The sequence below is a fragment of the Anopheles cruzii genome, chromosome 3 (genome assembly GCF_943734635.1).
Source record: "Anopheles cruzii chromosome 3, idAnoCruzAS_RS32_06, whole genome shotgun sequence".
Taxonomy (NCBI): Eukaryota; Metazoa; Arthropoda; class Insecta; order Diptera; family Culicidae; genus Anopheles; species Anopheles cruzii.
This window is the reverse complement of record NC_069145.1, coordinates 13,018,203-13,283,973: the sequence shown is the minus strand read 5'-3', so window position 1 is coordinate 13,283,973 and position 265,771 is coordinate 13,018,203. Positions and strand designations below refer to the sequence as shown.

The 265,771-nt window shown below is 50.4% G+C and overlaps 16 protein-coding genes and 1 pseudogene across 16 annotated transcripts; 12 read left to right on the top strand and 5 right to left on the bottom strand.

The window, feature by feature from the left end:
* Positions 1-44,907: 44,907 nt before the first annotated feature.
* LOC128269873 (contactin-4) lies at positions 44,908-151,116 on the top strand. Its single transcript, XM_053007278.1, has 16 exons — positions 44,908-44,953; positions 45,075-45,204; positions 51,109-51,238; positions 53,346-53,430; positions 58,372-58,482; positions 68,525-68,728; positions 68,810-68,961; positions 72,610-72,754; positions 85,439-85,569; positions 101,027-101,186; positions 115,558-115,766; positions 121,324-121,486; positions 125,448-125,669; positions 138,553-138,831; positions 139,562-139,693; positions 150,560-151,116. Exons 1-16 carry the CDS (start codon positions 44,908-44,910, stop codon positions 151,114-151,116), a joined length of 2,856 nt encoding a protein of 951 aa, XP_052863238.1.
* A 4,703-nt stretch (positions 151,117-155,819) lies between these two features.
* LOC128271524 (V-type proton ATPase subunit G) lies at positions 155,820-157,074 on the top strand. The gene is made up of 3 exons (XM_053009094.1): positions 155,820-156,023; positions 156,224-156,324; positions 156,509-157,074. The coding sequence occupies exons 1-3, from the start codon at positions 155,942-155,944 to the stop codon at positions 156,674-156,676; spliced, it is 351 nt and encodes a 116-aa protein (XP_052865054.1). The 5' UTR covers positions 155,820-155,941; the 3' UTR covers positions 156,677-157,074.
* A 617-nt stretch (positions 157,075-157,691) lies between these two features.
* On the top strand, positions 157,692-159,450 carry LOC128273837 (arrestin domain-containing protein 17-like). Its single transcript, XM_053011891.1, has 2 exons — positions 157,692-157,839; positions 158,360-159,450. Exons 1-2 carry the CDS (start codon positions 157,692-157,694, stop codon positions 159,448-159,450), a joined length of 1,239 nt encoding a protein of 412 aa, XP_052867851.1.
* A 1,197-nt stretch (positions 159,451-160,647) lies between these two features.
* On the top strand, positions 160,648-161,997 carry LOC128272869 (arrestin domain-containing protein 3-like). The gene is made up of 2 exons (XM_053010752.1): positions 160,648-160,783; positions 160,874-161,997. The coding sequence occupies exons 1-2, from the start codon at positions 160,648-160,650 to the stop codon at positions 161,803-161,805; spliced, it is 1,068 nt and encodes a 355-aa protein (XP_052866712.1). The 3' UTR covers positions 161,806-161,997.
* Positions 161,998-169,215: 7,218 nt separating this feature from the next.
* Positions 169,216-176,471, top strand: LOC128271679 (TATA-binding protein-associated factor 172). Its single transcript, XM_053009294.1, has 5 exons — positions 169,216-169,314; positions 169,423-174,564; positions 174,636-174,776; positions 174,852-175,095; positions 175,271-176,471. Exons 1-5 carry the CDS (start codon positions 169,304-169,306, stop codon positions 175,832-175,834), a joined length of 6,102 nt encoding a protein of 2,033 aa, XP_052865254.1. The 5' UTR covers positions 169,216-169,303; the 3' UTR covers positions 175,835-176,471.
* Positions 176,099-177,379, bottom strand: LOC128271684 (uncharacterized). Its single transcript, XM_053009298.1, has 2 exons — positions 176,807-177,379; positions 176,099-176,734 (listed from the first exon to the last, which is right to left on the bottom strand). The coding sequence occupies exons 1-2, from the start codon at positions 177,357-177,359 to the stop codon at positions 176,592-176,594; spliced, it is 696 nt and encodes a 231-aa protein (XP_052865258.1). The 5' UTR covers positions 177,360-177,379; the 3' UTR covers positions 176,099-176,591.
* Positions 177,380-178,233: 854 nt separating this feature from the next.
* Positions 178,234-179,130, top strand: LOC128271683 (RNA transcription, translation and transport factor protein-like). Its single transcript, XM_053009297.1, has 2 exons — positions 178,234-178,353; positions 178,420-179,130. Exons 1-2 carry the CDS (start codon positions 178,293-178,295, stop codon positions 179,109-179,111), a joined length of 753 nt encoding a protein of 250 aa, XP_052865257.1. The 5' UTR covers positions 178,234-178,292; the 3' UTR covers positions 179,112-179,130.
* A 493-nt stretch (positions 179,131-179,623) lies between these two features.
* Positions 179,624-180,551, top strand: LOC128271681 (RNA transcription, translation and transport factor protein-like). Its single transcript, XM_053009296.1, has 2 exons — positions 179,624-179,748; positions 179,842-180,551. The coding sequence occupies exons 1-2, from the start codon at positions 179,688-179,690 to the stop codon at positions 180,549-180,551; spliced, it is 771 nt and encodes a 256-aa protein (XP_052865256.1). The 5' UTR covers positions 179,624-179,687.
* Positions 180,552-180,756: 205 nt separating this feature from the next.
* On the top strand, positions 180,757-181,947 carry LOC128269872 (NADH-cytochrome b5 reductase-like). The gene is made up of 2 exons (XM_053007277.1): positions 180,757-180,769; positions 180,905-181,947. The coding sequence occupies exons 1-2, from the start codon at positions 180,757-180,759 to the stop codon at positions 181,945-181,947; spliced, it is 1,056 nt and encodes a 351-aa protein (XP_052863237.1).
* Positions 181,948-181,985: 38 nt separating this feature from the next.
* Positions 181,986-187,449, bottom strand: LOC128271680 (cytosolic carboxypeptidase 6). The gene is made up of 6 exons (XM_053009295.1): positions 187,389-187,449; positions 187,234-187,299; positions 183,467-183,960; positions 183,030-183,398; positions 182,654-182,969; positions 181,986-182,584 (listed from the first exon to the last, which is right to left on the bottom strand). Exons 1-6 carry the CDS (start codon positions 187,447-187,449, stop codon positions 181,986-181,988), a joined length of 1,905 nt encoding a protein of 634 aa, XP_052865255.1.
* LOC128271685 (histone H3.3A) lies at positions 184,699-186,980 on the top strand. Its single transcript, XM_053009299.1, has 3 exons — positions 184,699-184,798; positions 185,993-186,285; positions 186,363-186,980. Exons 2-3 carry the CDS (start codon positions 186,004-186,006, stop codon positions 186,489-186,491), a joined length of 411 nt encoding a protein of 136 aa, XP_052865259.1. The 5' UTR covers positions 184,699-184,798; positions 185,993-186,003; the 3' UTR covers positions 186,492-186,980.
* A 1,559-nt stretch (positions 187,450-189,008) lies between the features above and the next one.
* On the bottom strand, positions 189,009-189,634 carry LOC128269871 (uncharacterized; annotated as a pseudogene).
* A 2,309-nt stretch (positions 189,635-191,943) lies between these two features.
* Positions 191,944-193,625, top strand: LOC128269870 (ionotropic receptor 75a-like). The gene is made up of 7 exons (XM_053007274.1): positions 191,944-192,117; positions 192,169-192,251; positions 192,316-192,441; positions 192,504-192,736; positions 192,812-193,003; positions 193,094-193,225; positions 193,294-193,625. Exons 1-7 carry the CDS (start codon positions 191,944-191,946, stop codon positions 193,623-193,625), a joined length of 1,272 nt encoding a protein of 423 aa, XP_052863234.1.
* Positions 193,626-196,369: 2,744 nt separating this feature from the next.
* LOC128271584 (dnaJ homolog subfamily B member 14) lies at positions 196,370-198,614 on the top strand. Its single transcript, XM_053009170.1, has 7 exons — positions 196,370-196,516; positions 196,642-196,808; positions 196,883-197,060; positions 197,133-197,526; positions 197,593-197,708; positions 197,783-197,946; positions 198,027-198,614. Exons 2-7 carry the CDS (start codon positions 196,682-196,684, stop codon positions 198,134-198,136), a joined length of 1,089 nt encoding a protein of 362 aa, XP_052865130.1. The 5' UTR covers positions 196,370-196,516; positions 196,642-196,681; the 3' UTR covers positions 198,137-198,614.
* A 1,356-nt stretch (positions 198,615-199,970) lies between these two features.
* LOC128269869 (intraflagellar transport protein 56) lies at positions 199,971-218,545 on the bottom strand. The gene is made up of 3 exons (XM_053007273.1): positions 218,537-218,545; positions 201,546-201,686; positions 199,971-201,485 (listed from the first exon to the last, which is right to left on the bottom strand). The coding sequence occupies exons 1-3, from the start codon at positions 218,543-218,545 to the stop codon at positions 199,971-199,973; spliced, it is 1,665 nt and encodes a 554-aa protein (XP_052863233.1).
* Positions 218,546-221,429: 2,884 nt separating this feature from the next.
* Positions 221,430-239,532, top strand: LOC128269868 (relaxin receptor 2-like). The gene is made up of 21 exons (XM_053007272.1): positions 221,430-221,505; positions 228,256-228,534; positions 228,650-228,736; positions 228,818-228,929; positions 229,152-229,223; positions 230,011-230,076; positions 231,024-231,095; positions 231,184-231,255; positions 231,348-231,419; positions 231,497-231,637; positions 231,836-231,907; positions 231,998-232,069; positions 232,147-232,218; positions 232,293-232,409; positions 232,961-233,146; positions 233,233-233,706; positions 233,780-233,853; positions 237,886-237,998; positions 238,061-238,137; positions 239,367-239,421; positions 239,491-239,532. Exons 1-21 carry the CDS (start codon positions 221,430-221,432, stop codon positions 239,530-239,532), a joined length of 2,403 nt encoding a protein of 800 aa, XP_052863232.1.
* Positions 239,533-242,678: 3,146 nt separating this feature from the next.
* Positions 242,679-249,168, bottom strand: LOC128271823 (uncharacterized). The gene is made up of 2 exons (XM_053009477.1): positions 248,883-249,168; positions 242,679-244,158 (listed from the first exon to the last, which is right to left on the bottom strand). The coding sequence occupies exons 1-2, from the start codon at positions 249,166-249,168 to the stop codon at positions 242,708-242,710; spliced, it is 1,737 nt and encodes a 578-aa protein (XP_052865437.1). The 3' UTR covers positions 242,679-242,707.
* Between the last annotated feature and the right edge of the window lie 16,603 nt (positions 249,169-265,771).

Genomic DNA, 265,771 nt, shown 5'->3' with positions numbered 1-265,771 from the left:
CCTGGGCGACCCAGCGCGGTGCTTGGGCCCTCTCGGGTCTCTTTTTTTCGCTGGGAAAATCACGAAAAAACAGACACTGAAAGGGGTTTTGTTTGGCAGTTCGTTTGGCAGTTTCTCCATGGCTGATGGCCTGGCCTGAGTTCGGTGGATTTTCACTCCCATTTTCTCTGTTTATTCTATTCGCGAAAGGATTCGCGATTGTTTTTTTTTTGTCACGTCCATTCGAATTGACTGTTGACATCGATCGAGGTTGACAAATGGCGATAAAAAAAAGAAGCGGCGCTATGCAAGCCGTTCAAAGGACGATGCTTCTTCTAGTTTTTTCGACCAAATTGTGAGATGGTTTTGGGAACTAGTTTCGTTGGCAACACTTGTCCTTTTATCAATCGCATCAGGCGCGTAGTGTTTTGATACTATTCCTTTCTTGTTTGGGCAACACAGTTGATTTGATCGCACTTTTACACACACAAAGTTTTGTTTTCCACAGCATGTGAAGAACCGGTAAAGCGCGGACGAACGACGGAAACCCCCGGGGGGCATTAGGCGCGTCTGCCTCTCTTTCTAGCAACGAGTGATCTAGCAACGAATAGTGCGTTCCCCAGGTGCCCGGTGCCAGATGGTGCGCGCAAGTGAAGGTGTCCTATTGCGATTGTGGTGCAAATATGCCCGCGTGCCAGCCGGTGGTGTGAATAGTTTCGTTCGGAAAATTCCTGCCGTGCAGTGCTGCTGAAAAGAAAGTGGAAATCGGCGTGAAAAGCCGCGACCACCAAGACGAGTGGAAAATCGCGGGCTCCATGTGCGCTGGAGCGGCCGGCGGAAGTGCGCGCGAAGTGATTTGAGGAGTGAGCGAATTGATTTGCGTGTGCGTCGTGTGCTACAATCAGCCTCGCTGCTGCCGCTGCTGGTGGTCTTTTCCGACCGGCGACGATCGCGAAAAACGTGCTTCAAGATGGAATTGCGGAAAAGCTTCGTGACGGCCGTGCTACTGTTGCTGCTCGTCGGTGGCAGATGGCTGCACGTGAGAAGTGAAACAAGCTTCAAACCAGGTAAGCGGCGCCGTGGTGATCCATCTCTTGAGTTGGGACAAAGAACCGACAGCTACGTCAACGGGCGAGCACACACAAAATATCAGAGTATCAGTGAAAGAAACAGGCAAAAGCCGGCATTTTATTATGTTCCTTGCAAAATGAGATGGTCTATCACTTGCATGGTGAGTGTAGATCCCCTTCTCATTCCAGTTCACTCGTTAGCAAAGAGTTGACAGAGCCTTTTGCCATTACGCGGCTAACCAGCGAAATCGTTAGTCTGGCCACACGGCCCCAGATTCTCCCGAAGGACGAACGCGAACTTTAGCTGCAACGTATTTAAAAGAGTCCTGTTTGGGTTGAAGGCTTTTCGCCTGCTCGGTACAATTTGGACAAATGGTCCCGAATTAAAAGAACCTGCCAGTTGTGGACAGCACGACACAAGAGTGTGTCGCGCGGCAGTAACATGGAAGTAATTCATTTTAAACGAATCAACAACGAGTGCAATCAATAAGTAATAGCAAATAGTCGTGCGGAACCGGTGGAATTTATTATGAACCCGCCTTTCCCGTGCACTCCGCTCGCGTGGTAATGGTGGTGGTAATTTATAAATATGCCTCAATGTTGCACTACATCCGCCCTGTTCGATGGTGGAAAACCATGAATATTTCAGTCCACCGTCCGTTGCGGCAAATCGCAGCAAATTTGCAACCAGACCCACCAGTTTGCCTAATGGGCAGTCGTTTGCTAGTCATTTTTCGCCCAGAACGGCCTCGGAAAGTCAGTGGCCGTCGCCGACATTCGAGTCAGTTCAGACCATAAGTTGGTCCCATTTTTCCTCGCCAGCTGGCGCTGCTGATGCTGCTGGTGTGAGAGCCCTGCGTGGTGTGATGGATTGCCCAGCGACCAACAAAAAAAAAAGAAACGCAAAAAAAAATATCGAAATCCGGCCACGGAAACCCGTCCGGACCACCGTCCGGGTGTGGTTGTTGTTGTGTCGGTCGTTTTTGCTTCTTCGAATGTCTTTTTATCGATGACATTTATCGGTCACGATTGTTCCCCCTGCGACCGCGCTTTATCCCGTCGGCCAACATCCGCTCCGCATCGGCTGACTGGCGGACGGCTTTCTGGGAATCGGTTCTCGGGGTTCTGTAATAAAGCCGTTATGAATATTAAAATAGTCCGAAATCGGATCGCCCCGTGGCGGCCAACGGAAGCGAACAGGCACGCAACACGATCGAGGTGGAGGGCGCACAAAAAAATAACACGAACCAGAAACCTTCCGGTCCGGCCAACGGTCCCCGAAAACTGTCCCATGTCAAGAAAGTTTGACCGGTGGCAGCCGTGGTCGAGGTGGATAAAAAATGACAAATCTTTTTCAGGATTTCCGATTTCGCGGACAGTTTGGAATTGAATATATTTCGTTCTATAAGCGGGCGGCGGAGAAAAACCACCCGTCGGTCGACTCGCTCGTTCGTCCCGGGTTTGATTTTCCCATTTACCGCCATCACACTTTTCCAATCGCAGTTTGGCGAGAAATTCCTTTGAAAAAGCAGCGCCTTCGTTTGGACTTCGGGGTGCCTTGGAGCCTTTCTTTTCTTCTCCATTCTTTTCGGTGTGAGTTTTTCCAAATCCATCCCTTTGCACGGCACAAGCACAGTGACGACCACCGACGGCCCCGCCGTGGCAGCGTCGTCTGGCGATGGAATGGTGCAATGCAAACAAATTTCGTCTTTGATAAACAAAACTTTTGCTCTTTCGATTTTCCAACCCTCCACCCGGTGCCGTGGGCCGGGTCGGAAAACTGTCTAGACCCCCGGCAGGGGCTGGATTTGCCAGTAGGCTGCCGGTCGATAATTGATTTCGATAAGCGAAATTGATATTTTTCTTCGCCCCGATGTTGACATTCGCGCCGGCGGACGGGCAGGCGGGCATGGTAGGCGTGCCGGGCATCGAAATTGGATTGACGACGTTGACGACGATGATGACGTTTGTGGCAACATTTGGTGGGGATCGAACAAGCGGCTGGAAACCTTTACGCAAATCCACCGACCAGCGACCGAATTGTTCACGGCCTTCGTGGCCTCTTTTGCGGCACGGAATTCATTTGCCTAAATAGAAACATTGGACGGCTTTTGGCGTTTTATAAGCTCGATAACATTTTATCGACAGTAAAACATCACATTTTCGTATCGATGGAGACGCCTGGTCTGGTGGAGCAGCAATGGAGGCGCATGGTCAGTTTCATGGAAGTTAAGTTCAATGCGTAAAATTCTTATCAAAATTAACGTAACAAATTTAACTAATCTCACCACAGCACTGTGAAAGTTGTGCGATTAATGATTACGGGACAGGATCATCCTATAGTCATAGCTAGAGGGGTGGAATGCTGATTTGCAAATGTTCGGTGGGGCAAGTTTTGTTCCAAACGACTCCAAAGCATCGCCGTATACTTCTCAGTAAACGGCACACCACGATCGTGAGCCATTGAGTGCATTGTTCCATCCGCTCTCCGTTTTCGGGGTCGGAGTTCTTGTTGGATCGATGATTTGATGGCTTCGAGAGCGATGTGTTTGAGCAGCGCCAAGTGATGTTTACTCTACCATCGGCGGCTAAGGACGCTTGCTTCCCAGAAATCTCGCCCCGCGGAACCATCCCGGTCTGGGGTGAGATCAAACGGGGCCGTGTTCTGGTGAACGACACGGTCTCTCACGGTCCAACGGCCCAAACATTTCGAAGAAAATCGAATACCTGTACCTCAAACTGGAACCCGAGTCCCGAGTGTGGTGAGCGAACGATTGGGGTTAATAAACCAACAACGCGCCATGTGGCTGACTGTAGACGGCATCGTCCTGACGTCCGTTCCCAGGAACGGTGTCGTATGATGGCTCCTCCCTTTGCAACGAACCATTCATCCAGTTCGCTATCTGCATGTCACGCGTGACTCCCAACGACAATCGGCCGTGATGTGTGCGGAACGCGCAGCAGAACGGAAGCGTAGAGACCCTAAGCGCCCGTAAGCTGCAGTTTGGACGTGCAGGACGAGCACGTGAACGTGGCTTTTCACTTACACGATGCGAAAAACTCACTTACAAGTGGCTCGGATTTGATTTTTTATGGTCCACTCACGTCAACCGACAGGAGATTCACTTTCACGCCGAGATGCAGGATGGCACCGTTTCATCGCCTGCTGCGGAAATCAAGGACTAGACGACGACGACGACGACGACGACGGTTGACCGCACTACTTAACGTTGGCAGCCCGGGGTTTATGGTCCGTCGCACACGGAAACTCACCAAACGGCCATCCCGGGAACAGTCCTGGGGAAGTCCGCGACCGACCCACAGCGTTGTATTCCCTGTTCTTCTCTCTCTCTCTCTCTCTCCGAAGCGCAACAAAAAGCCGCTTCCACACTTTAGGCCCGTTTAGTCAAATGCCACCGCAGAAAAGTACAAGTCATGCACTTAGGTTCAGTGTCACTTTATTGCCCTCCGACAACAACAACACGACGTCCCACACGCTGCACCCCGTGCGCGTTACAGGCAAACACGGGGCGAAATGGAAGCTTTCAATTAAGCGGCGCTCGATGGTAGATGAGGCTTATTATCGCAGGCAACGCCCGGCCCCGGGTTGAACGTGCCACATTCCCGGTTCTCCCGGTTCGTTCGTGAGAAGGGTCCTGTGAAGGGAAACATGCATCATAAGATGACTTCACTTTTGTCCGTCCCTTTTGTCGGCTCCGGGGACTCACCGAGGAGGTCCTTCGGGGTCTCGGTTCCCGTGGTAAAAAAAGTGCCACCTCATCATCGGGCTGCCACCAGGATGCTTCATCCTGCCCAGCGACCCCGAAAGGGCGGCTGGCGTTAAAGAGCGGTTATCGGTGGGAAGGACATGTGACGACGCCAGATAACATGCGCTGGGAGTGGCCCTCTGACGACGACGACGACAATCAACAAGCAACACAGCGAACGACAACAATCTTGGACCGTCACCAGCAGACCGGGCTCAACACCTCGCAGGGGTGTCGGGTAGATGTAGTGGCTGGGTGGGTGACCGGGCAGGACCGGCCGGTTGAAGATAAACATTTTATAGACCTTTCGCCCCGAACGATGGTGCCGTTCGGGGACTGGCCGTCCAAACGGCCGATGGAATTGCACCCACACAGCTCCAGAAGCCCAGTGTGTGTGTGTGTGTGTGTCCGTGTGTGTGTTCGCATAGTTCTGTAGCATGTAGCAAGGTGATGGGCAATGCAGAAGGTCCATCATAAAAAAACACACACACACACGGCGAGTAGCATAAAAAGTAAGTAAATGACATTCGGGGTGGCGCAAAAAAGGTGACGAAAAGAGGGTCTCCAGGGTGAGTCCCGGTTCAGCTCCAGGGGCCCCCGGGCCAGTGACGAAGTGACAGAAAAAACTGGAGCTCACCGAGCGTCGCAGTTGGTGTTGGACGACGGATCGCCAACGGCATCGGGTTCTGTATCGCCACCGTGTCACCGTGGTCTTTGATGTATCCGTAGCCCCGAGCATGGCGGCACCGTCCCGGAGTCTCCCATCGAAGCCCGAAGGTTCCTCACTCGCCTGTGCCACGGACCACGAACAGTGTCAAGAGAAATGCGGGCCGCCGCTTATCGTTTGTTGTTCGGTACTTTTCGGTGACCCACTCGATGTCTCGGAACTTTCAAACTTCCTAATGCCGAAATGGGCAAAAAAGGGGATTGGAAGCCGGGCTGGCGGCCGGACTGGTTGGCCGAAGCCACACCGCTTTTTTTGTGCGCCATTTTAGAAGCGACCACAAAAAATGAGTATATGCTCATGAATGTAACGAAAGAACGAATCAGTCTCTCCCTCTTTGCCGTCTGGCCGAACATGCGCCACGGCCATTTTCTTGCCAAGGTCCCTTTGTCACCCTCTCAGTGTGTGTGTGTGTGTGTGTGTGTGCGTTGATGCCGATGACAGCGTATGGGGCAAAAAAGATTAGTGACGAATTTGTTACACATTTATGAGGGCCCATGTTTGATCCCGTGTTTAGCCCGCATCGGACGGTTCCCGGGGTGTTGTCATAAATTGGCCGCTCACATTCTGACGTCGGGCACGATATCGATAACAAATAACGCTAATGATGTGTTTGTTCGAGGCCTTTTTTCCCTCCTTTCGGGTTGGTTGACCATTAGTGGGCACCAACACTGCACGGCACCGGACTGACGGGGTTGACGGGCTGACAACATCGGTTCGGCGTTCGGTTGATTACTGGTCCGGACCGTAAGTAGCGCACTCACACCGTGAGCTAATCGTCCTCGAGTAGGTCATGTTTACTTGCTCAGTGATCGTCCGACCTTTTGTGCGATGTTTAGTTTTTAGAAAGATTCCGTCCCTCAGGCCAAGTGACGTCACTGGCGGGTTGCATAGCAAATTTTCCGCATCCGCAAAAGAAACTGATCAATTACCGCTGAGAATTAAAGTCCCGACGGTGGCTCATCAGGAAGCCGTTCACCTGCGTAGCGAGCGATAGAAATTGGAGGTTATGTGCGTCGCCCGCGGGGGCCACGAACCGGATATTGATTTTTCAGCGACCCGCATCCACCACCGGGAACCACCCCAATCATTGTCCACCAGCGAACCAGGACGTTCGGTCCTGGGTGAATACTTTCTGGCCCTTCTTCTCAACGACCCAAAGTGTGCGGAATAATTTATCGGTGGAACACGGTGGGCTGGATGATTGGGTCGGGTCTGGCGGGCCGGGACCAGGGGACGCATATTTTTCCCCGCGGTCCGCGCACTCGGGTGGAAAATGGAAAGCAAACAGCGAACGGTATGCAGCGTCGCATCCAGGGTGCCGAGAGCTGCCAAGCCTCCAGGACGTGAAGGGTTTTTTTTTTCGCTCCGCGTGTCAATCGGCGAGTATCCCAGTTTCGCCTTCGGTATTGTGTGCCCGACCCGGTGACCCGTTTTCCCGGTATTAGCGGTCGCGATGGCTTAAACAATTTCCGGGATCACTCTTTTTTGCATCTTCAAACACCGTCTCCGAGAGAAGAAATGTCTCCCAGGTTTCTGTCCTTCCCGGAGGTCCTTCCCACCGGAAGAGTTCAAGCGACTTCACTTGGTGTGTCAAATCACTTGAATCACCAAACCGCATCAACCACGGAGGGTTAAGTGACCGTTTTTGGGCGGCCAAAACCAAATTATTGAGCCACCCAAAGTCCAGGAAACGGACCTCCGTCAAGTGGCGGAAATTTGTCTCTCTCTCTAGTGAATTTAACGAGCAATTAATGATGGATCTTTAATCGCGTGCTTTCTTCCTCCAGATGGTTGGGGCGTGTCCTTGACGTTCGTTTCGATTCCACCACAAATCGCTTCCTCGCCTGGAGTCGTCGTTCTCGGGTCTTGGGCTCGAGCGCCTTTTGATGGATGTGCTACAAAGCGCTCATTAGCGCGAATGCTTCCGTCTTCTGATTGCGATTCCGGTGGACATCCTTCCGGAATGCAGCCCGGTGCATGGGTGTGCGTGCGTGAATTGCTCGCTCCACGCTGCTGGCCAGAATGGGCCAGAATGAGTTAGAATAAGTTAAGCAAACTATCCGGACCGGGCCCTGGGGCGGGACATTTTTCACACATTCCCACACATTGGGTCACACCCAAAAAACGGGCCGACGTTAATTTATCTAAATATGCCCCGCAGGTACTCCCCGGCATCGCACGCTACGGACGGAGGTCATTAAGCGACGTGCTCGGGGCGTTCGAGGCACAATCGAAGCCTTCGGCGCGGGCTCCGGTCGACCGTTTGTTAGCTCTTTAAACAATCTCCTTTCCGAGGCTCCTTTAGCCGTCTCCCGAGACCGGGCCGAGCGCCGACTACCGACGACTGTGGTTATATAATTATTTACACACCACCGGGGGGCCACCCCACTTGGTCCGGCTTTTCCCCAAAGCGCCCCAGACGCGCCCGCTTAGCTTTCGCTTGCGACAAACAGCCCAAAGAATACCGCCCGGTAGGCCACCGTCTGAGAGGACTCTAAGCGTGGCTATGTGGATAACGGACACGGCCACCGGTGGCGATGGTGATGGCGGCAACGGCAGCAGCAGCTGGTGCTAAATTGAAGCTCATTATTTTCATTCACTTGAAGGAGCATTCTAATTTCCAGTGTGCGACAGCGGAAAAGCTACCGGATTTCCACAATCACACATAAATGCGGGAACGCTCCCTCGGCCCAGACTCGGGCGGTGCCAAAAAGGAGGTGCTGAGGTGGATGTTGGTTCTGCCGGCGGGAGGTCATTATGGTGAGGGCCCGCTGGCGTATCGTGCCTTGTTCGTACTTCCGACGAATGAATGGCCTTCCCCAGCAAGACTGTATCGGGCGGCCCAACTCTTCATTATAATAATTCTGTTAATGTGCACTCTGTGTGCGTGTGTGTGTGAGCATTTGTGGCATTCTTGAGGACCGAGTCGAGGCGATAAAACAGAACCACTTCGTCATAACCGATCATCAACCATCGGTGAGGGTAGCCCGATTTGGCAGGCAGTAGAAGCGCCCGCCCGACGAACTCCGACACGTAGGCTCTTGTTTAATATTTAATTTCTAATACATTTAAAATTCTGCCAAATCCTTCGCTGTCTGGGTCCTGGCCCTCGCGTCACACGCGCCCCAGTCGCCGCGACAAATGCCGTGCACCAAAAGTCTTCAAACATCCCAACAAAAGTCGTCCCGTCTGGGTCGGCTACCATTGGGGCGCACCGGGCGGCGAACCCCCGTAGGATATCGAGTAGAGGAGTAGTTTTTAGCCGAAGTAGACTCCGGCGAGCCCGGGGCGGTAGACTATCAAACGGCGAATTGTTAACAACAGAAACCTCGGCTCGGCTATCACGCGCCGGGTATCCTCGCTCGGTCTCTCGATTGGGCCGGTCCCCAGCGGACAGGGCCCGGAGGTAGCGCAAAGTCTTTAACAATTCAGCGAACACGGTATCTTCATTATCAACCTGAACCTTCACAGGAAACGCTCGCTCCCCAACACCGGTTCCCACCGGGCACATCCGCTTCCCCCCCCCGAACGGCGGGCGAAGACAGCGCCGACGGCTTCTCCTGCGGCTGCGGGACCAAAAATAAATCAAAAACTTTGGATACACTACCCACACTTGGGCGAGTTTGGAAGAATAGTTTCGAGGATGATGGATAGAGCGCCGAGCGCCCCGGGTTCGGGCCCCTTGTTGCGGTGATGAAGCGAACCGGTGGGGCGTGCCCTTAATCTCGTCAGGATTTTTCCTGCCAAGATTTCAGCAATCTCGAGCTTCTCGAGCCCACGGATAGTTTCAAAGGAATTCTTCCGCCCGGAGGCTGCCTAAGTTGGCGATGGTGATGACAGCAACGGCGGTGGCCCCGAGTGGCCCGAATTCCAACCGAAAGTTTGGCGAACCAACCAAACCTAACTAAAGCCTCACGGTTAGCTGGGCGCTTAATGTAGACATCTACTTAGGGCCCGCCTTCTTGACGTCGGCGACAACCGTTGAGTGGCTTCTGATAATTACATCAAGTGGAAATTTGAAGTCAATGAAATGGAAACTTCTGAGCAAACGGGCTGTTCGCCGAGTTGACGAAGAAGCTAACACATGAGCCGAAAAGTTCCGGGTCTAAGGGGGAAATCGCTACGTAATCGCCTTGAAGAGCCACAAAATCATTCCAGCGTCGCTCTTACATTTCAATACCACTTTTGTCGAAACGATTAATCTTTTGCCTCAAAATAGGCTTCAGTTTCAGCGATAACTTCTTCATTCGAGCGATATTTCTTACCGATGGGCATTTTTTAGAGGTCTGCCAACAGCCAGCAGTCACTAGAAGCCAAATCTGGCGAATACGGTGGATGTGGGAGCAATTCGAGGTTCAAATCATGTAGTTTCGTTATTGTTTTGATTGACCTGTTACACGATGAAAATAACATTTGTTTCTTTCAAACGTTCTTCAAACGCTCAAATAACGCTATATAATATTCACTGTTGATGGTGTTTCCCTTCTCAAGATAGTCGATGAATATTACACCACGCGCATGCCAAAAATACCGAGGCCATTTCCGTCTATTTTGAGTCTGATGGTGGCCCCTCACTCGGATGGACTCGATTTGAAACGCGACACGTTTTGCGAGCGAAACTTCGGGTATTCTGGTACGCTCTACCTCATGTCGGCCGAAAACCGAGAGCAAAAGTTAAACGACGACAGTGATATCCGATGCTGGTTGATGTTTTTTACCGGTGGAAAGTTGGGTGACAAAACGTTCAAAAGATCGATCCCAAACGTACCCTCTACACCTGGCACTAGTGCCCGCCGGGGTCCGCCAATTCCGATCCGGAACAACACTCCCGGACCGGTTCGATTTGCACTGCCTTTGAACTAATCGAAAAGCGTTTGGGGTTCAAAATGGGCGCAAAAATAGACCAAACAGATGGTCAGATGGGCTCGGGCGCCCGCAGCGCAATGGGCAAAAACTTCACATCCTGCCCACGGGACCCACGGAACGGTAACGGTGTAAAGAGCGTCGTTACAGGAGCGTCGAGTCGAATCTCCGCCAGCCGGGTGCCGCCGACCGGGATTAATGGGGCCAGCCTCGTAGCCTCGCGGTATCCGGGTCGGCGTCGTTATGTTTGAAACTTTTTTGTTCGACCATCGCCCTTGGTGTTAGATACCGGAGTTACCGGAGCACCGTCCAGCCGGTCGGTGGAACCGTTGCCGACGCCGCCGTGTGAAGATAAAACTACAATACAAAACCCGCACCATATGGATGGCGGGAGGGCGGGCGGTGTTCCCCTTTTTGCTTCCATTACGCCCGGGATGTCCTAGAAACCCGGTTTGAACCGCCGAAGCCACTCGAAGTGGATCGAAACTATGTTACCTCCACACCGCCACAAGGCTCGCCAGTGCAGCGGGCACCAGAAAAAAGGATGAAACTTTCAACCCTCAAGTGTGGTATAAATTTATCCTCTCGGTCGCTGGCCTTCGCCGTGGAACATCGCCACGGGACGGCCGGTGAAAGCGGGCCGGGCTTTCGGGGCACATTAAACGGCAATGTTAACGCTGTAGTTAAAGAACAACGAACGGTCCGGGCCGACCACGGGGACCACTGGCCAATCGTTTGTGTGCTTATCTGTGGTCTCGGGATAAAGCTCGTCCGGACTAACCGGATATGAATGGATCATCCACATTTCGCCCACCCAGACCCGGATTCTGGGGCCATTAGCTCCGACCAGATGGTATTTGAGGAATTGCGGGCAGTTCTCGAGAGTGCCCGGGACAAAAAGGTGTCACCGGAAAAGCTCGTTTGTAATTACAGCGGCCGACACCCGGCCACTGAGCGATATCAACAGGGTCGATCAGGGTTGGGATTTTTTCGGGGTGCGCTTGGGCGCACGTGGGCCCCGGGATGGATTGGGGTTAAGGGTCGGTGGCCAGATTGTTTTCGCACCGACAGCGGGCTGCGGGCAAAGATTTGTCACGTAGCTCATATAAAATAATTAACTTTTTTATGACCCCACCGTACGCCGTGAAGCCATCGTTCGCTCGGTGTCCAATGTGTCTTGTTGATTGAGCTGCGTGTCAGCCAGCACAGACAGAGAGAAGGAAAGAGAGAGAGGGAGAGAGGCAGGAATGGGTGCTGTTTTGGTGGCGATTGCCCTTCGGAATGCCGAGATTCCGAACCTGACCAGCTGCCGCGGCCGTCAGTTGACAGATGGCACCGATGACTCGGGCTGGGACGTGATGGATACCGGGCAGCCGGATAATCCCTGACAATCACAGCCAGTCAGCCAGCCGGCCAGCCGGCCAGCGGAGCGGAGAAGCCGTTCGGATCGGGTGGTCCGGTAGCACGACAAGATTATCGTCAAGCTACCCCCGACTGTCCTGATCCCGGTGCGTCGTTTTGGGGAGAAACTCAATATGAGATGAGCGTACGTGGGATGGTGCCCAATTAGGTTAAATTATGCAGCAGCCTCTCTCGGCGAGGCTCAGGCGACGAGCCAGGCGGCCGCCTTTGAGGCAGGGGTCTTCGGGCTTTTTTGCGCCCTGTGCCATTTAAAGGGATTGGGACCGATTTTATATACCCTGTTTTGCATCGACAAGGAAGATATCATTACCACCACATGGTGCCTGGCACGGTGTGGCCTGAATATTGAAAAATTTAATTGGAATTCTATTCAGATGGCTGAAGAGGGGCAGTGCGTGCCGAAAGGAAACGCCAAGAGCGCAGTGTTTGTTTGGCAAAAATTTCACTGTACTTTAAGCACTTTTTGCCATCCAAAAGTCTGTTAACAAAACTCGTGTCAATTAGGAACGTCGTGTTTCAGAAACACTCATAGGAAATCATTCAATAACAGCAAATTAGTGCCACCCATTAGGCTCACCCTGAAAGGGCAGAGGCTTCCGGTGGCTTCTGGTTTGACTTCTGTTGCGTGTTAGGTAGCCGCCTCCGGAGAATCCACTTCTTTCGACCGATTACCCATCCCAGCATGCCCGAGGCAAATTGTACCAATTATCAAATTAATATCGGAATTGGGTCCTATAGTCACGGAGTTCGGATGACCCGTAGAAGGCCCTCGCATGTTGCTGGTGACAAGGCTTGATTTGTAGCTCCTCTTGATCTGGTGCTATCCAATGAATTGAAGGAGTTTGACGTTTCGATCAGTTTCGACGCAAAGGTCGTGTCATCTTCTGACGCTGCCGGCCTCAAACGACGGGTTCGATACTTCAGAAACCGACACTTGTACGCTGGAGGAGCCCCCCACTTCTCTGGCGGCACTCAATCGATCTGTCGGACCAAGGGCCCGGCCCGGCGATTGTCAGCGAATGAAAAACACTAAACCTGTTTTCATCCTCTTTTTCGCCCCCGTGGCCGGCCGTGAATCACTCCGTGAAGTGCGGCGCAATTGTTTTTCTTATCCACCCCAGACACCGGGTACCGGGTCTGGGCCGATGTCAGGTCGGCAGTTCTCGACCCTTCGCAATCCATTTGCAGACGGGAGCGTGTGTTTTTCCGTCCGTTCCGATCACGACTTTCGCTGCACCCGATGAACCCACCAGATGGAGTTGATTGAGCCCCCGTGATCGGCCAACTGTCAGAGAGTTGCAGAGAGCGCAGAGCAAAAAGGGTGCAGTGTTTTTAGTCCGCACGTCGGGCCGTCCGGTTTCCCGGCAGCAATCCTGTTGTTCCTTCACGCGCTACGTGCTGGCCAATATGGATGGATCCGTGTTGCTTTGGCTTGCTTGCAGCAATTAGAAACACTTATTTTCCAACCCGTTACCTCCCGTGCTGGGTGGCGCAAGAAGCCCCCGGCTCACTCCGCCCAGCTCGCACACGGGACTCGGGATCTACACCGCCACCGCCCGCTCGGGCCTGTTCGAAAATCGAGGCTCCCGGCCAACCTGGGAAACAAAGTTCTTGCGGCAAAAGTTCCTCCGTTAACCGTTTCTGACATGCAATAAATTATCGTGCAACGTTCGGACGGAGTAACGGAGCGACTTGGCTTTCTTGGGCACCGTCCGCGTGCCCGTATGTGTGTGTGTGTGTGTGTGTGCGGGAATAATATTGGCGGACTTGGTACACCAACGGCGGGTCCTTCGACCGTCGAGTGTGGCCTCTCGAATCGAGCACACTTGAGTGGCCGTTCCAGCAACATGCAATACTTCATAACTGTTCCGTTCCGTTCCGTTCCGGGCTGCAGAAGCAAAGCGGGGCCGTGCGGTGGGTGCACACGTTGCAATTATGTTGCCTCACTATTCTTTTTCTCGCTACGAACCCAACCGGTGTGCAATTATACTTTATATTAATAACGGTTCCCGGTGCCGGGCCGTGAGAAGTCGGCTCACGGGTTGTTGGTTTAGCGGGAAACCGGCAAGTAAGCTGCATGGGAATGCTATGAAGTAGACAGAGAGAGAGTGAGAATCTTGAAGTGGGAAACGCGGCGCCAAACTATTAACTACCAAATGGCGAAGAAATACTCACATGGTCACTGCATTTTTCATTGCACTGCTGCCGCGTTTTTCTTGTTTTCTCGTCCGTTGTGGTTTGTGCGGTGGAAAGCCGTTTAAGATAAACCGCCCGGCGGTGCATCTTGGCAAGGGCAATCCCTTTTTTTTACAGAACAATTGTAGCGAACGCTCGAAGTAGAGCACTGGCTAGTAGCGCTGGGTGCGATTAGTAAATGGTATTCGTCCGAACATTAGTTCAAGAGGATAAACGGTTCTCCACGAGCGGTACTGCATGAAGAGCAGCTCGATTTAATGGCAGTCATTTATGATATTTCTTACTGCACTTGGTCGGTTTTGTTTGTGAGTCGTAATGACTTGTGGAAGTGAAGTTGACGCAATAAATGCTTGCCCATATGCGCCCAGTAAATATTCTTTTACTCCTACTGCAGAATTTGGTTCGATTCACTCGAAAACAACCCGAGTTATACTGAATTTTATGTTACGCTTATATGGGAGCTCTTCTCGCCGAAGGTATAAGGGAGTCAAACTGTCCTGTATTTTCTCTCCTGTATCACAAAACTACACCGTGCAAAATTTCACGCGAATTGCTCCAGTAGTTTTTGGGCAATATGCAAAAAAACCCGACAAAACTAAGCAATTTTTGAGAAAATCCGAAACTCAAAATTTCCAAAATTTGACTAGAGGAACAGCAGCGACTGGTAGGTAGCACCAGTGACTTGCACGCAATATTGCACGCCACATTTAGTCTCCAAAACTTGTACGCAATATTGCATGCAATGTTGCGTGCAATATTGCACACAACATTGTGTACAAGATGTGATTTCCGAAACATGTACACATTGTTGCGTTTTTGAGAAATTTTTGAGAAAAGCCGAAACCCAAAATTTCCAAAATTTGACTAGAGGAGCAGGAGCCACTGGTAGATAGTACCAGTGACTTGCACGCAATATTGCACGCAGCATTTGATTTTCAAAACTTCTACGCAATATTGCGTGCTATGTTGCAGAACTTGTTGAGCATCCCTGTTATTGTGACATTATCGTAGCTAACTGTAAACTTCCTGTTGGGGTATTGTAACCTGTGTTTTATTCATTTTCTCATACACCGTTGCCGGTAACCTCGACTTTCAGTAGGCTTGTGGCCATCACATCGCTAACCCAACTACTAATGCATGCTCTCGAAGGCCAGCTTTCAGACCTTTCCAAAAAACTAAGATTTTACCGGCTGGCATTCGTCCTAAAAGGTGCCTGTTGGGTGTGCAATTATGACTTTGTTACTTAGTGCTCGTCGCACAAGCTTACCCATTTACCATCCAGCGCCCTGGCAACGTGAGAGCAACGTGCACCACAAATCAACACTTGGCCACGGCCTGACAAGGATAGGGTTCCAGAAGCCCGTCAAATTAGTGTTCCACTGGTCCTGGACTGGGTCAGGAGTGGGTGAATGCTAATCGTCGGGCTGTCCGTCGGTCGGTGGGTCGGTCGGCTCAAGTGCACATCTTGGTGCCCTGCCTGCCGGTCCGAAGCGGATGAGCGGTCGGCTTTCAACGGCGGGCGCGTTAATGGCACTACAGCTCATTACAAGGGCCGCTTTGTTCGAATTGGCATTATGGCGAATTTCACTTAGGCCTCGGCACCGCGAACCATCAAGTGCCTGCCTGTTGGTGCGGGAGAACGCTCACTCCGCGCACGGGAGTGTAATTAAGTTATGGAGAATTGCTGTGGGGTCGTAGGCCGATTCATCGATGGAGAAGCGAACGCCCCGAAACCCCCCCTTGGGGCTCGATTGCGCTCGACGTAAACTCGGTGGTTAGGCGGCTTATTGTGCGGCTCGGTTGCATCGCACGCGCGCCCGACACGTCAGGCACGCCACGCCTGTCAGGATCACCGATCCACCGTTGCGGCCCCGGCCCACAGCCCCTGCCCTGAATGCCGAAAGAAACCCATTCGTCAATCCGTTCAGTCATCACTAACGAGCCCGAGCCTAGCCCGAGCCCAGGAGGCAGCCTTCTCGGGGCCGGCTCGAGGTGTTGGCGAAAAACGGCGGACTCTCCATTAGCGCGCCAGAGCACGGCCCCGCCAGCATTGTTAGCACTTTTGAAATCGCAGTCACGAAACCCTCGCCGGTGCGCCAAGTTCGCTGTTGTTGTTTTCTCTGTGTGTGTGTATGGCGAGGCGAGATTGGCGGCCGGGTTCCCTTCCTGGTTCGTGCACGTGATGTTTGGACCAACCTCCAGGTCGGCGGGTCCGTTAGTAAGCGTGACAGCATAAAACAAAATAGTGAAAAATAACGCCCAAGCCGTATGCAGCGGGCGACCTCTCTCTCTCTCCATCTCTCTGTCTTTCTCTCTCTATCGAGCGGTTTGCAGGCTGCAGAAAGCGATTTAGCACACCCAACCGACCGGCAGGATCATCCCACCGGGCCCGGGTGGAAATGATGTTCCTGATGCATAAATAAACGACTCTGCAGAGCGTGGCCGGGCCCGTTGTCGGCAGTCAACGATTTCCACCGGACGGGCCATAAAGTACATTTCAATTTCACTTGACGTCCGACACGCCAGCCCAGAGCTACGGGTAGTGCATTTTTGTACTATTATAGTTGATGGCGGGCCACCACGAGCGGCGGTGCCCGGGAAAACGCGGAGTGGAAAATGAGATCCGGCGTTCGTTGTTTTGTGCCCTTTTTCATTCCAGTTTTTTTGCAGCCATTTTCATCTCTCGTCCGTGTTGCTCGCACACACACACACACACAGACGGACGGGTGGAGTCAATAGTGGGAAATTGGGATGCAACGGAGTCACCATTTTGTATACGTCGCACAACGGGCCGAGCGTTGTGGATTTGTTGGGAGTTTTATTTCTTTTCGTTTCGTTTTTTTTCAACTGCAGTTCTCTGTTTCTAATCCTCTCGCTTCTTCGACCCGAAGTCAGTGAAAGGACCGCATGCAGCGGTTGATTGCGATTCCCATTGGCCCCGGGGAAGCCCCGGGAAAGTGTCCTGTCCTGTCCCGGGCCTGAACCTGTCGCCAATTTCGGAGACGGGACGGACTCCGGGTCTTTTCCGGTCGGCCCGGAGTCGTGTGGTGCCTTCTTGTGCGACTAAATTGATGTCCTTCGTGAGATCCGTTCCGGGGGCAGCGATGGCGCAGAGCAGAGGGCACATCCGCCGTCGGTTAACATCCGCCGCAATCAAGCTGACTGTAAATCAAATTTGGCAAGAAGAATGATTGCCATTGCATCGCCCGTGCATCGGTTGCACAAAGTGGTTGCCGCTGTTGCTGGTGGAGTGCTGGAGGAATCGGCATAATCGGCAATGATTGGACCGCGCTCTTTGAGGCTGAGACCTGGAGGAGCGACCCGAGGGCGCTTTAAAAAGGCATTAATCTTTCGCCAAAGTGCCGGGTGACCGATTCACCCGGAACACGCTTCTGTTCATCCAGATGACATGTCGCAAACATCCATTACATTTTGATGGCCGCTTCTCTGCGTCTTTGAAAATGAAGCATAACGTTTCGGGGTGTTCGGTGTGTTTGATGATTTGGCTTCTTTTATCTAGAAGCACTTAACTAATGAAAATCAAAATGAATGTCAACATAAAAGTACGGAGCAGTGAGTTTGACTACACTTTTCTGTTATTGGAGATATACTTTTTGAAAAACTTATTTTTTTGCATAAAAAATATCCTCACTCTGTGTCACAGCGATACGGCTGCAAACAATCACATACGAGAGTTCAAGTGTATAACCATTCGTTTCGAATTTTCTTAAATTGTCCACCACGCAACCAGAGCACGAGCAGGTCCTAACGCTACGCCTACGTGGTCCCAGGAGAAATTTAAACCACAAATGTGCACACTTCTCTCCTCGCGAACCGCACGGCACACCGCGCCGCACTTCGGTTATTGTCCTGAAGCTGTGCGGCGGCTTCACTGGGCACCGGGTTGGGTTGTTATCATTCCTGTCATTTTTATCAGAGCAATCTGTCGGGTAGCTGTGGTTGAAGCAAAGGTCCCATACTTTTTTCGTCGGACCCCACACTGGTTTCGGTTTGGTTCGGCGGAGCCCCGCATGGGGTGGTGGATTCCGGAATCCCCCACCGATCTTCTCGTGCCGGAGAAGGTTTCAGGACTCTCCAAGGACTCCCGCTCTACGTCAGAGTTTGGCGTTGGAGTTGGCCGCTGAACTCGATTGCTGCTGGTGTTCGCCGCAAGCTTTTGAGGCTAGTTCGCAGTTCTCCAGATAATACCGCATGTGTGTGTGTGTGTGTTTGTGAACCAGGGAAGGAATCAGCCTTCCACGGTAGAGGAGACTTTTTTGGACAATGCACAGCACAGTGCTCTTGTGCGCGGACGACACTATTGGTGTTTTGGCGCATCACATAAATTTTGCCCACTGGACGGCACCGATGCGGGCTCGTAGGATGCTCACTTTAATTTCGGATCTCTTTTTCGAGTCTTCGATCCGATATTTCCGTTGAAGGAGATGCGCCTTACAGCAACTGCTAACGAAAGCAAAGCTCGCTTGTGTATCCTAGAACTGCTCAAGGCATGGTTTAACCATTGTTGCCGAATCGGTGGCTTTTCCAACGGCCAAACTGACCGAAATGTGTCTTCAATCGTCCACCGATTAAAGAGCATTGTTTGCCGATGAATAAGCAGTACAGAAAACCAAAAATGGTGTTGACTGTCCTAAATAATAACAGATCATTTGATCCGAAATGTTGTTCGATTAAAAATACTTTTTGCCAAAAACAAACCATGAACACATTATTTCTAAATTTCTTGACCACATTCGATCGATCGTCCAACAAACTTTCAGGTCAGTGTTCTTTGTGATTCGTCTTCGCTGGCCGCTAAACGACTCCGGGTGCTTCTAAATCCCTTTGAAAGACGCTGAGTCGCCAACCAGTAGCGAAGAGGTTCAGTTTACTCATAATTTGGCATTTTAAGCTGCTTGTTTTCGCCAAAGATGCTCATTGCTTTGTGGCACAGGCCTTTTCTCGGTTCGCGTGGCACATTGGCGACCCACCGAATGCAGGATTGCTTCAGAGAGAATACAACATGAAAGAAATATGGTTGGACCACAAAAGCTGTACAGGAAACATACAACTCCACTGACTGCCACCAAAACAGACAGCACAGAATTGTTTTTCTCACATTTTAATGATTGTGTATATTGTCTTGAATAGGAGAAATGGCGGAAATACTCTTTCTATTCTTTTACCAGAGTTATAATTGATTATAACCCTACTCTAGAGGCATTTTTGACCTAATGGAAAAGGTTCGTTTTCAACCTTTACAGAGCTTCCGTTATTCAGTTTTAATTTTGTTTGCAAATTAATAAATGTTTGTCTTAAAATTGCCATCCATACTTTACCTTTAAATACAATTAAACGAATATAATAACTTAAACCCTTTTAAGCACTCAAAGCTGCCATGAACTGCAGCGAAAACTTTTTTTGTGGAGTTTTAAATCTGCTCGGGATACCGTTTATGTCTCTAAAACGGTTCAGTGGTGCAGAAAATTATAATGCTTTCAAGTAGGTACTAAAGCCCTGCTATCGGATACCCTTTCAACGTGCTCATTTCGGAAGGGATTTTGTGTTTTTGTTGAAAAAAAAACATGGTAACCATTTTGTTGAAAAATGGCAGAAAAGTGGGACCTAGAAATCGTTACCCTAAAACCCACTTCTCTGAAGACCATTGAGGGACATTTCCCGAGGAGAACACCTTAAACCAGTTCCCGTTCTGGTACATCTAATGTCCTTCGGGCACGTCGATTGGTTGCTTATTGCATTTACGTTATTTATTCTCGCGTTTGATCTGCACGGCGCGAGCGAAGACTTTAATGTTACCGCAAATATTTCATCGTGAAAAGTGCCCGACCGTCCCGCGCATATTAGGCATTCGCCGGTTCCATTCGGTTTGCCTTTTTCCGGATATAATTCAATTCCCAAACAAACCATTTCCAAGCCCGCAAGGGGACGGTCGCAGCCGCGGCCCGCGAAAGCGAACCCCTGGCTAAGGAAGCATGAAAACCGCCCTCGAAAGCAGTTAATGGAATCACTTCAAGAATCGAAGCGACCCGAGCCCTGCGTAAACGTAAAGCGTCCGGAAATGCCACGACATGGACGGAAAGGAAATTGAAGATAAATTTTGAATCAAGGAAGTCACGGTAGAATTACGGCGTCGTCGTCGTGGTCGACCCTCGGTTTGCAGAGAGACGAAATGGTCCTCTTTCGCTGATAGCAATCATCAGGACGAACCGGGGTGGGGCGCTAGCCAGAATATAGGAAGAAACATCGGAGAAAAATATTAAAAAATTTCTGGGCGCTACTTTTGAGAAAAGAAGAAGAGGTCGGCAGATTTCGTTTACATTCCTTTCAAACTTTTCTTTTCCGAAAGCCCAATAATCCAACTTTTCCGGAAGTCACCATTACGGGAGAATATTGCGGAACACAAACATTGAATAATATCATTCTAGCTTTTGTTGGCCTGGATTCTTATTAACTCGTGGCACAAATTTTAGTTGGCCTGTGTGTTTGCTGGAATACATTTCACGGTGGGAAGTCCCTAATCTGCCAGCCACAGGCCGAAAATGCTGCTTAATTAAGTAATAACCATATTTTACTTCTAGAAAACTGTGCAGTAAATAATATTACCGCCATAAACGACACTCCAATCAATCTATTGAATGACGAGTTGAACGCAGTGGATCCTTCCAGTTCCTTAGCCCATATCCCAACGGTTTACGGGAGGGAAATCAACGACTGCGACAAACTTTCCCATTTCCTGCTCCAAGAAAGGTTAAGCTTTGGCCTCCATTTTGCCGATGAAATCAATTTCGTGCCGAAGTCCCGAACGGGGGGCAGCAGATATGCCTTTACCTCCTTCATTACTAATAATCCCCGAAGCGTCTGCGGCAACCATACGGCCGAGATCAAGAGCTCATTTCCTGCCACGGCTCGCTCCACGGCCTTTAAATCTGCTCCGCGACGTGCGGTCTCGGATCGATATCTCGGATCTGCTTTGTTTCTACCACTAAAGTTAACGAATCAATAAGGGTATCTCAGTCGATCCGGTTTGACTTGCGTCATGGCGCATCAGGGCCGAGCCGGCCCGCCAACGGTCGACGTATCTGGGCCAGAACCTTTCCCAAGAACCTCGGTCTCTCGGATACCGTTTACTGTCCTTCACCCGATTCACCCTGGGGCTCGTGTTCGATTTACTTTAATCCGCTTCGCAAAACGCCCGGAGGAGGCAACACCATCGTCCTGGCGGCGGCACTATCCTTTTGTTTATAAATTTTCTTCGTTTTTTTTTTCGTTGGAAAAACCGTGGAAATACAGGTTAACCGGAAGAGGAGGAAGTGGCCTCTGGAGGGCGGTTCTGCAGATTCCGTTACATCCAGCTTGATGATTTATTTTTTTTCACTCCCTCTCCCCCTCTCTCTCGCTCTCGGTCGTCTCGAGCCAGCATCATGTCTCTTTGTACTGATGCTATCTGCCCGGCCCGGTGCGCAGGAAAGGATAAGCCGTCCGTTATTTGTAGGGCTACGGCTACGGCTACGGGTATTGAGTATCGAGTGAGAAAAATGTTTTTCACAGTGGCCACCACACACAGAGTCGGTCAATCGGTCGAAGATGTTACGAAACCGTGATGGTGTCCGGTATTCCGTCTCCAAACGTGCCCCCGTCTTTTTGGACCCCAGCACAGTGATCGCAAAGTGCAGCTTTGTCGAAATCATAGCTTTCATTTTCGTTTACCAGAACCTTTCGAACCTGTCGGAAAGAAAATTGAGGAAGGAAGGAAAACGCCATATTCCCAAAGCCCTGACCGAAGGACTTCATCGGCTCGGACACCGACCGGAGCGACGGTTCAACCGTAGCCTCGGTGCTGCTCGGTCGAAAAAGGCTGAACACCGGTGAGATTGAAACAAACGGCGCGAGAAGCATAAACCCGAGTGAGATAAAAATAAACTAAAAGGATGTCCGTTTACAGCGGGAACAACCGGGAAGCCTGATAATGGAGATGAAATATTAATACCGCTAGCCCATGAAAGAATGCGGTTTTTTCATCCGGTTTGCCCACCGCGCGATGATGGACGGACGGTGGTGCGGCTGCGGAGTTTTTTTGTTTAAGCTGTTTGGTCCTTCGCTCCATCCTTTTCGGCGAAACACCGCCCGACGACCGGACCGGACCATCGTGCCGGATCGTCCCGTGTAAGATACCGTTTTTCGGCAACGGCAACGCAATCCTTTTCCATTCTACGGCCGCCTAGGACTAGGACCGCGGGAGAGGGCTTAGTTCAGATTGATTGGCACTGGGATTTAGCGGCAGGTTTGGTTTCCGGGCCCGGGGGCTAGTTACACCATCGAATTAGGGACCGGGCCATGTTTTATGTCTCTTCGTCGGGAAAGAAAAATCGAGCCCTGGCGACGCACAAAAGCGACCGACGGGAGTTACCAGTTTTTTGGCTTGCTAAATTTTTAATGCTTCATTTGTTCGGTGTCAGCGCAGCATGTCCCGCGTGGGGACAGAGACAGTATCATCGGACAATTACTTTGAATGACCGAACGATGAGTGGCCAGAGAGAGGGATAGAGTTGATGAAAGTATATGAATAATGCCTAACTGATTCCGTTTTATGTTTCTATCCTACAGGTACGAACTGGAGCCTAACTACATCAAACTTAAGGCTAGAACTGGATAGTGATGACAGTGAGTAAAATATCGAACGGTTAATTCTTGGACCAGTGGCTCAGGCAGCCACACAAAAAGAGTACCTCTAATCTGGGGTGAACAAACTCAAACCCTGTTCCAATAATACCAACAACCACCACCAGAGGTGCGTTAAAACATGCCAAAAGAAACAATTATTCATAACGGCACGCTAGATAACCATGAATAATACCGTAAAACGACTTAATTTCATGTGCCATTTTATAAAATGAGCACGGCGTGCCTTATGTCTTACTTTCTGGTGCATATCTCACCGATGAATCTCATCGCCCGTGCTGTATCTTAATTCACTTCCTTGGCGCATCATTACAACGATCATTTCTTGGCTGCCTTGGCGCGCCATAACCCGGGCTAAGCTCGAACAAAGAGCTCCTAGCTAATGAATGTACTTCTTCCAACTTGACGCACGATCCCACTGCTGCTGCTGCTGCTTTTCCCTTGAAGAGCATATTTACGACAGCATTACGTCGGCATTAAACCCCTAACCTTCGACACGATTTCCCGGCTGCTGCTTTGTGGTGGGCGCGCGAAGGTGTGCCACATGCCGAAGGTGTGCCGACGACAGCAGCGCATCCTTCATATCGGGTGCAAATAAATGGCCACGACAGTTCGTGAGCGTACATAAAAAAATCATAATTTATGAGTGTTGATTATTTTTATTGCCGTGCTCATTCTGGAACTTGTTGCTCCGTGGAAGTCGTAGCCTAGACCGGAACCGGATGGATGGATCACACAACTGGTTCGCCTTGACCCGCAGAATGCGAGACTTGTGGCTTGTTTGTGGAAATGTTGCCTGCGTTCGATCAGCTAGTTTTGTCCGGATTATGACCCCCAAATTGGTGTACTAAATCTGAGGGCCGTATTGCCCGCTTGGACCGCTTGGCTATGAAAACTGTTGCAGGATTGTAATAATAATGCGCCATTATACCTTTTTAATTAAATCCCGTTCGTCGTTATTGTTCCGAGAGCAGATACTGTAGTCCGAGCACCAGAATCCGATTACCCCTTTGCGATAGGAGATACTTCAATTTAGCTGGGCTTAGCCATGATTAAAACTAATGTAAGATGCTCGGGGTTGGGCTCCTTCTTTGCTGCACTCTCATCCGATCGGAGGCAAACTTATAAGCATGCTCATGATCTGACGAGACTTCGTGTCTAATGAAGTTTTTTCGCTGAAGCTTCCTTGTCGTGAAGTACTGCAAACCAGTCGATAGCGATTTTTATGCAAGTTTTTAGATTAATTTTTTGTTTTGTTCCAACTACCCAGGGCGAGATGCTTCGGTTCGTTAACTTTTCATCCTTTTAACATCGTGCCATAAAAAGGTGCCGGCGGTCGACAATGTCTCGACACTCTAGCTCACTGGTGAGGATGGCTAAGACCACGCTGGCCCGACAACGGCCGGTGTGGTGCATTGTCAGCGTTTAGTGTCGGGGAGATGGTTGCTGCTGCTGGCCATTTGTTACGAACGGCAAAGGCTCGACCGGAGCCAGCGCAGGAGGAAGTAATTTAATTTTTTAATTAATTTTTCTCCATCATGTCATTGTCAGCTGTGCAGCAGCAGCAACAGCAGCGTCGCCGTGTCGCAGCGTTTGCATGAGCACCAGAGCCGTCGAGCTCAGTGTTTAGCAACCAGTCCAACACAAGTTACAACTACGCCCTGCGGCATCCATTTGGAAGGGCTCGGTGCCCGGTCGCTTCACTAGACGCCGCCTCATCTCGCACGCTTATCGTGCCGCAGCACGACGAAGTGACACAAAGTGTCAGAAAGGGACCGCTCCAAACTGCACCGGAAACGGTGCCCGCGGCACGTGGCCCAGGTGCTGAATATTCCTCACCCAACTTTCGCCCAAAATAAGCCATTACAGCCATTTGGCCTTTGTTTGACGGTGTCCGCCCGGCGACCCCGGGAGAATAGTAATCTTTTCTTACAAGAACAGCTTTTGCGTTCGTTCACTTGAACCTGGAGCGAGAAACTTCATTAGCCAGCGCGTCGCTGCGCAGGGAAACGGTTTAAGTTGCTACGCCCTTTAAATTTTAATGCGGCCCCAGGCCATTTTTTAACCTGCACTTCACGACAGCGTAAACTACTACACCGATTCATTCACCGTGGGCTCCGAGGCCGGCAGCCGGCCCCGGCGATAAGCGAAACTTTATTACGAACTCGCTAAGGTGAACCCGAACGAAGCCCAGAGTTCGAAAAGATCGCGAAAACACAAACACAAAAAATTTTGAGCCTTCTTACCGGCGGCGGCCGTCGGTCGAGTCCGCGGGCTTGGAAGCATTTTTACTCTCGGGCCGAGCACGGGGCGCCGAGTTTTATTTGTTTCCTTATGCTGCCTTACACTTTCCTGTTCATTCTGTGTTTTTTTTTTGCTTCCTTTAAACATTATCTGAAACGCGCGCCGGACAAAGTTTTATTGGCGATCTTTCGCCCGTTATAATCAACAGTTGGCCTGTGCTGTGACCATAAATCTGTTCATTATCATACCGTTCTTGCACTTAGTAATTAATTCAATTCACTTTTTTGCTCAAGCAAGCTTACAACGTTTTGCCTCACTTTTCGAGTTTGCAGCCTTTGCATTGGGTCGGTTTTTTGTACGCCTTAAAAATGTTATAAGTTATCACAATTTAGACTCAGACAGGGAATGAATATTAATCAAACCAGTATAAAATTCAAAACGGCTACAAATACATTATCACACTTGATTTGAAAGGCTTTTCTGAAACCAGTTGATTTATAATCCACCGTTGGAAGGAGCCACGTAATTGAATTTACAACATGCTAAGGGTTTCGGGAACGGAATAGACATAAATTTATGTGCCCAATCCGATCGGGCACCGAAAGACGTCATCGGAAACCGCAATGGGGTCTACCTGATTGCATACTAAAACTGTGTCCCTAATCAAATTGCGGCGCCAATCAAATCGAATCGCCCACCAACCACATCGCTTTTCGCTCACCTTCGCTTTGATTAGCTGGCCCTTTGGCCCACCCGAAAGTTTGGGTTTGGGTGACCAACAATAAATCAAGCTACGGCACCGCACCGACACCTTAACACGGGATTAGCACCCGAAAGTGGGCCCCGTAAAATATTCATGAAAAAAATTGTCCCCAACCAGTGGGTTCCAGTTAATGGCGGGACGTCAAAAATATTTGGCCAGCAAATGCCTTGATGGCCATCATGGCCAAAAAAGCAGGTTAAACATCCTCACCAGAGGTTGTCTCGGTTCCATTTCACCGCAGTCTCCAGGGTTCGAAAAGAGTTAAAACTGTGAAACAATATGCTAGCCAGCCCACTCCAGCTGAGTCGTGATTGATTTCACCGGGCCCCGGGATCCTTGGCCTCCTACGGTCCGGTCCGGATCGCCCGGGACACAGACAATCAATTTGCTTCAATATGAATGAATGCACCGCACGTCAAGCGGACAGAAGGTTGCTGAAATCAATCCGACATCGCCGGCGCCGGGATCCGACAACAACCACCGGCTCCACCGGCTGGACGAACGGGTTCGTCTTCGTCTAATGAATCTTCCAACCCGATTGGGTCCGTTTACAGAAACGGATACTCCGGCGACCGACCGACCGGGTGCCATTGTTCACGCTGCCCAATCACTCGGACCACCGGATACTAGCACCTTTCAAGACAATCGGCACGCCAACGGCAATCCGGGACAACGGTGGGAGAAACGAAACCAATTGTTAACCGTCCCGGAAGGACCCTCCATTTGTGTGTGTGTGCGTGGCAGCGTGTGAGTATGGCTGTAAATCGTTACCCCTGTGGGGCAGAGTATGAGAGCACACGGGAGAACTAACCCACATCCACAGGATTCATTGATTATTTATGGAGCAACAGACATCAATCTTCTGCCCGCCGATGGATCAGCTCCGCCGTTTGAGGAGCTCGTGTTCCGAATTTGGGTGCACACGTGGCGTGCCATGGACACTCTAACGCCGGATGATAAGTGGCGGGAGCTCTGCTGAATTTCACATTACTTACAGTTTCAATTTCGGGCAGGAAATTTTCACACAATAAAATCTGATTTATTGTCAGATACTCGCCGGCGGCATCGCTCTGAAAGAGGCATAATGTTTAATTTAAATCCTAAACGGGTAGTTGAACCGCTCAAAATTATTCGAAAAGCACTTAACGGTGGGTTAAAAACGGATCGACATGATTTGTTTGTGAATGGCCGAAAAGCTAAATCTCCGTATCCTCGGCAAATCTTATCAGCAGCTTAGCTTAGACGCTCAATGAAACTGAAAGATCGACAATCAGATTACGATATAAACCGCCACAACGTCTCAATATCGGGGCTCGGGGCCATCATCACTCGACAGCAGAAAGATAACACACTCCCCGATGGTTTGATTTTCTCGCGAAAGAGACGATTGTCTTAAGCGCCATTCTTCGATTTCGAGCTTTCCCAGACAGAGTCGAAGAAGACAGCCGAACCCGGACACCCGGTCCTTTTGTCCCCTGGATCCGCAGCATCCTCATTAACGGGCCGACCGGAGCCGAACGGAAATTGGTTGCGTTTTCGCCCAAACCCATTTTCTTGTGCGCTGGCAAGAAAAAGGGATCGTCCTTTTTCCGGGTTTTCGTGTCACACTTTTCCCTGTCCCTGCTTTCCTGCGTTTTTTGTGCCCACCATTACTTTTTTCAACCTCGCCACCCGTTTCCAGGCCCATTCTTTTCACACCCTCTCGCATCGCGGACAATCATGCTAATGAGCTTGGAAAATTTGCTACCCACAAGTCGCCCGGGATCGGTTCTGCCGGAAGAACAAAACGAACCGAAAACGATGTTCGCCCGCCACGGAACATCGTTTTCCGTTCGACCTTCACCTTCCTTCCGGGGCTGGGTTCCATTCGTCCTGCGGCTTCCCGTGGGAAAAGCCTCGAAAGCCGACGTGCCTTGGAGGGTTCGATACAAAATCAATATGGAAATTTCGGTCTCCTCATCTCGGGTCGGGGAAAATCCTCCTCGAAAACTAGACACCGGGTGCGGGCTGGCTCCGGGCGACTTTTTGCTCCGACCGGTCCCCAAGACGTTTCCCGGTATCGTTCGGCAGAGATTATTCGGCATCGTCCCACGTCCCGAGGGGACGCGCTGATAAACGCATGAATGGAACGGGCAACGAGCTGGAAAAACTGCTTCACCTTTCCGGTGGCACCCGGTGGTGCCACCGGGCCGGAAGTAATCCCTGTGACAGATCTCCCATGGCTTTGAGGTCGTTTTCCCATGCGTTTAATCCTACGCCATACAGTTGGTCAACATTCTCAGCGCTGACACGACGCGCCCGGGCGACCTGTCTTGTCGTGCCGTTTACGCGATGGACACCGCCTGTCAAGTTGAACCGTATCAAAGTGACGGCACTGGAGGGAAAATGTCCGTTTGGCTTCTTTTTCCCATTAAGACAATACATCATTTCCAGCAACATTTTTGGTGCGTAGCGCCCAGGACATCAAAGCCGTGCCCCCGGACGACTCTTTCGCACCCTCGACCTATCCTTCTGCGTGTTGACGTGGCGTAAGGATTGGTTTTTGTCGTTCTGCCACCGACATACGGGCTTCGATGTTTTCTCAGAAGGGACCGGGCGGGCGTGGCACCAAAGAGGAATGTCCGTGGGCATCGATGAGTCGTATTTTGAATACAAATACTCGCCGCTCGTCACCACCGACCAACAGCCGATTCCGATCGGTTTTGGCGATCCATAAGAAATTCATTGCAACATTCCCAAAACGATCGACCGTTGGGGCCGTGAGTAGATGATTCCGGGCCGATGGACAATCGTCGTTCCGATTCGATGCAGAGGCACAGTTTACATTGCAATGTTGCGTTACACACGAACTCACGCGGTGAACGACTGGGCGCGTCTGGGTGGTTCACGAGATGAATCGGAAATCTATGCTAAATGTTTGGTCAGTGCCGTAAAGCTGATAAGACCGCACGACCTATCAGATACTATTTGGTTCATGAATTGAGACAGATTTTCGCTATGATCCAAAGGCAATTGAATCCCCGGCAGTTCAAGAGGATACTCAACTGTCATGTTACGTTTTGAGTCAGTACGACGGCTTTAGATGAATATTTTACTACAATCGTTTACAGCCTAATGATTACACAAACCGTTGGTTGGTGTATTCTGTGGGCAACTCAAAAGCAAAACAAAGTTATTTCATTAGCAGATTGCAACGGTGGTTAGTTTGGTTTGGTACCGAAAACACACTTCCACAAACGGTCATTCTCATTGTGCCCGATGCTTTCGACCCCAGAACCTCTTTCGACAGCATTCATTTGATAAAGGGGGTTTAACGGAAACAATCGTAACCACATCGCGTGGTTCACAGGAAAACAACACCAACCTGTGAACCTATGGATGTTCTTTCACGTCCCGTTAACCGCTTTCATCGTCCGCAATAAACCCGAGCTCGATGCAATACCGATGCACTTTCTATGTTGGGTTGCGGCTGGGCAGCAACAAGTAACACCACTACCAAAATCACACCAACCAGTCCCACAAAACTCGGTCTCTTGTTTCGCACGGAATCGATGCGCCATTGTGTGGGCATTGTGGTTTCGGGCCACCATCAAAAGACTGCAACTGACGGTGCTGCCGACCCCCAGGCATGGAGCGTTCATGTTGACCAAGTTATTCACTAGTAAAATGCTCCGTTGGCTGGCTCTGGGGAATTTCTGGGGCAGGCTGAATTCCCAGCAATGATGGAGAAAGGACACCACGCCAGACGATGGAGGCCAATAGTTCATGTATTGGGCGTTCGAGGTTTTCCGAAAAAGATTCCAAGGAAGTTGGATTGACCGAAAAAGGGAAATGGTAAAGTAGTGGCAGCATCGCCGTTATGTGCGTCGAGGGATTTTCACCGTGTCTGGGTGTTTCGGGTGTTCCATGAAGGTTCAGTGTGTTTGAAGTGTGCTCCAATTTCGGAAGCTTAAATTCCTGGATATTCGTCTCTGATATCGATTGCCTGTCCTGCAATACCTGCTGGCAGCCCTGACAGCCCGCAGAGAGCAATTCTTAGCTATTACTTTCGGGTCAGTTGGTTACTTCTGTCTTCGTTTTTATGCTGTTTCCAGCAAATCCGTCTCGACGGTAGCGAAGATTCTCACTCACTCAAAAAGCAAAACTTGCCATAAACAACCGGAGTTCGGGGTCTCTCGGGTGATGGCGTACGGGAAGGGATGAAGAATGGCAACATTTTGCCGCAACTAACACCGACGGCACGGCTGTACAGTCCAGTGAAAGTGAATAAATCGTTCGCCCCAAAAGCTCCCCCCCCGGGGGCTGATGGGAACTAAGCGGCGAGTAATCTTTGGTTTCTTCGCCGGACGCGCAATCTCTATTTCCCGCGGGTTGCGAAGAAAGTGTGCGGATTTTGCTTGCACCCGGCCATTTGCTGCTCTCCTGGCTCGCGGCCGAGTGCCTTACTTAAAGGAAAAACTTTTGCACAAGACCCACGGTGGCAGTCGGCGCGGCCAGCGGATAAGTAAATAAAAATACCGACGCCGGGCGAACAAGAAGCGTATTTTCCGGCACTTCCGGACACGGCGCGAACCGTGAAACGCGCCACTAAGAAACGATCACCACCGAAGCACCGGAGGCGGAAGTGACAATTTTTCACCTTTCCCGGTGGTTGAAAGAACAAGTTCTTCTTCGTCGGCGCAAGAAATCATAGTTTGCATTAATCGGGGCATCGGGGATCGCGCGGAAAAACAGGCGCTTTGACCGCCCCACCCGGCGATGCGAACGCGTCGCGGGCAACTATTTAACGAGCAAACATCATCACTTGGCGCTAGGGTTGCGCATTCAACGCGGGGCGAGCTAAGTTGGCAATTCGCTACAAAACATTTCCCAGCCCGGCCACATTTCTCGCTGATCACTCTCATTACGCTTTGCGGCGGCCGGCGAACTCGTCGTTCGCCAAACGGGAAAAACAAGCTCCCAAATTACGACGCCCTGCTCGGGCGCCTTCTTAGGAGTTCTTTAGAAAATACACCACCGACCCGTGAGCGGTGCGAGAAAAAAAACACACACCCGAAACGAAACGGAAAGAAAACTCCAACGGCCAAACACCACAATGATCGGTGCGGCCTTGGCGCGCTTGGCTAATGGAAAAGGCGAATTTCGGCGCGCCCATTAGCAAATTGAAAGAAACATTAGAGGAGGCATTATTTACAGTCCGGCCCCCGGGGTGCCCGGAGCTTCGCGTCTCTCGGCCACTGAAACGCGGAAGTGCCTTCGCTGCCCCGTTGCTGGCCACTCGAAGGTGGCTCGCACCCCACGGCGGATTGCCGTGACCCAACCTAATGCAGATATATTGCGGACGCTGGGCGCGCAAAAGTTTTAGTTACTTAAAACCCCGCGTGCCGTGCTCGGGCACTTTAATTAAATATTACTATAAGCGAAAGTAAACAAGTCCGACCGGCCGGTTGGCTTACAGCCGCACTCGGTCCTGGTTGCTGCCGGCGGTGGCTGTGCAATCGGGAGATTAGGGATAGCGGGAAAGTTTGTTAAAGTGGCCCCGGGTTTTCGGGAAGGCCGAGTCAGGAGCTTTCGGGTTTTGTGTTTGCTGGATTTAAAGATGGCTCGTTGGATGGCTTTGCTCGTTTTCCTACGGCGAAAAAATTATAGTTTTAAATGTTTAAATGGAAAGGCCAGAACCGGCAGCGGGATGATGCTTACCCTGCATTGAAATTTGTAGTTGAAAAGGAGCTTAAAAATAGAAAGTAAATGATTGTTTACCCTTTTACACATTTCGATTCAATGTTTCCAACAAAGCTTCAGCTCATGATTCTCAACGTGGAATGGTTTGCGAACGGTTCGTCTTCTTCTTTGGGCAGCAGCCGAGTGGTCTTGGCCTGCAACAGAGACAATGTTAATTTTGGTGAACGATTACTAAATACTAAATTTGAAGGAAAGGATATCTAAATACTTTAGTACGCTTTCATCAAACATAAAGCAATTTGACGTCTCCTTAAAGTGTTTGCTGTAACTTCGTCGCCAGGTGTTGTGGCTTTGTATTTTTCGAGCAAGTAAGCACTATGCAAATGAGCACTTGTTTTTCCTTCGTAATCTGCGGATCGTCTCCCTCGTGGATTCACTGACAGACCATCTGTCAAAACTACTGAGTAGGGTTCGACATCGTTGTCACCGTTGAACGACCAAGGTTCATATATGACACTGTACTAAGACTTCATTTCCATTTCTGAGGAGTTCCTCTTCAACCGAATGTATGCGCCATGGGTCTGCCGAAAAATAGGTCACTACCGAAGAGATAAACCACGTACTTCCGTTACCTTAAACGTCACACGGCGGCGTTCCATCGGGCACGGCGTGGCCAGTGGAAAGTGGTACATACCATTTCACGCAGGATTACCACCTCAGCGGTTAAGCCGCCGGGTATTAGGCGGTTCGGTCTCATTAAACCTTCCAACGTGTCCAACGGACCGGGAAAGCCTTCCGTGACTTCGGAGCCAGCCACTACGCGGTTTAATGAGACCCCCGGGCAGCAGCGGGTTACCAAGCATCGGTTTGGACTTGTAGTTTATGCTGTAAGTCTTCCAGACACGTCGCCCGGAACCACCCCTCACTAAGGCCAAGAAGGTGCCGTGCGCTGGTCACAGACCTTCCAAAACCGCCATCATATTCCGTCGGCGATCGTCCTTTCATTGCGCCACCGTCTCGCCGTGCACCAGATTATCCCGCAGTCGGTTCCCGCCACCCGCTTCCCGAGGCGACGATTGTAAATTCCGGTACGTTCCGCCCCGTGTGCCGTGCGTACCGCCCAGGGCCCATCGTCTATGCGCATAATTACTACGGTCGCCGAGGTTTTACGGAAAACAAATAAGATTCAAATTTAATTATTTCGAATTAGCATATAATCTTATTGCCGCAATAATGCCAACGCCTGAGGATTGCCTTCCGAGGCCACCGCGGCCCGCTGGCGGTGGCTTCCCCCGGGCTCTCTACTTCCACGCGGCCGGCTCCCGCGCTTCCAGTTCCAGTCCGACAAGATTAGATTTTGGAGAGACGAACCAACCGAACCCTTTCGCCACCACCAGACTAAGGGACCAGATTACAGAAGCGGATTCTCCACCGCACCGTACCGTGTGTGTGTGTGTATGGTGCTTTAATGAACTAGCTGTAGCCGTGTCCAGAGCCGTGCCGCTTGGAGCACTACAAACGCTACTGCTGCTGCTGCTGCCGTCGGTTGGCGACAAGAATGGTTCACGAATGGCCACCACGGTTCAAAGCATTCCGGCCGACCGTCAAGAATGTCGTCCAGAGACCCACCGGTCTACGGACCTGGACGACGTACGATTGAAATACCATTTAACCATGCAAACAGAGCACCAATGGTAAACGTCAGGTGGCCAAGAACGCCGAAGACAGCACTCAGTCACCCGGTAGCGGCCGGGTTCGGACCAAACCGGCCAGCCAAGTTGGGCTCGGAAATTCATCGTCAGCAAACGACGAAGGAATGCCCTTCGACGACCGACAACGAGGAACGAGGGCACAGTCGTACATGGCTATATTTAAGACGTTTCAATAATAACCCTGCACCTGCGACACCCAACACCTGGCGCGCGCCGAGGTGAGGCAGGGTTGGTATCGTTTCGCCTGGGTCCAATTGGGAAATTCGAACCGAAATCGAGCCGAACGGGCGGTGGGCGGGAACCCAACGACGGGGTGACGACGGAGAGGATGCGGTTGATTGTATAAATAATCCTTACCAAGGTGATTGCCGACGCTTTAGCCGGAACAAGCATCATGCCGGTGAAGGTGGTGAAGTTGACGATGGAGTGTTTTGGGTGGGGTGTGGGGGTAGGCCGACGGGGCTCAGGAGAGATTTTCCCACTGAACGACGAAGTGTTTCTGTATGTGTGTGTGTGTGTGTGTGGCTCCTAAGGAACAATCAGACTACCATTTAACTGGGAGCTCTCTGATCCGTCGCCAGGGATAAACCGGCTCCCCGGGGGCCGGGGTCCGACACCGGGCAAACAGGAATCGGGACTAATGAATGTCTGGAATGTTGCGCCGGGAATCGGATCGATTCGCATGGTGCGGAGCCGAAGCTGCTGGTATCCGGGGCCCCGTTTGTTGTGCTTCCCGGATGATTACTTACCATTATCTTGTAAGGCGATTGCCGTTGCCGACCTGATTAGCCGTTCGCCGTCCACCGTCAAGGTCCTGTGCACAACTATCTGAAGGGGGCCGTTTTTGGAGCAGGACAAATTGAGTTCGATTATCTGGGTCAATTGTAGAGTTTTCTCTGTGCAATTTTCCTACAAAGAGTTGGCGTGCAGTTACAAGAGTTAAACATAAATATAACTAAACCAATTTTCCATAGCATTTTATGTTGTCTTAAAAGAATAGGGAACTATGGGAAATTTTTAAAAAGTTTCACTAGCGATTGTTCGATGGCCAATAAAGACACTAAATAAAACACGAAACACTGATTGCTAGTCTGTGTTTTTCAATGGTACTTAAAATTTAAATAAGGTTAGATAAAGTTACAAGCTTCAACTCCGCTTGATTCAATTAATCCTGAGTTCATTTTCCTGTACCCAATCGAAGCCAGGAGAGTTTATGGTAATTAGCACCAACATTACAGGATAATCCCGTAGAATCCTTGCATCCCTGCCGCAAGACCAACGCAAACTTCTCCTGCTCGAGAGAAAGAGATAGAACGTGGGAGGTGCTCAACAGCTTGAGCACAATCGAATCGGTTGAATAATTGATAAATAATTATTCAATCCACTTGCAAGGCTCGGAAATGGATTTATTGGCCCCTCACGGTTCTCCCTGTTCTACGCCCTCCTGACTGTGATGCTGCGGAGCGCCTCTGCTCATGGCACACCAGCAACAGCAACACTTAGACTGGGCCGTTCGTGGCCAGGCCACAGGCGTGGGGGTTGGAATCGAAACAATCTTTCTTTTGTGTTGGCAATAAAAACCAACCGATCAACACCGACCCGAACCACACCCCGTTCCTGGACATGGGCTGGTCCCACCCGACTCTGCGCATCATCATCTGCATCAGCGAGCAACAGCCAGGCACACAATAAAATATGATGCAATTAAAGGCAGCAAGTGCTCCAAGTGTACCCAGCCCTTCGTGTGTGTGTATGTGGCACATTATGCCTGCAACATGCCAATCTTGGCCGAGCCCGGAGAGCTTTCCATCGTACGGCACACGGCACTTCAACTCGATGGGTCTACACTTGGAACGGGTCCGTTCCCCGGTCGCCCTCAGCTCCCGGCTCCCAGGATCACGGAATACGGAACCGAACGCCATCGTCATGCGCAGCGCGCAGCTTCACTTTATTTTCTCCCTGAAAATACATTATTTAACACATCGTTGAGCAAAATTAATTGAATGTAGAATTGATTAGACTTTATTCTCTGCTGCTGCTGCCGGTGCGGTGTACTTTGCTTGCTGGGCCCTGACCGGGCCAGCCCATGTCCCGTGTTACAGTAATCCCTTCATGCCGAGCGGGAAATTGAACGAAAATTTTCGAGAAATGCAGGAAAAACACTTGCTTGCCGGTAAGACAAGACACTAACCGGAAGCTTGACCGGGGGCTTGGCGCTTGGCCGGTCGGAGCCGATGATGCGAACAGATGACGTCGGCCGCAGGAAGAGCTGCTCTCTCCGGTCATCCGGTAATCGAGACGTACCGTACCGGGCAGACCGGTCCAATCGGTCTCCGAGGTGGACTCGATGAGCCAGAAGAAATAATGACCAGCCACCAATCTTCCGAACGACAGGGCGCCAGAAATGATAATAATGTTGTCCCCGGGCCGGCCCCTCGTCGACCGCCGAGGCACCCGGCGGACCGGCGGACGCAGAGCGGAATATAAATGTCGGAACGTGAGCTGGAGAAGCTTTTGAAATTGAAACCCAACCCAACGTTCGGGGCGTTCGGGGCGTTCGGGTGTCGCCATAATTTTTCAAATGCTATAATGAATTCATTACATAATGATGGATGACTAATTTTCTTCCCCCGTCTCGTCAGCAGGCGAAAAACGGAGTAAAACGGCACAACGCGGGCGAGCGGGCGAGAGGTAGCGGATCGCCGTAAATTTGCGAACGACCAAACGAAAAGAATATCAAATTAGTTGGCGCAGTTTTCGCGTGGCGAACGGACGTTCCGAGAAATTCATCTTCACCTTTGAGGTTTGGGTGGGGCGCGTGCTGGGGGGGCGGGGCTGATCAACGACGACGACGACGACGGGGCTGCCCGATGGCAGGTGATGAATTTTAAAATGCAAACCTGATACCTTCCGGACGCGAGAGCGCGCGTCCCCCATAAGAAATAGCAGCGCGGACGCGCATTCCTTACAATTCGTGGAACTGTTTTTTATAGCGAACTCCAGGGCCAGGGTTTTTTTCGAGGTTCTCCCAGCGTTCGCCACCTTCTCGGTTCAACTAGCTGGCAACATTGTCGTCGCTGTGGAATGAAAATTCCTCGAGATCGGCCGGAAGAGGAAAAATTTACGCCGTCCGTGGCTCGTGCCGTAACTTTATGCTCCGGAGTGCGCGAGGCTCGAGGCTATCGAGGTGTACCGAATTCTTTCGCCGTCCATCGGAGAGCACCCGAAATGCTTCTTATGAAGAATGTTGATAGGAGTTTATTCCAAAACAGAGGAAGCATTTTAGATGGTTGTAGTTGGGTTTGCTTTGGATTTTATCGCAGGTCTAACCACTATGCTTCTGGTCATAAGCTACTTAGCTGAAGTGCGCATGGTTGACATGTTTCTTTACATTAAAGGTTCAACAACATATTTTTAACAACTGTCAATTATTTGTGTAGATATAACGGTTTATTATTTGCTTATTATTATTGGAACGAATAGATTAGCACCAGTATTAAGCACCAATTTAAAGTTTTGCACTCCAGTTGATGCACTGTCCGGTTTCGAACTGACATCTTTCGGCTAGAAACCGATGAACAAATGCTGAGAACATTTGTAAAAAGACATTAAACCAAGACTACCATCAATTAGTGAATAGGAGCAGTTCAAAAGTGAGGAATAAGGCAAACTCCTTGATCAATTATGCATTTTGCAAGAAAATCAAATCAAATCTCGCATTCCCAAAAGCTAATCTCTTAAAAGTATTAAATTTGAAAAAAAATCCCGCTAAAAATGTCCACCATGAAGGGTTCCCGCTTTAGAATCAGCTCGAATTTCAATCACGATGCCATCTCACGACCACTCAGCTGAGGTGCACACTTTGCGTGCACAAAACTGCTTCGTACGGCCATTTTTCCATGGGATCCAGGCAAAGGCCTGAGATCTAAGAGCCCCGTGATCCACCCGGGGGCTAAGCTTTTGCTGACGTTGACTTTTTGCTGCGCATCCTCTCGGCGTATCAAAGGGCCAGCAGCATCAGTTCGGGTAGCTCACGAACCGGATGTTGTCATACCTCGTCCAGCCGTCCCGGACGATGCCAGCCAGTGCCGGCGTGCAGATTCATCGACGCGGTTGATTGCTTATTTCATTTACGAAACGAATCGCTCGCCCACAAGTCGAGCAGGTCGTCGGCAACGGGCACATAAATCATGATCCTCGCCGGGGCGCTCAATCAGCGCGATCGGCGCGGTGCGCACGTCCACTTTAAAAGATCAAACATAATTACTGCGCTAATTGAAGGCAAACAGGCGGCGGTCGCGTTAGGAGCGCCAATGCGTTCGTTCGACAAGCCGCGCTTCCGGCTGCTCCGGCATCGCTGTAATCACGGGCGGAAACGGACGGTGGAGACACTCTCCGCGCGCGTGGTCGGGATGATTTGACGTGCAAAATTAAATTGCGATCAATTTATCACCATCGCGGCGAGTGAATGATTACCGTTCCTGATTGTAGAGCCGGCACCGGTGGCGGCGGAAGCGGGTCACGAGTTGCCACGAAGAGCGGCCCGTTGACATAGGCAACATCATCCGCACCACATTGGCAGCATCCGCTGCTGCCGCTTCGGAATGTCGGGGAGGAGGACGCGGGCGCGCGCGTGTCACCGAATGACGAATGACGCAAGAAACTGTCGTGTTCTGCGCGGGAACAGCGATTTCTTCGTTCGCTCAGGTTTTTTTTTTGTTGCGAAAAAAAGGTACGAGCAGAATGGCGGGTCCTGCTGGGCGGAGAAAGGATTAAGGATTAAAAGCGAGTGCCAATCGGTGTCGTCGTTGGCGGCGGCCCGTGGACTATGATGACGTCCACGATGTTAGGTTCGAGCAAGCGAACGGAGAGCCCCGGTTTCCGGCGCCCTGACGTTCACTGTTGACATTTAATTTATTCAAAACTATTTATCATAATACGCCACGCACACACACACAGCACAGAGAACGGGGACAGAGAATGCGAAAGTGTGCTTTCACCAGTGCCGCCCCCCGAGGCCCGAAAATGGGCTCGGAAGGATACTCTTGACGACAGCGCAAGTTTTCCACCGCAATCGGTGACGGTTCGGCCCAACCGCAGCGACGGAAGCGAGCGCCTAGTGGAGCTTGCCTCCGGCTGCCGGTTCGGGAATTGATGACGGGCCACTAACCGAATGACAAATATTAGCAATCTATTTGAATTATGTTTACACAGCAAAATACCTGGCGAAAATCATTTGCCCACTACGCCCCGGACGACAAGCGGCCCGCCCGGCCCGGTTCTTATCAGAAATCTGAAGAACTCGCTCGCTTCCTGCGGGCCTCGCTATCTAATGCCTACCAATTAGTTCAGCGTTTCAATTTCACTCCCAAAATGACAACGGATAGCTTCTTCTGCCTCTTCTGGAGGTATCAAGATTTGGGCACCAATCGCGCCATCCTCGCGAGGACCCATATCCGTGGTCCCACATCTACAAACCAGCACACTGGCGCAAGACAAAACGCGCATTTCGGGAGGTTCGAGGCGCTACTTCAAAGACATTCCTTTCGGCCTCGGCCTAGGCCGACAGCTTGTCAACATGTTCAGGTATCAGCGTCGGCTAAACAGACTCATAATTAAATTCGCTACCAACGAAGTCAAGATTAGGCTTGAAGGTTCACATCAAACCAAATGATAAAAATATTAATTTATTACAAAGCAACCGTTTCGGAACATCAGAAGCGGCCCAACGAATTGGAGAAGTTGTCATTTCATAGAGTGCTGTATAATTGAAAAAGTAAAGAACAAGACCAATTGGTTTTTAATACAAAAAACAAGCACAAAACAACATAGCGATCGGTGGTCTCTCCGTCTCAGAAGCGTAATGCTTCCAAATCATAGTACCGACGACCGACGCAGTACTTCCGAGAACATAAATAACTGTGTCCCCGTAAGTGGAAATAAATAACTCCCGGTTGACAGTCAACACCTGGCTGTCAGTGCTTGCCGCAAAAAATACTTCAATTCCTTTGCCGTCCAAGCCCCGATAATCGTCCGGTCGGCACTTGATTCCTGTGGCACAGGACCGGAAGCAGCCGGTGCCGGTAACGTTATCTGCAGTACGCAGATCCCTGCAGAAAACGAGGGGTGACGATGGTGCTGTCAAGTTGACAGGCGAAAGCCCGGCCCAAGGGGAACCTTGGCCGCAGCACAGCTCAATCAATTCGCAGCTCAATCGCTACACCGATTAGCCACCGGACACCTACCTTGCCGTAATAATATTTATTGTTATTAAATAGAAGTCAGTTGATGGCCGCCAGCCACAGCAGCCATCCCGCCAGCTTAGCGGCCCAACCGTCCGGAGCCAACCTAAGGAAAATGTGCTGCTTCCCCCTAGTCGTCCTTCCCGAGCTGCGCACGGCCGAGATCTCCTCCCCAGAGCCGTCTGCCATCTGCCTTGGAGCGCTCGGGGCAAACTGCTTCCTTGCTCCTCGTGATGGGAGCTGACAACGCTTGCCGCTCACCCCTTGGTGACAGCAGCTCATATTTCATCCGGAAGCCCACCGCCATCATGGTGCAGCAAGAATTAACAGCCTGACGTTGTAATCTACCTTCCCAGCGCGCCGGACCCGAACGACCCGGCGGCTCGGGAGACGGCCACGGCTATTGAAGTCAATCTTTTGAGTCGTCCTTTTTTCAAAGCGCCGCTGCCACTGGGGAGCGCGGGGGGATGCGCACAACGAAGGACCAGCGTCTGGGGAATCTTGGTTTGGTTTGCTTATGATAAATTGGCCGCATTTTTCTTTTCCCGAAGCCCGAGTCAACCGAATTTCATGCGAAGCGAAAAGTTCCATCGGGACCCATCGGAGGCGGTGTAAGAATGAAAATGCTTTAGTCGAAAATCCCGTCTTAGGATTGTCGGCAATTTGGGGAGTTCTGGCGAAGTCCCTCGAAGCGTTCCGTTCCGGGCTTCCGGACGCGTTGTGTGTTGTTGGAGCTTACTTTTTCACGCTCCATTTCCGCTTTGACGCTGGTCAGCAAATTTTCGCTCAAAGGCAAGCAGCCCGTAGCTCCCGTACACTACTGCAGTGCGGCGCGCTTCTTTTGCGCCCGTTGCGAGTTTTCACCATCGCGTTTCACCGCTGAGCGATGGCCCGGGGAAAACATAAACCGAGCAAAACCACAGATTTCGTGGACAAAGTGCTGCGTACGAACGGAATCGATTCCACGCATAAGCCGCCGGGACGTCAAAACATGATCCGGGCACGTTTGGCCCACTCTCTCCACAGGCAGGCAGGAGGCGCGCATAAAACTGCACCAAAGGCACCTGCTACGCACCGGCAACCCGATTTTCGCACCTTTCAACCGTGGCGTAGACGCACCGTAGAGAGCGCCACGCAGACGTTCGACGGAGTCCGCATCGGATCGCTCCGGGCTTTCGAGCGGCTTAAGGGTGGATTTGCATGAAACATTGGGCCAGGCAAAAACAAGAGGTCGCTCCGGGAACGCTCCGGGAGGTACGGAGTGTCGTGTGTGATCGGATTCCAAACACATTCGTCTAAATATTAAAATATGTTACATTGCATAAAAGTGCCTTAATTGAGATTGATCAGCTGAAAAAATAAAACGATTGCAAATAATATTTTCAAGGCTATTATTGGAAATTAGAAATTAATAACAAACCAAGAATTCAGCAAGGCTTCAGTTCATCCTTCAAAAATGTATAAATATTCTGTACATTTGTGACCGGAACCGATAAATCATCACTTTTTGGGGGCACCCACTGCTTTCGGTTTGGCTTTGGCATTCTCCTGTCAGCGGGGACGGGCGACCCGCGCGCAGTAGTTACAGTAGCCGGACAGTAAACGTTTAAAGTAACAAACAAAAAAAAAAGGATTAAAAGGAACAGAAAGCAAGGTTCGATTCTGTTTCCCAGAGCGCTGCTAACGTCACTCATTTGACACATCGATGTCACTCCGGAATCCCATTACGCCCGTTCGACTAGCTACGGGTTTTTCCCCAAGTATTTGCTTCGCTCTCCCAAACCTCCTGGCTGTGGTCCTTCTTTTGGGACCGGTCCATGTTTTGGGAACGTTACGAAATATGCGAACAAATCGCTCAAAAACCGTGCGCGAAGGTGAGCGCTCTGCAGAGGCCCATCACCGAGCCGGGATCGCTTTGGGGCTTAGGAAAACTCCGCTCCTGCTGGAGAGACCTACGCGTTTTCGAGTGTAGTCCTCCGCTGCGGTGAAGAGACCGCAGCGTTTTAGGGAAATGAATTTCACAAACGCTCCGCTCCGCTTTCGGGTGCGTCGAATACATCATCCACGTTCCGTCGGATCGCATCGACTTATGCGTGGTTATGCGGGCTGTGTGGTCGACCCAGCGTACGGTGGAGCAATAAATTTGCATCCGAAGAAACCCGAAAACAAAACGTGGCATCCGCGGCTTCACGTAAGCTCATGCGAAGCCGCGCGGCCATGTTTGACGCGGTTCGCGGTTCTCGTTCCGACGAGTTGAGTGTGCTGAGCGGAACTTCACGTCTTTTTTCCCGTGAAGCCATACGCATTCAATATACCATGCAGATTAGCACACCAATGGCACTAACGGAAGCCCTGCGCTCCGTTCAGCCAACGGGCGCAATTCATCCAAATTGCAAATTACCAATCCCTGCGGTGGACCAATTTGGGGAAGGCCCTTACACCGTTCGGCGTGGAATGGTGCTGCCGGCAATGGTGATGGTGATGAAAAGCTTGGGCTTGCGGCTAATGATTCGGCTTTGGGCGATTCTTGGAAGCACTACATAATATTTCGATTACGTTCGTGCATAATCAAGCGTTGGCCACCGAAAACGGGTTACTGGTTGGGCCGGCCAGGCAAACAAAACGCAAGTGAAATCCATCGGCCCCAGCCTGCCTGCATAGTTGGTCCAATGCGGACTAAAGCTCCTTCCGGAATGGTCTTTAATTTGTGGAAGGCCACCATAACCATTTTCGAGGCAGCGTAGTTCCTACCGACCGGACAACCTTATGGGTTTCAGCCATTTTAATCCCCGTGGGAGCCTTGGCAAGACCAATCAAACAACTGCCATTCCGTTGCCAGTGTGCAGACGGTACCGTCGCCAATTAGGGAACCAATCGCAAGAACGGACCCGCTACCCGATTCCGGTGCGGGCTTCGAGAGATTGCATTCTGGGCTGGATGCATTCTGACCGGACCCAGCCCACCGGAAGGCGTACTTGAGTCTTCAGGCAAGTAACTGACTATCATTACCTTCCGCTCATCCCGGGGTGCTTCCTGGCGAAATGCTGCCGAAGTCATCGATCAGGAGACGGCCAAGCCATCGGGCATCGGGAATCGAATCGAACCATATTGTAGCTTTCTAATGATTTTCCTACCAGGAGTCATGCCAGGAGTCGGCAGAACGCAAACCCCGTAGCTTTCTTTCCGGACTGAAACCGGATGCCCGGACCAAACCGAGTCGGCCGAAAAGGAGTAAAACTTGTTTCAATCAAGATACTCAAAATCAATGCCTATTCGACAAGGATTCGGTAGAAAAAAAAGAAGAGGAGGATGAAGTTAGCCAGTTAGTGGTGCTCCGTACGGTTGCCGGTGGCCGACAACCGGATCCGCAAACTGAGATAACCGAGGTGGAAGTGGGTTCAATTTTGATCAAACTGATTGAAACGGACGAGTTTGGTAATAAAATTTCGTTCCAGGCCCCCGGAGGTTGGCCTCCGAAAGGACGATGCCATCCGAGGGACGATGAGGATATCGATTGAAAGATGAAAAATTATGATACGAAGCATGTGGCACCGGTGTGGGCCACCGGTTGGCATTGTGCACGAGTCCGGGCCGATAGAATGGTAGAAAAATACGACCTAGCCTAGTCTTAAAATCCTTGATTGAGGGAACTAATCAACAGGAGCGAGATTCGAGATCTTGAGCAATGTTGTTGAGTAAATTAAATTCTAACAACAACCTAGGGGAAAATTGGATTATTGAGTTGGATTATTCTGTTCGCAACATCGTACGTCACAAACAGAGCAACGACAACAACGGGGAGAACAGTTTTGTTGGATCGATGCCCGTTATGACGTTCCATCAGTCATCCGTCACCGCTAGAGTTGCTAATTTAAGCAAGATTGGTTTCGGAAGTAGGACGACCAACCATTTTTACGCTCTAGTAGAAATGGGAATGTTTTTTGGGGAATAAAGTATCTCTACATTTAAACCCCATTCAATTGTAAGGCTTGGATTTCTACAAACCTAGGCACGACCAATCGACCGATCGATTGTGCCCATCGTTCACGACGAACTAGTGTCGATTGTTTTATGGCTACATATTAAGCAATAAAAAACTTCCCAAAGAACTCGATACAGAACAGGCTAGCAGAAACTGTCCGCAGCGGTACACAGATCCACACTGGACGAGATTTGTCGTGTTCCGTGACAGTTACTGTGTTGGAACCTGACTTGATAGTGTTGGGCTTTGATTGCCTTTAAACACCGGGGAACGAGCAAACGGTCAATCAATCGATAGCTCGACCAGTTTTCTAGTTTGAAACGAGTCTTGTGTACACAACGGCAACGTGACGGCATCGGCATTACAGAACTATCCATTATTCATCGTAATTGTTAGTGTACGAGCGCGAGACCCGTAATGACGTATTTCATATTATAATGAGTCCATTAACTTATTATTAGTTGACTGTGTGTGTGAGAGCGGTCAACGTAGGAGAGCAGCATGCAGCATGTTGGCAATTTGCATAATGTAATCAAAAGGTAAAAGGTGCCATTTCCCTGTTCCCAATTTGAATACTTTAAACATTGTCCTTAAGCACGAAAAACGTAGCGTAGCACTGTGGAATGGAACGAAAACAGCACCAGCATCGTGAGCATTTACAATGTTAATGTACTTACAAGCATCCAGAAACAACAATAAAACCGCAATTACCAATCGAACTCGGGAAATGTGTGTATCCTGCAGCAGGCTGCTACTGTCAGCCGTGGCAAGGAATGACGTAAGGAATCAATTAGATCCACGCAAAACGGAAACGGTAGTGGCACTCACTCGTTGTTTTGGTGACGATTTTCCTGGAGCGCTCAGTACAGCGATCGATTCGGGGAAAAATGCGCCTCCACCCACACCTCCAAAAATGATGCCTGTGAGTGGGGAACGCAATGTAAAAACAAAGAGAACGAGAGAGAGAGAGAGAAAGAGAGAGAACCCCAAAACGGCTCCTTTAATTAATGCGTTTTCCATTAATGCTGAATAATAATGATTCATAAATATTTTCATTATCCCATTGCGCGGGCGCGCGCGCCCTCTAAAGGCGGGAATCGAAAAAAGCACGGTCGGGACAAAAAAGAAACCCCATCGGAAAAGCCCTTCAGGGACCCTGCCAGTGACTTGGAGCCGTTGGAGCGGGCGCACTGATCAAAATTCATGGCTCGGAAAACGACGCGACTTCCTTTTCTGTCTTCGCTGCTCCGAAACTTGCATCATTTTCGCGAAAGGCCGCGCGGTAGTTTCGAAGACCTCGACACAGCCGTTGGCGAAGAAATGACAGCTGGCGTCCGGCGAAAACGTCATCTGGGTTCCCACTTGGGGTGCCTCTGACTCGGTATCTTTCCATCGAAAAAAACGTCCAGCATGTAACGATCACACCACTTTCACTATCCCAAAAAGGCCGTGTGTTTATTAACTCACGCGCGCGCGTTATGTCCGTGTGGAACAATGGTCCGTTCGGTGATTACTCTTGTTTCAGGTCTGCGCTGTGATTATTAGGGGCAACCCCATGATGGATGGGTTCGGCGGCATGACGTTTAATATTTCCGAGCGGCTCGGTGGGTTACACCACCAATTTACCCCCCCTTTACGAATTCGCTGATTAAACCAAACTTTTGCTGTCTAAGCCGGTAATTTACTCATTTTTTGTGACGTTCCATTTTCTATCTCTTTTTACAGAAGTTCCGGCCCACCTGGAGAAGGTGCTGGTGAACGAAACGGCTCAAATAAAGTGTGACGTCTCCTCGAACCTCACCAACGACCGGATCCTGCTGGTGGTGTGGTACAAGGACAATGTACCGATCTACAGGTAAGATAGTGGTGGAGCTGAAGCATGCTGGTCCAGGGCCGAACGGATGATACACGCCGCCAGGGCGACACTAATTTGGGGGTTCCGATTGCATACTACGGAAGGAGGCCTATTATTTGGGCGTCATGGTCACGCGGACAAAGCGTGTACCGTATTAGTTTGTGTCCGTAGTGATATTACTTCAAGGTTACCGTGGCGGTGGCGGACAGCTAAGGACCCATCGCAAGCGCCATTAATGGCTAAACGGATTACCTGAGGCGCACCCAGTGGCAAATTCAAGTGGAAAGTACAACTTGATTCGTTAGCAGCACATTCATCACCCACGGGTCACGTGCCCGGTCGGAACGCTCATTTGGAATGCATCAGCGGCCCCGCGCGCCGGAAATGGCTTAACTAATCACGTTGCAACCATCGGGTTGGGTCGTTGCCGAGGAAGTTCGCCCGCGACTCGTTTGCAATCACCGTTCCGATATCTCCTCCCGGGCTTTGGGTTTAGCTCCACCCATCGTACACCATGAATTTATATTCATTTTCGAGTGCTCTCTCCGGGACGGGACTCATGGCGGGAGGCGATCGATTTATCGGTCCGTTGACACACAGGACATCGCGGTTCCCTTTTAGTGCTCTTCGTTAATCTTTCGAACCGTCCTCCCGATGGGACTGAAGGAGCTAAACTTGGTTTCACTTCACTTTCGAGTCGCGCGCCGTCATCGCCGTCGCTTCTCAGCTTTAAGCGGGCTCCGGTGACATGCGATGATCGTAAAATATTCAAACCATCAATCTTCTCACGTTACAGCGACCCAATAGCCAGGAAATTCCCCGCCCCTCGGGGCCTAGGAGCCCGGCGTCCGGTCCGGGATACTCTCCACAATCGATCTGATGCCATCGTCTCGATTGGCATCATGTTGCTTGCCGAAAAAACGGGGAGTTTTCTTTTTCGGCATTTTTCCTTTTTTCGGGGCTCGTTTTTCGCCCCCCAATTTTCCACGCCATGCGCCATGCGGCTGATGCTTAAAACGATCAAAACCGACAAAATTGATGACAATCTCCTTGCGACCCCCGGGCCGGGCCGGGCCGGGAGATTGAGAAAATAATTTACATATCGATAACTTTATCGTCGCGCTCGCTGCGTGCCATGCTGCGCTGTGCGCACCGTGACGATACACGCGGCCCGTTGACATCCTCATCTACAGGTCGTCGTTGGCCGCCGATGGTGGGACGATGCCAAGCGGTGAGTGTCACTCGATGTGCGGGAAAACTTTCATTTAGTGGAAAATCGCATCAAAATGCGCTTAACGCCGCACGAGCAATTGCGTGAAAACCCGCGTTCAACCCGGCTCCTTGCTCGTAGTGAGTCGGTGAGTGCGGGCACGATGACAGCAATCAGGGACGAACTACATCCCAGGGCCGGTCGGTGGGTCGAGAGCACGGACCACCATCTTTAGCATAAACATGGCGCTTTATTTTCATGATATTATTGAGCAAACATGAACGCCGCTCGCTCACGGCAAGCACCTCCATTGGGCGACAAGCAGCGATGCAGCTTCACCACCTGAGAGCCCTGGCCGGATGAAACCTCAAGCCCACCTGCCTCACTCTGATTTTTCCATTCAACGTGCCCCAAACGTGCCGGTGAATTTCCACGGGACCCCCCAAATTGGATTGGACGGGTGATGAGGATCGCAAACGAAGGTTCCATACTTCGATGGTTCCGATGCTTCCGTTCGGCACCCCAAAACGTGTGTGTGTGTGCGATTTTCCATCATCCTGAGAGGTTATTTCAGGTGCTTTCCGCTTAAGAAAAACCCCCCAACGTCTTGCCACGATCGGCGGGAGGTGTAATGCTTATGTATTCATAAGTGATGCCTTTGGATAGACGTTTGCCTCCCCGACATTTGGCTCCCCCGGCATGCCTGGCACGGTCGGTGGTCGTTGATCACACCGCACTCGCCCGTCGCCCCGTGCGGCAGCATCCGGCCTCGAACCGGACGGTGCCGAAGATAGGAACCTCAGGTTGATGTATGTGTATGCATATCGCATATTTAGCATAAAAATACAAGGCATTTGTCAGGCCCTCCGCTGGAACACGACGGAACCTACGGGTCCGCCTTTCGTAACCCATTCGTTCGCTCCCCGCAGTGTCAGTGCTGTCAGTGGCAGTGGCCTTCTAAAGTAAAATAATTGGAACGGATCGCTTCTCGGTGTTGAACCGAATCCGAAACCCAAACAGGTTTGTGGAATTTTAGATTTTTTTGGAGAAAAAAATCGTTGAAGAAATGTTCGTTCACTTTTCCACTGTTATTTAAAAGTGTGCCCTGTGACCTTCAACAGCACTTCAGAACTTTGTCGAACGTTTTTTGTGTGTTTCACCTCACCGTCTCGCTCTGGTAAACGTTGTCCTTCGCCAGCCTTCGGCAAACAAGAAAACATACATAATCCCGAAGCATCTTCGATATAAATTTTCCGACCGGGAGTGGCAGCACAAAAAAGCGCACGGAATAGAGCACAGGTCGCAGTGCGTCGTTTGTTACAACCCACACTTCTATGCTCCTCGCGCTCTCTCTCTCCCTTACTCTCTCCCTGTCTCTTTCTGTCAAAAACCACGTCTGAGTCGTTTCAGTAGCTTTTAGGGGCTTTTTCGCTTGCGAAAACCCGACCGACGCGACTAGGAAGGTGAGTGAGGCACCCAAAGCTACGGTTGATGCGGGGTCCTGCAGGGGCTCCCGGGTGCCTGCCGCCACCCCCAGGGAACGGTCGGCGAGGTACAAGAAGAAAAAAGCGCTCACTTCACTCAGTGTGCTTCCGGAGAGGTTCGCCCGCCTCGCGCATTTTGATCGATGACGACAACACGACGAGCACACTGAATAAATGGATTTGTCCACCGTTTTGCGGTACGGTACGGCTTCGGAACACACACACACACCGACGCACATTAGAATATGTTTATCAGAGCGTACGGGCGCCGGCCGAAGAAAAAGTGACGAAGTGGATTTTCCGGCCACGGACGTGAGACCGGGTTTCTTCGTCCCGTCTCGGTTCTACTCGTGGTTGTTGATTATAACAATGAAGTTCATCACCGAGAGCCATGGTGCGTGGTGCGATGGTGTCCTGACTCACGACCGACTCGCAACCACGCCGCGGCAAGCCGCACAGCCGGGGACAGATCATCGATTCGCATAATGATCCGGAATAATAGTCGAATGCGCTGTCAATCACGTTGATAAATAGACAAAATAGGGTCTGTCGGGGTTGGGTCCGGGGGGGAGGGAAAACCCAGTCACACATCTATCGTGCCGTGCTCACGTGTGACGTGACAAATGCAGACAAAGGTCTACAAATTATAACCAATTTCGGGACGATCTCGGAGTCGCCGTTCGTTTTTTTCTTCAGCGTAATCGATAGCAAGTTACAGGGTGATCTATTAAAAAAGCCATTATTTTGTTTATGGGTGGTTTGGGCATTGGTTTTGGGCAAAGCTACGCATTGGGAATCATTGTACTGTTTTGGAGTAAAATATTTAACAGAGAAGCAGTCAGTAGATCGTTAGATAAGCAGTCATAGTTTTGTGCTTAAGACAGCTTCGACTACCTTTCATTCTCAAGAAAGTCGAAGCCTGCCATAGTTTCTAGAAAACTACACCAAACTGACAGCAAGACAGCATTCTTGGCCAATCACGATTACAAGCTGCCAATATGTGCTTCAAACTTGCGCATATTCCTCCACAGCGCAGAAGAACATCGGCAACGACCACACTCATCAACGACGTGTGGTTACGTTCAGTTATGGGCTCATCTTCCCGTTCGACTACGCACCCGTCTGCTCGAGTTTCCTAATGAACCAAGAGCTGGTAACTGCCCAGCCCGGAATGCAACCTACAAAACACGCCAACACGCCAACAGTCCAACAGTGCACGTGGCCACCACCCGACGGTATCGATGTCAGCTGCCAATAGCATCCGATATTCTGGTGTTTCTTCCGAGCGGGCCCGAGAACAAACGATACATTCCCGAGAAGTTGGAAACCACTCGAGACGCAGCAACATCATCGATGATGGCGTAAGAAGCTGTCAAACTCTTCGCTACACAGCTCGAGAGCGCGCCCGAGCGTCCGTGTCCATGTACGGTACGGACGGGGCCACCGGCGGTCTCCCATTACCAGGCACTTCAAACAAGCTGGCATGTGAAATTCGATCCAAACCTAAGTGCCTGGGTGTGGCGTAGTCCACGTCTTTCTCACGAAACGGAAGGCGAACGCAGTGACGCGCAGCTCCCGGGAGTGGGAGCCATTCCATTCCACAGGTCTATTTTCCACTGCCACTACCTGCGGTGACTGGGCACGCTCGGTGGCCGGAGCCCGATACCGCCACCCGACACCATACGGGGCCGGTGGTAGATTATTCAAATAAGGTCAAGCCTCCGCAGCTCGTGTGACCGACGGCCGGAGTCGGAGGCTTTTGTCGGGGCGGGGATCCTTGACAAAAATCCCAATCCCTGCCCGGGAACTGAGCGCAAATAGGAGACGCCCGAACCAACCGACCGACCGCTAGACTTCACCGCCCACTTCGCCGACGGTTATCGACAAAACTCGAACCATTCAACAACCACTTGACTAGCAGCTATCTAGCTGCTGTTGCCGGTAAACAAAGTTCTTCCGTCCGTAACCTGAGCCGGCCCAGAGTCGGATACCCTCGTTGCAGTTGCAAAGCGGCAGGAACAAACGTCGTCGTCGCCTCCCCCGACGCCGACTCCACCGAAAATGGTTAGCTGGTCTGTGTGGAAATTCTTTTCGTCTGTTTGATTTCTGCCACAAGCACCACAATCGATCGGTCGCTCGGCCGGAGTGTTTCTTCACATTTCCGGACCGGTTGCCCCCCAGACCCGTTGGTTCGCCCCCCGTTTGCCTCTTAATTAAATGCATAACAAATCTAAACTCTAATCCTTCGCTCCAGAAACCACACTGTTTGGCTCGGGATGTTTGTTGTTCCTGCTCAAGTAGTAACCCAAAATCAATCGGCCGGTACCTGGTACCGAACGGTCGATCGCTCCCCCCACAAAAGATGTCTTCATTTTCCCCGTATTTTGTTCCCAACTGCTAGCGTCTGTTCGCTCAATCTGTATTACTGTCAAATTTATTTCTCATCGCCGGCCGAGGCACCACCGACCTGGTTCCGGTGCAAGGGCCCTAGCTGCAGAGCTTTGTTATGGTGCTCGCAGAGCGTAGGATGTGTTTCTGGAATATCTGGACCGGCTCCCGATGTACGATGATGCTTCAGGATGTTCCGCTTTCGTAGAAGCGAAACTTCCGGAAATGTTAATAGAACCTGAAATTGTAGAGGTTGTACAAGAGCTTGGCTCGGGGAACTGGCGGACATGATGTTGGGTAAAAATAAAATGTCAAACTCCTACACAGCGTGCTTCCGTGCACACAGGTCGGGATTGGGTTCTTTAGAGCAAAAACAAAATGGGCAGTGGCAAGAACTGTCCCCGAGGATACCGAACTACTGGCCCTGGGTCTGGGGAAAAGGATCGATTTTATGCAAACATCAAATATGGCGCATTGAATTATACGGCTCGCTCTCTCTCTGTGGCATGTGGCAGACATTTGTCGACACAGTTTTCGGTCACTTTCCAGTTTCGGACCAGAGTGGGGATCCGAACCAGGGCTCAGACCCAAAAGAAAGGATGGCTTTCGAGCCTTCTGCCGAGCTAGTGAGTATGCTGAAAATTGATTTCGTGTCGCTTCACTTCGTCCCCTCACCGTCCCCAAACCGACCACCGGTGGCAGCGGCCGTGGTCTCTCCAAAAGCTCGTGTACTCCTCAAATATGCACACGTGCGCCGGCCTAACATTGTGACTTACCTGTCCTTTTTTTTTTTGTTCTGTTTTCGTTCATTCTCGGCTCCAGCTTCGACACACGTGGACCACACGTGAACTCACCCTCACACTGGAAGGATGTTGCCATCCTGGAGGATCGTGCCAACTTCAAGACGACACGAGAGCAGCGGCGAGCGATGCTGGTCATCAGTCCTGTGCAGGTAAGGCCCTTGGCAAATTTGAAAAGTGTCAGTTTAAATTTCCCAGCTTCCGTGTCACCTTCGAAATCACCGAAATGACGGCTATATCGGCGGATGATAAATAATTCATAAATCTAGCGAACTAACTGACACTCCATTCGAATTCGGAAAACCGGATGAATCTATTATCGTTCAATATTCGGACCAAAATGGCAGAGCCTTATCCGCCGAACTAATAATTCCTTCATTACAAAAGTAAATCTCTCCGTCCGTATCATCCTATGGAATTCTGAGCCGGCGTTGCGATGCGCTTGAAATTAATATTTAAAGTACACTGTCACGGGGTGCTGGAGATGGAAAAGGAAAATGAATTTCCTCCTTTTGCCGGAACCATTTCCCACTCACTCACCTTTATCAGACGTGACGGGCGCCAAATCCCGAGGCCGAGATTATTGCCTTTTCTATCCAAAATAAATTTGGATTCGCGAGCGAATCGCGATGACGGCAGTGGCCACCGTGCAGGACGACCGTACGGGCACAAATACAATACTCATCTACAAAGAAGCGCTGGGTGTTGAATAAGAAAATCGCGAGCCACTTTTACACAAATTACATTCCTTTTGGCGCGCTCTAGACCGCTTAATTTCGAACGATTTCCCATTGCTGCCCGGTCCGAGGAAGTGGAAAATTCTCGACCATTCTCAGCTCATTCTTTCCGTTGCCGTTTTTCCACCCGAACCGCCTGCCACTCAATCAGTTCAAGCGTCACTGGGCGCCGGTTTCTATCCGCGACTCGCGCTGGACGCCCCTGCGGATGAATTGGTGTGCGAGATTTGGCCTTCCGAACGCCATCTTTTCACAGTTCGCCCACCGGCGAGCCACTTGTGCGTGACAAAGAGAGTGAAAGAAAATTAAAAGAAATCCCAAAACCCTCGCTTGGCCGGGGGCAGAATGAGTGGAGCGATTTGCATTTCCGATCAGCTCGCCCTATCGCGGACAGCGTCTTACGGAGGCGCCGCTCTTATCGTTTCTCGATTTTTATGTGTCCTTGCGGACCACTCGACACGGGCGGCCGCCTCAAGCAAGATGATCCAACACCCGGAGGGTTCGGTGAAAGTGCCGCTGGAACGCAGGATAATGGCCCCCGGCTCGGGTGGTTCGTTGTAACGAATGGTGTAACGATTTCGTAGATTATTTTCCCCGCCTAATTCGAATCAATCGGTTTCCAATTTTATTGCCGATTAATTGATGCAACCCCGGGATGATTCGGTTTCGGCAAATCGATTCGCTTCGATGCGAGCACGATTGTGGAAAGATTGCACTGATCGCCGGAAGGATACGGAGTGGGCGCACGAGGAAGGGGGCCGCTCGCCGCTTTCCCGGTTCGAAATGGTTCCACTCATTATTGGTGGCCGGGCGATACGGGCCACTTTGCAAGAATTCGCCCCATTTCTTTGGCCATTTCAATGTGTCGATAAAAGCCGGAACGATATATTGCCATCATTAGGGACATTCGGTCTCTCATCCCGACGCAGAATCTATTATCCATCTTTCGCCCAGTTCAGAAACGGTGGCTCGGCTCATTTTAAATTTAAACAAAATCAATGAAAAAGGGCAAAGAAATATTGTGCCAGCTTTCAAACGTTCTTCCCGACTCCAACTAACGATTCTATACTCGAACTTCATCCTCCCAAACCCGTGCGGGTTTCTAAAAGCCCGTACGGGTTTTTAGACAAAAAAACTGATTGAGCTCCAAAACCATTCCACGTCGTCCTTAAGCTTAATTCCGCCGCTCGGCAGAAAGAGCTCTGTCCGCTCGGATACTAATGAACGCTATGTACTGGAAGCTCAATTCCGATTGGCACTGGCAACGATACGAACGTACCATTTTTCCTGATGCCTTCCGCTTGCGCCATTGAAAACAAAGTACCGAGAAATGGTGCCATTTCTGCCCGCAACACGCAACAGTCCTTCTCTCTCTTTCGCTCTCTGCTGGAGCTTCCGGATGTGTCTCGCTCGGTCCGGCCAGCTGCTGCGCCGTGTATTTTCTTCCATTTCCGATAAACCACAGGCACCGTCGCACTAACAAAACCGTCTCACGTTGCTCTCTTCTCTGTTCTCGTTGCAGAAAAAGGACGCCGGAATCTTTCGATGTCGTGTAGATTTTTTGCTATCTCCTACAAAAAATAGTAATGTAAACCTAGAAGTAGTGGGTAAGTAATAGAGCCCGGGCCCGTGCCGGGGCCCGCGAAAGCGAACCGGAAGCGCCGACGACTTGTCGCCCACGGAACACGGACACCCGAGAGCGTGCGCGACGGCGGACGGCATTTTTACGATTTCTAGTGGGCACTTCCGGCCCCGCAGCGTACGGTTCTTTCCGGCGCCGGCGACCGGAACCGGAAGCGGATCGGTTGAAGATTTATGTTTTCCTTTGTTTCGCTACGTTTCCGTCTTCCTGCGCTGGCAGGTGCCACGCGGAATGACATTACACCCACAACCGCGCGCGCACACACACAGAGCCCACGCACACACACAGTAATCATCGGAGTGCCAACAGGCAGGCGTCCGAAGGAAGTCTTTACCGGGGATGCCCGGGGGGGCCGCGAGAGTGACTCGGCGCAACCATTCCTACTTGCGCTGGTTCCTGTAAAGCGCGAGAACCATGCTCTTCGAACCTAGCGTCACCGGAAACATGTGCACTTTTGCTGCTCACACACACACCGACACCGACACCGCAGCGCAACGCAGCACCATTTTAAGTTTGTCAAAAAGCGAGAAATATTTGCGGACATTTGTCCGTCAACTCGGCGTTTCTTTGTTTGGATGAAAAATCAGGACTCTCCCGCCTGCAGGGTGAGGTCACTGGCGGCCGGTTTGGCCGGGTTTTTGTTTCCAATCTTTTCACCGGAACCGGGTGACCGGGTTTTTCAGCGCGCCGGCCATTCATTTATGGAACCAGCATTTTTTTTCTTCCATTTGTGTTCACTTACGTGCGGGCGTCCCTTTGCCATTGTGCAACATTTTCCTTCACAAAAGTCCGCTTAATTGCGGAAAACATTACGCTAAACTATTGTGCAAACAAACCCACGTTCACCCTGGCACCATTTCGGGCAGAAGAAAGAATTTGGCGGATTCACATTTTGGGTGAGTAATTATGTGTCGGACATGGAAGAGCTCAAACGCGTGTTCAAAACGCCGTTTACCTCGTCAAGACGCGCATACGAACTCCGGCAAAGTGTTTTCTTTGCCATCCGACAATTGATCGAACTATTATGTGCGGTAGCTGGTAAAGAGCCTAAGAATCAGGATGTTAACTGCGATTTTGGGAACGCAAAGCCATTAAAATAGAACTATGAGCTGTGACAAAAGTAATTAAAACAGCAACAACTTAAGTGGATCAGAAGTGGATCTGACACAAACTTTTTCCCACACAAATCGCTTTCACCGGAACTGGCGGCGAACCCAGACGACCCACTAAACCCGCTGCAATGCTGGCGAAAGTTCATCATTCCGCAATGGCCTCGCTTTACCGACGACATGCAATCCGCGAGGATGTCACATTTAATGCCTCACGCCCGATGAACGCAATCACACAAAAAGCCCGAGCCGGTGTCATAATTATCAAACTTGTGCCGACGGATGGCCGTTTGGTTGTCGCTGAAACAGGGCCATCGCGTCACGCACTCACACTCACCCACAACCACCGGCACAGGACGCACCTACTTCCCGCATTTTTCATCTGTTGAATGATCGGGCGGTGTGCACTTAAATTTCACCCACAGAAAGGCTTATGTCCCGGCCTGACCGCAAAAGCAGAGCGGGAAGAAAAAGAGGCACCATAACAGCCCGCCATTATGCGGAGAGGTCCACCGGCGCCCCCGATCCCGGACCGGAAGCGGCTTACACTTCTCGCTCTCTCTCTCTCTCTGAAGCGCACACATCAAACGGAACCCTGCAAGCCGCCGAGTGCGTCGACGGTGGCCGGTAACGCCGACGACGCCGGTTTTATGCTCATACTCCGCATAATCATCGCGCGGCGCGGCCATCATCAGCGAAATTGCTTTTTATGCTGCACATCCTGCCCTGGCGTCGAACTCTATTTCCAACACCGAACGAGTTCGCTAAGTATCCGCGGGCAGACGGGAGACGAAAAAAAGGCAGCACACACACTGCTGGCGACGGTGCCATCGGTCTCATGAGTGCTGCTGCACTTACATCCGCCTTTGAGAGCGCATAAAACTGAGGAGCCAGAAAACTCCAGGGCCCAGCATGCAGCACATCATTAAGCTGCGGGTGGTTCGACCTGCGGGGGCTCAAGATTTAAATTATGGAAATGTTAAGTAATTCAAACGCGCTGTACTTTTGGTGATTGCGTACAATAAACCCGCCAGCTCACCTGTTTCGTTTAGTGCACACTCTTCGCGTTCTCACTCCGTGCTCTCAGGATCACTTGCGACACTTTACAGCCTCATTTGGAGAGGACGCTCATGCTCTTTTCGCCGGGGGTCGTGAAAAACGCAGGACTAAAAGCCGTTAATTTTTCCGCTTTCAAGGAACACTCGAAACGCGTGGCGAGATGATTTATTATACACATTGGTCACAGCTTACTGTGATGAATCTAGCATCCAGAATCGATGCTACCTGGGAGTGATCTAGTACTCATCTTAGACATAGAAACTGCCCGCCAACCTTTGGGATCGAGAAAGAGGAAAAACAATTGTAGTAACTTGTGCAGCAGATAGACTCCTGGCCAATCAACAATTCAGTGGTTCGGAAGGAATAGAGTATTACCTTTTCGCGTAGATACCCATCCGGTCGGTCTGGTTCACACCCGACACGCACAGGAGCACGCCCAACAAGTTGGAGCACCTTCGCCCGGTCACCACGTTCGCTGGATCCAGGGTCTGCGAGAACCACGTGACGGCGTACTCGTGGCTACAAATGATTGCTCCTGCAGAGCACAACATCAGAAGGTCCGTCATTCACGTGGTGCGATTTGCGCGATCTGCCAACAGTACTTACGGATTTCGGACAACCCGTAGGCAAGCGCAGTGCAACCGGGCTGCGGATGGTAGCCCCCGTTGGGCAGGAAGTTTTCGTCGCCCACCAGCGGTCCCATGCCGATCATGTACCGTGAGGTAGCGATCTGCTGCACGTACTGGGCGTCGGTTGTCGCGATTCGATTGTTGGTGCCCACGTCGAAGGGCAGCGTAAAGAGAGGGCCGGCCGGATCGAGTGCGTAGATGGAACCGACTCGTCCGCTAAAGTTCTTCGCTGCCAGCCCCACAATCTGACCGCCCATGCTGAAGCCAACGAGTGACACGTTGCCGAGCGCGAATCCGTTGCTCGCGATCGCCGTCAGGAACTGCGCCAGCCGTTGGGCCGCCAGCGGAACACCGGTGCGAGCCGCTATTCCGTACACGTACGCGGCATACGGTTGCCAGTCCAGCATGCACACGTTCGTGTCGACAAACTGCCGATACCGCGAGCTCAGCGTGATGAACGACGTTATGTTGGTGCCCTCCGTCCAGCCGTGCGTGACCACCGCCACGGGTTTCGTGAAGTTGATCTTGCTCGTGAGCGCTGTGTCGTTCGGGAAGATCTCGTCGAAGTAGGCCACCGATGGCCGGGTGCAATGGATGCGTATATCGCGCGTCGGGACCAGGCTGTCGACCCCCGTCGTCTGGAGTGGAACCGGCGAGTTAATATCCATAAATGCCGCCACCGCTTCCTCGGTCATAAACGTAAGGAAATTGATCAACTGCCCACTGACAGCCACCGCACTCAGACTGCTGAGTGCGAGCAACACCAGCCAGCTTAGCTTTCCTCCGGGCGCCATTTTGCTGTAGGATGCACCTTGACACCGAAACTTCCGAGCCCGTCAACGGCCAACGGCACAATGTAGCGTTCGATCGTCACTGGCGTTCGTTTTGATAATTCTTCCCAACCAAAGCAAGCCGTATCGGGCCAACTGATCAAACATGGCGAATAGAGCATTTCGTTTTTCTTTTCGGCAACCGCTAGTAAATGGACCCAAATAAGACAGTGGAGTAGACAAGCCGTGGAACATGGATGCCATTTATTTGTGCGACAGTTGCCCGAGCTGAGCCTGAATGAATCTTCGAATTGTGTGGACGGTCCAGTGACGTACACCGATACACCGAACTCGCAATTGTTAAAGCTCTCACAGTACGTCAGCATCGAAACGCAACACAAACAACTCATTTGTGGTTTGGTTTAAAGTTGCCAAAATAGGTTCCATATGTGCTGGGATGAAAGCATCTTTTCAGTGCTCAATCGAAAATCTAAATGAGGACATGCAAACCCGATTTGCCAGCCACCTGTGCAACGTTGGAAATAGGGGACAGTTCAAATCTTACGGTGGGCTGTTTGGCACGCAAAACACGCTTTAGTAGCTCTCGCTTCGGGTAATCCGGATTAACTATTTTTTCGACAATGTTTAAACAAGCTGATTAAACAAGACACTCGGAATGTTTCTTATGTTGAAACTATCGGTAACCTGCTTTCGCATGTTGCTAAAACGTTCAAACGTTCATTTATCATATCGGATCGACAACAGCATCATAGACTTCGGAATCGCACAGTTCTAAGTGAATATAAAAATATATTACTTTTTCTGTCCAGATAGAGCCGCAGGTAAGCATCTCACCGAACGGTTCCTCCTATGAACATTCCGCTAATCCAGGGAAGCTCAATAAACGCTTAGGAGGCCATATTAAATATCTCATAATCGCTTTAGCTATCAAGTAGCCGCCGGAGAGGTTAGCCCTCGAAAAAAATTCCTCGACACACGTGACCTTCGTTAAGTGTAACTAAATGGCCACCATCGCCCGGAGACCCGGATCCCATGTAATCGGAGTACATGGGTTTTCGACTATGATTAACGAGATAATCGCTCCGTGTGGGTGTGCGGTCACCGTGCGGTGGTGTGCAATCCGGCCAGTTCTGATCCTCCTAATCTGCGCTACTTCACCGACTTTGCCCAGCTGCCGCTCCGTAACAGCTCGATGGTGTCCGTGTTCGCCGGTTAAAAGTCCGTCCGAAATTGCTTAAATATTCGTTCCACCGAAGTTTCGTCACCATCTAATGGACCGTGCTATTGGTTCCTCCGTTCCTCCTCTCGTCCTTTGCAGTGCCACCGGATGTACCGAAAATCCATAACGAGGCCGGAGTCGTGCTTCCATCCCATGCCGGACCGTACGAGGAGGGTGGCGATCTGGTGCTGATATGCGTCGTAACTGGAGGTACGTATGTGCGGTTTAAAGTCGACCGGCATCACCGGGACACCTAGTTTTGGTCCGAAAAATTTGTTCAGCAGTTTTTGTGTTTCGTTCTTCACTAACTTTGCCACGACACAGCATGAATTTCTATGAAAAAAAACAGACACAGCATTGGACAAAAACTACGGCCCGGTTGTTGTTCATGCTCCACAGGGTCGACGCTACATAGTTTCTTGTTGTTTGCGAAGTAAAAATGTAAATAACTTCCATCCCTTCCGTGCCCACCATTACTTCCACGCTATCCATGTCCCGGTCCTGTCATGTCCTTCCCGCCTCGCGCGGACCACGCTAGGGCGAGAAATTCAGACAATGACACAACCGAGCATAACCTTAACCCTTATCATTCAACAAATTTTAATTCTCGACAGCATATTTTTTTACCTTCCTCGGTCGTCGGAGCTATCATCGCCCGCAACGGGACCGTTGCAGGACAGCTGGTCAATGAAATTGCGGTCGAGTCAAGCCGGGTTTTGTTTGCTTGCTCCCAAAGTATGCATAAGGCATTCGCTTCGCTAAATGTTGGTCCCTTGAAGGCGTTCAGATCGGTCGTGGATATACCCTGTTTTTTAGCTGCAGGTTTCCTTGCCGCACTGGTGTGTTTAATTTTTAAGGTGCATCCCCGTCCGGGCGGTATGCCATTGTGTTGTGGAAGACAATTTTAAAGGTAAACCCGGACTATGGCAATGGGTCTAGCATGTCCCGGCTTCAAGTGCTCAGCCAGAGGCTGCCGGTTGCGACCGAAAACTCATTTGCATTCCGTCAGCAGCAGTGTGTAACTTCCCGCTGGGTTGTTTTACATTAAACATTGGCCCTTTTTTTGTTTGTGTTATTTGCATGTTTGAGTCATGTATAATGTTCGCGATACAATCCAAGCTATGGGTGGCTCTCGTCGAAACTTTTTATAGTATTTGGTGATTGTAGTATTTTATTCAATTTTGTTTTATATTGTTTATTCAATATCTGCAATTCTCTTAAGAAGTCCTTCAAACATCACAATAGACCGAAGAGAAAATGGCACTTTTGGGAAAAATAGGTAAATGAGATTTTACTGCATTTCGCATTTCAAATTGGCTATAAGATTGAAATAGCATACTCTCGTGGCAGTGATCGCTCACGAGTCCAAATTGGCAACAAAATTTAAGTACCATCATGCCAAATTAATTAATGCACATGTCCCCACAGAATTGAGTTCTACAAAATTCTGGTACCGCTACCGACGAGCTCGTGCGGTTAATTAATTTTTCCCGGCTCAATCCGATGCCAATGAATCGATTCGCAACGCTGCTGTTCACCGCACAGTACATGGCTCGGTACAGGCACCGGTCAATTTCGCCATTTTGCACATTTGCCCAATATTGGAAACCTGGAACCGCCGCAAAATCCACCAGCTTGCCGAACAAAGCAAAGTGTCACCTTTTTCTTGAAACTCATCAGTGTAAAAAAGGCCCAAAAGAGGGAGCATAAAAAGCGAGCGAGCGGCATCCTGGCATCGTTAACGCGCCCCGGCCATTAACATTACGGTCGACAACGGTCGGCGCGCCGTTCAAGAAAACACACCACGCGCCGGCGTCTGGCGTGTCAGGCCGTCCCTTGATCGCCGGCCGCGTTGTGCCTTGCCACGCTGCATAATTACATCTTCATTTGTTTACCATTCTGATTAACTTACCCTCACCCACCCACACACACACACGCGTAATGATCGAGCCATGGGACCGTGGTGGAGCATAAAATGTCATCGCGCTTCGTAAGCGTAATGAGATTTCGGCAAGTGCCCGGTCGCCGCTTCATTCGATGATTACTTCTTCGGCGTACAAGCAGCTGCTGCTGTAGGCGGCAATAATTAAGTGAATGCCGGAAGATTATCACCCACCCAAACGATGGGTACACCACTTGAAACCTTTGATTGAAATACACACACACCGCCCGACGCTGTGTTGCACATTTTTGCAAGGATCTTGCTCCTTTGAACAACGCATCACAATAAAGATGGTTTTATGAGTAACATCGCAGTAAAGATGGTTTGGTCAAAATGAATTTAAATCTTTAGCGAAATACAGTGAACTTGTAACGGCTGTTGTATTTACAACCAATTGCACCGGACACCTCGTAACAGTTACATCGCGCAAAAATATAGCCATGAAGGCTGACGACCCCCAATCTGTAAGCCAAAGGGAGCCAAAAGCTGCCGCAAGGGCGCATTGCGTCAATCCGCAGAACCGCGTCAGAGTGCTTCTCATTCGATTATGCTACGGTTGAGGATGCTTCTCACCTTCTGCTACACAGACGCGTTGCAGTTGCAGAGGCGCTGATAATGATGATGAGCTAGTAGACGTAGCAGCAACAAGCAAGGTGTCCCGCCGAGGATGCGAATAAAAGCCCATCGACGGGTCGTAACGGAGCGAGGCATTCTTTTTAATCACATTTTCATCGTGAATCGCTCTCGCTCTTCGCCCGTTTTTGGACGACTTTCGGGCGCTAAAATTCGACTCCAGTTGGGCCACCGAAGCCGAACTCCATGCTTCAGCTGGTCTGTGATGTTCGAGGCCTATCCGCGTACCGGAAGTGAGGCCGCCTACCGGAGGATGCTTTGCGATCGCGTAGGATGCGCAACGAAACTCATGGCTCCGTGGAAGGCCGTTCTTTTGCACGAGATTTTCGGTCGATCCGAAAGTGGTGCGCTCGAGGTTCATGGTGGCTCGTGAAACGAATTCAATTAGCCTCTAATGAGGGCTTACATCTTTAATGGCTGATTAATTAAGCGATTAGCTTCGAGTAACTGCTCTCGCCGCTCTCGGCGCTCTCTTTACGGGTGGCGATAACTCTTGATCTTGGGCTGTTGTGAAAATCTGGAGCACGCCTCGGGCTGGGTTAAATCAATTCCCCCCGTACCCTGCCAGTCTCTGCAGCTGCGTAAAAATTGAATTGTCTGCCGAGCAGCCTGAGAGGGAGCCATTTGTTTCGAGCATCCAGGGTCCCGTAGCTCACGATGCGGATAAAAACATTACGCCCCACAAAACAAGGGGTTGCCTAGAATCGATTATGGTCACTGGGTGTACGAAATTGTTTGAATTATTCGCCCACTTATGATACGGTGCCCTGACGGTGCGGCTCAAGAGGTATAATAAAATCTATGCAACAATGGGCAAACGGTCTCGAGCGCTCGGCGGTACAAGAATTGGACCCCTTCCTGACCTTAACATAAATGCTCATGAAAAATTGACGAGCCCAGCCCACGCGGGCGGACGTCAAATGGCGTGTCACCTTTCTTGGAAGAACGGTGGTGGCCCAAACATCAGTCGAAAAGGGTTGGTGAAAAGGGTCCATCCGGGGGGGTTGCCCATCATGAAAGGTCCCGACCCGACCTAAATTTATTTCCGCGCGTCCCACACAAACTGCAACCACGCTGCACAATCTTTCACATTCCCAGGGTTCCCGATTCCAGCGCTCCAGCCTTGACTTTTCTCGTTTTCCAATTCTCGGGCCACGCTGCAGAAGAAGTGGCCCGACCGACCCGACCGAATGGAAATTGCGGCACTTCCAGGCGAGAAATGAGCTTCACCGTCCGGGGCCTGGGCGGTGGCTTCAACCTTTTTGCCACGATATCCCTCGGCCGACGCCGGAAAACGGGTCAAAAAGTTCCCATGGCTACGGCACGAACCCGAAACCGCCGGTCTCCATTTGGTCCGTTGGGTCAATGGTGTGCGGTTTCTGGCTGCCGCTGGTGTGGTATAAAATATGAATTTTTATGACACAACAACCGGAAGTAAACACAGTCGATGCATTACAGGTTCGCTACCTGGCAGGACCAGGCCCATTTGCAGGTTTGTTCTGCGATCGAAATTGGAGCAACCCGAAACCGCGCTAACCATTAAATGTTTATTTTGTTTTCCCGGCTACCTCGAGGAAGCCCCAATTTCACGTCCTCATCAATAATTTTGCGCCGTTATGGGGAAAACAGGTTTTCGGTTGGGAATCGCAAAACGTCCGCCTTTGGGTCCTCCTTTCAGCACAGGTTCACTAACGTTTAGTTTGCTCATAATTTGTTGCAATGCTCTTTGATGTTGAACATCTCCGGTCCAGTGCCCGTACTTCCTCCAGACAGTCCAACATGAAAAAGGAATCAAAACTGGGTCAATCGAAGAACTCCCCACCGGAGTAGGTCACCGTTCGACCGAAACTTGGAGTGCACATAAGCCCCGGCGCTCTGCCGACGACTAGCAGCGGCTCGAGTATGTCCTCTCTGCCATTCGTCACCGAACGACAATACGGTGACTAATGATGTGTTCCATTTGCCCACAGTAATGGGCGTAGAAGTGCACTACTCCCCGGTCTCGGCTTGATTTAAGCTTTGCGTCCGAAACAAAAAAGAAAAGCACAACCAAAGGATGATTTGTGCTCCGGAAGCACCGGCGACCAGGCGTCTCCATCGACGGGGCGGAAGTTAAATCAACAATCGGTTCGTAATTATTCGACGCGCTGCTGCGCTTTTGTTCGCATCACACCGTCCGCGTGTGTCCGTGCACAAGGACGGGGACATCCAAAAATACTACGGCCACCACGAAAGGCCCCTCCGTGGTTCCGTTCATTTCATTTCATTTCCATCTGGGCCCTCCGGCAATCGTAATCCCCACGGTCCACTGGCAGACGTCACGTCATTGACCAGCAACGGCTTAACGTCCTCGGGGCGTCAGATAGCGCACCCGGGAACTACTGGCGAGCATCGCGCAACGGAACACATACCACTTTAAACGCGCAACGCCGTGTGTCACAAACAAAGACCGCAGGCAGAAGACAGTAAAGGACGATGCCAAGAAGTTGAATGGCGAAATGACTACGATGCGATGGAAAGCAACCCCAACGACGCCAGAGACGGCCGTAAATCGCCCGTACAAACCACAACCGTTCCTCTGAGTGTGTGTGTGTTGGGGAAATGTGTGGAAAACGGCAAATAAAAGATCGCACGAGGCGGATGCGGTGTCCGGTGACAGCGGCGAGGAGCGTGTATAATGTCACCACGATAATTAAGATTAAATGATGCATGATGAGGTTCGGATGCTGGCCGATGATGGACCCGAAGCCGACGCCCGACGGCATCATGGCCGCTCCGGATCCGGGGCGAAGTGATCGGTGGGATTACTTTCTTGGGCCCAGGGAGGACGGCGCCGCGCAGGAAGCCCGGGCCGAGAGGCCAGTCATTTTACGATTTAATTAATTTCGCCTCATTCATTTTCACTCCGACTGTGACGTTCGTTTACTCATTCGATTTTCGCTCATTCATCCGGGCGAAGGACGAAGCAGTCCTAAGCCACCTGCCACGTCCCGAGCGACCCGGTCACCAAGGAACTTCCCGGCTCCCGGAAAATCATTAGAGGATACGATGTGGAAAAGATTGGTGCCATTCTTCGCGTGGATCGGCTCGCTCACATCGGCCCAACACATCACCAGTCGGGCAGAGAGCGTAAGAAAGAAAGACGCAAAAGAGAGTGAGTAAGGGACATAGGAATGGCCACAAACAAGAAAGTAATTCCGGAGCGACTGCGAGAGCGGGCGCACCGATCATTCTCTGGCATCGGTCGGCCGATTTCATGCCAATGCGAAGATCTTAATTGAAGATTGCGCGCCACTGTTTGCGGAAGTTAAGTGCCTGAACGGATTTCTAATGGAAAACGCCCGGCCGGCCGGCCTGCCGGCCAGGGACACGATAATTGAGCGATATTTTTAATCGTGCCCAGTGCTCGGGAAAACAAAATGCGGAAAAAGGATCCGGCCGGTCGGGGAAGCGAAAGATTAATTTCTTTCGCGTCTGCGGTGCTCTCGCCCGCTCGCAGTCCCGGATCGTCAAAAATCGAGCGGGAAAAGTAGAGTGGAAAGCAAACCGTGTTTCCCGGTGCCGGGAAAATGTTTACCCATCCACATGGTGCGTCAAGCTTCTTTTCTTTCTTTTTGTGTGGGTTTTTTTTTTGGAAGAATAATCCCAAAAATGGTCCTAAACTGGTTCGGCGGCAGTCGGCTCTTTCACCGGGACTTACTTCCGTCTGGTGAATTGTTTAGCGCCGCCGGTGGTGGTGGTGATGGTACCAGCAGAACACCTCCCAGGAGCGTTTCCTATCGATTTTTCTCGACTTTTCTCATATGGCGCAAAGTTGGTGGAACCCGGCACTCGCTTTATGGTAAATCCATACAAATCTTTATTTATGCCTATCGACTTACCGGTTGACCGGTCACGGTGGAGGGTTGTGCGCGACCGACGCCCAAAGTCAGCCCCGGCACCGACACCGGGCCCTGGTATTACCGTAAAATACTACCTTTCACCCGCTTCCCGCTGAGCCGGGCCCGAAAGAAGCCCGCAGAACCTGGGTGGGAAAATTTTCCCAACCACCCCGAAGACGTGTCGTGTGAAAGGTCAGTCCGGCGCGGTGCGGTCGATAGTCGTATTTCGGCCACCGGAGGAAAAACCCCGGCCTGCCACCCCAGACTATATCGTGTGCCACCCGGGTGTGGCACCGCCAGCACCAGCAACCGGCTCCCCAGGACGACGGCTGGTGCCGGAAACCACGGCGCTAAGCTTGCGGGAAACGCCACAACCGCCCGGGGGTGATCAATAAAAATTGGCTTTCTTTCCCCTTCGGTTCGGCTCGCTAACTCACCGCGCCCGCCACTGCGGACATTGCCGACCACTTTTCGGCCCCTCGTTTATGGCTTTCACCCTGACCGCCCAGTCCGCCGCTTCCCGGGAGCGAGGCAAAAATGGCTGCGAAGGAAACCGAAACCGAAGCCCAACTGCGATGGCTTCCTCCATGGTTTTTCGTGCTTCTTGTTTTTTGTTTTTCTTACACCGACAACCTGATCCTGCTGCTGCTGCTGCTGCTGGTTTCGTTGGCGTTTTTGGCGTTTTTCTTGTGGGTGGCAGGGCTGGCGATTGTGTTGCCTTTGGCCACTTTTCACCGACACCTCGGAGCTTTTGCGCGTTGCCGGCCGCCGGCCGCGTTACACACGCCAAGCCGCTTTACGAAGCCCGATAAAGGCGCGACCGCGCCGATACATAAAACTGTGAACTTTAACACGCAATCAATTTTGTTTGCAATATTTCTTCATTCAATTATCGCCGCTGGATCGCCGGTCGGGACCGATGATGGGGCGGTGCGTAATGTGATTTTTCTCAATTACTTCATTTTCTTAACCGGTTTTGGGAGGGACCCACAATGATGGACGGTTGATGGACAGGGTTCTACTGCCTGATTGTTGACGTTTAAAGCTAAGACGGGTCCGATGAATCGCAACCTGCTTTAAGTTTTTCAACAAGTTGTTCCATAACAGTTATCATTATTGTATTCATCAATTTACGGCCAGGCTATACGATTGTTTTTAGTAAGATTTGTCAGCAGTAGATCTGGAAATCGACGAACGGTTCATCACCGTATAGTTTGCTTTGGTCAAATTAAGTATCCCGTATCGGATTATCAGCATAAAATACAGTTATCAGGTTTCCGACACGATATCATTTCTAGTTCTGCTATCCAATCAGAAAATATTATTGAAAATGACCGTACGGAGGAGTCGACGTCATCGACGAAAAGAACACTAACCTCATTACCCAGTTATAAATTATCCCTACGCAACATTGTAACAAACAAACTAATGAGGTTTAGTTTTGGCCTCAATACAATAATCTAAAATATCAAGAAACCTCTTGGACCATCAATAGAACTAAGAAACACAAGGACTGAACTTCGTGTTTAAAAGGAAACCCATAGTAGAAATAAATTCTTTCTCTAACTTGGTCAGTCGGCACAGCCAACCAGACACAGACGACCACTCGAAGTCTGTCGTCACACCAAAATTCAGTTTCCAGTTTTTAATCAATCGACGCATATCCGAAATGGTCAAGATAACATCAAAATATCAAAAGTGATTCATTTGGCACTGGTAAAATAAACACTTGGAATGTTCAATAAAACAGATCAAAACCAATCAAAAACAAAAATTGAGGCAGATTATACTAAACAACGAGTTGACAAGACTCGCAAAATCCACATACTAACGTGACAGAGAAGGTTTGATCCCCCGAAGCCCCCAAATGAGCCTTGCTCCTCAAAATTCTTTGTCCGTCCCCCGAACGCACCAGATCACTTTGACAATTCTGTGGAGCTGTGGCCGAATATGTTGCACCAAACCGTACCGTATTCTCTGTACCCAATATTCCGCTATCCACCATGCCGCCGCCAAGGTCGTCTCTAAATTATCCCACTTATCAGACACTGTTCTGCTATTAAACTGCAGAACGCAGGATGAATTCCCACCGGTAGACTCTACGTGTGTGTGTGTGTGTGGGGCAGTTTGTCGAATTTACGACGACGGGTGCGCGATGAGGGAACTCTAACCTCAACGACCGGGAGACCCGGGCGCATGTGTCAATTCCCAATTCTCATCAGCCAGAGTTCATCAGATCATGGCGCTGTGCCACAACCTACCCGGGGATTCGACAACACACGCTGGAATGGAATTGAATGTCCTGCTTGAGTACGGTACACATCGGAACCGACACCGACACACGGACACGGTGGCACCACCCGGGGAAGATGGTGCTCTCTCGGTGTGCCTAGGTGGATCTATAAAATTCGTGACATTTCGCACTCCGCTCCGGCACGCCAGCCATTGCGGTCTTCGGCTGATTCTTCGCTGTACGTGGAAATATACATTTCAATAAACATGATCTAATAAATAAGCCTCATCGCAAACCGAACCGACGTGTGTGTGTGTGGTTCCGCTTCCTTTCCGAGACCCGTAGGCCGTCGCCCGGCAAGCTCGCTCTGGGTTGCTACCGATCTCGGTACGGTTCTTGAATTTCCATTACCTTCAGTAACGCCAGCGGCAGAGAACTTCACGTCAGCCAGGCGGCCTAGGGTAACCATGACGACTAGAGCATCATGGTTCGCATTGTTCCCGGCATAAAACGTGTTTTCACTTGTCAAAAGTGTCAAACAATTTGGAACGGGCTTGCTCCTAATCCAATTTATCACTCGTTCGGGGCGATGTTTGTGTGCGGAGTATGTCAAGATAAGAGAACCCCGCACTCTGAGCACTCTGATTTGTTGGTTTATCCATTATTTTCGCTGCGGAATGTGGGACCCTCATCGTTCACACTCCACACTCAATGTTTATGTTGATCCGAGCATATTTATTTTGATGTTTTTCCAAACCTCAGCCACCAGCAGCTTAACGATAATCTGCGGCGCGGCCATATTGTCAGTCAATAAATTTTCATCGCCAAAACCACCGCCACGGTACGAGGCTTTAAAGGACACCACCAAGACGCCGACAAATCGGAAGCAATTTATGCGTCTACTAAATCTGGCGACAACTTGGGGCTCTTCCGCCGACGCCGAAGCGACCACCGACCGACGGTCTGGCCAATAAATCTGAATTTTCAGCGAATAAAACTGTTATTATGAATTATCTTCCTTCAACGATGCTGTTGCGCGGCCTCCGACAAGTCGTCGTCGTCGTCGACGGAACCACAGAAGAAACTGGGACGCGGCGCCACTGAGCTCCTTCGAAGCAGATAATCTAATTGGTTCTGGGTTTACGAGCCGTCCATTCCTAGTGCCGTCGTCCGTGCTGCTGCTGTTGCTGCTGCTGCTCCTGTCCGGCATCCGGTCTGGGGTCGGCAGCAGAACCATCGAAGCAGAACAAATTGTAGCATCATTAGCGGGCGGGCCACGGACCCCCATCGCCTCCGTTCGCTTTTGGTTGTAATTGATTTAATGATAACATTTTAGCAAATATTTACGGTCCTCCGGCCGAGGTCCTGCCGCTAAACGGCGCCACTGTAGCAGACGTTTCAATTTTGCTTTGCGCTCATTGGTGGTCACGGTTTGGTGGTCTTTCGACTGAACTGATTACAATGCCAGCGTTAATTTCCGTCATCCGTCCAGACAGATCGAACTTCAAAGCCCCATCGGACGCGTACGCACCAACACTAACCTCGTGCTCTGTTCTGTTCCAGGAACTCCGACACCAAAGACTACCTGGTCCAGCAACGGCAAGACACTGCCGAGTGCCATGGTCGACTTCGCGCACGAGTCGACGCTCAGCAGCCGGCTGGTGGTGCGGAACCTCTCCCGGACCCATCAGCACAGCGTTTACAGCTGTCAGGCGAGCAACTTCTACCGCAAGAACGTCACCGCCAACGTCACGATAGAGTTGCGATGTGAGTACCGAGTTTGCCCCGTGGCGGACACTCCCCCTCCTCCTCCGTAGCCTAATGCGCCGTCTATACACGCTTTTGCAGTGCGACCTCTGGCGGTGGAAATTGTCAACGGAACGGGGCCGCTGTCGGCGGACCGGCGCTACATCGTGCAGTGTCAGTCGGTTGGCTCGCGGCCGCCCGCCAAGCTGACCTGGTGGATGGGTGGCGAGCAGCTGATGACAACCAATCAGACGGTAAGTTATGGCGTAGACGTAGACCCGTGGCCCACGTGCACAGGCGGAAACAATGGAAACAATCCCGGCGAGTCGTTGCGAAGCTGCACGAAGCTGCTGTTCGTTGGTTGGCTTCACTCAAGTTTCGCGCTCTTTGTCCTGTCTTTTGTTTATGTGTTTTTTGTTCATTTGTTTCATGTACAGAGTATTTAGTTTTTTGAGGAACAATCAGCTCAGTTTCGGTCATGTTTTTTGTGGCCTCCATTCTATTTGATGACGCAATTCCCGACCATTAAGTAATGTAACTTCATACGGTTTCTTTCAAAAACTATACCAAAATCGCCTGTCATTCGCAAAGTGGCCGAACGGTGGCTAGCGTTTAACTTTGGCCACCGCAACGAATTCCACCCAGCGGGGGGCGGCGTAATGATACTGTTAAGGTTGAACCGTGTAGCCCAACGAGCCCAGCTGGAGCCAACGACTTCCGGCACAAGGTGAAACCGATTTTCATACGTAGGAACTGAACCCAGCTAGAAAACAGCGGGCCATCTTGGGGCGTGTCCGACGGGACGTGTATTAAAAACCGAACCCAACAGCACGATACCCAATTTAGTGAGGCGGCGGAAAGATTGTTAATGGAGTCGGTAGGCGAATTGCCCGGCCACATCCGTTTAAGCTCCGTGGTCTCTCGGCGCCACATGCGAAGCGAAAAATCCGCGAACCAAATGTGGGGATCCTTTTTCCCGGGCCGGTCCAAGAAACGGTCCGACACACGTCGACGATCCGTGCTTCGTGCTTCGAAAAAAAAAGGATACGTTTCCACGTTAGGAACTCATCCTCCTCGTTCCGTCCGACACTTCCGACCATTAGGGACCGATTTGTATCCAATTGATGCCTCCGGTAGCTTCCGGTTATCGGGCGTGCCTCATTTGAGAGGGTCGGCTCTTGCCACTGCCAATGCCACTCCATCCGAGGCCCATTCTCATCAGCGTAATGGTTATGGCCGGACCGTCGTTTGCCGTTGGATGGATCAAACCATGCGCCCCGCCGGATTACGATGATTAGGCGAGCTCGGCTACTCGGGCTCTGCCGTGCCTAATTATATTTTAAGGTGACGGTAATGTGTAATTGAGTCATTCTGCGCCCGACACCCGGTGAAGATAACGTTTCGCCGTGCAACCAAATTCAGCTCATTAACAAAACCATTCGGGAACATAACTTTCCACGGCTCCAGGGCCGGCGTATCAGTCCTGCAAATTGCTATCGGCTCCTGCACCGAATCTTTCGACGGAGAATAAATCACTTGTTACATCATTCATAAGCTGGAACCTTGTGTCAGACCGAACCTTGACGAGGCGAGTGGCCAGTGCTGAAATTCCTGGAAGAAAAATGTTGGCGGTCCTTTTTATTCTGTGCGCCCCCTCGCAAACCAGGCGCACCCGTCAGGCACCGGTCCGCAAAAGGATTCGGACAGCATAGCTATCATTCTTCAGCCCGCAACGAAATCCTTCTGGCAATTTAATTTATGGCACTCATTTTTCCCAACAACGAGCCGAAAAAAACCGACCACTGACCGGCACCGGTCGCCAGTGTCCACCACTGGCCATAGCCACATGGCATAGCACAGCAAAACGAAAAAAGAAAAGGTTGGGAGCCGAAAATCTGAAAGATTGAAGAGCGAAACCGTAAAACAACCCAAGAGACAGCGAGCCAACAAAAACCTAAACCTCCGCCACATATCACCCGAAAAATGGCCCAAACGGCCGAAGCGTAATGTAGGCGATTTTCATTACGGCACGAAAAATGAAAGGATTATTAAAATTATCCCGGATCCCGGCGGTGAGCCGGTGCCGGTGCGAGTTGCCGAGGGGGCCATTCACTGTGGGATTTTCGTGCGTTTCTCAAGCAGCCGGAACAACGGCAGAGGAATTCATCACAGAGCACGGACCGAAAGCCAACATAAAGCTGAAAGTGAAGCTGCAAATTCATTCTCATCACGAACGTCGTCCTCGTTTGGTGGGCTCCTTTTTCTTTCGCCGCCATTTGGAGACCATTGTCATATTCATAGTGTCCAAGAGCCGTACTGTGGAATATGTAAATAATGAATAATAAAGCTGTCGAGAGGCATAACGCTTCGGAGCTGTGTTGAACAGCATTTTCCATGCGCATAACAACACCAGAATGCATCCAGGAACATCAGTTTACGAGGAAAACCATTTTAATGCCACCGTTTTAGTGCAAAAAACTTATTGAGCAGCGCAGGTTATGTTGCTTGACGATACAACGAGCAGAACAAGTGAATTGCTGATTCCTATCATAAGAGTTCGGTTGAAACTAATCAAGTTCTTAACTCATTTTACATCACAAAAGGTCACGGTGCTTTCCGATACTTGAACCTTGGCTAACGGACTCTTCACATGAGTCGCTTTGAGCTCTTATTTTCTTCCGGCCCAAACCTCTCTGCGATGGTGGGCGATGTTATCTGCGTTAATAGCGAACCAGATTACGACGCACCCTCTAGCGCACGCCCTAATAGAGCGTGCACTTCACGCTTCGCGCCGTGCGTGAGCCACCGTGAGCCATGTTGCATGCACCGCGCGAGCCATAAAGATCGACATCATTAAAGTCCATCTACCTTGTGCAGTTTGCGTAAAGGGCGCTGAGAGTGCAAAAGCCGTCAAATTGAGGCAAGCTAAAACGCAAACCCACGTGAGCCCTACGAGTCCGGAACTCCGGAACCGTTCCCGGGAAAGCGGGCTGACCGGCTGCGGGTCGGGAACAAAAAATCATTTCCTTGTTTATGCTAATGGAATGACGCCACTTTTGCATCGTAATTTTTCATGGCACCGCGTTCATGGAACTAAACGGGTTTTTTTTTGTGTGTGCATTTTCTCATCACCCGTGAGCCCGGTGCGTGCAGACGTGTCGGGCCAGGAATTCGAGCTAATCTTACCCTGCCCGTCTGCATGCCGCGCACGGAGACGAAGCCATCCAAGGCCTATGCACCGAAACGGGAACCGCAGTCCTTCGAAGACCCGACCCGGTGACCGTTCGCGGCTTTAAGGCCGTCTTAGGTGAACAATAAAATCGACTTACTCGCCGTCTAAGCCCTTTCGGCTAACCTTGTTGGCCGGTTTATCTGTGTGCTCGGGCAAACAAAACGGGAGTCCTGTGAGCCCCTTGGGAAAAAAGAACCCTTTCGCTAAATATGCTACGGGTAATGGTTTTTTTTCTTCTGGCCCTTACCTTTCATCCCACCACGCTTATGCCAATCCAATTTATGCGCCCGGGACGCTTTCCATCGTTCACGCGAATAATTATTTCTCTGTCTCTGGTTGCTCTGGTTGAAGGAGAAGAAATTTTTCGACTTCGCTGTGTACAAGAAATTAATCTTCGAAACGTTCAAAAGTGGATTACATTACACTGCGGATCGGATCCCTTTTTCCGGGCTCCGCTTCGATGAGCGCGCAGACGAGACTCCCCTGCTCCGATGCTCCTCTCGTTCGCTAATGGGTTTCCCTTGGGGGTGTGAAAATGAGCGGTTCGCATCGGGGCCAAATTTATTCGGCACCGTTCTATTTCGGGACTAAATTTCATTTTTCTATATTCACTTCACATCACGCTCACCGGTCGGTCTTTATCTGTTTCCGTTTCCGATCTCCCCCGCAGGCCACCGAGGACGGCAACGGCACCCTGTCGTCGCTCAGCTTCACGCCGACCCGCGAAGACCACGGCAAGACGCTCGTCTGCCGCGCCACCAACGAGCTGGTCAAGCGCGGGACCAAGGAGACCTCGACGAAATTAAACGTCTTCTGTGAGTAGCTTACCGTTTGGCATTTGTTTTCCTCTTCTTGTTTCCTCCTTCGTTATCTTCGCCGGATTTCTGCACGATTTAATTGCAAGAAAGCTGTCATCTCCGCTGTAATTCCTCCGTGGCGCTCGTCCCGCCCGGAATGCAAATGAATCGTTTAATTTTATGCTTTATCAACGCCCGGGCCGGGTGTTGGCGATTTTTGCATTTTTCATTTCGCGCCGGGCATTTGGGCTGGCTACCTGCAGGTCGGAGATCCGAGATTAGGGCGCCAATCCCTTGCCAAACACCTCCGCCGAAAGGTCAAGCCCGACCACGACGGACGGCCAAAGGGGCTAACGCTATCTTGCCCATCGGACGCTAAACGGGCCCATTCATTCTGGACAATTGTCACCTGACAGAGCCGGATCGGCCTTTTCCGGAGTTCCGGCGGGCGCCGTCAGTTTTTGCGCTTTTCCGCGCAAAAGTTTGCGAATGTTTGAGTCCGAAAGTTTGCTTGAGTTGCCACCAGAAATGGCCATCGACCGTCCGCCCGGCGATGCCCGAGTTTCGAGTGGTTCTTGGGCAAAACCGTTGCGTCACCGTGTCCACGTTCGCTTATTTACATTGGACACAACCCGGGATCAAACGGAACCTCGCTTTGGCCAGCTGGTTCCAGCCGCCTGTCAGCAGCATGGTAGCCAGGGTAGCCCCAGAAACCGTCAACCGGCGCCCGTAGCTTGCTTTTCTCTATCGTATAAATTAAAAGGGTTTTCCGAATGGGCAAACATTAGAGAACGCCAGAAACAAAAGGGCCACCTTCACCTTCTCCGAGGCGGGCTCCGATGTGGCCACCATTTAGGGGCTGTGAGCGCTGGGAGGCCTTAAAAGAGTCAATGCGCTCAAGAAACTGGCTCGCTTGACTTGCTTTTAAGCGGGGCTTGAAACGGCTCGTTTACGGGCGGCCCAGAAACCCTTCTTCAAACCGAAACCGGTACCGGGAGGATCGAATTTTTCCGCCCGTGCGAAACGTGTGTCCAATTTTCCCACCCAACCACCCCTAAGGACGATATGGCCGCCGATAAAAGACACCGAAAACCACAAACTTAACCAACCTAAACCGAGCGAGCAAAGGGTCCCGGCCGGGGCCGACCGGGTGTGGCAAAGTGTCTCCAGCAAACGCTTGCGGGCCGGCACCCGAAAGACGGACGAGCAACATTTTGGTTCGCCTTTGAGGCCATCCAGGCGCCTTTTCGGGTGGCTCGGGGTGGCCCGGAAACTTTTCCGGCCGTACGTGAGAAAGGGAATTTTCCAACACACCACATGCCCACGAGGGCCCGTGGTCGGTCGGGTTGGTCGAGAAGAAAACGAGAAAAATTGATTAGAGTATCATATCAGGCCATTGAGCCTGCGGCTCCGACGGTGCACCGGGCTGATGCCCCACCCGATAGCCGCCGACGCCCCGCAGGTTCGCCGATGATCCCGTAAGTGATTTATATGTGTTCGATGTACGCCTCGGCAGCATCTCATCAGGGCGAAAAGTCACGTGGCCGCCGGTGGCGCGCACACAATCATTCAATCAATCTCGTCATTCTTGGGGCCAAAGTTTTGCACGTTTCACGTATCAGCCCAGCCGCGTGGCGCTTCGCGGAAGCCGCCTCGGTGAGAGGTGGTGATTATTTGTGCCGATATGATGTGAACGGATCGGAGAATTGAAGCCTTTCCACCGAGAAAGGTTCATTTTCTGATGATCATCGCCAACGAGGATTATGGTGATTTCTGACTAAACTATCTTGAACTTCCGCCTTCGATTAAATAACATTTCTAATAGAACGACCAATTCGCTGTCTTAAGTTGTTGAGTTTGGGGCTATTGAGGAGAAGTTAAAGATAATTCAATTGGCGTTGCGGTAGCATCCAACATGAAACATCAACGGGACACCTTTGGCGGAAACCAAGTCTCGGCATGTCACTACAGAGTCAAATATGTACCGTTTTGTTGTAAAGTTTGTTACCATTCTGAGTGTAATTTGAAAATGTCTCTCTCGTAAAAGTCTTGGTCGTTATTGGCGAAAAACTTTTGCAATGTAATTCCACAATCATCATCTTCAAACGGTCCGGTTGTTGGCAGTAGAGATCTGAATTTACGGAAGCAACCAGTCGGAAGCAACTCATAATAGATGAGTCCCTGCAAGTCCCACCTGGCCGTTAGTTTGACCAGGCTTTAACCTAATACAATAGACAATATTTACATAATATTGTTGAAATATTTTTAAGGCAAATGAGAGAGCCAGAGTTCGTGGTGAAAAGGTGTAGAATAATTTCAACTTTTATTGTTTGTTAACGCCCCATTCGCTTGAAAGCCTGTACTAAAGATTCAAATTATATTGTGCGACCCTATACTTAGGATTAAACAGTTATTTGAAGCAATCCTAATGGCTTCCTGTTTTTTATTATTATCCATCGAACTAATCCATCATGCCGAATCATTATGGTAATGGGCTTCCTTCTAATGTCTTGACTGACATTTGAATTAGTCGTAAACCTTGCCGAACCGAAGTTTTCTACCCGTTCCGCCAGCAAACCCCGCGATTCCCGCAGGACGGCCGGGAACTCGATCGGGAATTCCGTACGTATAGACGTCCCATTTTGACGCAAGAAATCCTGCGACAAGCCAACCTGACACTGCCCAGTTTTACTTATGCATGATTGGGCCTCGTCGCCGGCGCCCCCAGCAAGTGACCGTTCAAAGTTCGCGCGGTTGATCAATCGCCTCTTGACGGGTTCGTTCAACAACCCCGGTCCCCCCAGCGAAGGCCTGCGGGAAGCGCATGCTTTTCGCACCTCCCGTGCTGGTGGCCATTAAAATTAAATCGGATTTCATTAGATTTATACGGTCCCGGCTCATTATGTTCCGGCCCTGGCGGCATGTGGTTCTGAGGTTCGGTCCACAACCCGATGGACGGACGGACGGACGGACGGCCCGACACCCTTCTCAGGGCTGGAGTGTCAGAAAGCCTGCCGGCCACGTCCCTGGTTCTCTGGCTCACACCCGGTCCCTGGAACGGACGGACACATTATTAGTCCTCCCCCCGCCACTTCCCAACCATGTGGGAAGTGGGTGAAAAAATGGGAACCCCGTGAATCCGGTGGCCCAACCCTGCCTTTCAACGAGTGCCCCTTCCGCCTAATAGCTTCCACCGGGGGCAGGGGACTGGCGATGAAAAGCTGGAAAAGCTTTCGCCTGCCCATGACACATTCTGGCACCCCACGCAACCCCCCCCCCGAAGGACACCGTCCATCGTCCCAGTTTTCTCCCACGGACACACCCACTCGGGAACGGTGCCCTCGCACGCCGCACACCGTGCTGGACACCGAGCACCGAACCTGATGTTGCGTTCACCATTTTCCATTCCGCGGGGCTCGGTGCTGTTGTGTTTTTCACGGACGACCGACGCGACTTTGTTGTTGTTGTTTTTTCCGGCCCCGTCACGTCCGTGGGTTTGGCGCTGCCTTTCCCTCCGTTTGTTGTTGTACTTTGCGCGGTGCGGGTTTTACGGGAAAATCATTTGCATCTGGGGAAATTAAGATAGCGTTACAGCTTCTAAATGGTTTATTTAAAAATGATTTGTACTTCAGGGAGTTCCACCACCCGGGGAGCGGGGTGGCAGGGCCCGGAATGGGAACGGCGTAGCTGGCCGTTTTTTGCGCACGTCTTTCTGGTTTATTTCTGGTCCCTTGATGATCCGCCGGCTCGTCGGGGCACACTGAGCGCTGAGGCTCGAAGGGCGGCAGTGCGGGCTGCAGCCCTTTTTCCGGCCTCCTTTTCCGTGCGGCCACAGGCTGCAAACAAATTGTCGCATCGGGGATTTCGCGGACAGTAAAAAGTTGTTGTTTGCTGCTCGGTGTGCGCCACGGAGCAGCCAAACAAACAAACAAACGGAGCAGGGGTGGAAAGGTGCTGGCCAGGCAAGGTAGGTCAGACCAGGTGCCCGGTGTAACTGGCAGCTATCGCTGGGTTGCAAGTAGGTGTCGCAGTCTTAGGCCGCCAGCAGCCGTATCTTCATCGCGGTGCGGAATATGCTAATGAGCATTGTCGAGGCGGTCCCCAAGGAACTCGGGCCCGTAATCGGGAAGCCCGTGGATGGAATCGAGAAGATTGTTTTACAAATCTTATGGTTAAGTAATCGTCTATGCCGCATCCCAGTTTCGCCGTGGAACGTCACTCTTTAGAGAATTCAGTCGACATACAGGACTTTTTAAACATTTTCCAACTTTCAAAGGACTCGACACAGTTTTAAGCTACAATGTTAACACTTTCCCAAAAAAGAATCGATCCGCGAGCCGATTCCGAATGCAACACAGACATCGAGATCTCCAGTAACTTCTGGTGGCAACCCGAGTTCCGAATCCTTCCATTGGGAAGTCCCAAGGTTCGGTGATGATGGTGTGACTGTTGCTAATTTACATTAACTCTTAAAAGCGTTACTGCTGCCACTGCCGTCGGTTGGCGAAAGGACCTAAAACCCCCACCAACCGGGTGGTGCCCAAAAAAGGGGTCTTTCCCCATCGGACCTCCCGTGTCGACCGCTCGCTGGTAATTGGTGGCATAATGGCAGCGAGTAGGGACGATCGCACCAGCTCGGTCTCCTGCACGCGGCCACTTTTCGGCAGCGCCGGCAACTCCCTTACATACATTTTACATTAATTTATGCGTCGGAAGTAGTGCTCCGGTTGTCAGTCGACACACCGTCGGTCATGTGGTGACCGCCAAACGGGTCCCGTGAGAAGAGCCCCGCTCGAAGGTCCCTCTCGAGCATATTTCATAATTCCGCCCTGTCGTCGTCCACCCCAGGGTTCCGCCCTTTTTGTGGTCTGCGCGACAAAGTTGCCCCTTTTTTGGAGCATTTCATTACGACGACGCCATTTGCAGTGGACTGAAATGGTCCCGGTTCCAAGTGGCAGGCTGGGTACCGTTTTTCTTCGGAGTCAGCGAACTCGAACGAAGCGTTTTGTTACATTGGTGCACTTTTGTTGACGGTCATCGGCAAAAATAAATGAGTAAAAGCATTTCAGTGACCGTTGACTACGAAGTTTTAGTTATCAATTTTAATTGGAAATTAAACTATGCTTTACTATGCTTTGCTATGCTCCATTATGTTGCCCACGAGTGATCGCTGCACCGGACAGCGCCCTCCACCGCAAGTCACCGTCGGCTCATCGGTGCTCACCAATTGTTTCGCAACCTAATAGTCCGATGTGTCACAGTTGTTTATTCTCGTCCCGTCCCGGGCCCCCCCCCCCCTCCCGATTCGGCGTCCCACGGAACGGAACATCCTTTGCGACGCGGCCGAGCTCCGATTGCACGATGGTCCACTGGACGACGGCGGCGTCCTGAAACGAGAACCATGAACCGCAAACATGAATTTGATTACGGTTTTGTCCCGGTGGCTGAATTTCGTCCCCCCACACAAGCCACCCGCCACCCTCTCCCACCCGGCTAACCACCGGAATTGTTGGTGCGCGAGTCGCGAATTGCTTCCGCCTTTTGTCCCTGGCCCCACCCACCCGGGGTAGCCACACACGCGTCGAGCACGTCCACCGGATGCCCGGTCCGGAAGCCGGGCACGAGGCGAGCAGCAAGGATACCGGATACAGTTTGTTCAATTAGTGGTAAATGTGTGCCACTACGCCAAGGCCAGGTCCGGCCAGGGGCGGCCGAGGTTGAGCACTCCGAACGGGTCAGTTAATTGATTTTGTCAGCCTCACGGGCCGGTGTGTCATCTGATCGTTCAATCGAAGCCCACCGCAGCGAACCGGAAGACACCACACTCGGTGGCAGTCGACTGAAGTGGCGTATGCGTGTGTGTGTGCGCTCAATTCCGGTCCACAGCCTAGCCCGAACCGGAGGGTCAGGTTCGGCTCACGCAAGACGGACACGATCGATTCCCAGGCTGAAGGGTCGACCCGAGAAAAATTCCCACTCTGTTTGCGCAGTGTTCTGGGTGGATGGTCTGCGTTGACCGGTCCGAAAAGGAGGTGTTCCGAGCCGGACCGATCGGTGGTTAGGCGTGAGCCCCATCTGCTCATATTTCGCAGCTGATCCATCAACTCCCACCGAACCGGCCGGCGTCGAATTCAATCTCATTTTTCGATAGAGTTCCGGCCCGGTTTATTTCGTCCCATTTCGCTGTCACCTTTGACCGGAATGCGACGTTTGTGTAGTTTTGGGCGGTCAACCCAATGTCCCCTAGGCCAACAAGCCTCGTTTTGTGTTTGTGGTTTTAGCTGAAATCGGAAACAGACAGTCGGAGAAGCCCGTTCTTGAAGCATGATGTAATCATGGAGTCCCCGGCCAACTGTGTCACGGCAGTGTTGAGGGTCCGTCAGTCTCTGATGAGACGATTAAGATGATTTTCATATCCCTGATATGATTCAGTGGTTCCCTGAGTTGCAGATCCAAACCAACCTGGACCGAGTTCCGAGCGTTTGGCGTGGATCTCACATTACGAAAACACGATACAGCTAAGGATAATCAAAACGGTCTAGCAAATCTAAACTTAAATTAATGAACAATGGTTCGCCCAACACGAAGCCAACAGTCTGGCCACCCGATGGTCGCGATTCTTCGAGTCCGATCCATTTTCTTTGCCACGAAACTTTCTCCTTCGTGACTTCTGTTCGCTGCACCTTCGGTGTTCGGGTGGTGAGAACTAAACTTTTGCTTCCCCATCGGGACATATATGTTCGGTCGGTGCAGCTCGCAGCCCAATCTAATTTCGCTCGACACCAAAATTTTCCAACTATCATGCGCACAGCATTGTGGCATTTTTGTGCCCTTGTTTGCCGCCGCTAGCGAGCGACTTTCTCGTCCCGTGACCGGAAATGGGGGTTTTGGGCCCCTGTTTTGTTCACCCGTTCGCCCCGGTTAATGCGATGCGGAAATCGGATCGCGTCCCGTGGCCGGAAACGTCTTAGTGCTGTCTGTTCGGCGCTCCCATTGTTTCGTTTCTATTATGTTTGTTTGCTTCTTATCTGCTTTTCGCAAACTTTTCTATCTATTTTGCGCCCCGCTATTTTTTTCGTTTCGTTTTGTTTCGCCCATTCGAAGGCACTCAAACTCCGCACGGCCAAAAGCCAAGAAGCTCACGAAGGAGCTGCTTTTTGATGTGATTTTTTAAGACCCACGAAAATCTCGTGAGCGCCAGCCGCTGACAAGCTGCGGGTTGTGTGCCGAACGGGCCACGGCGGAATGCCGAAACGCAAGTCAACCGTACTATTAGAAATCACAGCCGTGTGAACATCTGTGCCGGAGCAAGTTTTCTCGAGCATGGCGAGGTGGAAAAGTTTTCCTATTTTCACAGGTACCCTGCTGCTGCTGCTGCTGCTGCCAGCCGAAATGGTGGCGTGGAATGTGTTCATGGCACGGTTCAAAGAATGCGGAAGAATATACGAGTTGACAGAGTTCCGCACAAACCGCAACATAAGCCCGACCACGCGTTCCGACTACGCCGCTGCGCTTGTCGGCTCACCGAAACCGGAACGGAGGGGGTTTCATCTTTAAAAATACTCCGAAATGATTATTGACGTGTGTAGCCGTCCGTAAGGCGCGACGCCATGGGGTGTTGATGTTCGAACGCCAATCTCGTGTCAGGATGCGTGGAAATTCATGGCGCAACTTTTCGGATGGAATAGCATCAAATAATTCATTAACACTCAATTCGTTGGCACACGTCAAGGCATGGCAAGCGCCCAAGATCATTGGGCTCGTTGCTACAATTTTTCAACATAATTAGCTACCTGTTGGCGCATGATGGTTCAAAAACTTAACGACCAAGCCGTCACAGAAGAACAAAATATTATATACAAACGGCCGCAACCCTTGGGCTGGTGCCAATGCAAAGCCTAACCTAATCCGGACGGCAATAAATCGTTTCGCGTACAATTCGCTTTAACCGGTGCATTCCGAAAGTCCCCAAGGAATCCGACGATAATCCACTACACAAATACCGACCTTTTCCGTTGCCGTTTACTTAAATCAACATCATTCGTTCCCCGAGGCGCAAAATATGCCTTGCGACTGCGCCTGCATCGAAATCCGGGAAAAGTTTTCCACGACCTTGAAAGGGGGAATTTCAATGCCCGGTCCCGGGACGAAGGAGGATAAACTTTCTGACCAGCTCGTTCTCGTGCTCTACGTTTCCGGTTCACCAGCTGACCACCAGCTCTTGGCAAATGGTGTTCGGAGTCGGAAGGTTCAACTTTGTCGACGGACAATGCCCTACAATCTGCCTATTTGAGGAACGCCCAATTACCGTTCGGGGCCTTTCGGCAAAAGTAGGACGAAGAGTGTCACCTTTTTAGTGTCGCTAAATTCGCTTTTATCAATACTTAAGTTAGGGTTTTAAAAGTTGTGCTTTAATATAGTTAAAATTGCTAACTTTATTTTCAATGCCTGACACACGGATTGCAATTAGAAATTAAATGTTCAGTACGTGCCGGACACCTGGTGAACGATTTGTTGGAGAAAAACTGTCAATCCGGAACCTCAAATGGAAGGGCGCCCAACAGCGAACACGATCATAAACCATTCAAGGACTATTAAGCAAATGGAAAAGGGTTGCGTACCGGGCGATCGACGGGACCATCCCGCCTCGGTTGCACCGTGTGGCAATCACGCACTGCACCGCAGCCCTCCTAGAGGCCGATAAGAAAAATATCGCCGCACAGAGCTGAAGGACCGCCCGTAGGACACGAGCAAAGATAATAATGATGATGATGATGATGATGCTGACAATGGTGCCGCCGCAGTGATGTCACGAATCGTTAGGAATCGTGTTGTGGAAAATTGAAATTAATCTTGCCACTCCCGGTTGCTCTCTCTCTGTCGGTCCCTATCACATGATCACGGGGCTGAAAGTACCTCCCGATAAGCACAGCTAACGCGCATCATGGCGCAGAAAAACGCAGGTCCTGTTATTGGCCTCATAACTCTTTCTCGTCGTCCCGGAAGAGGACGCCCGGCTTCGGGTGGCGGGGCAAGACACAATTTTCCACCCACTTTACAGCGAGGACGAGGCGGCCAACCTTTCCGACTCGGTGACAGGGATCAGGCTCTCGTGGCGCTTGTACGTCATTAGAAAAATTACTCCACCGTGCAGTGAGGCGAAAAGGTAAATCGTCAAGTAAGCCGCCCGGCCAGGCCCCACACAACAGATGCTTAGCCGAGTCGGCTCCTCCTATCTCCTAGAGTGGCTGGCAGCAAAAAGAAGCACAAAGAGAAGGACAGCAACCGACGGGCAGATACCTAATCGACACGTACTCAGACGCGGGCACCCTTCAGACCCACATCCGGCGTGAGGCTTCGCTTCGCCCGCACCGAGGCCCGTGTTGCGCTATTGCGGAAGCCATTTCACTTCAACGACGACGAGGACGACGACGACGCATGTCAAGAGGATTTTCCAAACGGTTGCCAATAGTCAATTGTGGTTTTTGCGGGCCGGCAGATGCCGGTCGGCTGCCACTTCGCATGTCGAATTGCGGGCCCCGCATTAGCCGCGGCTTGTGTAATGGTGTTCACCGAACACGCAATCCCCTAAGGGCCGCACCCGCCCGGGGGAAGGTAGGCACCAACAACGGTGACAAATCCCGACGACAAATGGCAACCCGTCATCCGCAGCGTCCGGGCAGTTGCTAAAAGTTGCTAATGATAAAGTTGCCTGTCTGTGTGTGTGTGCACAGTGGGGAAGTTGTTGTAGTTTGAGCACGCCACCGCACGGCACATTTCGTCAACAATCGGCCACCAAGGACTCACCGCCTCAGCCACCGCTATCAGTTCTGGCTGAAGAGACTACAGAGAGAGAGTGACTTTTTACCGACGAAACGCCGGAACTCGGAACAAAACGACGTTCTGTCTGCCCGTTCACAGCCCGGTGACTCTTCGGGCAAGGCCCTCCGGTCCTCCTTGCTTGTTGTTTCGCAGCAGAGTCGCGCAGTGTGCGCGATATGGCGTTCGAGACTAGAAGCCATCGGCTTGCATCGGAACGGCAGAAAATGATAGAAAAGATGAGAATCACACGCAACACACGGGGCATGACGCGGAGATCGGTCGCCGAGTCTCTTTCGCCTCTGGATTGTGTGGATTATGTGGAGAAATCTTTCTCAGAAACAACTCTCGTGCCGTTAGAACGCCACCGGAGCCCGGACTTGCCTGCGTGGTCTCCGTGTCCTACGTGAAGACCCGACGTCCGTACCCCGAGACAGGGTGACGATTAACGATGAAAGAGAAACGAATAAGCAAGGAAGCGGCTCGGGAGGCGAGAAGCGCCTCGAAACTTATTGAACCGATGGCGTTCCGGCGTCCGGCGAAGAGGTTGTCTAGTGGCTGGAGGCGTAATCGGAACCACACGCCGACGACGATCGTTAACTTGGACCGTGAGTGGAATGCAGATTGATTGATTGGCAGTTAGTTTTGCGTTCGGGACACAAACGCAGAGGGCTGCAGGGGCATGGCGACGTTTATGTGGTTTGCATGTGACGTCGATTTTTTTTGTTTTCGCTACGGGAACCGGAACAGACGTCAGTGTTGTTTCGTGGCGTCCGCCTGTTTTTCCAATCGCAGAGCTTCCGAACACCACCCACGGCGACGACGACGGGGACTAGGACGACGACGAACATTAGCAACAGCTTCGCCGGTGAGCATTGACTCTATCCGCCGATGCAATAATAAACCCAGGCGACGGGCGCTTCCTTAGCATATTTTACCTTCTTCGTCAGAGGAAGTGCTCAGCAAAGCGAGAGTTTAGTGCAAAGCAAACTTCTTTCTTTTAAAAAAAATTGTTGACATATCGTTACGGGGTTGGTTTAGAGATTATCTGAAACATACATTGATAAGGTTCTAAAGTGCATTGCCTCTAGTTTATGAATTCAAGTTTAATTCAAGTTCAAAAGTTTTTGGCATCTGGATAAATTTATTGAAAACATAAAATATAATATGGTAATATATTACTACAATATAAAAATTAACACATTCAAACATTCAATTTTAAATAAATTGGAGTGGAGTTTTCCAAAATTCGAGAACGTTTACCTAGATAGTTATGATTCTTTGGGAATACGAAGATTGGTTCATAACATCTTCCAAAAATCAATTGGCAAAATGAGGTTTCCATCGAGAGCATCAACGAGTTGCAATCTGCTTGATCCAATTCGATACCCATAAGACAATGAACACTAATGGTGAGTAATGAAACTTGCTTAAAATTGGTTTTCCGAAAACTAAAAACATGTCATTTAATGGATGACAGTCAAAACGCTCAAAGACGCGTTTTAAATGATTTAGTGTTAGCGATTGAATCACGGCTATGAACCGTACGTAGCAATTATTTATAGGTACATGTCCTTCACAGAGGCAGAGAGCCCACCAAAACATTGCCTAATGTTCGGAGAAAAATTTACGTAAACATTATGGAAATATAATAGCAGTGCGCATAAAATGGATTATCAAAAAACATTCCCAAAGCATCGTATATTGTCACATTTCACCTTCCAGGATCGACACACGAAAAGCCCCACCCAGCAGCAGGCAGCCGGCGTGACGCGTAATCAAATTCTAACTCGTCCCTCTCCGCGCGATTGCATAAGGCGGCGCTGTGGACATCTTTCAACAAATATCAACAACGTGCTCCACGCGAGGCTTCCTTCCCAGAAACCCAGAGACCCCACAAGGGACAGTTTGGAATGTTTAACCCTGCACGGTCTGCGGAGTCCGTTCCGTTGTGGTTGTGGGGACGGGACAGAAATCAGAGACCGAAAAATTTGTTCTTCCGAAATTCCAAAATTATCTTTTTGCGACCGCCCGGTTCCGCGAACTGGGGTGGAAATTCGGTTCGGCTTCCGTTGGCGGATGGTTTTTCTCTTCACGGCACAAGTTACGGCACGTGGTCAGTGCTGCCGCTCGGGTCGTGATGAAGAAGAAAAACTCTACGACACACACACACACACACAAACACGGGAGGATACCGAGTCGCCGAGCCGAGGAGAAGCCAAATATTTTATCATATTTATGACCACAATAAAAGCGACAGATATCATGCAAAACATCCATAAATAACTGGTGGGGCGCGAAAAGCATATGTGACGCGACCGGCTTTTATGATTGCTCCACGCCACGGTCACGTGGCTCCGTTGACTGCGACTTTCGGTTGCCGCTTGTTTGAGTCCTGCAGTGAGCGATAGCATAAAATCTGTCCTTGTTCCATGCGGTTCAAGGCACGGACAAGACAGGCTCTAATGGGTGGGGCTGGTGGCTTGTTTGGATAAAGGATTTTCGAGAATCAATTCGAGACTTTTATTCCGAACAACGAAACACACTTTCGCGCGGCTCTGAGGCGATCGTGGGCTTTCACTTGTTTCGCTCTGGTTCTCGTCGCAGCTTTAAATTGACCGACGAAGTGATCCTATCGCTTCGGTCGGGGTTTCTTGATTTGGGATCGGTTGAGGTACAACCTGCTGATTCAACTTAATAGCTTTGACTACAATTTATTAAGAACCAAGACAAGAACCAAACCTGGAATCGACGCAAACTGATTTAACCACACTCAATGTACGCACCTCATGTAAAACTTATCGCCGGATCTTCGCCAGCCTAGGTGTATGAATTGAGACCACATTTTTGAACCTCCTTTTCTCACTTTATCTCACCACGCAGATCTGCCTACGCTGAAGCTGGAGCTCGGTACCAACATGAACCCGGAAGACATCGAGGAGGGAGACGACGTATACTTTGAATGTAAAGTGAATGCAAATCCGTCGGCATACAAAGTGGTCTGGAAGCATAATGTGAGTATTTTTGACTTCATTCATTCGTTCATTTCCTTCCGCTGCGACCCGATGGTCCGGCCCGGGTGGTACGGGTTTACTCCTTGGCCACGGAGATGCAACGCATAGGGCATGCAGAACTCACACTTTATTCAAGAACGAGTTCCCTTCACACATCGGACGCCAACCTGACAAGGCACAGGATATTCCCTCGAGTCTACGCATTCCCTCACATAATGCGTAGCTGATCGCTGACCATTCCCGACGGGCGCGGTAAATAGTTGTAAAAAACCTTGAAAAGTTTTTCCCTTGACCACCCGATGGGAAACCAATCGAATCCAGTTCCGCCGCGCACTCCGTCATCAAGCATATGCATTAAAGCGCTCGGGACGTCTCAGGAGACTGGCCGGCCATCCGGACGCGGGGCCTGATCAAAGCGTCCGACATGGACTCCCGAACCGTCGAAGCGTTTTGCTGGGTGTGCAAGCAAAATGCGCATAAGAAATAATCCCTAGTTCAAGTGAAGCTCGCGCTCAACGGCTTCAACGGGATCGAATGGACAGGAAAAACCCTATCATTCTGCTAATGCGAAACGCAAGCCGCAGTGTCTGCCGATATGCTCGTCGCACTGTCTGGCGCGAGCGCTATCGCATATAAAAGAACGAACGGGAACCGTCCGGGCTATGGCAAATGTTTCCTGGCCGCCGGAAACCGGTTGAATCGGATCGGATACCGCAGACGGATATATGGGACGGTTCGCTTTTTCCTTTTTTTGCTACCAATTCGGCCGTGCCTCTGCTTAGAATGCGCGACTTCAGTTCAATCCAGTAAAAGATCTTGAGAAAGGGCTGTCGGATTTATTCGGCCAAGGAAGTGCATCTGCCTCGTCGTCGTCGTCGTCGTCGCGGTGGCTGCGATATGCAATGCGGTTTCCATTTCGGTGATATCTTATTTACATATGTCTCCTTAGCTTCTCCGCTAAGCCTCAACGTTCGTTCGTGCCGGCCGGGGCAGGTCCTCGAAAACTGCTCGAAAAACCGCCCGACTTTGAAGCCGGCTGCCTTATCTGCTGCTTTGCATTTCGCTTTTCGACTGCGCTGGCCCCAGAATGCCCGGCGATGCGGGTTCTTCACGTTCGCCGGTCGTGACTCAATTTGGTCGCCTTCTTTGTCAACGGTTTTGTTCGCCCGGTTCGGTGAATCGATGCACGTTCCGTGAGAGCGGAAAATGCAGCGACGCCCACCGCCGCGCCCGCCGTGGTGCATTATGTTTCGATGACATTATGCTCACCGAAACGGACAGATGACAACTCGGAGTTATATCTAAAAATACGTGAATCGTGAAGTGACGCATGAAATGGAAAACGCACAGCAGGATGCACTTCCGTCGCAGCGCACGGTGCAGTGGCTGCAAAATGTGTTTTACAAATCAAATTATGGAATGTTTAAAGCGCTTCGGTCTCGAGAGCCATCACGCACACGCAGACACACGTAATTCTGAGTGATTTGTCCATTATTCGAAAGCACTCGCCGGGAAAGGAATTTCAAAATTGCAGCGCGAGCGACCGTGAATGGACGTGAATGGGACGGGGGTCTTCCTTCGCGCATTGTAACGCGCATTCTTCGCGCGACTACAATGTGACGCAAATTTTATTTAATAGTTTGTTGAGCCATCCGTCCGTCCGTCCGTCCGGCACTGATCGATGGGCTGCGGAAGTTCCGATGGAATTGAATTCGACGGTTGCACTTCCGGTGCAGTCGCAGCTAGCGTCAAGTGCCAGCGGGTCACGGTACCGAATCGTCTGCCGAAAACGGGCACGTGTCTAGTGGCCTCGGCTACCATGTAATTTCCGCTCGGCCACTGAGTTCGGCGGCACCACTATTTGCCGTGTCAATCACATTGATCCAATTTTCATGCTCCCCGCGCCGGGCGGTCGACACAAACCCTTTGATTGGCATGTCAGGAATGGAAAATATTGTTAGTGGTGTCCATCAGTAAGCGTCCAGTGTCGGAGCATAATGATACGGGCCGTTCCTTCGGAGCGTGCAGTGTGTTCCATAGGACTTCCGGTGGTTCCTAACCAAGGCGAGGCATGGTACTGTACTATGATTTGTGAATTTATTACATTTCCAGTGTCGTTCGATTTGATAGTTACACTTTTATCGTACTGGAGTCAATATTAGTTAAAGCAATCTTAGCAAAGCAACGTCTAGTCAGTTACAACACTCAGCTACTCTCAAATGTTCCGCTTTCAATCCTGGTGACAACTTGAAGCCTTCCCTTGCGCCGGCCTCTTCTGAAATGATGTGACAGCGACATGAATTATAAAACCTTCGATAGACTTCCATAACTCATGTGAGTCCGCAAACAAGACAATCATCTTGTTTTCGATATGTTTCAACCGTTTCGCTGGCCCCGCCCGGGAGCTCGGTCTACCCCGCGCCCCGGCAGGAGCAGCCACCCGATCGAAACGACCCGGCCACGTGGTGCTGCTGGTGGTTCATAAACGACCGAGGACCCCGACCGCCGATTTTCGGCTTTATTTCTCTTTTTGTGCTGCCCCACGCCGGAGCCAGAACACTTCCAAGCCAGTGCCCAGCTCAGACATTTCGGTCACGTCCGACAGGGAGCCGGTGCCGGGATCGTCGGGAGTCGTCCGGTCAGTCCGGCAGTCATCCAGCGAACCGGGACCATGTAAGGGATCAAGTCCCTCCCATGCGATATGCATATTGAAGACGTTAAAATAATAAATTCCCTCGTTCGTGGCCCAACGCCCTCTGTGTGTGGGGCCAGCATTCCTGCACATCCGCATTTCTCACACCGTCAACCCACGGAGCAACTCGGTTGAAGCCCGATTCCCGGGAACTGGCCTGGATCTAAACCCTTCGCCACGTGTCCGTCTGTCCGCCAGTGTGTGTGTGTGTGTGATTTTTATTGCATGTTGCCACTCTTCATAACTCCCGGAAGCCGGGGCCTGACGGGAAGAATTTATGGAGACCCAAGCCATGGGCGGAACACTCACAAGAGTTCGGACAAAAATTCCATCCCAGAAAATATGTGGCCATGTGAATCGACCAGAAAATATCCAATATTCGATAACGCCGCTGCCGCACTGCGTCAACAGCCCCGGAACGCCAGCCTACCCTTCCCCCCCTCCCACCGTCCCCATCCGCAGTGACAAAACCTTCGGTGATGGGGCAGGAGGTCATAAAGTAATACCCGAGGCTTCGAGGACCGATTTCGTTTTCGTTCTGCCCCCGACCGTGACCGGCCCTGCTTTAAACTTTCCAATCTCCGATCGTCCGTGGGCGAAATAGTTTCATCCAGCGTCCAGGCTTGGCCTCGGATCTTCACACCCGGTCGGTTCCACTGGTGCGATCTGATTGGGGAAGCAGGTCAATGGACGGCGAACTGGTCGGACAGGATGTTGCAAAAAAAAGAGAAGCAGAAAAAAACGATGGCCAGCGAACCATCCTTTTCACTTTCATCCCATCGGCCCACCGCGGTTATATCTGTTATCTGAGTGTGGGGCCCATTTTCCAACCCATTTTCCACCGGGCCACCGGGTATTTGTGGGGTCCCGTGATGAGGCTGACCATGATCGTATCTAAATGTGGTATCTGAATGCTCGGGACGATAGTGTCCGACCGCGCACAATACACGTGTAAATGGGGTGTCCATATTTTCATAGTTTTTTCTGTCCCTCTTTCGATAGTTTCACTCTTACTAATGGGTCCCTAATGGGAAAGCATCGCCCGGAGCTTAGCAGCAAATTGTGTAAAGGTTTTATCTCACATTTCCTCAATTTTTCTGCTACTGAAGTGAGGTTGGGTCGCGCGTCAAAGAATTTGAACTGCGTTTCGCAAGATGTAGCTTTGATGTGGCAAACATTTTGATAACCGAGTGATAAAACGACGATAAAATCGGACAAGATAAATCAGAGCAGATGGTCCGCCCAACAACAGTCCACGCTCCTCGCTGGTTCAACCGTGCACCGCGATCCGGCCACGGCCACGACCAGAGTCCGGAGGCCCCATAAAACATCGATAATGATAAAAAATTAAAACAAATTCGATAATAATAGTAACGAGCGTGTCCGTTGGCAGGTTACCAGCGCCGGGCCCTGTTGCTCAGGACACGAGAACTCATTCGTTGTTTTTTTTTTGGCTGAGAAAAGGGAATAAAACACTGCTGGGCCTCGACTTGCTGGCGCCAACATCTTCGAGGCAGTGCCTTCTAATACGAACGCGGCCGGGCGAACAGGACCATTCCGTTTCTCACGAGACCCTCGTCCGCGTGGCCAGTCGGCCACGGTGCCACGGTTGATGACATTAACCGCAGGCCCATCGTGTGGCTCACATCTCGTGCACGTGCCGGCGAGTGGCATAAAATCCGGCGGAAGTGAAGAAGAAAATTTGGCACAGATTTTGCTCCTTTTTTTGGGCTGGAAACTGGCCATTGCCAAAAAAAACAGGAAAACAAGGCAAAAACATGGTGACCATGTTTGACTTGATTGCGGTTGCCGGCCGCTGACGTCGAGGCCTCCCGCTGTAATGGCGCGACCGCCTGGCTGGCCACCGCCACCGGTGGCAACAGCTGTCCTTCTGTCTCCTTGATTAAGGTTGGCATTTTTCCCATTTTCCACAATTTGATATCTCCTCATTTTTTCTTCCTCCTTTTTTGGGCGGGCGTCCTTCTTTGTCAACGTCGGTGAGGTTCGTGGTTTCCTCGCTCGAATTCGGCCCACGGATCGAACGCTGCCCATTGTGTTTTTGGAGATCCTTTTTCATTTTTTACGCTCTCCCGCTTGCGCTTTCGGTCGCGGTCCAGCTTTTGCCTTATCGTGTTTTCACTTTATTAACCTTTGTTGCCCGGGCCACCGCGCGGCCTCATTCACCGCCCACAGGCAACGTTCTGCGTTTTCTTTTTCCACTGTCTCATTAGTTCTGTTGCGTGCATTCTTATGTTACGGAGTCCGCAACAAAAAAAACGAAACGAAAGTACGCGCATGACTGAGCATAAGTAGCGAACAAAAGGAACGCCAATTTTAAAACGATCAACGATACAGGGCCCACCAAACCGTGCACAATGGGAAGGAAAACCACAAGGAATTTCCGCGTCCGTGGTGCGTTTCACAGAACGATGTCTCGCAGCACAATTAACTAGATGATTAAAGAGCCATAACATAAAAAGATTGAGTAGACCGCTCTATGTAGGTTGTCCTTTAATAGCATCATTCAACGAAAGTCTTACATTCCTAAATCAATACTATTGCTTATGCCATACCATACACAACGGCTGGCCAGTAGCGGGTTCTCCATCAACTGTCGGGCCGGTTCGGGCGGTTCATCGCCTTTTACCACGAACACCAATGGAACAACTTGTAACCTGATGCAAATTTCTGACCAACTGGTCTTGTTAGACGACAAAAAAGTAATGTTCCGTTTGCCGGCTCAACCCTACTCAAAGTAGCGAGAAAATTGGTAAAGACACTAACGATGCACGGAATACGAAAGTAGTGGCGCGCTCCGGCGCGCTGGAAAAATGCGATATAATCTGCTGCTCCGACTGGCGAACGGCGAACGAAAGTGAGTTTCATTTTGGCTCCGAAAAGTTTCGTCTTAACGAACTGACCTTCGTTACACGGCTTCGGCGGCGTTGGGTTCACCGTCGAAGAAGTAACCAAAAGACTGGTTGGATGGCTTTCTTTGGCCCCGAAAGCGCGCAACTTTCTTTGATGACCACCGCGAGAAGCCCGCTCTCGCGTAGACGACTGTGGTAAAATTAAATTTCCCTCACAGTCGAAACTCTTCCACGTCCGTCATGGTTTGGGAAAATTTGATCCTCCTCAGCGGTTCTCCTGGTCAACGACATCGGTGCTCACGAAAGCTGCTGTTCTGTTTCGACCACGAACGCACGATGGCATGGGCAAGCTTGGCAGTAATGAGTTTAAAGGTGAATGACATCCATCGCGGAACCTGCAAAGTTAAGAGAGATAATTAAAATGTCATCAAAAATTCATGCTTCGTTGATGTTTTATGCCCAACTTGCCGCCACCAGACATTGCCGGGCGCAATTGGCAATGATCTATGTTGAATAGCTCCTTCGTTGCTCCTTCAACGTATTGTGCGGCCGACAGCGTTGAATCATTCTAATCATTCTACTAATCATTGCTACACTGTCACCTTTTATTCCATTCCTGGAACCATCATCGATATAATCCCGCAAGCTCATGACCCCCCGGCCATCAATTACGACACATTTCATCCATTACGCATTCAATTCGTCTGCTGCCAAGTGTTCGGAACATCTTTCCACTAATTTAATGGGACCTTTAGGAGCTCGTTAAAGCTTCGGAAAGATGATTCTGTTTTGGGTTTCACTCGTTCGTATTTTCAACTGCTTTTCATCCGTCATGCGGCCTGCCGTGGTCCGTAACGTCCATGGTCCAAAAAATCCCCTGTAACCCCTGTTCACACACACACCCCGGCCGTTTCTGTTCCGACATAATTTCTCCCGAATCCCCCCCAACCCGTGGGCCGCGCGCATCATTTTGCCGAGCCGAGCTCGTAAATGTTATGTAAATTTTTTACATCCGGTCTCACATGCTCCACATCCGGCGTCCTTACCGGAAGAGGAGCAGCCCACGTTGGGTCGGGTCGGGTTCTGCATCATGGGGCCATGTGGCCAACCAGCGCGGAGCGGTGTTGGGTCGATTTATGTGTGGTGCGCGGGGAAAAATCCCCGACCTCGGGCTGACCTGAAATCTGAATCGGAACGTCAATAACTCAAACACTTTTCCCATGTAAAATCACTCCCATAAAATGGTCGTAAAGGAAGGATAATAATAAATGCATAAATTTACACACCAGCCGCAGCCGGTTCGGTGGGCAAGAAACCGGCTTCCCGGTTAGGGACGGGCCTGGCCGGGTTCTGGCCGGGGAGGAGTTGGTCTGGAACCAGAGGTCCAGATAAGTGAAATCGACTGGAGGTGAACCGAGCCAAGCTAGTGATTTCTAGGCCACAACCAGCAGCTTCTTGGCAGGTGGAACACACGGTTATGTTTACACCGGAGCACCGCGGCTAGTTTCTCTGTGCACGTTTCCCGGTAAATATTGACAATAGGCATTGTTTTACCCAAACCTTGCCTCTCAAGAATCGTGCTGCACTTTAAACCGTATCAAGGAGCCATTTTTTGAGCTTCCCGCTTTTCTGTTGGTGATGTGTTGGAAAATATTACATTTCATCATTTCCGGAAACACTTCCAGCACATTCGACCAAACAAATTGGCCAGGAAATGTTTTGCATTTGCACTTCGAACGACTCAAGATTAATCGTATTCTTAGTGTCATATATGAACCTTGGTTTCCTCAATAAATACCAAGTAACAACAGCTCAGCCACGAGGTTAGAACACTTGGACAGTTTAACTCGCCACTCTTTCAGATAGTACACTTCTGTCGTACTTTTACGAAGCCCGTGGGCCGATGTTTACGCGCGTGGTGCTCATGCATATTCCATTCAGTCCGGGTATGATGCATCATGTAGCATTCCGTTCGTTCCGCATAAAGGGCTGAACCCATTCCAGAATCCCGGGGCCGGGCCATCTAAAAGATGTTGATTATATGCTTTAGATGTTCCACTTTCAGTGACCGACTGACTGACTGGTAGCTGCTTCCTCACGGTCGCCACAGCACCTGATCCCGTGTGAGCCGCCGCTCACCGCTGTGTCGGATTCGATGTGGAAAAGTTGAAAATTTGATGCAGTGAGGTGGAAAATGTCAGCCGAGCTGCACCACCACGGGCAGACCAAGGCAGCCCGTTTTCCGTCACCAGGCCAATCATGCAAAGTTTGATGAAATTCTGGTTTCATTCCGGGAATGGCCGGGGAAATGGCACTGGCGTTGGCGGTTGGCGAGAGCCGGGAAAGCGCATTGAACCGGCTGCACGTTTTGTGGTGACGGGAAACTGGTTCCAAGCGGTTGAAGCGCCAGGCGGGGTCACCTTCGAATATGAGAATTTCACTTTAAGCCAGCTGCTGCACCGTGCGATGGTGTGCCACGCAGTGCAATAATGATGCGAAATAGGGGAACCGGCAGTAGAATTGATGCTCTTGCAACATGTTTCCGTCTGATTTGTATTCACACTGGATCGGGCTATATTACGGCAAGGTTTCTACGTCAGTTTTATTACTTGCGTTGTCCCTATCAAACGTTAAGTTTCTTTTCGCAATAACTTGATAGGGTAGCGCGGTTTAAAATGCAAGTTTGCTAACACTTTCCATAGTCTCTTGCAGCATCATTTTCTTGCTTATAGTTTGAAAGAAGATAATTGAATTAATTGATGAGATTTTTATTCGACAATTGTGTCGACAGTTATTATGTCGTTTGTCCCATTCTGGTCGTTTTTGACCAAAAGTTACTTCAAATGCATAATTTGTTGTCGATAGCGTTGCCTATCAATATTTTCATTAGGTCTTCAAAGCTCATAGTTTACCACACCTTTCATATCCCACCATATGCACAACAAAACCTTTGCAAAGTGAATATCTAGCTTCAGGTTCGCCAAAACGATCGTTTTTTCTCTTATTTATCAATGTCAATTGTTGTATTACTCAAACGCATTTATAGACAATCTTGAAACCCTCATTTTCCATGTTCCGAAAACTCTCTGCAGTGGGTAAGAGCGACAGTTCCATGTACCATGTAGCGCATTTGTCGGACGCCAATTGTCCACTGGAAATCGCTGCCCTCAGCAACCCCAGCGGAAGACCCGAAGACAATGTTTATGGCATTTCCATCGCCCAGGCCTGGCCAATCTCGTACGACAAAACTTTTTAATACTTCCGACAACCATCGGCCTTCTGTTGTGGTGGATGTGTTGGAAGTTGCTGTCTCTCTCCGTTCGCTCTAGAGAGAAAGAGAGAGAGACAAACACACGATACGTTGTTCTCCAAATTGCGCACACATTTCTTGGCCGACGAAGAAAAGTGTTGGAAAAACATAACAACAACTCAGCAGCAGCAGCAGTAGCGTTAGCGGTCCGTCTCTCCGAACCCGGACCGCGGACCGCCGGCGGAAGTGGAAAGAGAGAGAGCAATAAAATTTTACATTGCTTGCAAAATCATTTTGAAACGGAATGCCCGTCCGTTGGCCCAACGGTGGCGGCAGTAACGTTCGAATACCCAGCGGAAATGGTCGAGAAAATTCAATCGCTTGCCATTACACAGAGAGCGAGGAAGAGCGAGATGGGGCCAATGGTCACGTTTGCACCATGTTTTCGTTCATGGTCCGACTCGCGGTCCGGGCAGGCCGTCCGCCGCCGTGCATCCGGCGGCCATAATCGACGCTTTGACTTCGCTGCAAACCAACGGCGAAGGCGGCCTGTCGGCGTGACGAAGCGCCGTAGCGCCAAAATGGCGTTCGAAACTGCACACTCAACGGGGGTCCGCCCGGGCGGGAGGGGACCCGGCGGGGGATAAACGGAACCGGAAGGAATTGCGACATTTTGATAACATTTTATTGCCTACATCGATTTTACTGCTTATTGGAATCCACTGCGCTCCGGGTCCTGGGTGTGTTCGATCAGGATGCTGTGGACAAAACAGTGGACGCTCCGGGCCCTCGGCTCGACGTACCCTCGAGGTGATGAAAATAAAATTATGATTTCCTTCACCATTTGCAATAAAATCCCGCTCAACGCAGCGCAGCGCAACGCAGCAACTAGCAGTGCACTTCCGCGCACAATGTCCTGATGTCGATTGGCTGCCGGCGAATGGAAAGTTCTACTCCCGAATTCGTGCGGCCACTTCAAAGCAAGTCGAGTGTGAGGCCGTCGGCTACATTTCGACTGTCCCGGTGTTGGCAACCGAAACGAAGACTTCGCCAGCTTCCGTTCGGACGTGCTGCACTTTTTAAGCCTGATTACCGTAAACGGTCACCGACAACCGAGACACGGGTTGGCAACAGCATCGGGCGCCCGGAGCCAATCCCAGCGCCCGCCGCAAAACCACTGATCAGCGGCACACAATCAGGTCAATTATTTTTTCGACAAACCACCAAACCATTGCTCCCTCCTCTCGATTAGCGAATGCGTCCCGGAAAAGTCGCCGGAAAACGGGGCAGCGCAGCAAGAATTCTTATCGCGGGACGATCGCGCGGGACGGGCGATCGCGGCGGGCGATGGCTGAATCAATTAAAAAACTATGGACGAACAATTTGATTGGAAAAGTTCTGCTCCATCGATTGTCGAGTAGTTTTTCAATTAAATTTAATTTATCCCCACCGCCTGGACCGCCTGGGGTTGGGTGAGGTCCTGGTGCATGGTGCCTGGCGTGCCCTGGGTCCCGCGATTGGTTGCCATATTTTTTCCGCGTCACCTAACGCCAACCAGCCAGCCAGCCAGCCAGATTTTACCAGCCCCGGGCACATCGCGCGGGTCCGCAAATTGAATGGCATTCTTATAATGCCACAAACAATCAGGCGGCGGCCACCGACCGGGGCACGGGTCCGGAAGACAGTGGGATATTTCGGTTTCGGAAAAAAGCGGAAACCCAAGAACCGAGAGCTGGGTGGGAAATTCGCTCGGGTTCGGGATGGAAGTTTTCGCCTGTTTACTTAAAACTTGGCCCGTCCGCAGCGGTGGCGCACAGTACGTAGTGGTCACCACTCGAAACTCCTACTCCGATGTTGATCCGGCGGGGCTCGATGCAATCCGATTCCGTTCCGTTTTTGTGCCAATTCACCCAATCCGTGCCGGGGTTTACTTTGCATCGAAAGAAGCCTTTTTTTTTAGAGTGGAGACTTTTGTTCATTTTGCAACTCTGTTCGAATACTCATTGGCCGTGCAGTAATAGCTCTCTATTGTCGCTGGTTTTGCATCATTAGAGTCGCCCATAATTGTCGGAACTAGCAGCAGGAATTGTCGTTTGTAGATTTTCGCAGATGAATTGGCCCAATAGCTATACGTTTACGCAATTTCTCTGGCAATTTGTGGCGCTGCTCAGCAGTTTAGGTGATTTTCGGAAAGAGCCAAGTCTGTGGGTTAGCCGCAAGTGAACAGAGTTCTCAACGAAATGATTTAATCCCTGACGGGTTTTCGAATGTGTGATGGAGCTTTATCATACAACAAAATCACTGTCCGTGGCACTGTGTCTTTTGTATTGGCCGGTTTTTATCCAAATCTTCCGTATGGGGTGTTTCTGTGTTTCTACTCATTTTGGTTCAGTTCATGTGGAACCCATTCTCCGATCTTTTGGATTTTCCCGTTACCTTCAAACCTAGGCTTCTGGAGTCTCATTCAAATGATCTACGAGTTGCTGTTGCCTTTAGCTGTCATCTTCATCCAAAAATTTGGGTGATTCTGTGTCCTCGATTTTTTTGGAGGTCTCCCACGCTCGCTTCAAAATCTTCATTTTTTAATTTTTATCACCACCCACTCACTTCACACATTGTTTTGTTCAAGCGTATACTCACCATAAGCTTCTACAAGCATTCGACAGGATTCGGCAGCTATTTTACTTCAAACGGTAGCAGAAAACCAATGCTGTCCGCAATTCGTACTTTTAAGTCAACATGTTCAGGCATTATAATGAGGGATTATATTGACAGCTAGAGCCATTGTTTCTCAAATTTCGATTTCATACTTATACACTTTACATACACACTTATAACATGTCCAATTGAAAGTACTCTGTTTTGCTAACAAACTAGGCAGAACATTGTTCAGCTCATGGTGTCACTATTGGCGATTGATGGCGTATGTGGTAAATTTGGTGAATTTAATGAACTTCCGGCCAGTCTATCGACAGACAAAAGGCCCCTAACCCCACGGGCATGAGTTCGCAACTCGGACCGACATCGGCGTCCAATTTCTAATTTGACGGTATCCATGGGGCGATGTAAATTTTAATTAGACACATGCTACTCGCCTCGCAACAACCACGCCTCGGATCTGCGCGCTCCCTAAATTGTTTCAACGAAATCCCTATAAAATGTCCGGAAAAAGATACCTCAACGGATGCGTACAATGTAATTCCAGTGAGCTCCATTCTATGGCGAGAGGTGCTAAATTTAGAGCCGAACGCTAGGCGACCGGCAACGACATGCAGGGCGTTTCGTGGAATGTTTGCTTCAATTATCGCTCACTTTTCACTAACTGACATTTAATTTCATCGCCCACACGTACTTCGCGTACTTCGCCGGATGCTGGCAGCACACGCGCCGCGCAATTTTCTTGGGCGAACGGAACATATTCTCGACCCGTGACGACCGATTCACCTTCAATCACGCTATGATGGTGTGAAAAAAATGAATCCACAAGAGTTGGCGACAATCCTACGCCTCTCCGGAACGGTTGGTCCATTTGTGCTAAACTCCAGCTATCGGTGTAAAGACGAAATCATAAAAACTATTGCTCACCATTTGTTAAAAACCTTTGCGCAAACCCGACTTCAGCCTCCGGAAAGGCGCGGAAAAAGGGCACCAATTAAGGCACCACCCTCTGCCGTCGTTCCGAGGTTCCGAGCTTGACCTCATCTTGGTTGGCGTACGACTACAATGCCCACCCCGATTGCACATTTCGTCTGCTCGTTTCGGTTTAATGGGCCAGTCATTAGCAAGAGTGTAGAACACGAAGTAACGAACTCCCGCACGCCGAGTGCACCACGGACCGGAAGTGCAATTCAGCTTGCACCAGGAAGTGGACAAATGAAAGTGTAATTTTTTGTGTGTGACAACGTTTAATAGTGGCCACAGCAACCACAGCAGTGACGTGGCCTTTTCGCTTTCCCCGAGCGGCCTTTTCTTCGGGCACTCTGCACTTTTGATTGCTTCATCCACCAGGGATTCAACGAAGTGGCCCCGGAAAACCTCCCGTCAGTGAAAAATAAAATCAAATGGTACGAGTTAACGGGGAAGATAACATCCGCCGCCAGGAGGCCGACTGACCGGCGCGGCGCACGACACCAGAGCGTTTAGATGTCGTAATGACAATAATAATTTAATCTACTGCTGAACCCCAGCGTCTTAACGACATTGTCTAACAACACTGCCACATCAGGTCCCTGCCTGGGTCGCGGGAGAGCCAGGCGAAGCCAGGAAACCGGCTGCCGGTAACGAGCTACCCCGGGCCTCGGCCTCGAGGCTCGCTACTCGATTGGCAAAAATAGACTCGCCAAAAGCGTGAGGAAACACAAAAACCCTGCATCGCTTCCGGGAAGCGCCTCGATCTACCGGGAAAACCCCGGGAAAGCTTCGGAAAAGCCGGCACCCGAAATGGGAACGCCACCGTACGCCGATGGAGCGCAATGGAGCAGCCTTTTTAAAGTTTTGTTTTACACTTTCGCGTCCTGCAGCGAACACCGGGGTCGCTCCGATCGCAAGCCTCTCCAGTCCTTCTTTGGCCAGTCTTCTTCCCCGCCCCGGTCCAACGCCGCTCTGCGCCATAAAAGCCCCTTTTCAGCGCGCGTCTAAAATAAACGAACACATTGAATGAACACATTTTCCGCTAGAATTTAATTTTCTTTTATTACTTTATTGTTTTTGTAATCATTGCACAGAGCCCCCGTGTCATGGCCCCGGGCTCCTGGTTCAGGCGCCCTTCGGGTCCGTGCCCGGGACACTTTTCGGGAGCTCCGTTAGTGCCGCAGGCAGCACAAGAAGGCGACGTCGAATTTTCGTCGGGTACAGCAAATGACGCGAAATTGGCACCAAATGACAGCTTTCCGCCGTCAGCCGCCATCCGCCGTGATCGTTCCGGCTTTTCGCTTGTTTTAGTTGAAGTTTTTCCTGTCGTAGCCCCGTTGGGGCTGATGCCAAAAAGTTTAGTGTCACCCATCGGGGCTTGAGCGAAGTAAAGATGACTGGCTCGAGTGGGTCTATCTATCTATTTTTAGTGGCACTTTCGTTCGGGAAGATTTTTCCCATCTATACACAGGAGACACAATAACGGGGGACATAAATTTGCTGCTCCATGAGATTAAGCTCACAAAACTAGACACGAAACGTGACGCTTCTCACTACTTTTAGCTCACTTTCAAACGTGCTTTTTAACATTTTTCCTTGAATTTATTTATAGAAAAAAGGAACAGTATCATTAGTATCATACCTTATTTTAAACTACGTTTTTGTGCAGCGCGCCTACATCCAAACTATGCCAATTTATTTCCGTGTTCTACTTTCGAGGACGCTCATGTGGCCCCACGCCACGCCGCCCCACGGTTAAAGTATTCCCAATTTATAGCACTTTAACATTTTTCCCGTTGAAACGTGTGCCACGAGCGAGGTGCAACGTTCACTTCGTTTGACCACCGGGACCCAAGCGAGGCGTTAAGCTGCGTTCAGTTCCGGGGCACTTTCGCCACATTAAAGTGTGCCGATGGCCTCGGCCCCGACGCGAAAGTGTGCGCTTAGACCCGGCGTTCACACGATCCCATCAATGATGCAGACAGAAAACGGCACTAAGCTCCGAAAAATGCGCACACCGTTACATTAAATGGTGGAACATCTTCTCCATATCACCTTTACCGGTGCTGGCCCCTGCCGCCGCCTCACCGCCATCGCCGCCCATAAAATGGGACGGCCAAAAAGCCGTAAAAAAATATCCCGCTCGCTTTAATGCCCCGAATGCTTTGGGCCGGATGTCCCGTCCCAGGGCGCCCCCCCCCCCCCTAAGTACCGAGCCCAGTGAAGGGGAGGGAGCCGGCGCAAAATATGATCATCCTGCGGTGCGGTTGCCGACAGCATCTCCGATGGAGGCGCCGGGTGGCTTTTACCACCGAAATGGCTGCGTACGTACGAAGAACCTCGGAGGGCCGAGGAGATCGGTTCTAAAACAGCGTCGCGTGGCGACGCGTTCAGCACACACACACACGCGGACGCACGCACACTGCAGACTCTAAATAAATAATCATAATAATAAAGCTCAAATTTACTGCCTACGCACTTGTTTTCCTCACTTTTGACTGTGCACGGCGTGTGCGTAATGGAAAAAGAAGTACACGAACGCGAACACTCTTGCCGTGTGGCGTTGTGGACGTGTTTGTCGTGGGGCGCTTGTAAAAGCGCGCAGCACATTTTTATGATCATAACGAAAATTTTATTTCACTTAATGTACCTGCCACATCACCGGCAACGGTGGCCCTGCCGTGGCTCTGAACCTGACCCCGGTGCCTGCGTCGGTGGGCCGTTCGTTTCGTGCATTTCGTGTCATTGACTAATAACTTCCAAACGGATTCTCCCGGGGCGGGCGGAGTGTCGACTGAAGGTGGCAGAGCGCAAACACCAGGCCGCCCGGGGGGCGTACGGCTAAATTGGTTTCCCGATGGCCGCTTAGGGTGAGCCCAAAATAGCAGCTGCCGGGTTGCTGGTGCACCAAGCGACGTCGTACGATTCCAAGAACTCGCGCCCATTTTGCTGCCTGTAGCTCGTGTCACTTACCGGGCTGATCACCCGTTCCCGTTCTGCTGCTTCTCGTTACAGGATCAGGTCGTGCAGCACAACTCCAAATCGGGCGTCATCATGAGCAGCACCGCCCTGGCACTGCAAACGGTGACGCGGCACCAGGCCGGCAACTACACCTGCATCGCCTCGAACGTCGAGGGCGACGGTGCGAGCAACACCGTACACCTGAAAGTGATGTGTGAGTATTGCCGAGACCGAGAACTTTCGTTTGATGTGTTTACAGGACTTTCGGACGGAACGGAACTTAACCATTGGCGGAGGCGGACAGAGCCACCCACCGCCGCCGCCGGTGTGACTTATTTTTGGCCCCACCCCCCAATAGCTGTTGAAATATGTTTACCATTTAGTGTCAAACTCAAGCACGCATTTGTGGGCCGCAGTCATCGGACGCCAGCAGCCTCGAGCGTCATATTTATATCGCGGAATCTCCCGAAACGCCATTTTATTTGCACAACAATCACCATCATTATATGCCTCCCGCACACGCACACGCGCGTCATTTCGGCGTAAAGGATAACGGGGCGGCTTAAAGCCCGACCGGTAGACCAGAATCTTTACACGTGGCAAGGATTTGCTGCTCGGAGCGTGGAGTGCCCAGCCAAAAAAAAACCCCGGGTTGTTGCCGAGCGTGTTCCGGTTAACGCTTTACGCCAGCGATACACCAAAGACAAAAACCCGGGAAAGTGGCAAGATTTTACAGCGCTTCCCCCGGGCCGGGCTCGGGGAACGGAATCTGCAATCATGAGTGACTTACGGGCGCAGCCATGGGAACGGCGCGTTGTTGGCGTCACCGAAGCAGCCTTAACGACGACGACGGGGTGATGACAGCTTGAGCATAACGAACGCCAACTGCGCAATCAAGACGTACAGGAAGGGCACATCATACACAGCGCACGAGGGTGGTCCTGTGAAACCTGCCCCAGGTCGATAGGGCGGCCAGGTATGAGCTGCTGGCCGGAGAGACACGCCACGCCAAGACTTTATTGATGATTATAGTAGTGGCAATTTATGAAACGGATTACGCTTTATTTGTATTTGTTTCACGGTGTTTGTTGACCCGGCCCCGGGTGACGATGGCCAATTTGGTCGCCCGCCCATCCTGGCCCTTGCCCGTTAGCGGGTGTCCCATTTATTATGTCTTTCGTGGTGCAATCTTCTAGCGCCCGAGATCGGTGAACCGGCCGTGATTGCGCCAGAATATGCGGATTTATGCGTTAGCGCCCACCAAAATCCACCGCCACAGCCATCGCCCTGCAGATCCGGCGACCCCCGTGATTTTCCGTTTCGGTATTTTATTAAAGACTTTTATTGGGCGATTTTCTCACGCCCAGTTTCTCGCCAAAGCCAGGCAAGTGGAAAACAAAGTGCGCACCAGGAGCACAGCACCGGTAGGGTGACGCCCCTGTCTCCCGCAGCGGGTTGCCGGGCACCGTGGGGCACATTTTGCCATCCTTCGGAGGCAGAACGTGCCCAGCGAGTCGTTTGTTTTGCAATATTTGTACCATAATGTTGATAATTTAATTCTCCGGCAACCCCCGCGCCGTTCTTGGGTGGAGAAATATTGAGAAGAAAATTTACGGCCAACTTACGGCTCCCGGGAAGCGATAGCGACAATAGACCACCACCCGCCGGGGGTTCGGCCCACGTCGGCGAGGAAAATCTCGCAACCACCACCGCACGGCAGCAGCAGGAGCGAGCAGGGCGTCGTCCCACCTTCGGAGGAGATAATTCCAAGAAACGATATCATGCTCCGCTGGGTCGTGCTGCAGCGAAAAGGCGCAAGGTGAGCCCGCTCATCGGCTTCCCTTTTTGTTTGTGTGCCCCACACAAGCGCTGCAAGTGAAATATTGTTCCACACATTTCTGCCACAGTGAACTTTATGGTGGCTTGCTGCTCTGACTCCCCGATCGCTTGCTGCTGCTGCTGCGACTGAGGATGAACAGTAATAATAGCCCGTAGACTCGGTTCTCGGTATGCGAGACACGCCTTAGCACCCACACGGCAGATTACAGAGAGCGGACCGAGCAGACGGTGACGGTGAAGACCACGCCAAAATCCGCAATCTTACACGTTGTGTGCGACAAACTAAACTCTGGTCATTCTTTAACCGACTGAGTAAACTGACCGGAAAAACTGTGATTGGTGTCGGTCCATGGTCCATCGGAAACTTCAAATTGAATCAAAATATTTGAATTAATCATCTGCGACAGCGATCAACTTCAACACTAGATGTGGTTCTAAACCGTCGTTTGACTGTTATTTGACTCGCACTAACACGAACCTTCAAAATTAAACACAACGATGATGTTCGGTGGACTGCGGAACCTCTAAGTAAAACATTTCTACTCCTCAACGTTCGTCTTAACAGTCACCCTTGAGTTTATTTTCGATTTCTTATTTTGAGTCGATTCCGAGGCTTGACCAAACCTGATAATTTCAATCCAGCAACGCTGGGAACTTTTTATCTTTGTACGCGTTGAAGAGAATTCCCGCTTTTTGATGCATTTCTGCCCTTTGGATAGTTGCGGGGTTTTCAATTAGGATACGTATTTAGGCGACTTCTCACTATCCGCTTTCTTTCACGTGTTCCTTTGTGCCCCTTATTTCAGGTCGGTGCGAGGAATGCGTTGTGCCCAGAGCTCGATTCCGACATTTTATGATCCATTTACGATTGCCGGATGGCTGGTCAGTTTTAGTATTCACATTCTTAAGAACACTTTTATTCGTCCACATATCTTGCGTACCAACGAGCGTGGCGTGGTGTATTTTTCCATCGTCCGTCGTTTACTGCAGGCTTTGTCTGATGCAATTGTTTCCTTGTTGGTGGAAGCATCAAAATCGTTTCAATTAAGATTGATCGATCAAATTTTGAGAGATTCAAGAATGTTACCGAATCTACCATTCACAAATGGTGTCACCTTACCGAATGTTCCATTAACGAGCTAAAATTCGAAACTTCCCGAACCGAATAGCTAGTTCCATTATGCATCACTTAGTTTAAATATAAATATTCTATCCGATCAATAGTGCCAAAGCTCCAAAGCTCATCGCTGCCCAAACCAGTAATGGAACCGGTGGTGAGATGACACTTTCTAGAAGCACTATTAGCAGAAATCCATTTTTCTAACAATCCCCGGTGACTGCTCCGGTTCCACTCAATCAGTCAACGGCGCCGGTCGGCGGGAGCCGGCCCGCTCTACCATTAAGCTCATCGTTATTCCGCTGGTAATGCTTTGTAATTTGGAGCAAAACCCAACCCAACTACGGTCGTTTCGTTCCAGTTCCAGCCTTCTCCCGCGTTGCCGAACTATTTGCAAGTTCATTTTCGGGCAGCATGTTTTCAGTTCGAGTTGTGCTCCTTCGTCGGGTTTGTGGCTTCTTCCTTCGAACTTAGCACGCTACGTCGCCGCACACTATCTCCGTGAGTCGTTTCCTCCTTTGACATCGTCCGCGGTTTTTGGAATCATTTTGCGCGAACGCGAAAGAAGCAGCGTGGATGTGGACCGTGAGACGCGCAGACAACTTTGCGAAACATTTCGGAAACGAGGCGATCGTTACGACCCTCGCCGAGGTGCAACTCGCCAAACTCCCAACGCCACACCCAATTCGGCAAGGTTCCTCACACTAGGGGCGCGCTTGGGTGGGGTCGGGTGTGCCCGAAAAGAGTGCTACTCAAGCGAGGGAAGAAAAGCAACTAAAAATTCAGCCGGCGAAAACTCATTAGTCAAAAAAGTTTCGTTGCAGTTGCAAAAATATTTACGATTTTCGCATAAACCACCCCGTGGGTGGCCGTCTGGGTGGGTGGACGCACGAAACAACAACCTCGCCCACCCAGCCACAAGCCAAACGGAACCGAAAATCCCCGGCGTGAAACCGGTGCACGTGCACGTGCCGTGCGCATTTGTTGCCCAAGTGGCTCCCAAGTCGTCGTTGGGTTGCGGTTGGCTACGAGAATGGCAACCCGGGACGGAGCATCCTGCATCGAAGAGCCGGAGTCAGGGAGCCAGTCAGCTTTCGCATGTAAATTATTGTGTTTATTTTAAAATTTTGCCAACGTGTTCAAGTTTCAAGCACGGGTTCCCGCTTTTTTGCGCCACCCCCACTATGGGGCCACCCCCCAAAAAGCGGATCCGTTCGCCAGGCAGGCGACCGGACCGGTCCGAAGTTGCTCTCTGTCGGAGCAGCTTCGGCAGCAGGTTTTTGGGGCTTTGGCCCACCGCACACCGACTTTAGCCACGAGTGCATTCGGGCGCCACAAGACGGGGCGCGGGGCGGTCTGTCGGTCGGGTTCTCATTTCCCGATCCCGAAACACCCAACCCACAGCGGGCGCGGGTGGCAACCGATCGTGGTGTTTGGTGAAAATTTTCCATTTCGCTGTAAACAGTGGCGTTAAGCCGTAAACTTTTGCTGTTTCTCCGCCACGCCACGACACCACCTTGATTCTTGGCATCGACCAGCATCTTTTGCTGGGAGAAACGCTCACCGTCGCCGGGCAGGTGTGTTTTCCGTGGGCTGGGTGAAGCCAGGTGACCCAGAGAGCCACTTCCGGGTCGGGAGGGTTGCGCCAAATTAGGATGAAAATATTGGCTCTGCTCTGACACCCCGTGCCCCAGCCAGAGTTGCCGGTTGTTGGCAGCAAATATTAGTTGCTCGAAGTGAGTTTTGTTAATTACTTGCCCGAAATCTCGGAATCTGGGAAAGTGCCCTTCGCTCCGGGGATCAATAAATATGCAACAGTTGTACATCAGAAGTTACAGAACTTTGCTTATTCGAAATGGTTTAGAAACAGCTCACAGCTCTGCTGCTTTCGAAGCGTAATGCTTATTGGTGGCTTGTTGTTTTTGCTAGCCTTGTTGTGGTCTTGAAAACAGGATTTCCGACTAAGCTTCCACTTACATTTAAAATGGTCACTACGTTTACGGTACGGTATCTAAAAAGTTTCGACGAAAATATCTGTCGTCCAAGCGATATTTTCCCAGGTTCACAGAATTATTGCCTTTCAAAAACAAATATTCAATGACACCTCGATTTTTTCAATTTTCACAAAAACATTCACATTAACTCACACAAACGATTGTTACACAAAAACTACGCAACCAAACTGGTTGAAATGTTATTGACTAACTGTCAGAAGATTGACAACCAAATTCATTTGCTTTCGTTTACAAGTGCTGCAATCCTCATGTTGAGATGGGAAACACATCAAGTCACCCTTGTTTGAATTATACCACATTTCATTAATTATTACCATATTTATAACTTAACTATTTGAGACATTTTCACTTGCGCGGAGACAAAGTATGGACAAACCACATTTGCCCACTATAGTCAAACATAGTGACCTTTCATAAATTCATGAACAAAATAATTGAACTACGTTCTACTGTGCTGCACAAAACAAGAACAAAGCTGGAGGCTTCATCGTAGGCCTATTGTCAATCTCGGAACGAACGTAACCGGGTCAATATCAACCCGCCAATATCAATATCATAATCCATATGTTGGACCATTCAGCTACATAATTCGCATTCTCATCAAAGCCCATCAAATAAAGCCAATTGACTGCATCAAAAATATTGCACGCCTCAGCAGCAGCTTCCGACTCCATCAATTGCCAAATTATGAATCATCGGATCGGGGCCAAAAATCATCTTTCATTCGAATGAAGTTACAACTTCCATGCCCGCTGCCAGCGGTACAATGTAATCGATTTGTGCAAATGACATTACTTTAAAATATTAGCATATTTTACTACAAACTTTCTGAGCCACTGCTACCGCGGGATCCGGGTCGACCGAAAGACCAGACGGAAATATTCATCGATGAAACGCACGAAATGTACAACGGAAACAAGGATACGATTTCCATTACGCTCCGGGCGATGGGAACAACTTTTACCGTACCCGGAACGCGCAAGTAAACATTCGCGAGCCCAACCCGCGGCAGAATAATAACGAGAGAAAGAGAGAGAGTTAGAGAGACGTGCCCTTCACTCTCGGAGTCGGAGCGACCGAGATATTGTTCCTCGGGCTGGCTTTCGGCACATAAGACGAAAGTTTTTCCTGCCGCACTCATCCTGCAGGCTGGCATGGCAACAGCTCCGAGCTTAAGCGACTTACCGGCGGTGCCGTGATCAGGATCCCGGGTTGCTCTCGTGCGCCGAGGCTGTCGGGGCTGAGCTTCAAACGAATTTTATTTACAATTCAATTGACTTTACGCCCAACGCCCAATCGCTCCGCGCAAGGTGGCCTCGGCGCAAGGTATAAACTCTGCCCACCCGCATCCCCGTTTCCATCTAATATGTTAATATTTCATCGGCCCGATCGGCGGCCGAAAGCAGCAATCCCCGCAATCCCCGGACGGGCTGTCCGTAGGTGGTTTCGCCAACCAGAAGGCTATTTGGATTACGAGTTTAAATTTGTTCCTCAATTCTTGAGTCTCTTCTGCTTTTTTCGCCTTCGGTCTTCATTTTTCGCCGCATCAGCGCTGAAGTAACTGTGGGCACGCTGCGCAGTGGGATACGCAAGTTTCCGAGACTCAAGAACTTTCACGTACCTACAAGAGGAACCTTTCCGGACCGGACAAAGTTTCCCTCACACCGCACCGGGTGGGTGTCGAGCGGAGAGATAGTTGTAAAATGTAGTTCACCCGGGGTCCCAGGTTCACCTGAAGGTGCACCGGGTTCCCTGGGCGGCGCAAAAATTTGGCCACTGTAGGCAGCTGCTGCTCAAGAATTTGTTGAATTTCGCAATGCTTCCAGCACGGGACGTAGGAGTTTCTGCATTCATCAAATGAAATTTATGTGCAGTGCGCACATAAACCGGCAGCCTCCGGCATGGGTGCGGGGCCCCGGCCACCGACGGCCACTAACCACAGCGTGGGTACACCGCCAGCACGTGGAAAGGTTCGTTTGAATAAAACATTTAAAGTTATTGTTATAGTTTATAGCGGCCCATAAGCGGAGAGGCGTCTGTTGGGCGAGTCAATGCACGTGGCGCAACAAGCCGGCCGCCCCGTGTCGATGAGATAAGCAAATCCCGTCCTTGTGGGTAGGATGTTTTGGGTGGGTAGATCAGCCGAGTGATCCGCCGAGTGATGGTTTCTTCGTACCCACGCTACGCGCGTGGCTTGCACTTAACTGACGATGTTTACGGACTATGCTCGATATTAGAAATGAACTACGAGCGGAGCAGACTTGTCAACCGTCAGAGGGTTCAACGTTTTACAGAGGGTGACCTCTAGTTAAATAACTTTAGAAATTACCCAGAGGAATATCTTACATGGAAATATTTTGGGACGCATTCCATGTCGATTTATACGAAACTCGCCTTTGTTTCGACAATTTATTAACTGACAGTTGTCGCCAGCACTTTGACCTTAAGTCGGACCTTTTCGGAACGTAACTATCGGCACAGTATCGCACATTTCATTACGCTTCATAATTTAGCTCCTTCCAAACAATCGATGACAGCAAATAAATTCCCTTTGAAGCTTTAGACGCAAAGGGCAGCATAATTTATGCGCACACCGGCGCACACCGGCGCACACCGGCGCACACCGACGCAACCGACCACCAGTGAGCCTGCAAAGCCACGTGCCAACCGTGTTCTGCCAATTGTTGTCTTTTGCCGTGCATTAGAGGATCTGATGCACGAAATCGCTAAATTACTGCCGAACGCGGTGCGCGACCCGAAGTTTCGTCTTTTATCGCCAACACACGCCGTGACGGGCAAGTCAAAAGCCAATACCTCACCGTTTCGTTTCATCTGCCGAAGCATTATGCTCCGACCGAACTCCGGCACCGTCAGCAGCGCAACGCCGTGTGCCTCGTAATCATCGGTACGATTAGCCCAAAATTTAATGCAAACTGGGAGGGTTCGCTGAAATTATGTAAAATATACGGCTCCGGTTACGGATAAGCCCCACGGAAGCAGCATAAGCCGATGGGCGCACAACACACACACACAAACCGGTGAAAGAGATCGTCGCGTAAGCAAAATGTTGGCACACATGTCGACGAGGACGACGAGGACATGAAGCTCGTCAGCCTGCTCGGCCCAGGCTCCCAAGCACAGGGACCACATTGCTGCTAACGAACCATCACAACCATCATCATTACCGTCATGAACATCGGCATCATCACCATCATCGGCGCCGTCGCCGTCGGTTAGGGATATAAATGCGAAGCATCTGAGCCAGGAGTCGAACGAATCTTGCATCGAGTTTGTATCCGTGTTGGAAACGGCACACCGACCGACCCGGGGCCTTCACCACCTCAGTTCGTTAGTGTGTTATCCTCCCTCTCGCCCTGTCCCTCTCTCTCTGTCTCCCTCTCTCGCTCGGCCATATCGCACAACGGGAGAGATATTTTATTGCAAATATATTTATGTTATTTGATTTTGATATGAATATGTTAGCACTTTATGCAGATGTAATAAAACATTCGGCAGCCGTCGCCGTCGTCGTCGTCGCCGCCGCCGCCGCCGCCGTCATCGTCGAGCCCGGAGCGGTGCCCGCAGACCGTGATGGGCAGATTGTGTAACGGGGTTATGTTTTCGGCTGCATCCACACGAGTCAGCATCTGCCAACATCACCCAACAAAAACCAGTGGCTCGTTTCGGGGAAAGTGCAAATAAATTTTCTAAAACACCTTCTCTCCGTGCGCTCCGTCCCCGGGCAGTCACGCAGCCGTATTTATGTGAAAACACATGGTTAAAAGTAAAAGCAGCCGACCGACCGGTCGGGGACACAAAAGTACACCATCAACGGCAGCATACGGGTTTGCGGTCGGCCGGATGTTGGTCAGATGGGTGACGTTTTACGGGATGATTGTGGCTTTGGTGCTCTCCGACGTTGACAGTTTTGCGTTACCCCTTTTTACCGGCCCCTCTCCTTTCACCGTGGCCGATGCCGATGTTCTGGGCGAGGAATTGTTTGGGGCCCTTGGCAACGTGGCCTGACGTTACCCAGTGCAGTGTGGTTAGAATTTGATTACAAACACATCGTGCGATCATGTTCACTGTGTGTGTTTTGTGTTCATTTTAAAGTGCATTTTTGAGGTTAGCTGCATTCTCAGCTTACTTCGTTTGACATCGCACGTGCAGAGAAAAATGACTAATCATTCACAAAACAAATGAAGGATAGCAGGGTATTTTAAAGCTGGCGTAGTAAAGACCAGGGTCGTATGGGATGATGCATCTAGTGTTTAGATTTTAAACTACAGATTACTTGACTTTTAATACGTCAAACTTCATCCTGGAAGTTGTAAACATTTAGTAAAATCTTTGACATTTACGAAATGGGACGCTATATGCTTGCAGAAAATTGGGAAATGTTATAACCTTATTTCGAAAGCAGTGAGTCTTCAATTCCAGCTGTACAAAATTTCGCATACTAATTTACAAAAAGCTCATTTCCACCTCGGTGGTTGTGTTCAAAAGCAAAATTATACTGTTTGGGGCTAGGAAAACCCACACGTCGTGAAGCAAATGCACCCACAACAAGTGACTATTTGGTACTGATTTCGATCTTGCTGCATCATCGGCCCTTTTATCTTCGCCTTTAAACACCCTCGGATTGACATTGTGTTGGTGGCACGAGTTCTCGATCAGAGGTCAGTCACGTTTTTGCCACCGACTTGTCCCGATTCTAGTTTATAGAATCTAGAGCCGACAATTGCTATCGTACAGTATGAGTTCGCTTGATATGGTCACAGGACACTCCACACAAATGCAACTTTGAGTGACTAGCGTCAAGAAACGTCGGCGTAATAAAACCCAACAACACTGTAGCCTGATTGCAAGGGCTGCGCTACCGATTCTTGTAAATAAAACAGAAAAACTCGAAGGACGAGGACACTATCGTTCGCTCGCTCGACATCGAACGTGTGCCTCCTCCTTTCGATCTGGCCACTCTGGCTAACGGTGTCCCATGTGGGCCGCGCGCCTCTAAGTGCCAAAGTGCCTGTACATCAAAACGCTCGCTTCCTGTTTACTCACTCCGGAGACGGAGACACTAACCCGGAACTCATCGCAGCAGAGCGCAGCCCGGAAAGTTTTAGCAACAGATGATGCTAATTTGTTTTGGTAATGGCAACGACGACACTCCACCGAATGACCCACATCCACGCATACACACACACACGAACTACACACCACAAACGTACGAATAAAGTTTACGAACGGTGTCCATAAAACATTCACCAACCGACGCGCTCACTGGTACTGGGGCGCGTTTTATGTTTTCAACACCAAACAGGCGGGCGAGCGGGTGGGCGGTGGGTGGTTTGTTTCAAATGCACAATAAAATGGAAATGTGGTGCCACGAACGAACCACCACTCACCGCCTCTTTTCCCCCGAAGCCCGACCCGGTGGGGTTGAGTCGGTTCCAGTGCGAGTTGATCAAAAGGCTCACCGGCATCAAACATAAAGTGAATCCCGGAAAAGGGAATTTAGAATTAGTAGCACCAGTAGCGGCTACTAAGCACACACACACATGCTCTCTCTCTCACACTCATTGGTACACAGCCATCGGCATGTTTGCACGAACGGGTCCCGATGGGCCAAACAACAGCGTTTTGATGCAATATTGTCATAACCTCCGTTCGGAGTCGCTCGAAATCAATCCATTATTTTAAATTTTCTATGGCGGGTGCTGTTTTTCAATTTTTTCCGACCCCCCATTCGTGTCGCATAAAGTGCTGCGGCACGCGGGGTGTGACAATTGGTGACGACCGGCGGGCGGGCCGGTGTTTCAAAACCCATCGCCGATAATTGAAAACATGGCGCACGCGCGCGGGCACGGAAGGCGCGAAAAATGCGCCACCAAAGAAGCAGGAGGAAGGACAATCATTTTCCCTCCCAATTACGCGTCCCTCGGCAATCAAACAAAAGCTGCAGGGCAGGGCAGGGCAGGAAGGACCTCGAATGCAGCACTCGCTCGCTCTCGCTTGCTCTGCGACAGTCTCCGTCTGTCTGTCGTCGCAAATCAAACACCAACACCGGCCGGCCGTCGGAATGCGCGAATAAAATCGAGGCGCGAATCGCATCATTTGCATGGTAAAAGCTAATAAAACCGATTTAATGGTACTAATTTCGTGGAAAAGCTTTTACCATCGCGTCGAAGGCTGACGAAAGGTTGTTCCCATGTTCGCATGTTTTATGTATCCCTCTTCTCTCGCGCTCTCTCTCTCTCTCTCTCTCTGTTCCGTGACACTTTGGTGGCCAACGGAGCAATTTGATTTGATGGATTCGGCGGCCGTTTTGTTTTGCGCCAACGGCTCGGGGAAATGCGACAGTGAAAGTGAACAAATTTTATGTTGCACTTATTGAACCCAAGCGCGTAACGTGTGTGTAACGCGTTACGCGTTACGCTTAGCAGCTTTTCCCCAATACGGTGTAACATTAGCAAAGCATTCTTTCGCACCGCCACGTTCACCGGCACGGAACGCCGGGAAACAAATGTGCTTACATCCTACACCACGAGCTAACACTTTCCAGCAACGCACGCGTAGGTTTTGGCCCACCAACATTAATTGCCAGCCCACCCGGACCCCATGTTGGCATGTTTTATGCGTGTTTTTGTGCCACTTAAGGCGGCCGGCATCTAGCACACGATGGCGCAAGGACAACCGAAGATTGATTAGCCCCGGCGAACCAGCGGCCAGGTGCGGCCAGGCCGTTCCAAAAGAAGGGCACCCATGCTGCTTCGGGCGCCCGTTCGCGGTCGTGTTGCCTTTCGACCTCGACCACCCCGCGAACCGTTGGATGTCGTCCACAAAAACCCCTTCCCACCCGTCCCATCTCAGCGTGTGACTTTTATCGCCTCTCGCCGGGGCCTTTTCCGCCGTCGGACGACGACGCGGGCGTCGTACGCGGGCGTCGCAGATAACAAGGTCATAAATTTCTTAATTTTCATTTATCAAAATAAATTCTACGTAGCGAATGGACCGGTGCTGGATTTGGCCTGGCCCAGGAAACAGGAATTCGCCGTAAGCTGCAAGCCCGCTGGAAGTCGATTGTGTCCTACGCCAGGACCTGCCAGGCTGCGTCGTCTAACCGAACAGAAACGGAGTGATGTCAAAATTCATCATACCTCATTCCGAATTCAATTCAAATCTACCACACTGAGACGGGTCCGACCCGAATCAATCACAGCGCCACCGGGCGAACCGTGAGCGAACTGCCGCAAAAAGCGGCCGCAGGATGTTCAAGGAGACACACTACGGGGCCGCATATATAATTCATCTTCGGTTCACATATTGATGAATCCCCGGTCTTTTGCCCGATCCGCACCGTGTCCGTGACAAAAACGGGCCAGTCTAGAACGCCAGCCAGCCGAACCGGTACGCCGGATTGTGATTGATCGTTGGAATCGAACAACACCGACCACCGGCCCTAAAGGCTCACGTGGCTCCCTGCGAGACGGCTAAGACGCGCACATCCCAACTAATGGCCAGCCCGGGCAGCCTAATGGCCGGTATCTTTCTTCATTCCAAGCTCACCGGAAGAAGGTTTTAAAGCCGCCACCGAACCGAGCTGGCCACCGGACCGGGTACCGGGACGGGGTGGAGAGGAGGTGCATGATTTAAGGGTCGCTTTCAGCCGCCTGACCATAAAGTACGCCGTACTCGGTGCCGTGAGACGTTCGAAAGTAAGAATCATTAGTTTGCGATTCGTGGCTGGCGCCTTCTCCGAAGGCCCTCGGCTACATTAAGCGGAAACAATCGGCGACCGGGATCCCGGATCACCCCGGCGGTGCCGGCGAGAAATCCCATTCGAAAAGTAATAAAGAACAATTGCGTCACATTCGCATGATTTATAGATCGATTCCGGCGCGTATGGCGAAAGGATTCGAGAGCCACCGATCCCTCGGCAGCGACACATCGTTCGGAGGCTAAGAAAAATCCGAACGCTCCGAATGGCATCCGCTCCGAGCTGCAGAGGCTGACAAGCTCGTTACTCTTACCGCAAACCAGGGGGGCCGCGGCGATTCCTGGGCGGTGTGTTCACCGTTGGTTCGTCCTTCGGCCAATCAAACCCGACACTGTAGCCGCGTCGTGCACGATCCCGACGATCCGTGATGCGGCCCGACCGGACCGGAATGGCCCGGTGATAAATGGGTGTGCCACGTTTTGACTGCCAGAGTCATTGGAAACGCTTTTTTTTACGATTGGCACGGCTCGGGCCACGAAGGTGCCTCTTAGTGTAATGTAAATTCGGGGGGGCGTAGTGCGCGACCGTTACAATGTACGAATAAAACAGGCGTCGGAGAGAAATTGGCTTTTGTGGGTCGAGAAGAAGGGTAAAAACGTCCCATGGGTCAATGAGTTTCTCGTACACTCCAATGGTTTTACGTAACTTGTTTCGGTTTTTCAAAAGCGAACAACGGCAGCGTGTAACGCAAATTAAGACATTGTTGTTTCCCGTCCATCGATGAAGCGTTGTGGTTGAGGAAGAAAAACGTAACTCAATGTAACATATTCGGGCCAGCGCATCCGGTACAGTTCACTCACCAAACGGATCACTGTGCAGAGATGTAACACAATAATTCAAACGCCAAACAGCGTCCCCCGTATCCGTCCGTGTGCCGAGTCAATTCTTGGCAAACTAACCGCCACCGTGCCCGGGCAGTCATTACCGTAGTTGGCACGATTTATTCCCACCCCGATCGACATTAAAATGGACGGTCCGTTTGATTTTTACAATCGCGATTGCAATGGGAAACAAACCAAACAGGGAGCTCTCTCTCTCTCTCTCTTTCTCTATGGGATAAAAATGTTGTTACATGTTCTAAAATATGTTTTCCATTCACGGCCATGTTTCCCCCATGGGTACCAATGTGGCGGCCTTTTTTTGCGGCGAAGGATCGTGAAGTATTGTGTTTTTGCCAAGCCATCCAGAAAGGGGAGCACCATTTTTCGAGCCACTTTCGTGCGCCGAACGGATGAACGAATGTATGGCATGGTGGCACATCATATCGCGGATCTTTAATTTATTTGAAAAGCTCGCCCCTGATGCGTTCGCTTAGATTTATTAACAAGCATCCGGGTGAATGGAGCCGCGTCGATGAGTTGACGCAGGAGTGCCACGTTGCGCACCGCGGATCATGCTGCCTGCCGTAAATCTCTTATGCAAACACTCGCACAATTTTACCTGGATCGAGATTAGTGGCCGACCTGGTTTCATGTCCGACACTCTGCCATTGTGTAGTGCGTTTAGAAATTATCTATTCGCATGAGTCTAATCCCTGACATCCCTGCTTTGTTGCCGATAATGGAAGTGATCAGCCTGCTGATCGTAAAAGAACACTATTTTTCACTTTTTTTGTCAAAAGTTAACAGCTAATAAGACTTTTTAATTAATTAATCAATTTGTAGGCATTCGACAAAGCATCGGACGACGGTGACAGGTCCAGCAGATTAAAGCCACAACGAAAACGCAGTTTAACTTTAACTGGAACTTTAATTCTGTTTGAAATGATAATTGTCAACACAAAATAAAACCCGTGTGCAGTGTAATGAACTCGATCCGCTTCTCTCCATTTCAGACAAACCCATCTGCCGTCCAGATCAGAAGCGAGTGTACGGCGTGGCGCGCAACGAGGCCGCCGAGATCCTGTGCCAGGTCGATGCCTATCCCCCGCCCGAGTCATTCAAGTGGTCCTTCAACAACACGGCCGAAACGATCGATATGCCGCAGAGTGGGTACCGTGTCCACGCCGAGCAGGCGTCCTCGCTGACCTACACCCCGGTCAAGGTAAGCGGCTGTCCGGACAGTTTTCCCCTCCCGGTTTTGGTCCCGTACTTAATTTCCACTAAACCGGCCCCAAAGTGACCTTCGCCGGACTGGTTGGGCTCGTGCCTCTGTGTGCGTATAACGCAACGGCGAACACATTCTCGCCCGTGGCACGTTTCACGGGCAATCACTTAAACCGGCCGGCTCCCGCGCGCTCGCTTTCGACGTGTCATCTGCCAACAATCTTCGGCAACGTTCCACAATCCTCGACTAGTCGACTCGGCCACTCGTTATGAACGAAATTTGATGTGCATAAATAATCAACCGGTGCGAGAAAATTGTCCCCCAATCCCCCCGCAGGGCAGGATGTGGGCCAGGAGCGAGCAACCGTTTAGAGGCCGAAAACTCCGCTTCCGGTTCGGCGGAACGCACCGGCTACCGCAACCGTCAGCGAGTTTCACATAAGCCGCCACCAACACCATGCCACCATTTACTATATAACAAACTTCTAACGCACACACACACCGAGCCCCGAGCGAGGGGCGGTGGCCACGTTTAATTAAATATTCAAATGGCCTGACCTATAAAAATGGCACGGCCGCTGCAGCAGTAGCTGCAGCAGGAGCCGGCTGCTTCCCTATTGGATTCCCTTGTGACACACTTTATAGTCCATTCCTGTCGAATTCGGTGTTTCGGTGGTTTCCTTTTTTGTCAGCTGGTGTGTGTGTGTTGAGTTCCGTTCCGTTTTTTTGCATCCCCCCGGGTTTTGCGCCACCAAATATAAATATGCATCGCAAAAATTAAGAGACAGCTTGTGTAGGGAGCATTAGACTTTTTGCTATCCCGTGCCACGGGACCGTAGGCACAATATGGCATGGCACACGGTGCTGGCACCCGGAACCCGGAAAAAGCCGAGCTGACGATCGATCACGTGAGGGGGGTCCAGACCAGAGCGAGGCGAAAAACTCTTTAATATCTTGCCACTTCTAAAAGCATTCTTCCATTAGGCGTACATTTGGCCGAGCCTGTTTCATTCCCGGCCAGGGGCCTAGCGCCCACCGACGGTCGCTTGGGTTGTAATTTTTCATAAACACCACCCATTATTAACATACTATTATCATAATCCATACCATCACGGACACACACACACACAGAGCTAGCGAGCAGTGTGTCCTTCGGACGGTGGCCGTGTGAAAAGCGACAAGTTTTACGATGTTGATGGAAATGGAAAATTGCTCCGGACCCGACCCAACACTGGCGTGCGAATGGGGAACCGGATGCACTCGAGTGCACTGGCCAACACGACGATGGCGCGCGATTCGCCGCCCCGGAACTGTACCATTACGGTCTCGCTTCGCCACCGGTGCTGGTGCTCGAGTCCCTATTGATGGCACACGTAGGGGGTTTGGTAGCTGCCAGTTATGCCGTTTGTTGTTAGGGACCGCCGGTCCGTCGTAAATGGTGAGCAAACACGGCGTGAGCACTGATTACCGCCCGTGTGTGTTTTGGGTGCCCTAAGTGCATTTTAAATGCAACCTGCCGAAGGACCTTGCAATTTAGATGCCATCGACTAGCGCAAAGACGGAGGCGGGTCCGGTTGAGCCAATGGTCGTTGCGTAATCGAACACGAAAGTGTTGCTCACTTTCCCATCAAAATGCTGACCAAAATAAAGACATTCCGAGAAACCGGGGTTTTTCTTTTACCGGAGCCCTGAATCAGCCGGGATTAAGCTGTTGAATCTTTGTTTTGGGTTGATCGTGGCCACATTTCGGTCCCGGGCCACGGGCCCCGGAGCCGTTGGAAAACTTTATTACACCATAAAGCGTTGAAAGCGTTTTAGCTTGTCAATCATGTGCACGTAACGACTTCTTTTATACATTCGCCAACGATAAACGTACGGCGCGCCACGGGCCGGGTCGGGCACCGAGCAAAGGAACAAACTTCCACGAAAAGAAGTTGTTTGAACCCCCCGCACACGAATGGGAGAACTTTTGGGCACATTTTGATCGATATTAATTACTCTTTCAAATTGTCAGAAAAACAGCGGATTTCGGCACGCAACAAGCTCGTAAGCGGCCATCAGCGTGCGCCCTGGCTGGACTCTCGGTCGGTACTTCGATCAATCATAATTTTGCCAACAAGGAGCCCATTCACGCTGCTCTCTCGCGGTTCGAGAAGTTCGATCGATCCGGAGCGTTTCCGGCCGGAGACGTCTCGAGAAGGTTCATCGGCCCGCCGGGCAAAGGTCAACCGGATCCGTGGCGTGGCGGATCCACAAGTTGTTTCTTCGGGAACTCCCACTTCAAACCAACGTCAAAAGATGGAAATTTTTCAACGTTTCCTATTCGGTTATGTCCCAAAACCCGGCCAGAACGCCCGAACGGCCAACCCAGGGACCGGGCACACCGAAGTTTAATTTATTCCGAAGAGGAAACAAACAAACGCATTCTTAAACACTCTCGGTTCGCATGTCAGATTATTAACGGTGCCCGTGTTCTTTTCCTACAAACGTCGGCCGTCGAGCTCAGCGTTGTGCCTTCAAATAAATGTCCTGTCAGAGTCGTAAACGTCATGACACCAGGGGCGGCCTCCCGGGCACCACCACCACCGGGGAGACCGTTTAGCAAAACAAATCGCCGTTCGCCGACGTCCGTCAGACGTCCGACAGCGGCCGACAGGCGCCCCGAGGAGCACGCTGCGTGCGCGTTTGCCTAACGCCGAGACCCGGACCCGGAATATGAGTTTATAATTTCTGCCGGCACTTTGATTAATTATTGTTTATGAATATAAATGCCCGGCTAAACCGACGACCGGCTCCGACTCCGACGTTCGCGTGGGAAAATTTATTAATCAACTCGGACATTCGACAGCGCCGACAACCGGCCAGGCTCGGGCGCGCGTGCCGCAACACCTTCACTGTCCGGATGGGCAAACAAAATGGCCACCTCGCCGGCGTCTGGTGGATCAACTCCGACGAGTCCGATTGGGTACGGGTTTTTGGTTTGTTGCACAATGCCAGGCACAATGGCGTCGGTGGTATAATTGAAAAATAATTTCCATTTGCCAAGCCAGTTTTCTATTATTCTTTCTTCGCTCACACTTTGCTGGCCAACGGCCGGGCTGGCCGGGGGTCCCTTATCGACTGTTCGGGCAATCCGTGCTGTCGGTGTCGGTTGAGTTTGTTTGATTTACGCCGCACTACACCACACACGGCTGAGGGCCACGTTTTTGTTCCTTTTTTTGTGCGCCCCAATGGTCTCGTGCACATGGAAAAAGTGTGCTGAATTCAATTATCGTTTCCATAAATCACGTATTCTACACTGGGGTCCGAGTTCCGGCCCTCCACCCGCAGTGACGCACCGATGTTTGTAAAATTAAAACGAGATCAACCAGAGAACCGGGTTGATGGAGCCGCCTGGTGGCGCATTATGTCGAACTGGCTGCGGCTTTCCGGTGAAGATCGGACGAGAGCACACGCCGCACACGGCCGTGGTGATGACGACGACGACGACGACGGTGTTTGTCGGGCGATTAATATTCGCTTTCGATGCATCCATCGCGGTGCGCGGTGTACTCTCTTAATGCAATTAAGCCCGTTATTTATTATCGCGACCCACCGCCCCTCGAACGGTTGAGCGATTGGGCCACAGGGATTCCTGTTACGCGCTGATTCGCGCCCGCGAGAACTGCTTTACAATTGTGTGCCACAATTTTCAATGCGGTTATTTTGAATTATTCCAATTAAATCTATTATGCGGTTTCGGGCTGGAAATGGGATTATGTTACAAGGTAATTCGGTTGCGTTTGGTTCTGCAAACAGAGCGCTCCGTCGGTGTCCGGTGACCTTTCCGACGGATAAGGTCGGAAAGTGGATTGGCCGCGGATTGAGCGAGAGGTTATCGGTTAAAAAAATAGTTAATCAAAAACACCAACAAACGGGCGCAAAACGTGTGTGACAGAATGTGACCATGCTCCTGCACCTGTAGCACAGGTCAGATGACTGTTGGTGATTTTTTTGTCCTTTCCAAGCACGGGATGTGCCGTATTTAATGCGAACATTCGACGTGAAGTCGTCCTGGTATTGATTGAACCAATTGTTTATCTCCACGAGATATTTCCCAGTTTTACATTGTGCAAACATTTGAAGGATATTAACTCGAATCCCTATTAACTAGCAGACCCGGCCGACGTTGGCCTATCCTGATTGGGACCTTTTTTTGTTGATAATGATTTATGAACTGTGCATTTACGCATGAAAATGATCAATGCGCAGAAATCGAAGGGACGACTACTTAATGATTGGTAAGCAAATGCGAGCCGATACGAGTGCCTTGCTTGAACTGGATCTCGTTAACTCCAACTGGCTAACTCAATAACGATTTTCTGGATCGAGTTGTTTCGAGTTCGTGGAACAAAAGCCCAATTCTCCTATTCAAATACGAAAATGTTGTAACAATTTGTTACCAGTCCGTAAAAAAACCCGTTCCGTTCGGTCATCGTGTTGGCTGGAGGATTACCAACAGAGCCTTCGGGCTCTCGGATGCATTTTACGGAAGATTATTGTCAAATTTATTTTCCAGTCATATGTCTTCAATCAAAAATTAGGATAAAACCTTTAACCAACACTTCTTGGCGGGAAATTGTTTCAGTAGCTCCATTAAAAAACACAAGCAAAACATAGAAACGCAACATTTTACCTGCATTTTGGAGCGGATATTTTACACCCCACACTACATACACAGTGCGCGCGCACCGCAAAGCCACCGCCGTGCCCGGCCCGGCTTTCGAGCAAAAGCCACTTCGCTGCCGCCATTTACTGGCCAGGTCCTGGGTGTTTGAACAGCTTGTTGCAGACCGGTGCAATGTTTACCGAACGGCGTGTACTCGGCTCGGTGGCGGCGTTCCAGGTCCAGATCAGAGCATTACCAGGAGCGGCGCTCGGCCGTTTGTGTCTGCTGAGCACAGAGCACAAATATTTTTCGTTGCCCAACAGCGGTGGTCTTCGGCTGCACTTCGCTGCATCATCAGGCCACTGGGCTCTCCATTTGGTGGAACAATAAGTCAAACACGGCCCGGGTCCGGGACGGCGAAATGGCAAACATGCCGTGCGACCCGCTGATGCGGTGGCCCCGAGTGTTATTGCACTTTCCTTGGCGGTCCTCGGCAAACCAACAACTCGGCGCGGGGGGTCTCATCAAATCTGTCCATACCCATGCAGCAGTTGATAATGTTTTCACATTGCACGGGCCAGCCCATGGTGGTTAGTGGTCGCCGGAATCCGGGTCCATAAACAGTGCTCCTCGGAACAACAACAACATCGCAGCATACTGTTATCTGACCCACACGCGTCGTTTCGTCAGAATTATCTCATCTCCGTCGTGGCCCACAGGTTGGTCAACAGAAATTTGCTGCGAGTGCCCGATCGTCGGTGGGCCGCTGGGCAGAGTCAGCATAAACGAAGCGCGTACAAATCACATATTTATTATTACGTTATCCCGCATATGCTCCGAGTGCCATGATACTAAATGCCCTCTCTCTCGGTTTCTCTTCTCACCTGAATCGACGATCCACCGGCAGGAGCTGGACTACGGTACGATCATGTGCTGGGCGGACAACGTGGTCGGGCAGCAGAAGGAACCGTGCGTCTTTCATCTGATAGCCGCCGGCAAACCGGAGATGCCGTACAACTGTTCCCTCGCCAACCAGACGTCCGACTCGCTCGAGGTCGACTGTGCCGAAGGTAATTATTCCGCCATCATTTGTTTATCTCGCCGCAGCCGCCGGACTTTCCATTTCCCACGCCACCCGACCGGGAAGTGGGGCGGTAATGTGAAATTAAACTGCAGAAATTCCATCGCAGATTCGATCGGAACTCCGGCCGGCAATTTCCATTTCCCGCAAACATTATTGGACGACGACGGAGCGATGGTCGATAAACATAATCTTTGATGTTATACATTGGCTGCCATCTTCATTTCCTGTTGACATGAGTTTTATTGATCCAACGTACCCGTCGGCCATGGCTTGTCGTCGTCGATAACGGTTGCGCCGGAGATGCGGTAATGTTTTACACCCAAATTCCTCAATTTGGCTCGCTGCCGGAAGCATTGCTTGAATGACAATTATTATCACTTCGGTACGTGAGATGAGAAGACTGAACAATGGTTTGAAATCTCGAGGCCAACCCAAATGGCACGCAGACATCCGATTGTACCTGTTGCGTGGGGTCCCTCTGGCAACTCATAATCTAATAAATTCATTCCATCTTCGCGCACCTATCGCGCGCTAGCAAACTGTTTCCGATTGGAGTATAATTACCGCTTTACGTTTGTTGCCCACATCACATCATTAGCGACCGAAGCGAAGGAGTCCTTTTCGGGGGTGCCCAGCCCGCTGTGCCCCCAGGGTTGAGGCCGAAGGTCACATTCGCTCCGGTCCGGAGTGGCATTAAAAAAGAACCTCCCCCGGGAGCTGGGCACCCAACATCGGCACGCTCCGCGGAGCACAACCAAAAGGGGTGTGCCACATCGTTTGAACTTGTACGGCGCGTCCGACGACCAATGGCCGTGCTGAGGACTTCAAGGTCGTGAGGGAAATTAACTTCAATCAATAGTGCGGTCTCTCACACACCCTCCGGACTGCCCAGAGCTGGGCAAGGGCACAGAAAAGCGTCCGCAAAAAGGCTCAACACACGCGACACTCGAGAAGCACGTGATCCGGCTCCCGTGGAGTGGTTCGCTTTCGGTGGGATAAGCGCCATGTTAGTAGCCTCGGTCGCTCTGGTCGCGTTTGACTACTTCCAGTTCGTTGGACCTGAGCTGGTAATTTACGCGACATGCCGCGTCCACGGTCATTGCGGAATGCCGTCACTACCGAAGGGTGGCAATAGAAATTACAATCGTTGCTTTCGTTCACCCTCGGACCGGGATAAGGGACCCACGGCACGCAGGTTCCACCGGCTCAAGTATCACCACACACACACACACGTAGGGCGCGTCGTAATGGCGCACTTCCATCATTAGCATGCTCGCTGCCGGTGGCATGAAATTAGATTTTTGCCTGTACGACACCGATCGATACAGCCGAGCCGAGTAACCGAGCCAGGATGTGACCGCGCGGTCTCTTAACTGTGACCCTCGGAACGAGTGAGTCACACGGGCGTCCTGTCGAAACGCGCACCATCCATCACACGGAAAGTCGATCGGCCCAACGACATCGACATCGGCCTTCTCTAGTCGCTCTCTCCTCCATCCTTTTGGTCTGTGAAAAATACACAGTAAAACCACAGGGGATGACCTTCCCAACCACCCAGCAACGGGCGAAAGGGTTAGCCACCGTGGCACCCGCCCCGTTTTCGGCAGGAACAGGTCCCGATCCCAGTGGTAGTTAATGGTGCAATAAAATGTCGCCCCGGCGGTGGTTGGCCCACGAAAAGGGCCATCCTGGTTCATTTATTTATTTGGCTTTTTCTTCGCCTCTCCCCACGTGTTCCACACCTCCCGCCCAGTGTCAGGACACCATACCAGCCTGGCAGTAATTGAGTTTCCGGTCAATATGTTGGCCAAAAATGTCAACGACCCGATGGGCAGGCCCGTTACTGTGCCCAACGGCTGGTTATTATCATTTATCTTGCTTTAGGTTGATCAATGGCCACCAGAGTGTCCGGTGAGAGTTATGGGGAGAGCAGAAGTTCCAAAACACGACCCGAACCGGGCCACGTGTTGGTACAGCCTTTTGTGTTTACCATTTAGAAAGTTATGCCCTTGGTTTGGTTTAATTTGAACTAAGTATCGTTTCGAGCAGTTTCTCAATGGAGGACTAAAGGAACACTGCGCTTCCCACTGAAGAAACCAATTTTGCACGCTTTGTCGACACTCGAGCTTCTCATTAAGTTTCTCATTAAAACAGGAACAACATCCCAAAACGAGCGACCGTTTTTTCACTTTTATCGCCAAACCGAGCCACTGCAGCCTTTCGCGACTCATTGCTCGGTAAATTAAATTCCCACATTGCCTTATCTGCTTGCCGGGGGGCCGTCAGCCGTGCGAGTGTTGCACTTGCAGGTGTGCACCACCCCTCGAACCCGAAACCACTTCCGTTCAGGGGTTTTTGGTGTTTCCATCCGACCTCTCCCGGCACACAAAAACGGAGCACGATCGACATACGGTCTCCGCCTGACCCGAAACTACCACCAGCTGAGCCCCAGGCGAGCTGTAAGGGAGCCGTGCAGACGGAAGCCCCTGGGGAAGGAGCCTCCATGTCTTGCCGTGCACTCAGAAAAACCTCCGCACCGCAACCCCAAAGCTGCCTCCCGAAAAACCCACCAAGACACGAAGATGGCCCTAACCTCAAACAGGTAAATTATGGCGGCACATCATTAAAGTAGTAAAGTTCTTGCCACCTTACCCCGAGTTCTTGGTCTGTTTGGTTGGTGCGCTGAACTTTGCCACACCAACATTGTCCCCGTCCGGGCCTATCCCTGCCGGATGCACCAGAGCACCAGAGCAGCAGCACCAGAAACTCTGAAGTACCCGAAGAAGCTTGATATTTGTCTTCCCCCTGCTTGCCACAAACGAGACGTACCACGTGCCCGAGCTGCATGGAAGGTGCTCGGTGCACTCCTGGAGCTTATCAAAAGTTCCCTCCCGAAAGCAAAACGAAGAGCTATGGGATTCCGTCGGAAGGGCCGTCCGGGCGCATCGCATCCCGTGACAGTTTTAATTTACTGTAAAGTCATCGAATTACCACAACCACCAACCCGACCACCCGCCGCCGCCGACCATCTTGAGGTGCCGTGCCACTTGACACTGCTGTGTCTCCTTACAGGAGTTCCAACTTGCAACTTTGAAGGGCCTCTTGCCGCCACGCTAATGGGAAGTTATTTTTGCCCATTAAATAACTTCAATGTTTTAGAAAACACTGAGCGCCCTTGAGCTTGCTGCCCTTTAAGCAACAAACTAAACCGAAATTGACCCAAGGATGGGGCAAAACAATTTGCCCTTAGTATGTATCAATTAAACAAATGTCATTGTATCGTATAACAGGCATCATCATATTGTAACACAAAGTGTTGCACCCTTTCAATTATCCCCGGGCCACAACATAGTGGCACAATCGGATTCGACCGGTAATCCTAGCCCGGGATTCCGACAGTCTCCGTTCCGCCAGCTGTCACCCTTCTGGGGGAGGGGCATCGGCAAAAAAGTTTATCACCGACCGGTCCCGGAAGTGAACCCCGAAGTGAACTGAAACTGCACCCAACTGCGACAAAAAGCGTTGCACAAGCGTTTTGTTTCGGTTTGTTTCGGTTTTTTTGTCCCTTCACCTCAGCGCCCGGTTCACAGATATGTTGCAGCTCTAGCCAAAATGACAGTTGGCATCAACACAAAAACCCGGACTCGGACCCGGAGCAGCAGGCGGTTTTATGTTTCGAGCGCTTACTTGACCGCAGCCATCGACCGGCGCCCGCTAGGATATCCTATTTCACAGCCAAATCACACACCATGACAACCGCACGGCTGGGCACGGGCGGTGTCACGTGGATTATTATGCAATCAAATGGTGGCTGCCCGCCGGAGAACAAAGCCCCGGCTTAAGATACTAAACAACTCGGATGCTGTACTAATTTCGGGATGGCTATAAAAACTAAACATCTGTCCTGTCTCATTCACTTCTCTCTCTCACGCTCGGTCTCGCTCCAGGATTCGATGGCGGTCAGCGGCAGTGGTTCGTGATGGAGATCTATGACCAGCAGACGCACGCGCTGCTCGCGAACGTGTCCTCCAAAATCCCGATCTTCACGGTGAACGGGCTCGACGCGGGGCTGCTGCTGAAAATCGTCATCTACGCAACGAACATGCGGGGCCGCAGCGAACCGATCCTGCTGCAGGCGTACACGCTGAAGGCCGCCGAAAAGCAGACAGGTAAGATGGGGAGGCCCACCGCGGTCGACAATTTGGCCACGGTCGGTCGTGATTGGATCGCGCGCTGCGGTGCTGCTGCCGCCGTCGCTTCGCATTACATCATCCGCCGTCGTCACCGTGTGACAATGAACATACACCATTAATTATGCAACGCGCGGTGCACTTTCACAGCGGGTCGGCGGGCCACCAAATCGTAAGCGACTTGTGTCCTCCCATTAGGCTTGAGTTCATCAGTTCGCCCGTAACCAGTAACCGTGTGGTCCGCGACGGGTTTTTCGGTCGGACCCGCGCATATAGGGGGCGCCACCAGAGCGAAGCGAATTGCGCGATAACAATATCTGACAGCTCCACCAAACTAACTCCCGGCTTCCGGAGCGTATCTGTCCCTCGCAGGGGCGACGGGGCGCCGGGGTCTCTCTCTATGACCCGACTCGGGAGTCGGTAACGCAAACTCTCGTTGTCGTCTCCCCACTAACTGCACGTGCTCCGAGTGTGACGTGCATAATTTATACCACCAGCAGCTTTAAGCCCGGGGTCCACCCGGGACCGGGGACCGGGGACCGTGGGCCACTCCGGTGAAGATGGTTCGCGGTTGTTCCCCGTTGTTTACACGACGTGACACAAGCGATAGGACATGTGGTGGGGGGTCCGGGACTGACAGACAGGACCGGGAGAGTCCTGCTGCATGCACAGCTGCAGCTTAAACTCATTTTCAAATCTAATTATCTTAAGCGCCACAGATGTCATTTGGAATTGTGCTTTGCTCGTTACTCGAGTCAACCTCGAGTTGAGCCTCGTGGTGAAGTGGAAAGCTCTGGATTCGACTCGACGCGGACGCTGCGCAAATCAAAACCTCACCAACTCTGGCCTGCCCCGAAGACAGCGCCGCGTAGTATTGGGTAGAACGACGTAATGAAATCATACCAAAACCTCCTGCTCCAACGGTGGTTTCAGTAGTAGAGGGACCCCTGCCGGATACCTGCTGGCCCCCGGTGACTCTTGGCCATCTTTTCCGACGCGAGTCCGCGACCCACCAGCAGCTACTGTGGCCACGCGTAGGACGATCTAACTGGCTGGGGCAGCTCAGCTCGTTAACACTTCTGTAACTTCTCCGTGTTCCGTGGATAGCCATCACGTGTGGAAAAGAAATTAAAGTGCCGAAAAGACCGAGGGCGAACCGCGTGCCTGGTGCGGGGTTGATGGGAAGCTTTGCTGGCCCACGGCGAACCCCTCGAAGCTGGATCGGGAGCCGGTAAAAAGCTGTTTAATCTTAATTAATACCATTATATTGCATTAGATTTAATCCGGGGGGAGTTTAAAAAGGTATAAATTCTGAGCTGTTATGAAGTTTGCTTTCCCACCCGGCTGGCGGACGCTTTCGGACGATCTCGGGCTGCGGAGTTCCCCGGTGGCCCATGGTAACGAAAGAGAGAAGCCCAGGAGCGGGACGTCCGTGTCCGTGGCCCGCGTTGTAGGACGCCCACAACGACGCCCTCGGCTAATCCAACAAGTGCAGTACCCAGTGGGAAGTGATTCTAGGATACTCGGCTCGGCGCTATCTATCTCGTTACAACGATTGGTTTGACAACAATTGCTGAGTAAGGGCTTACCGGATTGACGGACGATGGTTGGCCGAAGCTCGTGCACCTCGCGACGGTGGTTTGGCGAAATCCCAGCGATGGTTTAGCTGGGTGACGCAAGAAATCTCACCCTTAGGAGCAAATTTGAAGAAGAAGGCTCCATAATGTTGCCTTTTGGGCTGCCTTTTCAATAAAGCTCTGTGGCTTCCATTTCAACTGCTGCTGTCAACTCTTTTAGAAACCAAACCGCAAGACGGCAAGTTATAAAAATGAATTCGTGGTATTCGTTGTATTCAATCGCCCAGCATTTCATTTATTCACTCGAATCGATTGTCACACTCATTCTGGACGACAAGGACCAACACTTCATCAAAACTGTAAGGGGTTTAGCTGTCAAAATTTCATTTGATCACAGCTTGTCGCAAATGCTTGTTTTGTGATTGCGATCAGCAAGGTTAGGATAATACACTCCGAAAGACCGAACGTGTCATGGCGACAAGAGTCCATTCTCCACTGTCAGCAAACAGATTGCAACTGACATCGCGCCCTTCAAACGGGAACGTAACTATCTGAGACACCTTCCAACACAAGCTCCCGCCAATTGACGATCGAGAATGATTTCTCAATAGCTGATCGCATCAATGAAATAATTTAAAATGATTGAACGGCCACAACGATAAATCAGACGGGAAGTTGCGTCACGACTCACGATAGCTACGTTCACTGGTACATCGTTCGGAATCTGGTCAAGTGTCACCTTAAGCTGTCTGTCGCCTTTTTTACTGCGTAAATGGTGCGGAACATGAGCCATAATGCTCATACACGTACTTAAAAGCTCAAGCTTCCGCAATGAAATCCGCTATCAAACGACCCGCTAGCGATGGCCGTAATCAACGACCCGTTTATATGATACTCATCGGCTCGCGTTTGATGATTCGCAGTTTGATTAGTTATATTAAAATTCCACTCCCGCCCAGGCGCACAGTAGTTCACAAAACATTCCATCAACTCCCCCCGCGGTGAGTTGTGAGGCCACCGTGAACCGAAAGTTATGAGCGGCCGCAACGTAATGAGCGGAAAATAGCTAATACCCCCTTTTGGGGTGCGAAGTCCTTTAACCAGCCAATTTATGGTTTTACGAGGACACCAAATTAAACACTTAAAAATGAAACCATCATCCAACGCAATAGAATCGCATCGAACGAATCAATCGACAACAATTTAAAGCGACGAGTAAAATGGATTCCGCTCCGCTGGGAACTCCGCTCGAGGGTGGCATTGGCGCAGTGTGCAAACAACCCCCTTTGGTCGGCTGCATAAATTAACTTCAACTCGATCCGGGTGGGGAAAAAAACATCAATGGAAAAAGCCACCAAACAATAGCATCACCAGTCGGGATCCTGGGTGACGCATTGGAGCAAACCGTGCCCGGCCGATCGAGTCGATAGCCATCGAACTGACATCGATTCGCATTACTCTGCCGACATGTTCCGGAGTCCGCAGCCCAACGCACCGATCAGCGCACCGGTATCGGATTGGTCAGGGGTCCAAAAAACCGCCCGCCCCATAACTAAAGCCAACCCGTGAAACAACATTGCAAACCGCCGGGACCGCAGTCCCGGTTACGAGGTCCGGCCCGTAATTCAAAGTATTAACATTTCAAACGGCTTGACATAATACCTCATTAACCGTCGTAGTCGTCGTCGTCGTCATCGGACGGTCGGGGCGGTGCAAAAAGCGGGCACGTTTCTGTGCCGCCCCTAAAACAACCTCCCCCGCCGGAAGTAGACCCGCCAATGGCATCGGACGATAAGCGTGGAATATGGCGCGGTGGGATCGACATCATCAAAATTATCACATCCACTCTGTCGCGCTTAATGCGAACCGGCCGACGCACTCTAAACCAACGCCAACGACTCGCCAACGACCCAGACGTGGCTCAGCCACAATCACGGCCCACTACCCAACCAGGCCCGAGAGCTAATCAAATAAACGGATAATTATAATTCGCACAAATATGTGCACAGTCTGCGGCGAGCGCAGCCCAAATCCCACAATGAAGTGGCTCATTGTGGCTATCGATACCGTGCAATCCACCAAAGTGGGGGGGGAACCCACCTCGATGGGACTCATAAACGCGCCATAAGCCCGGCCGGCCGAAACACCGAACCGGGTGGGTTCCGGCCAGTGACCGGCGAGAAATGAAATATTTGAATAAACCCAATCGAATTATTTATTATTAGCCGGCGTGATTAATTATTCAACTTTTTTGGGCGGCACAGGCGGGCGCAAAAAACTCGGCGAGTCCTGGCGAGTGTAGCCGCCAGGTTGGCCGTTGCCCAATTGAATGTACGCAACGACATCCCGTTAACCCGGTACGCTGTGAACCGCGGTGAACCGCGCTGAGCCAAAGTGTGCCCAATTTTTGTGTTTAATCAATGCACCTTCCGCGAGCTGAACCCAGCCTGGTTCGCGTTTGACCTTCGCATCCTTCAGTTGAACCTTTCGCATGAAACCCGAAGAAACTGGCCCCCGCTTTCCCGGGATTGACCGATCGCAGCGTAAATTAATGTGTTACCCGCCGGGAACCCATGGGCCAATAAATAATCGGCACAATGTCTCGGTGCCGGCCAAACGTTCCTTTGGCACGAAACGCACGGTTTAGTGGCCCGGAAAAATCCGCTCATTTTTCGTGTGCCACGCCACACGGGTAGAAGGAGTGTTCGTAAAGCAACACAACTGAACTAACATCGATACGCGACGACAACCTGGGCCGGCATTCCCACGGGAATCGGGTTGAACTTATTGGCAATTCATCCGATTACTACGCTCCATGCGATGCACCCCACGAGGTCACGAGGAGGAAAGTTGCGCCACCGAACGGCGCAGATGGCGATAAAATGGCAGCGAACAAATCGTGCCCGATTGAAGTGCTTATGATTTAATAACGCAAATAGAGATTAATAAATTTATTGTCAATCGCAAGTCGTCCGGGGACGTTGCCGTTGCTGGCGCCTCGCGCCGAGGATTTGAATCCCGTCCCGAGCAGTTGTTGATGCACGAGATTGTTGTTCAACTCCGGACAACGGAAGGCCACAGGCCGGAAAAGCATGAAAGTGGGAGAAAAAATGGCAAAATGTGGCGTGTATCCTGGGGCGTACGATCAGCTCCGACCTGACCTGTGACCCCGAGTTTTAATATTTCCAGTGAGGGGTTGAACATATATTTACGCTACACTTATTCGGTAATTGTTCGAAAATTGTACCTATTTATGTGTAACTATTTTTTATTCAATATTATTAGAACGGGAAGAACCGCATTCACTATGAATTAACGCATTAAGCATTAAAGGTCTACACCTAAGTTGATGCACTGTCGGGGTTCGTACAAAAACCGATTAGTCTATGCAATGATTTAACACATAATTAAAAATATAATACGTTGTAAACCAGCAGCGGTAGTATTTATCAAACCACTGCCTAGCCAAAGGTTCTTAAAAGGTGTTTAATTTAACTCAGAATAAAATATAAACTCGATATTTTGACTTTCTCTTTCTTTTAACAATCGAACAAAGCAGAAACGAACTTTTTGCAACGCATTCAAAAGCGTTGGAGTTCAACAAGTGCAAAAGGGGGCGGTCCAGGAAACACTATTTTCCGTTCAATTCTTTACGCAAAATATCCCCCAAAAATACCCCTTTTCCCTAAATATAAACAAAAAAACCCGGGACAAAATGGAGCTATTTTTATGTGATTGAAATCGAACCACCCTTGCTGCGACCGGAAGCAAGAACGAAAGCAACGGAAACGGAACCGTAAGCCGTTGCCGTGGGGGCATAAAATTTATATTCAGTGTCGCGCTGAATTAGGTGCAAATTTAGTGGACTATTTTTTAATGGGCCGACCGTTTTTCTGCACCATTCGGCAGCGCGCGTCCGTCGGTTTTAAAATATCGCCATTTTCCGGGTGCAAACTAAATAAAACCCACTGGCGCCGACCGATTTTTATGTAAACCCGAAATTGACAATACACGAGTATGTATAGGTAGCGTTTCGGAGGAATGGAAAAACCGGGAAACCCGGCAACAACTCAGATGACACGCGTCTGATGGCGTAGAGCCCCGCGCAACAAAAAGCAATGTCCCACCATAAAACGCACAGTGGGAAACCGAACGATAAAACGACAAACGGATAACGAGCCGTTATTGGGGAAGTTAAAATTTTATTTCATTTGTCTTTTTGCGTGCGCGCGTCGCTAAAGGCGCTCCTGGGCACACCAATCGAATCGCGGGGGGGCCGCGTTCCGCATTCCGAACCGAATGACCGGTGGAAAACTGGATGCCAATCAATTTCCCGGGAGCCCGCGAGTTGTCAAAATGATTTGCTCCGTTTTCGGTTTGTGTATCATTTGCTCGGCGCCCCAAGATAGAGCCTCCCGACGACGACGATGATGATGGCGATGGCGATGGCAATGATGATGATGATGATGATGATACGCTAATGGTGCGCGAAGCGGCCGACGTGCGGATTCGGAATCGAACGAACTTTCGACACTTTCGCCGGTGCGAGCATAAAATATTCCCACGCCCTGCCCGACCTGGCCCGGCCCGGCGCGGTCCCTGACGCGCTCGGATGCTGATTTTGCTTTAGCCTTTATTTTATTATTGGCCCCGAGATTTTCCACGCCAAACGCTGCTTCCTTACCGCTCCCCCCTCTCGCTCCCTTTCTTTCCCGGCCGGAAATGGAACGTGGCGGTGAAGATTCTATTATATTATGCTCCCGCTCTCTCGCTCGTTCCCGGCTCCCGGGGCATTATTAGCTTTTATAGTCTTACAAATGTGCAAATGTGTATTTTTATGTTTACGAGTGGAGTAATTTATTTTTACGATCACGCCTTTGGCCGACGCTCCGTCCGAGCCCGTGACCCATCTTCGGCGGTGGAACATTGGGGAAATTGCGATGCGTCTCTATTTCGAGGTTCGCGAACCGCACCCGACCGAATTGAGCAGAACGGGCCCATCAAGCCGGGCCGCGCGCGGGCTGAAAAGCCAGCGAGCCACGAAAGGGTCATCCTGCGGAGGGCATAAGTTGGCATAAAAATCTGGACAATCAAGCGGACGCGCCACGCTCAAACGGCATCGCAATCCGCGGGCGAACCGCGGGCAAAGCGAGCACAAACAAAATCGACTCCCGGAAGTGCCAGGAAGGAGCACCAACATAATGGTGCTTTATGTCTTGCCATTTAGCCGACGATACTACTAATGACATAATTGCCGCCGCGAGGAACTGCTTTCATCTGTTTTTTTTTGCTGTTGTTTTTGGAGTGCGCCAGCGTCCAGTTAACCAGCGAAACTTTCATCCACTCAAAACATTGTTGTCCTGCGCCACGTGTGATCGGCTGGGAGGCTTAAAAGCTAATTGGCGCAGCGTGAGTGCGTTTATTATTTAATGCAGTCGAGCGGAAAATTTAATCCATATGCGAGGCGTAATTAATTAACTTATTCCTCGTAAGCTAATGAAGTTATTATGGAGCCCTTGCATTAACCGGCCTGATCCGGCCGGTGTTTACTGGCCTTATCGGTCGCGATACGAGCCGACTGCCTCTTAGAAGCCCAATTTTCATCATTTTCACTTCATATCGAGTTAAGTAGCGATGAAATTGTTTACTCTTTCGAGCAGCTGCAGCGACTGGGAGCCCTTCGTTTGTTAGTAATTGGGTACCCCTGCTGAACACTGATGCTGCGTCTCGACCGGTAGTGGTGCCCTGGCACCGAACGGCACGGGAATGGCGGCCGATTTATGGTACCCGCAACAACAAGCCCATAACCCACACGGCTGGCCGCAACGACCTCATCAACCTCGCGACAACCTCGCGGAAAATTGGGAAAGAATGGTACGAAAAAGAAGAACAGCCAGCCGGACGAATGGCCCGTGCGTGCGTCAGGTAATCGAATAAAATTCTAATTTATCGCCCAAACCGACCTGGCTGCTCCACCGAGCGAGAAGCTGCCGGTGCCACGTGAGAAGCGTGTGAAACAAGCCCAAGCCTCACTCGGGTTCACTGCCTCGGGACGCTGAGGGGTCATTCCATCTGCGCCCGGCCAAAACAGCGCCACCCAGATTGGCCACGTGATGATGAATATTCATGGCGCGCGGGAGAAAAATTATGACTATCGATGATTACGTGCGACGAAAATGGGAGGAAGCCAGAGGCCCGGGGTTCGCCGTGAGTGGCCACAATCGGTTTAAACTGCTCAACGTAACGTACGTTCGTTCGTAGTTTTTGCCGTAGGCTTTCCGGTCGTTTGTCGGTCAATTTGGTAGCCCGTTCCAGCCAGTGGATGGATGTTTTGGAGCCGATATTCCGACCATCACCGACTTACGATTAGGTGGCGCTCCATTAGTCGCGATAGTAGAAGAACCGTGATCCGCGATAGTAGTGCCGTGGATTACTTACCGATTGGGCACTTCTGAAACCGGCTGATGTCCTTACAACAATCAAAAAGCATTTATCGTTGATTGACAGATAAATTTGAGCCCTCCAATGAAAGAGAGCCCCCGGTCGGTACGATGTACCGCCTCGAAGGTCAAGCTTTCAATTAACTTGCCGGCTTGCGGGTCTGAAAGACTCCCATCGCGGTATGTACTCGAGTGCTCGAAATTTGAGCCCAGAGTTATAAGCTCGTTATAACCAACGCAGCTCGGCCCCAGTGTTCCCGGGCACCACCGGGAAAGGCACAAACAAAGCTCCCAATTTCAAAGCATTTGTTGTGCGGTGCTGGTAAACAAGCAGCAATTATGCGCCTGGTTAAGGGCCAACGGCGGGCCAGCATGCCGAGCTTGCCTCTTTCGTTCGGAAAATATTTACTGTAATTTATCTCCCCCAAAACCCAACCGATTCCTGCGTCCTGCGCCCCAAAGGTAACCTTTTCACTTCGAGGGTTTACAGGGACGCCGATTGCCCGACACACACACCGCTCAACGCTGAAGTATTATAATTACTTTGCACATAAACAGCAATAAATCATGCATCTAATGTTCATTGCAGTTTCATTCCCAATCGGATCAACTCGGCGGCCCCGGGACCACCGGGACGTGCCTGGGCATCGCCTCTGTGTCGTTCTCTGTGTGTACCGAAGAGATGATTTCCAAACAATGCACCGGCCGGGTGGAGGGAAAATCTTTGGAAAATCCACTCCACCGGCAAGCAAGTGCCCAAAACAGAAGCTTAATCACTGTTACGACTGTTTGCTGCCGGTGCCGAAAATGGGAGCTTACACAGCGATCGTGCTTTATCCGTCCTGGTCCGGGCTTCCCGGCGGCAACAGTGTCAGCGGTCGCCTGTGTGTGTGTGTTGTTTGTATCTCGTTATGCACTGTGGCCGGCTCGGCGTGAGCCGATAAGTGTGTAGAATGAAAGTGCTGACTGTCCTCGAGGGGCCCCGAGTGCATGCGGCGAGTGTGTTCATGTTGATTAATAAATTACCACCATAACCGCCCCGTAAAATCCTTACTACTCTGCGAACCTTGACCCCTGGTAGCGAGTGAAGCAAAATGGCATTTCAAAGCTCACTCCTTAATTACACAGTTTTTAATGATTCGAGAACGAACCTGTTGCAAAGCACGCAGCCACCAATCATCGCCTACGGGAGGCTCCATTCAACGGTCCATTATTTCACTCGACCACTCGACCCCTCGACAGACATCCCGATTACGTAGCATGTCGTCTACAAGTATCCCAAGTTCCTAGTCCCACCATCGAAGCCGTATGTGTGTGCACACTTTCTAAATCTATCTAGCAAATATTTGAATTTATGACTGAATCCTTCGGTTCCGAGCCGGTGCCGATGACGTGCAACCAGCCAGGATAGGTGTACGGCGAACTCTTGAACGGCGGTGCGCTTGAGGAACCTCCTGTACCAACAAAAGACTGGCCCGACTGGGCTGCCGTCTCGTGTGTCGTAACCGAAAGGTAAACAATATTCTTCGATGAGACATAAGGCCCTTCGGGCTTCGATTCACGTGTTGTGCTGGGCAGCATAAAATATAAAATCTCGGCCCCGGCACATCCTCGTTTATCAAAGCGACCACCCTGGCCTCGCATGTCTCGAATCCTTTGTTTCCCCAAACCGGAAGGCCACCGGACGGAGAGGCACTTTACGGCGGGCGCAAATGAACATTGTGTCTGCAATGATGTGGTGAACGGTACATACCCATTTCCAACCCTCCAACCCACACCAACCCTCGGAGGTAATGAAAGGAAAACTTTGGCAAACTTGAGATAAACCCTTACCGGCCCCTGGCGGAGCGGAGTGCAGTGGAATGGAGAAACACATCCTCACAGCCGTGCCGCACAATGGCTCAATTGTTGCAATGAATTTGTCGTTGGGGCCCCCGGAGGCCAGGCCGGTGGTGTATTGTTTCATGCTGCCGGTGTCCACCTTAGCCCAGTTACACCGAACGCAGCGTGTTGCATGCGCCTGTTCGATTGCAAACTCGGTTCGATCGACCGAAGAGAACCATCGACGGGGCTCAGATTAGAGATTTTAATTCGATTTGAGCCATATTTTCTCTGTCGTTGAGCATCCCCGTCGACAGAGGACCTATCTGCCGGCGTCGCCTAGTGTCCGACGATAATCCTAATCGGATCGCCGAGCAACTTTATTGAGCCGTATTGAGAAAAGTTCGCATGGTCGTCCGGGGCAAAGTTTTACATTGGCTTGGCAGATTTCGTAGCAAAAATCGTTTCATTTTATTTCCAAATCCAATCCATGTCAAAACAAGTTTACTAAAGTTGAATTTAATAAAGAACTAAAGTTTCGCTTCGCAAGCGTAGCCGACATGCAAAAGGCTTCACCACGGATCACCGACGCTCTCCGAAATGGTTGCAAGCGTTCGTCGACAGCACCGCTGGGCCGACGGGTGGTGGGGTGCATCAGACCGACCCATCATTTAGGGCAGCCATTCGAAATCTCATCATCCACGCAAGCTGTCAGCGGCGGCCCTTCACATCGAGCGCCATGCCATACATGGCAGCAGACAGGAGCTGATCTTCTGGCGTTTTTTTTTACGACGACGTAAAATGCACACAAATTGTATGTAATGCCGATAAATCTTGCCCAACTGATTGATTTATTGGCCATTCCCGTACCGACGCTCGGATGGAGTGGTTCCGGACCGGGAACGAAACATGCTGCAGCCTTTTTTGTATACGGAAAGGATCAATACGGCGTTCGGTGGGGCGCACAGCCACTGGGCGTTGGTGGGGGCTCTGCAAATGTGTCCCTCGGATAGAGTGCATTTTTCGAAACATATCGCGCTCCTTATTATGGGTCAGTTATCATAAAGTTTGGGCTCAGATTCTGATTCTTTTGAAATGAAGATACCCTTTAAACGATTTCTCCGATTCAAGCTTAAAGTCCACACATTACTCAACAAGCGGGCCCAAAAATGTGGACAACGCACAATTATTCCACTCAATTAATGCCGCATAATAAATTTTTCGATCGCTAGCCAGGCTGTGGGGTCGTGACAAAAAAATTGCTCCTATTTTGCTTTGCCACCAACAGCGTTTCTGGGCGCACACCAAACCACAAAAGATACCACACCGGTGTGCCGATCGTGCCGGAAAAAAACGCGGTACTCACAAAAGAAAATGCTAAGGATCGAACGTGAAAGGAAAATGCGTGGAAAATGCGCGTCCTCTAAAACCCCTTTCGATGGCGAAGCGCACCGACCGCTGCTGCTGAGCCTGCTGCCGGTGGCGGCTTATCGGCATTTAATTTAATTTATCAGATTTATTTAATAAATAAATACACATAAACAATTACGGGCACCAGCCAGCAAAGGGCATGCAAATGAGCGAGGGAGCGTCAAAGAACTGGTTGCCCTCCAGGCCAGCCACGCACGCCGCCGTGTTCCGGAATGAATTTGAACTATTACTCCGATTACCAATTTTCTCCCAACCAGCGCGAGGAAAACAGTTTGCGTGGCCCCGCCGTGAAAACGCCGGTCACGAGCCGATTTTCCATTCCGTTCGATCCTTTTTCCAATATTTTCTGACGGTTTTTTTTATTCGCTCCATGCCAACCCGGCGGGTCTTGATAGACAAAAACGTGGACATGGACGTGGAGAGCCCATTTAATTTATCGGTGTATTTCGTTCGCTTCCCGTTTGTTCTGCATAATTCTTGGAGATGATCTATGTGCACGCGGGTTTTCACGCGGAAAGCTCTCGCAAGGGTTCTGGCACGCGTTTTTGTTGGTGCGTCACACTTTTTTTTGTGTACTTCCAGGCGGGCTAAATGGCCCGCTTTGCCAACCGGGAGCTGTTTCCGGGAGCTGCGCCACGAAGGACAAACGAGATGCAAATTCGTTCCCGTTTCTATTTTATTTTTTTTGTTTGGTTCTGTTGCTTTCTTCGTATTGAACGAACGCAAATAAATTGTCCGATAAGGACTGGGTTTCCCCGTTCCGATTCGGGCTGAGTTTCATTGGCCCCGGGAAAGTTCTTTTCCCAGGGATTTCCCCTTAACCCGATGGTTATGAATAATGGTAACCGTAATAATGCCGTGCCGTGCGATAACGTGGTGCGTCTGATAATAATCAGTCCGGACCGGTTTTCGGGCTATTCCAAGTTATGGTCCATTGATAATTAAAAGGGCACTGATTGGATGCACCACACAATTTATTGCGATGCAACCACATAATCGTTTGTTTGTTTTATACTTTTATGTGCACCATTAGCTACCTTATTGCTTATCTTACAGTTCAATTGTTTTCCGGTGTGTCCGAACAAAGAAACTTAAAACTGAGCAACGGAGAGACCGCCGCACCGGAGTTTAAACTGAAAATTAGTCTCAAAACATTGGGCCACCGCGATCGGGAGTTGCGAAAAATAACACCCAATTTCTCACCCGAATGGGCGCGGAAAATACACACCATCACCACCACGCATACACCGGCCACAATGGAACCGAGTGCGGTGCGGCCCACTAGGAGACCGACCGAGCAGTATAATAAACATTTCGATGTCCGTTTTTCCGACGAGTTTTCCGAATGGGGTGGGGGGGGCGGTGACGAAAAACGCCACCAGGAATTTCCACAACATAACAGCAACGGTGTCATCGAGTCATCGAAGTGTGGCCGTCGGATGGCATGCCCGGAACATTTCTCTTCGATTACGCGGGGACCGATTTTTTGTCCTCAATTCGGATTCAACCGCGCGCCATGGTTTTAATCAACCTTTCTTTTCTCTCTCCCTCTCTCTTTCTTTCTCCATCTTTCTCTTTGCGTCGGTCACACAGGGTCACACACGGAATTCGAGCTAACGCCGATCGTATCGATCGGAATATTTATTGGCATTTTAACGATGATAATCTGCATAATAATCGCGGTGGCGGCCGCCTTCAAGCTCCGGTCGACGCAGGCCAAGCAGCTGACCAGCAGCGGTGGGCCGAAGGGCCCCGGAGGGCTCGGCAAGCGGCCCGGTAATCTGCCAATTAAGGAGAAAATCTCATTACCGCTCAGCCAGTCGGAAGACATGTACGACGAGAAGAACCCCGACGTGGTCCCGTCGAACGAGGGTAAGAGGCGTCCCGCGCATCCGATCCTTCCACTGCCCGATCCGGGCCAGTTACAATGGACCTTCAATCTCTCTCTCTCACACACACACAGAGTCCCTGTTACACGTTACAAGTATACACTTCTACCACCTAGCACTCAATGTTGGCCTCGTGGTGCCGCTTTGTCCCATTTCCCATTACCGATGACGACAAGGACGACGACGACGGAGTCGACGACGTCCGACATTCGCGCGGACCACTACCCAAGGAAGCAAAAGTCAAACGCATCCCATTAATCCGTTCCACGGAACGCGGGCCCTCGGTGCCCTTTGTCATGCTAATTATTCCATTCCGGCCGGGATTGGCAAAGTGAGCGGAGAATTGGCAGTCGCCCGACTCGCGGATCCCTACGGTCCCCCCTCCACCCGCTGCGGTGCCATTTACCTTTTGCTTCTTTCCGTTCGGGCCCCTTCATTGTCGCTTTTGCGCTTAGCTTTCGGCCGTTTGTGCTTTTGTTTGACCGTTTTTTTGCGCTAAGTGTGCCCCGGAGTTCCGGATGTGTTCCTAGGTTCCGAATCGGTTGCGCGAACCGGTAATTTGGACTGGCACCGCGCGGTGCCACTCGCGTCGCGTTCCATGATCTCTCTCTGACTGTCTCGCTCCTTCACGCTGTGTTTCACACTGTTTCTCTCCACCTTTCTCTCGCTCTCTCTCTATCTCTCTCTCTCTCTCTCCGTTTGACATTTTCCAGATCCCGATTACAAATTAATATCAGCAAATCAGACTCCTACGGCGCTGCATAATTCATTATGCAACAGCAAGCATGACATTATCGGCAGGACGATATTAGACGATAGCCGGAAAACGTACCTAACCGGGGTAGGTTCATCATTTCATTACGCTTTCTAGGCTCACCGGCAACCCGGTGAAAGCAGCAGGCATGTGCATATAGAGCGACTCATCAACATCATCACCAACACACATACACACACACACACACACGAACATCCGGTCCTCCCAAAAAACGGGTGGATCTGCGGCGAAACTCCCTGTGGTGCCGTACACGCATACATACGCACAGCACAAATCACACCCGTAACATGATGAACAATCGACACGACGAGGTCGTCAACAGCTCATCAGAGCATGCTTTGAGTCCTCCTCGACGATGCCAGCTGCGAGTGGTTTGCTTTCTTTTACTTACTCCTGCATGTGTGTGTGTGTGTCTCTGCCTGCTGGTGGTCTCTTTAAGCTACGGAATTCGGAACGGAATGAAGCAAAATGAGAAACTGTGGTCTACTGGAAATTTACTGAAAATCCTGCTTCAGTTGGCTTCTTCGGGCGGCCCACAAGCGGCCAGCAAGTGAGTCGTGGTGACGCGAGCTAGTGAAGCGACAGCATTTTAGGTGCGGAAAGTTCCCATCTATAATTAGAGTTAGCATTACTTCCAACTTAATTGGACCAATCTTGGTCCCCCCGGCCAGTCCGTCGGTTAAAATGGTACTTGACTAACATTTTCAAAAGAATCGTCGAGAATCGGAATTTTTTGACACACAAAAATGTTTATAAAATTTTTATGCAAATTTATATTTTATTCGAAGTATGTGCAATCGCTAGCTATACATTTCTCCTATCTCTCTGCTAAATAATGGATTCCCAGAAAAAAGAATTCTTCGACTCTTTAAGGAAACTAATTAGTCTTCCCATTTCGACTTCCTCTCAGAAAACGAGGAGCTTCTCAGCCAATACGTGTCCCATCGATGAAAAAGAATGATATTCGGAAAGAGCCAAGTCTGGTGAATAAAATCCCGTCCGTAAAAATTAAAATGTTACAGGAAACGAGCATCAGAGATTAACATTGTCTCTGGTGCAGGCCAAGACTGCTCAGCGGTTGTAGCGCCAAAAGAAGAAGAAGATGTAGTCTTCCCATTTCGACTTCCTCGTAGAAAACGAAGAGCTTCTCAGCTAATACGTGTCCCATCGATGAAAAAGAATGATATTCGGAAAGAGCCAAGTCTGGCGAATAACGCCGGGAGGAATAGCAGCTCCCATCCAAATGATTTGATAGTGCTCTGAAACAGTTTTGCTTTTTTAGGCGCCTGGTGCTTGTTGCCACGGCCTACTAGGCGCCTCCATTGTTGATAACAAATTGGTTTTTTGGTTGTTTTTCGATCAATGCATGGTTCAAATTGATCATTTGTTGTCAGTAGCGATCGGAATTAACGTTTCCATCAGGTTTTAGGAGCTTGTGAAACACCACACCTTTCTGTCCCATCAGAAAGTCCGTTTTTAGGAGTCCTTCGACGCTTTTTTTTGTAAAGTCAAAATCGCCATTTTGAATTTTTTTAAACTACTTAAAGCATTGCGATCTTCCAAACACAAGTCCCGACAAGCATTTGGTGTGATTCCGAAGCAGTTTTCTTTAAGGGAAGCAGAAAAATAATAATTCCCGCGAAATGTCATTTTCAGGCACAAAAGTTGTCATGGTCTAACCCTTTCAAAGATGGGTTGCAAACCGAAATATTTTTTTTTTCGACCTGAAATCATTTACCTGATGTCAACACAAGGGAATGATTAATGGACAGCAAAACTGGGAAGTCCCAATCGGCAGGTACAGCCATCATTCTAAAATTCAGATTCTCGACACATAGACCTAGTAGTTTATAAGAAACTAGCTGATCCCGGCGCGCGTTGCCACGCCTCATTTCATCCTCATTTCTCGCTTATCCGTCGTTTCAAAGGACTTCCTGGTGACGTATCCGATCAGCTTCCCTTTGCATTTCCCGTTACTTCTACTTTTCAGACGATCATGCTTCCCGGTCACGTATATGTTCAGTTTCCCTTTCCGCCTCCCATTACTCTGTTTCAAATGGTAGGGCTTCCCGGTGATGTATCCGATTGGCTTCCCTTCCCGCTTCCTGTTAGATACATGGCAAAACTCGCACCAGCTATCTATCTCTATCTCTATCTCTATCTCTATCTCTATCTCTATCTCTATCTCTATCTCTATCTCTATCTCTATCTCTATCTCTATCTCTCTCTTTCTCCCTATCTCTGTTACTCTCTCCATCTCTCTCTCTCTCTCTCTCTCTCTCCATCTCCCTGTCCATCTCTCTCTCTCCCTCTCTCTCCCTCTCTCTCCCCTCTCTCCCCCTCTCTCACTCTCTCCCCCTCTCTCACTCTCTCCCTCTCTCTTTCTCTCTCTCTCTCTCTCACCTTCTTCAAAAATTTAACGCAAACAATGCAGTTCCCCCAACATCACACTACTTCAAGATGGATGGAATGAGGGGTGGTGGTAGGTGGAAGAAGGAAGGAAAAGGCTTTTAAGTGAAACCAATCGATTTACAGACCACCAAAACCTAAGAAACGATACCCATTTTGCCGTAGGACGTATTTTAAGGATTGGGGTTGTATGGGGACCCCTCCTTCCCCTCGTCCTGTAAGGACCAAATTTTGTCACATGGTTTCTCAGGTGACCAGCAACCATTGTGCAAGTTTTGATTAAATTCGATTCATAACTTGTGGAGTAATTGATGTTTTAAACAGTTACTTGTATGGGATGGCAAAGAAAGAGGGGGGTGAGGGGTTTCTAACCTTGACTATTGCACTCCCCGGCCCCAAAAACCCCTGTATACCAAATTTCGAGTCAATCGGTCCAGTAGTTTCGGAGTCTATAAGGGACATACAGACACAACTTGAATTTTATATATTAGGTAGTCTAAAAAGAAATCCATTATTTTCACGGTAGATGCCTTTAGTGATCGATATCTCGTGAAGTATCAATCGTACAGTTTCAAGTTTAGGCTCGTTTTAAAGCTGATACTTTACACTTAAAAAAATGCTTTCACTGTTTATTGTTTGTTCTATTCGTTTGTGAGTTACAGGGTGTTAACAATGGAAGTCACCATAGAGAAAATACGGTACATTTTACAATTTTTCTTTGAAAAAGGCGAAAATTCAAGCTAGACCGCTGAAATTTTGCATGTTGCTTATGATCCCGATAGTGTAACAGCCAGTTGTGATCAATTTTGGTTTCGTTGACCCGTCTAAGTTATTTTCGATGTTAAAGATGCTCCTCGCACAGGCAGACACGTCATCGAAAATGTCGATAAAATCACAGAAATAAACAAAGTTGGTCAGCATGTTAGTAGTCAGAGCATCGGCCAGGAGCTAAAGATTAACCATCAGACAGTTTTAAGCCATTTGTGCAAAGCTGGATTCACGAAGAAGCTCGATGTTTAGGCGCAACCCTATTTACACCAAAAAACATTATGGCTCGAATTTCCATCTGCACAATTTTTGCCAAATGGAATGAAATCGACCCATTTCTTAAACGGATGGGTACTGGTGATGATAAATGGGTCACTTACGACAATATTGTGTGAAATCGGTCGTAGTCTAAGCGTGTTGAAGCATCTTAACCGGTGTTCAAACCAGGACTCTTGCTTAGAAAGGTTCTACTGGGTATATGGTGGGACTTGAAAGGCACCGTTTATTATGAGTCGTTTCCGTGTAGCTAAACAATAAATTCAGATCTCTACTGTCAATAATTGCACCGTTCGAAGCTAGCAATTGACCAGAAACGACCAGAATCGGCCAACGGAAGAGGTTTTTTGTTCCACCAGGACAACGAAATGATACACAGGTCTTTAGTGACCCCTCAGAAAGTCCGAGAGCTTGGTTGGGAAGTTTTAATGCATCCACCGTATAGTCCGGACCTTGCACTAAGCGATTGACACCTTTTTCCCGCATTACAAAATTTCCCGAGTGATGAAAAAGTAAGATAAAAAATGGATTGTGAAAATGGATTGTTCGAGTTTTTCGCCAATAACAACTAACCCTTCTACAAGAGAGGCATTATGAAGGTATTTTTAAAAAGACAACAAATTTTCCAACAAAACGGTGCATATTTGACGAAAATCGAACAATTGAAACCGTATTAAAAACAGTTTTGAAGTACACGCAAAAATAATGGATTTCTTTTTAGACTACCTAATATATAGATTCATAAGTCCTGTGGGTCCTTTGCTTTGGCTAAAGTTCTCGATCCCGAGAACCGAGTTCCTAAACCCATAGTCTCACGACTCATTGACCAACCTGATGTGTGTACAACTTTAATGGTCCCACATGGAGCGAACGCATGGAAGCTACACTAGGTTAGCGGGCGAACCCTAACACGATAACATCCACAAGAATTCTTAATGAGGATGCATCTTCTGCTTTGTCCGACGTTACACGCATGGCCTGTGTGCGTGTGTGTGTGCGTAAACGATGTCAATATTAACTCAAACCGGGAGGTCTACACTTGACTCCAACGTACGTAGCTGAACATTTGTTTTCCCACACGCAGCAGGAAAGCTCCGAGATCCCGGGTTGGTTTCCCTCCCGGGTGTGGAAAGCCTGCATCGGCCACACATTCAACCTTGCGGAGGGTCCTTTTGTGACAATTTCCCTAGGACGCCCCCCGAGGCACAAGTTGGCTGAAGGACACCTCGCTAGCCCGTTGGAGCTACCTACGGCTGGCTGGTGTCGGCCGACTCCTGTGGTCACGATGCTGTCGATGTCGAGCGAAGGCATGGACCAATGGGCATGGACATCCTACATCTCGCTCTTTTCAGCTCTGGAAAACGAGACTTTTTCTTCTTCCACACCAACCCCCCGGGGGGACGGTGTGGTCAACGGGCTAGGAGATTAATCATGGCAACACATTTCCACTCCGGGTGCGAACCACGGACCCGAGCACTGCGGCACTTCCAGGGTACGACCGCCATGTTTGATGAATGCGTTTTTAAGATGTTCATTTGTAATGAGCAACCGCAGATCGTATCGTTTGCGTCTTTTTGCGGCCAACGTGCATCACCGCTCCAGCTATCCACTTGACGGCGACGGCCGACGGCCGACGTCGACGAGGTGCGGTCACTGAGCTAGTGGGAGAAAATTAATATTGTAGTGCATGGCGGACGGTAGGGTCGAGTGGTGATGGAATAAAAACGGCCACCCGTCATTCAGTGAACCCCAGCGTCTAGCGAGTCCTTCAGTGAACGCATGGTGAGGTTCCGACGCATGGTGGCGTTTCCGGTTACACCTTGTGCCACGTAGTTGACTGAGATTTTTATTTGAAACAACTCACCAGAACTTGGCACTGGTGTTGACTCGCCCTCAAAAGCAACCTTCGGTCGATAGCAGACCAGAATGGTTCCCACAGAGAGCCGAGCTACTCGAAGTAAAGTCAAACGAAATGTCACAAACGAAACCAGAGAGAGAAAACGAAGTCGACCGACCCCAGCGCACATTTCAGCCCAAATGGCCCAAAGGCCCAGCAAACGCAAGGCCTACGACGCGTAATCACCGCTATCGCCCGGCTCGTTGCACCCGAAAATGGTGACACTTCATTCTGCCGTTATGGCAGTTTATGGCCGCGCGACAGTGACCGTGCCATGGCCTGGCACCATCGCTTAACCCGAGGCCCACCACCGGTCAAATGGTAACCGAGAGTAGCCGAAATGTCAATTGCTGATTATATGCCGTTACCCTCGTGGCACCGTTCGCGGCCCGGATCTGGACTTCGACTCCGACACGCAAGATGGCCGCTTTCGGCAATAATCGTTCCCGATTCCAGCACCATGAATCTCGGATCGGGCCACGCGAGTCCAGTGTAAGTTTTCCGTTGTTCGGTTTTTTTTTGCGTCAGTGCCTCGACCTATCTCACCGTTTGCGAGCCGCAACACCACGCATCCTGCCACGGACGACGATATGCGGGATCCCGAGTACCTGAGTGCCTAAGAGCAGACGATTTTTCATCGGCAAGGCAAGTGCCCACCGATTCGGCGCTGAAGTGCGCTGTTCCGCGCATCGGTGGTCGGTCGGTGGTTGGCTCGGACACAGACCCAATTATTTCCCACCGAACCACCGAATCACCGAACCGGAAAGATAACCCCGGGAGCTCCCCGATAGCCGATAAAGCCGGCGCTGCCATTGGTTGCCACTGTGGTGGTCCGGCCCGGTGTGAGATAATTTTAAAATGGAGTCCCGGACGAGTGCACTGTCAGTGGGTCGCCCCCGGGACCCTAACTAACCCGCGGTACAGCACAGCATCCCCTGGAGTTCCGTTATTTATCGAACGATAGCTGGCCCGGGAGTGTTACAACAATCGGTCCCGGCGGTACCATTGCGAACATCGGCCAATCGACCGGCCCATAACCGAGTCCGGGACCACGGTGCTGTTCGGGGCTCATCAATCTGGTTGGCCGGGGTGGCTGGAAGCGTGTCGGCGAAGGATTTTCATTTCAAATGTGACTGTGAGTGGTTGGTAACAATCGTTACGTACAATTAAAAAGGCCAGTTCCCCTACAACGAAGGGCTCTTGTTTCGGTGCGCAGTCTATAATACTGAACATGGCGGAATCTGCACTCTTTTTCTCGTCACACAAAACGTCAAGACTCTTCAGACGTTCCACGGCGACTCGGGCAAAGACAGGTGGCCAAGGAGAGAAAAAGAAATGGTGACTGTTGAGCTCCGGGCGTCGTTCGCCGAGCTCGCCGAGCAGCGGGTCAAGCACACTACAAATTCATAAGCTGAGTAAAAATGCAAACACCTACGGATGTGCCCGCCCGACGACGACGCCCGTTGCAGCTGCATTTGGCGGACGGGCGCGAATGACAGCACACGGCGGCCGCCGCCGCCGCCGTCAACTCGGTGGGCTCGGAGAGCCAAAGGGCACCGGAAAAAGCGAGTCACTTTTTCAGCTTCTTTTCTCCGCATCAATTCACTCCATTTACCCGTTTGTGTGACTCACTTTTTTGCCACCGCTCTGGCTGCCGGTTTGTTTGTGGAGTGCACCGATGTCCGGAAGACCGAAGCCGGAGGATTCGTTCGCTTGCACGACACTCGACTGACTGATGATCGCCCCGGAGGGGGTGGGCTCGAAGATGCGATAAGAAAGGATGAGAAGGACAGCCTCAAGGTCCCTACCTGGAGGCCGGGCCGGGCTAGTCGAACTCAACCGAGCAGAACGCAACTCCACAATCTCTGACACACACACACACGGGCTGGCCGGTCGGGGCTCGTATGAAACGACAGCAAGTTCAAGGAGCACCGGTCCGACGGATCGGACGGATCAAACCCTCCTGTGCTGTGCTGCAGAAAACACCTCTACCGAAGACGAAACCCTAGGCTCCCTCGCACGTATGTCCGTCCACGTGGCAAAAAATAGCCACAAGATGGAAGCGGAAACGAGCATAACAAGATGACCCAGTTGGATAACGTTATTTTTTAAATGAGATCGCACAATGTGTCGCCCCCGGGGGGCGTGGGGACCACCACCTTCATCGAGCAATCCCCTGGCGGCACATGTTTTTGACACGGTTGTCCCTGGGACCTGGGGCCCAGGCTTCATCATCAGCCCGGCGCACACTTCCCCATCGATTTGTTGCTCATCAAATTTTCTGCACCATCGGGTCGCCACAGACACAGTTCCGGGCCCTAAAAAGTGTCTGCTCTGCATCGGTGCAGAAGGCAAGTCCGCCATCAATGGACTTGTTGGAGCGAAAACACAGACATCCCAATGCTCCGGATCTGGCATTGGTGGATTGCGAGGATAAAAAGGAACGCGTTCAGGAAAGTGGACTTCTTGGAAGTGTCTAAAAGAAGTCGGTGCCACAAGAAGTCGGTGCCCAACTTGCTAGTCCAAGTCCTGGTACAGAACCGGCTCCTGTTTGGAGTATTTTCCATACTCTCCATCGTCCGGTTGCCTTTTCCGGTTGAGTTTTTCCACGAATCGAATGCAATTTCGCGTTACAGTACTGCACCAATCGGATGCAGTCGGATGGCACGGATGGCCAACGAAGTGACTCAATTTTAAATGCGTTCCTTTCGATGCAATCGATTTCATGCCGCTGGGACCCAGCAAGTTGGGTGGATTTTTGAGAACTAACTTTTAATTGGTTTTTTTCCACATCGACACGCGAGCAATCTGGCTTTTTTCATTACCTGATTGCCATTGATCGGTTAGTTGTATTTTTAAAGTACATTTTGTCACCGTTTCGAGCTCCTTTTCAAGGCTACGTAATAGTCGGGACAATGATCCGACCGTCATTTCAAAACAGAAGTAAGGGGTAGGATAAAAGTACGGATCATTGACAGTCAATGCACAGTTTTTTGGGATGGTTATCGATTGATTTCTTTTCCGATTCGAGAGCAATTTGTAAAGAACCTTAGTGACAAAGCAAAAGGTTTCATCTCGATTAAACTACTCTAAACACCGAAGGGTCTCATCTTGGACGGCCAGTATCTTTTCGAACCACAAAGTGATTTTAACCGATCCTTTGATCAAGACGCCATTAGTCTAAAACCTAGTCACTCCGCGATTTTCCATCAACATTTAATTCTTCCTCTTGTCTGACTACCAGATTTTGGTGCCTGAAACGCTTGCCATAGGACTACTGCTTCAGAACATCGTAAATGAGAGTCATGATAATAGGATTTCACCCCGAAATGTGTCTCTTTGCAAAAGAAATGTTTCGTCAACAAAACGTATGGTTAGTGTATAAAAGTCTAACAGTATAAACAAGGTAAAACAACAGATTCGCTAGGAGACTTCTCAAGCCATTAAAGTACGACCTCCATAGGCTTCAGGATACGCGGACTAATGAGCAAACAAAATTCGACAAAATTGTTGGCATTCTTCACAAAAAGTTGAAAACCGTTTCCAGTGACAGAAATTGTGATCATTCCTCGTTGCCCGTTTGATGTGTCGGTTCCAATCTTATCTCAACCGTCGTCAGCCCAAAGTCCAAAACTTGTAACACTAGCTTCCAGCAGAATGCAACGCGGCCCGCTTCTTGGTGCCCGGTTAAAGTGCACGCACGCTATGAACATCCGTAATGAGACAGGTTTGATTCGAAAGCATTTGGAATTCCTTTCGATGGCGCATCGTCACAAGGCTCTGCATGTTGTTGCGGAAAGTAAATACCTTGCATTCCCGCACCGACCAACCAACCAACCGACCGGCCGACCGACTGTCGGTTAAACAATGTTAAGCGGGGGGACACATTCCGGGCACCGTGTGTCTCTAGGCCGTCGGAAAGCCACCCGCGGCCCGGATCACAAATCACGGCGCACGTCAGACGCCCGGCAACCACTATGCAACGCGAGCCATCCGCGGTGTCCTGTCCTGCCCGGGTGCATTTCGAATGCACGGCCCGGGTTGCGATGCCGTGCGTCCCAAACACACAGGCTTCGCAATTCACGCACGAACGCACACGCGAACTCGTTGCGGTTTGGCGCTTGACGTCCGGACCCGACGAAGCCCGGTCGGCCCGAGCCGGACGTGCGGCGGGCTGGAAAAACAACGCGGGCCCTCCATCGAGGAACAGCAGCAATCCTGCCCCGGGGGCACCCGGGTGACGTCCGGCATTCGAAATGCTGCATTCCGGCAGGGACCCCCACTTTTATGCACTTCTCGATGGACCTCCCGGGGCCCCGGCTGGGCAGACGATGCCGGGCCAGTTGTGTTACTTCAGCTGGCAATCTTTCGTTCCGCTTATCACGACGGCACCCCAGTGGCTGTCGGCGCCCCGAGTTCACCCACTCGCCAGAGATTGTGGTACAATATTTACCTAACCCTAGCCCTAGGTCCTGCCCGTTTGGGCCACTCGGTGGCACACACAGAAGACGGGCGAAAGTAACGAATCACGGCCGATCTGTCACGCGAGTCCGTCACCTCTCCGGGGTCCGGGTCTACAATGCTTGGGTTGGTTTGGGCGCGTTCGGACGCGTTTCGACCGAAAATTGCCAACTAAGCAGGTAACGGCGATGTCGTCGTCGACGACGACGTCGGCGGCGCCGTTCGAAAATAAATGTCCCACAAACAGCAAGTCATCAATCCAATCAAAAAGCCATATAAACGCGGCACCCGGTGCCGTTTGCCGAACGGCCACTTGTCGATGGCACCTCTTTCGCCGAGTTGGCTTCCGGTTTTGCGCGCGCGCACGCCCCCTGGAAGCAGGAAGCATCCCGAAAAACTCTTCCCACGGCGACAGCAGCATCCAGGTAGTGGCCAGCTCGCCAGCCCGTAGGAGGATTAATTTGAAACATCGAAAATAAATTAGCTGAGGCTGAGCTTGGGACTCGAAACAAACCACGAACTATGATTGAGCTGTTTTTCGGCTTCGAGCGGTGCTGCCGCTTTCCGGTGTCCGTTTGGACAGATGTGGCAATAGCTTTTGAAGCCACTCCTGTGACGCCGGTACCGTGTTCGGTGCAAATTAATGTGAAAGTAGTTCGAGCGAGTTCAATAAAGTTTCCATCTCTCGCCGACTGCTGGCAGAGCTGGCCGCGTTCGAGGAAACGTGGTGCGTCATCTCGAACAAATTAAGTCCCGCGCCGGCGACGTTCCGACTTTTGGGGCCTCATTACAACTTTTGCCAATCAAGAACTCGGAGCTCGGGTGCGATTTTGAGTGTATTTTTTGTTCGAGGAGCGTTCGTCAAGTGTCTGCCACGGTCTGGAGAAGCCTATCTTTGGTGTTCGCTAGATCCGCTGGGTATGATCTGCCCTATCATGGTTCCATTAGCACCCCCCCCACACACATACACAACCTAAAGTAAGTAAACGAAAGCAAAGGACCACTTCCGCACGTGTGACTTTATTTGGTTCATCACAGAACGGAGTACTTGGAACTTTAGTGTCGATCGCTTGGCACGCTCGAAACTGATCTTTTCTCCTTCCCCACCCGGGCCATTGCAGCCAGCTAATGAAGTGCACTACGCGGAACTAGCCCTGGCCATCCCAGCGTCGCACGATGAGAGCAGCAACAAAACGACGCACCTGAACAACCATCTCAACAAACTGCCGCCACCGCCGGCGTACAACTACTTCGACGAGCCGACGATCTACGCCCAGATAGACCACGGGGGCTCCTTCAAGGGGGGAGCGCCGCCAGGGGCCGGAGCTGGCGTGCCCGGGGCGGCCAGCTCTTTCCCGCTGATATCGCCCGTCTCACAGCACTCGCAGTCGCACCACCAGCGCCAGCATCTCAGCCAGTCCCCGCTGACGTTGCAGCTGCAGCAACCGGATGCCACGCCACAGCACCACCACCATCACAACCAACACCAGCAGCACACGCCCCACACGCCAACCACGGCGGCGCTGCTGCAGCTGCAGCAGCAACTTCAACCGGCGCCAGCGCCACTCCTGCAGTCGCCGTCACTGCAACCGCCCAGCCACAGCAACAGCAAGCAGTATCTGCGGGAAATCGTGACGGTCCGGACGCCGCTGGCCTTTTCGCAGCAGGAAAGCTGCGTCTAACGCGCCGCGCCTCCGAACGCACACAAGCGCCGGCCCGCTTGCGGAAGCCTAGAGTCCTGGCCTTCCTCAATGCTCAAAGCTGTGCCGCCATCAGCGAAGCCCACTGGCCCCGCGGAACACTCGCCAATTCCTGTTCCCGAATTGTTTAGTGCTTTCGGTCCGGTCCCGGTTTGTTTGCCTCGTTCCGTTCGATCACAATGGACTTTGAGCCACACGAGACCGATTCGAGTACCTCCGTTCGAGGAAGCCTTCGCACAAAGCGCGCCCCGTTAAATCAAACCCAAATTAATTTGCGTCCATTTACTAGTCGCGCGTCCACTCGGAAGAGAACCGGCGGCCGAGGCGTAGCATCAATCTCGGAGTGGCGCGCTGGTTGCGGTCGGCTTGCAAACTCCGGTGCCGAACCGATCGATCAAATTAATTCCGCCGGCTGGCCGGCCGCCATTCGCCGCCGACTAATTGAGTGAGCGAGTGGTGAGACCTCGAACGCCCGAGGAGTCGAAACTCAAGACGCTGCCGTCAATCTTGGCCAATTCGATTGCGGTCGACAAAAGGGTGCAACGCCAGCTGCATACCGGTTAATCGCGGCCGATTAGAGGTGGCCGCGGTGGCCACAGCAAACCGAGGTCGAGGCTCAAGGTTTTGGGCATCTTTCAACGCGTGCCTGTAGCCTGATGGATGCAGCGTTCTGTGTCCGTGTTCGCCGGGTAATTGTCATGTTTGGGGTTAATGGAAAATTTATGTAGCTTGTCAGACCGACACCGAGGTGGACCCTGGAACTCCGAGGCTCGGTGTGGCGCTTGAAATGATTATTTCAACCTACATTTATTTTATCAAACCTTTTTACACTTACAAAGCTTTTGTTTATTTTGCAGGAATGCACCCTACGTGGTCTGTTAAAAAAGTATCCGGAATTTTGTGTTTCTTCAAAAATTATTTGTTCATTCATGAATATCTATTTTGTCCGCTTCAAAGAAATCCTCATCAGATATTATACACTTGTACCAACGTTTTTTCCCAATCCTCGAAGCATTTTTTGTCATCTTGCTCCTCCGTCTTTATCTAGTCAATCGTAGCGTAGCGTCGTCCTTAAAAAAAGTCTCATTAAATTTTGGTTTTTCCTCAAATCCTGATGTTTCTGGCAGATACCTTTGCGCAAATTGCGCATCAATTACAGGTAACATACCTTATTGACCATTCTACTCTGTGACAAGAACTCATGATGCACCACGCCCCTGCAATCGAAGAAAACTGTAAGCAAAACCTTCACATTCGACCGAACTTGGCTCTCCGTTGTTCACATCTTCTCGGCCCTCTAAGAACATTTTGAGCCACCGATAAACGCCGCTTTGCGACAAAAAAGCTTCACCATAAGCCACAGTCACCAGTCGGAACTAATTTTGTTTGTCACACAAGATTTGTTACAGATTCTTCGGCATCTATTTTTTGGAATAGACAAAAATCGAAGATGAGCCAGAACACGTGCAAGCAAAGCAGCTTTCAAAAATTGACTCATCATTCAAAATGGCAGACCTTGTGAGTCAACATGTCAAAATAAAAACATCGAAAATCGAATTCACGTAACCCGCGGAACTTCAACATTCCGGAGGCTTTCTGAATTGACCACTTTTTTTTGCTAAAACTATTGATTGATTGGCTCCCATCAATGTTAAGTCCTGAAAGTGAGCTTTCGATCGGTAACGCCAGTTACCATATTATGTTTTTTCATCCAACAATTGCTGGCAAACGGTTTTCAGGGCGCCGTGGCCCGCATCCGGTTCTCCTAATGGCACCGATGCTAATGGAAAGGATTAATTACACTTAAGCGAACCGAAATTCAAAGCAATAACGCACAAATGCACTCCGCTCAAAGAAGCCGCCTTCCTTTCGGTCGTTGGTAAGTGGCCATCAACGCAGCAGTGGTATCGGAAAACACATTTTCATTTTCCACCCGAACACCGGGGCACTCTTTTGCAACGCATCATCATTTCGGCGCACTGCCAGCCGCCGCACTCCCGCAGCTCAACCCGCCCCGTCCGATGCGATGCGTGTTGCCGGCCGGGCGTTGGGCGAAAAGTGGCGCCATAATTCCCGGGACGTAATAAAACGAAAAACTCCACACCTTTGAGCCGGCCGGAGTTTTCCTCCGAGGGGAATCCGTTTCGGGAGTAGAACTTCATCGCAAAGCAAAAGCAACGACCACAAAAAAAGAACACCAGTGGACACTCCATCGCGGAGCATAACGGCCCATAATAATTGCGCTAATGTTCGGATACTCCGGCCCGTGGACTCGGGCCACCCAAAAAAACGGCCAATATTTTCCACCATTTTATCGACTTCCGCAGTTTCGGGTGTATTAAAATTAATAATTAATTTAAACAACGCACCGACCGCTCCCGGAGCATCCTGTCCCGGAGAGGGAACGGTGTCTGTTGGAACCGTTATTTTTCCGGCCTCTAAAATTCCATATTTTTCCCAATGTCGTTTTTCACTGGCCTAGCCGAGGGTCCAGCGCAGCCCGCTACATACGCGTAGCGTTCAGGTGCATCGGGAGTTGCTGTTGCTGAAACATTCATGCCGAGGGCCGAGCCTCCACGCGGTGCATTCGGCCGAGGCTGCGCCGGACCGGGCGTATTTTCGTTTCTCCATAAATAAATTGCTTCGACGCTCCCTGTGTGTAGCATATTTGGTACGTGTCAATGATTTGTTTGCTGTGGCACCCGGGTTTTGCAATAAAATACAATGAACGGGCCTTTTCACGCGCGCACCCATTGGCCGCAGCACGATTCCGCGAGGAATTGGCCTCTTTTCTCCTTTGTTGGTCCCGTTTTTTATGCTTTATGCTCTGTTGATCAACCAAAAAGCGTTGCACAAACTTGGCGAAGGTTCTCGAACAAAAAGAAAACAGGGGCTCGCGAGTGTTTTGACGGAATGGCATGGCCACAGGCAAACTAAGACTCCAGTGTTGTTAGAAGACATATTAGCTGGCTGGCGGGCGGTGGCTGCATTGTCGAGAAGTTTTACTTTCCACAAATCCAAGAGTGAGTGAGCAAAGAACTGACCTGTCAAACTTCGACACCTTACGAGTAAAGTAAAATTAACGTAAACGCACTCAGCAAGTAACATAGCGAAGTATGAAAGAAATCACCAAAACCACTACCGGCCGGAGTGTATCCACTTAGGCGACCGGCAAGAGACGAGAATCAAAATGTGGAACACCCGGCGCAAAGCAAACACACATCTCCACACATGTTTGTCACCCGTTGTTAGGATTAGAATAATTTTGTACATAAGAGCAGCACAACAAGAGTAATACCTATCGAAAGGAAACTGCATGTGGTTATCCGACTTCCACCAATGGTGGGCAACAAACAAACCAGAACGTGACAGACCACGTGTCCTTCTTTTCTGGGATTTGATTTGGACCGACCACACGCAAAAGGCAAAAATACCGGCCAACAACCGGCCTTTTTTCGGTTAACATTGTGAAGAAACACACACGGACACACTTTAGGGTAGCATTTAATCCAATTATCTATTACTGTACATACTGGGTGCTGCACCCACGTACGCAAGGCACCGAACGGGCCTCCGGGGACTCGTGTGCTCGGTTTTGCAATCACACTCTACTCTTCAAAAACTACTCAACAAACGACGGCATTCCCGTCACACGGAGATCAAATGCAACACTAGAATCAATTCACAGGATGTTGTAAATAGTTATACATAATAGCGTGTAAGTCGAACACTCGTCGCCGGCAAAAGTCGAGAAAGGTGCCCAGAGCAGCCCCAGAAACAGTGGAGTGACGGTCTAGGACGGGTACTGTAACGGCTTCCGTTTCCTGTACATGAACTCTTGTTTTTCTACTTCATATTCTATAGGCAAGCAAGTTACTAAGAGACCCACGGGCACTTTGTCGGGCCTTCCCGGGCCATCCCGAGACCCCCGAGCCGGATGGCGCGCAAGGTGGTTAAACTTTCTTTAGGTCTTTTTTAACGACTAGATTAATTTGTACAGCAATCGAGAAAGAGACAGAGAGAGAAAGAGAGAGAGTGAATGTAAGACGACGTGGTAAGAAAGATAGCGGAGAACATAAGTGAATTGTTGATCGTACGGGGTTAAGTCGCGTAAGTCGGTTTAAATAAAAACATTTTTTTCTAAATTGTGAAATCTCGTTCTTTTGCGCTGTTTCGGGTGCATTTCGACCGTAGGCTTGCGGTAGTGATTGCAATTCTTATCTGCGAGAAAGGGTTTTAAAAAGCAAATGGTCTAAATGCGAAAACCCATCCTACCGTTGTAACGGTTTTTTCAAATGACGAAACCAGTGCCAAAGCTTTCCGGAACAACATTGTGTGCAACTAACAGCTGTTGCACGCAATGGTTGGAGGTTTTCGGTCGATTGAATTTCCTTTGCCCTTTTGGCGACATCATCGTCAATCACTTCGTTAAAAGTAATCAAACAGCGTTGATGCACTTTTCAATTCGCAAGGCACTGCGTAAAAAGTGCAGTATTTGTCTCCAGGTGTTTTGCTTGCCGTGAGTCTGGACCCGTCAACCCGCCAGCATAGACAGTGATGAAGTTTCATCCGATGGTCAAAAGCTTTCAAATGCTGCCATCTCGCTCCGTCTTACGGTAGTGAGCGGTTATCACCGTTGCACTCGCTCGGACAAGTGTCAGTCATATGATTGTGGGTCTGCTGATCACTGCAAATCAGCTCGTGACTTCGAGACGGTCAGTTCGCTCGGTTTTCAGTGCAGTGCGCGCTCTCGTTTTCCTCAGTTCGACGGTTTCAGTACGGTGCAGGGAAAAAGTCCTCCTACACGATGGCCAGCAACACCCAGGGCATCCAGCAGCTGCTGGCCGCGGAAAAGAAGGCCGCCGATAAGGTGGGCGAAGCGCGCAAACGTAAGTTTCGCCGTGGGGGCCTCTCCAAGCTCCACCGTAGAAGAAAACGACAACCGGTCACATGACCACTTCGCCATTGGCAGAAGTCCCCAAAATGGGGGGGAAATCGTTTCACGGCAAATATGTCGTACTCCGGCCGTCAAATGCGTCGAAACACGAGCAAAAGAAAGGAGAAAAATACTTTTTCCCCACTTTTCCAGGCAAGGCACGTCGTCTGAAGCAGGCCAAGGATGAGGCCACGGAGGAAATTGAAAAGTACCGCGCGGAGCGTGATCGCACCTTCAAGGAGTTCGAAGCTAAGGTAGGATTCCGCCCAATCGCCGACTGCTGTCTATCTGACGGTGCTGTGACAGCATAGTGAATGTGAAATTTATGTAACCCCAGGACGCTACCAAACTATCACAGCAGGCCACGGAGACAATGCTGATGGCCTCTACAGAAGGACGGTAATAACCGGGTGCTCTGTTCTTTTACCCCCTTTCCAGCACGTTGGATCACGTGAAGGCGTTTCGAACAAGATCGATGCCGACACCCGGGCTCGCATCGACGAGATGAACCGTGCGCTGGGCACCCAAAAGGAACCGGTCATCCTGGATGTGCTGTCGTTCGTGTACGCTATCAAGACGGAGGTGCACAAGAACTACCGCCAGTAACCGGGATCTCCGGAAGGTGGTGGAAGCCCATCGTCATAACCCGTGCGAGCACCCGGTTTCCAGCGCACCGGTTCTGCGAGCTGATTTTCTAACGAACATTCCGACGAACATGTTTGACGTAGCTTCTCCGCAATCCATGTGGGAACCACGCAACAGTTGGTAGCGTTGATTCACACCTTTTTTGTTTGATCCTTCACACAGTTCCACGATTCGTGTATCACATTTTCTTTTTGTTGCCGGATGGGTCCGCCGTCGAGTACTGTCGGTCGTTATCATCCTACCAAGCCCAATGGATGTTCAAAGTGGTTTACTGTATTTTAATGTGCTAATGTAAGATTATGTAAAAAAGGAAACGCTCTAGGTTATGCATAATAAAGTATGTGTTAAGTAAAAACGCAGCACCCTCCCTTTCCGGAACGCGTCTATGTTTCTTGGCGAAATAGTACATGGCTCAATAAATCCAGAAGATGACATACAAATTAGGTTACCTTAGCGAGTACTGGCTCAAGAGTTAGATTCCAAAAGTGTTGGGTGAAATATCTTTCGTACTTATCGACCCATGTGTTACTCCTATCGATGTGATTTGAAATGGGCGACGTCTTTGCAGAAACAATCACTAATTTCGTTTGTCTTAATGGAAACATCCATCCACAATACGGCCACCAACACTAGGCCAGGTGCTATTGCACAAACGTAGTGCAGCCCCCTACCTGCGGCCATCTGATAACGAGCTAATCTTTACCAAAACCTTATCTGAAATTATTTTCGGCTATAACACCAGCACAGTTCAATAGTTGTACGGTCATTGCCAACCTCTACATTGCCGCCACCGGCACACTTATCGGAACCTGCTCCAGACGAACCATGTCGCGGTGCAATCACCTAGTTTTTGGGGAGCGAACTTTTATCAATCAGTCGTTATATCGACCGGGTCGTGGTAGGATCGTCACGTTGATATTGGCAAGGATCCCGTTAAATCCGTACGCAGCACTCTTGTTTGCCTTTCGAACGTAGCATGGGCAGGGATAGCAAAAAGAGCAAACGTTCGAAACACGTCAAGTGTGACGTACTGTTCGATAACAACCCACAGGGCATTTTCCGAGCCGGGGACACCGTCAGTGGTACCGTCGAGATTCAGTTGGAGAAACCGAAGAAAGTGAGAGGTAAGTGCTGCTAGTGGCGAATCCAGAAATTCAAACTGACAACAACCAGAGTTGCAGACATCAATCGTCAATGTTTAGTAGCCTGGAAAGTAGTAATCGGTTACTGGTTGGTTTTCTTGGGATCCGTTAATCGGAACCAGTCAGCATCGGTTGATAGATTTGTTGTGGTGCCGCAAATGGAGCTATTCCGTAAAATAATTCGAATCGACCGTTAGACCGTTCGGACGTCTAACGATACGCAATGGCGCAGCCGTCGATCATCGTCTGTGGGAAGAAGAATCATAAACATTGACCACTTCTCAATTGTTCGCGCTATCTGCAGTTGAAAAGAGATTCGGTGGCTCCGTAGTGCTACAACAACATATCACCATAATAGCTGACCTTATCAATCACCAGGAGAGGTGACTCATCGGGAAAGAGTGTGGCCATAAATCAAAAGCCTAATTTATCGCTGACACCAAAGAACATGATTCATTTTAAAGAACCAATACTAATCCGTTTTAATGTTGTCTCCGGCCAGGAATAGCCCTGCGGATCAATGGCTTCGCATCGACATCCTGGACCGCCCGGGTCAAGGGCACCACCGAGAAGACGGAGAAGAAGAACAAAAAAACAAACTTCAACGGCCGCGAGGACTACTTCGGCAGCATCACGTACTTTGTGGGGTCCGACGTGGGCAACCCGCTGGAGGTAGCGGCGGGCGTGCACCGGTATCCGTTCTTCTGTGTCATCCCGCTCACGGTGCCGACCTCGAAGGAGGGAAAGTATGGCCACGTGCGTTACGTGGTGAAAGTGTCCCTGGAGCGACCGTGGAAGTACGATCACGTCTTCCAGATGCCGTTCATTGTGAAGAGTCACGCCGATCTGAGCCTGGCGGAGGAGCGCATGCTGATGCCGACCAAGGCCGAGCTGGTGCAAACGTTCTACTTTGGCCTCACGGCGCCCCTGATCGTCACTGCCTGCACGCCCCGCACCGGTTACGCTCCTGCGGAAGTGATCGAGGTGACGGTACACGTTAACAACCAAAGCAGCGTCGATGTGCGCGATATCACCATCAAGTTCCAGCGCGTGGACACCTTCATCAGTCAGGTGCCGGCCGCTCAGGAATTCTACGAGTACACGGTGCTAGAGGAGCGTACCATCTCGAAGGTGGCCCGCCGGAACGATGCCGTGTTCGAGGAGAACATCCTGATCGGATCGACCGTCCCATCCGACGACGAGCGGTGCAACATCATCAAAACACGCTATGAGCTGGCGATAACTGTCCGGCCGGTGCGATCGCGCAAAAAACTGCTCCTTACGCTGCCGATCGTCATCGGTACCGTGGGACTACCCACTACCCTCTACCCCACGCACATGCTGGCCAAGGAGCGAGAAGCCCTCGGAATGGGCCCATCGGTTAATGGCACCGATTCCAGGGACGTGGCAGCACCGGAGATACCTCCCCCACCGTACCCGAGCGAGGACCCGCAGCCATCCACGTCCCGGGCGTTCGTGGCGCCAGACCCCACCGACGACCCGACTGTCCCGGCGGGCGACGAAACTGTGGAGCACGAGTTTGAGAAAGGTTCGCAACCGTACACTCCACGCGACTTCGACGAGAACGAGTGACCGCTCGGAAGACTTCCGGTTGGTTAGCTTGCGGTATTTGGTGCGCATTTTAAGTGCAAAATGTTTTCAAAATGTATCCACTCAATAAAACGTGTTTTCGTATGCTTGACCCCGCGTTGGCGGGGTTGGCAAGGGACACCTCGATGTCTTGCCCTTGATGTCCTGACCTGCCGCAATCGGCATTTCCGACTCCTGCCAGCCTAACGCCGTGCCGTGTGTCGTCAACGTATGCTGCAACCATAAACAAGTGCAGGCAGCGGCGGCCAAGAAATACGCGCACACACACACAGACATTCTCCACCAGAGGCCACGAAATACACAAAAATAATACGCTCCTCCGGGCGCGAGAATGAATGAAACAAAAAAAACAGGCGCGGAATCTCGACCCGTCCGTGATGGTATGCGTGATGGGTCTTGAGCGCTGCGCCGCGAACCAAAACACGCGATCTTTGGGCGATCGTGCGCCACCCGTCCAGTGGGGTTAGTAGAGAGTTCGCTACGGCACGCAAAAGACGGCCGCATATTTTTAGTTTCTTCACTCTCTTTCGCTGGCTGGCTCGCGGTGCCCCAACCGAATTAACCTTCCCCATCGTTGACCCGCAATCTGCGCCCCGAACGTGCCCCGTGCCCCGTGGTATCGTCTTTGTTCACTACTTCTCGGCGGAATGGTGGACTTTACTTTTAGACCGAGCTCGCGTCCGCAGATGTGGGCGATTGAATAAACTCCACAGTCTTCTGTGCCGCATCCCGTCCGTAACGCCGCGCGCCGAGAACTTTCACGTCCACCAAAAGCTGTGTTGTGTCCACGGGTCTGTGATGAGTGGTTTTTGTTAATCATCGTTGAGCGACGCGGCCACGATCCACGGCTGAAGTTCTTCGCGATGAGTAATGGAGCAAAAGTGGACCCCGCAAGCATTATCGAGGTCCGATGCGCATCTCAGCATCGATTTGCCGTACCGTACGCTGCGGCCTACATTATCATTACAAACCGTTAAGTCACCGTGCCGTGGTGTGTAGAAAACCTTTATCCCGTGCCCGTCCCGTCGCCGGGAGGAGATAAATGTGCCCAACTGTCGAAGCCGAAGCCGCGCGACCTTATCACTTTATCGAACGGTAGTGGCTAAGTGACGGACATTTCAGTAACATCGCAGTTGCGCAAGGAGTCAGTTGTGCCACCGCGATTCGGGAAACGCCAAAATGCCCAAGGAGAAGAGCTCCAAGCACGTCAAGTGCGAAATTCTTTTCGAGAACAACTCGAACGGCATTTTCACGGCCGGCGATCATGTCGCCGGCTTCGTCGAGCTGCAGCTGACTAAGATAAAGAAAGTGCGAGGTAAGTACGCGGCGAAGGACTTTGGCATCGATCGATGATGTGCCTGTGCTTATCTTACGATTCGTTTTCGATATCTCCCACCCTCCCCAGGTGTCTGCCTTAATATTTCCGGGTTTTCAACCGTGTTCTGGGAGGCCAAGGTACCGGACGGACCGAAGAACAAAAAGACGAAGGCACAGTTCAAGGGCCGCGAAGACTTCATCAAAAAGAAACTGTACCTCGCCGGGACGGAAAATGGTGCCGGAATACAGCTACCCTCCGGTGCGCTACGGTACAAGTTCGACTTTCAAATTCCCCCAACGGTCCCAACGTCGATGGAGGGAAAATACGGCCATGTGCGCTATCTGCTGCAAGTGACCTTGGAGCGTCCGTGGAAGTTTGACCACAACTTCCAGAAACCGTTCACCGTGGTGTGCCTGGCCGATTTGAACCAGAGCAACGAAGTCCTGTGCATACCGACCAAGGCCGAGAGCATGATGACGTTCTACTGCGGATTCTGCCGCTCGCGTCCGCTGATAGTTTCGGCAACAACGCCCAAATCAGGCTATACACCCGGGGAAACGATTGAGCTGGAGGTGTTTGTCCAAAACTCCAGCACGGTTGCGGTCAGTGAGATTGAGATTAAATTTCAAAAGTTACTGAAATTCATCAGCCAGACGCGTGTGATCGGCCAAACGCAGATTCCGCTCGTGGAAACCAACGTCCAGTACGAAGTGCTGACTGTGCGAAAAATTCCCACCATACAGGGTGAAAACGATGCACGGTTTGTGGAGAACTTCGTCGTTAACCCGATACCGTCCACCGAGACAACGCACAGCAGTATTGTTCATGTCTCGTACGAGCTGGCCGTCTTGGTGAAACCGCAGAGGTCCACGAAGCGAATGAAGCTAAACATACCGATCACCATCGGCAAGATCCCGCTGGCAGGTTCGGCTACGCCATATTCGATTTCGGGAGGCGTTCACAAACTGGCCACCACTCTGGGAGAACAGTGCAGCGCCCCGCCAGCTTACGAGGAGTAGCCACGGAGGCGGTGGGGCAGGAACTAACCGACATCGGGTTATTTGTGATACTGTGGAACACGACAAACACACGGGACGTGATTAGTGATTACCGGAACAGTGCTTAAGAGGATGCTTATTTGAAGTAACAGACCGTCCCACTAGAGCGGCTGACTTTTAAAGTGTGTGCGATTACCGTCAACTGTTTATATCTTTATGCCTTTTGTAGAAAAAAATATATATACACAAACCAACTTAAAACGCCATTTTACTCTATCGAACAATTAATGACTACAAAAGAAAACCCCGAAAATATTTCCAGATTAAGCTTCAATCCTACGTTGGTTGGTGCGTAAATATAGCGAAAAAACTTCAGAAGCTTATATCGTGAAAACAGATATCGTAGCGTGTTGTAGAAATCGATACAGATAAGGTATCTTTCCACGATTAATCAAAGGCCATCCAAAAAGGTTCTGAGGACTGGGATTGAAGGTTCGCGACACAACGAACCCTGTGAACTCAATCCTCGAACCCTGTGGAACGGCATGTACGACAGTATCCTTCCATTAGAAGAGGGCGTGCGGAGCGTCGCTAACGATCTGGCGCTGGAGACGAAAGAAGCTTCAAGCTCAAAGTCTCTATAATAAAGATAATAACAACAACAACGATCTGGCGCTGATCGTGCGTCGAGCGTCAACGTCGGCGACGGAATAATCTGCCAGTCGAAGCATCCGCTATCTGGGAATCCAACTGCACGACCATCTGCGTTGGCGACCGCATAGAGTATGCGGCAGAACGGGCAAGCCGGGTGACGCGAGTCCTACGGGCCCTGATGCCTAATCGCTCCGGAGCGACGAGCGACAGACGCAGGCTGCTTGCGAACGCGGTAACGTCAATAATCCGATACGGAGACCCGGCGGTGGATATGGCTATGGGCACGGCGGCCTTCGGGCCTCGAGGTACAGAGCAATCGTCCCAGCCCACGGCGTGGCAAGAACGCTTCGCAGTGTTTCCTACAGTGTTGCCACGGTCCTCGCACTGCTGCTGCAAGAGGACGAACGCTGCATCGGACGACGATGGTCAGCGATTGGGCAGCCAACGGAGCACACCGTTGCGGAGCCCGGAGTGCTGGCAGCGCTTTGCCCGGGAGCTGCAGCTGCGAGAGGATAAGTTGGCCACGTTTGCACAACCTTATTGGGTTTACACTTAGTTAACCGTTTGTTGTTAACCTCTTTGTTAAACCTTGTTAACCGTTTGTTGTTGTTTTGCAAGAGCGGAATTGCGACCAACTGACAGTTCCCTGGCGGAGCTGAGACTGTTTATACGTTTATATCCGCGGCTTGTGAATGTGCGTAGCACAAGAGAGATCTATTTGTATGTACTATGTAAATACTAAATAAAGTGCGATGATGCATCGCGGTCCTGCCCCTTGCTTTGCCAGACAGGACCCTGTCGGTGGGGGAGAAACAGGATGTTTCCCGTATCGGGAAATAAAAAAAGTGATGGCAGCTGATTGGGATGTCGTCATGTCGGTCAACACTGCGCTTTGGATGCATCCGAACCCAGCGTTTTTCACGTGGGCCGGACCTCGTTTACTAGAGGCGAAATAAATGTCTGCGCTTGGACAATCATCTGTTCTGTTCGACGCCCTCCCGAAATGGGCCTCAAATAATCCCACAAACCGTACAAATATCGATTGTTCTTACGTTCAGCCGCCACGAAGCTTCAGTTTGACAACTGGCCAACTCACACACCACGAAGCCGTTTCGGCCAGCGACACCAACACTGCCGCACAGCAACCAAGAAAAGTCAGTTGACGTTGTGGAATGGCGAACAGTATAAATTTGATCTGCGACGATGCAGGACTTCTCTGAAAAATCAATTCGGCCCGCGGTTAGTGAAACGGTTGTGAAAGTGTTTTGGTGTTGTTCCTCCCCGCCGTTGGCGAAGAAGCGGCTGCAGCAACAACGGTGCTACCTTCGTCTGCCGTCGTCGTCGTCGTCCCCGTTGCCGTGGCCCGTGCTGGTGCGGCCGCTGGCGGGACTATCGTTGTCGTCCAGCCACTATCTCTGCCGACCGCCAGACTGAGGAGCGCCGCGCTGCACGGCAACCACCACCACCACCAGTGGCAGCGAGTGAGCGTGGTTTGTGAGAGGGTCCGCGAGGCAGCCGCAGCTGCTACCTTGCGCTGCGCTGCGTTGCGTTGCGCCGCGTAGCAAAAATATCACCAACTCGCGCTCGAAGAGTGCGGTTCGTTTTTTTCTTTTCGGGTTGTTGTATTGGCGATCCAGGCCTTCCGCGATACGCGAGACGACGTGTGAGCTCACGACACGCGGCGGTGGCGGCGGAGAGAGTCTTCTTCGCTGCGCCCCGACCCCGTGCACGGCGAGCACACAAATGCTGCGTTTGCTGGCCGTTCGACTTCCTGCGACGTGTGTGAGTGAGAGGGTCTGTGAACACAGCGCACGAAGTGGCGCAGGCAGCTGTCAGAACAAGAGGACGGTTGGCGAGCGTTGCTTGAAAAGTGTCTGGAATATGCGAATTCGAATCCTTGAGCAGAGTGCAACCGTGTGACACAATGGAAGATCCTTTCGTGTAAATGGCGCGCGTCTGTCGTTGTAACACTGCTGAATTCGATGTCGACTCGTAAACGCTCCAAGGAAAACGCACTAGTGAGTGAGTGAGAAAGGTTGTGTAGACTGTGGAACAGAGAAGGCTGCTATACGGTGCAGAGTGCTCTGGTGAAGGCAGCCCTCACCGCAGCAGGCGGGAACGGTCTAAAGAAAGGGAAAGGTACGTTTTCGGTCAATCGCTTTCAATTGCACTTTCGACCAGCGGCCCGTTCAAGTTGTAGTTCTGTTCACTGGGTCGGTAATGATACTCAAAACATAAACGAATGCAAAAGTCGCAACAAACTGCAGCAATAACCTCGGCTCAAAGGCACATTCTTGTTCTCGCGTACTAAACGCACCCTGGCTGGTGTGTACCTTTCGGGGTGCTTTATCCCCCCCACCACACGGCACGGGGTTGGCCCCACTGTACAAACATCAAAAATTCATTTGTTTGTTTTTCGCCCATTTATCTCGCGCACTAACACACACACCCATCGGCGGCCGGATTCGCTTCTTCTCCGTATCCCTTGAGTAAAAGCGCAATGAGCGTGAGCGCGCGCGCGATTCGTGTAATTTCTTTGACGAATTTTGTGTATTTAATTTTTTTTTTCCCCAACTTCTCTCGCGTACCGTAGTAGTGGTTGCTATATTTAGAGACGGTCCAAAAAAAAAGCGATAGAACCACACTTAAAACGGTCATCCGAGCCTAGCCGCCGCGATAAAACAGGCGAGAGCGAATGACGGAGGCGGTTGCGACGACGGTTGAAACAAATATTGATTAAACTCACGCGGCAACACGCGGAGTTCGCGGGTTACAGAGCTCCCCTCCACCGTGTGTATTCCACACGGTCGATGATCGCAGTCTCAGTTACCTTTGGGTGCCTCTTTTTACTGATAATTTTCGTTTCGCTGCCCGAGCCGCCGCCCCGTCCGCTCGCTCGCTAGCTTGTTGCCCCTTGTCGGAAACGCGATCAAAATGTAAACTGTTTCCGTTCGAGAATCCCCCCGGCCCATGTGGGTCAGCGCTCAATTTGGTAGATTGTTGTTAAGGAAGGTGTACATTATCCGGTCAACAAGCGAAGGTCGCGACTCAATCGATGCACGAGAACGCTCAATCAGAGCAGGTGAACCATCTCTGTACGCTCCTCTCTGCGAGCGGAGCGCGCCGTGACCGAGAACCGCGAGAACGGTCCCCACAATCCTCCACCCGAACCGCATTGCACACAGCACAATGACAAAATTTTCTCCATCACTGGCCTAGGGTGTGCCTAGGCACGGAAAATTGTACACGGCCAGGCGGCCAACATACTACCGATGACTGGCCACGACACACGAGGGTTGTCCACGCTCTTTCTCGCTGAGCACGAACCAGAACCCCGCCACACAGAACCAACCCCTCTCTGTGCAAGCCTTTTATCTCGTCCGTTCTATTTTTCATCATGGCCTGCTCTCTGCCGTGGTATTGTGTGATTTCCGCGGACAAACCATCGCGCGCAACGGGGGGATATTTGTTCGCGTTAGTATTGGTGCGATGGTAGCCGGGACGACGTATAGACGACGTAAATGCTAATCTTTTCTAGTCCCGCGGAGTTCTGGGTCGATGATTTCAGCGTTCACCGTTGCCTAAATAGCTGGCTCTGATTCATGTTCGATATGAAACAAAACAAATTTTCTATTTTACAAAATTGGTACACAGCCAACCAAGCGACCAGCAAAGAATACTAGACAACATCACAGAGGCATTAACAAAACTATGCCAAAGCATACAAGACAAAAAACCCCGTGATGACGTATGCTGTGCGAGCGGATGTTGCGGACGTGGTCCATTTTTTGGTGGACATTAAGATGAACAAAAACAAACCCACCGAGCGCACGCGACACAACCACCAGCTTGGCGAAGATTGTGAGATTGACGATTTCCAAACCACTCTTATCGCCTTATGTTGGCAGTGCAGCCGACGTTTCAACGATGAGACGAGTGTCTGGGTTTAGTCCTGGTGGTCCGTCGTTTCGACACTCTAGCGCTCGGCAACGACGAGGAGCATAGTTCACTGGTCGCCCGTAGCATGCGCCCAGCTGATTTATTTGCATCGAACGACGACTCCGTTTCTTTCTGTCTTGCCCGTTTGCCTGTTTGCGCCGATCTTCGCACGCCGTCAATTGACTTCAAACCAGCTTACGCAAACTTCATCAAAGAAGGCAGTGTTTTGATGTGCGATACGGGCACTAGATGCGTGTGTGTGTGAGTGTAGTAGGCGCCGCACGACTAGATGGGAACGGCCAACAATTGACAATAGAGAGACACCGCCCGTCCTGTGGTTTAGAAGTTCAGACCTTCTCTCACAGCACCTGCGGACTGGTGACGTGCCGGTGGCCACCACGGGACACTCCCAACCTCCCAACATTGCACGATGCGTAGCGGCCGTGAACCCTTTCGAATGGTCGAATTTACGATTATCGAAGGGCGCTGATAACGACACGCTGATTTTCCAGTAAACGTCACATGTATTTATGCTTTTATTTGTTTTTGAAATTCCCGCGATAAGCGGCGCAATAGTCGGTCGTAATCATTTTTGTTTTATTTAATTGTCTATTTTAACAAAAACGTTAGATAACGATTGCTAACTAAATTGTGTCACGTAATCCTCCTTCTCTTTCCGGGTTCGACTGATCATGGCCGCTAATAAAAATAGTATGAATGCATTCCAAGGCTCTCGGTACTACGGCGGCGATCACATGCTAAATAGAGTGTGCTCCCCATTAATTGGGACCAATGTTGGGTCCGACTGAGGATCGTGTACAGCACATGCGCAGCACATCTCTATTACAACAATCCGCTCCGGTCCACACGAATTCGAATGGCTTCTCCGATGTTGCCACGTTCCACGATGCCTGCCACCCGGCGGTATGTCTCAGCCTTCCTGCATACTCGGAGCAGCAGCCGGCGGAATGGTCAGATAGCATCCGCCCTCGGTCTCGCTAGCGTTGGTAGAACGCGTACCACCAAGCCGCGACTGGCAAGGGGAACACGGCGGGTATCATGTGTGGCGACTGATGGGTTTAACGGCAATTGTTGCCACCGCTGCCGTCGGCCACTTCCTGTTTCTATCACACTAAACAATGCCCGTGACATGGATGCTGCTGGTGCTGGTGCGCGAGCGAGCGGAAGCCATCGGCTCCAGTATTTGTAGCAACAAATTTGAATAATATCATCCCGTCGAGAGTGTGTGTCCACATAGGGCGCTTGGCGATAGCATCACCGATGGACATTTAATCGTTTAGGAACACCATTCCGTAACAGTGATCTCCCTTTAGTCCGCCTAACGTGGCGCTACGGTTTTTTTTCGTATTTTAAACCCGTTTCAATGCTTGGTTCCCTCGTTAGCTAATTGGTACCGGGACGTCCGAACCGGAGACTTGGTGTACCAATTTCGCCACTTCCGCGAGTGGCGCGGTGGTGGCCGTCAGCATTATTCTGCACACCGACCAACGCGCATCCATCGGCAATTGAATTATTTTTATTTATTTAATTATCTTCATTGATCCTTCGCTCCTCGACGCACGACGACGATGGCCTTCACTCCTGCGAATTGCTGAGCCACCACGGGATGGCCTCGGGGACGCTGTGAGCAGATATATAAATGAAATATGGTGGTTCAATAAATATAGGCGTGCATGGCAGAGGGGACAAAGAGAGGATTGTGGTGGCTCATCCCCGGAACGCACGAGACTCTCGGTTCCGTCATAAAGAAACACATTTTTCGTAATAAAATCATAACCCGATTGGCCGTCCCGTTGTCGAAATCGCCCCGTTGTGAGCGTGTAGGGCGTGTGCTTTTCTTGGACATCAATGGTATTAATGGGGAATTGAACAAGAATTTGTTTTTTTTTAGTATTCGCCAAATCTTTGGTGTTGGATCGATACGCAGAATCCCTACGCCCGAATGCAATTTCGGAGGATGTCGAGGTCGGAGGATGTTTTGATGAAACCTGGTGCTGTTCGACCTATTGAGATTGCCACCAAAAAGAAGCTGTGTTCTCCAGCGACTTTGGCGAATTCCTTGTACCTTTTTTGCAATTAGTATCAGTCTTCCATTCGCCAGGATTTAACAAATTTATGCGCTCTCAATAAACTTTTTATGGTGGCGGACTGAGAAACGAGAAAGCTCTCTGATGCTCGACGCCTGGTGTCTGGTGCTGGATTGAGGCTATAAACAGCGCACACGAACGGCCATCGCTTCGACAGCTATCCTTTTTGCACACACGCACACTGACACGGAGCAGATAGCGTCGTGTAGGCAGCAGTTACAGTACCGAACCGTCCCCCCCAAGAACGCTGCTACCGCGCACCGCGCCCCGCCGAAAACCGCCCCCTCTGGGGGCCGCGTTCTAGAGCGCTGGCAGGAATTCCGGGACAGCACAACAGCCAGACGCCAGCCAGACTGCACTTGCGCTTTTCGGCACAGAACATTATTCTGTCTTCCTCCGTTGCCGTACTCCGGGTCCTTCATTTTCACTGCACGGACCGACGGTTTATAAGCGGGCGTAGTTCTAGTTCTGCCCGACAGTTGGCTTCCGTTCTTGAGATTGTTTGGATGTGCACGTTCCGACGCGGTTCCGGCTTTTTGTCAGTACAAACCCACCAACCGGCCTACAGACGGTGTGTGTTCGGATCATAACTTTCCGGCGCTCCAATTGGCCATCGATTTTGCTGGTTTCCGCCAAAAACAGTTTAATAATAACATAACGAGTGCTCTGTCTCCTTCTTCGTTCGTAGATATCAATGAGGCGGAGTGTTATGGTGTTCTCCTTGGGTAATCTCTAAACACTTGGGACGACCCGCTCTCTGGTGTGTATGAGTGGAGTCTTTCGGAAAACACCCGCGACGACCCCATTTTGCTGTTACGATGGCTTCAAGGTAAGTGTGCGTTCGTCGGGACTTGGAGAGCCAAACCGCGCGAAAGACTGATTGGATTGTAAATCTAATTCCCTTCCCCCTTCCGCCTCTCTCTCTCTGGGTACACAGATTGGATCGGTTGTTTATTCTGCTCGAATCCGGCTCGGCCGCAGTCACACGGAAGGCGGCCGCCAAGCAGATAGGTGAGGTGCAGAAGCTGCATCCGCACGAGTTGCACAACCTTCTGAGCCGCCTGCTGACGTATCTGCACAGCAATAGCTGGGAAACGCGGATAGCGGCCTCCCAGGCCGTGCAGGCGATCCTGGAAAATGTGCCCCAATGGGAACCGAAGGGTATCGTGAAGAAAGAACCGGACGAGGAGCACGATTCGGCCCTGGAGGAGGACCGATCGAACGATTCGCCGGCGAAAGCGGGCGGGGCCACCCGGAACGGGGGCCACCACAATCGCCTGTCGTTCGATGGTTTCGATCTGAATGCGGTGCTCTTCAAGGGGGCCCGCCTGATGGGCTCCGAAGGAACCGAATTCGATCCGCTGGACGAGAACGATGTGATCGATCTGCGGGAAAAGTTGGCCCGCCAGCGAGCCCTGCTGAACGAGAAGCTCGGGCTGAGCAGTGGCATAAATGTGGACGAAATTGTGACGCTGGACGATGTGCGATCGATCCACGGGGGCCCGGGCGGACTGGGCGCTGGCCGGGACCTGCAAACGTCGGCCAGTGGCGAGAAGCTCGTGCCGGTGCAGGAAATTTTGAAACTGAACCAAAACCCGGTGTTGTTGGAGGGACTCAGCTGCCGGGAGAAAAATCGTGCCCGACGTCTCCGTCGCCAGCAGCAGCAGTTGTCGGGTGGCGGTGGAAATTCGTCCTCTCCTGCCAGCGCTGGCCATCTCGGAGGTGGCTCGAATGGATCCGGCACACCAACCACACCCGACGGGGAACCGGATCGGAAGCGTATCAAGACGGAGAAAGGAGAAAACGCAGGTGGCGGCGCGTTGGCGGGCTCTCCTTTCGCCGGCGGGACGGTGGCCTGTGGAACCGTCGGGGGGTGGAGTGTGGAGCCGGTACCCGATCTGACCGGCGCTTGGGTGGACGCCATCGACTGGCCGCTGGAATCGTTCTGCTCGAAGCTGTTTCTCGATCTCTTCAGTCCACGGTGGGAGACGCGCCACGGGTCGGCCACCGCGCTTCGCGAGCTGCTCAAGAGTCACTCGCAGGGAGCGGGCAAAAGTGTCGGTATGTCCAGAACGGAATTGGAGCGCCAGCACCAGCTGTGGCTGGAAGATGCCACCCTTCGGTTGCTGTGCGTCCTGGCGCTCGATCGGTTCGGTGACTTTGTCTCCGATCAGGTCGTGGCTCCGGTGCGCGAAACTTGCGCCCAAGTGCTGGGAACGGTCCTGCGACAGTTGCCGCTGGCGAAGGTGCACCAAACGGTCAACATTCTGCTGACGTTCGTGAAGCAGAAAGAATGGGAAGTGCGCCACGGTGGTCTGCTCGGCATCAAGTATATGCTGGTCGTGCGGGAAGACCTCGTGCAGGCGTTCCTTCCCGTGATCATCAACGACGTGCTGACCGGATTGTTCGATGCCGTGGACGATGTAGGTGCGGTGGCTGCCACCACGCTCATACCGATCGCATCCTGGCTGCCGAAGCTGCTCAGCCACTCGCAGGTGTCGCACATCGTGAAGCTGCTGTGGGACCTGCTGCTCGATCAGGACGAGCTGGCCTCGGCCTGCAACAGCTTCATGGGGCTGCTCGCCTCGATCCTCAGCCTCCCGGCCGCTTCCAGCTGGATCCAGATGGAACCGATGGCCATACTGGTGCCCCGTCTTTGGCCCTTCCTTAGCCACTGCAGTTCTTCCGTTCGGCGATCGACGCTACAGACGCTCAAAACACTAACCACCAACATGGACACGGAGGATGCGAACACGGCTGCCAATGGCGCTGGCGGATGGCTGGATGAGCTTCCGTACGGTAACGGTCAACGACCGCCAACGACGCTGGTAGAGGGCGTACTGAAGCTTGCCAACGCACCGAACGACTCGAACTTGGTGCTGAACTTTGGCGTACAAGATTGGCCACCCCAGTTGCTGCAGGAAGCGCTGCGTCACATCTTCCAGCGCGTGCTCGTCGAGCACGTCGAGGACATCCAGTCGCTGGCGGAGAAAGTGTGGGACAATTTGGTCATTAACGCGGAACTGTCGGCCCTGCTGCACGCTTCCTGCCCGTACGTGTCGAGCTGGCTGTGCCTGGCGATGCAGCCCGTTCGGTTGGCATTCGATCCGGGTTCGCTGATCTACGCCAAACCGATGCCGAGTGGAACGAACCGGGAACGACGGCGACAGTTCGATTCGTTCGAAACCGGGGGACATGTAGCAGCAGCAGCGAGCTCCTGTGCCGGAACCGGCGGCGCACTTTATCAGAAATTGTTTCTCGGTGGCGCCGAAACGGTTCCGCTGGAGATGCGCGAACGAAACGTAGTCCGGGCGCGTTGTAAAGCTTCGCGGATGATTGGCTTGCTGTCGCGCTACCTGGTGCTTCCGGCGCCGGGAGTCTTCTACACGCCCGAGATGGAAAGTCCCATCGATTGCTATACGAAAGTGTTGATCGGTTACCTGCAGTCCCGGTCGGCGCTGCAGCGCCTCATTAGCAGTTTGGTGATTGCGTTCTGGTGCGGAGTGGACGACACGATCCAACCGGGACCGCCGGTACTGCAGGAACGGCTGCGGGGCTGTCTGAACGAGTATGTGTACTACGATGAAGTGGGCATCCTGTTCACGCGACTGCTGCAAGAGTGTCGCGACTATTTGGCCACACTCAAGCAGTACAAACTTCCGATGGGCGAGTACGAGAGTCACCCGAAGGTGCTCACGCTGGATCAGATCTATCAGATTGCTACGGGCACCGGAGGGACGACCCCAGGCTGGTCGGGCGATGAGCTGCGGGGGAAGTACTGCCTGAAACCGAAAACTGCCGACATGATCGAAGAGCGGCGGCGAAGTCTCCTCCTTTCGCACGCGGCCACAGCCCTCGAACAAACCACGCTTCACATCAGCACCCAGTCGTCGGTGTCCGGTGCCGTCGTGTGTTTGCGCTGTCTACCGGAGGATCGTCTAAATCCGGTCGTGAAGCCACTGATGGAGTCCATCAAGCGCGAAGAGTGCGAGTTACTGCAGAAGCTGTCGGCCAAGTATTTAAGCGGACTACTCGACCAAGCGACGGCCCGTACACCGTGTCCGAACAATAAAATTGTCTCCAATCTGTGCACGCTGCTCAAGAGTGATCCCGAGTTTACCCCAAAGGTCCTCTGTCCGGACCAGGAACTGCAGCACTTCGATGCGAGCAACACGGGCGACTCCAATCCGTACCACGGGATTCTGGCGTTGATTAAGCAGCAAAAGAGCAAAGATCAAAGCCCGGGCAGCAGTAGTGGGCCGGGGACGGGAAGTGGAACACCCGGGACCCGTGGTCCCGGAAGACCGGCCGCACCAGTGCCCGTTGATCTCTCCATGTCCGCTTCCTCCTCGTCCGTCTCGGGTACTCCCGTACTACCGCACGAGGAACAGACCGGCGGTACGGTGGAGAGTGAAGAAGTTAGTCGAAAGCACGCCCGAACGCAGCGTCTCGGTGCGACGGCCGCAATCACGACGATGTGCGCCCAGTTCGGTGCTTTGTTGCCCGAAAAGTTGCCCATCGTGTGGCAACTGTTGCTCGAAAAGATAACCTCCCGCGTGAGTGGCGACTACGTCGATCGACTTGCGCAGGATGTGGTGGCTCAGGACGAAACGAACGATTTCATGACATCGTTGCAGCTGCTGGAAGTGGCCGCACCGTTCCTAGCCCCGTCGTTACACGGTAAGCTGTTCGAGTTGCTTCCGAAGCTGTGTCTCCTGTTGCGGCATCCACTGAAAGCGATCCGTCACATGGTAGGCCGTTGCTTGGCAACGCTCGCGTCGGTAGATACGGCCACCGTGATGACGATGGTTATTAACGAAGTGGTGCCACTGCTGTCCTGCATCGAGAACGTCATCAAGCGCCAGGGTGCGGCCGAAGCGATCGCTTGCATCGTCAATCGGCTGCAGTTCGAAATCGTTCCGTATGTGGTGCTCCTGGTGGTACCCCTGCTCGGTCGGATGAGTGATCCGGATCAGTCGGTGCGACTCGTATCGACACACTGCTTCGCGACGCTCATCCAGCTGATGCCGCTCGATGGACTGGCCGCGGACAGTGGCAGCACGCGCTCGCTTTCGGACGATCTCAAAACGCGCAAGATGAAGGACAAACGGTTCCTCGAGTACCTGTTCTCGCCGAAGACGATTCCGGACTTCCAGATTCCGGTCAAGATTAATGCGGACCTACGCAGTTACCAGCAGTCGGGCGTCAATTGGCTGTGGTTTCTGAATCGCTACAAACTGCACGGCATCCTGTGCGACGATATGGGCCTCGGAAAGACGCTGCAGGCGATCTGCATACTGGCGGCCGATCACCACCAGCGCAGTCTCGATCGAAACTGTGCCCCGCTACCGAGCCTGGTCATCTGTCCACCGACGCTCACCGGCCACTGGGTGTACGAGGTGGAAAAGTTTCTTCCGACGCGCTTTCTGCGCCCGCTGCACTACGTCGGACTGCCCGTCAGCCGGGAGCAACTGCGCCACAAGCTGGGCACCTACAATCTGATCGTCGCGTCGTACGATATCGTACGGAAGGATATCGAGTTCTTTGGGTCGGTCCAGTGGAACTACTGCATCCTGGACGAGGGGCACATCATCAAGAACGGCAAAACGAAGAGCTCCAAAGCGATCAAACAGCTCGTCGCGAACCATCGGCTCATCCTGTCGGGCACTCCGATTCAGAACAACGTACTGGAGTTGTGGTCACTGTTCGATTTTCTGATGCCCGGCTTTCTGGGGACCGAGAAGCAGTTCAGCACCCGCTTCAGTCGTCCGATTCTTGCCAGTCGTGATCCGAAAAGTTCGCCGAAGGAACAGGAAGCAGGAGCGCTAGCGATGGAAGCGCTGCACCGGCAGGTGTTACCGTTTTTGCTGCGCCGTGTCAAGGAGGACGTGCTGACTGATCTACCGCCAAAGATTACGCAAGACTTGCTGTGCGAGCTAAGCCCGCTGCAGGAGCGGCTGTACGAGGACTTTAGCCGGATGCATCTGCACTCGTCCGACATTCGCGAGTGTCTCGAGCACATCGACGGCCAGCCGTTGGGTCCGGTCAACAAGAAGACGCACGTCTTTCAAGCTTTAAGGTGAGCGCCGGCGACACGGGCCCTGTAGAAAGTGTGATTTTGACCTGTTTTAATGTTCTCTTTCCGGTTAGATATTTACAAAACGTTTGCAACCACCCTAAGCTAGTCCTTTCGCCATCGCACCCCGAGTATCAGGACATTGTCGGGGAGTTCACCCGGAACGGTTCCTCGATGGACGATATTGAGCATTCGGCCAAGCTGCCCGTTCTGAAGTAAGCGGACACACGCACACCATATTGAAGTCTTTCTAATGGCGCCCCGAAAACCTGTTCGGTTTCTTCTTCCAGACAACTTTTACTAGACTGTGGCATCGGCACGAACGAGGACATGTCGGTGAACCAACATCGGGCACTAATATTCTGCCAGCTGAAGGCCATGTTGGACATAATCGAAAACGATTTCCTCAAGAAGCACCTCCCGACAGTATCGTACCTTCGGTTGGACGGTAGCGTTCCGCCGAGCACCCGGCACCACATCGTGACCAAGTTCAACGGAGATCCGAGCATCGATGTGCTGCTTCTAACAACGCAGGTAACACTTCCTTTCAAACCGTGGCTTCTCGCACTTGAGTGGTGGCGATTACCTCCCTTTCGTCAAAGAGACCCCCGCGCAACGGTCTCATAACCACGTCGTCAAGTGGTGATTACGATCTTAGTTCCTACTGCTCTGCTAATCCTCTGGTCTTTCGTTTTTGCGCCAACAACAGGTGGGAGGACTTGGTCTCAATCTGACCGGTGCCGATACAGTTATCTTCGTCGAGCACGACTGGAACCCGATGAAGGATCTGCAGGCGATGGACCGAGCACACCGGATCGGCCAGAAGAAGGTAGTCAACGTGTACCGGCTGATAACGCGCAAATCGCTCGAAGAGAAGATTATGGGACTGCAAAAGTTCAAACTGCAGACCGCGAACACGGTCGTGAGCGACGAGAACGCCTCGATGGAAACGATGGGCACCGATCAGCTGCTCGATCTGTTCACCCTCGCCGATGACAGTAGTACGCGGCTGGATGGTGGTTCTGCCGGAGCAGCAGCATCAATGCCGGGAATCAATGCACGCCGTGGCTCCATGCAGCGCTCCAACTCACTTACCGGCGGTGGATCCGGTGGTCTAGAGACAAACGGCGGTGACGGAAGAGCACCGACGGGAGGAGCCACTGCGGCACCCTTCAAAACGGTGTTGGAGAGCCTTCCCGAGCTGTGGGACGACCGGCAGTACCACGAGGAGTACGATTTGTCGCAGTTTTTGGAGAGCTTGAAAAAGAAGTAGTAGCTTTAGCCACGTGACTGAGCTCGGGATAACCGCAGTACGAAGCCAAGGGTGCGCAGTTTCTGCGCAAGTGTGCAAGTCTGGTCATGGCAATCCGTTGGAGGACGAGGAGTACGTAACGGACCACGAAGGAAGGGACGAAAGCTCGTCGCTGCCTCCGTTGCTGTTCGTAGGCTCCGATCGATTACTCCTGAGGCAAAAGAGTTATGCCATTAGAGTTATGCTGCGCTGACCTTATCATTTTGCTATGAAGTCTAATTTAAATTACACTAGTTTCCTTTATTTCAATCATGGTTTTTGCGCGATTGCTACAAATAGGAACTCACGTTCGTAGGAATAGAGCAGAATAGGTTCATTGTAAGTAGTCACAGGTTGAACGAGGAGCATAGGAATGAATGGAAGCGCGTATTCTAGGTGCGTACGCATTGTAGGTGCCTGTATGTGTTTGTGTGAAACAATTGGAACTTTGCGAGGAAACAGAACGAGAGCGGAACTAATGAATACAAAGAAAAACACTTCTTCCGTAAGAGAATCACCCGTTGCCACTACATGTCATACATAATTATTCCACTCTGCATAACTGAAGAGGATTTGTATTTTAAACGTGGAATAAAATTGAAATAATTTTTGGCGTAGATAAAAATATCGCGTTTCCGGGACAATCATTCGCTGTATCGAGAAAGGTCTTTACAGCACTCAGATCACTGAAAACAGATTCCGTTTATTGGCACACACCGGTGTGATTCCGTAGATTCCGCTAAACCGCTTTTGTACAGTACGCAAAGTTTGGCACAAAGTCGGCCGGGTTTGCTATCCGCACATCGGAGCACGTTTTGAATGTTTCCTGCGGCCCGCAGCCAAGCTTACCGGTTCCGTCGGGACAGTAACCCCAGTTGTTGCCTGTAACGAATGGTGCGATATATGGGCACGTTACTTGCCTGGTGAGGAATGCTTCAATAGCGTCCTGCTTACCTGCTACATATGTCCATCGGAACACACAGTGACTGCACACGAGCGCATCGGGCAGCTTAAGATTGATGTAATACTCTCCGGGGTCCGTTGAGGGAAGTTGCCACTCACGGCTTCCATCGACCAGGTACAGCGGGTACTGGTTGAAGCAACTGTCGTCCTCCGCTCCCGTATCGAGATTGCACACGTCGAAGAAAAAGTGCCCTCGGTGGTTGGCCGTGATGCGAATGCGCGCCTCGATCACACTGCCCCGCAAATACTGCCTCACGATATCGCCCTGGCCGTAAATACCGTTCAACTCGTGGCGGCGCGGTGCGGGATCCCCGTAGTTGTCGCCACACACACCGCACTTTCCGCCGTGCGTGTTCCAGTTCACTTGGTAGCCACCGCAAAACAACTCGTTGTCAGTGTAGTTCGGGAGCGCCAACGGATTGCAGCGCCAGCGTGATCCACGAGCAATCGGGTCCAGCGCCATTCCGTGACCGTCCACATGTCCTACTAAGCCACACGTGGCCAGCAAAAAGGCGCAACAAATTACTGTCGTATGGCTCGCCATCGTTACTCTGGAACGATCCGTTTCCTTCACCGTAACGACATGAATGGCGGAGAAAACGATCCTGCCAAGCACAATATAAAGCTTGCAGCTTATCTTTCAACCGGCCATACCATCCCCGGGACACCCATGGGACGAAAGTTTGCGACAAGAATCGCATTCCGTATCGCGCAGCGTAGATAACAATCGATTTTACGGCCGTCTAAACAGCCACTTGAGTTGCCCGATCCCAACGGGCAACTCACTGCGCAAACTAAAGCGGCCCGCGTCGAGCCGGGCCAGGCCAGGTCAGGTCGGGCACCGGAAATGATTTACTCTGCTTCACACTTCTGCGAAGAGATTATACTGCGGCGCTCTGCGTTGCTGGTTCCGAAAAGCATTCTACCCGTGACGTAAAACGATAACCAAACCTACTTTAAAGATACTGGTCCAATTTGCAAAACAAGCACAAGGACGGTGTGGCCAAACAATTTTATCGGGTTTATTGTAGCCAGCCGTTTCGTCCGAGGGGTTTGTGGTTCCCAAAAATGGGCCGAGATGTCTTCGTTTATCTTTACCGAGGAGGAAGGAGTGTTTGGAATAGGCATTGGGCCAATTTGCTTTGTTTTATGGTTGTTTTCAATGGCATAGAATGAGGCTGCGACACAGAGTTTTCCGTGGATGGATTTATTCGTTTGTTGTTAAGTTAATAAATTGTGGGTAGAGTAGAAAGTAGAAAGCTTCGTCGGTATTTATACACAACTTCGGATACAAGCGGTCCTTTTAAATTGGTCTTCAAGGTAGCTACAGACGCAGGTCTAGCAATCTTGATTCGTTTGTTTACAGGCTTCACTTCGCGTCTGCCAAATCGAAATGAATAAAAATCAAAGACGCCGAAGCTAACGAAGCCCGAACGAACAAGACGCAAATCGAAAAAGATTTTATTTATTTTAAATAATGTTTGAACGATACCTGTCGGCGCTGCAATACCCTCGAATAGGAAAGATTAACTTTGAAGGTTTGTGTTTGAGCCCTGTGCCCAATTTCCGGTTAATCATTCTCCAGTTTGTGGCGGTGTTTGCAGATCCGAAAGATTTTCGAGGATTTATCGTGTGGCTGGAGGATCAGAAAATACGGCTGTACCCCATCGAAGAGCGCGATGCGTTACGCAAAATCAACGCGCTGGAATGGAGCAAAGTGTTCAAAAAGTATAAACAGGACATAAACATGCCCGCCCCGCTAAAAACCCAACGGGAAGAACTAGCGTGGTTATTGTTGTACGCTATCAAACTTGAATACACTGACGAAGCGAGTCAGTACAAAACGATTACCGCGGCCAAAAAGCAGGATGGGGAAGCAAAACGAACGGCCGCTCCGGAAATTAAATCCACCAGCCTGTTCGACGCTTACGACCAGTCGGATGCCGACTTCGTGGAAGGTTCCTACAAACTGGCCGAGCGCCTGGCTATTGCGCACCATCCGACCCATCTGATCTCTCTACAAGCGGCCGCAAAAGTAATCTGCACGTCGTTCGATAAAGAGGTACTCAAAGAACGTGTCGTGACGGGAAAACCGTTTCCGATCGACGAGGGCAACGGGATGGGCTTCACAGACGATGCCGCGCTGGAGCAGGGTGCTCGAATTCTGCGATTATTGCAGATACAGAGTGTCCGCAAGCTGCAAACCACCATCAACGAAACAATTGTTTCGGCACAAAATGTTACGGCAGACCCGCGAACTGACACAAAGTTGGGAGTGGTGGGAATTAAACAGTGATCATTTATTGGAAACTAATCATTAAAAATAAATCTGACTCAATGGTGGCCCTCGGAATGTTGCATTACTTTTCCGCATCGTGGCCAAAGGGGTAGACGTCTAGGAGTCGAGCAATACCGATGCTTCCGGCCGCTGGAAGTAAATGGAACAGTATTAGTCCGCGGAAGCTTCGACGCGTTTGCGGAGCATACGAACCCAGAGCTACGGTGTGCAAAGTGTAGCGCCCCACTTTGTGGGGTCGTTTCTGTGCCTGCAGTGCAATGTATACTCCAATTCCGATCACACCGAACCCACTAACCAACCGGCAAGGTAAACAATCCCTGTGCCGGCCCGCGACAACGGAATCGCTCATTATAATTACACGAAAAGAGGAGAAGCAGTTACTGTATCGCACCGTCGTAAACAAAGTCGCTGTCAAGGTGCGACTTATCGTGTAGAGTCACACGATGTAGTTACCTTGGCACAAACGATAAGTTTGTGCTTCGCGAACTGTCATTACCGCACGCAATCACGGGGAATTCTTTGGCCTGCCGGTGTTTCACTTTTCTTGTTTGTAAAATTTTCGCAAGTTGAGAAATGTTTGAACGATATTTGACCGCGCTGCAGTACACCGGCGACCAACCGGTCAATATCGACGGTAGGTAAATAGGGCGGCAAGGTAGGTGTTTAGTGACGTTGACTAATTCGGAACCTATCCTTCGATCTTCTCCGCAATCCATCCCCAATATAGATGCAAAAGAGTTCCATGCCCTGATCGTATGGTTGGAAGATCAGAAGATACGTCACTATAGCATTGAAAATCGGGAAAACCTCAAGCAGGTGGACGCGGTCAACGTTTGGGACATGGCATACGAAACGTACAAGCGCGACGTGGGTATGCCGCAGGAACTGGTAACGCGTCAGGAGCAACTAACGTGGCTGCTACTACACGCGGTCCGGTTGGAGTATTCCGACAACGTCGACACCTACCGACCGTTGACGGGTGCGCGGAAGCTGGAGGAAGAGAAGCGCTCCACCGTGCCGGAGGTAAAGTCAACAAACCCCTTCGATAGCCTCGACTTTACCAACGCCCAGTTTGCCGAGGGCGCCCGGAACTTGGCCGATCGGCTTGGCATTGCGTACCACCCGGATCACCTCGTTTCGCTGCGGGCAGCGGGACGGGCGATTCACGACTGTCTGAACAAGGAAACCCTCAAGGAACAGCTCGTAACCGGTCAACCGATCGCGATCGCTCAGCTTGGCACCGGCAAACCACTCGTAGCAGCAGGCGGTGCACGGAAGGGCGATGAAGATGTTGTAAAGGCCACACAAATATTGCGACTGCTGCAGATACAGAACATGCGCAAAATGCAGACCACCATTAACGAGACGATCGTAACCGTGCAGAACGTCACCGCCGACCCGAAAACTGACACAGCCTTGGGGAAGGTGGGCGTTTAAAGAGCAACCTTGTGATACGTACAAACACGTACATACTTATTCTACGTTAATAATTAATAAAGAGAACTCGTCAATCATTGTTTCTATTTAAAATACAAGTAATTTGTTACTTATTAAGGGTAGAGCCGTATTAATCACCGGCCTAAGTGCACCGCCAGAATTCGAACTGCCGTCTTTCGTACAGAAACCGATTAATCGGTATCGGATGATCTACGGACGTGCCACAAGAAAAGATTAGTATATTTGCCGTAAATGAAGAAAAAATTTAGGAAAGGCCGCGGCAGAGCCGTCTATTGACTCACTGCGAGCTGTCATCGTGCGACAAGAGGCCATTTGTTTACATTCTCGTATAGGTAGCAAAAGTTGGGTTACGGGCTGGTACTTTCCGAAGATTTTAGAGATGAGCGATGAACCGGACTGCTGCGGCACTGGATGCACCAATTGTGTGCTGGATTTGAAGCCCGTTCGGCAACAATTGCCACTCGGGACCGTCAACGTCTTGGATCGGGCGTACAAAGAGTTCACCTGCTGCTCGATCGAGCAGGAAACGGAGGAAGTGTTTCGGTTCCGGTTTCGACTGCTAAACCCTCCGGATAACGATAGTCTGCTGGTGGTTCCGGCAGGATGCCACTTACTACTGCGCGCACCAAAAACAAGAAGTGATACCACAAATCAGTCACCCGATGTTCGGTTACAAGCGTGGCGTGAAAGGCATCCAGCTTCAGCCATGGGCTATCACCAATCACCAGCGCCTGCTTCTCGCATCGAAAAGTTCGATAAAAGTGAGGCAGATCTGTACCTCAGTAGGCCTTACACACCAGTTGCTTTTCAACCGGAAGAGCGCAGCTTTGATGTGCTGATAAAAATGGAAGCAGGCGGTGCGATGACCGATTACCTTCTAACGCTTCGCGTCGGAAGTAAGACCGAATGGAAAGGAGTCTACGGAGAGTTCAGATGGGAGCGCAACCAGTACTGTAATGTGGTGGCCTTTGCACAAGGAGTTGCCATAGCACCGGTCTATAGCGCGCTGAGGGCGATTCTTGATGACGAAGAAGATGAAACAAGATTAACGCTCTGGGCCTGCTTCCGAGATCTATCCAGCCTGTTGCTACGAAGAGAGCTGCGTTCGATGGCCGCCTATTGGAACTTCAAGTATGCGCTTTACATATCTCGCAGAAGTTGTGAAGAGAATGACGAAAGATTTTCGGAAAAGATTAAATACAACGAACCAATTCACGGCCGGCGTATGGAAGCGAATGATATCGAACGTTTACTAACGGGTCTTACGGGGGATGCCAGTTCGCTGCTTGTATTGCTCTGCGGAACTGAGCCATTTACTAGATTCGTTAAAACCGTTTTAGAAAAATTGCGAATAGAAAATTGTTTTACATTTTAATACCGTAGCTGCCAGCTGACTCGTTTTTCTGCGTGACTTTACGCCTTCCGAGAGGATGACTTTAGTGTATGGCGGCGGATTTTTTCCTTCTCCCGTTCAATCGTACGCCCCGCAGTGGCCTCTTCTAGGCCACCCCGTGTCAGCTGATTGAAGTCGATAATCGTGAGATGGGGCTTCGGCGGTATGGTCAGCATTTCGATCGGGGGCATCTTTTGTTCCGTCTGCGCTGCCTTCATCTTCGGCACCTTTAGCCGATAGTCGCTGGTAAAGTCAAGATTACTAAACCGTGCCGCCTGGATGTTGGAGAGCGAAAATTGGTCCTGATGGACGTGGGGACGCATCCGCAACCCACCGTACGCCCCGTGCCCATGGTACATGTATCGTACCGGCGATCCCTCATCCGACGTGGCACTGTCGTAACAGATCGACAGATCAGTGTAACTGATCGGAGCATAGGCGCGGGTTGTTTTGGGCCGGGCTCGAATTTCGCTTCGCGTTTTCGAGCGAGGTCGGGGACGGTGTGTCCGGGGGCGACCCTTTCTCGGCCGCAGGTCATCAACCGCCGGTATTGGCAGAATGTTCGTAAAGCGGTAATATTCCAGGAACGTCCGGGCAAGATTTCTGCCTATACGCATGTCTGTAAGGAAAAGGTACGGAGCGTAAGCACATTCAACGTGATATTTCAGTGGCCGAGTCAGATCCTTACAGCCATCCTCGGTATACTGGGTGACAATGTTGGTCCCGTTTAGATAATAGCCGCACATGGACACCTCCAGCGTGTACGTGTTTACGTTGTCGCTGAGAACTTCGACAAAATTTCTCCGCGCTGTGCCAGACTTCCGATCGTCCGCGTTGAACATCATATGCTCCTGGCAGAAATCTTCACACTTTGTAGCAAACAGCTTCGGAAAGACCAGATGCCGCTCGTACCGGTACACGTTATCGTAGGTGCTGCCGTAGATGAACGTTCCGGTGAGGCTCGAATGGGCGTGAATGTCGATCACGAAGTCGACTTGGTAGCACTATAAAGATGGTCCGGTTTGGGTAAAAAGTTTCCACATCCTTGCTCCGTTAATACTCACACTGGAATTATCGTACTCCTTGAGCATTTTCATCACAGCGACAAGTGTTGGGTGCGTGTACTGGGACAGTTTGTTCCACGATCGGTTCAAATCGTGACCGACGACGTTGCACCGATTGTTACCTAGGAACACTCCGTCCGGATTCAGCATTGGCACTATTTTAAAAACAACATGCTCGCGCAGAGCCTTCGCGATCGGCTGGCTGGCCGCTGCTAGGAACTCGATCAATCCCTGCACCACATACGAGGCCGGCGATTCGCCAGGATGAAGCCGCGCCAGGATGACCACCATATGAATCACGTTTTTTTGGTCCACCTTATCCGGTTTCTTCACCTCGTCGAATGTGACTAACTCAAGCTTTCGGTTTTGCTAAAAATAAAATAAATGCAAAATGACTTTGGAGTTTTTCTTCGTGAAGGCACACTGCAGTGTCTTACGATGCTAGTTCCCAGCGATGACCGTTCGTACGATTCGGGGAACTTAAGCTCCAATGCGTTCAAATAAGCCTGCATCTTAGAGTACGAGTACGGAAACGTAAGGGCAAACTGATAGACTTCGTCTTCTTTATCGAACCCAAAGGCAAAGCTCAGAACGTAGTGGTTCTGGTGGACCGGCGACTTGTAGTAGAACACTTCGCAACGCAACAACCGTTGCCATTTGGGCCGGCTGGTGGATTTCACCAGAGGGGTCATGCCGTCCTTGAACAGGTTGCGGCTTTTGTTGATGTTAACGATGTTGAAAATAACGCGCTGATCCTGCTTCACGTTGTCCACGGTAAAATTGAACCAAAATCGGTACCGCGGATTGCACGTGTCCGGCCGCAGGAACAGATCGTACTCGAACTCGCCCACCAAGTCCACCCGACCAAGGTTCCCGGTTTCGAAGGCAGCATCGAAGCATAAATGACCCCGTTTCGCTTTTCCACTGTGTCCTGCGAAAGGAAAAATGAAACGTTTATTGCAATCGCCGTATGTTTTAAATTCAATCCCTATTTCAATTTCAGTTCGAATGACTATGAAGTGGTAAAAAGTGCGAAGAAGCTGTAGAATTAAACTCGCGGATATACACGTGTACATTTAAATTCCGATGAACTACCGCAGCTGTTATCGCTTCGACTGTGTGAGTGAACCCACGGTCTGTGGGAGAGCAGCCGCAAAAATTCTCTGTCTTCCACAGCCGTAAACAGAGAGCGAGCTGTTTCACTTACACTACCATGGGTGGGCTCTATTGACAAGGAAGTCCAACACGAACTATCGCGTGCCGTGACGTCACCATGGACACACAAATATTGCAACGAACGTCAGAAATACGTGCCGAATTGGATAGCTGGTGAACTCGAAAACGCTTACTTTATCGAACTTTTCCAACGTTTTTCTTATATCTAGAGAGGTTAATGTAAATTTTACGGCACACAAGATATTCTGACGTCACAGCGTGCCATGCGCTTGTTCCATTCGTACGAGGCTAACATTTCACGGAGCGCGGGAGAGCGAAAGTGAGACAAATAGCCCATCGCTTTGCGGCATCAAGCAGAGTGCGAGAAAGAGTCAGCTCTACGGCTCGAGCGTGGAATGCCTTTCGTGTTCGGGATTTTCGTAGGTTGACTCGGGTGTCAGGTTCGCAGTGTCTTAGTTAGGTTCCAAAATCGGATTCATAAAAACAACATTCATAAAATTTTGACGTTTCGTTTGACGTGACGTTTCGACGAAGCTACAACTTGCAGGCTGATTTGCTTGAAATCCTGAACCAGAACAATACAACACAGAAAGGTAAGTGAGCCCCATTTCGGAACGGACGGCCCCAATCGGTAGCGCTAGTGCTCCGCCGTGGTGTCGCCTCATCTTGCGGGCGAAGGTGCTCTGTTAAAAGTGAAGTGTGCTTCGGTATAAGGTTAGGAGCCATCGCGGTTCAGTTGGTGTGCTACGCAGTGGTGGCCGTGGCCCATTCCCACGGGAGGTGGTTGGTTCGTGCAGTGAGGGGTGGCGGGGTGATTCATCTTGCGCCCGAGCCAGAATCGCGGGCGACGCGTCGTGACGTGAAGGAATAAATTTCGAAGGTGCATTTTCGCTGTGCGCTCCGCTTCTTCGACATGCCCGTCAGTGGCTCGCGTACGACGCCATTTTGTTTGTGAGCGATACTAAGCTGGAAGCGAGTATCGCGGGTTAGAGGGACAAAGAGAAGGTGGAAAATTAATTTCTGAAGGTTGATGGGCATTTTTGTTTTTTAGAAATGCAAATTGAATTTCAATAAGTGGTGTAAATTATATTAATTTTTTTTTTGAATTTTTTTTAAATTTTGTTGAGCTTGGAGTTTGATAATTGACACCAAAACAGATTATATTATCATTAAATTATGTGACTATGAAAATATTAATATTAAAATGGTAAAAAAATGCAAACATGTACTTGTTAAGGACGAAAATTATTCAAATTATTTGTTTTTACTTTTTCTTGAATTTAATATTTAATGAATATCAAGATGCAAAACTTATTTAGATAATGTTAAATTGCTCGATCGTTCCATTGCATAATTTTTTTGTAATTATTTGATGAATGAAAGGTCACTCCATAATTGGGATTAGTGACATTTTATTAGAAAAATATTTGTGAATGAACAGCCTTTCGGACATCTTGGATTTGGTTGGTAGCGAGTTGCCCTAAGAAAATGGAAAGTTATTCTGCTTTGGTATAGCTGTTTGGCTTCGTTATCGATTTTCAGTAGCTTTTTGGCGGGGAGCGCGAGGGCGCATGTGCCCAGACGGCGGCGCGCGACCACAATGCACACGCGGCTGCTTGGATAGAGCGAGAGAACTATACTCTTGCAATTTTAACGACGTGTTGTTGTTTGGAACGAGCGTCGGCAAAGGACAAGGACCAGGCGCCCATTTTTTCTTTTTTGTTTTTGTATTATGTTTTATGCTTTGTCTCTCATACTTCTATGCTCTCTCACATTCGTCTTCACAGAATAAGAAGACATGGCGCGTACTAAGCAGACAGCACGTAAGTCAACCGGAGGAAAGGCTCCCCGTAAGCAGCTGGCCACCAAGGCTGCCCGTAAGAGCGCCCCGTCCACCGGTGGTGTTAAGAAGCCGCATCGCTACCGTCCCGGTACGGTGGCCCTGCGTGAAATTCGTCGGTACCAGAAGTCGACTGAGCTGCTGATCCGCAAGCTGCCCTTCCAGCGGCTGGTGCGTGAAATTGCCCAGGATTTCAAGACGGATCTGCGTTTCCAGTCCGCTGCTATCGGTGCTCTCCAGGTACGAAGAGACCACACTTTGCACACGACAAAGAGTTGCTTATTCAACGCTTTCGTTTGATCTCTTCCCATCTTTAGGAGGCCAGCGAGGCTTACCTTGTCGGTCTTTTCGAGGACACCAATCTTTGCGCTATCCACGCCAAGCGCGTCACTATCATGCCCAAGGACATCCAGTTGGCGCGTCGTATCCGAGGAGAACGTGCTTAAGCTGTGGCACTAGTAGTAATCTTCTTGAACCTTAATCATTTATTTTACTCTAATACTATCGTACAAGCGAAGCAAGTTCTTCTGTGAAGTAGAATAAGGGCGAATGGTTGGTCTCACGCAAAATTCCATCGAACAGGAAGCGTAACGGGGCGCAGATTACGAGTGTAACTTGCGCTCGCCGGTATTGCTAACAATACATCAAACGACCGACAAAAGCACACATAAATGTTAGCTCTTTTGATTTCTGAAAACAGTAGTGGTCAACATACATACATACAGCTCCGACGACAAAACCAACAAATGCATTTTATTTGACCGCAACGAACCGAATACAAAAGAACGTTCCTGTAAGGACCTGCTATGCAATATGCCGGAAGAAAATCAAACATTTTTCTTAAATTCGCATCCGAGTGCTGATAACAATTCATAATAAAATATTATCTAAATTTAATGCACAATTGCAATTTAGATTCTATGTTCCACAAAATGGTTTGTGTTTTATGATTAACGTCGACACCCGGCTACATCCGAAGGATGAAATATCATTCACAGTCTCAGTGTTACGGTATGGTGTATCTCAATTGGACACAAGCACAAGTTTTTTCACAAAATTCAATTCACAACGAGTTACGAAAAAAGTTGGTCTACATTAACATTGAAACATGTAATTTATGGAGTTTGTCGGTGTTACACACAGAAATTACTGGAGAGGTTTTCGTTCACACGTGATCTACGAGCTTACCTGGTGGCCTCACGATGACGCGGCTCACATTTCCTAATCCTCCTTCCCCGTCACTATCGTCACTATCTGAAATAGACAAGACAAGAAGTGATTAAAAACTGCAATACTTTCTAAAACGTGTTACAGAATGGCATTGGTGGGCAACATTGTGAGACCTTCTTCCGCCCTCTGGTACATGCTGGTATGGGCCAGCGGATCACAAGCATCGGGATTCATCGTTGACCCAATAGCAGCGCGGAATCACTAGAAACACAAATATGTCGAAAGGCGCCAAAGCCAGCGAACTAGCGGAATCGACCTGGCATTAGTAACTGAACTTTGTTCCGATCAGAATCTCGCCGAAGACTTCCAACTACCTTCTATCGCACCACGCACCGCACATGACTATATCGCACTCAATTTGAACAGTGCAAAAGACAACGGAGGGCAGAAGGCAAGAGCATCCGTACCGAAAGGAACCGTAACGTATGAGCTATGACCGCAGTAAATAGATGAAGATGGAGCCATGTGGCGCAAACCGCACATCATACATTTATGCAGCGCACACTACCGGTGGAATGTGTTTGCCTTTTGTTTCGGGTGCGAATTGGAATGGATTCTCCGAGCGTGAAGTGCCTTTATTGCACCCCTTAATGGCCACCACCGAAGTGTAGGCGCAATCGTTAAGGACCCCCTATGATGGCATATAGGGGCCCAGCGAAATGGCTCGTTATGTGCTTTCTTGAGGCCTGTGCCTGTCTGTCAAATATTATGTGCAAATCTTATGACCCAAGGGGCAATCTAACGTATACACTCTGCCAGCCCTCAGCGACTCGACTTCCACCGTGATGCATTCGATAGAGGCGTGCTTGTTAATGAGCAAAGCCTACAAAGCCAGCAAACCCTAGCTTCGCGATCGGTAACAAGAGGTGCTGCTCATCCTTTCCGTAGCTCCGGCGTATGTACAAAAGCAGCATATAGAAGCAATTTTCCATCGTATGTTGGACGATACTCGTTTAAACGGATCCTCGCAGTTAACGCAAAACCGTCGGAGTGGAGTGTTCGCTGCTCAAAAGGACCGGTGAACCGGTTGCATTCCCAGGTTGTGGGGTGGTAGGAAAATCAATTTGGAAAAGTTTCACACCCCGGAGAGCGTAGCGACCACGCTGTGGTCGCACGTATGAGACTCGTGATTTCGCGTTTGACATGCAATCCTGTTCGTACCAGGTACAATAGCATTCAGTGATGATGATAAGGTAGGTAATTAAATGCCTCACTAAATACGTGCGGTCGTTTAAAAGCTTCATTCACGAGAATCGCGGAAAGTTGGTGCGGGAAGTTGTATCCAGATCCAGTCCGTACACATTCTGATAACGTTTTTTGCGCTCAGCGAAGCGATATTCTTCGGATTTGCTTTGAGCACGCACTTTCTCATTTAGTTATCTATTTATTTCGAATCATTTCAAATAGTTAATCGTGTGTCGTGAAGCAGTTGATTGCCTGTTTTGCGTGCGCCAACGATTTCCTAATCTATCCACGCATAATTAGGCTGAATTACGAGCCGCAGCCATAGGCTTTCGAAAATTATCTCCAGGAGCAGAAAGAAACAGCTCAGGAGAAGTCCGCAGACCAGTAGCAAGAATGCCGTAATCACGTCCGACATTTTAATCGCCGTCGTTTCATTGTTTTTCTGGACGCACTTCGGTTTCGGAATGAAATATGGTGCTCGATCGTAGGCCAAAATCGCCGTTTCTTTCATGCGCTGTAGATTAACCCTGAAAAGTTCCCGCAGAGGGCTACCCTTGACGACCGGAATGTGAATTGCGCGATGCGGAAAAACCGTAATATAGTGCAACTCACAAATCTGCTGCTCGGTGAACGTGTCTGCAATTGGTTGAAACTTTGTTTAGTAAGGCTTGGTTCGGGAGTGACTTATGGGAGTGTGCTAAATACCGATGACCCAGGCATATGCGTAAGATGTTTCGCATTGGAACGAATATCCGCCCTTTTTGACCAACTCGATGCCAGTGCTTACATTGTAGAACACGTCATCGTAGGGAAGTACACTCTTTTGATACAATCTTGTCACTGCCGGATCCTTTGTTCTCTGCAATATTCAAAAGAAGAAATGACTTCCGCACTGGCACTCTTAAACTGCCCTATCCGGATACTTCACCTTGAAGAAGTCCATATTGTAGGACATATTTTCCACCAGGACTTTAAGCGGACTGGCGATCAGTTGGTCGATCGTGTTGATTGTTTTCGGTGGCCGTACCAACTGGTAGCTCATGATGAAGGTCGAATAGAACTGCATAAGCAGCACACAGAACGCGATGGAGACCATGAAGATGAGTTTTTTGGAAAAGAGACTAGATTCGGCCAAAAACCCCTGCTGCGATACTAAACCGACCAAGTCGAGCATCACGAGTGCAATGTCGCTCAATGGAAAGCGTTGGTTTGTCCTTCGAATAACGAGTGTTGTGCAAAGCAAGACTGCTACGAAAATTAGAAGGCCATCCACCGACATCCAGAGGGTGCTCTGGAATGGATGGAGGAAAATATTCCTGTTCATTCCACCCTTCGGATGGCGGAACAGAGAGAAGAATCTGGCAAGAAAATTAAAATATGTTTTAAGAAAAACCGTTAATTGTTACGGTGGGTTACGGCTCAATATTACTTTCCGTTTCCTATTTCAATCGTCCCGTCGTAGCTTGATACCCGCTCCTGCACAACGGCAAGGGGTGCCACAGAAAAATCTACAACTTTCATTTGCATTTGTCCAACCACTCCTAACGACGAATTAGTTCCGATTAGGTCAAGCCGCCACTGGGCTGCTAAAATCAGCTTCACCCTGTACGCAGTTGAAAGACGCAACAGTTATCAGTTACTCAATTCGGAAAATATCCTGTCGTCGGAACATCCTATGGACACCTGAAGTTGAGCTGTGACTGCAACAGTTTCATCACCTTGTAGGTATACAGGTGCGTATTGTAAACGCGAGGAACCACTTTGGTGTGAAGATGAGCTTCCAGAGACTGTGGCTGATGCCGGCGCAGGGTCTACAAGCGAGCCGTTTAGTTGGTTAGACAAGACACTTCTTTTGAGACTAACAAGTGAAGTATTTTTACCGAAATAACCGCTTTTAATCGCACTTGCTTAAGATCCTGAGGTCTACGGGGTGCTTTCAGCCAACCACTCGTCGGTGTCCAGACGCCCAAAAAGTTGAATTCGACGCATCCTCCTCTTTGCTTGACGGTACCGTACACGTCGTAGATTTCGAAAGAATCCTGGATTGGTATCGCATGACTAACGGCCAACACAATGCGTGCATCGTAATTGATATTCAATTCGCTTATGAACGAGACGATAGGTTGAAACTGGTGCTGTCCACCGAAAAGGAGCCAATGGTAGGAGGAATTCAATCGTTCTGCCATCGACACATCCCGTAGGTACGTTTCTGCTCCGGTACACTCGAGATTCACGATAACACCCATCTGAAGGGATGTCCTAGAGCGGTAGTCATAGAACGGTAACCGATTGCTGCTCGCGTTGTTGTCCCCGATCTCAATGTATGATATTGGTCCGTTGAAATGTGCATGCAGCTTTCGAACCCACTGTACCAGATCCCGATCAGCATACTCCTGGAAACAGTGCACAACCGTCAAGCAGTTGACGGGAGTTTCGCTAACAAAGTTCTTTATCAACTGCCAGCGGCCAACGGTAACGGTGAACGACACCAGAAGAGGTATTAAAACAGGCCACCTTCTCATTTCGGGTGTAACAATTCGAAACATGAAAATCAGAAACATGAAACAATCCTTCATAGAGTACGATGGCTTTATAATGTCGGCCGGAGGATGGCTCATCATGTTTGACGAAAATTATTTATGACGCCCAGGGCTAATTTTTGCTCCCCTAACTGATTTACAAATAAGATCCATTATGCCGTTGCACTTTGCACGTGGTCATTGGGGTGTAGTAAAAGTTCTAAACGACTAAGACAAGACTGCGGCCCAATTTTATCCTCAGTTTTATGCGTCGACAGGATAATAAGCCTTGCCCGGGGGCCACCGAATTCAATTACTTTTTCATCGTTTATGCGTTTTGCGTATTTCAATGTAAAGGACTCCACCGCTCGGCACCCACTCAGTCTTGCGCAATGTTTGCCTTCAACTGGTTCCGGTTACTTCCGGTTATTGTGGTGCTGATTTGTTACCAATCGTCAGCACAAGTCAGCCTGCCTGCCAAGGGACAGCTTTTGATCGACACTCTAGAATGGCGCCAGTTACACGTGGCAAGCATATTGCAGTGTCGCAATGAGCAAGCAGGTACGAAAACAGTGCAATATTCTAGAAAAGATAAATCGTCTAAAACTTACAAAACACTTATTGAATAATCTCGACAGGATCGATCGCCATTGCACGATTCATTCGGAACAACTTTCACGGAATGTTGTCGTTTCTCGAGTTGTCCAATTTAGACGATGCGAGATTCCAGTATAACGTCCAATCAGGACACGTTCGTGTGGGTCTTATTGTAGATATGGGTTGCCAAGGTGTGCAGAGTGTTCTGCAAACCCTGTCCCCGAGAGGTTACTCTTTGGAGTTGCTTCTGTTGGGGACGGGTGTAATGAGGACGAACAGGGCTATTTTGGACGGATTAAATATGACCATTTCTTCGAGTGTGTTTTTGCTGCAACCGATGAGTGATCTTCTGGGCGGTCAGAGAAGTATGGCAGCGATTTTCGATGTGTACAGTCAACGGGTGGTAGACGATAGGAAGGTGAATGTGTATCAAATTGGTAGTTGGGACATGGTCAGCGGTCTGTACATATGGGACAAACGAAGCACATACCAGAAACGACGAACCTTCGGAGGCATTACACTGAAGGGTCTCCGTCTCAAAGTAAGTGAAAACTCTGTAAAGTTGTACGATAAACAGATTCCATATTTTTAGAGCGCACTGACTGGGGCCAATGAGCCAAGTGGCATCATAGGAGAGCTGTTATGGAATAGTTTGTCAGTGGTTCACAATTTTAGGTACGGACAACGGATACTATACGACTGATCGAGTAAATTACTAACATGATTATTTTAATAACAGCATCAAGCAGCACACAGGGCTGACCAGCAATAACACCTCACAGTACGATATCATTATAAATCCGGTAGAGGTTGATCGCAACAGTGGTCAAAAGTTCGATATTATTGCAGCCGTTGGGACGTCGCGGTATGATAAGAAGCATTAGCACCTTTCCTTGGCGATTAAGAAGTCCTGTGTATCGATTTAAGGTCCGTGGTACTATTTCTGCATCCGGAAGACGCTTTTAGAAGAAACATCTTTCTCCGGCCGTTTAGTTTACAACTCTGGTTAGCCGTTGGAGGGCTGTGTGCTGCGACGGGTCTGTTGATTCATAAAATGCACCATCGTCCACCGGGAAATAGCGGCCGGCACAATCGATCGAACGAAGACTATAACATTAGTGGGCTCAGCCTGTACGTGGTGGAAATATTTAGCCAACAAGGTATCGTAATTCAACGAACGATTTTTGCTCATTCTTTTCAATCACATTCTGCTCTCTATTTGCATTAATTTCAAGGATTTACTGCGCCAGCCAATTCGTACGGGATTCGTGTTATGCTTCAAACGATATTTATTTTTGCGGCACTACTCCACCAGTTCTATATCGCTCATATGGTCGGCTATCTCCTGGTGGCTCCTTCTAAGACTGTTACAACGTTCCGAGATCTGGTGAAAAACGAATTCACCATCGTTGCAGAAAACGACGACGGGAATCTAAAAAATTACTACGTACGGCTTTGGAAAGTTTCGCCTAAAATCTATCGAGAGGCTAATATTTCTTTACATTAGGAAACCAATAACGAGGATCTTGTCAGGCTGAAGACCGCAAGCGGACACGCGTATTGCAACATTACCGAAGGAATATCACTTATCGCTCGCAACAGAACGGCTTTTCTCTGCGATGCTCATCGGGCCTACAGCTGGATAAATAGTATGTCCCCGCTAAGCTGCAGACTTTATTTTATTTGCTTGATTTTCTCTTCCCATGTCTGGTTTAAGGACTTTTCACCGACGCCGATCGATGCCGGCTGCAGGAAATACCGTTAGTTCCGCAAAGGTCCATCTACTTGGCCCTTGCGAAGGATAGTCCGTTCAAGGAGGCGTTTCGCATTACCCTGCTCAAGATCACCGAACATGGGTTGCTGCACTATCAACGGAAACTTTGGTTTGCCGAAAAACCAGAGTGTCCCGAAAATGGGGTCAAAATGCCGGAGGTTAACCTAGATCAAGCGTCCGGGGCTTTCTGGCTTTTGCTGTTCGCCGGGCTCGCCAGTAGCGTTTTTCTGTTGTTGGAAATCGTCATTAAACGTTCCAGACATGGCGGTGTCTGAGCGCAACCTTCCCGGTGTCGGAAATATCGCTCAGAAGTCATCAATCAACGGGTTGGTAAAAATCGGCTGAAAAACGAATGCCGTTGCCGCGCGTTGCTATCACCACTCGGTCGTGTTTAATTGAGTGAATAGAAGATTGCTTAACAGTGCCACTTTTTCGGTTTAGTCGATGAAAGCAGTTTAAGGACACTAGCGTTAGGAAGGAGGGAAAAAAGAACTACACACTCACCGGAGCCAAAGTCACCCATTTCGGTAGTATGCCGCCGGTGGCCGTTGCTGTTCGTTGGGTTTACGATTTACACGCGACCGACACCATCGCCGTCATAGTGATTCGTTTGTTATGGCCGCCGTAATCACTCGCCGGATCGTCCGGAAGCCACGAAAGCCCACCGATGGATGCGGAACATCGCCTTCCGTCAGTCGCCGTGCATCATTTCATAAATCAAACGAACTTTACCCGAAGACCGAGAGGCGCTTTTTTCGATGAGATTCTAACACTTTAGTAACGAAATCAATTGCAGAGCACGTCCGAGGTCGGCTTCGGGTTCGAGGTGGGGCTTTGATTTAAAACCTAACTTTTACAGCCTGCATTATGAGCCTTGCACATGTACACCAGAAGCCGGAGATGTCAACGAAATCAAATTAAACATCTTGATTCGAGTAGTGCTAAAGTTTCACTCACTGAGGATTATTTGTATCAATATTTTCTTTAAACTGAATTAACTATCACGCTAACACAACGTTTTTTGTAAGATTACGACAAACTGTTTGGCCCAGATTTGATCGCATCGAAGGTGATGTTTAGCACGTTAGTTTTGAATGGTTTTGCACTTTCGCTGAGATGTACTCCTACTGATCGGTAGTACCACTGGTCTACTCGATGCTCTACCATGCTAGGCAAACTGTAAACTAACCCGATAAAAGAGTTTCACTTCGATCGGCATCGAAGCATTGGTTTGAAAAAAAGGCGCAGTCCCTGGCAAATGCCGGCACGGAGCCCGGTATGACAAATCACCTTCGAGTAGTCAGGCGCAAGACACGCGAAACTTTTGACGAAGGGGAAAAGCCATTCCAAGAGGCACGCCACCCAAAAGGGTGCTTTGCCAGCTATCAGTATGAGGCCCTGCGTCGGTCGGGCCATTTGAGTTGAGCAACTTCATTCTGCGCTGTTTGATCGATAAGGATGCCACACCGGAACACCGGTGCGCTTTCCGGTAGTAACGCGTGTATGTCCATCCGTGCGCGAAGTGCAGCGGTGATGTGGATGTGTTTGTACGACTTATCACTTTCTCCGAATTCGTGCTTTCATTGACACGATTCGATGCATCGGGCGAGGGGGTATGGTAGAGTATTCTATTTATAGTTCTTGACTAAAATTAAGCTCAAATGGAACGTATTGAACCAGCCGTGCAATCCGCTGCCAGTGCCCATATTCCTTTTAAACCACTAGGGACTCCCAATTGACCCATATCATAGTTTTCATTAAGCCCTTCCGGTTTGAGTAATCTATATATATAAAAGAGTACCGCGTTATTGGTCCTCTCTTTATAACTCAAGAACGGCTGAACCGATTTGGCTGAAAATTGGTGTGGAGGTAGCTTAGATCCAAGGGGGTAAAATAGGATACTTTTTATAATCCGATCGCGTCACAATGAAGCCACAATACGCACAATGTGTTTTTCTCCCCCCCCTTCCCTTTCCCCATCCAAATAAGGTCGACGCGATCTCTCCCGCTGAGGCGGCATCGACAAACGATAGACAGAGAGCGAAACAGCAAGCAATTGTCTCTCTCTTGCGTATGCTTACACTCTCTCTCGCAAACGCCGAATAGTTTGGCAAATTGTCAGCCAATGAGAGAACCTCCAGTTATATTCTCGCGATCCGCCACTGTGAGCAATTGTTTAGCGACAAAGGCGGATCTCCTTTCTCATATCTCCTTTCATCCTTCGCGTCTTAAAAAAATTAACGTGCGTGGAGATAATATTGAACACTTCATTTTAAACACTTGCTTTTTCGGGAAATAATTTTAATCGTAGGGAAGCATTCCCCAGTAAGTATTTACTTAAAAATAGTGAAATTGTACCGTACCGTGTTTTGTTTGGGGAAAAATGTGAAGATTCGTGTCAATTCCAGCAATCCTGATCTTCAGGTGAATAAGGAGATACCAGCTAACAATAAGGAATGCCAGCGCCAAATCGTGAACTGAATGACGTATATAATCGAGATGTTTGGCGCATGTTGCGAGATGTTTTGGACGGGCAATGATTTTACTGTCCTGAAATTTCCGCCAAACACTGCCAGTAATTCCAAGATCAGCTGACGAAATGAAGTGCTTCTCTTCTTATTGGACAACGACCGTTGAACGGTTTTAGCCTGCACCAACCAGCGACAATGTTAATCTCTGATACTCTTTCTAAACGTTCGTTTTTACGGGCCGGGTTGTTAGTCCCGCGCCAACCCCCCCCTGGAACGCCGGAATCGGGAATCGAACCCATGGCCAGCTGCGATACAGGGACGAGCGTTACCGACTGCTCCTATCACCGGGGGCCCATTGCCTCTGGGGCGAAACAGAGTTCGCCGGGCCTGCTAGTTGAAGTATACAATTTCAAAGTTTATCAAAACAATAAAAGTTTACTTCGAACGAAGTGCATCACCACTAGGCACTCGCACAATGTGACAGCAGCTGTTGACTGAGACGTCACTTTGTGTTTGTTCTTTTCTTTTGCGACGTTCCAAATCAGAAGACCTGGTTTGAAAGATAATGACGATTTGCGAGTGTGTCGATTAGAATTGGCCAAAGTTGCTGTTTTCGCTTTGCTGCAACCGCATCCGCATCCGCCGTGAGACGGCATAATTTCGCAGCGGCACGCGGACCGAATTCGTGACAAGCAGTAAGATCAAGGCCCCGAGCAGTTTGTTTGTATACCGAGTTCTCCGCTGGCCTTGCAGCAGTGCGTACGGATGTCGCAGAATCTTCTCTTATCTTCTTCGTCCTCTTGTTACCATTCTTCGAAAGGTTACTCGGGATAGCTCCTCGAGGGGGATAAAAATAAACCATGAACAAGGAAGCTGCCGAGGACTGTGTGGAACGGGCCGTAAAGTACCTGGCCGAGGGGAAGATAGAGAAAGCGGAAAAGCTGCTAAGCAAGTCGATTTCACTCCATTCGACCAAACGGGCGGAAGGTACGCTGCTGGCCGTTGGTTCGGCATCACAAGGGTCAACTCTCGATGACTTGACATCGATCTTTGCATTGCAGAACTGCTGAGTAAGATCAAATGTGGAGCGTATGCGGAAAATGCCACGTCCGGTAACACTTCGGACGACGGTGTGCGGCAGCGCAGTGCGGCCAAAGGAGACGCGCCAAAGACGGAAAAAAGCAACGAAACGGTTGAGTACACACCGGACCAGCTTGAGGCGGTGAAACGGATTAAAAAGTGTGTGATACCTTCGCCTCATTAGTTTGGTTCGTTCACTTAACTACGCACCATGTTGTGATTCTGCCGTAGGTGCAAAGATTACTACGAAGTGCTGGGTGTTACGAAGGATGCAACCGACTCGGATATTAAGAAGGCGTACAAAAAGCTGGCATTACAGCTGCACCCGGACAAGAACCATGCCCCGGGTGCGGTGGAATCATTCAAAGCGATCGGTAACGCTGTGGCCATCCTAACGGACGCGGAGAAACGAAAGTCGTACGATCTGTATGGCTCCGAGGAGCACCATCAACCAACCACGCGCCGAACACGCTATCAGTATGATTACGCGTATTCGCGTGGCTTCGAAACGGAGTTCACCGCCGAGGAACTGTTTAATATGTTTTTCGGCGGCGAAATCCCGACGCAACACGTTTACACACGCCAAAGACGGTTTCATCGAGCTGAACAACAACAGTATCGTGAGGTAAGCGTCGGGTCTATTTAGAACACTTGCCAGGCTAATTGCTAACGATAACCTGCCTCCTTTCAGCCACAATCGGGTTTTGCAGCATTCATCAACCTTCTGCCCATCATTCTGCTTATTGCGCTGTCGATGATGTCTTCGTTCTTCATTTCGGATCCAATCTACAGTCTCACTCCTAGCCAGTAAGTTGCCAGTGTCAGGTTGCCAGCGCCTTGGGACGATACGTAATGCGCGCGTTTCCATGCTTTCTTTGCAGGAAGTTTTCGGTGCCCCGCAAAACGAATCAACTGAAAATTCCGTACTACGTAAAGGAAAATTTCCACTCCGAGTATCAGGGTTCCGTTGGTCGGCTGGAAGCATCGGTAGAGGAAGACTATCTAAACAGTCTAAAACATTCGTGTTACCGAGAGCGAAATTACAGTAAGCCCGCCCGATTCAGCGGAATCGACTGTTTGGCCTCTAATGCGTATTTCTCCGTTTTGCTCTAATTCCCGATACAGAGGACACTATGCTGACGAAGGCGCGAAACTTTGGCGATCGGGACCTGTACCAGAAGGCGCAAAATATTAATACACCGTCTTGTGAAAAGTTGCAAAACTTGCACAACTAGTCAAATGGAGTTAAATTATTTTCTCTTGATTTCTACTTCGTATAAACGTTCAACCCAACCATCGATGTCCCAGGTGTGTGTTCGTATTTGTTTTTGTTCATCTTCAACGGGTGGTTCCTTGTTCCTTGATTAAATTTGGAGACAGTAGCGAAATGCCAGATCGCAGATTGTGGTACTCCCATCTTCGATGATTCGAGCTCCCCGTTTGTGATGTTCCCATGGAGACCAGCTGATACGGAGCTGGCGATTTTGCATGCAACCAACCGAATAGCCAATATCAGCGGACGTACGTAGTACTGTGACGTTAACGAATTGCTGTTTTTATATTGCTGTAGGAAAGCGACAGTGGAAATGAAGACGAAAAAGCACTTTAACTAGAAGCATAAGTAGGAAGGTGTGTAGATAATTTATGAAAACGCTCTTGATTCAAAATAAAAACAAAATAAACTCAAATAAACACGACGAATGCGTACGGGATTCGAGGACTCTTTGAATGATTCATCGCAACGAAATGGGCGGTAGACGGTTGCTTAAAGCACGATCCTCATTTGTATCGATTATCACCGAAAGGCTTTGCCTCCTAATTTGATCGTAAATACTGGTTATCGGTTAATTAATGATTACAACTACGGTCTAGACGTAATGAAGACATAATAAAGGATATTTGCGAATTCTTTTCGCCTATATTGAGCTTTGCTACAGTTTGCATAGGACGTTTACAGGAAATTGTTCCATTGTAACAACCGAACAAAACATTTCGGTTTCAAATCTGACTTCCCATTTCATATGCCTGCTATATGTGCCCAAGAACATACATTTTACTGTATGCAATATTCATTGATTTCAATTTTGTTGTAAAATATGCTCTCTGCATGTTTCCTTCAAAAGAAACCAAATGTCGGTTTTTCTTCTGGAAAAGCATACCTTTGAGCTCCCACAGACTGTTTGGAAATGGAGTGGCATAAAACGGGAAAAACTTCAGCACATTCATCGTCGGGTGCCAGATGGTTTTTGTCGGTTGGTTATGCTGCGATGGTCTGTAAAATCCATTTTCTGCCCACACAGCACCATACCAACACAAAAGTGCAACGAAAGCTCAAGTTCTTTCTAGAGTTGAGCCGAAATTGTTAAAATTTCGAATTAAATTTGTGCGTTTGAGTTGCTAATTCAGCTAAACAGAGTTACTGGTTTGCAAACTTATTCTATTCCCAACGGTCTCATGAGTGTTATCATACCGTAACTCTTAACCTTGAAAAGACACCGTAGATATCCACAAAGATTTGCATAGCGTCTGCTTAAAAGAAAACCGGGCATTATTCATCTGCCGCAGGTAGTCCCGTAAAGCAACGGCTTATCGCACACGATAAGGTAATTGGGTAAAAGTTTAAATTAATTCTGTATAATCAGCCCGCTTTCGGTGGGTTTACGAGGGTGTACCACAACAGGCAAGTGGCCGTTCCCAGTGGTTCTTAGTGGTGCAATGTGCGTGCCGTTGCTACCAACCAATAATTATGTCCTCAACTCTTCCGATGTTTCGAGGGTCATTCAGATGTTGCATTCTGCCACAATGACTCTCGATCATCATTAATGACTCTCGATTGGTTGAGTTTAATGTGGTTTCGCGAATGAATGATGTTTCACATGATTGTTCTGCAAAAAATGAATCCAACATCATTCTGTTGCCTATAGGTTGAATCGAAAGTTTCTTTTATTGAATTGCGTCTAGTAGCATTTAGTTTGATTATAGGTCCGTAGTAAAATCTATACCGTTGCTTCGTAAGTTAATGAATAATTTCTCAAGCTTAACTCGTCGTCGTGAGTCGTCGAACATCCTTCACTTGATGCTACTAGCAAAGCGGCGAACAACTCTCAACATGCCTTCCGCCTGAGCATTGGTGGAGTCGCGCAATAGCGAAATAATTTCCGATACCCCACCCGGCGGAGCTCCGCTGCCTCGTTTGGCCAAAATGGCCTGAACGGCACCGGCGCAGGCCCCTCGTTTGCCTTCCCAGTACTCCGGGTTTGGGTCGAGCTTCTCGAGTGTATCGAACGCTTTCGCGGCAACCCAAAACTCCCCGACACGGTAGCTGTCGTTGGCAATTAACTGCAGCAAGGCGAACGCGTCCGGTGTGGAGTCCTTCGTTAGAAAAATGTTCCACGCCTGGTCGGCGTGCCCGGCGTGGATGTGACACTTGGCGAGCACCATGCCGAACGTGCTGTCCGCTTTAATGGAGATGTCGTGAATTTGTAGCAGCAGCTCTTCGGCCTCTTTGTAGTATCCGGTGGCCGCTTTAGCCTGCGCGTAGTTGTAGTTGAAGATGTCATCGTTTACGAAGTAGCTACGGATCGAGTTGAGGTACACCAATACCTCTTCGAACTGGCCGTAAAGGAAGAAGGCCGACGCCATACTCTGCCGTCCGGGGATGGTGTCACACTCGGAAGCCGAACCTCCGACGAGATGCAAACACTGTTGGGCGTTTTTCAGATGCTCCTTCGAGCCAGTTTCCTGTCCGAGCGCAGCGTGGACCACCCCTTTCAGGATGTACTCCTGCGGTACCGTTGGTTGGACTTCTTTCATCAGCTGGTATGCCTCTTGGATTTCTCCGCGCCTCAGATGATGGATGGCAAGGTTCAGCCGCGCCTCGGGCACTATGTCGGTGAGATGGGGCAACACCTGAAGGGCACCCTCTCCGTTGCGAAACACTACCAGATTGTGTTTGATCAGGTCCGCACCGAACGTGCCACTCTCGACCAGGTGTTTGATTTCCTGCTCAGCAGCCCGCCCGTTGAACAGCCGGAACCGATTGCACGCCTTCAGATTGATGGCAATCGTGCTGTCGGGGTATTGGTTCAAGTACAGCTCGAGTACCTCCTGCGAGATATCGTAGTAGTCGAGCTTATAGTAGCAAATGGCCACGTACACGTTCAGCGCCAGGAGATCCTTGTTGTCGAGCAAAACGCGCTTGTAGATATCGATGGCTTCCTGGTAGTGCGACCGGAGGTAGTGCATCCCGGCCAGACTGAGCTGGTCCTCGACTACATCACGCAGCGATCCGTGCAGTTCCATTAGATGATCTTCATCACTCAGCTTGTGCGCGAGATGGAACAGCAAACGGATTTTTAGCGGGCTTTGGGGCAGCCCCTCGACCAGCTTTTGGGCCTCGTCGTACATTCCCAGGTAAAACATGCAGACACAAATGTTGAACGCCACATCGTTCTGCGTGCCGTCGGCTGCGTAGATGGTTTCATACAAATTTTTGGCCCTCTTGTACTCACCGATGTGAAAATCGCAGAATCCTGTCCAGAGTTGTTTCAGGTGCTCGGGTACATCGTCATAATCTTTGGAGCGCTGTAAAAGCGAGGTTATTATGTGCACTTTTTAGAGGGACCAAGTCCATCGCAAACGCACCTGAAGGACGGTCTTGGCGCCCACGTAGTCACGCTTCAGGAGAAACTCCTCGAACGATGGGATAGTTACGGCTCGAGAATTTCCTGACCCCGCGGAGCTACGGTTTCCCTTAGCCGATTCAGATTTGGTGCGTGAGAGTATCTAAAACAAGGGTTTTTTTAAAATAAAAATGAACTAAAATAACGAACACCAAATCTCACCATGTTCACTGTGGGCAAACAACATTGGATCGAGTCTGGTAAATGTCGTTGTTGATAGTTTGTTGCCTTCACTCGTTTCCATAGTTACCAGCGCAAGGATACAAATGCATTGAATGCCACATAAACAGGGTTGAGTCTCAGTGCCGGTAAAATACGTTAGTAAAATATTTCTTTAATGGTTTCAAGAGCAATTCGATTTCGATTTAATTTAATGAGGCATGTTTCAAAGAACCGTTTGTGCTTAAACAAAAATATTCAATTGATTTAATGAACAGCAACATTTGCGTTGATAAACATGATGGATTTATATCGTCGTGTCATTAACATTAAAAATAGAATTAAAGGATTATGGAGTGTCTCATAACTATCCATCCGTTAACTGATGATTACTGGAATGCTTCGTTTCTGTGGCTTCTGTAAAGACATGCTCAAGTTTAGCGGAATTATTTTGCATGGCACTGGGATTACCCGACAAATAATAGACACCGACCCTAGCTGCGCGTCTGTTGAACCGTAATAACGAATTAACTGATTCATTTATCAACCTGGCACGTGTCGGCAACCATGCGAAGTCACATTAACGGTCATCCGATTCATATCATGGTAAACACGCACATAATGGTGGTGGATTATGTAAGATTATGTGAGAAACTAAATGAATGGAAAAAAGATAAGCGTTTCTTTCATGGTATCTGGCTATGATATAATATATGCCTTTCGTTAAATAGCCTAAAGATAGTACGGTGCACGTTTTGGTAATAGATGCCATCAAGACCAACGCATTGCTCGTTAAATACTCAACCGATTTTCGCATGATTCAATAGCTGACCTCATCCAATGGCGGACCTAATCGACGTTTCAGGCATACACGGACACAAGGCAACATGTTAATCGCTCCGAAATATTCGAAACAGGTGGCCAGCGAGTAACACTTTGACTTAATTTGCGTCAACAGAGCTGGGAGGCCCAAAATTCGGAACTACAATTTATATATAACAGGCACACAAGTATGCAAGGCCGAGCTCATGGACTATGAGCTACGCAAAATAGGATGCTCGGATTAGGTCGAAGTTTGTAGTGGCATTGTCTGGTTGCACGCTGCTGACTGGTTCCGGGTTCCCCGCTCATAATCATTAGCCAGTGGAGGCTAACTTTGCAAGGTCCTAAAGCTTGTTTAAAAAGGGATTTTGGTTCAGCCGTTCGACAAATAGCAACCTTCATCCTTCCTAGCATCGTGCACCGAGCACGGAAGTCAGACTTACGGCCCTAACGGTTCTCGTTCCCCATGTATGGGGAACTACTTTTGTCACCTTCTGAGTCCTGTTGTTGTCTCTGCTTGATCCTCGTTCGACATCATTACGCCACTAAAAACATGTATCGTAGCATCGTGCGTTTGCGTACTCTATCATTTGCACCGAAACGGCAGCATAAACGATGCCGTACGTAATTCGACCAAAGCTTGCGGAACCAGCTGTCTGACCGGGTTCGATGTTTTTGTGAGACTTTCGACGCATGGCTTACGTTCGTCCTGTCCGTGTTCCAAATCGGGGTTCGTTTTTGTTGCAATTTACGGTGCGTTCAACATGCTGAAATCGGATGGCAAAGGATAGATGCTGGCGGCCGGTTTTCTAACGAGAGGGCAATAATTCTCCGCAAACAACACCCTGTCCTTCTGCTGGGTGTATTGAACGTTGTAAATGAAACGCTTACGTGCTACGTCATGTACAGGTTTACCATCAATTAGTTAAAAGTGACACGAGAATATTCGGCTGCGATAAAAAAAATCAATTTTACGGAGTTTTATAGATTTTTTGATACTATTTCCTTTCTATCTAGCGTAATAATATTGTTCTGCATATGTGTATACTGCTACGTTTGCGTTAACGTTTTAGCAAAACGGGCCAATTTTATGCATCGTTTATCGAAAGCGCAAAATTTAAATACTCGTTTTAGCTAATTAATTCACACAGTTTAGAGAATTATGATCTCTCGCCCTACTTTACTCATTAAACTCCTGCCACGAATGCTAACAAATGCTTTTCTCAAAAATAAAGTTCACTTTGCGTGGAAAAGAGCAAACTCAAGTTGCATTTTCCAGGAAAACCGTGCGTGGAAATTTTGCACCGTGCGTGCGTCATCTGAAAACGTTCCGAAAACCCTTCCGCGTATGCTGAAGCGTAGCCGCAACGGAAGCACCGTGACGGTGTTTCCGGTGGGTTTTATTATTTTTTGGTTATCAAGACCGAAAAGATTGTTTGACAAGTGGCTTGGCAGCAGCGGTAGGTGAAGTGGTACTGTTCGAGGGGATTTTCTTACGCTTTTGCCACGTTCGCTCTTTCGGACGTCAAAACTTTAGCCGGCAAGCAATGGCATTCGCCAGCACTTTGCGCACACATTCTGTTGGAAGATTACCATTGGGTGAAGCAAAAAATGCCGGACGAATGGGCTGATTAGCGCTTGGTGAGGCAATAACCGTTTCAGGCACACTTTTATGTCGAAAGAAAATAAAGGGCCGTCATTTCTAAGGTGCATTCGCTGGTCCTCTATGGGCAGGTTTGATGGGAAAACGTTCGATGAATGGCGAACCTTAGATTTAATTTTATGATTTAATGTGCTTTTCATTCGTCTTTTAACGTTTTTTAATAGCAGTTTGGTAATGGTTTTGAAATTACGGGTATGCAACCTTTTTAACCCCTGATAAAGGCGTTTACTGCTATGAGTTGCTTGGTTTGCAGTGAGAAAATGTGCGAAAATGTTTTCTCTGCCACAATCTTCCTGTACGTGTTATAGTTTTCCCTTACATGCTGCGGAACGTTGAATGCGATGAGTTACTTTGAACTTGGATGTTTTATGTTGCTCGGGTGCAGCGCACGGATACCGCGAAAAGAATTATGGATATCGTCGTGGATTTATGATACCTTATCGTTGAAAACTTTGCGTGCACACCACTCCTAGTTTAGCGCGTTAATTGATGGGTTTAAAAATAGACTCATAACCCAACACTAGCACTGTTAATGTTAGTGACTAGAACAACTTCGTCTTAACATTACCACTAAACTGATATTAAGGTTTACAGTGGTACTTACCGATAGACTAACTTCGTCATAACATTAGCGAGTTTCTGTAGTAAACTCTTTCTACTACGGTTTGTTGGAAAAATAAGGTTACAAAACCAAACGCAGAACTATATCATTCACAGCGCTCGAGGTGCTCATTTTCCGCAGTCACTCAGAGCTCTTTCCCGCGCGACTTTTCGCGAAAAATCGCTCACGGTAAGTGGTCTGTAGATAGCGTGAGTTACACGTGATTCATGAGAACCGGATGTCGTAAGCCCTTCGTTTTGGTTCGTGGGTTTATTTATTAAAGTTAATCCCGAGTAGCAAAACATTTTACTTTATGAGTGTAATTTGTCGCATAACAAACGTACAGGATTTTAAACACTACTTTTAACAATTTCGGTGGCTTCATTTATTCTACCATGGCTGGCAATTTTAAAACATATTAAAGCCCCTCGGCCAGACAATAAATGGCTTTCGACGGAGGGGAGTACAATCATCGTTAAATCGTAAAGAATGGTTACACATAAAAGTGTGAAATAACGACCACAGAGTAAATAAAACGATTCATTTTGACTTTTGTTTATAGCGGGCATCGTAGTTTTACCTACTGATGACGGACATATTAAGTACTATTTATTCGCGTTTATTAGGGCGAGTACATTCCAACGAAATCGACCCTGGTCCAGAGAACATTGTGTTAAAAGTCCTATGACTTACTAAAACCATTGGGTGGCAAGTCAAACTAACTGAACAGTAACCCAAACTAACTTCCAATTCTATCGAAGAGGACCCTTCCGATAAGCGCAGAAAATCGAATGCATTTTAAGCAGCACTTCCCGTGGGTTTGTCAAAGCCCGAAAAACATAAATCATTTGCGCCTTTGTTGAACGAACGCGGCCCCGAAGCTCCACAGTTCTTGGACAATCGGTGTGCGGTGGCACTTTAACTGTGACTTTTCGAAGTTTGGTCCACAGATACCATCGCTTGCGGGTTGTTGAAAGAAGTGAATTGAAAATAGGTCGTCCCGAAAATGTTCACTCTCTTTCTTTGTCACGCTGGGCAAGGAAGCCAAATGGAAATTTTGTTGAAAATGGGTTTTCTATTAGCTCGAGTTGATGGATTTTGCATCAGGTCACAGAATGAAACGATGGCAGTTTGTAACTTTCGATCATCTGCAGCCTGCCGAAAGTTGTGTTCTGTGCAAGGCGTTTCTTTTAAATATTTTTAAATGGACATATAATTCGCTCAATCAATTCCGACAAAAAATTGAGTATAATTGTTAGTTGAAAAACGCCCCAGGTAAAATGATAAGTAAGGTAAATGATAAGTGCTGATAGTAATGAGTGTACTTAATTTATCTCTCAATGGCGTTCAATTGAATGATTGCGGAGCCGATTAAGAAGTGGGACGCGGCGATCGAATCCAATCTGAATCTGAATATTTTGCACAAATTGTACAACACATTGCCATGTTTGCTTCAAACATTCGAGGCTGAAATCTGTTTCCGTGGACCAGTTGCTGAAGTGTTAGTTTAGCGGTGGGTTTCATAAACCCCTTTACTACAGTGACCTCTCGGTAGGCAGTCGATCCATATTTTGTTACCAGGCTTTACTGTGATCCATGAGCATGGGTGTGCGCGGTTCAGCGATATGACGAACATATTTGCCAGATGGCCTTCGCCCGGAAGCTGCAAATAAAACGTTACCATTGTACCACCGTGTTGGCCAAGGGTCCTCATCGGCCACGGATTATGAAACACAACTACTTGCCACGCACACTACAGGAATGGAAACCACCCCGGCCAGCCACCAATAAAGACATACCCGAATGTGTGAATGGGAGTCAATAAAACATCGTTTGGCATGAAATCCTTTCTCGGCAATCCCCGTAGCCGCCCGGTACCGCCCGTAGTACAATCCATCTCTCCGTGGTGTGATGCTGGTGAAAGTACCGAACGCTGGTCGGAAGTGGTGCTACAATATCCATTACGAACCCTAGGTCCTTTGACCGTACGGTTGATGTGTGGTGAAGCCGTGAAACAAATCAAAGCGGCAAGCGCTGGGTTTCAGTGGTGCCTTCGGGCTACTTAAGTGCCAGTAGCTGGGCAGACCTTGTTCCCTACTAGGGAGTCAGTCCTGCAGGTTGGTTTTAGTTTTGTAGAAAATATTATTATGATGTTTCGTAGCAATTCTCACTCGACTCACGTGGAAAGTTTCAATATTATCCCGGTGAAATTGGGAAAGGATTGCATCACGTAGCGGCTTCGGGCAAACGGAAGAGAATTCGAAACGAAATCAGCTACGAAGTGTTGAAAGTTTTTCGAAGCGAGAGTCTTATGTTTAGTATTCCTAATGAGACAGTACGTGCAAACAGCACCAACGACCCATTGGAGACAGCTCCCCAGCCGGGAGTTGTCAGTTGAAAGAAGTACCGAATAGTGTTTGGCCAATGGTACGACGCAAATGGCAATGTAATGGCATGAATTGCTCAGCATCTCACATTTCGGAATAGTCCAACGTCTGCTTTTGTTGGTAAATTGCCCTCTATGTTTCACTTTATATAGAGGAAACAAATCGATTATTTGTGAAACAAGCGATTAGTTTGGTTTACTTCGGAATTGCTTCGCTCGCTGCAGCTCTATTTTTTCATTTATTTTGTCAATGCGTCGCTGACATTCTAGGTAACAAAAGTGGCATTATTATTTTTTTGCAATTACCTTTTCTCTACTAAATGTCTCTAGGATGAGCAGAAAGTGTTGTATCTCTAATTGCTTCACTTGTGCAATGACATCCTTCAAGCTGTAAGAAACTCGAAACTACCCAATTTCGGAACCAATTAAGAAAATTCACTCCAATAATTCTCTCTAGCACGGTCTGTGCTTCTCGGTCAAGCTCGCTACTTCCTGTGGCTCAGATAAGCGTCCGCCAATATGCGACGGCAAGCGAATCTGGACACCGATTCCGACCATATCATAACTGACCGTTTAACTTTGTGGTGTCTCGTTTCGCCAAGTGTTGCTACCAAAGAACACTTTTTATCCACATGTTTCTGTGCGCCCCCCAAACAGAAGGATGGCAAATCTGTGCGGCACCAAGTCAAGAATCTTCTGCCCGTCTTACACAGCTTGCCCAGACGATAGGCAAGGCGAGTTTCGAGCACAGTCGCCGCCGGATAATAATCCAATGAGCAGCTTTGTTCCGCCTGTTGGTTTGCCGGGCGTGCGTGATGGGGACGCCTGGTCGCTCATGATTTACAGCTATTTGGTGGAATCACAAATGAAATATATCGCGCCTGGCTATGTGTCTCATTAGGCGATATTTATTACATAGATAGACCGGGGACCCGTCGGTTTTATGTGCCAGTACGCGGTTCACCCGAAAAGTGTTGATTCATGAAGAAAGTAGCATTAAGTGCAGGACCTCGCTCGCTAGTTAACGGCATGGGCGTCGGCGCTTCGAAGGAACATTCTCATTACTGGTGCAATAAACACCGGACTGGACCGGACTCGTAATAAACTCGGCACAACCTTGCCGGACACAACGAATACCTCGGGTTGGGCCACATCTTCGGTTGGAGCATTTGCATTTCCTATAGCTTTCCCGGTCATCTTGGTGAGCGGACGAGTTCTTCAACAATGTTGTTTGTATAAGGTAATTTTGTTGAAAATGCAGATCAAGTTGCACCAAGTAAACCTTGAGAGACGGTTTATTTTTCCACACAAAAGATCGCATTCGCTGAGTATGGGTTTCACCGCGAGTCGAGTCACACGGTTGGGCTTGGTCAGGGAAGCGGGTTGTTGGTAAATAAACAAGCTGATTGTTGCGTTATTTTTCCCCCGCCTGGAATGTTAAAATAACAACCCAACCAGTACACATACAGGAATCCAAATCAACAAACACGGCCTCGGTTCACAAAAGATCCGTCTCTACTGCAGCGATCATCGGTTGCTTAAGTTTCAAGTTGTGCTTCGTTCACCATTTAATAGTGTCCGTATTATTTCTTGTCCGCAAAAATCAATTTTAAGATTTCTGATGTGCTCATCAATCGATTTTAATACAACTTTTTCATTTTCACTTCCTATTTTCGTACAGCCTTTCGGCAAGCAAATTGTATTTGATTAAACAAGCTACATAAAGTAAACGTATCTTGTCATAAAAAATGAACGTGGCCAGCAAAACTCGTACTGATTGTTGTGGACTCTACTTCGGCCTCATCTTCGCCGTCCGCCGGTGATTGATTAGGCGCACGTCAACGCCCTCATCAACGGTCCTCAATCAACGATGTGGTTGGTATTTGCATAAACTGACCAGTATCGGTTCCCTTAGGTCAACCATCAAGACACTGTGTTTCCAGCGAAGAGGAGTCCCGGTGCCCGAGTTGAACGTACTTTGCCTCAAATGATGATGTTTGGCAAGTAAATGAAAATCTTTCCATGCATGGAAAGCGAACGTACAGCTCACTACACTCTCCGACGCGGGCCATAGTTTAGTTTCAGCGAAGTTTATTTTGCTTTAAGGTTGTTGCATGGAGTGAAGCGTAAGTCATTCGACGGATAAAAGAGCGATCAACTTGAGGCATTCCTAGAGAAGGTCTACCCCAGAGCTGCTAATAAAAGGCTTCTTCCAATTTCGTTCGTTCGTCTTCATCTTTCGACACTGACAAAGGCTATAAAGTGGTCTATTTTTAGTGCGAAGGTTTATGTTTGAAACACCACGTTGGAACCGTACGGCTGGAACGCACCTCGCCATTGTACGGAATCAGCTGACAATATGTTTCCGTCTTTTGTTAGAGTGTTGCCAAACCTTAATCTTGTTCCCGTTACGAGACGACACTAAGATTGATGCTGTGCTATGTTTTTGTGAACTACCTTTTAATGGAAAACGTAAAATAAGCGCCCACGGTTCCACGGTGTTACGATTCGGTCGATTCAATTCCGACGGAACCCCGGTTTTTTGGCAGCGGTCGGTCGGTAAGTGAAATAAAAATTAGCCAAAAACACATATTCTATCAGGTGTACAAATAGAAAACCTCCGTTTTCCCATGGGGGGCGCTAGCAGCTGCAAATTAAACGATAAAAATATGCAAAATCCTGGCAATGACAGTTGAGGCATCTGTCAACAACTCCACAAAATCTCGATTGTTTATTTTCACTCTGCTTTGTGTTATTCATGTGCGAACATGGCGCAATTTGAGCCGAAAAAGAGCCATTTGCGGGAAGTGTTGCTTTTTTCGTTTCATACTAAAAAAAATGCAGCTGAAGCGCATCGAATGATAGTAGAAGTTTATGGTGAAGCCTGCATTAGTGAAAGAACGTGTCGGGAGTGGTTTTGCAAGTTCAAAAACGGCGATTATGACGTGCAAGACAAGGAGCGTCCCGGACCGGTGAAAAAGTTCGAACATGCCGAATTGAAAACTTTGCTGGAAGAAGATGCTTGTCGAACGCAACAGGAACTTGCATACTTATTGGGGGTGACGCAACAAGCAATATCGCATCGGCTAAAAGCCCTAGGAATGATCCAGAAACTAGGATACTGGGTGCCGCACGAGTTGAAGCTGAGGGACATCGAACGGCGCCTTTGCATTTGCGAGCAACTCCTTGAACGGCAAAAAAAAAAGGTTTTTTACATCGCATCTTGACCGGGGATGAAAAGTGGATACACTATGATAACCCAAAGCATAAAAAATCGTGGGGACTTCCCGGCCATGCATCAACATCTACAGCTAAACCGAACATTCATGGCTCGAAGCTGATGCTCTGTATTTGGTGGGACCAGCTCGGCGTTGTCTATTGCAACCAGGCGAAACGATTACAGGAGCCCTGTATCGCACACAACTAATGCGGCTGAGTCGAGCGTTGAAGGAAAAACGGCGTCAATATTGAGAAAGACACGACAAAGTTATTCTTCTTCACGACAACGTTCGACCACATGTTTCCAAAGTCGTGAAAATATACCTGTAAACATTAAAATGGCACATACTACCCCCCCGCCCTACTCTCCAGACATCGCCCCGTCAGACTACTATTTATTCCGATTGATGACGCATGACCTGGCCGAGCAGCGCTTCCGTTCTTTCGAGGACATCAAAAATCGGATCGATGAATGGATCACGTCGAAAGATGAAAAATTTTTCCGACGAGGAATTAAAAAGCTGCCCAAAATGTGGGAAAAAGTTGTGGCTAACAATGGCAATTACTTTGAAGAATGAGTTTGTAAGGAGTTTTTTACAATAAAGCCTCAAATCATGAGAAAAAAACGGCGGTTTTCTATTTGTACACCTGATACAAAATGAGAGAGAACGCCGTCCCGGATGTGCGTGCCAAGTGGTTTCTATCGCTCCTCAGATAAGGCGGCATAATTTGCTGTCACGAATCTGCCACGAAAGTTTGCTAATAAACATGGACCGATGGGCATATTTGGCTGAAACATTCCATCTCCCGTGGAACGAGTAAGTTCCGGGTTGAAAGAAAAGCTGTTGTTCGTTTGCCGCGGACCTAGTTCCACCGAGCGCCATTCGGACTTACGGATAACACAAGTTTTCTTCGCTCAACCGGAACTTCCTAGAGGAGATGTGTTCCCCGAATGGCGAGGAAGCGGATGATAAATTTAATTCAGACTTCAATACACCACACCAGCCAACAGACAGTGCCGGCGTAAGTGTTTTTCGTGACGCTCCGTTCAAAGTTTTCCCCGGATAAACGGGGCGGTTTGGCAGTTTTTCCGCGCCCGACGTTCGGGTGTGTTGGTAATGGGTTAAAACTACGAAACGTCGTTTAGTCTTGCGTCACTCGCGCAATTTGTCTTGGGGCTGTCATCTCGGAGAGAAAGAGTAACCAGCAGAATGTGTACTATTTATATGAATATATTTTTGTAAAGAAAACGCGGCCATGCTTCGTTGCGACACTATTGAAACTCGGTCACCGAACTGAGCCTACACATCTCACATCGCACATCGATGGGCAACAGGAAGTCAATCAGTATTTTACGTTTGATCAACAAGGAAGCCGCCCCGAGGGGGGTCACTGTCAATTACGGGGCCATTCTACGATTTGACTTCCGTTTATCTCAATGGTCGGCCTCAACGGCCCGTCCCGGAGTGGTTTTGGTTATCTTGAAAATTCGAAACATCCCACGGTCCACGGAAAGGCTCGGACTTCGCAATCCTTCGCCGGCCTCGGAAACCGGAAACCGGCCGGTCGGGCCGTATGCCCGCCAGTGATAATGTAATTAAACGGGTCGTTGTTTGACAGATTGTTGACCGTAGGCCACGGTCACCGTACACGGATCGTGACGAGTCAGGCGCCTGACGTCGAAGTCCTGGTTGGGCCCTTCCATTTGGTTTCCGGTACGTGTGGCTACAATTGCAATCTGGAATTAAAATCAAATTAAATTATTCCGTCCCTATTGAGTGGCGCGAGGCCCTTTGCGCTGGCGTGGCGGTGGCCTGTCGCACGCTCCGAGCGTTCACCCGTGACGTGACAATGCGACCGGGGAGTGTATGGTAATTGTAATAATTTTATGACATCATCCTGGTGCTGTGTACTGGAATTGTAATCACGGGTAACGGTCGTCGATTATTGCAGCTCCTGCTGTTTACCGTTATTTCCGCGTCCCCGAATGTACTGAGGATGGAAAAAGGTCAAGATACACGGCCCTCCGTGTAAGTAGGATTGTTATTCGAGCGATAAATTATTAGCTTCATCAACGGGCTGACACACTAAGAAGCTTACTGTCCGGCTGATGATGATGCTCGTGGACGAGATGTATGAGTATCATAAATTTACGGATATAATTATGCTGCCCCTGTGCCGATGGCCACTATGCCGGAACCGGGAACGAAAAAAATCAACCAAAAAAAGCGCCACCGTCCGTCCAAACTAGGTCATGGTAAAATTCATTTCTGGAAGCCACCAACTGCAAAACACTTACGAAAATAAAAGCCCGGAGCTGAAACGAACAGCACTTACGGCCGATGAGAATGGAGCGAGTGGAGTAGAATCAATTTTATGCTTCGTTTGCATTCCCTGCCATGAAGAGAGTCCAGCGCGGAGACTGAATGCTGCACATCGGATCCTGGTGGCTGAAAAAAGGCTGACTCTTTGGGTTTTTAAAGCACTCCCCGCCATACTGGTATTCGGGTTGTGTGTGTGTGTGTGCTGGGATGGTTTAGAGCCCAATTTTTAAACCTGAATCCACCGCAGCATGGGGGATTTAAATTTTTACGATCGCACTGAATGCGTTTCCACTATTCCGGAAAGTGCGTCCCGTTTCGCTACTTCCTGAATGGCTGGCAATATTTAACATGCCGGCTTTAGGGCTACACGGACCAGCAATGCCGACGTGGAACGATGCTTCCGTTACACACATTAAATTTCGGTTCGGGTTTGATTTACACCAAACTTTTGGCAACCTCACCCAGTTGGCTGAGTGCAACTGTCACCGAACCGCACCGAACCCACAAACTTTAATTGAAATTCTTGCAACTCGAGGCCAAACCACTGTCCGGTCCGGGCATGACGAGCATTGGGAAGGAAGTAAAATGAGCAGCATTTTCTAATACGTAAAATTTATGATTAGGTTCGCTTGACCAGAACTGAATGCTAAGTGACTTCCACACCACGACCAGCCAGCAGATTGAACAACTTTTACTGCAAAACGTTACATGTCGTCTCTCCGGTTTTCGAAATCCTTTTATCGCATCCGGTCCGTTTTACGATAAGTATGAATCGTTTAATTCTTTAAACCTAAGCATTGCCCACGGGACGGCTGGGACGGCGTCGTGCAGCGGAACAGCTTCCGTTTTACGTACCATCTGTTGCGGTGTCCCTTTCGAGGCCACGCGCCACTGTGACACTCTCACTACATACGACACGCTCTGCAGGGATTTTCTGCCGAGACGAAAAAAAATCAACCACCCAGTCGTCTGGGTGGCTCGTAAAGCAAAATAAAAGGACCGTGCACCATCGGCCCAGACGGCCCGGGGCGGCCCAGCGAGAGCAGCGGGTTTTAAATTACGATATAATACGCCGCGGCGTAGCTTACACGCTCGCCGGCACCAGGCTCGATAAAGCAGCTTCGTTCCGGTTTCCGGGCGGGCCGGGTGTCTATTTTTTGGCTGCCTGAAATTGTCCGGCTTCCTTCCGGGTTTTACCGGGGAGCAGTTTCGATCGGTCAACGGTGTCGTCATCGTGGGCATTTTATGTTGCCCTCGAAAGTTTCCGCAATGCTTTATGATCCGTGTGGATTTTTATGAGAAATGCTGCGTGCATTGCGTGAGCTCGGCACCGATAGCGAATGCTCGAATCCGAAATGTGGCTACCGAATGTGTACTTTTGTGCACTGCCAAACGCGTGACCGTGGTCGGGAAGGTAGACACCATCCGATTCGCGCCCAATTTACTTTCAACAGCAGTTGCGGATTTATTTTCTCGCGCCTTGCCGCGCCAAAGTAAACCAACACGAAAAGAGGGCGACAAAAACCAGGGAACACTCCGAGTTGGGGACCATTTTTCTACCGGCTCCCGCCCGCCTGGTCCTTGAGCGTGGACGTGGCAAAAAGCGTGCTTCCTATTTTCGCATTTGGTTTTTGGCGGATGGCGCCAGCACCACGCCAGCATGGGCGGCCTGTTGTTATGTGGCCGGCGCGTCGAGACAAGCTGTCTTGGCGGCACCGCATGTTTTTATGTTGCCCATATTTCATGCACACCGATTCACCCCGAAGTGCGCGCGCCTTCCACGTCTTTCGATGACTTCGATGGCGGTGGGTTCCTTCGCCCACCTAAGAAGCGACACCTAAGAGCCAGTTCGTGTTGGGATTTAAAGGCCCCAAAACTGTGCCAAATCCGTTTTCTAATGTGCCATCATCGGATGCTCAGCTCAGCTAGGTTTCGATGTCCTATCGCGTGTGCGATGTGACCGCGTAAATTATCGGTTAGTCATGCGTGCCATGTGCGCGTCGTACATTATGGGGCCCGGATTGCAATTTAATTTAAACGTGGGTTTTCGTTGAATAAAGGACGCACGATATGAAGAATTAAGGTCGACGTGGTCGCAACGAACACAAGGCTGATTCACGGAGCCGATATGGAGCACCCCAAAAAGGGCTGAATGTCGCATCACTTAGCGAAGCAGTCACCGGGCCGATAAACGGGCCAAGGGCGTACTTACGGGCGCAATGCGATTTTCCGATATCGTTTATTATCATTTTATTGGCGCACCGAAAAGAGTAGTAAACACTCTGGTCTGGTGACCCGAAAATGGTTTCATTATCATCAAGCTGCCACAAGCCACCGAGCAGATGGCTCTGCAGAGTCGTTTCGTTCGTAGTTCGTGTGTGTACGAGTAATTCTTTTTTTTCGGTATGTTAAATGCGACAAATTAGATCTGGCCGGGGGGGGCTCGCGGCACGTTTACTCGACCATTAATCACCGGTAGCACGTTGGACAAATTATTTTCCCGACCAGTGAGCACACCGGAATGTGCTGCACACATTCACTGCACGGGTGGGGCTCGGTTCGATTTGGAGCCTCCCATTTGGCACGAATGCACACCCGGGTGCGGCCTGAAAATCGTGCTGCAACCGGATGCAAAAAGCCCCCTCGGAGGCCGTTTGGCGCTTAAATCAATCGAGTGGCGAAGTGGCGAAAACGTACACCGGGGACCGGGGCCACCTGTTAAAAGTCAACCAGGATCCGTTCCAGAGTTGGCCGGACGGGGACGAGCCGTGTGACAGGTGAAATTTATCTTCTCGACTTTCTACCGGCAACACAATTTATTACCACGCTGATCCGCCACAACACCGGCCTCATCACCGTCGTCATCATCATCACCAACATCTCATCTGGTTTATGTTGAGTGCATTATGGGAAAGACCGGCCTTTCGGAGGGCCTGCCGCGCGTAAAGTGGTAATTCCACACTTATTTAACCAAACTAATCGTCTGGCGCTGATTATCGTTTCACTGCCAAGCCAAGCACCCCGGCAGAGATTAGAGGTAGAATTATGGTAATGGCATCATCATCACGAGTGTTTACCACTGTGAAGCCACCGGAGCACATTAATTACTGTATTTGTTAATAGTGTCCAGGTACAGCCGTAAACCAAACATTTAACGGCGCACGTTGCGGTAATTTTTGGACGGAACGTTCAAATATTAGGCGACATGCAATTGGCGCCTCATGTCCTTAGGTCCTCTATGGATGTGCTCGGTAAAACCCGCAGGCTCGCGGAATTTAATTAATGGATGCTTGCACAAGTTTAGCTAGCTAGTCGTTGTGTTGTTAGTGAAACTCGGCGGAAATCACGAATTTTGTTGAACATCTTTCCATTTTGTTTCGCCTATGCTAATTTGAGCCATACGAAAAGGATCTCTGCTTTTAGCCGGGACAAGTTTGGCATAAAATTAAAACATGCGGAGTGAAAAAGTGAATATTTTAAGGCATCGACTGATGCAATGATAAAAACTTCATCTCTACTACCTTTTCAAAGCCATTCTCTGCCGTTACGCAACTCATTCCGCCCACTGGCGGTGGTGGAAAATGTGCGAAAAACTAAAATGCGTGGCTCGTCAAAGAAGTTTCTTTCCATTTTTTCACCACTGCAGTGCGGAATATTTCTGAGTTTTTACGCCGAGAACGCCGATTGAAGTTGACGATTGATTTTTCCAACAATCGGCGCTTCGTGACGTATTTGCGTTAATCGATGACGGATTTGATTTCTTTAAAAATACATCGAACTGTCGCCGGCAGACTCCAACTCCAAGAGCACGCAAGGCCCGACCGGTTCCCGACCGGTTCCCGACCTACGCCTTACACGGTCGTAAGCCGGTCCATCGTAAACAAGTCACCGCTCACCGGTGACTCATGGAAAATGCGTGCCCGAGATCCTGCCACCGGTGGACACTCACGGGTCCGTCGCACGAGAACCGTGCGAACCGTGCGAAATATTGCGCGAAGATAAACAGCGCACTCGTGAGTGGCTGGCCTGGCAAGAAGCTGCCGGTTGCTGGCATCCGAAGCAACCGAATCGGTGCCGTCAATCGCGATCGAATGTTTAGTCTGACCGTGACCGTGGCCAGGATTTGACGGGTTTAGTCTTTGCCAGCGCGCACGTGTACGGGCGTGCAACGGTTCGGAGTGATCAGTTTTGGGGAGTGAAAATGTAGTGAAGTTTACCGCTGCTTTAGTCCGTTCCGAATACATCCCCCGGTTGCACCCGGTTACGTGGGCTAGATTAGAGTGTTTGTGCCAAAATAATTAAATGTAGTGCATACGCAGTGCGGGAAGTGCTCACCGGTGCTTCCCGAGGCGTCTCCTATTCCCATTTCAATACTAGTGACTATCCTTCTAAGCGTTGTTTGTGAAAAATATTTCAAACCCACTCGTTGCCAACCTTAACTGGGTTGATTTTTAAATGTATCTTAAATTGTGATGCGTCCATTGTGCATTTAAATGTTCGAGTAAACTAGTGACCGCATAGCCGTTAGTTGGTGTGCGTGTGTGTGTGGAACGTGTAAAAAATAAACCCAACCCTCGCCGTGGAATTGTTTCCCGTTCCGGGTTCCGTGCGAAACCCGAAAGCCGCAAATCTTAATGTCAATGTCATCCCTCATCACCCATCGCGCCCATCGATATTGATGCGGGGCGATTCGGGAAGAATAAATACTAACAAACAAAAAATGGTCCATTAACACCACTCGCCACGTCAGCAATCGTCGTCAAAGTGAATCGTCCAGCGAGTGGCCAGGACACTCTGCCGCCATCGTCCCACCATCCGTGTTGTGAAATCTGTGTGTCTTTCTCGCGCGTAATCGGGAAGTATTGGCGAGAATCGTGCCCAGCCGGACGCTGGTACGAATTTATGGTTCGACCCGGAAACATACGTAGCGAGTCAATTTACGAGCTGATTTCTCGTTAAAAGGACGCGGCCACGGTGGCGTTTTTGTCGCTGAGAGTGAAGTGGCGCTGCAGATCTTGCGGAGTGTTCAAATTGATCGTTAACAAGCCATTCGGTGGGTCGGCAGCCATAAAGTGAGGTATGTATTTAGAGGGCGCTTTGTGCGTGTGTAAACCGTTCATGTTATGGAGTGTTTGTCAATCATAAACATGTTCGGTAGAGCGTTGCTTAGTAATTTTTTATTTAACCGCAATAAAATGTGTTGTAGTAAAGTAAACGAAAGACAATCTGTAAGGGTTTCGACATGCCCCTACTCGCGTGTGGAGATGACTCTTTAATCTTGCGCTCTTTTTCTCATCGTGAATTAATTAATTAAGCCCGGATTAAGTATGCACCGTGGCCACGGGATTTATGAAAGAATCGTTTCCTGTGTTACGGATGCAATGAGCGTTACTTTTAAGCTTAGCTACCGAGCGAGCCCCTGAGTGCCACTGCAATTGCAGTGGAGCTGAACTTGAACCTTTGCATAGCTTATCCGGCTCGTCCGGCTAGTGACTGAATCGAAACAACCCCGGCAACCTGGAGCGAACGAATTGCTCTCCGCGACCCCGAATGAAAAAAAACACATTCCGATTCCTTTCTCTATAGCAATCAATCCATTTTAGCGCTGTTGCAACAGTAAAAACCCATCGTTGGGCCGCTGTTCGATTGTTTGATTGGAAAAATGCCTCAACAGTCGGCAGTCTATCGCACAACGCGGACCGAGAACAGCAGACCGGTGCCGGTATCGCTCCGTGTACCGGTGATACCGGTTATCGGAAAACACCTGTTTGTGGCATACTTGGTCCATGTCCGTGACCACCGAGATAGCCTATGCCGCCGATGATAGCAAAACACACCACTCTCCGCCCGCTCTGGGTTCACTGGGCGAAGGGTTTTATTCTTGTTTTGCGTAAAAAGTTGTCTTAGTAACACGCCCGACCCCAACCGGGCACGCCACGGTTCGGGAGGAATGAACCTCCGCTCCGATAACGACGGTCGGCGGAGCATCGGAGAAGTTTTGTGGTTATGTAAAGATATTTCAAATCTAACGGGAGCCCAACGGGACGAAGCATTTTGCTGCCTTAGTGGGGGAGCGAGGGAGCGTAATAATTGCAACTTTTGCCAGCGACAAGGAAAACTTAGTCCGTGCCGCCGCACGATTTGGCCGGTAATGGGAGGGAAAATTGAAAGAGATCAAACTCGTTCGATAATTGCTGTGATGTTGTAGGAGAATTTTCGCACATTGCGAAACTTTACCGATGGTGTCGGACCGAATTATGTTTACAGCGTTGGGAGACGTTCCGTAGAAGCCGTTTTTCTGGTACATAAAAATGAAACGGTATGAATTGAATTGGTGTAAAGCCGTCCAACGTACGGATGCTGAGTCATGAAAACTCTTCCTTTTCCATTCGCTTTCGAAGAAAGCCCCGTTTTAAAAGGTATGATTTATGAAAAGTGTCAGTTGTTAAGTTACGACGAGACACTGACGGCGAACGGGTGAGTGAACACATGGCATCGAAACAGGGAGCAACGCGCCTCATAAACACCTCCCTTTTTCCCGATGATTCCCGCCAACGAAAGATGTTCGAATAGATTTTATGTGCACGATCAACGGAAGCTGGCAACCGCACTGGGACTCGGTCCCTGTAGTCTGTACATGTGTAACGTGGCGATGGAAAACGCTCCGTGGAAAACTGGGCACCCAAAACGGGAGGGGTTAATGAGGGAGGGCTGGGTTCAAAATTAATTGATCGCCAATAATCGCCCGTTAAGTTTCGGGCTCGATCGGATCGAACATCTGCCGCCGATGTTGGCCGATTTCATCACGCACATTCACACACATCCGTTGCACATCGTTCGGCGAGCAAAGTTGAGGAGCTAGGCCGCAATGGCGACCATCCATAAACAAGCTATTATTCGTTTCCGAAATTTGAGCGTCTGCCAAAGCGGCGGAAACCCGTAGTTCCGCGTTGGTCCAGGCAACACGGGCGCCAGCGACGCGTGTGTGTCAGCGTGCAAAGGGTTGCCATTTTCCTGTCGTAATTTTCCAGTCGTATATTTTAATAAACTGCCCGCCCAATGACCGGCGCACATTTATTGTCCGGTGCCGTGTTGGGGCAGTTCCATTGCGGCATTGCATTGCACAACTGGAGCAGCCCGAATGCACGCAATCGAGCCGTGGCCCGATCTACTGGGTGGGAAAATTCGATGCTGGCTGGCCGGTTGTTTGAAAATAAGGTTATAATAATTGATTAACATGTGAGCTCCACGTGGGATTAATTCACCAGCAATTACTTAGCCCACATTTGGCCCGCCGATCCTTTACCACGAATCGCTTGTTGCCGGGCTTTATCTTTTGGGTAAGTTTTTCTTTTTATTATCGCTCAAAAGATTTCCAGAGTCTAGACGAGCATAATAAATATTTATTCTGACCGGGACCGGGGTGTACGCGCCACGCATCGCTTCGTCAGCGTGCCATCGCGATTCGTGCCAAGTGTTTAGATAAGAAGTTTGCCGGTAGTTTGTAGAACAAGTGCCGTGGACGCGAGTAAACAGTGCGAGGAAGCAATTCCGTCACGCGGGACGAAAGCGGACGGTGGCGGTCAAATGTTAAAATTGGGAAAGTAAACCCATGGAACGCGCGAACCACGCCGGTTCCAGAAATGGAAAAAATGACTAAGGACGCTCCTAGCAGCTGAACCGTAGACGAACCGAAGCAATATGAACCAGTTCGCCCGTCAAATCGGGCATCTTAATAGTGCCGAAGAAACATCCTATCGACGGAAGTTTTCGCCCAAGACATCGAGCGGCCATTTGCCGATACTACCGAAGTATAGTATACAAGCGTTTGTAGTGCAGACCGCCAGGCTTATCTGTAACTGCGGCGTGTTTTGATTGGAATCGTTCGGTTTATATTTATCGAAATCGAGACCGTCGTAATGGAATGTGAACGCGATGGCCCCCTGATGTTTTGATGGAAGTTTGCCAACTGTTTCTGTTTTGGACTTTGCATTTTCCAAACGAAACGAACTATTTTTGCAATACCATTAACCGGGGCGCCGGTTATCCGCAATGGTTTACTTCTAATGAAGACATTAAAGTAAATGATGCCTAAATAAGTTATGTGTCCGAAAGGCAAGCTCGTTTAACCTTGTTTATGCGTTTTCTCGTTCCAGAAAAGCTTCTACGACCGATGCTCCCAATCAACGTCACTTTCTTTGATTAAATCACCGAAAGTACGCCACGTACGGTTCTAGGAGTGCGCGAAGCCTCGCGACTTGAGTGCGGAAACTGTAACCGCAAACGTGTGACGTTCTGGTGAAACTGGTGCTGTAAATAATCGTGCAATTAGCCGGCAATGACTAACGGTCCGCTGACGGTGCGAAGATCCTTCGAGTGTTTGCAATGGCAGCCGTCGCTATCGTCAACGGAGCGAATACACGCGAATGGAGAAAATTAATCCTCACCCGCAAAGTAACCAACGTAATTAAGCTGCTCGAGTGTGTCATTGGATGGGATGTGAACGATTTTCCGCTTCAGTCGGTTCGGAAGAATTGAAACGTAGACGTGTTGACCCCCCGAAGAGATCCGGTCTCCTGAATCCGAAGCTTCCGTTCGTGTTTTCTTAAGGCCCTCCCGTGCCCGGTGTCCTGTCAGTGGTTCGCTTTCACTCCACAAGCTCCCGCAGAAAGATGAAGAGACCGTCCGCGACGACGATGGAGTTAATCGTTGGGCTGTTGTTCGTGTCATCGTTCGTTGTACGCCACGGTAAGTCACGCCTTTATGCTGCGAAAGCGGTGCTAGCCAGAATTACCGGGACCGGGAAAGTGGACGAAAAAAAGATAGGATAGTTTCTGCGCGATGATTGAAGATAAGCCGGCGTGGCGTGAAGTTGACGTCAAACGGTGGCCCAAAAAGGCGTTCGGCTGCGGCCAAGGACCCCGGAATGCGCATTTCCGTTCGGAGGAAATAGAGCAAATTTCGCGCAAGCTTTCTCGGAGCGACCACAAACAAGGCGGGCAAAGAATAGTCATAAACAAATGTCATTTTACGAGCGGCACGGAAGCGCAAACGCTGGAATTGCGTGGCCCGGTGTATGGAGTATGAGCTCTTGTATGGAGTATGGAGTATGAACTGACGCTGGTTAAAACAATAGAAAAGTTTTGTTTTGCCAACCGAAAACTGTGGTGGGGAGAACTGCAACCCAAAGTCATGTGCAGCCTCAACAATGCACGTTGCCAGTTGTGGTCGGTTGTGGCTTCGTGGAGTTGTTTGTAAGACCGTAAACGAGGCTAAGTGAGGCGGCAAAGCCAACCAACGGGAGGCACTCCGATGAGATCACACGGCCAAGTTCGAGGGCGGTGCATGCAATTTGGACGAGCCTCACCGAAAACCCTGAACCGGCTGCGGTGTGCCCGGTGGCTTCTGCTGGGTTCGCTGGGCCACGTCATCGCGGCGTATTCCATTAAAACAACGAATGATACCTTTGTTTGTTGATAATCAATAATGTCACAAAGAAGCAAACTCAACGAAGAAAAAGAATGGAAAGAAATATAAGATGCCGGCCACGGGCCAGCAAGTAGCCGGGGACCTTGAATTCCATGTTCAATGCGCCACGCGCAATCATCCGTCGGCCGTCGGGGTGAAGGCTCGCCGGTCGATCGGCCGGTTGATTAACATGACTATGTTTGCGGGCAGCAAACATAATTTGCGTTCCATCAACCACCGTCAAGCTACTTTGGTCCCGCCCGGCGACGGTCGCGACGAGAGAGAGCGAGTTTTGAGTCCAGTTTCGCACCCTTGGCTCGGCACGACTGTGGGGCGGGGGTTAAAACTGTGCCTGCAACCGGTGGAAAAAAGCGTGGCCATGACTTGGCTAAGCGTACAGGATAAACCAACGTCACGCCCGTTCACCATCATTTTGACGGTCTATTTAGTGTTCCTTTTTTTTCGCTGCAGACCAAACGAACAGCTCAATCATGGCCCAACGAAAACCCATGTCACATCCAATAAAAGGGAAATCTATCAATCGCAAGTGACGCGACCTCCATTAAACCGGTCACTTGGAAAAACAATCCCTCGAATGTGGTATTTACGTAGCACTATTAAATTGCCGTTCCCATTCATGCCATGCATGACATTTGTCCAGTTATCTCCACTTGATGACCTTTTTCTGCTCAATCTCCTCCAAAAGTTATTATTAGCACACCGTTTACCGACTGATTTACCGGATTGATGTTGCAACCCACGATCCGACATTTTCCATTAATTTAGCCCTGTCGAGCCCTGGTTCGGGTGGTTTCACTATCCACGCAATGATTGTTGCGCGTCGCTGGTAATTATTTGTTTAGGATATCGAATAACGATCTGAGAATTTTCCCGCTAGGTCTATGAAACGCCCCGGCAACCCTAGGACAGTTCTACGTTAGATTGTGGCGGTGAAAAGAATAGAGTGTGGTGTTTGTTTGCATTCGGCTAAAAGGTTTAAAAATGTGGAAAAAAAAGAAACTAGACAAAACAAACAAAATAGCACCTTGGCAATCCGTGGAAACGGGTTGGAATTATTAGTTTTCCGTTGCAAACGTCAACAAGCGATAAACAATTCCCTGGCAGGGAACTGGCTTCCGAAGCCAGCTCCGAACACAGCATAACTGTTGGAAGTCGATTGGCTAGCCTTGCATTCCGACGAACCGGACCGAACCGAAATGATGAAAGGTGTCCGCACCTGGCCATGGGCCGACTGCACCGTTTTCCGGGTACGGAAAAAAACGCAACACTTTGGGGGTAATTCATCATTTTCCCTACGTCTGCACCGAAACTGGCGGCACATCGGTTAAGAAAATGGACATCGAAAGCGCTCCACGCGATGGTACCTTAATCGATGTAAATATTTACTGGCGTAATCGAACCGAACGATCACGGTTCATTTGGAACCGATCCGCACCCGATGATGGCCACCAGTTTGTGGTTGTAATGTGGGGAATGAAAAATGTGTCCCCAACGAACGAAAAGCGGAGGCGGATCCTGAGCGGGAGGTCGGACACGCTGAAGTTATTACCATTATTGGTGACCGGCAGAGAGAAATGGGTCCACAAGCCCAGTCGCCACGCCGTGGAACGGATGAAAGAAATTAGTTGATCTTATCGCAGCAATTTGGCCATTTGTCTCGTCCAGACCGACCAACAGGTTGCTGAGCCGGCATTAACCAACACCGTACCATGAGGCTGCTAGTTTCCGGCGGTGGCCACAGCATTTAATTAACTACCAGACGAAGGCACTGTAATTTACAGTTCAGTAATTTTAGCAAAACAGGAAGAAAGGAACAAACTAGCCACACATTGGATTGCTTACGCTACGTGTGTTGGCGGCTCATTCGCCGGGCTTCGTGGCCATTCGGTTGCCATTTACTACCGGAATGTTAGTATTAGGGTACAACTGGCAACAGGCCGCACCAGCGCTGGGTTCCTTTTTTCTGTTTCACGCCATGTAATCTGAAACACGCGTAGCACTGCGAGAAACGTGGTCCTGTGACTGGGCCAGGAGTTGAGAGCCTAGCCACCGCCGTCGGTTCAATTGTATCAACCCTGACACCGTCCTTGACCACGGTCACTAAAATGCAGATTGTCTCACCAAAGGCACTGCAACCGAAGACCACCTCCAACAGGCACGAAAGTCACGCAGGCTGCGGTGTGAGAGATGAAGCGGAGTTGGAATCGAATCGCCCACGGAGACGACGTGCCGAGGGTTCGCGCGTCGGACGGTCTGGTCCTTTCTGGCAGATGAAGATCCTAATCCTTCCTCTTAGTCGGGCAACGACATTTATGTCTGTTAGCGCCAATGTTTTCTCGTCGTCGTAAACTGACTTCCACGAAGCCGTCGGCACGTCGGCAAAGCGTGTCGGATCTCAGCCTTTACATTTCAATTACATTCCACATCGCTCCGTTTGGGTATCGCGGCCCTTTCCTTTGGCGCGCTCGGGTAGTTTACATATTTATGACTTTTTTGCACCGCTACGTATGCATCGTCCACGGGAAGCGAAGTGCGCCAAGATTAGCTCCACCGTTGGCCAAGCTCAACGAAGAAGGAGCAGAGAGCATAGCGCATTATTGTTACTTAATGTAAACTATGGTGGTTGGTTCATAAATCATTTCAGTATTAGGTGCGAAGCCTGGCCCCGATGGTTATGGATTAGCGAAACGTATCGTAGAATTATCGGATAGAGTGGCGCATGAACCCAGATGCTTACAGCTTTGGAGGCTCCAGCACCATTTTGGTGTGTCTAGTGGGTGTGTGTAACGGTCATGTAACCAACTGTAACGAGCGTTAAATAATGTTCACTTAATTTCCTACTCCCTGCCTCTGGTGACTTATGGTCAAACGTTGTTGGTACTTACAGAGTCCGTGCCTTTGCCAAAACCACCTTGTCCTTCCTTGATTAACTGTTTAATTATCGCACAACATAATGTATCATTTGAAGAACCTTCTTTTTTAATTGCTGAAACTTTGTCTACGGACACCCCACGGGGCTCCCGAACGAGCTTGTCCGTGTCCGCTGTCAAAATTGAATACAAAAAGTGCCGCCACCGCCAATGAGCCGGCGGATGGCGTTTTATGAGAGTAATTAAGCTTGACCAAAATACCGGTCGGGGCGGTCCAGTCGGGCTATCAGCGTGGCCTGAGGCCTGAGGGCGGTTGCAATTAAACGACGCATAAGGTCCTTGCGATTGCGTTCGACCATAAATTAGATGATAGTGCGAGTGGACTTGGTTGGGTTTTCGAAGCCGAATATCCTTCCAGAGCCAGAGGAGGAAGTTCTCAGCTGATTCTATGTTGGGTGTGTTTACGGAAGCCTCTCTGTTAACCCGGCCTGACACACCAAGAATAAGTTTCGCTGTCTCTGGCGGGATGTCTAGAATCGTGCATTGAGATTTGTGACAAACATTGGCCTCTTCCGTCTGTTGTTTTCCACTTGTGCGAAAGTTTTGTCGCTGACGAGGCTACCCGGATGGGCCTAATCCACAAGCCGGATATTCTGATGTATCTTCCACATTGAGTTGTTCCCTCTTTGGGTCGGCTCTTTGAGCTGTGGCACAAAAGAAAAGTAATTCTTCTTCTTTCGATTTTGGCACATGAAATACCAGTGGACGGTGTCTGACCGAGGCTTTAGTTTTGTCGAGTTTCGTGCCAGCTTATGTAGGCCTGTTACAGCTGGCTGGCCACTGGAACGTAAGCGATACCGAAGTGTGCGGGTTTCAAACTTTAAACCGCAAATGGATGAGCTACAGATAAGGCGTTGGCAATTGGGTGATAAGCGGCCAAGGGTCCAGGCATCTGCTCTGTGTTCGCCGGTAGTAAAATGATGGTGGCCATAGCGCGGTCGAAGGCAAGACTGTGAAGCCGTGACCGTGCACCGAATAGTGACCGCTGCTACGACGATACGATCGAGGACGGTGCACGACATGCCTCGACCTGGTCAGGGCTCAGGAAATGTTACGAGCTAAAGGACATCATTCGCCGGAATGATTAAGTGCAGCAAAGTGGAGGAAATGAGAAGTGTCCTTGCACTAAAATCATGCCCTTCACCGTAGGGAATAGGCAGGTTTGCATAAAACCTCATAATATTCATCTCATGTTCTCTCTGTTCCCGGGGGCGGCTATGCCCAACGGAGTTTGCAACAACCGTTAAACTACTCGGCCCGGCTGTCGGCCAACAGCTGGAAAATGGGATGTTAAAGTTCGCCCTGCCAACCGTAAGCGTAACGAGAAATTATTGACCCATTTCCGGCGGCTGCCAAGGCCTTGTTGCGTTCGTTTTTAAACGGATTACAGGATAAACGCAAAGTGCCACTCTGTGGCTTCGGTCTCAACAGTCATTAGATTGGACGACGTTTGATGGACGATCACTTACCGTATCATTCAGGGCGGTAAGAAGAAACCAAGGAACTTGATGGTGTTTGGTTAAACGCTTCGGTAAATGGGTCACTAGAACGAACGCGTTTCGCGTTTCGAGAGCCTAATTCACTGAAGTTAATTAAAGTATTTAGCCTAGCCGCTCATTTCCACGAGTGTCTGTCTTTTCACACGCGAACGAATCATTAGAGATGTCGACTTTCGCCTTCAGACAACACTAGGTTTGTGTTCCGCTCGGTTAGTCCAGTAATTTAATTAAATATTAAGACACGTAACAAGGCTAATGGAATCAAAATGATAGAATTTCGCAAAATTGGACTCGGTCTCGGGTAGATTTATACGATCTTTTACTTCGCCGAAGCGCCTTGTAATTTCCGCTACACATGGATGATGACGACGAATGTTGTAAGAGCACTGTAAGAGCGAGTGAGACATAAACTGTACCACAAGGAGGTGCTTTACCCCTCCTAATCCGTCTGCGTTCCCGGGGGGCTACTTCTGCTTGACATGACTTCCCGTTGAAATGCTGTGGTTTTAGCCTTATTTTGCAATAAAAATCATTCATATCATTATTTGCGATCTTTTATCGTAACGACTTCTTTTCTAAGCCGATTGCGTTCCTGGGTCTGATGGGTCTGGGTTTGAATTATCAATCTTTTTTGACAAAATGGCGTCGTCGGTTTTGGGAGACATCCACAGATCTTGTCCTCATCCGTTAGTCTGCTGAGGTTTAATTCCAGAAAAGGACATATCATATTATTTTTCGAACTGCCAAAAACCAAAGGCTAATAAACTTTGTTTCCCTAATGCCTTTTGTGGGTTTGTTGTTTAGCAATGAACTTGAGTTACGTGGGACCGTGAAAAGAAACCCAATATTCGAAGGATCATACATACTTTGTCATACCATTGTTGCTGCGTACCACGATAGTGAATCACCAAAATATGTTTCCTGTCACACAGCCTGGAGAGAACGTTTTTCCAACTGGCCACTTCCGCCGGCATGGAAGCCATCGGAACGAAGAAATAGGTGTTTGTTTTGTGGCGTAAAAATAAACGATGATTCGGAGCGAGCACAATAGGGCGGTTTTTGGTGGAAAACTGCGGGAATATCATTCTGCGGATTAGACAAGCGCATCAAGGGGATTCGACTTTTCGCCGGACTATTACTTCGATATCGTTATCGATATTGTGGTTTTCAAAACAAAACCGCTTGCCGGCGCAACATCGGGGAGCTGCAAATAAATAATGGCGCTGGAAAGTGGTAGCTGGAACAGTAACGAGATAATGAAGCGGAAATAACCACCACAATGCATTGGGGTGCCCCGAAAGACTTCATTACAAGCCACGATTCGTTGGTCCGGGCTCAGAACTCGCACAATCCAAATCGAAATGACAGTTGAAATGGCATTGCCGGCTGGATTGCGGTTGTGTGTTCCTCCGAAGCGCTGTTGCCGGCAGTTGTTGCCTTCACCCAGCACCCATCGTGCGCGTCTCCAGCAGCCAATGCTGACTTTCATACGAATGTAAATACATAAACAAACATTCGCCCAAAGGTGCTCCCCTACCATTGGTGATTCAATTTCTTGCGATCATCTTTCTTCTCTTCAGCACGCGGGCTGGAGCACCGCGATCTGGTTCTACCGGAGGCGGAGTACGGAGGAATTTTGGAGCAACCTGTCACGACGCAACGTAAGACAGCCAACGTGGAGGCAGCTGCCGTTCCACCGTCCCAGCCACCGCCACCACCGTCATCGAACGCCGATGTCGGGTTCTTTCGCTGCGAGGATGGATACTTCCGGTGCAACAGCACGCTGCAGTGTATCGAGCAGAGCAAAAACTGCAACGGCTTTCCGGACTGTGACGATGGATCCGACGAGCTCGAATGTGGTGAGTGTTTTTCGTCCGCTTTTTCTGTAAAAAATACAAGAAAAAGGAAATTTGATTTACAAAAAAATGAGCACTGATTCATGTCCTGTTTACGGTGGCTTCCCCCGCTCGGTAGAGGACGACGTGGGCAGGAATTATTATGACCATTATTTCCGCAAACGGCCGGCCGCCATCAACGATCAGCTGCCGTACACGGACTGTGGTAAGACCGGGGAGAGGTGGAGTTTGGCCGTTCACCGGATGGCACGGATCACTTACTTTTCACGCCATTTCACCCCGACAGCCTGGAACGATGCCAACAATACTTGCAAATGTCGCGGAACGGATGTGCTGTGTGATAACAAGGGCCTTACGGCGCTGCCCCCGTCCCTAGCGCCAGACAATGTCACTCTGCTGTAAGTAAACTCTGCTCTGCTCAGCCGCCCACCATCGGCTAATCAACTTTTCGGCACCTCAAAAAGTATCAAATCGAGGATAGAAGATGAAAGATACGAGGAGCCAGATGAGGTTGTGGCTGATGGGCTTTGCTCAGGTGCAAATGGTGGCGCGCGTTCAGTCGGAAAAGTTTCACCCCACAAAACCATTCGTTTCACCTTTTGTTCGATCTTTCGTTTCAGCGACCTGACGGGAAATCTGTTCTCCGAGCTGAACATGAACGTGTTCCAGCGCTTCCTGAAGCTCAGCACGCTGTAAGTGAATTCGTGTTGTGGATTCGGCCTACTGTGTGCCTGGGAAACTTTTGCTCTATTATGCTTTACTTTTTTCGATTGAATCGAAACCGGTCCTACCACCGCTTACTGTGATTGCTATGTGTCAACGTGTCCCGTCGACATCCCGCGGCTAACAGAAATATTGTTCGCCTCGCTTGACGACTCCATTGTTGGATCGACGTTACTGACAGATGCGTGGTGGCAAAGGGAAGGAACATTCGGAATAGAATTTCATCCTTCAATCCTCCGAAGCAGCTGGATGCACTGGATGATCTGAAAATCAATTTCATCCATTCCGATCCGGATTCCGGATCCTTCGGAGAATGCAACCGTTCGCGACCGACCGATCCTGTCGCTTGGCCGGCCGGCAATTATGTTAAAAATTACATCACGTACAATTACTGTCTGTTTGCGCACGGCGAGCCCCTTCGGGCAGCGGCGTGACCACACCCGATTAACGACACGTTCGACAGAGCTAGAGAAGCAAACAGAAAACCGGCACAGAAATGTGTTTTGCTGTTGTCTGTCGGTCGGTCGTCGCCGACACCGAGCAGATCTTAATTAAAGTCCCGACGGCGGTGAGACGGTAGCATCAGAGTTTCCCGTTCGTTCCGGTTCCGGCTCACTTGATTTCGTTCGACGGTCGTTGAATTATTCTTCAGTTGCTTCCATTGTTGGGCTTTTTTCATCTGTCTTTTTCTCTCTCTCTCTCTATCGGTCTATGTTTCGATGACGCATTTCCGCGGACCGTTGGCGGATGGATTAGAGTCCTGAGGCACTGTTCAATCGAGCGGATAGAACCGGCCAGACAAGCTAACAGCATTGACGCCCTGTAAGTATGGATCGCTCGCTCGTTGTTCGGACTTACTCTCAAAGCTTACTCAAGTGTCCGGCGATGGCTAGAGGGCAAGAGACCGTGAACTGACCTGACCGTTGGACTGGGAGATAATTGATATTTGGCAGCCATATTGTTTTCCATTGTATTGCCTTTGCTGTGGGATTTGGTTTATGATTCCTACCATATGCATTAAAAATTCAAACACTAATGTTATACCCTCCCGGCTAAAACAATTACGAATAGTAAAGAGCTACAAAAGTAAACCAAAACATCCGGAATGCCTGGAGGAAGTTTCCATCATTATTTTTTGCCTCAATCGATGGCCCTTGGTAGCGATCCCGGGATAACGGGCTGATTAGCCAACTATCTGGACTAACGGGCACTCCAGGCTGCCAGTGCGCCTGGTAGACCGTTTGTTTTCCGGTGGCGTGGCAAACGGAGCGGTATCGAACAGCACAATAAAAACCATTGCGCATAGGCAATAGGAGGTGGTTCATAAATTGTACTACTTTATGACCCAACGGCGAGCGCCCTGGAGCGAAGGTGGGATTTTGGCAATATTTCTTCGTGCGGTGACTTTCACTAGCAGCAACAGCAGGCCAACGCTTCCCCGGATCGTACTCGATTGTATCCGGGTTCGGCAGGTGCGTCAGGTTGTGTCCGGTACTTCCGTTCGTTTGTTTTCTACTCGCGCGCTATGAGAAATTTAGATCGTTCCGAGGAGGAGTTATTGCAGCATTGCGTTTTACTCGCCAAACCAGGCGAACCACGGTGCATTTGTCCGGTTCGCGTACAAAGCTTAACTCATTTCGGCCACTAAAAGCCCCATTTATCTGTGGCCAGTTTTATTTCCACACTCCACACTGGTGCGGTGCAAAGGCTTTAGAGTTAACGGGGCCGAATGGCATGGTAACGATTTGTCTCGTCCTCGTCTTTCGCAGCCATCTGGACCAGAACGGGCTGACGACACTGCCGGAAGTGTTCTTCCCGTCCGGCACGGTGCTGCGGATACTGTAAGTCGACCGGAAGGCCGAATGAATAACCCGGAATGGGCGACGGGCGTGCTAATATGATCGATCGTTTTTCATCTCCTCTATACAGTGTGCTCAGCGGCAACCGGATCAACCGATTGAGTGCGCGCAACTTTGTGAACCTGGACTTTCTGGAGGAACTGTAAGATGATAGATGCGATTCCGCTTCCCGTTTCAGCCTTTATTTGCGCTAAACGGTGCACCTTTCTTTCCATTGCTGAATTATTTTCGCAGAGATTTAAAAGACAACCTGATTGACTCGCTGAGCGAGGACGTGCTGGTGCCGCTGACGAACCTGAGGATTCTGTAGGTTTAACGAACTTAATAGGCAGCCTTCCTTGAGGGCTCCGCTTATGCCCTTGCTCTTGCTTGCTCGTTTGCAGGTATCTGAACAACAATCGGCTCCGTAAGCTGGACCAGGGCATGATACCGCAGCTGGTGACGCTGCAGACGCTGTCGCTGGCGAAGAATCAAATTGACGCCGTCGAAGTGAGCGCCTTAAACCTGCCATCGCTCGAGCACCTGTGAGTATCGGTGTAAGCTGCCGTGTGGCTGCTCCAGCAAACCGCACCACGGTCTTAAGCACACGCCGTACATTAGAGTCGACTAAATTAATTGTGTCGGTTCCGTTTATCCTGCACTGCGTGACGTCCTCGTCATCGTCGTCCTTGTCGTCGATACTCCTAATCCTGACGGGCGCTTTCTCTTTCTCTCTGCCGTAGCTACCTATCGGAGAATCAACTTGCCGTGATCCGTAACGACACGTTCGGCAACCTAACGAATTTAGTAGGATTGTAAGTAATCTCCGAGGGAGGCTTTCACTTCCTTTCTATGCTCAAAATTGTTTTCTCTTGCGTGTGTGTGTCTTTTCATGTGTTGGGCAGATTTTTAAATAGCAATAAAATTACACACTTCGAGCTGGATGCTTTCTGCGGCTGCGGCAAGCTGGCAACACTGTAAGTATCGGTTTTTGTTGCGTCGGAAGGAAGGAAGGAAGGAATCAGGAGGCTCACTTTTCGCTTCTCACCAACAGCAACCTACAAGGAAACAAATTCGATCGTATCGACCGGCGGGTGCTGGATAATCTTACGAACCTGCACTACATGTACGTAACCAGGGGGAGCACTGGGCTAACACCGGTAGAACCGGGTGGACTCATCTTTCATTCGATTTTCGCAGACATTTCACCGAATTCCATCACTGCAAGGCGGCCCTACACGTGCGTGTCTGTGAACCGAAGGGCGACGGCATCAGCAGCAACCGGCATCTGCTCGACAATCCGGTCCTGCGAGCGAGGTTCGATACCAAAGCCACTGCCTTAATCTCCTAAGTATAGTATGTTTGCCCCGACAAAAGGGGTTCTGCCCGGGTTCCGATTCATTTGGCAACGATTTCGATTACGTGCGTGCGTGTTGTTCGGAAAATTTTACGCCATTTCCAAGGAGGCGCCTCCTAGTGACGGCCCAAACTAGTGGTTGCCCAAACGCGGGCCCTGGTTACGGTTAGGAAAAAGAGTTCTCCGCCTCTGTGGTCTACCAACCAAACCGGGGCCATCTCCGTGGTGGCTCCGTGCCAGGAGTGGTTTAATTAAAATTTTAATTATCTACCACCCTGTGGAGACACTTCGTCATCGCAACGCTCAAAAAGGCCGTCTTCTTTCGGGGTTCCGGTACTCCGGAAGATGTTGAGCCGCTTGAAGTTCTAGGCCCGTAGGCCTCGCTACCGCTCGTGCCCCTTTTTCCGTGTCGTCCATTCACGAGCGCCTCACTTTAATTTATGTCGAATTATTGTAGCTTTTAATAAGGAATCACATTTGTGTCATCCTTGCACCCGCGCGCAAACGCCAGCGTCTGGATCATGGCGGCCGTCGGCATCATCGGCAACATGCTCGTCCTGTTCGGGCGCTATGTGGTTGGGTCGCGGAGCAGCCAAGCGCACGCGGAACACTCGCTCTACTTGCGCCACCTAGCGGCCAGCGATCTGCTGATGGGAGTGTACCTGGCGATCATAGCAACCGCTGACATCATCTTCAGGTAGCGCTGAAAGATAGAGATAATCGATTAGTTTGGAATACTCGAATTTTCGAAATTTATTAATTGGCCCCATTTTCTTTCGGCAGAGGCGAATACCTGACGCACGAGGAGGAGTGGCGTAATGGGACCATCTGCGCCGTCAGCGGGTTCCTGAACACTCTCAGTTGCCAGTCGTCGACGCTGCTGCTGACGCTGGTCACCTGGGATCGGCTGGTGTCCGTCACGAGGCCACTCTACCAACGGCCGAGCAGCAAAACACGGGTCATCCTGCGGCTAGTGCTGCTGTGGGGCGTAGCGACGGGGGCCGCGGTCGCACCCCTGTCCGCCACCGAGTACTTCGGGGCCCACTTTTACGGCAGCAACGGCGTGTGCCTGTCGATCCACATACACGATCCGTACGCCATGGGTTGGGAGTACTCGGCCGGGTTGTTCATCCTGGTCAACACGTTCTCGCTGCTGTTCATCGGCATCTCCTACCTGCGGATGCTGCAGGCGATCCGCGTTTCGCGGAACGAAACGCGGAACACGCTCAACTGCCGGGAGAAGGTCGTCGCCAGGAGGTAAGCGTCAGACCTGCAGGTCAGCCTGCCGGAATATCTAACGATGTCCGTCCGTTCACCGTTACCGCCACAGATTCGCCATCATCGTTGCGACCGACTGTGTTTGCTGGATGCCGGTGATTGTAGTGAAGCTGGTAGCCCTGGCAGGTAAGTCAAAAGTAGCCAAATTCCGGACTCGTTTGTTCGGATCGACAACACCAGTAAACTTCGCGGGGGCTTACGGTGTCGCTGTGTGTTGTTTGATCGTCGATTGTGGGGCGTGAGTTGTGCCTGTATTAAGGCTGATTACCTATTCACGGAACTCATCACTGGGGGTCAGTGATTTGTTATCAACATTCTACGCAAAGTTGGGTCGCGGTCGTGCTCGGCGGCATGTGATGCATCCCCGGATGGGCCAATCGATAATAGGATTATTTTGGCCAACTCGATGCTCTTGCGTTTCCGCCCCGGAAATCTGATTTTGTGGGCGAACCGCTCGAGTTCTGTAACAAAGCGGGTCGGGAAATAAGTCCCGTTGTGTTTTGGTGGCTTGTTTGAAGGATGGATCACACCGGATGGAGGCTCCCGGTGCCCGACGTTCGATCGAAGTGGTATCGAACAACTTTTTAAGCTTCTTATTGGGTGAAAGTAGCTCAGTCCATCTGTCCATTCTGTCCATGCCTATTAAATACTGTAAGGTTTCGCCATTTTATCGAAAATCAAAATAAAAGCCTCGGACTGTCCACTACGTGTGATGAATGTTACGCATTACTTACGGGGAAGTTTACTCAAAGTGTGTCGCCGAATTAAATTCGGAATTTGTATCCCTCAGTGAGGCCGATCCCAATTCTTTAAGTAATTGATGAAATTCTTTTCAACAGACTCCTGTTTCTTCGAATGCTGTGGGCGTGAAACGAAAGCTTCGGCCAAAAGCCAATTAGCGCAGCTCAGCCGGGTATCAGCTGCCAAAGCCGGCGCGTGTGGGTAAATTACTCCGTGGACCCGGAACTGTCGCTCCGCCAACCTGTCGGCTCGAATTTCGGCAATGGAAAACTCATTTCTATCCCTCTCGCAACGCGCTCCGTGGGGGAAAAAAGCGGGAAAATTGGTGTCCAACAAAATTGGAAAGAAACGAAAAATAAGTTTGCATCCAAAAAAGCAAATAGCCTAGAATGTGCGATTCGACAAAAATGGCCATCTTTCGTCTAAGCCGCTTCCGAGGGCTCCGTTTGAAACACATCCACCATCTCGCCACGGCGCAGACAGATTTAATTCATTTTGTCGTGTGATGCGGTGGATTGGGATTTCGCGGACATACTTCCTCGGGGTTTTGCTATTGCCGCGTCTTGTCCACGACGTCCATTTTTCGCGACTGGCGGACAATTTAATCTAGCTCCGCGCGAAACGAAAGTTACGCTTAGAAGCGCGCCGCCCCGAAGGGCCAGCTTGTCCATTTCCGTTACCGGCGTTTGGTGGTGAAAATTGGACACAATTTTTGCTATGTCCGTGTCGCTTCGTTGCGTGAATTTTTGCATCGCAGTTTGTGGCGCGCCGAAGTTTAATTACTTTCGCCGGGAAAATATCAACCATCCGGCTTCGATGGCGGAATCCATGTTTTGCTTGTAGTGTCTTCGCGATGTCACTAGCTTTTTGTTTCCAAATTTATTTAATTCATTTAAGTGGGGGTTATGGTTGAACCACACGCGTTATCTATTACCATTCCGTTTTTGTCATCAGAGATATTCTTAAAAAGCTTTTATATTACGAGAACCATTTAATATGAATGCGCCAAAAGTAAAGGAAATTGTTAAGATCCTTTCAATACGTTGTTGTATAATTGATTCTTGTCACTGCAGGCCCACATCCTTCGGCCGAACAGCGTTGGCCAAAAACTAATCGATACAATCGAAAACCACCCGATTCGATGCGGAGCACGAAGCGGGGTGTTTCATCGGGCGGAAGACACCTTTTAAGGGATGCTGACGAAGTGACATTTAATTGGTTCCGTTGCAATTGAGCCGGAAATTCGCCGAACCACGACCGGCAAACGTAATGCCGTCGCGTAACACGGAGGCGGACTCTTAGCGGAAAACCAATTCAATCGCACAACAACGAGCGATGGTTGTGGTTACAGGCGGGGCGACTCCTGCAGTCCCTGCTCCAGGCACCCAATTGTGCAAGCAGATTGCATTTAAATGGGCCGCGGATGTGGTTTGACTTGGAATGGCACTAATGAATATTACAGCGATCGAGTGATTTGAAGCGGTTCTGGTAAGAACGCTCTCTCTCTCGCTCTCTCTTGGAACTAAACGTCCGAAAACTAACTCAAAACGACACAAAGTACAGCCCAAATTGCTCAGGGAAAAGGCAGAATGCCTGAGGGCTTTCGGAACTCTGGCTAGATCTTGCAAACATTAGCGAGTTGGCGAGGTTCCCTATTATTTACTGATGGCTTCGAATCATGCTAGTTCTTCGCTGTTTCCGGTTGGCAACCCATTCGAAACCATAAAACCATCGGGCATTATGCTGAAGCAGCGGTCTTAGTTCTCGACCCCAGTACTGATTTGAGGGGAACAAATAGTTTCTCCCTATTGCCGGCGTTTTACACTATCACATTCAAGTGGAAAGTACCATTCAGTTTGAAGACCAATTGATCAAATTTGGGAAATTACTACGAAAGTGGCATAAATTTGGTCTTCGAATGGTCTCGGAGCAGTTTGTCATGCTTACCAGACAATCGGTTCCGTCGGCGTTGCGCGGCTCATATTTCTTCTCGCGAAACACTGGGCTGAGCAATCTGTATTATTATCAACCCGAAATATTCTCTCCTCTACTCCGGAGACTGCTGGTCCACCGATCCGGTGCCTTATTCGGTTGCAGCGATGCTGAACATGAACCTGAACCGTGCCGAACCTCGGTCGCTCGCTGGCTCGCGATAGGCAGCGGGACGAACTGAACCATAAATAAAATGGCATTACTCCCATTAACGTGTAGCTACCGCGGGTCGAGAGACGCGACTTTGCCGGCTCCCCATTGCCTATTTTTACACGACAGTTTGCGTTCGCCGCCCGACCGATGGAGGCGCCTGGTCGTCCATTGATCGCGTTACACTGCCGGGGCCGCTGAAACAGGAAGCGAGCAGGAACAAGTCGACCGGAACTAGTTGTAGTTTCGCGGCGATGTCGATGGCGAGTAGTTGACTGTTTTGACGTCACGCGAGTCCCGGTTGCTTCCGAAGGGGGCAGCCGCTTATCGCTGGTCTCGTTTTTGGCATCTCGTTTCGCGCAAAACATGATATGTCACGTTTTTCGGTGACATATTTTGGCGGCTGGCCAAAGTGGACGCTATCCGGTGGGCCCACCGGTATTCCGAGGACTCCTCTTTCGCTCCTTTTCGATTTTCCCATCCCGTTCGCTTCGTTCGACATCCGCTCGCGGTCTGCATTCGCTTTCGTTTTCGAGGACCGGACAACAAACACCGGGCTTTACGGGTTCGCGTTTATGATTTTGTTGTTCCATCCGGAGACCTCGAATATTTAATGTTCGCCCGGGAAGTAATAATGGGTATTGTCGCCGATGGCCTGCGTAATTTGGTGCTGAGCTTTTAGATAAACAAACACGGACACCGGTCCGCTCTGCTCCGTGTGCTGGTCTCACTCGCGTATTGATGCCTCTCGCTTTAAATGGTGCGCAGGCGGTGAAAAAATGGCGGAATGATTAATGGAACAAACATCACTCCCAGAAGTGGCCAACCAGAACCACAACCTTCATCACGCTTAGATGATACATTTCGCGGCAAGATGCAACCTGCTCGCTTTTCTATCGTGCCACATAATGAAAGCGCGGCCGGCGGAGCTTCGAATTTGTACCGAATTTATGTTCGCGTGAAGGATTATTTTTTGATTAATAATATGTCACCCGACGGGACGGCCTCGCCCTCGCCTCGCCCTCGCCGGTGCCATACACCAATAGGCTTGAGTGACGCTTGATGGTCCCCTCGCGCAGCACGACGCCGACGATGGCAGAAAGGGGTATAAGTTTTCCGCTTCGGGACGCATGACGCAAACCGGGGACGACCATTTATCAACCCGCGATGGGCACGGCGAGAAAATTATCCAATGAAACTTGATTTACATTTTCAATCGATTTTTACAGACAAATCACTCTCAATCCCGGTTCTGTGTCCTCTTTCGTCGCACAGGTTACGAAATTTCGCCATCACTGTACGCCTGGCTGGCGGTGCTGGTGCTTCCGGTCAATTCCGCCCTCAATCCCGTGCTCTACACACTGACGACGGCCCAATTCAAGCAACAGGTGAGTCGAGTGGAAAAAGGAAAAGTCGAGCAGATCCGAGTAACGCGGAAAATTGTTCACAGCTCGCGCGCTTCTGCTACACCCTACCGTGTGGCGCTCATCCCGAATACGATAGTGTCTCGGCTAATCTCGATTCCAGGTGAGTGTCTCGGCTAATTTCGATGAACGGTGGATGTCTCCGCTTTCGCAACGATTTTTGTAAATTGATTTCACTTTTTCTCAATAGATTCTTTTCACATTAAAAAATCAGTTATCAAAAGTTTGTATGATTTTAAATAATGATTTCGAACAACGATAAGGTGATTCTACTCACGTCACAGTGATACTGGGCCCAGAAGCATGAAAGGATCTCATTGTTAAACGAAAGGAAAATTATTGCCACACCTCTCCGTGTCCACACTCTCTCTTCCTGTCCGGCGGCTAATGATGTTTTAATGACTGGACGAACTCCGACCGGTGAGATAGACAGAAAAAACAGGGGCGAAGACAGGGCCGATTTATATTCCCCCCCGCCGTGCCAACCGCGGATCGAATGATTTTCCCCGAGCGTGCGTGATGGACGTGGCTGCGTGGCATAAAATGATTTAGTGAGCGCGATCAATTTGTGCACGATTTCCGCGGAATGGTGGCGGTCTGCGGTGAATGGAAAATCCACGAAATGAGAACATTACTACCTCAAACAAAAACGAATTCGGGGAACTGTACCTGTGTACCTTTGGGGGGGTTTCCAGGCGTCTAACAATGCATATTGGATGATGCTGCGTTCGGGGGTTCTGCTCTTCCACTCCGTACGGAGAATGCAGACACGCCTGGCGGACAGAGTTAATCCTTTTTAACGTCCTGCTCCTAAGCCTCTTGATTTACTGGCCGCCCCGTCTGGACGGACATGGAAATGGATAGCAGCCAAGCCCTTCAAAGAATTTCGGTGGGCCTATTTCTTCTATCTTCATGAAAACATAAAAACGGAACACTAAATCTCATTAATTACCCAAACTTCATTATGAGCGGTTCGTCAGAGAGTTTCCCTTCTCCAAAAAGTTTAACCTTTATTCCCGCCCCCAAAAAAACAACGAAAAAGATCGTAAATTGAGTTGATGGTAGTGAAATTCGAATAGAAAAAGTATTCTTTCAGCAAAATTAATCCCAAAGGCCCCTCGAAAGAGTGAGGTTCGAGTGTTTCAAGGTACGGCCCATGAAAGGTGGCACTTTTCGGCGAAAACATCAATCAGCACCATGGTTCATGGTAGCATCTCGATCGATTCCGTGCGACCCGATGACGGGATCCGGATAGATGGCATCTAAGCCGATAGCTTCATTTTCCAGTCGTGCTCGAGTCTTAACGCTTTCGTTCACTTTTCCCTTCGACAGAAACAGCATGGCACAGTTCACACACAACGGCAGCAAACGGATGATGCAGCGAAGGGTAATAAAAGCCCCCCACAAGGATGTCCTTTGGCCACCACCTTAACGCTCCCTGCATTGCTCTCCGTAGGAACGCTTATCGTCCAACACCAAGGTGTACGAGTTCAAATAGCAGATGTACAACGGTGGGACGGTTGCCGGTGATGGCGGAAGCCGACGCGGGCGACACCGGCCGTCGTCGGACGGTGGGTCGGAAGGGTCGTCCACGGATCACCGGCACCACCGGCATTGCTTCCTTCCGCACAGCAACAATTACCACCAGAAACAGTCGCACGGCACCAGTGGGCTACGGTTGCCGTCGCTTCCGTCGTCCCCGACGACGATCATCACCAGCATCGAGCAGGAGCGCGAAGAGCGGGACATACGGGCGCTCGAAATGACGGCCCTCGTCGTGCTTGATCCGTGCCCCGGTCAGAGCCATCCTGGCGGCGGTTCCCGGTTCCTTCCATTCGTCGGTGGTGGGCCTTCCGGTGGTGGGTCGGTGACCGCGACGCTCGGTGGCCGGAAACGATCGACGCCGACCGTGCAGGTCCTAATGCTGATGGAGCGCTGCTCGAACTCGAGCACCGAAACATTCGATTTTTAAAACTTTATCAAGCGGGCAAACGCTGCCCGATAGCCCGATACGGCACTACCAGTGGAGATTTTGATAGACTGTGATAAGACTAAAAACAAAACAAAACAAAGGCTCCCAACGAACATGAAGCGTCCCCTGGCAGGCAGGGGAAGACAACGAATTTGCTGTGGCGCGAGGGAATAGTTGTGGCCTAAACCATACATCGCTTCATATAGCTGTCGTTAACTGCGTTTAACTATATTTTTAGTGTTAGTCAGGTTTACGAACAGAAAACAAGAGACAGACGACGGCTGGGAAGGTCCGTGGTTCGTGTTGGAAATAGTTTTAAAGGTTTATCACGCGGACGGTGCAGTGAAATGAGTATTTTGTAATGTATTTGAATGTTGTACAACGCACGGGGTAAAGATATTTCGATTCTATTCGCCACCACTCGCATTCGGGCGTCGTTGCGGTCGTTTCCTTTTTTCCGCAGGATGCCGGGTCCGAAATCAATACTGCACTCTTCGTTCTCACGTTTTTCTATAGGTCACATGTAACAAAAAAGAGCCTCCCTTTTCGATTGTTTGTAATTTATTCTCGCGCTCGACTCCTGCGCGATCCACCGATTCGATCGATCACACACTGCTACAACACGGGGGCGCCCGCGGGCCACGGGGTCGCCCATTCCCTAACCTGTTTTGTTACCTGTTGTTTGCCAAGTACATAACGTTCTGCTCTGCTCAATGCTTTCAAATTTTTCTAATCGATATGCTTTAGGCTTATCATCGATCGTTCGATCGATCGGCCGGGCTGCTGTTGGCCGTTTCGTTAAGGGCGCGCGCCCTGTATAACGACTCAACGGCCGCAACGCAACACGGTTCCGACGCGGCTTCAATGGTCATCCCCGCCGTGTGGGGTGTGTTGTGTTTATAAAGTTTTCATTACATTTATATGTTCGCCGTGCGTTTCGCATTTCATAAGCTCGCCGATGGGTTTCGAGAAGATTCGAGAGTTTCTCGCGCTCTCTCTCTCGGTCTCTTCGGTGCATCCTTGGGAGATTGCTCACTTTCGCTTAGCAACAACTAGTAGGAAATCTTTTAAGTAGTTTGCAACATAAATGGATCCACTTGTCTCACGCCCGATACTCTGTGATGTGTTGATCGCACTGTTGGCGCGACTTTGAATTGATCAGTTTTGCGTGCGGACCGGCGGACCCAGAAGGAGGCACACTTCATGAGAATTTCCGAAAGCTTTCCGAACGCATCACGCACAAATAAATAACAAAACACTACACCTCCGATGCGATCGTTTTCCGCACACGCACAAACACACACTCATGACTCACGTGCGGATCGGGCGGGGTGTGAAAAGCTGCCCTCCTCGTAGGGCAGCTTCCGTCCTATCCTTTCTCTTTCGCTCGTCTCGATTACACAGTGTTCAGTCTTTAATATATACAAATATTTATAGAGTACCTCGGTGATTGAATTAACAAAATTCCTAGCTAGAACCCGGTAGATCGTCCACACTCTCTCTCTCTTTCTCTCTCTCTGTGTGGGCAATTTGCAGTTTGCAGGTTGTTAGGCATCTTTCACCGCCCTTCTTTTACACTCTAAACGTTTTATGTGTCTTTTCGCGCTCGAGCTGCTCAACCGCGGGCTTTTTAAATTATTTATACAATATCTCTTGATGAGAGCCGACTTGAGCTCTCCCGGCGGCCACCGACAACACGGCTTCGTGTTATGCGTCTTCCCCGCTTTCCACCGGGTTGTTGTGGTTTGTTTGCGCTAGCGAAAGGGCGTTTGTGTGTGTGCTTGAATCAAGGAGCTTCGAATAAAATGAATGAGTGTCCACTCGTAAGAGAAGTTGATCCCACCAGCAGAGGGCAAAGCAATATGCAGCACTACGTACTGCGTACGGGTATGGTTTGCGGGACCGCTCCGCGAGTTGAAATCCATAGCTAACCCCGCGTCCACGGAGGAAATCTTGTCCCTTTGTTTTTGGCAGGATTCTTGAGGAATACCTCAACGCACGAGCACAACGGCTTCGGAAGTTTTGGTTGCACTGAACTGAAAGGCACATCGAAGGGTGTGTTTGGGGGGCGCCGAATATTGCACGAAAGCCGCTCATGCGAACGCCACATCTTTACAAGCTTCCTTACACACACACACAGACACGCACACATTCGCACACAGGAGACGCGTCGCGATCGAGAGCAAGAAGAAACAAACACAAAGTGTAACTATCACAAATCCTATCATCTATTCTCATCTGCGATCATCGATCGAGCGCAGGGTTGGCGAGCAGCCGGTTTAGAACCATCGCCCGGACGCTGTCTTGCTGTCGGCCTCGCTCGCTCGCTTGTTAAATAGATTCTGTGTTAATGCAATACCCCGAGGAGGAGGAGGAACGAAGCTCCGCGATCCGCGAACAAAGCTTATAACATGAATTGGATCATAATATTCTCTACCCACCGCCCGGTTAAACCCCCCAATGTGTTCTTCGCCTATCGCCTACTTAGCACTTAGTAGTAGTAGTAGTCGCGGAAGTAGTAGAAGTGGTAATAGAGTAGTAACAGTAGAGGCAAGTAGCCCGTCGTCGCCCGGGAGACGCGACATGCTATGCGCGGAAGCTATGACTGCCGCTTCCTGCGCTTCGGCTACTCGAGCACGCCGCTTGCTTACAGCTCCTCGTAGCACTAGAGGCCAAAGAGACTGCGGACTCGGGCCATCAGTCACCGCTTGTAGAGCGAATCCTTGCCACCGCGCAGCAGCGAGCCGGCCGGGCCACCGGCCGACGACTTGAAGAACCCGAGGACGTCGAGCGTCCGGCGGGTCCGCTGGATCAGCTCGTCCCGGTACTTCCAGATCGTGGTGTCGCGCACCTGGTTCTCCTTGAACTCCTCGCAGCTCTTCTTCAGCGTCCGCACGCAGTCGGCCCGGTAGTGCTGCAGGTGCGCATCGTCCGTGCTGATCGGGTACGAGTGGCACGTGCCGCCGAGGCACGCGATCGGGAAGTGATTGTGCAGCGTCAGGACACGCTCCGGGTTGTGGAAGCACTTGACGTACTGGTTCGGTTTGGTGTAGTTCTTCGCCCGCGTCACGTGCTGCAGCATGTGCATGTACCGGGGCGTGTCCTTCGCCCACTCGTGCTCGTGCTGGTCGCGATCGAAGAAGTACACGTTGCGCACGTTGTAGCTCGGGTACGTGTCGTTGCGCAGCTTCATACCCTTCGCCACCACGCGCTCCATCAGGTCGTGCCAGGTGCGGTCTTCCTCCAGCTTCGGCATGATCACCTCGTCGATGTCGAGCAGCGCGATAAAGTTGTACTTGTACATGTTCTTGTACAGACAGTCATTGTACGGGATGAGCTCGTTCTGGCGCTTGTGCGTCGTCTTCTTCGACAGAAACAGATGCTGGAAGCCGGCCACGTTCGGTTGGCCACCCGGCAGCGTCAGGGGCGTCACGTGTACCCGATCCTGCTCCTCGTAGTACCGCAGTACCTTCGAAATGTTCGGGTGCACCTGGAGCTCGTAGAAGAACACCTTGTCGGCGCCGAGGATGCCGAGCAGCTCGATCCACTCGACCAACCGTACCGACAGATCGTCGTACAGGAAGTCAAGCCCCTTCACGCACACCGCGAACCCCTTCTTCTCGTCGTCCAGTGGCCGATTGTAGAGGACGCGCAGATTGTTCGTGGCCGTGTCGCACTGCTTCTCCACGAGCGACACCGAGGCGGGCACGAGCCCCCGGAACGGCTTCGGGATCTGGCAGGCGATCAGGTACGGCTGGTAGATGCCCTGCTTGTAGTTGCCCCACTTGTTGAACCAGATGTACTTGTACTCGAACGTCTTCACGATGAACGGTTCCTTCTGGCCGTCGAACCACAGCTGGCAGAACGTGCGCACCCGCGGCTCGATCCGATCGATCATGCCCAGGATGCGGACCGCCGGCCCGATGCGCGAGCGCTTCCGGATGTCGTAGTACGCCCCGAACAGCTGGAACGTCCCGTTCGTGCTGCGCAGCGTCTGCCAGTAGATGTTGTTGAACTCGAGCTCGAAGATCGACGGGTACCGGGCGCACGTGGCCTTCTTCTGCACCGCGTTCTTGTGCTTGCTCCAGTACGCGATCGGTAGCGACGGTAACCGCGACTCGACGTCCCGCACCAGCTGCTCGTCGTCGATTACTGTGGACGAGCGAGAGATAACGGAAAAAAGCTTTAGAGACACGGCCACTACTGACAAGATTCTGGCAAAAAGATTTCGACCCATTTCGGAGCTTCAAACTAAGGAGGAACTAACGGAACAATGGCAAAAATTGAAGATCACTTGTAGCACTTCTCGCTACATGATCGTAAAACATGATCGTGTGCGTTTCTTGCAATGCTTTTTATTGATCCCACCAAAACCCGCCCGAACGTGATGTTTTGGGTCAATTGGGTCGAGCCCGGCACGGCGTGACTGGAAACGAACTCTACCATGGCGAATGTTCTCCGTCGAGTTCGGAAACCCCCCTGAGTGCCTGACGACCGACACTGGACCACGTTAATCCGAATCTTGACTTCACCGAGCAACCGACGAGATGTGTTGATTCGCGCATGGCGGAAGTCTGGACTTCCGTTGGGCCGCGATGGTGCGCAATACACGGCCTAAGTGTGCAAACAACAACTATCATTAGCGACGCATTTACAGCGACGCCGTTGATGGGTTGCCAGATCTGCTAGATGGGGCCATAAAACCCCCCTGGCCGTGTGCACACATTGAGTACGCGGGTGCGCACTAATTTCGTGGCGCATCTCAAGTCCCTTACACACGATTTCCGTTCTCCGAAACGGTCGCGAACGGCGGTTAACCGTAGCCGCCGGGAGCATCTCTCGGCCCTCGATCTTTACGATCTGCGTCCTAATTTCGTTCGCAGTAGCTTCACAGTTAGGTCACCGTTTACGGTGGGCTTCGAACGAATAATCGGTCAGTGAGTTGTTGGTCGAGAGCACAAAAACAAGATCCGAGCCACCGCTCTCATTAGCTAATCCGAATATTCAACGTACGCCGCTCAGTTTCGACAAAACAAAACAACCCGGACCCGGAGAGTGGACACCGCGGACAGGCAAACCAAACCCGCGTGGACCCACCGGGACACAAATTTAAAATGCAAATTTTCTCGAATTCTGCATCCATTTCGCTACACACCCTTTATCGGGTGCTTCGCGGGAGCCTAGCGTGGCCCCAGAATGCACTGAGCCAGACCACGAGTCCGAGTCCGAGTCGGCGGATGCTTTCGAGCGAGAAATTACCAAGACTTTGCTCCGAAGTTCCCGTTAGGCGGGAGAAAAAGTCTGCATGGCAGAAGATATTTTATCGGTCACCTCCATTAGCCACTCCCGAGCCGGAGCAGATTGGGGCGAATATTAGCTACCGTGGCTAATTGGCCGTAGGACTCTCTCGGGTAGCATCCTCTGCCGCGCGCGCGTTCACCGATAACTTGGGGCCGGGGGGCCGATGTGTTATCGCCATGGCCAATTTGGTTCGCCAGGTCTAGCCGTTTATTGTTTCGAACCATGCCTTCGTGTGGGCTACACACACACACACACGCTGGCCACTAGCGGAATCTATCACTCACTAGCGGCTAGTCATGGTCCACCGTGGCCCAGATCGGGTTACAGCGCGTGGGACCGAATTTGGGACGAGCGTGTCGGTGGTGGTCGTGGCTCAGCATCTCCTGGACACGGCGTTGCGCTTAAATCACGTGGTCAGTGGGCGTACGTATGCGTGGCCGCGCGACGCGATAACCTCATTCAGGGTTTCCAGATATTTCGCCCCCTTCCGAGACATTCCCCGGCTCCGCGAGGGCAACGAAATTCGGTTCAACCTGCGCGCGCCGACCTCGATGCTGCGCCGTGTCCCGAAAAAAGGGCACAGCCGGTCCCCCCAGGCCTCCTGGCCCCTGGGCTGGAGAAATTGGACATAATCGGCCAAACGCGCGCGCGCTCGCGCTTCGGCCCTGTCTGGGCCCGAGGGTCGCTCCGTTTCTGCGCCATCGCGAAGTACAGTTAGTCGATCTAAATCCCGGGCTCAGCGCGAGCGCGCGCGCACACCCGCGGATGGCCACCGAGGGCTCCAAAGCAAAGCTGCGATAAATCAATAGATGAAACACACGGCCGAACGGCCCTGATGACGATGACGACGCCACGCCACACTCTCCTGGCGGCGGTGGCGGATTGGTGAACAAAAATGGGCAAAAATCGAGTGCGCCATGGGCTTCCCTGGGGTTCGCCGGGGGCCCCGGTTGATGGACGAGCTGGTCGAGTTGCATTGCGCATTCCGATGGGCCGTGAGGGCACGCTGGGTCAGTACCGCTGGAAGACCGTACCGTGCCATCGCCGAGTGACATGGATGTGTGTGATGCCTGGGAGGACACATTCGAGGCCACCGGCAGCACAGCTTCACGTGTCGCTGTATGTGTGTCCCACCCGGCCACGGAAAGACGTTTCAGAGGTCGCGAGGTAATTTATCTCCCCCTGTCTCCGGGAGTCTTTGTGCCCATTTCTCATCGACCCGTGCTTTGCGCGTCGCGTCGCGTCGAACTCTCTCGGCCACCGCTCGGAGAGGGCATAGATTTCCATTTTATTGACTCGCACCAAATTCCGATCGATGGGCTTGTTAGTATGCGGAATTTAGAGTCGCCGGACAGCTGGACACAGCAACGGCAGTGAATAATTATCCCATCGCCAAGTAGTACACGCTATCGCTCAACTGGGGAAGAACTGGACGGTTTTTGAGGTCAATCCGTCACGACAACTAACACCAAATCCAGTGTGTCTCGCGCCGCTCTCCCGTGCCTAATGACGGCTTACGTTAAGGATTTACTGTACTGCCCCACCGCCAGTGGTCCTGCGTTTGCCGGTTGACGGTTCTTCCGTTTCGGGCGGCCGTTCGGATCCGGATTTAATCCGGTCGCGATTGATGTGTATACGGACGGAGAACACCCGCAACGGGAATTTTTATTACACCAAACACCCAATCGCCGAACGATTTATTACCACAAATAAAACATTCACCTACGATCGCGGTATGATCGGTTGGGTTTGGGTGTGATTGGGCGCTTATGAGGGCCAATGAGATGCACCGCCGGAAATGGCTGAAGTGGGACCCCTTTTTTACGGTGCCTTTTTCGAACAACAAACGATCCCACCGAAAGCCGTTTGAGGCATTTGCTGGGGACGTGGCCAGAAAAATACCCATTCCTACACCTCCCCATGGGTTGACAATTTAATTATTTCCCCCCAATTCTTCGAATGGCCATGAATTTTCTCTCGAACACTGTTTGCGCCCAGGGTCGGATGACACCCTTTTACAATGGTGCCGGGCCGGGCGCATGAAACAATCTCGGTTCTTGGTCGCCCGAAATGTGTCACCGGGAGGGTCATTAAAAATTTACGATCGATTCCGTCGAGTTAAGCTTGGGGCAACTTTGGCCGCCAGTCCTCCCTTGGTTCTGGGTATGTAAATAACGTCCCGACTCTGCTCTGCCCGCTTTACGACTCGTCGTGTCCCTGGTGTCGGTTCATTTGGTTCGGTACATTGTCGATAATCGATGGGGTCGATCGGTCGAACCTTCGGAGTTTCTGTGGCGGGCGGCGGGTCGAAGGATTGGCTGCTGTTAAACCAAAGTCTCTCGTTTGAACCCCCCCAAAAACTCTTGCGGGAAACATTTGTCGGCAAGACACTCGACAGCGGCAGCTGGGTAAATATTGCTGTGCCCTGAGCCTGGGCTGGGCTGGGCCGATATTTTCCCAATGTTTAGTTACTGGTATGTAAATTGTCCTGTCGGAACATAAAACGAATGTTCTTGCCTTGTACCGACACAACACAAGGGCCGTCCATTTGGCCCGGGACCGGCAACAGTACAACATCGATGATCTCATGATGCCCGGGGCTTCCCGCAGGAACTAAAAGACACGGCTTATCACAGTTCAAAGAATAATTACATTTTTCTATCGCAGACTTCGGAACATCCTGCCCAGAGAAGTACACTCGAGAGCAATATCCGGGGCGATAAATTACACAAAAATGCGACGCGACTAATAAACACCAACAAATTGACGGGATCGCACTCTAATTGGCCGCAGGAACAGTCAGCGTACATACCCCGGCCCCTAATGTAGGTAATTTGATGCTCCGAAAGCATTAAACGAGCATACACCCCGCGTCCATTTGCTCGGCCTGCCGTGAAACACGGTGCCGTAAATGCCATAAAAAGATTTCCGTTCACCAGACGATCGTTTTACGATGCTCCGACCGACCGACCGACCGAACCTAGTCACCGCTTGCCTCGCACAAATGGCGCAGCATTACACGCAGTGGACGTAAAGTATTTAAAATGGCCTGTGTTTTACAGTGGCAAGACTTAATGAACCCGGCTGCCCGGCGACCCTCGGGTCTCGATCTCCTGTCTTATTGATTCACGGAGGAGAGTTGCGATTGGAACAGGAATGTTTCACAGGGCACCGAAAGGGGTTCCCCGCCGGACCGCTGAATGGGGGCCATTGGCTCAAGGATGAGTACTGGCACTTGGCTATTTTTTGCGTCCCGCCACATCGACCCATCATTGACTGGAGAGGTTTTTCTGGAAGACCTGATGCTCCCAGTCAGCTAGGGTTCCCAGGTTTCCCCGGGATGACCCACGAGACGCCGTGTGGTCATCGAGAGTTGCCGATCGTTGTCATGCAGTTCCACTGGGGCGTAATGGGGTGTGGTAAAGCTTCGCATTTTATTGCCTCCGTCCACTGCGGCCGAAGAATGCTAATCATCGGCCATGCCATGCCTCGGCAGCCACCGTCGAGTGCGTGTCCATCACTGGGCTACGTCGGGGGGGCCGAGGCTCTGCTTCTCGGTGCTTCTCGGAACTTACCGGCACGATTGTCGACGAGCACCTCGACGTCGACGCCCGGCATTGCGCCCGCCATGGCCGCCGGCGACAGGTAGCGATCGGTGGTGGTGGACGTGGCCTCATTTCCGGTCCATCGGTTGTCCTTATTCAGCAGCAACCGGCCGTTGATGGGCGTCTGCTGGAACTGGTGCTGCATCACCGGGTCGCCGTTCAGCTTAAAGAAGCCCAGCACCAGGAACGACCAGATGCCGAGGCCGAAGATAAACTTGAACACGACCCGCGTCTTTGGCGACATTCGATGTGACATCTTTGATCTGTGCTATGCTGCGCCCGCGTGCCCGCTCGTGGTTTGTTGTGTGTAAACAAAAAGCAACGGGTAACGCCGGGTTGACCACCGAAAAGTGGTGCTACTCCTATCACTGTGCGATTCGTAGAACCTTGCGGATGCTGGGCTTCCCTCGTGACGTGCCCTGTGAAATCCTTAAACCTATCGCGGTCCGCCGGAGCAGAGGATTCTCAATCCGCGCTGCGAAGAACCTGCCTCATGGCGTGTGCTGTCGGGCTGGGCGTTTCTCGAGGGCAACATTGAAGACGAATTTCTGTAACGAAACCGAAAAGCAGAGGAATTAAAACGGATGGAATAAAATACTGCCAATAAAACGGGCCTTAACTCTCTAAGCTTATCCTAAGAGTACTTGATCGATATTCCGGAAGCCGTCAACTTTACGGTTGAGTGACGGCACGGCCATCTATGTTACCGAAAAGACAAACAACCAAAGACAGATATGCTTAATAGGCAAAGCCTACCCCGATACGGGGAGCTAAAGGATTTGATAAACAGCCATCCCAGGTGGTACGTGGTTCGCATATTAAAGCGGACACATTACTGCGCGGACGTGCCAGGGGCTTCCGTTTCGAAGTGGCGATTGACTGTTGACGATGAGACAAAGGTTGTCTCGCTACCGTTCGTTTGTCGAAAAACGGCAACGTCGGAACGATGGTCAGTTCGCGGTGCCGACTCACGATATTTGCACGGTCATTCCGTTTTGGCATTGGCATTGGGTGAGTGCTTCGGTGCCGCGGGGTTTTGCGCGGTTACCTTATTGGCCGTTAGACACATAGGCGGCGGCGGCGCATCACGAAGTTTGTGGGGGACTCCATTATTGGTCGATGCACCTTCTTTTGTAGGCGACTGCTTTTGGGAACACACGTTCACATCACACGTCACACGTTACATCACCGATCGGTCGCAACGGTGTCAATGTCAAGAATGAAAGCCCAGCTCCAAGCCGATCGAGATAGAGTGATAATAATTAGCCTTCGACCACCTAGCAACATTGCCCGGCAACCTGGCGACGTCGCATGCATAATGTAGCAGCAGGGCAATGCTGAGCAAGAACTTGTTTTATCGCGACTGCGTACGGCGATCGTCCAAAATGTAAGTTCAAGGTAACAATTGAATTGCTGTACTTACATAAGTTACGGATTTAAATGGTGTGGCGTAGGGTACTGAAATGAAGCTGAAAGTGTCTCCAACTTCGTATCATGGTGATCTTATTGACTATTAATTATTGAACATTGACTCAATTGATCTGGAGACAAGTTTAAAAGACACAGCAAATCAATTTCTACAAACTTCCTTGGGTTTCGCCGATAGCGCTATTATCGTAGTCGTATAAAAATCAGGAGAAAGTAGCCTGGCGGAAGGCATAAAAATATCGACAAGATAAGAGAAAGCATGCAGATATTCAAATGTGCCTCTTCGGCTTTACATTGGCTAGTAAGTTCGTTGTGTTGCATAACCACGGCTGATTCGAAGCTCTGATTCAACAAGGCCTTCCACTTTCTTCGCTGCGCCCGAAGGCTGAAGTGTGCCATTTTGAAAAGATTACATAAAAATTAGCATTGGCCTTCGATGTACGGAGCGCGATATCGAGGAAGGTACCGACATCTCTGTGTCATGCTGGAACCGGCCACTCTGTTGCTGTGCCGCTCGTTCGTTTACGGATCTTGCCGTCGCTTCGCCGTCGGTGTGTTTTACATGGACCGTCCGCCGAACCGCAACGCTGCACTCGTTGCACACGGACGGAACCGAGCTTCGAAGATGAGACCACCGCAACAACATCTTCTTGCAGCGCACATGGTCCATATTTTGTTTCGGTGACATAACGATACCCAGTCACGGACACCGGTCCATGGACGAAAACTGATACTCGCGCAGTCCATCAATCTGCCGAAGCAGTGGGAAGCCACTAGAAAGGGGAAAGAGCAAAAAGAGTACCACACGCTGCGCGTTACAGTAAACATGCGTCCACCGCCGTATGCATCAGCTGCAACGAATGCATTCCGGCCTCAGCGAACCGGAGCAGAGAGGGCCTCCTTCGTTCCGCAGACTGGCACAGACATTTCCTCGGAACTCATCCCATTTGCACCATTAGGCTGGGCAGGCAGCGCAAATCGAACGCAACTGGTTCCTCAGCTCGTGGCCTGAATGCGAATGGTTTCTGCCCGGCCTGTCCAACCCCGTGGCTGCATATGAATACAAAGTCTTCTAAATGGTTCCTGCAAACATTCACCAACGTGCCGAACACACACTCTCGATACGGAGAATCAGAGTTGAAGAAACATCAAACGACCCAACGGAGGGAATTTCGCGCAGTCTGTTTATTTACTCGAGTGGCGATGAGACTCCGCGGTTGCGGATCGCAGCAACGGAAGAAATCATTTTGGCATGTTGCGCGCAAAACGACGGTACTAATTCGACCATAAAATTAACGATCGAACGAGCGCAGAGCCGAGAAGCTGCGAATGTCGCCAGTTCGTGGTTCGCTTGAAGGTGTGGCTCGTGGCACATTAAGGGAGCGAAATTAAGCGAAAGCTTTTTCGGTGCCCTTAAATTTTAAGCAATCCCAAATGATTATGATGACAGCAGTAAATGCGCCATTAAAGCACAGTGTAGGCAAATAAAACTTTCATGCCGCATGCAAAAAGCAAAGCCCCATCGGTACAGCTTATTTACAGCTAATCAGCAGCATGCGAAATCATATTAAATACTTAGCGCTCATTCCATTATTTATTAACTGCGATCTTAACGCGTTTCACATATTAATCGTATTAAATTTTTGCTGGAAAAGAAGCCCCAGAAAACGCCCAACAGCCCAAAGGGAAGCCAACCAGGTGGCCAGGGACCAAATATTACCCCGTACGATCGCCTGCATTCCGGTTTTGGGGGTAAAAATTGTTTCCGACGATAGTTTGCAGCTATTGGCAAAAAGTTTCGCCAATTTGCGGCCGCGTTGCCAAAAATTATAGGAATCGAACGAAGGTTCCTGACCAAATGGGGTTTCGAGGGTAAACCTGTTTGCCGCACTTTTCCGGTGCACCGCAAAGGCCGGCCACACATCTCAGGCACTCGGCACTTCCCAACGCCAGTCGTGTGGGAAATGCCCAATTGCTGCTGCGTGAATCAAGAAAACGTGACTCATACGGCGGGGGGATGAATCATTTAAACAGGGGCCGCCGATCGCTGCTTTCGACCGGACAAGGGCACTTTCTAGGGCAGCTGGTTTGAATATTTCGCACCGGAAGTCACTGAGCAGAGAGTGACGAAAGTACACATTCGTATCGATTTAAACCTGGTTATTGGGAGTTTTTCTAGGGTGTCTACTTTTCTTTTAAATCGCAGTATTTTGACAAATGACAAATTACAACCTTATCAAGCAACATTAACATCAAGCACATTATTGTTTTTATTAAGGTGTTTGATTCGAATTGTCGACTAAGCCCCATTGAGTCGACTAAGCCTCATTTAACGTTTGTAAGTAAATCTCAGGCGCTGTAGCCGACATCATCCCCGGTGGCTAATCTAACGTCGCGACCTTTTGCAATCAGTTTGTTTACCGAGGTGATCTCGAATACAGTGTGAGCGTTCAATAACACAACTCACTATGGCCGAACATGTCAGCAGCACAAGGTTCTTAAAACACATGCAGCTCTCTCCCTCTCTCGCTCGCTCTGTAGCAGTTGATGGTTTCCAACAAACGAGTCCATAAATATTATTCACGGCTCCTTTTCGGTTCCTTTTTCCTTTTGTTCCCTCTGCGCGCCGGCAAGTACAAAGATGAATGTGATCCTTTTCTGAAGCGAGAGTCCTTTTCGTGTAGGCAATGGTTTGTGTGTGCCCTGTGAAAGCCACAATCGGGTAGAATCGCTACTTTTACCAATACCAACACACGAGGCTGAACGGATGAGATACCTACACACACAGCCAGACACACACGCAGCACACTCGATCGGGAAGGATCGCTTTCTTCCCTTCGTTCCGTTTCGAAACGCAGCAAGCGAGATTTTCGCACCACGATGCTCCAAAAATGCTCCAAATCACTGTTTCAATCTCTTTCCGCAGCGAACCTCGGTAAACAACGGCCACAGCCGCCGAAAATCGCATCGATTTTTGAAGTTGCTTGGTCTCAAGCACAAGCACAAGCACACAAGATCATATTCCCGGGCGCACACACAGAACACTTGCCGCTACGTTTTCTATAGCACCTCTCACTCGTACACGCCTCGCCTTTGGCGGAATTTCACCCGACCTGAGGCACCGTTCGCACTGCTGCCGTTGCCTTAGCAACACGCCCGGGAAACACGTGAGGAAAACTCTCAAGCCGCCCCTCGAGATTCGCCCCTTTTTTCTCTGCTGACATTTGCGCAATTGAGATAACTTCTTCTTCGGCTGCTGCTGCGGCTTCACGGGTTACTCGAGAAAATCACTTCACCGCACACTCACTCTAGACAGCATCTCGCCGGCGAGCGTGATCAATGGTTGATTTGTTGTCTTCTTAATCTATTTCTGCTTTTGCTTTCTCTCTCTCTCTCTCTCTCTCGCTTTGCTTTTTCACTCTGCAACCGCTGATCGAACACTCGATAAAACTGCGGGCAGGCGGTGATATTGACAATCGTGGCAAGTGACAGCGGCACACGTTCACGTGCGTGCAAAACGCACCGTAAGTTTGCTCGACGCACTGATTTCTCTGACTCTACTCACATACACGCACGTTTTGCTCCGGACACGCCGATGATGGCGACCAGCGCGGCCAACAACCGATAGATAGCGAGCGGAAAACTTGACTGGCGATCGGATCCGTGAAGGAAGCCGTAGCAAGTGTGCAGCAGCGACCGTGAAGCGGCCCGCGAGTGTGCGTATGAGAGATGAGCGAGAGAGTGTGCGAGTCAGTGAGCGGGATAACGGATGATCGTGCGCTCGGACTCTTGTCCGAAAACGATGACGTCGGCTCGACGATGATGATGATGATGATGATGAAGATCGGCCTTCAACGACGGAAGAACCGGAACGCCATCCCGCAAGAGAGAGAGACAGCGAACGAGACCTGCGGTGTGGTGTGTGTGCGTCATAGCTCGCTGAGATTGTCGGCGGTCTAGGCCGACGCATTGTGGTCGTGCGGATGGACCATTTCCTCGAATCCACCTTAACATCTGGTGTCCGGTGCATCATAAATGTGGAAAAAGGAATTCTTCCCTTCGCTTCTTGTTTATGTTGCTGAAGTTGCGCCTTATCGTAACGACAGTGCGTCTCGTCCCCTTGGTTACCATGGCCTCGCTGATTGTATGATCCAAGGTAAGAATCTTCGAACGAACTCGATAAACCAGTTGTGAGTCGCACTCGACCCGATTTAAGACTACCAGTTACTGTTTATTTTTAGACACTCGCCCGGCGCCCCGACGCACCGATAGTCAGCTGAACTTAATAAAGTATTAAGAGCCGTGAGCCCGATAATCTGCTTCGTTAGCTGAGACACGATAAAAACACGCGTTGACGATTAAAAACAAATTGCGTGCGTGGCGTGATAGAATAATCTCCAAAAATGTTGACAGTTCTGCCTACGAATACTGATACCTCTCCCCGGTTTTTCTGGGCAATCTCGGGCTTTCTCTCGCTGAATCACGGCCAAACATTGGTGGTTGGTTCGATCCGCTAGTGACAGAAATCGTGACAAACTTTCGGGCTCACAATGGTCACTATTTACTCGATGGTCTCGGTAAACAACCCGTTTGACGCGCTGACCGAATACTGGGGCTGCGTCCATTTTTATTTCGTTACCATCCCACCCCGGGAGGCGTGTTAAATATTAGGTAAACAAGTGATGATCGAGTTGTAAAATGGTGATTCCTGGACGGAGCGCAGCGCGCAGATGATATGCGAAGTCGTGCGTAGATTCGAAAGCGAGTTGGTTGAATAATACACCGGAGTATCTGCAGCATCTGTGACGCGCAGTTTTCTGGAATCGAATCCCCGTACGTTATATAACGGCAGCGGACACGAAAAGATAAACCGGGCATATCACCATACGCGGGTCGCTGTGTGTAGGTGAAAAATATGAATATACATCTCAGCCGGGGCTTTCTTGAGTACGGAAGACGCAGAAGTTTGTCCATCAACTTCCATCTTGGAGCAGTGCACGTTTTGCCAACAGTAAAGTGATAGATGTTTTCTTTTTCGTCAGAATTTGTAACACTGACGCAGAGTAATGGCTTCAGCGAAAAGTTGAAATGCATGTAAAGCATCAGATTAGAATTTGGCTCTCCCCAGCACTCCAGTTCAAACGATGACCGACACGAAAGGAATTCGAAGCAGGAATAACTTTAAACAACCCAACAACCGGCACTGGGCCTCTGCCAGTCCGTCCTCCCCCTGCTGTTCTTCAAGCTTTTTCTCCATTTCGGTTTCTTCTGGTGTTTGACCTGGACCTGAGGGGTGCCTTACGTGGAGCATCAACAGAAATCGAAACAAAATCAGGCTGCGTGGTGTGTCGGGTTGGGCCGACACCACCACAAGATCTGATCATCTTCCTTCCGCAGCGTATGCGTATGAACGAGAAAGAAACACTTTTCCGAGATGCGCGATATGCGAACTGGCCGGAATTATCCGCTTCTGCCGGCGAGCGATTAGAAGCGAGCGAGCGATGGCCCGAGCATAGGAAATGGCCGAAGGAAAGCATACAGCGGAACAACACAAACAGACCTCGCCGAAGCACAGACGCACATCAAAAGATGATGATTCGATTCGCTTGCCTCCTTGTGCGCGATTCTGGGCTTTGCTGTTTCGCGTAAACAATCCCTCTGGGGCCTGTGGCCACTCCGGAATCCGAGGCCCCCACACACACACACACACACAGTGTGCAGTGCCACCGGCAAAAAACGGACTGCAGACTCCCGGAGTTCACAATGGAGACGAGTAATGTTTTGAGCGGCCGCCATCGCTGACCATCCGCCGTCGGTCGCGGGTTTTCCTTTGTGTTTCGTCGTTCCTACAAGCGGTGCCGGTGTGTGAGTGCTCCGACCAACCGTCCCGTCTGGGTCCGGGCGGGTTCAGGGATCGGTTTTTTGACTTGGCCGCCGCAGGGTGCGTATGTGCGGATGGCGGACCCCGCGGGAGTAGAATGTTGTGTTTCTTGTGTTTCTTGTGTTTTTAGCTTTTTTTTTGTCCTGACCTGCCGCGGCCTGTTTGCTCACCCAGAATTCTTACCAACCGCACAGGGCCACGCGCATCGGTTTACATCATCAATCATACAATATGCAACCCGGCCGCTATACGGGAGGACCTCTTCACCTTTTCAGTGATCGTGACTCATTACCTCGGCTCTCGAGTTAAAGTTCAGTTTCAGAGCCAACAAAGGCGCAGATAGGCCCATCGTCTGGTTCTAGTATATATATGGCAAACTTGACCCACCGATCTGCGAAGATTCCACCGCAATTTAACGCGGAAAATGAACAAAACGGTGAAGCAGCTGCTCGTATCGTTCCGCTTCTCATGATCCGGTAGGCTGCGCGTACCGTGTCTTGACTTGAGATCCGTTTTTTCTCATTCTGTTTTTCGGAACCCGCGATCTCTACAGCATGATGCTGATAATCTTTGGGTGAAGAATTAAACCTAAAGAATCTCATTTCAATTTGTTTACCTATCTTCACATCAATCAACGACCCGTTTCTTTCGGCTGTCATTCGAGGTGCTCAACTCATGGCCAAATGGCGTCGAATGGTGAAAAAGCGCGACCGAAGCAGCCCGGTTACCGGTTCTAGAATCGAGAAAGATTCTCACAATGTTGCCCACCCATCGAACCAAGTGCGAGCGTCATTACTTCAACCTGCGTCGATTCCCTGACGCAACCTTCGTCCTTTACGGCTCGTAGCAAAAGAACGACCCTATTCCGCGTTCTATTTCACGCTGTAATTGCTGCACTTTATGCGTCAAATGGGCGCCAAATGCGGTGCAGTCAGTAGCCGCATGATGAAAGACGGCTTCGGAGTAACGCGGGATGTTGTTAAGGTGTACTCGCCCAGACATCGGTCTCGGTTCCGTGATTGTGCAGTGAGAATGGGCTAACAACACGGTGTCGGGTGTGCCCGTTCCATTTAGAGAGAGAGCAAAAGCGCCCGGTGGTGGCCTTGAAAAATCCGCACTGGGACTTCGAAACGCACCTCTGGAACTGGAAGTAATGCTCCGTCGTGTGTACCTTTCGAATCTGTTTACGTTTGTTTACCGGGTGCCCGGGTGCGCTGGTGCTCATTATGTGTTATCTCGCCCGCAGGAGCCGGTTAGGTTAAAGAGTGAAACTGATAAGCATAAGTGAGGGTCCCAGCTGAACTGTAGTATTTCAGTACGAAAATGGACATAACTGGGAGCGTACTTTTGGCCGAGAACTTTGAGCGGTGCCGTTTGCTTAGTGATGCTGCACCGAGTCTCCTATCGACTAAGAGACTCAGGCGTCAAGTTCGTCATTTATGGCCACCGGTGCTTTTCGGGCTCTTCACAGTTCGCTCAATTTGACGGCTCCGAGTGCTACCGCGCCAGATGAATGTGACCTTGGGACACGGGAGCGAAACCGCGATAAAAACATAATTGAAGTGGTAGCTTCTGCAGTCTCTGTTTCGTGTATGCTTCGAAGCGGATGATTTGTGGCGATGAATTGCCAGTTTACGTGGATGGAGGACCCGGACTCGACCCCGGCGGTCCTTATGGGCTACGGACGGTCGTCGAGTGCCAATCATCCCGGCCGGCTTAACGATGCGCGCGATCTTCAAACGCTTGGGGCTTATTATGCTCTTGCGATGAGATCTCGCGCGCACACTTCCGGGACCGTTTCGTGTCGAGAGCGAATTTGACATCCAGCACCTCAGCATAACCGCAGCAAATTTGACCACCACGGCTCATCCCAACCACAGCACGTGATTTGAATAGGTTTCGTATTCCCAATTTTGCGAAAAATACGACGGAGTGCCGTGTGTGTAATTAAAAGGCGCATGACATTAGTAGAAACTCATTATAAATGAGCATCACTAACTGGCCCGGCTTCGAACAAGGCTCCGGGATGGGGACTGGCTAGATTTATCCTTCGGTGGTGAAATTGAAATATTCTCTGATTAGAGATGACTGGACACCGGACCGGAGTCCCGGAGTCATTGTGCCAAACGTTTGGCATATTGTTTCTAATTAGTCCAGAGTTTCACGCCTGGACTGGACGGAACGGTGGCGAATGCTACCGGTGCAAACGAAGGATCTGCCCCGGGAATGCCACAGTGAAGCGGGATGCTATAATTCCGCTTCCGGGATTACCGGATCGGCCGGTGGCCGGTTCGCTCGCCACAGGGAGCCCACTCTGTCATAACGAAACTAATTTCATTAGCAACTGAATCCGATAAAATTTCTCGCCGCGCTCTCTCCGCAACGGAAGCCGGCGAGCCCGTTTCGTATGTTGGCCAGCATTCAATAGAGAGCGCCCTCCAGATACGGGGATGGATGATGCATCGTCCTGTGACCGGAGCTAGGACGAGGCTTAGCAGAACGGCCGTGCTTTCGGCGACGATGGAGCTCGAAAAAGTTAGCCCACAACTCGGGCTCGGCCAGAACGGGCCTGTAATGGGGCTGCTGGTTCACCGCAAAACACATGGCACGCCGGGGCGCTGCCGCACGGGCTTCTGCCAGTTAATCGGATAACCATCAGCGCATTATGCGGCCGGAAGACGAATATGTTCCGCATCTTCAAGCATCATTTTGTCGCTTCACGTCGACCGAGCGGACGGTGCAGTTGCAGTATGCAACCGAAGTAGTATGCGGCAACAAAGCCGTGTGACGGTCCGTTCGTCCGACGGTCCGTAAGCCAGAGAGAGTCCGTTCCATCTTGTCCGATGATGGACTTTTGTGGGGAGGCAGTTGCCATACCATGGTCCTTACTTGGACGAAGGAATGTTCGCTCCGTGGGGCTTCCGAGGGCGCCCCCACAATGGCGTGCTAAGCGTGAACGGCATACGGAAGCCGGAGTAACCAGCCAGTCGGGTCCCGGGGCAAGCCTTCTTCTTAGCAACTCAATTAATTAGAACCGTTGCGGTGCCGAGCGCTCGCCCCGGTTGAGCTTCCGTGCGCTGGCTTAGGAGACGCCGCTACCGAAATGCAGTTAAACGAGTACAAGTAGCCTTCCGGGGGTTTTCTACCTCGCCGAGTTTCCTATCCTTTCCTCCACGTCGGGACGGGACGGGACGACGGGACTCTGGCGAAGTTTAAGTATTCTTTTGAGAAACGTGGGCTCAACCCGGTGCCAAAGTATGAGCTTTCCCGTTCCGCGAAAAAGGGATAATAAGTCTTCCCGACTCAATTATGAGCCGCTCATTGTTTCGTCAGGACACGCAAGAAAATGGGCCAGTCAAAAGCGGGCCCTAAGTAATGAAAAGGATAGTGGCGACGACGAGCGCCAATTTAATGATGCTTTCCAGCGCGATGAAAGCCTCACGATTTCTGGGAAATGCTTCGTGATCAATTAGAAAGCGAGCCAGCGAGCTGGGCGGGCGAGTTCCAGAACAGGGAGGGAAAGTTCCAGAAGAAATTTCAGAACGGTTTCGACGGCTAGCCAGAACCATCGGATCCGATAATTGGTGGCAGCATAGCGAATGTCCGATTTCAACGATTGGCAAACTTTGGCTCATCCGATCTGCCAAACTAACTGCAAGCGAATTAGTTTCGCTTTGAGCTCCACGTATCTGCACCGGCGGCCAAAGGCTGCACCACAAGCATGTGGGAAAAGTTTTCCCACATGGTGCCCTCACTGGTCAAAGTTAAAGCGTTTGCTATAAATTCATAGAAAATCGATCATCTACGGCGGGGAATGGGCCTCTTGTGGGTGCGGGGCACGGTGTGGGCCTTCCGGGAAATAGCTCCCTGCCCCGAATAGGGACATGGACTAGGGGCACCGGCCGAGAGCAAAAGTCCGGACCGGGCAAACTTTTCTGCAAGTATAATAGTTTTCTTCCTCAATTATGAAGATCTGATTTCGTCGTCCGCCGCGTTGCAGCCAAGATTGCAGCGCGCCTGGTCAGCCGTAGGCGATGTGGCTTCTTGCAAAAGCTTCTCCAGCCCGGCTGCCGAGGATTCCCGGAGCGTGCCGGCTTGCCGTTGCTCTTAATGAACTGCCAAAGCGGATGATGGCATTAAAATATCTCTCTGTCTGCACGAAACTTTCCGTTTCGCGGGCTCCGGGCGGCCACGTGGTGGAACCGGAAGTGAGCTATGCTCCGCAGAGTTTGTCTACATAATCAATAAAGGTGTTTTCTTTTTCTTTGCTTGAAGTTCTTCGCAGCATCTTCGCCCCGGAACAAGTGACAAGATGGTCTGAGGATGACACGAGGACGAGCACGAGTTTGATGAAGTCACATCGACGCCGCGAGCAGATGGGGCGCGAAGCCCAACATTTACTCGAACGAATAATTCACTCTCACTCAATCCGGTGAGAACGGTTCTTCAGTTTTTTTGCGGTTCCAACGGTTCTAAAAATATATTCAAAGTTAGAACGAAAAACAAAACAGATCGTAGGGAAATGAAAAAGGGCCCATGGCTGTCACAATATTTCTCGCGCTGGTGGGAAATCGAATTTTCTTGGGTTCTCCAGACGATTCCGGGGGCTGCCACAGGGTGTCTCGAAATGTCATGAGTATTTGATGGACGGTTTGGGGTACCAACCCCGAAAAAAGGGAACGATTTCAGACCCACTCTCAGAAAAGCGTCGAATTATCTTGAGGATAAAAACTTGCTCCTTGTGCGCCATGCTGCGCAACGATAACGCGGAAGGTGTTACCGAAACCGAGGGTACGTCTGGAGCCACGTCGGAACCTTCATCGAAAGAAGGCGATTCCCAGCGGTTTGCCACCCCAGGTCGGTGTATTACCAGTGTTCTTCGTGAAGCAATCGTGGAGAAACGAAAGTGAGTCGTGGCAAATTGAAAACCCATGAAATATGTTACTGGCCCGCCGCTGGTTACCACACACACACACACACACATACAATTCGAGCGAACGCCCTTCGTTCATTTCCATTTACTTTCTCGAATTATGAGTGACAAAACCAGATCCAGATCTTCATGTCGGGGCCCCTTTCAAACCCCAAGATGCTAATAATTCCTGCGTTCCTTTCTCCCGCAGAATGGGGGCAGCAGTACGTAAGTAAATCACCGCCTCTGAGCGATGAGCGCCTCGCAATGTCAATGAATTGTCGCTTTTGGGCCCACACTTCGTCGTGAGGATATCCTGCACGTTTTCACGCGTGAAAAGAAGAAGCGGAGATTGATAACTTTCACACGCCTGGAACTCCTGGAACAGAGCGGTCCCCGACGCCCCATAATGTCTCCGTGTGCCAAGCACGTCGCTCCACCGGGAGAGTGTAATTTTCTTTCCACAAAGCCCGCACACAAAAAGCGCGTGAAAAAGTCGGCCCACGGTAACAAACATCTGGCGCAAACCGCCGTCCTCGGTCGACAGATGACAGACTCGTCTCGGCGGCATGTGGCGGCATCCACGTGGAGGTCCTCGGTTTTTCCACCGTAATTTCTTCCCGTTTTTTCTCCGCACCACGGCCCCAGTCGGCGAGAGCTGGGCGAGTTTTCCCGCGTCTCAGTTCTCTCCGGGGCTAATGTAAACATTTTTCAACCTTATCACCGTTGCGCCTGTAATGTGACCGCTCGCTCGCTACAAGTCGCTTCATTATCGGCTTTAAAGACGGCGCTTTCGATGCCGGGCGCACGGGAAATGATGGACCGCACCGGCCCGCAGAAGAAAATCTGGCTCTGTTTACCATAATTTTCACGCCACCGTTGGCTCGCCAGCAAACTGCGTGTTGTTTGTGTTTGTGAACCTATGTTTGTTGTTGTAAAATTGTTTATCTTTCGCATAAAACTGCGCCCGCCAACAAAGCGGACCCAACCAGCGGGCACCAGGATTCAACCCGGAGCTGCGGCATAGCAAGGCATCCTGGGGCCATCAATCATCCGCCGCCCGCCGTAGGTGCTAATTGTTATTGTTGACCTCACAATACAGAACTCCGGTTCTTGGCCACCGCCAACGCCTCAGTGGCGACCACGGAAGGATACGGCCGTCACGTGTTGACGGAACCGATCAACATCGGTTAACAATACAATCCTTTTCCACGGCCAACAAACCCATCGATGAGTCATCGGATTCTCGGCCTCGTATTATGGGAACATAAATCGGGCAGCCAAATCACGGGCAGCCCCACTCGCCGGAGCCTCGTTTTCGATCGAGTGATTCGATTCGCTGCGCTGTTCGAAAAGATTGATGACTCCTCGCCGGTGCGCGTCCGGTGCGGCGTTTTGCGAAATCACGCGGCCATCCGGCACGCGGCAACGGCGTCGTTAGTAGGCTCCGGACGCGGTCGCGTCAAGGCTCCACGCGAGCGCTCGGTCAGGTTCAAGATCGTAGTCGATCGTCGTCGCCGCCGATGGCAGCCCTCATAAAATACGGCTTAATTAGACGATGACGACGAAACGACGAAGGTGCTGCACCATGAGGCCATGAGGTGGAAGATTCTCCGCATCGGCATCTAGGTTTTTTTTCCTTTGGCTATTCTCGCAATCTCCGCGATTCTATCTAGAACCTGCGCTGGTAATTGCTGCGTGCGAGTGAGAGAGAGCGAGCGGGAACACAGAAAGAACCTTGAGAGCATCGCGGAGTCATCGTATCGGAAGAAGAGACCCCCCGGGGGGCGGCACTTGAGCGGGCTGCGCGCCGTACGTGCCATTCCGAGGATGATCTCATGAGACCCGAACGACGCTACGTGGCCGTTAGAAGGTGCTGATAATTGATGGGTAGAAGTATCCAATAACTATCCACCGGCCAGCGACCGGGATGGCCTTCGGTGTGGCGCGGTGGCCACACGGCGTCCAGATAAGCCTCTCGATAACCCGACTCAAGTGGGTCCGCTACTCCCGACATGTCGATTTAAGTTCCACACAATATTCATACGCGGCGAAGAAGCAGAAAAAACCCGGTGAGCAATAAATACTGGCAGCTCACGGGACCACGACAGCCTTCACAGGAAGTGGGGTCGCTTCCCGATGAAATTGCCCAACGATTTGCGGAGGGGAGAGCTAAACGTTTCCTTCCCGCCGGTGACCCGGCAACAAGGATGCACCGACGAGAGTGGATGCATTCCTCGGCCACCATCTTGGCCGAGGCCCTCCCGCTTTGGTAAGCCTTTGGTACCGAAGAGTGCATTCTTCGGCAGTGGCACCGAATTGCGGCAAAAGCAGTTTCCCGTGTGTGACCCCGTGTGTGTGTGTGTGGAAAGATAAATTATAGTCCAAAAGCTCCCATGATTTACTGCCACCCAGGCCAGGCGGCTCTGATGATTGCTCCTCGGGACGCCTCGGTACACAGCGCTTTTATCAGCATGAAAAGTGGCCGCTTTTCCGGGAGCTCTTTCTTCCCCAAGAACTCGAGGGCTCAAGAAGGATATTCATTCATAACAGAGAGCGAGAGGCAAGAGCCTCGAATGCACGCCAACCGAAACGAAACACCTCGCCGTGAGGATGCATCGTCGCTTTGGCCACACGTCGGCTCAACGCGCATCCCAGCAGCAGCGCGAAGCAAAAAGTGGAACACTTTGCAAGTGGAGCAAAACGGGATGTGTCGGGATGACACCACGACCCGGACCATGAAGGTCGCCCGACCCGAACCGGCGAAGATCGTCAGAAGCCTTGCGCCTTGGGTCCTGGGTTTTTGCTCCCCAGAAGGACGTAATCGTTTCGACACCAGCAACTCCGGGATGGTCCCGTCAGCAGCACTGGCACCGGAAGTGGTGTGCCGAAAGCCGGGACAGTTACGTCCCACGTCTAATGACGAGCCTACGATGGACTGGATTCCAACATTCCGTACGCTTCCGGAAACGGGAAAACTTTCGGATTCAATAACATTAGGTTTGTTGCGCCAACCCCGGGGGAAGGTTCACGAATTAATTTAGCTTCCACAAATTAACTACTCCGATCCGACTCCGATCCGGGACACTTCCGGAATGTCCTTTGTTTGCATATCAGCCCGCATCCGATCGAAGGCCGCGTGGTTTGCGTACTTGGCCGTCTTTTAAATGAAAATTGATACATTCTACGTCTAGGACGAAGCGGCCCGCATTCCTAGCCCGAACTGGCATCCCCGGCAGCCTCCAGCCTCCGTGCCAACTACGCGGGTCTTCCGGTCGATTGTCGGAGAAAAAGTTGACATTCACTTTATCACGAGCTACTAGGAAGCTTCCATTACTGCCACCAGATCGAGTTGAATCTCATTCCAGGCCAGGCCATAATGGCCAAACTCACTACTTCCGACAGGCGGCAAAGGCTCGGCCACCGCTGCCGCCTCCATCACCCATTGTTGTTTGCTGCGTCATGACGCGTCGTTGCCGCCACGGCGAGAAGGGAAATAATCCTCGTCTCTCGCCCGCAGACAACCGGCTCGCATGCGAGATGCGGATGTGATGATAAATGTTCCCAAACCGCACCGACGACGCAACCGCACCGCCTACACCCTGCCCTGGCCGGCCGGAACGGCGTCGAGACGTCGCCTCCAAGTCTCCGGCTGTTCGATGGCAGAGGTCCGGCCCCGGGGGCGAAACAATTGGTATCACAAACCACTTCACCAATCCGCCTGTCGGCGGATCCTGACCCCGGCTCCTTCTGTGGCTTCGCCTGGCCGGAGTGTGGCGCCCGCAGTAGCTTGTGTGAAATTGAAATGAGGTTTTGGTAAAATCAAATGTGATGGCTCCATTATGGACCCACTTGCCGGGTACCGTCAGATGGCCTATCGGCCGCAGCAAACGCCGGATAGGAACGGGCCCGATAGCTGGTGGCCTCGGCCAAACACCGGGCCGGTGGCGGCTGACAGGCAAGTGTCCTGCCGGGAAGTTGCTCTGCCTTCGAAGGACCTCGAGTGAGCTCCGTGCGCCCGACCGGAGTGTGTTAGGCCGAGCTAGAAAATCAAACCTTTCGTCGCGTGGACGTCGCTTTTGGGGTGAAAATAAATTAAAATCCGCACCGCGCAGCAGCGCGCCCTGAAGGGTGCTGAAAAGGCACAAAAATGGCTGCCACCATCGGCGAAGGGCCCGAGATGCAGTTTGCGAGCGCAAACAACGTACCTAATCGTGGCGCAGACCAAACGCACGCTGCGAGCACGAGTCTGGAGTCCAAACAATGCCAGCCAGCCTTTGGAGACTTTGACTTCTATCTACTGGCGATCACGGCGCTGTCAGTCTTCGGTCAGGCAGCCGGAAGCACTCTGACGCTGCCGCTAATGAACTTACCCAGCTCCGCGAGGTGGCCTCGACGACGTGACTATAGGCTCGACGCAGCAAGACACGCGGCCCCGCGCACGGTAAACAATCGTTAGCGGAAGCCACGTGGTGGACCTCGTCCAAAGCGACGGCCCAACAACCGAGATCCAGTGATTCCATTTCCCGTCGGCGTCGGCACCCAATCACACGGGCTGAAGTTGAAGTTGTCCGCCGCTCAAGAAGCATTCTCTAGAACCACTCGAACTCCGATTGGGAATCGAAGATGGCGGCGGAT

Bases quoted from the DNA above. Each gene is read 5' to 3' on its own strand.
- LOC128271680 (XM_053009295.1), bottom strand. From the start codon at position 187,449: ATGAATCCCGATGCTTGTGATCCGCTGGCCCATACCAGCATGTACCAG. The intron at 183,961-187,233 runs GTAAGCTCGTAG...TTCCTTTCGCAG, and splicing joins CGTCATCGTGAGGCCACCAG to GACACAGTGGAAAAGCGAAA. The intron at 182,585-182,653 runs GTAAGGATCTGA...TTTTCCTTACAG, and splicing joins CCAGTATACCGAGGATGGCT to ACATGCGTATAGGCAGAAAT.
- LOC128271584 (XM_053009170.1), top strand. From the start codon at position 196,682: ATGAACAAGGAAGCTGCCGAGGACTGTGTGGAACGGGCCGTAAAGTAC. The intron at 197,061-197,132 runs GTGTGTGATACC...ATTCTGCCGTAG, and splicing joins GCGGTGAAACGGATTAAAAA to GTGCAAAGATTACTACGAAG. The intron at 197,709-197,782 runs GTAAGTTGCCAG...CTTTCTTTGCAG, and splicing joins TACAGTCTCACTCCTAGCCA to GAAGTTTTCGGTGCCCCGCA.
- LOC128269873 (XM_053007278.1), top strand. From the start codon at position 44,908: ATGGATGGGTTCGGCGGCATGACGTTTAATATTTCCGAGCGGCTCG. The intron at 51,239-53,345 runs GTAAGGCCCTTG...TTCTCGTTGCAG, and splicing joins TGGTCATCAGTCCTGTGCAG to AAAAAGGACGCCGGAATCTT. The intron at 101,187-115,557 runs GTGAGTATTGCC...TCTCCATTTCAG, and splicing joins CGTACACCTGAAAGTGATGT to ACAAACCCATCTGCCGTCCA.
- LOC128271683 (XM_053009297.1), top strand. From the start codon at position 178,293: ATGTTTGAACGATACCTGTCGGCGCTGCAATACCCTCGAATAGGAAAG. The intron at 178,354-178,419 runs GTTTGTGTTTGA...CGGTGTTTGCAG, and splicing joins AGGAAAGATTAACTTTGAAG to ATCCGAAAGATTTTCGAGGA.
- LOC128269870 (XM_053007274.1), top strand. From the start codon at position 191,944: ATGGCAGCGATTTTCGATGTGTACAGTCAACGGGTGGTAGACGATAGG. The intron at 192,118-192,168 runs GTAAGTGAAAAC...CCATATTTTTAG, and splicing joins TGAAGGGTCTCCGTCTCAAA to AGCGCACTGACTGGGGCCAA. The intron at 192,442-192,503 runs GTATGATAAGAA...TATCGATTTAAG, and splicing joins GCAGCCGTTGGGACGTCGCG to GTCCGTGGTACTATTTCTGC.
- LOC128269869 (XM_053007273.1), bottom strand. The intron at 201,486-201,545 runs GTGCGTTTGCGA...TCGCTTTTACAG, and splicing joins GCGCCAAGACCGTCCTTCAG to CGCTCCAAAGATTATGACGA.
- LOC128271681 (XM_053009296.1), top strand. From the start codon at position 179,688: ATGTTTGAACGATATTTGACCGCGCTGCAGTACACCGGCGACCAACCG. The intron at 179,749-179,841 runs GTAGGTAAATAG...TCCCCAATATAG, and splicing joins CCAACCGGTCAATATCGACG to ATGCAAAAGAGTTCCATGCC.
- LOC128271684 (XM_053009298.1), bottom strand. From the start codon at position 177,359: ATGGCGAGCCATACGACAGTAATTTGTTGCGCCTTTTTGCTGGCCACG. The intron at 176,735-176,806 runs GTAAGCAGGACG...CATTCGTTACAG, and splicing joins CCGATGGACATATGTAGCAG to GCAACAACTGGGGTTACTGT.
- LOC128271685 (XM_053009299.1), top strand. From the start codon at position 186,004: ATGGCGCGTACTAAGCAGACAGCACGTAAGTCAACCGGAGGAAAGGCT. The intron at 186,286-186,362 runs GTACGAAGAGAC...TCCCATCTTTAG, and splicing joins CTGCTATCGGTGCTCTCCAG to GAGGCCAGCGAGGCTTACCT.
- LOC128271823 (XM_053009477.1), bottom strand. From the start codon at position 249,168: ATGTCACATCGAATGTCGCCAAAGACGCGGGTCGTGTTCAAGTTTATC. The intron at 244,159-248,882 runs GTAAGTTCCGAG...GCTCGTCCACAG, and splicing joins GCTCGTCGACAATCGTGCCG to TAATCGACGACGAGCAGCTG.
- LOC128269868 (XM_053007272.1), top strand. From the start codon at position 221,430: ATGAAGAGACCGTCCGCGACGACGATGGAGTTAATCGTTGGGCTGTTG. The intron at 231,908-231,997 runs GTAAGTAATCTC...TGTGTTGGGCAG, and splicing joins CTAACGAATTTAGTAGGATT to ATTTTTAAATAGCAATAAAA. The intron at 239,422-239,490 runs GTAATAAAAGCC...TGCTCTCCGTAG, and splicing joins AACGGATGATGCAGCGAAGG to GAACGCTTATCGTCCAACAC.
- LOC128271679 (XM_053009294.1), top strand. The intron at 174,565-174,635 runs GTGAGCGCCGGC...CTTTCCGGTTAG, and splicing joins CACGTCTTTCAAGCTTTAAG to ATATTTACAAAACGTTTGCA. The intron at 175,096-175,270 runs GTAACACTTCCT...CGCCAACAACAG, and splicing joins TGCTGCTTCTAACAACGCAG to GTGGGAGGACTTGGTCTCAA.
- LOC128272869 (XM_053010752.1), top strand. From the start codon at position 160,648: ATGCCCAAGGAGAAGAGCTCCAAGCACGTCAAGTGCGAAATTCTTTTC. The intron at 160,784-160,873 runs GTAAGTACGCGG...CACCCTCCCCAG, and splicing joins TAAGATAAAGAAAGTGCGAG to GTGTCTGCCTTAATATTTCC.
- LOC128273837 (XM_053011891.1), top strand. From the start codon at position 157,692: ATGGGCAGGGATAGCAAAAAGAGCAAACGTTCGAAACACGTCAAGTGT. The intron at 157,840-158,359 runs GTAAGTGCTGCT...GTCTCCGGCCAG, and splicing joins GAAACCGAAGAAAGTGAGAG to GAATAGCCCTGCGGATCAAT.
- LOC128271524 (XM_053009094.1), top strand. From the start codon at position 155,942: ATGGCCAGCAACACCCAGGGCATCCAGCAGCTGCTGGCCGCGGAAAAG. The intron at 156,024-156,223 runs GTAAGTTTCGCC...CCACTTTTCCAG, and splicing joins GGTGGGCGAAGCGCGCAAAC to GCAAGGCACGTCGTCTGAAG. The intron at 156,325-156,508 runs GTAGGATTCCGC...CCCCCTTTCCAG, and splicing joins TCAAGGAGTTCGAAGCTAAG to CACGTTGGATCACGTGAAGG.